The sequence below is a fragment of the Channa argus genome, chromosome 4, assembly GCF_033026475.1.
Source record: "Channa argus isolate prfri chromosome 4, Channa argus male v1.0, whole genome shotgun sequence".
NCBI lineage: Eukaryota > Metazoa > Chordata > Actinopteri > Anabantiformes > Channidae > Channa > Channa argus.
Window position 1 is genome coordinate 2,984,873 of NC_090200.1, and position 285,315 is coordinate 3,270,187.

At 42.3% G+C, this 285,315-nt stretch overlaps 15 protein-coding genes, 2 long non-coding RNA genes and 1 pseudogene across 38 annotated transcripts in view; 10 read left to right on the plus strand and 8 right to left on the minus strand.

The window, feature by feature from the left end:
- Positions 1–541: 541 nt before the first annotated feature.
- Positions 542–68,405, plus strand: LOC137125101 (aryl hydrocarbon receptor-like). Its single transcript, XM_067500053.1, has 11 exons — positions 542–989; positions 14,811–14,998; positions 55,648–55,829; positions 55,934–56,023; positions 60,094–60,220; positions 60,352–60,488; positions 60,607–60,809; positions 61,218–61,327; positions 61,418–61,559; positions 61,678–63,406; positions 64,072–68,405. Exons 1-11 carry the CDS (start codon positions 931–933, stop codon positions 64,156–64,158), a joined length of 3,054 nt encoding a protein of 1,017 aa, XP_067356154.1. The 5' UTR covers positions 542–930; the 3' UTR covers positions 64,159–68,405.
- A 717-nt stretch (positions 68,406–69,122) lies between these two features.
- On the plus strand, positions 69,123–87,268 carry LOC137125102 (aryl hydrocarbon receptor-like). Its single transcript, XM_067500054.1, has 11 exons — positions 69,123–69,724; positions 70,487–70,674; positions 73,162–73,280; positions 75,074–75,163; positions 76,208–76,334; positions 76,686–76,822; positions 78,210–78,415; positions 78,560–78,669; positions 79,949–80,090; positions 80,172–81,603; positions 84,247–87,268. Exons 1-11 carry the CDS (start codon positions 69,684–69,686, stop codon positions 84,403–84,405), a joined length of 2,751 nt encoding a protein of 916 aa, XP_067356155.1. The 5' UTR covers positions 69,123–69,683; the 3' UTR covers positions 84,406–87,268.
- An 8,217-nt stretch (positions 87,269–95,485) lies between these two features.
- LOC137126380 (carboxypeptidase N subunit 2-like) lies at positions 95,486–98,834 on the plus strand (annotated as a pseudogene).
- Positions 98,835–99,464: 630 nt separating this feature from the next.
- Positions 99,465–112,692, plus strand: LOC137125861 (major facilitator superfamily domain-containing protein 6-like). Its single transcript, XM_067501982.1, has 7 exons — positions 99,465–99,749; positions 100,759–102,271; positions 104,911–105,008; positions 106,958–107,119; positions 107,237–107,335; positions 107,597–107,877; positions 110,543–112,692. The coding sequence occupies exons 2-7, from the start codon at positions 100,761–100,763 to the stop codon at positions 110,750–110,752; spliced, it is 2,361 nt and encodes a 786-aa protein (XP_067358083.1). The 5' UTR covers positions 99,465–99,749; positions 100,759–100,760; the 3' UTR covers positions 110,753–112,692.
- An 18,147-nt stretch (positions 112,693–130,839) lies between these two features.
- On the plus strand, positions 130,840–146,915 carry nab1b (NGFI-A binding protein 1b (EGR1 binding protein 1)). 3 transcript variants are annotated; one of them, XM_067501573.1, is made up of 8 exons: positions 130,840–131,398; positions 136,366–137,168; positions 137,294–137,427; positions 137,798–137,849; positions 139,251–139,370; positions 141,272–141,440; positions 144,139–144,321; positions 144,457–144,653. In XM_067501573.1, the coding sequence occupies exons 2-8, from the start codon at positions 136,368–136,370 to the stop codon at positions 144,480–144,482; spliced, it is 1,485 nt and encodes a 494-aa protein (XP_067357674.1). In that variant the 5' UTR covers positions 130,840–131,398; positions 136,366–136,367; the 3' UTR covers positions 144,483–144,653. The 3 variants fall into 3 exon arrangements, with proteins under 3 accessions (XP_067357674.1, XP_067357673.1, XP_067357672.1); XM_067501572.1 differs by having other exon boundaries at positions 130,841–130,992; positions 144,524–146,915; XM_067501571.1 differs by having other exon boundaries at positions 130,843–131,398; positions 144,524–146,915.
- A 4,021-nt stretch (positions 146,916–150,936) lies between these two features.
- On the plus strand, positions 150,937–168,215 carry LOC137125702 (glutaminase kidney isoform, mitochondrial). 7 transcript variants are annotated; one of them, XM_067501580.1, is made up of 18 exons: positions 150,937–151,438; positions 157,134–157,224; positions 157,690–157,808; positions 158,996–159,125; positions 159,292–159,371; positions 159,838–160,001; positions 160,864–160,922; positions 163,389–163,421; positions 163,881–163,939; positions 164,066–164,132; positions 164,432–164,482; positions 164,662–164,838; positions 164,935–165,066; positions 165,172–165,264; positions 165,559–165,620; positions 165,750–165,826; positions 165,917–165,980; positions 166,091–168,215. In XM_067501580.1, the coding sequence occupies exons 1-18, from the start codon at positions 151,197–151,199 to the stop codon at positions 166,245–166,247; spliced, it is 1,857 nt and encodes a 618-aa protein (XP_067357681.1). In that variant the 5' UTR covers positions 150,937–151,196; the 3' UTR covers positions 166,248–168,215. The 7 variants fall into 7 exon arrangements, with proteins under 7 accessions (XP_067357681.1, XP_067357680.1, XP_067357683.1 ...); XM_067501579.1 differs by having other exon boundaries at positions 150,949–151,438; positions 157,128–157,224; XM_067501586.1 differs by lacking the exon at positions 150,937–151,438 and adding an exon at positions 153,714–154,897.
- Positions 168,216–169,053: 838 nt separating this feature from the next.
- On the minus strand, positions 169,054–180,867 carry stat1a (signal transducer and activator of transcription 1a). Of its 4 annotated transcripts, none has more exons than XM_067501576.1 (25): positions 180,728–180,867; positions 179,107–179,237; positions 177,616–177,760; positions 177,422–177,517; positions 177,114–177,200; positions 176,853–176,931; positions 176,638–176,729; positions 174,886–175,037; positions 173,975–174,133; positions 173,795–173,887; positions 173,495–173,554; positions 173,390–173,410; positions 173,172–173,262; positions 172,846–172,887; positions 172,636–172,725; positions 172,455–172,553; positions 172,222–172,357; positions 172,067–172,122; positions 171,877–171,971; positions 171,631–171,770; positions 171,118–171,306; positions 170,951–171,026; positions 170,768–170,864; positions 170,576–170,614; positions 169,054–169,834 (listed from the first exon to the last, which is right to left on the minus strand). In XM_067501576.1, exons 2-25 carry the CDS (start codon positions 179,232–179,234, stop codon positions 169,805–169,807), a joined length of 2,292 nt encoding a protein of 763 aa, XP_067357677.1. In that variant the 5' UTR covers positions 179,235–179,237; positions 180,728–180,867; the 3' UTR covers positions 169,054–169,804. The 4 variants fall into 4 exon arrangements, with proteins under 4 accessions (XP_067357677.1, XP_067357675.1, XP_067357679.1 ...); XM_067501574.1 differs by having other exon boundaries at positions 171,877–171,974; XM_067501578.1 differs by lacking the exon at positions 170,576–170,614.
- LOC137125703 (growth/differentiation factor 8-like) lies at positions 180,728–186,556 on the minus strand. The gene is made up of 3 exons (XM_067501587.1): positions 185,776–186,556; positions 184,806–185,176; positions 180,728–184,538 (listed from the first exon to the last, which is right to left on the minus strand). Exons 1-3 carry the CDS (start codon positions 186,101–186,103, stop codon positions 184,158–184,160), a joined length of 1,080 nt encoding a protein of 359 aa, XP_067357688.1. The 5' UTR covers positions 186,104–186,556; the 3' UTR covers positions 180,728–184,157.
- A 2,001-nt stretch (positions 186,557–188,557) lies between these two features.
- On the minus strand, positions 188,558–190,367 carry LOC137125706 (uncharacterized). Its single transcript, XR_010914187.1, has 6 exons — positions 190,353–190,367; positions 189,951–190,101; positions 189,775–189,876; positions 189,367–189,426; positions 189,004–189,235; positions 188,558–188,730 (listed from the first exon to the last, which is right to left on the minus strand). It is a non-coding gene; the product is annotated as an uncharacterized lncRNA (long non-coding RNA).
- A 4,018-nt stretch (positions 190,368–194,385) lies between these two features.
- Positions 194,386–198,258, minus strand: gypc (glycophorin C (Gerbich blood group)). Its single transcript, XM_067501588.1, has 4 exons — positions 198,110–198,258; positions 197,326–197,422; positions 195,999–196,034; positions 194,386–195,739 (listed from the first exon to the last, which is right to left on the minus strand). The coding sequence occupies exons 2-4, from the start codon at positions 197,405–197,407 to the stop codon at positions 195,540–195,542; spliced, it is 318 nt and encodes a 105-aa protein (XP_067357689.1). The 5' UTR covers positions 197,408–197,422; positions 198,110–198,258; the 3' UTR covers positions 194,386–195,539.
- A 1,112-nt stretch (positions 198,259–199,370) lies between these two features.
- s100b (S100 calcium binding protein, beta (neural)) lies at positions 199,371–202,451 on the minus strand. Its single transcript, XM_067501589.1, has 3 exons — positions 202,313–202,451; positions 201,708–201,863; positions 199,371–200,879 (listed from the first exon to the last, which is right to left on the minus strand). Exons 2-3 carry the CDS (start codon positions 201,849–201,851, stop codon positions 200,733–200,735), a joined length of 291 nt encoding a protein of 96 aa, XP_067357690.1. The 5' UTR covers positions 201,852–201,863; positions 202,313–202,451; the 3' UTR covers positions 199,371–200,732.
- Positions 202,452–216,657: 14,206 nt separating this feature from the next.
- On the plus strand, positions 216,658–239,445 carry LOC137125838 (SH3 domain-binding protein 4-A-like). Its single transcript, XM_067501952.1, has 5 exons — positions 216,658–216,784; positions 224,165–224,331; positions 224,791–227,135; positions 234,986–235,174; positions 235,647–239,445. Exons 2-5 carry the CDS (start codon positions 224,187–224,189, stop codon positions 235,869–235,871), a joined length of 2,904 nt encoding a protein of 967 aa, XP_067358053.1. The 5' UTR covers positions 216,658–216,784; positions 224,165–224,186; the 3' UTR covers positions 235,872–239,445.
- A 2,957-nt stretch (positions 239,446–242,402) lies between these two features.
- On the plus strand, positions 242,403–246,051 carry LOC137125839 (ADP-ribosylation factor-like protein 4C). Its single transcript, XM_067501953.1, has one exon. It carries the CDS (start codon positions 243,015–243,017, stop codon positions 243,597–243,599), a length of 585 nt encoding a protein of 194 aa, XP_067358054.1. The 5' UTR covers positions 242,403–243,014; the 3' UTR covers positions 243,600–246,051.
- Positions 246,052–246,353: 302 nt separating this feature from the next.
- LOC137125840 (uncharacterized) lies at positions 246,354–252,185 on the minus strand. Its single transcript, XR_010914219.1, has 3 exons — positions 249,180–252,185; positions 248,433–248,630; positions 246,354–248,213 (listed from the first exon to the last, which is right to left on the minus strand). It is a non-coding gene; the product is annotated as an uncharacterized lncRNA (long non-coding RNA).
- A 537-nt stretch (positions 252,186–252,722) lies between these two features.
- aox6 (aldehyde oxidase 6) lies at positions 252,723–281,046 on the plus strand. 10 transcript variants are annotated; one of them, XM_067500763.1, is made up of 35 exons: positions 252,724–252,862; positions 253,627–253,684; positions 253,776–253,872; positions 255,321–255,429; positions 255,873–255,999; positions 257,470–257,531; positions 258,014–258,103; positions 258,409–258,489; positions 258,677–258,821; positions 259,173–259,265; positions 259,431–259,582; positions 259,720–259,813; positions 259,901–260,010; positions 260,415–260,599; positions 261,028–261,190; positions 261,281–261,379; positions 261,459–261,628; positions 261,730–261,856; positions 262,276–262,398; positions 262,637–262,733; positions 263,202–263,326; positions 263,464–263,597; positions 263,669–263,756; positions 264,098–264,184; positions 264,274–264,465; positions 264,573–264,800; positions 264,888–264,983; positions 265,245–265,373; positions 265,502–265,576; positions 265,683–265,735; positions 265,816–265,930; positions 266,025–266,090; positions 266,206–266,394; positions 266,525–266,692; positions 280,908–281,046. In XM_067500763.1, exons 1-35 carry the CDS (start codon positions 252,809–252,811, stop codon positions 280,911–280,913), a joined length of 3,987 nt encoding a protein of 1,328 aa, XP_067356864.1. In that variant the 5' UTR covers positions 252,724–252,808; the 3' UTR covers positions 280,914–281,046. The 10 variants fall into 10 exon arrangements, with proteins under 10 accessions (XP_067356866.1, XP_067356864.1, XP_067356857.1 ...); XM_067500756.1 differs by lacking the exon at positions 280,908–281,046 and adding an exon at positions 267,381–268,498; XM_067500761.1 differs by lacking the exon at positions 280,908–281,046 and adding an exon at positions 267,381–268,498 and having other exon boundaries at positions 261,296–261,379.
- Positions 268,953–275,726, plus strand: bzw1a (basic leucine zipper and W2 domains 1a). The gene is made up of 12 exons (XM_067500769.1): positions 268,953–269,099; positions 270,699–270,772; positions 270,914–271,090; positions 271,423–271,517; positions 271,663–271,728; positions 272,221–272,356; positions 272,481–272,590; positions 272,684–272,854; positions 273,552–273,698; positions 274,163–274,301; positions 274,437–274,559; positions 275,017–275,726. Exons 2-12 carry the CDS (start codon positions 270,709–270,711, stop codon positions 275,046–275,048), a joined length of 1,260 nt encoding a protein of 419 aa, XP_067356870.1. The 5' UTR covers positions 268,953–269,099; positions 270,699–270,708; the 3' UTR covers positions 275,049–275,726.
- si:ch211-246m6.4 (transcription factor 15) lies at positions 276,600–279,745 on the minus strand. The gene is made up of 2 exons (XM_067500771.1): positions 278,804–279,745; positions 276,600–278,307 (listed from the first exon to the last, which is right to left on the minus strand). The coding sequence occupies exons 1-2, from the start codon at positions 279,350–279,352 to the stop codon at positions 278,272–278,274; spliced, it is 585 nt and encodes a 194-aa protein (XP_067356872.1). The 5' UTR covers positions 279,353–279,745; the 3' UTR covers positions 276,600–278,271.
- A 1,144-nt stretch (positions 281,047–282,190) lies between the features above and the next one.
- The window catches only part of si:ch211-246m6.5 (von Willebrand factor D and EGF domain-containing protein), a 23,399-nt gene continuing 20,274 nt past the window's right edge, over positions 282,191–285,315 (minus strand). The window contains exons 29-33 of one of the 2 annotated variants that reach the window (XM_067500753.1): positions 285,175–285,270; positions 284,934–285,029; positions 284,097–284,192; positions 283,695–283,792; positions 282,191–283,159 (exon numbers count right to left, since the gene is read on the minus strand). In XM_067500753.1, the coding sequence (XP_067356854.1) occupies positions 283,139–283,159; positions 283,695–283,792; positions 284,097–284,192; positions 284,934–285,029; positions 285,175–285,270 (407 nt within the window). In that variant the 3' untranslated portion in view covers positions 282,191–283,138. Of the gene's footprint in view, positions 283,160–283,661; positions 283,793–284,096; positions 284,193–284,933; positions 285,030–285,174; positions 285,271–285,315 lie in introns of those variants that run through there. The other variant, XM_067500752.1, reaches the window with a different exon arrangement.

Below are 285,315 nucleotides of genomic sequence, written 5' to 3' on the forward strand. Positions count from 1 at the left end.
CTCATATGAGCCTTCAATTGGCTTATCGCTAACCTTCGTTAATAGTATATATACATATATTTTTTATGCATGAAATAAATAATAACTTTATTTTTTTATAGCTTTACATTAAAAATGACTATTCCTGTATTTAGATTTCCTTTTAACGGTAAATATTTGTAAAGCATATGTTGGATTTTGAACACTATACCACTTGTCTATCGATATTATACTTTTAATCATTGGAGTTATTTATAAGTTGTAGGCAGACATTTTAAAAGCAAACATGTTAAAGTGAGAACGCGTATTTCCAGCACGGTCCCAAAACAGAAATGTTTTTCTTCTGATTTTCCTAAATTAAACAGGCTAATGTAATAAGGGGACAGTAGAAAGACATTCCTTAAGGTCTTCCCGGTTGGAATTTCCCTCTCGGTCTCCGCTGCCGCTCTCGTTTGGCCCCACATTTGGTCCACCTTAAATACTTCTGCGCTCGCCTTGCACAGTGAAACGCAAGTTCACGCGCACAGAAACCCGGGCGGGGGCGCGCGGCGGCAGAGCGGCAGCAGCGCTGTCAAATCAGAACGGGGGCCCACGCGCAGGCGGAGGACGCAGAGCGAGCCCTCGGAGAATCTTTAAAGCCGTTTTAGCCTGTGAAATGTGGCGCTTTCCGCCTTAAACCGACGTGGAAATAGTTACCGAGAAGCATTTGAGAAGTCAGGGTAGTTTGCTTGGACTAACTGAAGACAACCAGCGGTAACGTCGTTTTAATAGCTGTCCAGCTCAAAACGCAGCCGAAGCAGCGCTCGGGGGATTTTCGACTTGCTGACTTTCTTTCGGCGGTTGTTTTCTCGGACCGGATTGTTCGCACCACGTCCGGACCCGTTCGCGACGACGTCGAACCACAGATAAAGCTTCTCTTTCTCCCCTTTTTGATTTCGGCTTGAATCCACCATGCTGTCGAACACGACGCTGTACGCAGCGAAGAAACGGAAGAAGCCGGTCCAGAAAATGTAAGTCAACAACACTTATCATATACATATTAATAACCGTGGAGATCGCTCTCTTCATTGTCTCTAATGACTTTTTTCCTCTTTGCCATGTCTGTATTATTGTTCCCGACTTTGTCCGCCCCCCTTTTGTAACGTCTGCTGTACTTTTACTGTAGTACTTTTGTAACACCACCACGCTGCATCGCAGAAACTACGCCCGTGCTCCCCAGCAGTGAACGAGCACACAAGTGATATCTCTATGGAAACATCCCTGCGTTGATACCTTTTTAATCAATACTGTGTTAAAACCTGTGGCATTGCATCTGAAAATATACTTCTGTGCTCGCTTGAAGCTGTGCAGACGTCTCCAGCCTCGTTATTACAGCCTTGTGTTACACGGTAATAAGAGTGTAGTAGGTCATAAGTTGCATTCTGGGTTTTCACTGGTAGCTGCATTCTTCTTAGTTGAACCCATACGGCCGTAAAGTCTATTTTTCCTGCTGTGGTTTCGAACTGTTAGCCAGCCAGACCGAGGTAATGTGAAGTGCCGAAGTCCAACAACACTGCAGGCCAATCCAGGGAATGGAAACTAAAGAGAAGCGTTGCTTCAGTGTTGTTTCAATCTAATTATACCATCCCAGACAGATTTGTGCAAACGATTTCTGTCCCTTGAAGCTAGAAAAACTCTATTTAACTAATGTCTCTGTACTTGCATTGACGTGGAGTTTATTATTTATATGGAGTTTTTGTTTGAGTGTGCTCCGTAGGCGGGGAGGTTAAGAGTGGAGAGAGTGAAACCCCACATCAGTGAGACTGTAGTACCACCTTCTCAGGATTCTGCTTGTAATTTAAGCAATCCTGTATATATAGCACCGTTGTTTCCCCTTCTTGGACCCCTGGTGGACCCCGGACCACAATTCAGGAACCACAGCTGGAGACTGCTGCACTTGGAAATACATTTTCAGAGTTCTTTTGCTTTTGTTGTTCAGAGGAAGCTGAGTTAGACTGCGGTTCATTCACTATTTTCTCAGCGCTGTTTTGCCTTAATGTGAAACCAACAGTGTTTCTTTATTTAGATTCTTTGTAAATTAGTGTTAGTGTAACACTTAAGTGTTCTTAATGCCTTCATTCTCCTGCGCTGCAAGATCAAAAATCTCAATGTCCGGGGAACCCGTGCTTCATAGCAAAGTATCCCTGGTAGAGCAGAACCTGAAAGTTCGCACAGCAAATGTTTTAAAAAGATAAGAAACTACAGCTCTTTAGTTGTGGTGTAAATCAGACCTTGGAAAGGCACCGTTGGCTTGACGCAAAACAAAATCATGCTCAAATTGATGGTTCCTGGTTCAAAATGGACTTTTCTAGCTGAGTAACTCTTTACAATACTTAAGGAGTTCTTTATTGAACCATAACAATGCTTTAATGAAATTCTGGAGAGTTCTGTTAAATAAAAGTCTTGAATGTTTTCTCATAACTGTGCTGAATAGTGGCGGTGCTGCATTGAAAACTCTAAAGACGGGTTTTGTAAAGGGGCTCTAACACATGCTCAGAGAGGTCCTTTTATAAATGTGTTCTTCAGACCTTAATGATGCTGTAAGGAACCATTTAAGAGATCAGCCCCATTCACCAGAGTTCTCCGTGCCACTGTATATTTGTAGTTTCATTAAACCCACTTATAGTGATGCAAAGAACCTTTCGTGAAGACACGCTGAAGCACCGCGTGTAAATATTTCCTCCTCATGGGAATCTAGAATTGACATTGTTTTAGCACCATGGTAAAATGGTTCCTTTAAGATCTATAGGAACCTTTACAGTGGTTCCAGTAGTTTAAATCAGATCCTTGATGGTGCTGTTAGGTGAGATTCTCCAAAGAACCAAGAATATTTTTGTAAAGATCCGGAATTGTGCACTTAGAAAAAAAGATTAGCACCAGACTTGGGTATGTTAACCCTTCACAGTTCTGCAAAAAATGAACAAAGCTTTATATATAAACCATACTTACACAAATTCAAGAACCTTCCAGAACATGCCAAACTGGTTCTTGTTAGACCTTTCAAAGTTCTGGGTCAAACCTCCTACAGATGTTCTCTAAAGCAGCATGCTGACACTGTTTGTCACAAACCTTTTTAGGAACTTTTTTAATGCTCCTCGTTCCCTTTATTACTTTATGGCGCTTTAAAGAATTTGTTATTCCAAAGTTAAATGCTTGGCTACATAACAATAAAACCATAGGGTTCTGCAAAGAACCTTTTGGGAAGTTCTCTGTGGGCTGAAATGGTTAAAAAATAACCCCTTTGGTTGCTGTAAAAACCATGTGCATGCACTTTTTCAAAACACAAAGCTCCAGTTGTTCCACTTAAACCCTTTGTAGTGGTGGAAAGAACCCTTACAAAATGTTTTTAAGGCACTATGTTGAAACTGTTGGTCCTAGATTCTTCATGGTGCTATAAAGAACCCTTGCAGAATATGAGAGCTGCTCTAAGCACACTGTGATTTTTACTGAGTTGTGATTTTTAACTTTAACAAGCCAGACAGAGTGTTAACTGCTCCACACAGAACCACAAGCCCAAGCAGAGAACCATGTCAGAACCCTGCCAGAACCGTGGTTTCAGTGTGTGTGTGTGTGTGTGTGTGTGTGTGTGTGTGTGGTACTACCTGCATTAATCATAATCAGGACGTGGAGCGAGAGTGCTCTCACGCAATGTTTCCACGAGGGAGGAGGGAGGGAGCGAGCGAGGGAGGGAGGATGGCGTAATCTGAGACGTGCTCTGTTTTTTTCCCTCCTCCTTCTCTGACTGCCACAACATACTTTTTTCCTGTCTTTCCTTCTGTCTCTCTGTGTGTTTTTTGGGGGGGGTGTTTTTTTTTCCCTCCCTCCCTCGACTCAAATTAACATAGTTGTGTGTCACGCAAATGGTTACGTAAGTCTGCCATGTTCACTCGCCTTGGTTTGTAGGAAAAGTTGCTCTCAGGGAGTTGATCTTTCATTTTGTGGCGGGGGGTGAACGTGTTAAACCCACAGAGGGGACTAGAGGCATTGTTACAGCCATCTATCCCGAGGTGCACTGCACTGTAAAACTGGATCATTTACATTTATGGTAATTACTGCGAGAAGGAAGGGGAGTCAATTCAGCGTTGCTCACCTAGCAAAGGTTCACGGGCAACCACGCTCTCCACTCTTCTGGGAAGCCTTTCCATAATTGTAGATGCTGGCTGCAGGGATTGCTCAGCCACAAGAGTCCACCATTTATGTTTAGTGAAAAAGTTTGGCTCACAGTTAATCTCAAATTAAGGTCGATTAAGGTCAGTGCTCTGTGCAGACTAGTTAAGTTCTTCCCATGAATATAGGGCTGAGTGATGTGGGGAAGAAATTAGATCTTTCTTTTTCAGTTTTCTGGACTATTAAGAATTGTAATAATTTTTTTCCTGAGTATATGATTTTAAGACAAAATATGTACAAATCTCGCTTCATTGCTTTGCAATAAACAATAATGACATTAATTGCTAATTATAATAGTATTTACAAGTGACATTGACAGTAAATCCCTTTATTCTTAGTTCAAAATGCATTAATTAAAACTATATGCTGTTTCTTAGTAACCAGGGCAAAAACATCAGTAATAACATCAGTAAAAAGGCTGTGTTCCTTTTACATATCGTACACATTTATTGGTGTACAGCTGTGCACCTACCCCCTAAAATTACCACCCACACACTGTGACTGTTGGGCTATGAATGCTCCAAAGCACAAGTGACCTGCAATCTTTAATGTCCTGAATGCAACAGGGAAAGAGCCACTGTCATGCAGTAATGGTTGCTAACAGGAGGCTAGTTCTATGGCTTCATAAGTTCATATCACTGAGGTCACATCACATTTGTTAGGTGTTATTTCGTTGTCTCCGCCTGCTGCGGCCGCCAGTACACCAACACATGCGCATGTGTTTCCATGGAAATAGAGACAGCTCACATTACTGCCGTAACTTCAGAGAACTGCTGCTGCTGCTGCCTTTGAGGGACAGCAGAGCGAGTAATAATCTCGACTTTTCACATCGTCCACAAGCAAAACATTTAATTAAGTCCCACATGAATAAATGATAACACTTAGATAAAGGAAATCACTTACACGGTAAAGCAAACGTTTGGCATTTGTCTAATAAATGTCGAATAAATAATTCATTCATTCTAGCAATAACTAACAATCACCTGTAATTTAGGCACTATGATATCTGTTTAGCCCGAGGAGGTTGGTCATTATTTTCTTTTTTAACTCTCAACTTCTCTGGTCCACATGTGAGTGTTGCAGTGAGACACTGAACCCCAATTGCATGTCCTTTTGGACAAATGCATCTGTCAAAATATTCTAATATTTTTATGGAAAAATAAGGGATTTATCAAATCCACCTTCCTACTCAAAAGGTGGTTGTGCTGCAGACCTGATAAAACGCCATGAAAAGATCAAAGAAAAGACACAAGTACACAGTCTTTTTTACAGTGGTCTATTGTTATGGCAGTGAAATGTGAAACGTGCATGGATTTGTCTACGTGCAGTGTTGGCCTGCAGATGAATCTACCTGCTAGATGATCTATGTTTGACAGCAAAAATGAGATTGACTGGACTAAACTCATTCAGAATAAAATGACCAGATGTTGCTGACAGTTAGATATATGTTTGTTTTGGTGGATTTGATTTTAGCAGAGGTCATGCTGATGCTTTTGGCAACATGAGACACGCTGTTTTTCTCATGACTGTACTCATGTGATGGACATCAGTATCCAGCCTCTCACTTCCAGTATGTTAGAACTCTGCTAAAGTCAGTAATGTAACAGAGCTGCTGTGCAGCTGTTATGTTGTTTTCTCTATTATGTAGGTGTTTATTCACTGCTTTGGTTTTTATTTCTTGTATTTCTTCATCAAGTTTTCAATTTTGTCACAGAAAATGGGCGGTTTCTCCTTTTTTGGAACCACAGGCCAAGCCTGCATGAGTATATGTCGAGCTATATTCTCCACATACTGTACAAAAGAAACCAAGTGAATAAAAGAAAACAATATTAAAATATAGCTCTCAGTAGTAGCCCTAATGTCACCTTGACTCATTCTTTACTAAGCAGTGCTTAGTGTAAAGGTCACAAATAATCAAGATCACAAATAATCAAGAACATCATACTTTGATGATTCATGTTTTATTAAATATTAGTAAAACTGCTGAGATGTTTACCATAGTATTTCACGGTGCAGTTATTGTCTGTGAAGAAAAATGTGAAGCTGTGGGCATAGTTTAGACAAAGAACGGCAAATTATACAAAGCGATTCAGATTCCTTTATGTAAAGAGTCATTCATAGAGGGATAAATCAAACAGAATGTAATAAAGCATTTGTCTTAAGTCAACACAGAATACTTTTACATGTGTGGACTGTCAGCACAAACTCTCAGCCTTTGTGTTTTTTGGAGCTTGATATCAGTGGAGTTCTCATGTGCTCATTTTTGCCCTGTATCATAACTCAATCATGGAACAGACGCCAGAATCGTATTTAGTTTCTTTTGTTCTGCAAAGGTGTCGTTGCCCTGTCGGAGACAAAGTGCCTTTGTGTGAACACGGGGGAGTGTTTCTTCAAGCCCAACACAAGCCCACACTCACACATTCGCACACACACTCTCATCTACACACTCTCTCATCTACACGCCCCTTCCAGGACAGATTTGGTAGATAAAACAAGAAGCAACAACACTGGCCGCTCATTGTTCTTGCAGGGAGTTGTGCCGTCAGGAATGCAGCGATAGCCATCTCGCCTCGATTTCAGATAGGTTGTGTTCTAAAGTATTATTGGAAGCAGATGTCTTATTTACAGCAGGGAGGGAAGAGGGGCTTTGTGGGGCCACATTTTACACATTTCTGTTACAGGTCAGGCATTTACATCAGAGACTGTCTGCTTTACACATTAGAAGAAGCTCAACAGAAGAAAGTGACTTTGCCTGCAGCCATTACTGTATTTCAGAACACCTATTACACATTTGCAAGAAACTCTCACATTCCTATTAGGTATTCTTGGCCCTGTTTATTGTGGAGTAGTGAACCAGTAAAAGTTTGGTTAGTGTCTGTTACTACAGTTTTTGTTATTTCTGAAAGATAACGTTTTCCAGTAGGTTAATATTACAGTGCATACAAAGTAAAATAACCCTTGGAAAATACACATGCAGAGGCTCAAAGGTTAATGGCCAGTTAATGTTATTTTTGATTCTTTGTCTTTCTCTTTGAAATATTTACTGTGGCTTGAATGGCTATTTTCACCTTTCTTATTGTATGGTGTACAACAGTGGTTAAATTTAATCTATATTTAATGTGTTTTTCACTTGTGTTGTTATATTTCACGTAAACCACACAAGTTGTTCTGCCTCTCAGTGTTATTTTTAGCAGAATATTTTTAAACTACTGTGAAATCATGCAGATAAAAACTTCCGTCTACAACCAGCCGCTCAGTCCTAACATTCATTTCATTATTATACTATAAGCGCTGCAACTGACATTTAGCATATTTGCCTCTAAAGGTTGTTTATAAGAAGCAAGCTGTGAAATCTTAGACTCTTACATTACAATCAAGTTTGTCTGTCTGTAGTGGATTGTAGTGTATTGTCTGTAGTGGCATGAACTGTGACATTATACCTTAGAACAGCAAAGTGGAAAGTGAAATGGCAAATATTGTAAATCTGTAGCTACATATCATTTACATTTGACACATGTTCAATTAAATGTTTCCTAGAGAGATAAAGACGGTTATAGAAGCAAGCAGCTTATAATTGAGGCACTGTGGTCCTCTCTGTACTCACACTGTTGTGGAGGTTCCTTGTGGTTTTCTGCAACTCCAGGCAGCACAGTTAGATACTTGAAAGCAGCAGTAATAGGGAGGTTAAAGGGTCAAAGCCACACTGCCTAGAACGTATGCAATTATAATGCAGGTGCACACACACACACACACACACACACACACAGTCAGCTTCACAACTGGCCTCACATGACCTGAAATCCCCAGTGGAGTCATCAACAGGAACATCTGAACCTGATTTTACTTAGTAATAAGCAGGCACCCACCTGCTCTGTGTGACACTGGCTAATATCTGGAAGGTTATGTGGAAGTGTCCTTAAGCAAGACCCTGACTGTTGGCTCCAAGACTGTTCCCTAAAGTTGAGGCCACAGAAGTTCAGAAATTGTTAAAAACATGCCCATGAGAAGTTCCTAAAGCCCAAGTAGGCACCTCAATACTGCTTAGTTTGTTTGAGGATCAGTTCAAAACACATATTACTATTAGATTAAACCAACAAACATTTAATGATTTCATTTAATTCATTAAATAGCTAATTATTTCATGCATGAATGCATGTTTTAAATGGCAGCAAATTACATTTCCACAGCAACTGTCTACATGTCATAAATATAATCATAAATGTTCCTTCTAGTAGATCCCCATAAAACCCATAAAACTCAATAGTTCATTTAATGCATAACATATTTATTGGGATAAAAACTAATTACACACTTCTCAGGTATTTTACTTACTATTGTAATTTTATTCCACTACATTTATGTAATAAGTGTATAAGTTCCTTTTCATATTCACATTTTTTTGTCCTTTCGGCTTATCCCACGAGTTCAGGGTCACCACAACTGATCATTGTCCTCATGTTGATTTGGCACAGTTTTTTTTTACACTGGACGCCCTTCCTGATGCAACCCTCCCCAATTTCTATCGGCCTTAGACCAGCACTGCACAGCTGGGGAGGGGAGGGGAATGAGCTGTTAGGGGTTCAGTGTCCTGCTCAGAGACACTACTACATATAGCCGGGGCCGGGGATCAAACCACTGACCCTGTGGTCCGTGGACGAATGCCTTTACCAACTGAGCTACAGCTGCCCCCACCCTTTTCCCATTCACATTAATAAAACTATATACGGTATAGTCGTAAAACTTTACTGATGACTGGTGGGAAATTTACAAGCTACCTAGCAGTACATAAAGACTTTCACATAATAATTTTGCATTATATGTCACATAAGATCATTAAAACAGCATATCAAGTCATGAAAAGCAGCTCAGAAGTTAAGACATTAAGTTAAAAACCAATATTATTGTATTCATTGATGTGAATTCTGCAGTAGAGTACTTTTACTTTAGCTCCAGGAAAAAGCTAATAAGTGGAACCTTGCTTTGGATTGTGCTGTTTCTTTTTACAAGGTTGACAATTAGGTGTGGGACAAAAATCTTTATCTCGTTATTTTGGTTTGAGTGTCGTAAGAACCTGTCTGCACTGCAACTGAAACCTACAAAGACAGGGCTGGAAATTAGTGGCAGTGGCAGCTAACGCAGGAGGGTAATATTTTACATAAGTTTTACATGTAGTCTTTTTAAAGACATCTGAAATAATAAAGTAATAACAGAATGACAGTATGAGTCTACTCCAATGTGCAATAACTGCACAAAATGTTCACTCATCGGTCCATCTTTGCTTTTGCACTAGTGACTGACGACGTATAACAATGTAAACAAAAAAGTCGCTTTCCACAGCAGTTGTTTTTCTATTTAGACAGTTCACGCTATCTGCAGTGTCCCTCTCCCCTTTCTTTTCCTCTCTACCTCTGTGCTGTCACTCCGCAGAACACAAAAACCAGGAGTAAAAAAGGTAAAGCGGCCTCGAAGGCCAGTTTTCATTGAGCAGAGAGACCAGCAAAAAAAAAAAAAAAAAAGGACTGATTCTGTTGATAAAAGCTGTGAGGGCATATAATATACCACCTATTAAGAAGGAACTCTTTTTTTGAAAGCGCTTGATCCAGAACATTTACTTTGAAAGACAAGATAAATAAAGATAAATAGACTCCCTAGGCACAGACAAGTAATTCCTCCATTCAGCATCTTTTCTGCATTATGTGGTATAAACCACTTTAATGTCATTCTACAGTGTCTTTTTACAGACAATAGCTGCTGGTAGAGTTTTGGTCTGATTTGTGTTTTAGCTTCTCTGGGCTGTGATAGAAAGGAGGCAGAGCTAAACAACCACAGAGTACATTGTGTTACTGCTTCTACTTCGGGGGTAAATCTTTGAATGGAAAACAAGATGTAAGGATGACTTGTGTTTCTCTGTGTTTTAAACTACATGACATATTGACAAGAATAGTTAAACAGAGCTGGTTTCTATTATTGGATCTGGTTTATTATGACAAATATTGAACTGACCTGTTTCTGAGACTATCCCACATGCGGTTGCAAATATTAAAAGTTATCATTTACAATGCAAGAATAAGCTCTATCTCTTATCCCTCCCAAGTAAAGAAATCCCCGTCTCTCCCATCTTAATCAGATATCAAACTGCGGTTAAGTTATGTGAACCCCAAACCCAACTAATCTCCAGGGCCATTTTGAGGTGCTCCACAGCTTCACACCTTCTCTGCAAAACAAGAAAAGCCCCTCTGTGCAGCAAAAGTCTGGTTTGGGTTACATAAATGAGGCCACTGGGTTTACCGCCGGTCACTCGAGTTCACTTACAGATACAAAGCTGATTTCTGCTGACAATTCTGACCTGCAGCCAAACAGCTTGAGTGATCAAGGTTAGTTTACCACTTTCCACAAGTTGACACAAACAGAAAAATGTCAGTAGTGTGAGAAGCTGCAGTGATTTTAGTATCATCTGTGACGGAGGTAGCAATGAAAAGTACCAAGGACAAGCAGGTATATTCATTAACCTGCTCAATGTGCAGTGATATGTAGTTACATGTCTGTTCGCTGCTTCTATTTCTTCCGTGTCCAGTCATATTTATCCTTAGTATCCACATTTTGCCAGGCCTCGTCAACCACTTGGCCCTTTCCTCTTTCTTTCTTTTACTTTTATTTCTAATACTACCTGGCCTAACCCCACTCAGCCCACTCACTCACCTGCAGGCCCTCACTCATAAATCTGTCTATGTATATAAGCCACCCAGCCACACTCATTCTCTGCCCGCATGTTTATGCTGACTCATCAGCTTCTTCACATCCTGCCTTATGGACTCTCCTCTTTGATCTACTTCATAGGACGATATTAAGTTTCTTGGCTAATTTTCTGCTGAGTCATTTCCTGCTTTTTTATTTTTTGTCCAAGTTGACTAAGGTCCATGTTTGGCTCCTGCTCAATGTCACTTTACTTAATGGTTTGTCTGTTTGCTTGGAGAGTCTGGTTAGCTTTTAGCCCATTGTTTGTCTTACTCATGAACTATGCTAACACTAAGTTAATATTAATCTGTTTACTTCAGGGAGGTCTTTAGGACAAGAGAGATATCCCCATATGTGAGGTGCAGTCTATTTCTATCAAAAGCATTATACATCCATAAATCTCCACTTTAGTCTTCCTCTGGACCTCCTACCTGTCAGCTCCAACCTCAGCATCCTTCTCCCGATATATTCAGTTTCTCCTCTGAACATGTCCAAACCACCTCAATCTGGCTTCTCTGACTTTATCTCTGAAACATCTAACATGAGCTGTCCTTCTGATGTCCTCATTCCTGATCCTGTCCATCCTCGTCACTCCCAAAGAGAACCTCAACATCTTAAGCTCATTCTTCAGTGCTACTGTCTCTAAGCCGAACAGCATCTTTAGTCTCACCACCTTCTTGAACATCTTTCCTTTCATTCTGATACTCTTATCACACCACACACCTGACACTTTTCTCCACCCGTTCCAACCTGCCTGCACTCGCCTCTTCACCTCTTTTCCACACTCTCGGTCGCTCTGAGCCGTTGACCCTAAGTCCTTAAAGTCTTTCACCTTTTCACCTCTGCTCCCTGTAACCTCGCTGTTCCACCTGGGTCCCTCTCATTCACACACATGTATTCTGTCTTTCTTATTGTATTTGTGCTGTTACGTTTTTTTATTCTTAGCTTTTCCTACATGTTAACAATATTGTATTTGGTACGACTTTTATTTTTAACATACAACATGAACAAATTTAGCCACCCAATTCCCCCCCGAAAGCTAAACTGCTAACTGATGTGATGTGATGTATCTGGAACCCTAGTGTCCTCTGACTCACAGACCAGAGGGGCCACAGAATCCAAAGCCCCTTTCAAGCCCCTTTCAAACATGCACTGCAATACAGAGATTATCTAGACTTTATCGGTAGGGGTTGTACGTGTGAATGCAAACGCCCAAGTCTGTTGGCCCTGACATTACTCGGATTTTACGCAGCCAGCTCCGTAGTACAAAGTTCGGATTATCTCCAACCGAGCTCATTTGTCAGTAAAGTAGGCAACACGACGGAGAAATAACCATGAGTGAGTGGGCGTGTTGATGATATCCATTTTCCGTGACTGCTGCGAAACCGGGGAAATACAAACACCCAAAGGTAAAGAACTTCCTCATTCATACGAACACAAAAACAATGTCGAACCGGAAGGACAACGATATTCGTGAACTTGTTTTGGTAAGGGCAGACAGGGAAATCGTCATACAAATGCCCGGAACAGAACGACAAACTAACTCCCGATGTTGGCTAGATGTCTGAAAGGGAAACTCCTGACAATGTCAGGACTTGATCCTGACATTCTCTAGAGTTCATGTCTGCAACAGGTTCAGACATGCAGTGGAATTCTGACATTATCCTGATTTTTTTAGGAGTGGCTGTATGTGTGAACGAAAATGTCAGAGTAAAACGCTGCCGACATTATTCCTTCGAGCACCCTAGTGCAATGTCCGTAGCAACACTGTTTTCCGAATGTAAAATTTTATATCACGTTGTGCCTCCTGTGTGCGCAGACAGCGCATGGATATCGAACGGACTATCACCCTAATGGACGTTTCTCACTTCCTCACATATCTGAAAGGCCACTCCAGATAATGTTCGAGGCTGAATTCTCCTAACGTTGTCCGGAGTTCATGTCTGAAACAGGCTCTAAACTCTACTTCTGGGTAATTTATTGAGCTTGCATACCATCTTTAATAAGCTGGATCTCTGCAGCTCCTCCAGAGTAACCGTGGGCCTCCTGGCTGCTTCTCTGATTAATGCTCTTCTTGCCCGGCCTGTCAGTTTAGGTGGACGGCCACGTCTTGGTAGCTTTCAAGTTGCGCCACACTCTTTTCATTTTTGGAGGATAGATTGTACAGTGTATCTTGGGATATTTTTCTATATCCTAACTCTGCTTTAAACTTCTCCAAAACTTTATCCCTGACCTGTCTGGTTTGTTCCTTGGACTTCATGATGCTGTTTGTTCACTAATGTTCTCTAACAAACCTCTGAGGGTTTCACAGAACAGCTGTATTTATACTAGGATTAAATTACACACAAGTGGACTCTATTTACTAATTAGGTGACTTCTGAAGGCAATTGGTTCCACTGGATCTAAGTTAGGGTATCAGAGTAGAAGGGGCATAATACAAATACATGCCACAATTTCAGATTTTTACTTGTCAAAAGTGTTTTTGACATTTATTTAAACCATTTATCATTTCCTTCCACTTCACAATTATGTGCCACTTTGTGGTGGTCTATCACATAAAATCCCAATAAAACACATTGACATTTGTGTTTGTAATGTGAGAAAATGTGGAAAAGTTTTAGGGGTATGAATACTTTTGCAAGCAACTGTAAAATTAGTGCGAATATGTGGGATTGTTTACAGGCTTGAATTTCATGCCAACGGCAAGACTTAAAGAGTATTCAGTTTACAATTTAGGTAGATTATATTAAATATTAATATATAAATATTCTTTGTATCTCTTATCTATGTAGTTAGAAAACAATATGTGGGATGCTGCATTCTCTTTTTTAATCTTTCAGATTTATGTTTAATGTAAATACGTGTGACATTTACTACTGGTGGAAACATCACTTGGGATGGAAACTCTCTCTCACTCACACAATTCATCCATCCTGATGAAGACAAGTTGAACACAAAGGTGATAAACAAGTCTCGGAACAGGTGACATCAGGCTGCAGAGCTGGTTCCCATGGCAATGGTGGATAGAGCCAGACAGCTTGTTGCTGTGCCTCCGGAGAGTTGAGGTGGTCTGGGTTGTTTTCCACTCAGCTAACATTTTAATCCCAGACATTCAGCCGCTCTCAGGGAAAACAACTTAGCTATATACAGAAAATTGGCTTTAGGGTGAAAAGGTTTGTGAATCTCAAAATGCTCACTGCAAACATGAAATGCAGTTTTTTAAGACATGTAACTGCATAAGCACAACAGACTTTAACTGAATTTGATTAGCTAAATGTAAATGAATGCTCGTTTACATTCACTGCTGTTCTTTTATTAAAACATAGTTATAGGGCAAAAAAACTGTTTATTTCATATATATTTTCAGGAACCATTGTTATTGTTACATTGAAATAATTTCTCAAAGAAATACTTTTCTTGTCTTTAATCACTGTAAAAAAAAAAGGCTGAGATTTGATATTGCAATTTCTGCATCCCATCCTGCTGCTCTACCCATTGAGCTACCGGCTCGCTAAACTAAGCATAAAGAAGACAAAATCACAAATACTGTTCTTGATCTTACATAAGTCAATGTTGTCTGCGTCACTCCTCTTGTGTTGCAATGTGCAGTGTCACATCTCTGGTCAGTTATCTGTGTGTTTTCGAACGTGATGTACACGTTCGTATACCAAACACATTTAGCATAAAGCTTGTTTCTTGTACTCATCAACGCCAGAGCTTTGATTCTGCTGGGAGCTGATTTGAGGTTTGGAAAATATTTGGAAAGACTTTTCTCAGTTTTCCCTGAATCTTGTCTCTATTTTTCTATTTTGCAAAGCTGTCTAGTGAATTCACACTTGTAATTCTTACATTTCCTAAAAGTCCTAATGTATGTCTTACTTTATCTGCAGCCCCAAACCTCCACCTCCTGATGGCAGCAAGTCGAACCCATCCAAACGCCACCGTGACCGGCTCAACAGTGAGCTGGACAAGCTCACCAGCCTACTGCCCTTCAGTGAGGAGGTTAGGGCTCGGCTGGACAAGCTGTCTGTCCTCCGCCTCAGTGTTGGGTTCTTGAAGGTCAAGAGCTTTTTTAATGGTAAGTGTTTGGACTAAAGCAATTAAATTACCATAATGATTTTAGTGTTGCAGCAAAAGCTCAAGGAAGTAAGGACACGGCAACAAAACCAATACACAAATTTCAGTGTTTTGGGTAATAGGTGAGCTAAATAAATACAGTTTTTAATTGGAATAATATGAAAGGAAGTAGATCAAGTTTTTTCAAGTGACATTTGGATCTCATTTGAATTTCCAGATAAGTTTGTGAGATTCTAAGCCTGCTGTCTGGATTCCAAATGTTGCTGTAAATCTATAACAACACACAAGAATAGGAAATAAACTGAGAGCTAAGAATAGCTGTGGGGTTTGGTTTGGAGCAGCAAAGTGGATGAAGAATGATGCTCCCTAACCTCATTTGAAAGAAAGATCTCTCACATGGGAATCAGCTGTTTATTTAGAAAAAGTGAATTCTGCCCTAGTTGTGTCGGTCTTACAGCTAAGTGAGTTTTTTCTAGTTTCCACTGTGCTTCCTCATATTGTTCTGTGACCTCTTTTGAAAATGGCAGCAATTTGATCCAGGCTTCCTATTTCCAGTAAATGGATTTGGTGGTGAGGGGGTGTGGTCGCCACCACTTTCAGAGGCTATATCAGTGCAGGACTGTGAAATGTGGCCCTTCTGGCTTACCATATATTTGGAGCTGACCTCCTCAGCAACAGGAGGTGTGAAGTGAAACGAAAGGAGGCGAGCATTGCTCTGTGACTGTCGTCAGGGTGATGATCTGTACACACACAGTGTGTGTGTTGGGATATTAGTGCACACCTGTTGTGTGCTGGTTAAATTGCTAATGTGTACATCCTGGATGTCTCAATGTGGAGTGCAAATAGTTTCAATAGAAGAATAAAAGTGGAAGAGTAATAATTGATGGATTATGCAGTTTAATTATTATCAAACCATCTGGCCAAACGTGGCATTATTTTCTTTGGTCTTTTGTTGCATATAACAGTATTTAAAGTCTCTGAATACAAGCATTTCACTGTGACTGTTGTTAGGGTGATGATCTGTACATTGTGTGTGTATGTGTGTAGAGATTCGTGCACACAACAGGTGTGCACTAATATCCCCACACCCACAGTGTATGATCTGTATGCACATAGTGTACAGATCATACACTGTGTGTGTGTGGGGGAGGGTATGTGTGTGTGGATTTTAGTGCACACCGGATATGCACTGGTTAAATTGCTAATCTGTACATCCTAGATGTCTCAATGTGCAGTGCAAATAGTTTCATAATTAAATTAGTATATGAATCAATGGATTCATCTGTTTCATTATAATCAAACCATCTGGCCATATGTGGCATTATTTTCTTTGTTGTTTTGTATTTAGAGACTTTGGAGAAGAATACAATGGCAACAGTCCCAAAAAAGGATTCACTGTTTTTATTGATCTGATTCTGTTTTAAATTGAATTGCAAATTCAATTGTGAGTGGAGCTGATGAGGTGTTAAATATTATATAGCAGTTGCTTATTGCAACATCAGGCAGTTACAAAGCTAAATGGTCATTCATTTGCTTTGTATTTGGTTTCTACCAACTACCTAGGAAGCGTATGCTCCCTGCAAAGCAACTATTCTCTAACTGCTACACAGTTACATTTTTAGAGCTTCCATTCTCAAAACAGATGCTTCCTGCTGCTAAATAAACGGTGAAATGCAACTTACTGGAAAGCTGCAAGCAGCTGCAGAGTGAGATGGTAATTGTCTATGTTTTCACACGATCGTTTGATATCATTATATGATAAAATTATAGCAGTCTTGAAAACAACACATGCTAAAAGTTCACCAGGCAGGTATGTGCATCTATATTGGTTAAGTCAGCTTCAGCTGTAATTGACACTAACAATAAATGTTCCCAACACAAAGCGGTAAACACGGTAATCATAGCACAGAGCCACCAGGAACATTAAGTGAGGAGATGATATATCACCAAGTACTGGAATAATAAAAGTGCTCCACTTTATTGTCTTGAGAACAAGTCCTTCATTGCTGGAATCAATGGGCGTTTTTGTTCTGACACAGAGTTCATGCCAGGAATCTCAGCCACTGGCAAATAATCAATGAGCTGCTGGCACTGACTAACAACCCTATCAACCTCCTGCAGACATGTTATGGTCTATTTGTGCTCTGAGACAGCATAGAACTGACTTATTGCCTTTTGATGCATACATCTGTAGAAACAGTGCGTTCTTAACTCTTCTCATCAAAACAAAGGAAGGTTTTTCAGTCAACGTTTTCCAGCAGCCGCAACCTGTTGCCAAATGCAACAGACAACAGAGCCTGTAGCTTTGGACTCATCAGTTGTTTGGCAGCACTGGTCACTTAGCGTCGGGTGAATAAACAGAGGACTCTGGTTGCTTTCAAATAGCACTGTCAGAGCTGTCAGTGGGGTGAGACATGGACTCTAGTGCTTTTATTTGAAAAGAAGATGAGAGAGCAAAGGCATTTGATTAATAACATCTTGGCATATTAAATAAAGCAGAAACGGCAGATATCTCCTGAGTTTTTTCTTCTGAAATGCCAGAATTCACCGCTTGTCTTTGTTGACATTTTTTTTGACAGGATAAGACACTTGAAGATGTCTCATTGGGCTCACAGAGTGAAACATGACTCATTAAAGAAATTCGGGACAGATGTGTCTTTAAAGAAAATAAACACAGCCCTGTACATTATTTTATCAAATAATCATTTTCTGGCTGCGTTTAGAATCTTTACTTTACAAGTAGCCAGCAATTTCCTTTTTGATTGGACCCGCTATATTTTATTTATTATAATTATTAAAAGTTAGCAGACTGAGTTCAATACCGACAAAGAACGAGGAGACTTATTTTCACTGATCGCTGCCTGTAAACAAATGGGCTGCAGTTACACAGATCTAAAATGTTATAATAGCTATTGAGAACGCTCCTCACCTCCACCCATTTCTTGGCCGCTGATCCGTGGCTCTCCCTCCCATCGAGCCCCACCCGTTTCCTGTGGCGGCCCCTGCAGCACCCCGGGGCCACTTTTCCTTTAACTGTTTAGCCTTTTCCTCCTCAGCTCGACCGTCTGAGGCTCCTGCGACCCCCTCCCTTTGCCTCAAACAAACACCGTAGGACTCCAGTTTGTTGTTACAGCAGTGAGACCTGTTTGCACGGCAGACCTGCACTGGGACAACTCAGGGCTATAAGCATTCGGGAAAAAATGTACTTCTCCTTTGCATCTTCAAAGGTTTCCTCTGAAGTTCACTTTTAGTACTTCATTTAAAGTGCATCGAAGTATTAAAACAGCCTCATTACTGTTTCTTTGAGGTTTTATGTAATGATGGGTTTGTTTGTCCATCTTTTGATGAATCCAGACTCCTTCTGCTTTACAGAAAACCTGTCCCTTCATGTAATGATTTCAATTCAATATTTTTTTATTTAGTAAAAACCTAATAATTATCATCTGGTCATGTTGGGTCTTAGTACAACAACAAGTAACTTGTTTCACTGTTGTGTTATTTAAATATTGAAGATGAAGGCAAAAAGACAAAAAAAATGTGAGCAATACTAAATACCCCTTATGATTCAGTGGCATTTAGATCAACCTTTAGCAGAAATACCTTGAAGTAATTGTTTCCTCTGTGACTTAATCAGTCTCTCAGCTCATTGTGGGGGACTTTTTGGGCATTTCCCTATGCACAGCCCTCTTAAGATCCTGCTACAGCATTTGAGTTGGGTTGAGGTCTGGACTTTGGCTGGGCCATTCCAAACCCTTCATTCTTTTCAGCCGTTCTGATGTATATTTACTGGTCTGCTATGGATTATTGTCCTGGTGCATGACCACATTTCGACCAAGCTTTTGCTGTTGTCCTCACATTTGCCTCTGAAATATTCTGGTACAGAGAGGAGTTCATGGTCCACTCAATGACTACCAGGTGCCCAGTTCCTGTTGCTGCAAAACAGCCGCAAATAATCACCTCCCCACCGTCATGTTTGACAGTGGGTGTGAGGTGTTTCCGCTGAAATGCTGTGTTTGGTTTTTACCAAACATGGGCATCAAGGCCAAACAACTCCATTGTGGACTCATCTGTCTATAGAACTCTGTTCCAGAAGTCCTGTGGTTTGTTCAGATGCAGTTTTGCGAACCTCAGTCGTGCTTTCATGTTGTTTTTAGACAGAAGAGGCTTTTCTCCTTCCAAACAAACTACTTGTTCAGTCTTCTTCTTATTGTGCTGTCATGGACTTTAACATTTAACATGCTCAGTGACGCCTGTAGGTTTTTAGATGGAGCTCTTGGTTTTTTTGTACTTCTCTGAGCATTGCATTGTCTGACATTGGGGTGTATGTGTATGTGTGTATGAAGTCCACTCCTGGGAAAATTGGCAGCTGTCATCAAACGATTTCCACTTGTGAACAAACCTTTCTCACTGTGACTCCACATTGTTTGAAAATGGTTTTATAACTCTTTCCAGATTGATGTGCAGCAACAATTGCGTCTCTAAAACCATTGCTTATAGCTTTCCCTCTTGGCTTTGTATTAACACAGACCTGAATGCTCCAGACTAGCATACTGCAAGAACTTCTGCTTTTATAGAGGTCTACAGACCTGCTGATGGTCTTTTAAACCAAGCCTGATGTTTGTAATGTGATTACATGTCATTTAAGCAGGATGTATGAACTGTATGAGACAGTGCAAGGCAAACTACCTGTAGGTGTGGACGTGTTAATTTGCTTTGTAGTAGACTTGCAAGTTAGTTTGTGGTGGTCTACTAACAATCTATATAAAATTAACACAGTGTTTCAATCCAGCTGTGTTTGAAGCAATGTTCTCACACTCTGCGGCCACAGATGTCTGCTGATACCTGGTTTAAGCAACCCCAGCAGTGTAAGGAGGCTGCATTAGCAGATGTGTTTTTAATCAACAGCTTGTCCAACACAGCCTGCTGGGGCTTTTTAAAATGCTGGACATTTATGGTGTCACCTTGTGTTGTCGCTTCAACACCCGTTCCTAACAAGCATTCTCTCATTTAAGACCCAAATATATCAAAGGACAGATGTGACTATAGTGTTTCACTAAGTCAAACACGGTGTTTGCGTCTGCTGAGGTGATTTTCACTACAATTAGGAGCACTACAGGTAACCTTGTTAGAGTCTTGAACTTTCCTCATCCACTCCCACACACTTCCTTTGCAGGCGGAGGGGGAGTAGATCTCTGCATGCGAAACTTGCGGAAACACTTCTCTAACTACTGTAGCATTTAACAAAATTGTTGTGCTACATTAAGAATCTTTATCTCTGCAATGTTGACACTTCGTAGATATTTAGACATTTCTGTACTTTTACTATATTAGCCTGGACAGTGACAGGGCAGGAAGTGGCTTTGGTATTCTTGACTGTTGCGATTGGGGTGACATTTTTCAACCCTTGCAACTGGGAAAAAAGGTATATTTGTCAGGCAGAAATACAACATGTGGACAAACTCAAAGCCTAGATGTTGATTCATAGCTTTAGGTTCTAAACATGTTTGACAGTGGTCTAGAAACTGAGCAAGAAAGCTCTGTATCTTCACCACATCCCAAGCATGGACGTCAAGATCTCCTTTGTCGGCTGCCTGGTGAAGCTGTCCGCAGGCTGGTAACACAGCACTGTGTGTGTGGCCCCTGTGCAGTCCAGACGCTGATGACAGCAGGAGTTTTGCAATTAGATTATTCCTCATGAGGAATTCGGAGGAACCACAAGACCTCCAACTCTCAGTAAGACTGGTATTTGCCAAGAAAGAGATGATTTCTCCAATGTCATTTTAACAGAGCCAAACATTCTATCTACCATGATTAAAATGAGTTTAGGAGTGGTAAGGTCCATAAACAGATGGACAGATATCTGCCAAGTGTTTTTAACAAAACCCCACACAAGTGTGTTTAGATATAATTTCACAAACATAGATGGAACAAATTAGTTTTCAATTACAATTTCCACAAAAGCTGAAAGTATGCTGCATTTTCTTCACAAAGTACTGTATTATTAACTTTACTAAAGCCGCCTAATCAGCCATATCACTAATCTACCAAATCACAGCAAGACATACACATTTTATTGTTCAATGTAGGGGTCTTAAAAATGCCACAAAACAAGAATAAAAATATATTTCCAAGTTTTATTTTGTTAGACACTTTTAGCGCCTGTTTTTGTTGCATGTGGCATTTTGGTACATTTTGGTCGTCACTGTGGGGAAGAAAAGTAAGTTCATGTGTCTCCTGAAATAGAAATAAAGACATTCACAGTTGCAAAAACAGACTGACTAAGAGTCTGTGGTGTTAGTGAATCCCTCATTGTGCTCGCAGCCTTACCAGACACCCCAGTGTGTCTGAGTCTGTCTGATGTTGTATTTCCCAGCATGCCTACTAATGCACAAAGACGACCCAGGAGTGTAAAGGCTCATGGGAAGGCCAGTCTGTCCAGCAGGATGTGGCTGAGAAAGGAACACTCTGTGTGCGTCCTCTAGTCCCTGTCTCTCCCCCAGGGCTGAGCTGCAGGATTGGGCTGACGGCTTGCTGGGAAACGCCTGAAGGTTCGATCCCATGGCCGATGCTCACAACACGGCCATTGTTCACCACTGAACATTGTCTGAACCAGACCTCCCTCATCGTCAAACTTGACTCAGTTTTCTATTTTTATTCTTTCTCTCTCTGTCTCTTGTTTCTTGCTTTTTCTTCGTTTTGGTCTTTTGTTGCCTGAATACCTGACATGCTCTAATGGCCTGTCAATTTTATTTTTGGATATGCACGTGCTCTGTTAGTGTTCACATACAGTGTGGGCAACAATTTAGGCCACTACATATTCTTGCAACCTTATTTTTGAAAAGATCCTCAAACTACTGAATGAAAAGGTACGTATATATTTACTAAACCCATTCAATTTGGGGATACATGCATATCTGATACATGCTCAAGAGATCATGGTTCCTTTGGGGGGCCAGAGCCTGTGATTCCAGTGATTGTTCCTTGTTGAAAAGTCAATCAAAATACTATAAAGACTATAAAAAATCGACACCGCTACAAAAAGATGATGCATAGCCCCCAAAACCCACATAAAAGCCTGCAAAGAGACACAAAACAGCCAAAAGGGGATGCAAAACATTTCGATATCATGCAGAATGACCACACAGAGACAGGTAAAGTCTACCACAAAAGTGCAAAATATGGCCAAGTGAAGACATCAAACATTTGCAAAATATGCAAAACAGAACAATGCACAAACCCTAACCATCAAAAACACAGAAAATGACCACACGGACACAAATGACTACAAAGAAATGCAGAAGAGACAAAAGATGACTCCAGAGAGACATGTAAGAGATGCAAAATGACAACAATGATCGCAAAATAATCTGAAAGAGATGCAAAAAGTAGCACGACATTAACCAAAATGCTCAAGAGACATGAACCATCTATACCAAGATACACATTTTTACTAAAATGCAAAATGACTATGAAAACGTTGCTTTTAGGACGTCCTCCAACCACTTTAGGTGCCCTCAGAGCTGTATCCTTTCAGGTGTAAACTTTAGTCTATTCTTCATGGTATAATTGTCCCACGTCTACCAGATTGTGAGACTTTATGTGTTTTGGATCACTGAGACTCACTGCTTTTTAGCTTTTTGACTGGTGGTAGGAGGCTTGGCTTTAAAATCCTCCGATACTGGCCTGCATTCATTCTTCCTTCCACTCTATGCGGAGTTCGTGTGCCTGATGCAGATTTACACCAACATCAACGAGCCTCCACCGTATTTGACTGTGGGGATGATGTTGGTATCCTCATACCTAGTCTTATTCCAAAACTCATTTGGTTTGTGCACATGCTCCTTAGCGTAGTCCAAGCACGCTGCCTTGTGTCTAGAAGTGAGCAATGGCTCCCTGTGTGCTTTTCTCCTAAACAATCCAGACTTGTTCAGACTACACTTGACTTTTAATCCAGTTGCCTCTAAGGACTTTGTCAGATCCCTGCTGCTTGTTTCAGATTCTTATGTAGCTTTTTTTCAGTTTTTCTTCCTGATCATACACCTGATTTTACATATTACAGTTAATTACTAAGAGAGATTTTTAGAGGGATGTAAACTTTTACAATGATATCATTTCTTTTTGTACACTACTTAAGCATATTTGTCACTTCTGAGGATTAATGTGTTGATGAAAAAACATTTCAACATAAGGGGATCCCAACTTTTTTACTCAACTCAAATTGAGGTCTCTAATTGTAGGTTTTTACATAAAACCGATTTGAAGACAATACTGCTTCGTTAGCTTGGGAGTGCGTGTGTACTTAAAGTAGTTCGGCACACCTGAGAGGCAGTATACGTGATAGATGATTTATTTCACTGCACCAACTGCACTTGCATTTATTCATTAAATATTTGCCCACAATAGAAATTCTTTCTGAACAAGTTCCCATGGATCTGTGGTTGCGACATGTTTCCAGAGTAGATGTGTTTGGTTTTTAGGATGAAGTCTTCATTTTGCCGTTGATGAGGCCCCAGCAGAGGAGATTTCTGTGGAGAGCCATAATTTGTGGTCTTATAATAGCTCAACTGAACTTCCCTCCTCTTCTGGGCCTCAGGAAACACACACACACACATAAACACACACACATGCTCACAGTATTTACACACACACGTGCTTCTTTTTGTTTCACATTCACTATTTTCTCCCTCTCAAGACACACATGTCCTTCCCCCCTACCTCCATGCATTTTCCAGATGTGTTTCCTGAGGACAGTTTCAGGCCTCAGTATTCCCAGCAGATTACCGCTCCTACAGGTTACTGGGCTTCCTTTATCCGCAGCCTTTGTCCACTGAACAGTCTCATGGCTGAAGAACAAGGTGGAGGGAAAAGTCAACGGGTCATGGAGTTTTTAGGTGAAGGCTGACAGTTCATTCTTGACCTTAGAAGCAACCACTGACAAAACTATGTATCTGTTTAGGTTTAAAAGGTGACCGTTGGAATAGGGCAACATGCAGACTTTGAGCAGTTTATTGATTGACGGGTTATTTTGTGCAATTTCTAAGGTCAACATTAAACTTTAAAGCTAATTTTTTTCGTTACTATAGTCAACAAGTCACAATAAAGGCTCAGAATTGTCTGCTGATAAAGACTGATCACGTCAAAAGCTGCAGAATAAGCATTTAGGTGATTAACACCAGTTTGAATTATGTTCTTAAAGTGATGCCACAGTGTAAGTAGCTTTAATTAGGCTGCAAACGGAGACCATCCACAAATGTTTACATTAACAGTTAAGGGGTCACTTTGCAGTAAATATAACTCCTTCGAGAAAAGAGCCAAATTCCCTGATAAAATGAGCACTAAATTTGCTAAAGGCATGAAAATATCACACTGAGAGCACATTTGTCTTAATGGCCAATGGATATGAATTCTCGAAGTGTTGACTCCCTGTTTTGCCTTTTGACTTGTTCTCTCTTCTGCTTTTTCAGCCTCTCACTGTGGTTGTTGCTGAGGTTGCCCACACAGTGACAATATGCAGTGACTGTAAGGCAAAACAAATATCAGTCGTTCAGCTTCAAAACACAAACAAGTCCTGCTGCAGATTCAGAGTTTGGCAGCTCTCCTGAGCAGAGTAACCGCTGTCAGGAAACAGGCAGGACCTGCCTGTGTCCTTAGGCCGTGTGAGGCAAACTGAAGAGCTGCACCTAAACCAAAGCTAGGATTCTGCTCAGAGAAGGTTATTTTTTGTCTCGAATCACAGGATTCATGCTGCTTATGGATCTTGTTGAATATTTTGGACTTTTGAACATGTGTGTGGAGGGAAATCAGGATTTTGGACATTTGCCAATACTTACCCACCCACATTGGCAGTTTTGGCCTCACAATTACCCTGTGGAAACAAACTCTTATGTTAATTTACTCCTCAATCTTCTAAGATCTGTCCAATTCTTATTAAATTGGACGTCCTTTTTTTGGACATTTAGACAATGTGACACTGAAATAATCAATAGTGTATTTGTGGATAAACAGAAACAACCCTTTATGCATTAGTGGTTGGTTTTTGACCCTGTTCCACTTAATATGACTCTATAAACCTATTTAATATGTAATCCTGCTTCATGTAAACATTAGAACAAGATACTTGTACCAAATGTTTTAGAATAAATTCACGTCCATGGATAAAAATAAATGAAATGCAAGTGTTCTCCGAGAGAGAGACTATGATGCTGTGCTCCACATCTGTTACACAAGATCAAGTTTTAATATTTGCAGGTATTTTATAGACTACAACAATAACAACCCCTGTTCAATTAATGCAACTCAATGCAGTGGCTCTGCCATGAGTCCTACTTATATATGTTATTATTTTTCAGTTTCTAGTTTGAAACTGGCAGAAAGTGTGTGTTTATTACTGAGGTCAAAGTGGGCAGTGGGCTTGTACTGGAGTGCATCAGAGGAAGAGGCGGTTTGGCCACCTCGTTCATTTTAAATCGGGTGGCCAAAACATTAGAACCACCTCTTCTTTTAATGCACTCCAGTATGTTTCCATTCAAAACTTGGCCACCGAGTTTTGTTTTCAAAGCTAATTGTGATTTAGATTTTTTGTTTGTTGCTGTAAAACCTCCAACATGTCCCTTTGTTCAATGCAGAGGAAGAGGATTAAGAAAAGGGAGAGAACTGGTTTGTGTCAGTGGAGTCTAAGCATTTATATTTGTATTGGCAAGGGACATCGTCCAACACAGACAGCAACCTTTTCAAAACTGCAACAAACCGGTTGTGTCGACATACTGTAGAAGAAACTGGAACAGAACAGAAAAGAATGGCAAAGAGAAAGAAAAATAAAACTTTTTCTCAAACATTAGATTGAATAAAAGTTAATGATTTAACTTGTTGGATGGTTGTAGCAACAACAAGTCAGCTTCCTTTTGGAGTTTTGCTGTGGACTGAGTCCAGCAAAGCTTCTAAAATCCATCCTGGGATGTCTCCAGTGTGTCCAGTGTGATAACATCAGACCTGCAGACCCTCTTCATGAAGTATCTCAGTCAAAACACAGCAGACAAGAGGTCGTGTAGAAACCTGCCCAGGCATCTGGGATGCATGTGTGTGTGTGTGTGTGTGTTTGTGCTCATTGCAGAAATCAGCAGCAACATGCTGGCACTGAATCCCAGAATCACAGCCCTGTTGCTGCTATTTGTATTTTAGCTTTTCTATGAAATATCTTGTAAAGGATAAGGACAGTGGCTCACTGATTGTCAGGAAATCCCAGGAAAACACCAAAACAACACTTTACCCTACAAACAAGATTAGTGTCAGGATGGTCACACACCAAAAGTCTGTGATGTTTCCATGTAAACCTGGTAGAGCAAGAAGTTCTGACATGGAAAATGAAGAAGAAATATTTCAGATTTTGCGCTTTTGTTAGGTCAGACGTTAAGTTAAATTGTGGCATCGACTGTTAACTCTTAACTTTTTCACCTGTAAATGTGACAATGCCTCAGGTTTCCAGCAGAAGATTTATCATAAAGTAGCCCTGTGACGATGGAAGGTGGGAGGAAGATTGTTATTCTTATCAAAGAGGAGCTTTTTCGCATTAAATCATAGCTTGACTAAAGATTTCTAAGGGGATAATTGAATGTTGATAATTGTGTCAAAAAAACCACTGTGATGGAGCTATTTCTGTTAGTCTACTGTCTACTGATAGTAGCATCTATAAATGATGAGAAATGCCGTCCTCTACAGTCCGCTGTCTGGAACGTGCTGTTTGAGGAATTATCTGGCATCAGACTGGATTCTCATGTTTATTTACTTGTACTGAGGAATATTTGAGAAAAGGCTGCAGCACAAATGCAACATAGATGTGCGTCTGCCATTTGACTCACGTTTTGCATCACTAATCGATGACACATGAATGACTCTTTTTATCGCAGTCTCCTACTATCCTATCAGCGACATCATCTGTTACCGTTAGGTGCACTTTGTTTTCGTGCCATGATGTTGTTCTGCGCCGAGCGCTATTCCTCATGCAGAGAAGGATCATAAAGCTGGCGAACAATGAAACAACCCCCGCGTCTTTCATCTCTCTGCTCGCCGTCAGTGACTAAACCCTTACTCAGTCCAAATACACAGTGTGGTTTAACACCTGACAGGTCCACTTTACTGCAGATGATTATTTAGTGGCTGTAAAATCTTGATGTTGTAATTGGTCGTCATGTTTTTGTTTCTGCTGCCTAATGGGGTGTTGGTGGGATATTGCTACTGAGCCTCTTTGAGATTTTTATCTCTGCTATGAAAATAGATGATTTGCATTGCCGTCTCGGTCAGCTGTCCTCACAAACCTCACACAAACAACAGATTGGTGAACACAAAGTGATGACAAATGTCTGGCGCTAATTAGTGAATGAAAACATGCTAAAATAAAAACAAATTCACAGTCTTTGCTCTATGTGGCTGGTTGTTTTTTGATTTCCACCTTAAAGTCGGACATTGTAGCCCTGATTAAAGCAATGACGCTGTATGAACCCACTGAGAAAATTGGTTAAAGTTATTCCAGTTTAACAAAGCCACAAAATGGACGTTTGCTTTTTTGCAATCCTGAAAAGCTTTAACCTAAAATGACTTGTGTTCCAATCCTCGGCAGAGATCACAGCATGGCTACAAGGCAACACAGCATTGTTCTTAATTGCTTACCCATGGAACACAGTTCTTTTTCTGTTTAATGGAAAGTAGCAACCCCAAACCACAGCACACCCTTCATCAGAAAAGCAACACATACTGAAAACCCAGCGGAGGTTTACTGCCCCCACTGTAAAACAACTTTGTTTTTCTTGCGCAGCTAAGAGTAATTATTATCAAGGCAACAAAATAAGTAAGATAACTGAAAAAAGCTCGAAGCAATAAAATGGCAGGAGATGGAGAGAGTAACATTTATAGGGCAGATTTTGAAAAGAAAAGCAGCATGTTGTGCAGATCGATCTGTGCCTTGGCTAGCAACTCGGCACAGAGCTCCACGTGCTTGTCAGTTGATCGGGGAAACCTGTAAAACACGTTGACTAATCTCTCCTCTGTCTCTTACAGGAAGTAATGTTTGTCAGAGGAAGTCAGGGTGGGAGGAAACACCTGGGGCGAAGTCGTGGTGGAGAGAAAGGTGTCTGCTAACCTCTGATCTTGCCACAGCTAGTGCCACATGGCAGTGAACTTGGTTTAAATTAGCCAAAAAGGCAGGCGTTGTAATTTTAGGAAGAACAGGATGTCATTTTTCTGTGCTGTAGGTGTAATCGTGCTGAGACCGCTGAATGTATATCCTATTTTAGGTGGCTTTTTAAACAAGGATCAAGCAAAAGTCACTAGACTGCAGAGTTGGCAAACCAATACAATAATATGTGTAAAAGCCAAAAAAGCCTGCAGGGTTTCTCTCCAATCAAACAGGAGAACAGCTGATTCTAATCTTTGCCACAGCTTCAACCTGAGAGCAGCAACTAATTAATAAAATCAGCTGCTGTGGTGATTTGCTGGAGTAAAACAAGCCCAAGTGCACAACCCCTAGTTGCCCGTAGCACTGGATTTCCATATACAACATTGCATTTAGGGTTTTTTGTGTTTTCTTTTTTGTCTCAGTGAGGAAAGCTAGTCACCTATGAAACACAAAACCCTTTGCTTTTTCTCTCATCTTCACCAGTATTCACTCATCTTTACATCAACATGTAAATGGTTTGGAAACTTTTATGTTTAAAACCCAGACATTCTGCACATTTGGTTGGAAGTTTGACTCACGATAGTGTGAAACATTTTCTGTTTGGATCCTCTTGACAAGAGGTGATTGTAGCTGAGACTAAAAACCGACTCCTCCAGGGTTTAGAGAAATAACTACATTGTTATATGATTAATCTCCTGTGAAAAACAACAGATGCATTGGAACAGTCACCGAATGCTACTCGTATAAAAACCGAAGAGACTGTTTACAGTCATCTGGTGACTAATTGGTGACTAATTTGACCACAACATGCATCAATGTCTGTTTGATTAGTCTCATTATAAGTTTGCTTTGGTGTAAATAGTCAGAGCAGCACGTTGTGCATTGAGTAAATAAATGTTGAGTTACCAGCCAGCACAATGTCAGAAATGTAGTGTTTTAGTATTATAGGGTTTGTGTTTTCTGCAAAAATGTATCTTGTGTGTGAGTTGTTTGCTTGTCCTCCAAGACACCCTATTGTTGAATCACTGAACCATATCTGGCTGTGAAGCTAGTAAACAAAGAGCCGGGCTGTAGAAATGTGAACGCACCAGCTATAAACCTTGGTAGATTTGTTTAGATTCACGCAGTGTAACAGTTTTCATCCAGATGTTGAAGGTCCTTATGTTCCTTTGGTCCTTTGCTGACTAAAACAACTGTTAAATGCAGTTTTCCAAGGTTAAGAATGGAATTTTAATTTCCACTACACAGCGTTGAAGTGCTTTGAAACCGGGTGACAATTCTGGGCAAACTCCTGATTCTCAGGAAGATTATATGATATGATCAAAAGCTCTTGTTATGGACCTCTTGTTTACAAGAAGATCTAAAGTTTAGTCATATTGACGTCATACTCGCCTTCAAATTTTCATCAACTGTCAGTCACAACTGCTGAGATGTCTCACGGACATCAGCTGGTTTGGAAGTTTTGTCACTTGCTTCAGGGGATTTTTATGTGTTGCTTCAGTTGCATTGACACCACTGGGAGGTGAGAACTACTATCAACTACTTTGCAGTTCCAAGCTTTAAGATAACTGTGTTCTGTTGATATCAAGAACCCCCTTTTTAAAAGAGTGCAGATATTTCCAGGGTCAGGATACAGTTAATGAGTTAATGATGTCATTTTCCTTGGAGGAACAAGCTGCTTCCTGACTTCGCTTCCCCTTTATCCACCCAAATGTGTCGGTCAAAGTTAGCATCTCCTCTTGTTAGGTAATGTGTTGATGGATACTCCTATTATAATGAAAAGCTCCAGCCAAGAGGCTTAATGACGATAATTCACGTAATGACAGTTCTTGCAGAAACAGTGGAGCTTGTTACCAATCTTCATTACTTTCTTTTGGCTTTTGAAAATGTTAGGGTTTTTTTTTAACACTCTGGGGGGAACTTTTTAGCCAGTACACATGTTCGCTGATGTCAGAATACGTCTGAGGATGTTTCTAATTAAAATTACAGTCTTTGATCTGTTTCCATTAGCTGCACCACAAATCATGGTAATAGACTTGCAGAAAAATGTCTTTTAAGGCATTAAAGATACATTACCTATTTCATCTGTTTAACATCAGCTTGCCGTGTGCACTACATCATCTTTTACAATTTTTGAAATCAGAACCCCAATCACTTTAATTTGTGAACTAGTCCATTACAGGTCTAAAGTTGTTGACCCGAGACATTTAAATTGATTAAACTCAGCTTCCATCATAGTACTTTTCCTGGAAGATTTTAAGATGCCGTGCAGTCAGCAAAAAGCAAAGCAATCGCAGTAACATGCTAAATAATAATGCGATAATGGATGAATCATATGCATGAGACAAAGGCTATGGCTACGATTAGAAACATAAACAAAGCCATTAGTAACAAAAATGTTCCTAAGACCTTTAAAGCTAGTCATTACAGTTTTATACATGTGCATCCACAAGTGAATTCAGAGGGACAGCTCATGTTAGAGGTTTTGGAAATAAAGTCAAAGAAGCCAGATTGAGGTGGTTTGGACATGTTCAGAAGGATGCTGAAGGATGCTAAGGTCGGAGCTGCCAGGCAGGAGGTCTAGAGGAAGAGCAAAGGGGAGATTTATGGATGTAGAAGGAGACGAGGATGCAGAGGACAGGGTTAGATGGAGGCACATGATTTGCTGTGGAGACCCCTGAAAGGGACCAGCCCAAAGGAAAAGAAGAAAGAAAAAGAAGCATTGCCAAGTGAATTATGGTCATAACACACCTAATATGCTCTGGTACAGGTTAGGGCAGGCATAGAAAGATGGTGTAATAATAGCACGAAAAGCAGTGGATCAAAACATCTGGTGGATTTTACTTGATTTTAAGGGGTTACCACCCAAAATGTTCACACTTTAGAAATACACATTTCAGATTTAAAAGAACCTTGGATTATTATTAGAATAAATAAAAGAACCTTGGATTATTATTTAAATTATCATTTTTGATTGATCAGATTTAGCAGAATGTTACACCAGGAAAAGATTCCTTGCTGTGGTTAATTGTGACGTCACAAACTACAAACAATTCACTGCAATGCAAATAAACATCAGCTATTGGTGGAAAATAATGCTGCATATGGTAATAGTTTGTGAAAACAGTCCAAAACAGATATTCAGTTTATGATAATATGTATTCACATATGGGATCCTGAAACTTACAGAACTGAATAATAGTTGCAGATTAATTAATTTATACAATAGCTAACTCAGTCAAGATCTTGGAGGAAAGTGTGGTTAAAGTTTAAAAAACTGTTCCATAATTTAAAATTATGGCAGGGTACAAAGGCCTTGCTGCTAGTTGATCATATGCTAATAAAGTTTTTTAGTAAACAGAGGATTTTGAGTCTCTCCACACCTGTGAATCCCACAAGAACATGTGAAGAAACTGTGCTTCATTGTTCAAACCCAAATGATCAATCGTGTGCTGCACTGGCTGGTCATCCACCTGCTGCAGCAACAGGTTTTTTTTATTATGAATTGATGTCTCTTACTTATATTTATTGGATTATTGGATATTGACTTTTGGGAGAGCATACTGGTGGTGCTGTGGAGGTTTGGGAGTCTCCTACACCCGCTGCATGTCTGGAGTTGCATTGATGGTGATGTTTTTAATGACAGGGAAGTAAGCTGGTTAGACCTTTTATGCTGGAAATTTACTGGCAGCCTCTTGGCCCTGCCTCTCTCCTTATGAATGAAAGTTTACATAGGCAGTGAAGCAAGTATGTGTGGGTCATTAAGGAAGCTAGAAGCTGCCAAACTGCAAAAAGGAGTTTGGATGCAGCAGCTGCTTGACATAATATGATAGAGTCAGTAACAGCTTGTCTTAAATTATAGATTTAAATCTGACTGAAGCACAGATCAAATTACTTCTTTTATCTGCATGCAATCATTTCGAGTCATTAATGAGCCATTTTTAACATTCTAGTTATGTTTGGTACTGTGTTTAGCGATGGCCACACATATTTGAAAGAAACAACTACATTTTGATTTCTAGCTCTCTGTTCCATTACCTTTAAGGACTCATCAGTCAGCTAGAGTTGCTCATATATCTTCAGTAACAGCTTAGTTTCACATTCTTTAAAATGTGCAACACATTGAGTTGAGGATGTTTTTGCTGCAGTTTAATGAAATGAGATAAACAAAACAAAACAAATGTAATCAATATTTCTCGCACATCTGTGCAAGTGTTTCTTTTGTTACTTGTGGACGTTTGTGACTCTTGTTTGGAGGCAGAATGCAGATGCAGTGGCAGGTCGACATACACAAAAATTCTGGTTATAGTTTTACTTTCAGGTGCGGCAGTTTAGTAGATCAACATCTGGACACACAGCTGGAGACAAAGAGACATAAACAAAACAAAGTTGATCAAATATTTATGTCTTACTCATTGTCTTCTTGCTTTTGCATAATTGGTTTAAGATATTTTGGATTATTACAGGTATTTTTGGCTCACCAAATATGTATCTGCAGCATTCTCACATGTTGTTTTCCAGGTTTTCCATTTGTTTTGGACACGTATGAGCAGGAATTTCTGTTGCTGCTAATGCAACATTAACAACTTTCTTAAGCTCACTTAAATTTGCAGTAGTTCAGCAAAATGAGTCAGACTGTAAGAAGCTGTATCAGATCAGTTCTCACTTATCCGGTTGTTGTGTCAAGCTAACCATGTTGTAGCCATCAAAAATAACAGTAACACTGGGTAAACAGTCTATTGTCTTGGGTTTAAATGTCGATTCTACCATGAGTGCTAGTCAACCCTGTACTGCGTAGGTACTATATCGACCGAGTGGTGCTTATATGCATTTTAGGCTCTTTGCTAATGTCTAATGGGGTTTCGGCTGTAAATAATGTGGCAAGAACAAAAACAAGCTATTTAAACACATCCGCTCTCTATCTCCCAATCACAATCCCGCATCCCCTCCCACGGTGGTCCGATTTCAGCACAGCACATGCTAATGTATGTTAATGACGGCAGATATTCATGCTCTCCCACTTTGGAAATTCGATCTGCTGCAAACCAGAAAACACAGATTAAACTGTGATGAGCTGCACTAATGTAATCAGTGGTTAAAAATCCGCCTGCTATCTTCTATCATCTCTTTCTTTTTCTTTAGAGAAAGCCAAAGCAGGAAGGGGAAAAAAAGCCCATCAGAGCAGATCGCCTTGAATCCTCCTGCCCTCTACATCCTTTCCCAGCATTCTCACGTCGTTTCTTGGAATATTTTTAATCTCTGGAATCAGCGTTTTGTAATTGATAGTGATATGTGCCACAAGATGGTTTAAAGTAAAAAGACTTGTTGGGCCAAGCCTGCGACATCATCCGTAGCTTCTTTTTTTAGGTTTGGTATGTTTTGCCTCAGTGCATCTAAGAACTGAAACTCCCTCCAAGAACTGAAAATAGAGAAAGCAAAAATAAGGTGTGAATAAACACAAAGAAAGCTGTTTAGTCAAATCACCAGAGGCATTTCCTCCACCAGCCTATAGTACTAAAATACCAACTGAAAAGTTTTACTATGAGCTGAATCTGTTCTCACTTCCTGTGAGCATTTTTATTCTCATGTGTGACTAAATGTTTTCACTTTCTCATTAAATTCTGACACTCTTGAAGTGCTTGAACTGACTCTGATGTCAGCTGCCATTTTTCCGCTTCACTGTCAATAGTTTATATTTGTCTGGCTGTGATGAAGCTCAGTGGAAAGCCAGAAGGGCACTGAATAAGACTTCCATTCCAAATCCATTCCATAAGATCCATAAAAACACCCACACGTTGACATTTCTGGTTGATGATTGTTCTGACTGTAGTGACTGTTTAGTCTAAGAAATGTTAAAATAGTGAACTTCTGACTCAATACGTGTTAAAGCGTCATAAAAAAACGATGGCAGCACAGTCTCTCATTAGAGGGAGATTGTCTCATGGTACATCACTAAAAAAGTTGTTGGATATTTAATGAATGTAGAGCAGCCGTACTCAGTATTATGAGCTGTAGCTGCAGAGTAAGGCTGCTGAGCAAAGATGTTATTTATTTAATACTACATTATATTATTTTTACTTAAAGAGCCTTGAATAAATATGGCAAACTCCATTCAGAGCTTCAAAGCAAAACAAAAAGAAACTTTTATGTTAAACGTACTGATATCTGACATCTGATTAAATCTGAGTCTTAAATTTAGTTTTGATTTATTCCTATTTCTAAACATTCTCTTGCTTTGAGCCCAGATTGTCTTACTTAAATTAATTTAATTACAAGGACTTACCAATGGAAAAGTCCCACAATATGTGATATAACTGAAAATTAAACAAGTTCATATAATCTGTGCATCCTGTGTGGTCTTAGAAAGTCATTAAAAAGCTATGATTTACTCTGCAGATCCCAGTTCATAAAACATTTTATAAACCAAGTGATTAACTGTGGAAATCTTTGGCGACTGATCCTGCAGCTCTGCTTTTGTCATTAGTTTGCCTGGCTCCAGGAATGTCTTCCTCGCTCCAGGTGTATCTCTCTGGGAGTACTGCAGGACTTTCAACACTTTTCAGTTTTTAAGTGGAGTCCATCTGGTTAAGACATCGATGCAAATGACCTCATGTCTCGTGTAACTAAAGCAGATTGCTCGCCCTCAGTCCCGTTTAAATGCTCTGCTCCTCCGGTGATTCTCTGCGGTGCTGCTCCTCTTGTTTACATACTTGAGCTCCTGCACATGAAAGAGGAGCCGGCGCCTCCTTCCAGCTGGTTCAGACATGTCGGCAAACCGGCCGTCCTCGCCACCGGGCCCAAACTCCAAAACAATGGCTTGGATTGTGTAATCAGCCTATACTCTGGAGCGGCCTGTGTTAACCATTTAACAGTCTGAAGGACACAAAAACACCACACACTGTGCAAATCAAGTGGAAGGAAAAACAACACTGAAAACACTGGTTGGTGCCTTTTTAATTCCACCTGTTTTTGGAGTGAATATGATGAAACGTTCCTAAGCTTCTCAGACCCAGGTGTGGAGTTTTAGCGCTTGATTGAGTGTTGAAATTGGGCTTTTCTCTACAGTCTGAAGATTTCTGTTGAACTTGTAGCCTGTTGCATCAGCCACTGATGCAGCTTTCTGGCCACAAACACCCCCAATAACCTGTTGACTGACGTATCTGCAGTGAGTGTAACAATGGGGATGTTCTCACTTCTTTATATTTACCTAACATGTCCTGCACCTGCCGCTAAACTGTGCAGCAAACCTCTTTCACTACCATGCACCAACACACTAAATAATGACATGTAATTTAAAAATATGGGCTGCTTTTTCTTCTTACACACAGAGGTCAGAGTTCAGAGTCTGGAGCTGGGAAGGATTGCCTTTTTTTGCTTGAGGCTTAAAGTGTTTTTCTAATAGATTACAACCCTGCAGATGGAGGTTTTTGCAGAAGAGGAAAACAGTCTTCTCTAAACTCTCACTGTCTTCAGAGATCAGTCCACATTTAACCTTACAATGCTTTTCTTGTGGAGAAATGTCATACGTCACATGGCTCGGTGTCTTGCTAAAGGAAACTTCTGCAGGCTTAAATTAGAACACAAAACCATGCTGAGGCTCAAACACCGCTTAGAAACCCACTACAAGTGTATATTTTACAGCAGAAGATAGGAAAATCCATGTTTTAGGTTCATAACTATTATAGGTGGATATGGATAACTCTAAAATCTTAATGAGTGGGATCTCTTTTGTTTTTTTTAACTAAATGATAGATTCCAAAACAATTTACCTTTAACAATATAGTGGCAATTAGGAAGAAAGGTCGTGATTGTAGTATATCTGTTGTATATCTGCAGCAGATGAGGAAAAGCCTGAACTCATTAACAAATCATTCAGAGTGACTTCAGCTTACACCCAACACAAGCTGCAGGGCAGTCGCACACAGTAAACCATACACCTGCCTCCCAATGTTTGAAGGTAGCTTATCATGTGTTTCCTGTTGGGCTTCAAGTAGCTGAAGCTGACGGAGCCCTTGAGGCGATCAGCATCCATGTGCACTGCAGTCCTCCACCAAAACATTTCTAACCACGTGGTGTGTATTTTTGGAAGCAAATAAAACCTCTTGCCCACCCCCCCACCCCCCCATGATGCTGGAAGGCAACTGATTCAAAGATCTAGTGTCTCATATTAGAATTTTGGCTCATGTGCTCCAAGAACTAATCTACACAGATAAATTTTGTGTGTTTGTTTACGGACGTCTGGGGATGATGGATGAATTACATTTTTGCTTTTGCAATTATTACAACCATAAGCAACTTTTAAAAAAATCAATAGGTAATCGAGTTTGTATTGCTCAAATAATCAATTGTTTCAGCTCTTTTGCTCACGTTTGGTGCAGATGCCTTTTTTGTCTGATCAAGAGTCCATAACAATATTTAGTTTGAGACAGTTTGAGTTTCCTCGATGCAGAAATTCCTGCTACAAGCCAATAACATTCAGTTATGAATTAAGGGAAAGAATAAGACTCTAGTCAGTGGCTGATTAATTGAAGATGGTAATGATTATATGATAATAATGCTCAGTTACAAGCCTGCATGGTCTAATATGTTGTGTGTGGGATTTGATATTCATCTTGGCCTCTGAAGCATTAAAGCCACAAACTAGTGTCCTGTTTGCATTTAATGGAAATAGCAGCTTCAATAAAACTCAGGGGATGTCACTGCAAAGATCAAGAGCTTGGTTTCCATTGTGGTGTAAAGAGCCTGGTTTGTGGAAAACAAGTTGTCCTGCAGCGTTCCCGTGTCCCACTGAGCTAAAATGCAGCCCACTTTTCTTTTCAACCACCAGTGTTTACTGACAGCAGCGACACAAAATCACGCTCGGCTTGTGATTCCCTAAGCCCACTTCTTCTGTTGATGCCATCCAGGACTCTGTCACTCGGCCTGGGGATGAGCCGCTCGCCTCCGGTCTCACTTTGCTCTGTTTAGGTTGGGAGAGCTCTGTGGCGAAGCTGATCCAGAGTTTACATTGGAAGGGTTTTATTCCAAAACACCATAAATCTATTTAGGAACGGAAAATGGATGCCTGATGTGTGTTGCTCAATAATAATTAAGGAAAACATCTCATTCTGTCGTCTAAGTGATGCAGCTTGGACTGAAGAGCTTCAGAGTTTACTTTGATGTCAGAAGTAAGCCTGGCAGAGAAGGTGTGTTCGCTGTTCAGGTTTCAAAGTTTAGGTTCAAAGAGTTCAGTTTTCTGCAGACCTTCCATTTTATACGCGCAGAGAGTTTTATTTTCTGACTAAATGTTAAGATTCTGGTTGTTTTATTATGAAAGCAGACTTGACAGTTGAATGTCTGTAATAATTTGTTTTTGAGTGGTGGAACATTACATAGATTATGTCCCCAAAAAAAAGAAAGCTCAGAAATGTTCAAATCATGTGAATGTACTTATTGAAATAATCCAAATGTTTAAAACATAGTAGCACCTTTTTAAAATTATTGCCAAAGACTTGACTATATTTTTCTACATTCACAGTGGGTATAATATTCCAGTATGTCATTTTTCTTCCCACTCTCGTCCAGTGCAATTAAAACTGCTCTAAAAAAGAATACAAATAATGGAATAGAAGCAGTTGTTCCAGACAGAACTAAATTACTTAATGCATCCACACATGATTTACCGAGGGGAAAATCGTGTATTTCCCCTGAGTGATTTAACGACTTTGCTGCAGTGCATATAAACTGCTTTGTGCTAACATGGGTGCATGTAAACAAAGTGTGAAATTTGAGCTCGAGAGTTGGAGCTCAGAAAATAAACCCTCAAGTATGACGCTGCCTCGGTTTTCATTTTCCACTAACGGCGTCTTTTGTTCTTTTTTCTTTCATGCGTGATGACCCTTCTCCTTACTCTGCACCTCCCTGCTACAGGTAAGACTTTCATGAGCATTATTAACTCCCATGAACCCTGTCTTGATCGTAGGTTTTGAGTTTTGCTGCAGGCTTTTAGAGCAGTAGCAGTCATAGCATGAGCAGCATGTGTAGTGCTGCTCGTAGTGAGCGAGCACTGTTGACTTAAGGTTGGTGCAGACTTGCTTGAACAAACCAACCCAGCCTGTTTGACTGCATTCACCTGTGTTACACTGAAACAGTGTGAATGCCCTCACATGTATGTGTGTATAAGAGGGCAAAGTAAGAACAACAGCACAACAAGTTGATAGTCCAACTTCAAGAGAGAGACAAAGCAACTGGTTGCCGCCTGTGTCGTGATTTACTTTTTCATTCACAAACTGTTGCATGTTTTTAGTTGTGTTAAGTGAGCAAATCTACTTCTGGAGCTTGTTTCATGTTTCTTTTTACCAGACTATTTCAAGTTGTTGAACCAAAGTGTTTTTCATTGCTTTAAGCAGACGTGAAACACTCAAGTGGATTCAATTTACGGATTCAGGTGAAAAGGTTAAGAAATGACCATTTGGCTTTTGTTTACATTTGTTAAATGTGTGCACAGTTGGCCTGACACGTGGATTACATTCGTGTGTGGTTGTCCCGCTTTGCTTTACTTGTCTGGGCATGATCCTGTGTGCCTTGTGCATCGTGCCAGAGCTGGCTGTCACTGATGCTGAAGGAGAAATCCGCCACCTTGCTGTAGAAAGACACAGGTCTTTATTTTATGCAGTACATACTGTGTGTAGATGGGGCAAAGACTGTAAACTACACTATTTTCTTGCAAATGAAAGAGGAAGCAGTCACATTGAACTCAGAGAAAATATCGGTACATCTTGAGAAAACCATCTTCCCCAATTTCAGCCTTTATTTTAGGTTTAGAAAGAGGAACTTGTGAAGCCCAGCTTGCTAAAGTTTTAGGCTGAAGGTCCCTCAAAATAAAAGGCAGGGGATGAGTCTTGTGAAAAACCAGTGATAATCTGCAGATTGGTGACTTTGCATGATATATAAAAATGGTGTTAGAGATATAAAACCATACTTTATGCTTTAACCAAAGCAGAAGTAGCAGCTGTTGCCTCAGTGACTACTTATTCATACGAGGGTTTAAAGTTTAAATGTTTTTAAGAGGTGACCTATGAAATAAACATGCCAGGAAGATCAGATCTTGTTTGGCTGTTTTTTCTGCAGCTATGTTCAGGGTTGGATAATATCTAATGTTTAATAAAAGAGCAACAGTGGCTCTATATATCACATTTCAATGTTTTTCACGACTGTGCAGATGTGCAGTCTGGATTTGATTGTGTGGGAGACTGAAGAAACTCAACACCGATCTTAAATCCACTGTGCATTTCTTTCTGCCGTTGGGTAGCTGATAACTCATCCACTCGCACATCCAGCCGAAGGTCTGAAGATCTGTTATGTTAAAAAGCATTTTCTGTTTGTGCTGCTGGCAAATTGCTTCAAAAGGGCAACAAATTCACAGCATCACACGGTCTCAACGTTCAGCTTAAAGCTATGTTACGGCGGCAGTTACATTAGGGGCAGAGTTGGTCCAAAACATCCTCCATTTCTGGAACAATCCCCCTCAAAATGTTTGCAATTTTGTGCCTGAAGCAAACACAAAAGAGGAAGTGATAACGTTTTATCAGGGTTTTGGTATTTCCCCTCAGTGATTCAGCAGGATTTGAGATGGAGAAACTCAATTTAAAGCCAACTCTCCCTAAATATTATAGAGAGCTTTGAAAATGTAAGCCAAGTGACTGGATGCCATGTTGTGACATGCAGGACAGGTGTGTGTTTGCATGTTTGATCACATTTTCCCCCCTCGGCAGGCTTAACTTCCCTCATAGCCAAACAAAGTAGGAACTGTTTGCCGTCAATGGCTGATGTATATTCAACCTATATCTCTCAATCGAACGCCGACCATCTATGGAAATAATTAACCATCATGTCACATAGAGAGTGTGTGTGTGAGTGTGTGTCACCACAGTGGCAGCCTAGTGCTACCACTTCCGCCTCATTGCACCCGCAGCACGTGGCATCACCTATGAAAAGAAACCGACATATTTGAGGGTTTTAAAGGTGCAGCGTCGACCGAGCTTGGCTTTGTGTGATGTATGATAAGTGAATAGATTGTTTTTACTCGAATTTCGATTCGAGGGTTTAGATGTAGCAGCACATGACACGTATCAGCAACAGCTTTTACAGCCAGTTTTTGTTATTTAACCACGAAGAACAATCACGTAAAATAAAATCTGATTTGCTGGATTGCTTCTATATTTTAGAGATTTTCCGGCTTTGTCTAATTATATTTCCTTAAAAACCATAGAAAGCACAAACCATACCAATCACCAGAATGTTAAAATTCCCCTTATTTGCAATCATGACGGCAAAGAAAGCCGGTTGTACTTATTTACTTGGACAGACGCATTCAACTGTAAAAAGCAAAAGTCATATAGAAAACAAAATATAAACTTCCCACTACAGCCAAGACAACTTTATGCAGCACGTTGTCAAATGTAGCTCGTTAGCGATCAAATTGTCATCTTGTTTTTACTAGTGAGAAGTCACATTGATACTGAAAGAAACCGCACATCCTCGAGCTGTTTCAAATACACATTTAGCTCACGTAGACTTAAAAAGCAAAATAAAATCAAAATGCAAAGACAACTTTGAAACGGAAAATATAAGAATTCTCAAATCGGTCTTCAGCGCGGTCACTGTATAATCATAGCACTGGAATTTCAAATATTTCCCCAGAACGATTCTTAGGTCTTCGGTCCACCTTAAAGGCTGCCGTCCCAGGTGAAAGCGGAGGGGAAAGCTGAATCACAGCGTAATTGATGTCATTTTACGGAAGCTCCTCGGGGTTTCACCGCCTGCCACCGAGCCGAGACAGGAAGCTGCTGAGGTCGACTGGGTTTTCCTCTGATTCACTTGTTTATAAAAGTGACGCAACAGCTCAGGCCCCACTGATAACGGGAAAATTTGTACAAAATGGCATTTCAGTGGCTTCTGTCCCATTGAATCTGACGTTCATTTATTCGATACAGAAAACAACAGAAACTTGATGAGCTATCGTGCATTTTTCTTTGTAAACCACCAGGTCGGATTGATTTGTTTTGGTCAATTTCATCTTCAAAACAATATCGTAGCACTGTTGTTCAACCGCAAATACAGTCAAACTTACTTTTTTAAGTTAAGCAAAGTATCCCACATTTAATTTTTGTGTTTACTCCAACTCTGAATATTTTCAACTGAAGGCCTTTAGCACAGATACAGAAAACAAAACTGGAAAATGACTGATTGCAGCATTTTAACTTACGTGGCAAATTAGAATGATGTGTTTTACTTGTGTTTTGGGGGTTTTTTTGGTACTGTGTTGATCATTCAAAACAAATTTCTCAGGGTCCTGTGGTAGATTTAAAACGAGAGAGAATAAAGTGAAGGGAGAGAAATTAAATGAGTGGAAAGAGAGAGAGACTTATCACTCAGACATGATCAGACACACACACACACACACACACACACACACACACACACACACACACACACACACACAATGCAGATTAGCTCCAGCAGACTCTGATCAAACTGATATTGTTTCCATGTAAAGCACACACACTTCTGCCAAGAACAGAGCACACAAGTTTTTATGCTTAGGTGTGTGGTTACACATTCTCCACCTGTGTGTGTGTGTGTGTGTGTGTGTGTGTGTGTGTGTGTGTGTGTATGTTTTGCACATATTCACTTTATATCTGCATGTGTACTGTATATGCACAATAGCATATTTGCACAGTATTTGTACACATTTATGTTTTTGTACATTTGACTCCCGTAACTCCTACGTGTCTATTACTATGTAAACTCTCAAACGATCACACAGTTTATGTAAGATAAGATCAGGTACGCTGTGTCGGTTCAGTCCGGTTCTAAACTTTTTTCCATTTCTTGAGTTCTGATAGGAGTGAGACCTCTTCCCTTAGGCCCGAATAAAACATCTTCAAACAGCCAGGCCACCTCCCCCCCCCTCTCTTTTTTTAAAATAAACTCCTTACACGCAACCCCACTGGCTGTACGCCAAGCCTGTATGCTACTGAGCGCACCTGTCAGTCAGCACTCAGGGATAATACCTACCTCCATCCCTGATTGTTATTTCACTCACTCGTTGGATAACTGGACTGGTTTACTGACAGAGTGTTATCCTGCCTGGCTGGCTGATGGCTGCCTGGTTCGCTGCCTGGTGGATTAGATGGATTACAGTCGACCCAGATTACTGACTAGTTCATTGTCAGGAATTAGTTTACTGACTAGTACAAACGTTCTTTTATTATTAAAAGTCACAAAAACGGCCAAGTAAAAAGGTTAAAGTACTGAAAATGAGATCAGTGCCGCCATGATAAATTAATTTCAGTTATTTTATTTGGCAAATTTGTGCAACCCCAGTGTGCATTAAATATTACGTCGTTTACTCTTATGCACTCATGCACCCAACTGTAACAGCTTTACTGACGGGTTGTCTGGCTTGATTACTGACTCGTTTCTTCGCCTACAGAAATCTACTCTCAGAGACACATGATCATCTCCGGTTGAAATAAAACACTTTTCTCTGAATTGTTGTTTTACCGCTTAGATGTGAACTGTAGATAATCGTCCGCCTCTAACTGCTGAAACCGACTTAGCAAATAGTCAGCGTGTTAAAATGTCCCAACCTACTTTCACTTTTTACAACAGTTATAGTTTTTCTGCAGAATCCCTGGTTGAATGAGCCACGAAAACACAGCTGCCACTGACAATAATAGTTATTACAAAACCTCCTCCTCTATACGTGAAGTTGTCACCCTGTTTTGCATCCAGACGAATCTCTTTACAAAGAAACAATTAAATGGAGGTCAAGTGAAAGCCTGAAATGCCCCCTCCTGCAAATTCTGGGCATGTGGTTATTATTTTTGTCAAATTCCTGGCAGTTTGGGGAGGTTATTCCCCAGACCTGCAGTAACACTTTGAGTTTGGGTGAAGGTTTTAAAGTTCCAGTGAACTTTAAAGAAGAGGTAAGGTGTTTCCAACCGAGACGCAGAAAGCAGACGGCAGGCAGATTAGCTGTGAATATGATTGGATTGACCCTGATGATGATGATGCTGCACTGAACTGGTGCAGAAGCTAATATGATTCACCCTGGTAGTGACAGAGCCTGGTCTTAAATTCCTACATTTGGAAACTGACTTTGGTGGTGATGGACATTTTTATTATGTAAAAACACTATACTCCTGTATACTCCTACATCTAGCTTAGATGGAAGGTTAGTGTGTGTGTGTGTGTGTGTGTGTTTGGTTTCCTGTCCTCAATGGGTTCATGGCACGACAGTGATAAGACCACCACAGTTATGCTTAAAACTACATTACAGATTACTGGATGTTGCCTTATTCTCCTCCTCTTCTTCTCCTCTTTGTTATTTTTCTCCCCGTTTTACAAAAACCCTCTGTTTCTTTCTCCCCATTCTGCTTCTCTTTCCTCACCCTCTCCCCTCACACAGTTCTTTCCTCCCTTCCCCCCCCCCCCCCCCCTTCTCATCCTCCTTCCCTTTACAAAGATTTCCACTGTCCTCTTAATTTCCATCTCTGACCTCCCCGTCCTCCCACATCCTCCCTGCCAGTCTCTTCTCCCACCTTCATCACCTTTTTCTTTTTCCTCCCTCCTAATTGTTTTCCATGATGCATCTCCATCCTCCTCCTCCTTCTCATTCCTTCTCTCTTTGCATTCCACTTTAGGTCCTTTGTATCTCCTCCTTTCACTTTTTATTTCTCATCCTATTCCATCCAACTCCTTTCCTTATATTCACCTCCTTGTCCTCCACCACCTCCTCTCTCTCGTGCATCCTTATGTGTTCTCCTACTCCCACCTCCTGACATCCAGTTTCTTTCTCCACCCTTTTACTATGACCTCTCTTGTGTTTTTGTCTCTGTCCTCATCTGACCTCATCCTGCTCTCTTTTACCCTTTAGCTCCCCCCTCCCTCCTCATCAGTATCTACTGTATAATAACATTTAGCAGTTCCAAATTGGGGAACATGTAATCATACAAACCATTCAAGCCAGTAAAGTCATATCAGGCATTTGGCAGCCATCTCCACTGTGTGTATGTGTGTGTGTGTGTTTGTGTATGCTCTCTCTCTCTCACACACACACACACATAATCACACTAAATGTTTTCCCTCTCTTACCTCGTCTTTTCCTCCGCCGGCCTCCTTCCTCTCCTTCTCAGTTCAGGATGCTGGGGGTTGAAAGTTCGCACGCGAAGCTCTGTGTGTGTGTGTGTGTGTGTGTGTGTTTGCGTGTGTGTAACAGGGAGTTGAAATTAAGCAACAACTACAGTAAATTAGCCGTATTTCCATCAGTTGTGTTGAAGCGAATAAATTGCTTTCCTGAACATCAGAAGTCGTTTTCTTTCTTCTTGCTCTCTGGGTGTGGATCAACCATAACCTTACATTTTTTGCAGTTTGTGATGACTTGCTTTTACTTACTGTTTTATTGTTTATTTATTATTTTTGTGCAAATTGAGACAAAATTGCACAGAATTACTCTTTGTTTTTGTCATGTTTGGATGTCAGATGATGAAATGCATTCGTGCACTTGAAACGTTTTGCGCTCCAAGTCTCTGTAATTGCAGTGATTTTCATATCAGTGAATAAAAATCCCTTTGTGAGTTGTCGGACATGTACATTTCCACAAAAACCACAGTCTCTTGTCAGCTAGTGGGTTCACCGCCTCGCTTAAGGGCATCAAGATGTTATTTTAGATGCTTTTTTTTCAAAGCTGAATGCAGACACCCTCCTGGCTTGATGGTTTTGCAGGTTTTCCCGCTTTCATTTATTCATCCTTGCAGCTTCATATGCTTCGATGGTTGTGCACTTACTGTGTGCCTCCGATTATAGGAAAATAGGCTCCGGGGTACAGAGCCACCCCCAAGTTTCTCTTTGCTCAGTTTGTGTATATTTCATATAATTTGAATTATTGCATCTGTTTGTGGCTGTTGAGCATCTTCATTTCAATATTTTGCCTCTGTTTGGTATCATTCTGTTGGTCTTTGTGCTCATTTAAAGTCCATTAACTGAGCTCTTTGCAACACAAATAGGAAAAGTCATTTCTTTCAGAGGCTTCACATCATGGTCCCCCCTGACTTCTTAGGCCCCATGTTGTACCTGGTAGGCTATTCGGTAATTCCTCCATGCTGTGATGGTAAAGGCTAAAAAACAGCAAAAATAAACCTGCTTTTGTTTGCTGAGCATTAACTGGAAGTGCGACTTGCACAAACTGTAGTGACTCTTTCAGACACTAACTGGTGAACTTCAGCTCACTCTCAGGGTGTGGTGGGCCGTGTGCAGTATCACCCGAGGGTGACCTGCTGTTCAGACAGAAGAATGTAAACCTTGAAACATCTCCTGTAGTTTTATCACGGCATGCCAGGGGTCAGAGGTCAGAGTTGTTTTAGGAAGAGCAGGTTCAGGGCTGGAGCAGACTATATGTGTGCACTGTCACGAATGATTCCAGAAAACAACTGACAGCAGGAACCATTCATCAGTTTCAGGCCTGCAGCAACCTGACTGCACTGGAAGTCACTAAAAGTCTATAAATATACAATTTAATCCTGTGGTTCCTGCACCTTTTATCATTCAAATAAACAGTTTAGTTAAATTTGACATGAACAGTGTATCTGTTTTCAGGCTTCACTCAGCTCTTTGCTTCAAATCCTTTCATTGTCTTTCATACTCGAGACATGGGGTTGTTCACCATTGTCTGTGGGCTCAGTGTTCGGGCGTGGTCAACAGTGAAATTGTTGTGGTTTTAAAAATGGTGGCTACTAACCAGAGAGGGAAGTTAAAATAACAACAACTAATATGGAAAGCAAAAAGAAAGAGAAAATAAAATCAACATTAAGTGGTTCTTTAGCAATCGAAGATTGACTTGTTATTGCTAATTTCTTAAGTTAAGTAAAAAGTGTGAACAGTGGGAAAAGACTGAGAGGAAGTCATGTGGTTAGAAATGCATGTAGACTAGACTTGTTCTATTTTTTGTTTTAGCAATTTCCAAATTTTAGGAGGATGTTTGAATTCTCTTATTATGTTCAAAGATTCAAGATTCATGATGCAAGCAGCAGGGAGTTGTGCCACCTTCATGTTGGTATTGTGAGTGTTATTTTAGGTGAAGACTTTGACTGACACTGCAGGGTGAATGAGTGATTTGCAGACTTCCTGTGTGCCCTGCACAAAAGGTGTGATTAAAGTGCATTTGTTTAAAAAAAGCTGTGCTAAAAAACAGTCCTGTGAACCACAGCTGGAGATATGTTAGATATGACTGACTTTATCACGTCTTGGCTATTTTCACCATTCACAGATAGACTTTATAAACAAACTTGCTTGAACTAAAAAAGCCCATCACGTTCGCTTCCCTTTACATACAAGTCATTTACTGTCCATTTATGGTTAGTTTTCAAGCGTTGGGTCATTTTGTGTTTATTTTTGCTCATTATATCTTCTTATGGTTGGTAACCATCTATTTTGACATCTAGTTGCTTATGGACAATGTATGTAAGTTTACTGTCTGTTATCTTTTTCCATCTCTCTTATCATTTTGGTAGTTGTGGCATGATCTCTTTGGGCCTATTTTGTCTTCTTTTGGCATTTAAAGATCTATTTATGGTCATTTTTTGTCGCTTGTATTGTTCAGACATTGCCTCAGCTAAGATCTATTAGCTGAGGTAAGAAGGATGAAACTGGGGCAGTTTATGATAGCACCCCCTAATGGACAAATAATATCACATTTTGCTGCATGTGATCTTTGATATGTGTGTCAAATGTCACTGATCAAAAGAGCAGCAGCATAACAGGAAACTACACACACCAGACAACAAATTATGAATGTTGGAAACACAAAGATGATTTAAAGCCACAGACCAAGTAGAGAAACTGTCAGAGGTGGGAAGTGTAACAGTTCAGCAAGCTCATGATTCAGTTCGAAATCACTTTGACTCATTGTTTACTTACAATACAGTTACCAAGGAAAAATATTAAGAAATTAATGTCACAGTAATCTAAAAAAAAAGTGTCTTTAACCCAATAAGAGGACGAGTAAACGTACAGGAATGCAAACTGCCACAAACCCCAGTGTGAATTGGTATTTGTACAGTAGCATAGGACAGTTACATCCTTTTTTAAAAACACCATTTCAACATTTTTAGACGCCACTTGAGGCCTTTGACAGTTGGCAGTGTCTCCTAAGGTTAACCATACACGCTCACTTGAAACTGAAGTGGCAGGAACCACAAGATATGCTTTGCCAGAGGTGCAAACATGAAATAAACGTGAGCTTCTTCTTTTCTCGTCGTCAGTGGACAGCTTGTGAACTGGAGAGAAGTGTCTTTCCTGTGCACGTTTACCTCTAGTTCTACTGCTAATGTAGCGTCGCACTTCTGGGCTGACGTGAGTTGCTGTCACAGCTGCCTGCTGTTTGAGGCAGCGGCATAGGGACGGCATGTCCACTTTTGCACATGTTAAAGAACAAAACCCGCCATTTCCCACTGGCGGCTGATAAAATGTGACAGGAATGCAGCTGTGCGTAGCCAGTGAGGTCCAACCATCTGTAGTAGTGTAATTCTCTCAGCTCAACTTTAGCTTCACACCCTCATAGACAATATAGCAGGGGCTCCTGATTGTACATGGGATGTTCCCTTTAACTTTGTCAGTCTCAATGTGTTGACATGGTAAAGGGCTCTTATACAGAACTTATCTCCAAAGCACTTTACAATGTTGCTTCTCGTTCAGCCATTCAGACACACGCTGACACACCAATGGCAGTGGCTGCCATGCAAGGAGCTCTAGAGCCTCTAGCGAACCACTTAGCCTTTGGTCTTAACAACTGAACTACAGCCGTCCGTGTAGTCAATCACTGAAAATGGCCTCACGTCCTTGGCAATACAAAACCACAGATGCTGCGTGTTATTTCTTTTGCAGGCCGACTAGATGCTACTGACTGATATTGAAGTCCGTTTTCCACTTGTGAAAACGATGTGCATCATCACTTTTCTGAATCTCGAAATACTGTGACATGGTGCATTGTTACACCCCTACTCAGAGGGACCTTTGAATCTTAAACCTTTTCTGATTTCCACATCAGACAAGGGCTTTTCTGTGCTCACACCGTTCATGTCCAAACCTGCAGCGCCAGGTTCAGAGAGAGTCGGAGAGCGAGCATTGCTCTTAGTGAAAGGCAGAAGGGGAGAGAGAGCATGAGTGTCGGTGATGTTGATCTCCTGTCACCCCCCCCCCCCCCCCCCCCCCCCCCCCCCCGCCGCCCTCCTCCTCCTCCTCCATCCTGCAGTCCAAAGAGATGCAGAACAATGGCTCCTTTCAGCTCTTGGGTTTCAAAGGCGTAAGAAACCGCAGAGTGCTTCAGAGCGGGTGTTGGGAGATGGAAGGCGGCATGTTCGCAAATATGATAGAGGGAGAGAGAGAGAGATGGGGAGGTACAGGAGGGGGGAGCGAAAGGGATGCACTCGACTAATGTATTCAGTGTAAGATAGGTTTGATGAAAGGGTCAATGAGCAATTGGACATGACTAATCAATTAATTGAGAAATTGTTGCAGTTGGAATGAGAAGAGCATACAGCGGACCACAACTGTTTACTGTACAGCTTCTATGTAGATGGTTTCAAACGTGGTGCATTGGGGGGATCATTAAAATAATATGCATCTATAGAATCATTTTGCTATAGTAGAAAATGGTTTTTGTTGGTCTAGTAGCATGAATTGACTTGAACTAATTAATCTGCAGCTAACAGGGAAATATACAATGACAATATACAAATATTATAGGATGTTTTCAAGGAATATGAAGAATTAGAACATGAATTAATAGGATAATAATATGTTGTATGTATGGTCCAGAGCCCCTCCTGAACACTGAAAATACCAACAGTACGGTGCAGTAGAGCACTGTTCGCATTTTTATACCCACTTTAAGTCCCTGTCAAACCATCTGGACACCATTAATGTTCTGGGGGTAACAAAAGCTTTGTTGGCACAAGGCAGAACATTTTGATCAGCCCCCAAATGAAAGTAAGGGCCTCTTCTTCATTAAAAAGTGATAGAAGGAGAAGATGTGTGTGTGTGTGTGTGTGTGTGTGTCTGGTGGGGGGTTCTCCTGTTTTACGAGGGCTCTGGCAGTTGGTAGGAGTCAGCTGCTGCTTGTTAAAAGTCCAGCTTTAGGGGTAAAGAGGGGTAAATGAAGTGGGCTTTTACCAAGTCAGTACCAAAGTCAGAAGTTACTCAGGGCACAAACACCGGCCTTCTCAGATTGAATTCTTTTCTCATCTGCAGACTTGTTTATTCAGTTTTGTTCCGAGTGTGTTTCTTTTGGTACTTTCATGTTGTTGTTTTTTTGTCTTTGCTCCTCTTCACCTCTTTGTTTTGAACTTTATCTATTTATATCTCACATACTTCTCTAATTTCTTCTTTATTTGTCCTAATCAATCTTCTGTCTCACCCTGTTCTTCTTGGTACTAAAATAGCTTATTGTTGCCGTAAACCAGACGGCCTCCAGCTATGAGTGCGTGTTAGAAGCTCTTGGTCTGAGCATGTCTAGGCAGGCTCCCACTTCACACACTCACACCAAAACCACACTGAGGCAACAGTGAAACTCAAGACTCTTGAAAATGCGTGCGTGTAGTTTCCACGCATTCATTTAAATGTGTTAAAAAAGTCTCACTGCACATGTTCAGCCCTGTCCAGGTTGCATTGGTACAGTAGATCATTTTTTAACTGTAAAACAGCTTAAATTTAGACTTCATGAGTCATCAATCATCTTGAGAAATGATATTTGTGTAAGGGGACTCTATGTAAGCATCACCTGCATAACCAAGGAATGATTGTTTGTAGTCAGGTTACAGAAAATCTGCCTTTTGCAGTTGTCTCTTCTTGCTTGTTAGTTGTCATTCAGTGTCTCCTTTTGGTCTTTTGCAGTGATTTGTGGTCCTTTTGTGTCTCTTTTTGGCGATTTGTAATCATTTGAGGGGATTTATGTGGAACACGTAAGCTCAAATGGGAATTTTAAAAAACCTTGGTTAAGTTAATTAAAGCAAGATTAAAGATTAAATCTTGGGGGAAAAAAAACAGTTTTTTCAGGAACAGGTCAAGTGATTTATGACTTTTTTTAGTTAAGAGTATTTGGTGAAAATAGTGAAAATACATATGAAAATAGTCTTTACTATATGGGCAAAAAGGACACGTTTGCTGATTTTAGCCATTTAGGTATGATGCTTTTCTCATATGTCTCATATTACTGTAAATAAAATATGTTTCCGATTTTGCATAAAGGTCGGAGCAATAAAGCAATATGGAAATACAACTTGGGAGGTTGTACTACGCATGTTCCACTACTAATTGATGTATACTTCACAATTACAGAAATAAATTGAGAATAAATTGATAATAAAAATAATCAGTTGTTGCAGTTTCCCATAAAATAATGGGCACTGAATTTATCCCCTCATTAACTGCTGCAGAACTGCCCCTGTGAAACTCTTAAATCCCTAAATGTAAATCTTGGTGGAATTGCTGAAAAGCCCCCAGGTGGGAATCTCTATAGTGCTGTTGATGTGAAGCCGAGTGTAAGTGCTCAGCAGATTTTTTCTTGTGCATATAAACAGCCAAAAAAGCAGTGCTGACAGAGGAGATGGTATTTAAATTCATGCAATGTGAGAGTGCATGGCATGCAGTAGATTGGCACAGTTGTGGTTTGCAATAAGTCGTATGAAAAGCAGCACAGAGCGTGCCATGAGAGCAACGCTTGGTGGGGCACAGGGGGGAAACTCCCAGAGAGGAGAGGGAGAGAGTGTGAAGGACCATGGGAGCATGCCACATGTTTCACAGCACATGATATGAAAGGTTCAGCAGGTAAACAACATTTGGATGGTACATCTTCCAGGAGAGGTGGCTTGACTGCAAACGTTGGTGCTGAACACGGTGCAAAGCGTTTCCCTAATGCTGGGCATGAAATGGGGGGTAAACTGTCCTGCATTATGTAAACCGTTGTGGTGAAACACAGAGTCATTGATTGACACTCTTCCACCGCAAAACAAACATGGAGAATAGCTAACAAGCTTACAACATGACTGAGTTTGTGCATGTTTAACTTTTTATGTTAGCTTTAACTGGACAATCAGTGAACTGGAAAAGTACTGCAGCCAACTCAAAGTGTTTATGGCAAACACTGGGCTCCATTTATGTAGCTCAACTCTGCTGGATCCTGCTCATCTACAGTTCTTTTGTAAGATGTTCTGCAACCAGTGAAGCAGACAAACGTTAGCAACTCTTTTTTACATGTAGCTACAAAAGCAACGCAGAGCAACACAACACAACTAAGCAGAACTGGTTCTATTTGTAACACTTGCAGGAAAACAGTTCATTGCAGCAACAAGCAGTAACATAAATAACATATGACAAACTGATGCAATTACATGTTACTAGATCATAAAACATCAGTTCATTACAAAGTGTTGCACATTTCGGTTTTTGTGCTCTTGTATCTCTTTCCTCTCTCTTTTTTTTTTTTTTTTTTTTTGAGCCCGAGCTTTCAGGGTGGCCGACCCTCAGACATGTGTGATACAAGTGAAATGCGGCTTTGGGAATGTGAGTGGCAAGCAGCAGCAATAAATCAAACTAAATTAAACAGACAGTGGTGTAAATCAACATGAGAGGCCATCTCAGTGTAATAGTAAATAAAGTACTGGACTCCCTTTTTATTTAGCTTTGTGCGCAGACTGATTCATGTCTTACCAAACAAATCTTGTGTTGGTGAACCATGTTTTGAAATGTGAAACCACCTGGTTTTCCTCATCCAGATACACTGGAAAGAGATTTAAAGAGTTTGTGCCCAGTTCTAACCACACTGGTACATTTCCTTCCTTGGTGCGTTAGTCAGTTTAACAAACCCATGTGTTTTGGTTGTACTTTGGTTTGGTTTGGTTTTTTCCTCTCTGTACCACCCTCAAATTTTCGGACTTCACTTTTGTATGTCTTGAAGAGTTGTTGTGCTTGTTGCATTCATTGCTTCCAACCTGAGCATTGCTTTAACATTATTTGTATTTTTACTGGTACGATATGATAAGATACGATACAACTTGAGTGGATTATTAAAATGGGCCCCAGGACTCAGCAGTTGAAAGGATAAATGTTTGGTCATTTTGTGACGCTTTGTTGATGGCGTCACCAGTATCCACAATCAAACCCTTGCAGATGATCCAAAATGCAGCAGCTCGCCTCATTTTTAATCAGCCAAAAAAGACTCATGTCACACCACTCTTTACATCTCCACACTGGCTTCCTGTAGCTGCTCGCATCAGGTTCAAAGCTCTGTCTCTGGGTCACAGGGTGGTTAACTCAACAGCTCCCGCTTACCTCAACTCACTCATTCAAGTCTACAATCCTTCCCGCTCGCTGCGATCTGCCAACGAACGACGTCTGGTGGTCCCAGCACCACACAGAAGCAAAACTGTTTAGCGCAATGTTCCCACGATGGTGGAACGAGCTACCAAACTCAGCACGCTCAGCTGAATCTCTCCCAATATTCAAAAAACTGCTGAAAACTGAACTCTTTTGCGTCTTCCTATGCACTTAAATCTCTTAAAAAAAAATCCTTTCTGCTCTCTTGCACTTGCATCTCGTGAACTGTGAACACTTTTCTGATGGGACTTTGCTTTGATGTTTTCTTCTTGACTTAGATTTTTGCTGCCTTGTACCTCACTTGTAAGTCGCTTTGGATAAAAGCGTCTGCTAAATGACTAAATGTAAAATGTAAATGTTATTTATTCAACTTGTGATCCAGAAATGTATAAATCAAGATTTGTACTTGAAACAGTGTCTTTGTAAATCATAAAATATAGATACAAATATTTATTGCACCGAATTAGCTCCATATTCATCATTTAGCCAATTAGTTACTTAAGCAAACATATCATTAGAAAATGCTGTGAGAAATTGATATGATTTGAGGATTTTTATAGAAAAAGTGATTAAGTGAGAAAGTGATGAAAATAATCATTAGCTGCAGAGATTTCTAAGGCAAAGCTAGGAACAGGATCTATACCAGTAGTAGCACATTTATCATGTTTAATAACCATCTTTCGGCTGCAGCTGTGGTCTCAGCACAGACAATCCCAATTTTTGCTGGAAAACACTTAAAGCATATGTAAAACCCTCAGAATGCCTGCGCGCCAAAACCACTGGCAGCACTATGGCTTCGCAGTTATTTTGGGGATTTTTAGCATCAGGCCGTTAAGCAGTTCAAATGAGGTTGAGACAGTATGTTTACTTTGTAATAATCCCATCTGTGTCAAGTACAAATACTTTACTTGTGTTGCAAACTCTGACCTCCTCCAAACTCCAAACTCTGGCCAAGATAACGAAGGAACTGGAACATTAAAGTCTTGAGACCTGACAAACACGCTGGTGATCGCTATGGGTTGGAAATGATGGGTTTTGTACTTTTTAAATGTTTCACCTCGGCCTTTGCTGGTTGGACACAGCACAGGTCCTAAAATAACTAATAACTGATTTCATGTCAGAGATGTAAAAACCCACATTTAGTGCAGAAATGTCACAAAACGCTCATTTGTCTGTCACTCAAAAAACAACGCCCTTTCTTAAAGCTAATCTAATTTAAAACATAAAGGGAACTTTGTATTGTAACTTTGTATTTTGCTGACATTTTATAAGATGTTATTTTAGGGTAAAACTTGAGCTCGTCATGTATAATCACCACAAACAAGTGCTCGATGCAACGTTTTCAGGGAGTTCAAATCTGAGGGTCATTATCCAGTATCTCTAAATTACACATGAAAAGCTTTTTACGATGGTTTAAGTGGAGAACATGCTGCTTATTTCCATCTCACTTAGGAACAAAACTCTCAGCTCGATCCAGATCGATTAAGTCGACCACTTCATATGAGTCTAGTGTTCCAAAATGGCCGCCGCCCCTGCTGTGTTCACTCCACAGGGGGAACATGCTGAAGCCAACGGGTAATTTTGTGGCTCTGCCATGTGTCCTCATTTGCCCTGTGCTGAGATGATCTGTGTGCTATGTGCCTGTGTGTGTGCCTGTGTGTGTGCCTGTGTGAGTGTGTGTGTGTGTGTGTGTGTGTGTGGTGTCAGGCTACAGATAATTAGTATAATTACATTTCCCGTATTCTAAAACAGCAGCCTGCATAGGTTGCAGCTGATTATTATTACAGATTGTTCTACTGATTTTTTATAGCTTCTACTTTAATCGGTTTATTTCTGGACTATAATCAGAATCATGTAAATAATCCTTCACAAGTTCCTAAGGCTCAGTGTCACATCTTCAGTTGTATTTTCTTTTCTGCCCAACGGAAACTAATCTTATTTTTAAGGCTCTAATTTAACTTTTCGTTAATTATACTGAACATTTTAACACTTAATCAGTTCGTATTTTCTAACTCGTGACAACTTTCCCAAAGCTCAGTGTCCCGTATTCCCATGTCTTTTTATACGTCACCCAACAATAGATAACTGTGAAAAACTTGCCAATACTCAAGGTGACATCTTCAGGTGTCTCTTCTAATCGAACATTACATTTTAGAAGCAAGAAGTTAAGATCTGTTCTCTTCTAATATTTAATATCTGTTACCATTTATCTTTTGTCTATAGTGGGTCAGAAAATTGTAAATAATCATCTTCTGATGTGCTGGAAATATAACATTATAGAATATAAAAGTGCAGATTTGCAGTGAATGACATTCACACCTACAGTCAATTTACAGGCACCGGTTCACCTAACATACACGTCTTTAGACTGAAAGGAAAGTTTGAGAAATACCCTAAAATCATTTCAAGACATCCGCTCGTTTACAATAGCAAATCACATGGTTCCATCCATCATCCTTTTCCGCTGATTTCCTCCTCCTCCTCGCATTCACCTGCTTCCTCTGTGAGAGGATATCTCAAGATGCCAACTATTTTTTCTCACGTTTTTCTGCTGTTGTCTCTGTGATAAGAAGTGCCAGAGGAGGAGGAGGAGGAGAAGGAGGAAGGGATGAGCAACAGTGTTGTAAGACGACAGGAAACATCAGGCAACTCCACCCAGATTGAAAGAGTCAGAAACAGGCTCTTCCTCTTTCTGATTTTCTCACTTCAAACTTAAAGATTTTGCTGCATGTTTTGAGCAAAATGCAGCTATTTGCAGAGTTATGTCACCCAAAGTTTTTTATTTGTTTGCTAATGTGCTACTATCTTACAGTGGACGGAGAAGAAGTAAAAGTTATTTCTTTGTTTAGTTTCGGTTCCTCTTGGTGGTTTCTTCTGTTGTGTTTTGCTTATTTTGGATGAAAATAGAACAAATACGCAAATCCGAATTGTGTGCCTTTCTTCGAAAGGTTCAATTAATTCCACAACAACAGAAAATGGCAACAAAAACAGTGAAATATACATCAGATTTGGCTAAACCTATTAAAAACATCAAGTCTTACATCTTTCCTTTAATTCCTTCCCTTCAGCCACCATGAAGAAAGGCCAGAATGGCTCCAGCTGGAGCAGAGAACGGAGCCTGATGTTCGGTGGAAATGTCCAGAATGTATCAACGCCATCTGCCTGCGTCTCCTCTACAGCCTTGCCCTCATCCTCCCAGGTGACGGCCATTGATGGAGTCACCTTCTCTGAGGGAGACCTGCTGCTTCAGGTAACATCTTATGTAAAAAATGGACTTTTATTTTCTTTAAATGGGATTTTATTAATAAATATAAAGGCAGCAGCTCCGAATAAGTGTTTTCCTTTGATTTTAAGGCGCTGAACGGCTTTGTGTTGGTGGTGACGACTGAAGGTTATGTCTTCTACGCATCTCCCACCATCGAGGACCTTCTCGGCTTTCATCAGGTTAGAGCATGATGAACTGATGATCAATATTAATGATGTAATAATGAAAAACAGATTCTTGCACCAGCAAAAGTGAGAAATGCAGAAATATCGAAAATTGAAGACGGATAAGACATGTTCGCCAAAACTACCAAAAAAGAGAGAAAGTACAAACCCAAATTATGCAAAATGTTCAAAGAGTCACAGGATGATCAAAAAACTTTTAAACTTGCTTAAAGGACCCAAAAGAATCTAGTCTAGAAACAGATCAATGACCCAAAAAAGATGCAAAATGACATAAAAATGAGCTCTAAAATAAGACAGCTCCAAACTTTTTGATGTCTGCAGTTTAATTTTGATCTTTTGTCTGCATACAGCTGAAGTTTTATACAAATTGCTATATTCAACCTTTGCTCATGGCCTTTACTGTATGCAAGTACTGTACATAAACAAATCAGCTGACCATATTAAAACCAATCACGAAATGTGGAATATAGAGTAGAATTTCAGAAAATCTAATTATACTGAATATTTCTATATAGAGCAATGACAGAAAGAACAATGGCTTTTACTCTTAGAGCTTATTTTTATTGTCAAATCACAGATCGCACCAAAAAAGGCAATGTCTTTCATAAAATGTGAGGAATGGTGTTAGTAATTGCATGAATTGGGCGTGAATCCTTTGGTTTCTGTGGTTTCTTTGTGAAAAACATGATGAAAACAATTGTTGGGCAACTGTTAAATGCTGTCATCATAGAAGTAAACATTACCAAACACAGCAGCATCTGTGTTTGTGTTGTGACACAAATTAAAAGCTTTTTAACTTGTTTTTAAGACACGGGAATTTAGAAACTCCCTCTGCACATATACGATCAGAAAAAGGAAACACTTTATGAAATCTGTTGCCCTGGAGCTGGGTTCTTGTCTTTCTTCAGAGCATCAGTCATCTGTCCCAGAAATTATGAAACTTGCCAGAGTGAGGTGGAGTCTGTGAGCAGAAATCACTCTTCCCTGCACAACAACCTGTTTCCACTTCATTGACCTCCTCAACTCTGATGTTCCTCTTAAAGGTTTTTGTAGCTGCTTCCTGCCATCTATGAAGCACTTGGTTTCACTTCATGTTTATAAAAGTCGGATGACAGAGATGTGAATCTATCAGCGAACATGTTGTTCTCGTTAATCACATGGAGTCACAAGCAGGCGCTGTTTCCAAAATGCTCCCTCTGTTGTAAAACCAGAGGGAGCTTTGACATCCTCTGATCATAAATAGTCTGACAATGACATATGTTGTCGAAAATACTTCTGGTTTTTTCTTTCAAATTCTGGTATTCTTACAACTTTGGAATGATTTTCCTTTTTTTCAGAGTAAATGAAAAAGAAAAGATGGTAGTTTGAAGAGTGAGAGTTCTGTCAATTCATACAAGGCATTTTTTAATCTCACATTATTGAGAATGCAGATTGTTGTTGTTATTGAAACTGTGAGATTGGTGGACGACCTCCACCTTCCTGCGCCACAGTCGCCCTACCAAAACGAGAAGCACAGAAAAACAATAACTGAAACGACTAAAATGAGAGACAAGACGTTTAAAACAAGTTGCAAAATGACTATAAAGTGAAACCAAACTATGGTCTGATCCTGCTTGTTAGCACGCAGAAACCCTGGCTTGCTCCTTTATTAAAGCTGCACCATGTTGAACTGTTGAAAGATTTTAAAAGCCGCTCCATTACTTCATACGGAAAAATAATAGACATTATTTGCAGCATTTATCCACACATCAGATTAATGCAGACGGACAGCTTGCTAAATTATGCAAACATACAGAAGAACACATGTTAGTCATGTGCCTGTGTGTGTTTATCTGTGTGCATGAGAACTGAACGGCTTTGTTGGCTGTGAACTCTTGACTTGTAAACACATTTGTTGGAACTGAGGTTAAAAATGTCTACAGTCTGTGGAAAAAAAAAACAACAATGCCTGAGGAGAGTGCACACAGTGAAAGCTTTCACACACCATAACCTTTTCTCCACACAATCTGATGTCAGGATGCTAATCAGGGAAGGAAATGTTTTGTTGTCCAGGCCAAAGTGGCTGGTAGTGCCCAAAATTCACCAGATGTTTTGACCATTACCATCATAAAGCTCTAGTTATAGAGCACATAAAAAGGGAAACAGGAGCAATCACAGCTGGTAATTAAAGGCAGAAAGCTTAGGGATGATACATTTGTTAGTTTCTTTAAAAATATTCTGGACCTAAACGGTGAAACTAACTTATCAGTAGCTAAATTTCACTAGAAAAGTTTTGTGCTCTTAAATCCAGACTTGTAGGTGGCTTTGAACTCCACAAAGGCCGCTGAGCAGTTTGAGGCCACTTTTCAGCCTCGCTGACAAAGGAGGGTTTTGTGTCGGGTTTGTTTGTTGATGGTTGAGCAACAGAAAGAGGCTGAGAGGTGTGGTTCTCAGCACCTCGGCCTCGCCAGCACAACAGCGTCTGTGTTTGCAGCCTCGACTCTGTGGCATTAATCCACTCGCTGGTCTGTCAGTGCAGAGAGCATTATTCACACCATGTGTGTGTGTGTTTACATTTGCATCATTGGTCTTGAACGCAGCTTGCCAGTACAAACATTGGAGGGGCAGGAGCTCACCAAAACAAGGGCTGAGTCGGGGTAGACAGACACAGCCTCTGGATCCATTTATTTGAAATTCTCTGGCTTCCTTACGAGACGTAAAATCTAGTGGTGAAAGACAGGGATGTGTTTAAGCCATGTAATTTGCAGTGAAGTCACCGTATAGTGCAAGATTCCCTAAAGTGATTTGTCATTCATGTATTGCACAACAAAAAGTCCGTTCTAGTTGTTGATAGAATGAGGGGGATGAAGATTTTGGTGTTTCTAAAGCTTTAAAGAGGCTTATTAGACACACTGAGACCCATCGCTGTTGTTACTTCATCCAAGCAGCATTATGTTATTCTAGGATATCAGCACCTTTAACAAGCTTTAACTGCATCTCATTGCAAAAATAACATGGATGGCCTGCAGTGCTGGTAAACCACAAACTAAAGGATGCAAAATAACTAAAACAGGGGCCAACAAACACGATGACCAGTACTTTAACAAAGAAGCAACCCAAAAACTTTTTCGGGCTTTTTATTTCTGTAAACTTCACTTTTTTGCAGTAAAGTGTGATTTGGACATTTTTAATTTCTAAGTGCTAAGAAAACAGATATAACAAGGGGTTGTGGCACCTATAGCATGCTGAAGGCAGGAGTTAGTGGGGCCAAAAAAACTAAAACATGATCTAGAAACTAAGGAGGCTATATGAATAAGAAAAATTGATGGTAATAGCACTGAGAAAACTGTGGAACCAAAACACAGACACCAGGGGAAACACGGTGTACTGTCGGCAAATCTCACCAAACCAGAGAGTTTGGGCAAAACAGATAACCAAACCTCGAAAAACCAAACCAGAGACCAACAGACTGAGAAAAACAAAGACAAAATCTCGACCAAAAAGTCAGAGTCCATAAAGGAGAAGTCAGGTAGAGCCGAGCACAAACTGGGGGGGGAATATATAAACACCTTGTGCAGGAGCATAGGGGAAGCAGAGACCAATCCAGCAGGGGAGTGTCGGGAAAGCTGGGTTTAAAAAAAGCAAGGGAACAGGTGAAAACAATCAGGGCTGATGATGAGTGGTGAAGTAGCTGAAATGACTAGACAGGAAGTGAAACAGATGGATTACAAAACAAAACCTAGGAAACAGGAAGCTGGGCTGTGAAAAACAGAGTCAAGAGTGAAGGGCAGAGATTGATGGGAATAGAGGAAGAGCCGGAGAAGGGGGGGCAGAGAGGGGGAGTGCAAGTATAATGACTGACAAAGGGTGGGGGGTGTGAGCGGGTAGACTGGTGCAAGGAAGGCCGAAAGGTGTAGGTGAGTGGAGTCCAGTGTCAGATCCATGACAGTATCATTACTGAGCAATTCTACATGTGTGGTGTCTTGAAATGTCCATTGTTTGAGTCATCCAATAAAAGCAGGCCTAATTATGTGAGCTAAGTATGAAAGTGCGTAACGAGGACACTTATTTGTTTCTGCATTCAGTCGGACGTCATCCATCAGAGTGTGTTTGAGCTGATCCATACTGATGACCGAGCTCTGTTCAGACAACAGCTTCACTTCGCCCTCAAGCCAAACTCCTGTCAGCAGGACGACACCGCAGACAGTGCCAGTAAGTCCAGGCAAATGCCACAACTGACCTTGTAAGACTGTTTAGCTGACGATAAAAGACTGTCAACATGAGGATAATAAAAATGCGGTTGTGTGTTTTTAAGTTGGTGAGTATTATTATCATCTTAACAGTTGAGCAGAGCTCTACAGATATCAGCACTGTGATGAACTACGATCCTCAGACCATGCCTCCAGAAAACTCATCCATACTCGAGAGAAACTTCAGCTGCCGTTTCCGCTGCCTGCTCGACAACTCCTCCGGCTTCCTGGTAACACAAGACCCACAGCAATACTTAAATTAACAAAGCTGACTCTTTGCAGCTGAGATATCAGTTAAAATGTTAATCTTGCTTCTGTTTGTGAGTAAAGCCTTGTGTTCGTCTTCAGGCATTGAACTTCCGTGGCCGTCTGAAGTTCCTTCACGGTCAGAACCGCGTGTCAGAGGACGGGACCTTGGTTCCCCCGCAGCTCGCTCTGTTTTCCATTGCTACTCCAATGCAGCCACCATCCATCCTGGAGATCCGCACCAAGATGCTTCTCTTCCAAACCAAACACAAGCTCGACTTCACGCCGATGGGCATCGACACCAGGTAGACAGGCACATTAGACGGTGCTTCCTCTCTAAGCAAAGAGAGCTGCATTCAGCCTAATCCTATCAATTTCCTTTTTTTTTCTTGGTTTTGCCCTTGAAAGCAGAAATGACAGTGGAATTAATTAAAACATGTAACCACCAGAAACATCAGAAAGTAAATAGTTTGAGCGTTTGAGAACAAAAGACTTCACACGACATACACTGGGATTTGCAAGTTTTGTTCTTAAAAACTAAATGAGCACAGACCATTATTTCTACAAATACGTAGCAGGATACATCTGCAAACAAATCCTGATGATCTACTGTAAAGCTGCACAATTAATCAAGTGATGCCTTCTAGAAATTGTACCTGAAAGCAGTAAAAAATCTGAGCTGTCATTCATGGGTGTTTTTGTGTTTTTCGCAGAGGGAAAGTAGTTCTGGGTTATAATGAAATAGAGCTTACTATGAGGGGTTCAGGCTACCACTTCATCCACGCTGCAGACATGATGTACTGCGCCGAGAACCACGTGAGAAGTAAGTGACAAAATCAGCATGATGTGCTCACCTTCTAAAGAAATCACCTACTCTAGTATCTGAAGTTAACTGTTTCTGTCTCCTACACAGTGATAAAAACCGGAGAGAGTGGTTTCACTGTCTTCAGGCTGCTGACTAAAACTGGTACCTGGGTCTGGGTTCAGGCCAATGCCAGGCTGGTCTTTAAAGGAGGGAGACCGGACTTCATTGTGGCCCGACAGAGAGCTCTGACGTAAGCTAACCAGCCAAAGATCTGTTGTCTCATAACCATTTAGCTAAGAAGGAACAAGTTAATTCCTAATTAGTTGCAGTCCTCAAATCACAATCTCTGCTCGTCTGTTTTCCCACAGAAATGAAGAAGGTGAAGAACAACTTCGCCTCAGACGCCTGCAGCTGCCATTCAACTTTGCCTCTGGAGAAGCGTTACTTTACGAAATTACTCCAACCGTCGAAGTCCCTGAATCCGGCTCCGCTCCAAAGCAAAGGAAGATTGACGACTACTCCGTCAGCGCTGACTCCATCCTGGGCTGCATGCTGAGTCAGGATCAGTCACTGTACTGTGAACACAACACCAACACCTTTAACTCCCTAAGTGATGCAGCCTTCAAGGACACCCACGCCACAGTCAATGTTCCTGGAGATACCTGGCAGATCCCGTCACCCAAACCCGAGGCAAGCCTGTTGAAGTCGGAAGCTGCAGTTCAGGGCATGATGGAGACTCTGCAGCAGATTCTCGGGGAGAACGACCTTGCTGAAACCCTGGATGTGGAACCCAACGAGCTCAAGGGCTGGGAGAGTATGCTGTTTAAGATGAGCACAACCACCTGCGAAATGAGTGAAGATCTGAACGACATTCTCAGCAATGACATACTGACATATGTCGAAGAGCAGCTCCAGAAGGAGGGTGGACTCAGTCTCCCAGATCAGCTGGATGAAGTACCAGCCTGTCTTTCCACTTTGGACCTGCAGAGCCAGAATCAGAACTTCAGTTGGCCTATGGAGTCTCAGAGCCAGCTGACACAAAACAGAGGGCATATGATGGCTGGACAAATGGCACCAGCCCCAGCAACAATGAAGCTATCCCACATGGATCTTTCCAGTGCTCCTGGTTTAATCGGTCCAACCCTTCAGCAGATTGCCTCCCAGCAAACACTCTCTCCTTCTGTTGGTCTTGGTAACATTGGGGCTCCAGTAACCTTCAAACCACCAGTGGCAGAACCATGTGCTCAAGCCCAAAGTCAGCTGAGGACCTTACAAGTCAACACCAGTGACAGCAACCTTGGAGCATACAGGCAAACCAATCCGCTTCACTCCACCCAACTGGCTCAGCCAGCACAGAACCCCGTTCAGATGAGGATGCCTAACCTCCCAGGCAGCCTTCAGGACCAAAGTGCAGAAAGGCCGTTAAATTCTTTGTTCAAATTTCAAGGCAACCAGTGGAACTCGTCCATCCAAGCTGACAAGTTTGTGGAAACATACAACCAAAATATTTCAAACAAACCAAGCTTTACTGCAGATGCTGTGTCATCTAACTGCTTACAGGGAAGCTTTGCCCTTCAGACACAAAATGGTGACAGTCAGAGACAGTCTTGGCCACTGGAGCAGCAGCAACTGCTTGCAAGTGGTCAACAACAAATGGGTGCTTGCCTCAACCAAATGTCAGGATTTCAAAGTAACCCTGGAGTTGTTGCAGCTCAAAATGCTGTTAACAGCAGGCCAATGTTTGGTCCTTCAGAGATGTCCAGCTCACCATTTACTGTTCAACAAGGCTTGGAGCCACCACCTCTGGGAGCATCCAGCAGTTGTATGTTCAGCAACACCATCCCGTCAGTGTCTGTAAATGAAATGAACCTCAGTCAGACGTCCGCCTGCCAGAGATTAAAACTCCCTGGCAATCAGATCCCTTCAAAGCCTTCCTGTTTCTATCAGGGTCTCGTTGGAGGCGGATTAGTGAAGGGGATGACAGCGATCCCGAATCCTGAGGACTCAGCACTGTCTTGCCAAATCACCACTGGTCTGGACTCAAATGGCCTAATGGTGCAGCAACAGCCATATCAAAACTTCAGTGATCCGACACAGGTAAAGAAAGGCTTTTACCACACGAGAAACTAGAGCTTTGAGGCTGCAAAGATCCTGCTTGGAAGAAAGTGTAGGGTTTCACTTCTTTGTAAAGTTTGGGTTAAAGCCTCTACAGCCTCTAAAGCAGTTACCAAAAGGATCTAGTTTTAGCTTCTCAAATGGAAAAATATACCTTTCTTTTGCTTTATTATGACAAACTGAACATCCTTTTTTTGACATTCTGATAGGGGGCGAAATTACAGAAAACAATAAAGTCATTATTGTATTTGAAAATGCTGTGAAATTCTGTTTAAGTGGACGTGTTAACTGGATGACAACCAAACATTAAAAAGCAGAATTATTCAAAGTTATGCTTAAATATAATTTCCCTGGCACATAAGATTGTCCATCAGAAAGCTCTGACAAGTTTATTTGATCATTTTATCATTTATATTTATCAGTTAGCTTTGATGTTTGGTGTGTCAAGTAGAGTTCACGTATGTCCTTCAGTTCAGAGCATGTTTACACCATTTAGTGTCATGTTGATTTGGAGCTGCACATTGCCCTGTGATTATTAACGATAGACTGTTAAAAGCAAAGCACGGCCTTTAAAATGAATGAGGGTTAGGGTGAATTTTCAAATGATTCAATAAAGACCTTGTAACCTGCCATTGCTTGTTTTACAGATCAGTAGCCATCCAACCATGGGAAACGGAGGTTTCCCTGTCTCCTCGCTGCCCAATGGGAACCCGTACTACTCAGAGAACAAATAGGAATCAGCCTCTGACTTCTGACGGCAGAGGATCCCAACTCTGACTGAAACAGCAGCTTAAAGGAAGCCTCCTGTCTCTTAGACTGAAGAACAGAAATGTTCCCTAAAAAAGACAAGAAGACAAAATACGGTGCCTCTCCATCGCTCTTCCCTTAATAGGAAACAGCAATGAAAGCTTTAAAAGTTCCTTAGGTCTGGTGAATAGCTGGGCTTTCTTCAAGGAAGACAAGTTTCAACGGGAAGAAAAAGCAATTTGTTTGAATTTCCATGCGTGGAGCTGGTTGGATTCTACCAAAAAGTGATAAAGGATAACCCGAATTTGTGCAATCATGTTAACGTTGGAGACATTCTGTCACGAGCAATCCAGTTTTAGGATGTCTGGGGATTTTTCTGCCATGCTGATGGCTAAAGGTTTGGCGGCAGCCATGTGTTGTACCACTTGTTCCCACCAAGTTGACCAGCGGACGAGGACATTTTAGTAACAGATTGTGGTTGGCATGTGTTTGATGGAAATATTTAGACATGTGGAAATCAGAATACTGATGATGAGATGAGAAGCGCGTGTGCACTGCTCTGCTTGTGAAATTAGCGGATTCTCCAGTGCAGTGGAGGCGAGATCGCTACCAGACTGATGGACCTGAAAGTAAAGAAGGGGCCGCTGAGAGAACCTTCAACCACCTGGTCATCCTCTGCCGTCTCTTACGCACAATATGTTTTCTACTTTGAACGCTCAGAAGGATAAAATATAAATACTTATGTTTCATTTTTTTTTGTTGTTGTCTTTGCGCTTATGTCCTTTTGAAAATGCTTCTTCATTAATTTCATTTCAATGCTTTACTTTCCCAGTGAGGGAAATGTTGCTTTCAGACAGGGTATAAAAAAAGAAAAAGAAAAAAAGAAACGTACAATTAAATCATAGCATCATTGTACTACACAGCAATATCTAAGATTTAAACTTAATCAGTGAAAACAGCGGCTCGCTATATTTCGGACAGAGCTTGTCCCTGAGCCCATTTGTTTCTTTCCCTTTTTTTTTTCTTTATTATTTCTGTGTTGTTGCACAGACAGTGCCTTAAACCAACAGAACTTTAAAGGAACAGTGTGTTAAAATGTAGAAAACATTTCTATTTGAAACATTAGCACACAGGAAACCAAAGTTAAACCTGCCCTTGCCTTAACTTCATCCAGCCAACTTGTCACAAGTTTTTGCACTATTCCTTTAAAGTGTTCCTAAAGCGTTAAAAATATTTTTTTAAGTACTCTGACAGAACACTAAGAGCTTTTTTACAAAATGAGTGTTCAACAACAATTTCTTTATGCCATTAACAGACTGGATTCTCTAGATTTGATCAATACTGGACAATAAATTTGCTAATGTGACGTTTTGGAATATAACTTAAAAATATGAATAATAATTTAAGGTTTTTCATTAATATATTTAAAACAGAATAATAGACCCAGAGTGAGAGTCAAAGCTTATTCACTGCTACTAATAACAGGATCTTTTACAGTTTATCAGTCTCTCTGCAACATGGTGATTTTGAGATTGTCTTATTTATATTTTCCCCCACATACGTCCGTCCTCTTTCTCTTTACCGTTCTGTCTTGAGGTTAATTAATCAACACTTATGCTGGGTCAGGGAGTATGTGCTAAACCCAGACCGTCCGGCAGCACAACACAGAAGTAAAGGAGTGAAAGGCAGCTATTGTATTTTTGTAATTGGGGGGGGGGGGGATGTATGCTTCACAAGTTTAACAGGAGGTGGGAAATTTTAAGTGCCTTTTTAAAAGAAAGGTAAAGTGCTAAAGTGCTTTGTTTGTCATTATACATACAATGGCAATTGAAAGTAGCTCTGCTGGTGTTGAAAACGTGATTTAGCACTTACCGATTGAAAACAAACCTCGTAAGAAAGCACCCGACTGCGAGAATTGTTTTACATCCTGCCGCTTTATCCAGGACCGAGCAGTAAAATCTGCTTGCCTTAGTTTTTTTAGCACTTCTGTACATTTTCATATTAAAAAAAATATAAAAGAAATACATTTAAGCAGATTTAAAAAAAAAACAGTTCAAATGAATACTTGACTATAGTGTAGTCAATAAAGCCATGTGTGATACTTCATTCTAGAGGATACCAAAGGGAAGAGACAGACAAGAGTTGTACTTTTGGAGAATCATTTTCTACTGTACAAATACAACAGCAGGAAAAACCCCAGAATTGTCGTAGAAAAATAGACTCATGCTGCACCCAAGACCCAGATTCGCACTGTCGGTACTCAATGACTTTAAATGCAAACTAAAATGTGTAACTCTCGTGAAAACAGTTCCGTCATAGTCACAACTTGGAAACAAAAAACAATTATTGCTGAAAGAATTAGTTACCACAAAAGTAATCAACTATTTTCACTGCCGATTAATCTTAGTGAAAATGCTGAACTGAATACTGTATAGTTACAGGCTCTCAAATGAGAGGATTTCATTGTAATTCAAATAAAGTACTGGACAAAGTAAAATATGTTAGGAAATCACCTGTTGCTGCGGATGTTTGGCACAACTTTCCATATTAACAAACAAAAAAAAGCAACCCAGAATTTATCAAATATAATATGAGCATTATGTGACTTGTTTTTTGAAAACAACTTGATGTCAGTGCAGTTGTCAGAAAGAAACGCTGGGTGTTTACTGGTTTATTTTTGCCTAGAACTGTCTAAGCTTGCACTTGATTAATAAATCGTCTTATTTGTAAAAAAAAAAAAAAAAAAACTAACAAAAAAAACCCGACAACCTCTAAACGTTCCCAAAAATCAGATCTTTCTAGCCACAGTTAGAACAGCATGTTTACTCGAAAGGTGGGATTTCAACAATACTCTCACAATTTTAAATGTGGCATCAGCTGCAATTCTCTTAATGTTTTAGGGTTGTTGAAAGGCATTCTGGGTAATGTAGTAAACCACTAACTGAGGTAAAAAGAAAGTAGCTTGAGTTTACTTTAATATTGCTTTGACTCAATCTTAAGTTTCAAAGTGCAAAACACATCAGCGTGAATCATGTTTTTGTTTTTCCTTTTTTGCTGTTTTAAAATAATATAATTTTGTCCTTTATAATGTGATGCCATTAAATAGCAACGCTGTCATCAACAGCAAATCTGGAGTTTCTCTAATTATAAGCGATGTATAATTATAGTATTTGAAATTACATGCAGTAAGGTGTCCTTTTAAAGTGTTTTATGTATTGTCTCTTCACTTTACTGTGAATACACTTTATGCTCCATACAAATCGACAGTTTTACTTGGTGTTTTCATTCAATCGAGACACCAAAAGTAGATTTTTTTAAAAAAAAAGTGACAATCACTGAAGATACTGTGATGCTGTAGTGCTGGAAATCAGAAATCAAACAATTAAAACCACAGGAACAGAAACTCCAAAGCTTTTTGAGAGGGACGTTGAAAAAGTCGTGGTGTAGTGAGTATAGAACCGTGATTCGGTGTTTTGCATTTTGTGCTTTTAACGGTAAGAATTTAGCCATTTTGATTATCAAAACTGTAAACGTTGAGCCAAAGCAGTAGTAAAATAATGTCAATTGTGTTGAAGCAAACACCAGTGCTCAAAACTTCTTCAAAGGTTTTCGAACATTTGGGGGGAATTTGTATGAAACCCGGGATTTATGCGCCAAAACCCAAAATCCAAGACCAACAGTTATCACAGATCAGTGATGTTCAGAAAAGGCTGAATATTTTTGACATTTTGCAAAATGAAGCGTGATCTAATCGATGTGTTGTGAATTTCGCAGTGCACCTTAACGGCTGTCCACTTTTGAATCTGGATCGCTTTCAATCAGAGCCTTTGTCTCGCAAAGTATTCTGCGTCTACAAATATAAATATGTCTTGTTGCTTGCTCCTAGGTAAAAGAAGCCTTTGCACTTAAACATATTTACTACTACTTTCTTTTTTAAACCCCAAGAGGCAAAGGCTCTAAAATGCAGTATCTGTGTGTACCTGTATATATATATGTATGTTTTCTTTTTTGTTATATATTGTGTATTTTTAATATCATATTGCTTTAACCTGTCTCACACTTATAATTTTTGTACATTTTCTGCACAGCATACACATGTAACCTCTTGTTATGACTTTTGTAACTTGTCCTATTGTTTCTTGTGAATTTTCTTTCAACGTTTTGCTTCTAATAGCGTATAAGTGCTCGAGTCAATCTTTTCGTGCTCAGCATAATAAAGGTGATCTGATCACAAGTCGCAGTTTCAGCATCTCTCCTGCCACGACGGAACCTGACACGGCTTTAAACACTGAGCTGGGGGGAAAAAAAGGTTTATGCTTTTTAAATTACAATATTTTGACCCAAAAATGTTCAATTTTGTAAACCCGGAAAATCATTTTTTTAAACCATATACTGCATTGTAGCGTTGATGTAGATTTGAGCAATGTGATGAAATACAGTGTCCAGCAGATGGCAGTGTAACTCTGTTTTATTAGTTCGTGTAGTTTCACTGCAGGACCAAATATTACAGTGCAAGATAACACACTGTCCCCCAACTTGGAAAAAGAGATGTTACATTGAAATGTCCTTATTTAAAACAAATACAAAGGTACTGAAAAGGTAACTAGTTGAAAAAGCATGAGTACTCATGAGCCAGCTTTTAACATATGACATGCAAATGAAAATGTGCACAGTGAGCAGCTTTAAAACATGTGAAGTCATCCTTTAATGCTAATATCAGCATCAAAAGCTGTTCATTAAAAGTTGATATTTTTCATTTTTACTGTACTTTTATTAATCTATGAATGTATTTCGAAATATCAGGGCTTGTAATATCTATCAGAAATTTTATTTTATTATGCTCTAATTAGATATTCAGTGTCAACCGTCATTTTAAATGTGACTTTATTTAATGTTATTATTAAATTAAAAAACTTCACGAGCTACGATTAACTACGTCACCTTTGTCTGGCTGCGCGCTCCCGCCGACTGCCTGCGGAGCGCGCTCTGGTGAGGGGACCAGGACGGACCCGCGGAGATCAGCATCCGTCAGCAGAACGAGGGGTCCTGGAGATTAGAGAAGAGGTCCGGGAGGACGAGGACGTCTCGGGCGGTTTTTGGCACAGTTTGTTTGGAACAATTCGCGCGCAGAATGTAAGGTTCAAATTGGACTGTTCATCGCGGGACGTCCGCAGGATTTGAGCGTCCGGCGGAGCGCCGCGCACGGCTAACGGGAGCGAGTGCCCGCGATAGTAACGTTGAGTAAGGATACGCGGATGGTAACGTACCTACACAGGGAACTTTTAGTGACGTAAATCACCTGCTCTGTTCTCTCAGGTAAATAAAAGTTGAAGTCACCGTTACGTTTCCCCGGTGTTAGCTGACGGCCGCGCCACCGCTATGTCGCCTGTAACGCTAACAGCTAGCTAACGTTAACTAGCTTAACCCGGTAACGTGACATCACATTATCCAGTGGGACGCGACTTTCCGCCGGGTTCTACTGTCTGGGTTCCACCGGAATAGTCCCAGCAACATGTACGCTGCACGGAAGAGAAGGAAACCGGCGCAGAAGGGGTAAATTATGAAATTAATCTAATCTTCTTCACAGCGCACTTCACTGTTTTTCTGTGTTTCCGACCAGCAACGCTTTACTCTCATATATCGATCAAGAGAACAGAAACATTCATTAAGTTCTTCTGAAGAACTTCTCCAGGCGACGTGATGCTGCTGGTGATCTGTAGAAACTCGTAATAAACCATATCATAATATAACGGGTGTGATGACAACTGTCCTGCATGAACAAATAACGTCTTATCACTGCACGCAGCTGTGTAAAAACCCTTTATTAAATGTTGAAATGATTAAACGATTCTCATCACAACAACATGTTGCAATAATCCGTTAGCAAGCAAAGCGGCTGTTCATTGCAGATCATATGAATAATTGTTGGTCGGACAAAATGATATTTTTGACAGCAACGCTGGTGTAAAGAATTGAGCAACAATACGATGGATTAGTAACCAGTTTATCAGATTACTTAAAACTCTCAATCATGAGTATTTACACATTATGACATTATAAGAAAAGATAATTACTGTGAAGATCTTATTCCACATGCATACAGTATATTCCTTTTTTAGCTTGTTCAACTTTTAAAAAGCTAAATTAAAAATTTGAAAAGTACTGTTTTTATGGCTTTCTGGAGTTTGATTATTTCGTTTTTTAAGAAACATTTTCGGCTGGATTCTGCTCAGGTGTTTTCAGTGACACTGTCTCAGTGTGGGAAATATTCACTGGATAGAATGAGTTAAATATGCGTGTTCCACCTCTATCCAGAAACAAACCGATCCCTGCTGAAGGCGCCAAGTCCAACCCGTCCAAACGCCACCGGGACCGCTTGAACTCAGAGCTGGACCGCCTCGCCAGCCTGCTGCCCTTCCCCCAAGACGTCATCACTAGCCTGGACAAACTGTCCATCCTGAGACTCAGCGTCAGTTACCTCCGCACCAAGAGCTTCTTCTCAGGTAGGACATGCTGCTCTGTGACAGGCAACATTATTATACTGAAACTCTCCTTCACACCTGACACAGTGCGGCGCTGCAGGGGAGGGGGAGTAGTCTGGTTTGTTAAGGTGGTCAGTGGCCAAGAACTGGGACTGATGCTCAAGTCCAGTCACCTTAAACAGTGCAGGATGGGTTTGAACGTACTGGAGACATAACATAACATAACAAGTGTAGCAGCATCAGCATTAGTTTAAAAGTGGTGACAATGATGCCAGATCAAGGGAATTGGAGATGCTGCGAAATGTCATTTTTAAGTCTTGAAACAGCTGCTTGACCTTCTCCTTTTCCGCCCACCGTAACAGCTTTTTACACCTCACGCTCGACCTGTGAACACACACAGGCAGGAAACGTGCAGAAGGTTCCAAACAGAAAGAAATAAGGTCACAGCGAGTTTGTGGAGGCCAGAGTGAATGTGAAAGGTTTTTTTTTTTTTTTTTTGGTTAAAACCCTCAGTTTGGGCCAGTTAAGCTACAGATAAACAAGAGTCACACCAGGCTTTGCAGGTGGAAACTTGAGCTGTTCAATCTGAAACGGAGGATCGGCTTTGTCGAGGTCTTGGTACGCTTTCAAACATAGCACATGAATTTTGGGACGTAGGTGTGTGCGAGCGTGTGCGTGTTGCAGACTTTCATGTGTTCACAGACTGTCTCTTCAAAAACAGGCTTTAGAAATCTGCTCAAGCAGAATATGATGTTTAAGCAGCCGCCAACCCTAAACTAAACCTGGACAACACGTCACACCTCTGAGTCACATGCCGAGCCTGCAGAAACGGGCCAGCACACCCACACTTTGTCCGAGTGCGTGACCCCTGAAACACCCCCCTCTTATCCCAACGTCCTCATACAGCTCCAACGTATTGTAGGTCAGCTCCTTTTGCCTGTGGCCACTCTTGTCTCGGCGTCTCAGCCACACATTAATGTAGTTCTGAGGAGACGGCAGCATTGCAGCGAGCAGAGAGGAGGACGCGAAAGCCTCGGCGAATAAAAACACGAGAGGATAATCCACTCACGGCTGCTTGACAGATTTCTTTGCAGAGGGGAGGGGGACAGACAGGTCCCCGCCTTAAACTTTTGACTCCTGCGATCTCAGCGGAACCCCTGTTTTTCCAGAGTTAATCCAGAATCCTTTGTGTACAGGGAGCTGAGTGTTGGTCTCACCCTCTGTGGGCACATGAAAGAATTACTGCAGGTCAGGTTCGGGTGAGCTTACACACAGATTCTTTTCCTTCTGACCGATAAGCCCCTGTCTGCTAAGCATTCTGCACTTTGGGCCATGGGGAAAGTGAAGCAGTACAAGGTTAAAACAGATGCAGATGTTCTGGTTTTCCTCTGGTTTTGTTGCTGACTGTGTCATTTAGGATCAACCCGATTGCGGCCCTCGCTTCAACCTAGAGAACACATTTTAGTCACAAAGTCTGGGAGCGCACGTGGGTGGGAGATGAGATGCTGGATTGTGGACAGGTTATGGGTTCCTCGTCCCCCACCCCCCCACACTGTAGGACTTGACTACAGTGGAGACTCACTGATGTTAGTGGGTTGTTTTAAAATGCAGGTTGACTGCATTTTGAGTTTAATACCTTCCTAATTGTCAGCGTGTGTGTTTCCTCCCTGCATCTGTAAATGGAGTCAGGGGACTGAAGGGTGTCTGTTGTGATGTTTCCATCGAATGTTGGTGTCCTTGTGCCAACAGAAGTCCCCTTCTCCTTCCTGGTAGCCTCGGGCTGTTTGTTCTTGCCAGCGGCTTCCAGCCATGACGTCAAGGCCCAAAATGCCTCCGCAACCCCTTCACACTGTGAATTATTGATGGTCGACATGCTTTTTCTGCTCTCTCGGTCGTGTAGCTTCCTCGGCGCTGAGCTGTGTCACCAGCAGACAAAGGTTTGGGTACAGCCCGGGGAAGATTTTTATCCTAGGGCAGGTGGGGTCACTTTTCAGTACCAGTTACAGATAGATTTGTCCTAGAACTGTGATGTGTAACACAGAATCCTGATGAGGAGAGTAAGTACATCTCACATGCAGCTAGAATCCAATAATGTGTCAATCAAAGCTGCCGCTAACAGTATTTTTTTGCGTGTCGAATAATTATATCATTTATTTTGTTCAAACATAATATAGCCCAGCAGCCAATAGTCATCTTTGATGAGAATTGTTTTATTATGAATTTGATCATGAAACAGTATGTGTCACAAGTACTCTACAGCTTTCAGGTCATTCTTTCTTATTATGTTTGGTCTTTTGTAGTAGCATGATATATTTCAGTTAACATGTATTTATTAATATATTAATATCAGCTGTTTACCTGCTTGGTCAGTTTATCTGTATAAGCTCTAAAACACAATAACTTAACGATAACTTTTAGAAATGGCTTCAAATTGATCTTCATGTTTACCAGCAGTCTAAGAAGACACCATCATTCATTTACAATCTTTTCCAATCAATTTTTCTTTAGTCGCACTGAAGAACCAGCTGTCTGATGGCACGAGCAAGAGCACTGAGCCCAGCGGTGACCACAGCAAGACGGCAGGATCGGCAGAGACCCCAATACCCGAGGGCGAGCTGCTGCTGCAGGTTGGTGAGAAACAACAGCTGACCTCAGATTACGCCCCTGCTTCTGAGGCTCAGAGTCAGTTTGTGGCGTCTTCCTGCACAGCCGCAGCAAATCAGCACACGTCCTTTTCTCTGTTCACTTTACTGATAAATCTTCTCGGTCTTTAAGGAGTAATTGGTCCCCACAGCACTGAAGAATCTAAAGATGTGTGAGGGCGGCAGCTTTCCTCCCTTCAGCTCTTCCATTTCAGGCACCACTCCATGAATTATATAGAGCCGGTGAACACATGAATTATTGAAGCGAAAGGGGTTTGGATGAAGGACGTGAGTGTTTGTCACTGAAAGAATCCCGCAGAAGAATTGAAGGTTTTCTTTAAGACGTCACAGTAAATGAGCAAATCTCACACCCGCACACCTCGTGTTGTACACTTGAGTTGTTACTTTGTGAGAGAGAGAGAGCAGGGATGAAGACTCAGATCAAATTTTGACTGAAAAAAAAAACCCACACACACTGCTGATCTGTTTAAAACAGCTGTTTTTTGCTGGTACTAAATACTGAACCAAAGAGACAAAACGAGCTGTTCTTCCAGGGAAGATACTGACAGACACAGCAAACGTTAAGGCCCTGTCTCTCCCACAAACACACTCTCAGTCTCTGCTGAGACACAGGTTGACCAAAGATTTGAGTGGCATGTGTTTTCTGTAGCAAATATTTATACACACTTTGCTGCTGCACGCTGTGTTTATGTGGTACTGGGCGTGGTCACATGCTGCAGCCTAAATCTTTGGTCTCAGATACAGAAGGGCTTTTATTAAATATTGCCATGATTTTGGTTCCTAATAAATGAAAGGGTAAAGAGTTTTAAATTAATGACCTTTAAGTTCTACCAGGACTAATACTTGCTGGATGCACGTGTTCCGTATTTTGCACGTGGGAACTTATCTTGAAATACTCCACAACTCCCAGCGAAAAAGAACCAAGGAATCAACCGTCCTCGTTGTATAGATGTTAATAAAGACCCATTTGAATTCTTTCCAGTCACACATTGTCAGTATTGAGTGAGACCCTCCGACCTCCAAAGTGTTAATTATTGAGCAGCTAAAAGTAAGTATCTTAATCCTGATGGCTTTGCATTTTTTAATTCAAGTAATGGATTTGGAAGGAAATTTAGATATGACCCAACAACAGCCCCACAAACACCATCAGAGACTACATGAGACCGTGTTCAGATAAAGGCTGCATTACTGCAGAGCTCATCATCATCATCATCATCATCCTCATCTGTGAGATGTAGGCAGATGCTGGCAGGATGCCGTTGCGACTCTTTGCAGTGTCAGGACACAGTGTCATCACCTCCTCATGGAGCCCTGAGGCCAGGGAAGATGAGGAGGGAGGGGGGCACCAATGATGGAGGTGTTAGTCATCCTGTAGTGAGCCTTTCCTCTACGTGATCCCCTTTGAACTGACTGCATTTCCTCCTCCCTCGCCCCATCTCGCTCCCTCCACCTGAGGGTGAAGTCTCATCCCTCCCCTTTCTCCTTTCTGATACTCTCGTGTTCCCTGCCTTCCTTCTTGTCGTTCTCACGGGGATTAGATTCAAGCTTGACAATTTTTTCTAAACAGACTGGAGACATTGACAGTGAACAACAATTTCCCTTCACTTCACTATCTGTATATACTGATGATTTGAGGTTTTCTTTACTGCCACAATTACAAGCTTTATTCAAGAAGAGAAATATTAAATCAAATAGAATATGGTCATAAGATTTAATGGTAATAAACATGAAACAATCTGTATGTTTTGTCTCTGCAGGCCCTAAATGGCTTTGTCCTAGTGGTGACGGCAGAGGGAATCATCTTCTTCTGCTCTCACACCGTCCAGGATTATCTCGGCTTCCATCAGGTAAAACCTGTAAATGTCTTGGACAGGTATCAAACAGCCTTCAGTCGCTGGTGAGAGCAATAATATTCCCCTGGAGACGTGTCGGGTTTGGATTACTAGGAGTTAACTCGGGCTACAGACGGGTGACTTAGGAGACAGGTGTGTCCACAGAGAGGTGGAGCTAACAAGCACGGTGAGGTTAAAGACGGGTGCACCCAGAGAGCAGCATGTGAAGGCATTATCCTCACCATGCAGAGGATTGTCACACATGCACATATGGAGCGAGAGGCTTAATCCACTCAGCCTCCTGCTTATCTCATTGTAAGGAGTGTGATTATCAAATTATCTCAAGTCTGTCTGACTGTCCTCACACAATAGCCGTCGTCCACACCACGATGTGAACATCACCTCGCCTTAATAGAAAATACATATGTGAGTAGAGCTGAGCTTTTAACCAGTAACTAACGGTGATAACTTTGTGACACAAACCGTTCTGAAAAGTCCATAAAGTCCTTTGCACTATGATAAGCAGGGTTTATCATAGTGCTGAGCTATTGATAAGGTTTGATCACTGCACCAAGATTGTACTTCGTATTATATTTATGTTTGCAAATGTTTCTACAACTAACCCCACTCTAATGCAGCACACAGCATTTAATCACTGCTGTCTTAACATACAGTAGCCGCTGCTTCAGAGGCACAGAGGTGACCTGACTTTGCCCCCTCCCACACAGAGAGGGTAGGTCCACTCCGTGCCTCAGCCAGGTCACGCTGGGTCTAGACCGCGGGGACCAGGGTCATGGCAGGTTTTTAGCTCTGTTTCAGCTGTTTGAATCAAAGTGACACTTGATTTCTTTTGGCTCCACTTCAAGGCAACTGGAATCTAGCGCGGCCCCCGGGGTGTTCCAGCTCTCAGTAACTGACTGACAAAAACACCCACTTATCCCATGTAGTCTTATATTTAGCCTTCAAATCACTCCACGCTACATCCTAACACCATGTTTCTTCAACACCCATCATACATAAAGGAAAAAACTCTGTTTTCTTGCGTTGTTCTTCTGCCAGACTGATGTGATGCACCAGAGTGTGTTTGAGCTGGTCCACACCGAAGACCAGCAAGAGTTCAGGAGGAACCTGCACTGGGCCCTCAATCCCCCTTCTGATCTCGAATCACCCACTGATCGCCCAACAGGTCTGTCTGCTAAAGACTGTTTAATTCAACTCATTGTTGTTGAGAAGCATCGTCAAACCCTGTAGACAGAGTCTGTGCTTTGAGGGTAGAAGTTTCCCCCTTTAAACCTCCTGGATGTTGAATGTGAGCTGACAGGCTTTAATGACAGGCTCCTGAGATGTGCTCTGCATGTCACACGCTTCAACACAGCAGCTAAAACAATGCCACCCTCTCACCATTGCACTCACTTACTGGGCAGACTAAGCTATACAAATGCAGACTTGTCATTTTGAGTTAGGTATGTGTCAGCGGGTAACAGGAATGCACTTAAATGTCACTCATGAATCTAAAAGGACTTTTCGATGTTCTCAGATGGGGAACCTGTGTCTCTCTCCTCCTGCCTGGTGAGCTACAATCCTGAGCAGCTTCCACCTGAGAACTCCTCGTTCCTGGAGCGGAGCTTCGTCTGCCGATTGCGCTGTTTGCTGGACAACTCCTCCGGCTTCCTGGTACATCAGAGATTTGCTTGTTAAAACCTTCATTTAGTGTAAAGTGTCAGTGTTGTTTCAAGACCTTTTTAATTCAACCACATGTGGCTAAACGAATGAACGTAACCAACAAGCCAAATAGTGGAAAAACTGTTGGTGCTGCAGGCAGCATGGTGGCCTCCTCAGAGCCCCTTCAGGATCAGAAGCCACCGTTTACTCCTATAATCCTCCTCGGGGTCGTGGGGAAAAGGGCCTTAATCCTCCCGCCACCCAGAGGCGATGAGAGCAGAGGGGTGAACTTGCTTAGTCAGGGTTGGTAGCTGGTAGCGGGTCACCGCTGCTCAAGTAGCTGCAGATGGAGAAAACGTGGGAAAACAGGGTCAGATTCCCCACAAGCAAGGCACTGCAGGGACCACACCCTCGCTACAATCTAGCCTCTCATTCATACGGATTTGGTGCTTTTCTTTCTTTTAATAGGTGTAGCGTCCACACTTTGTACCGACTTGCACAAAGAGGCCTGGGGGTTTGAGGGGTTTATCATCTTACCCGGGGACACTCCCGTAGGGATATTCTGAACCTGCATCTCTGAGTCCTCCCTTTGCGTGAGCAGTAAGCCAGGTTTCTGCCTCTGTCTCTTGCTCACCACGGCTTTGGTTTTTATAATCTCTCCTGCTATTCAGAGCTGGATTCCTAACATCACAGCTACAGGCCCCTAAATCCACCAAGGGCTCTTAACCAGAGCTAATGGGGTAAGGTTTGGGGGGTGGGGGTCTTCACACGAGACACAGACAGAAGGAGTGTTTTCAACTTGAATTTATTGTTTAGTTTATTTTTTTCTTTTAGAAAATTGCTTCTGGTGGTTGCTGTTCACTTAACCGTAACGTTAGGGTGTCTGTTGTTGTCACAAATGGATTTTCGCTGTCTGACCTTCTTAGGTGGAAAGATGGAGGGTTGAATTTAGCCTGTCGACATGCTGCTACATGTTAGTGTTCAAGGCCATAGGGTCACCAAAGTTTAGAGATTTCATCATGAGACTGTCCGTGTTCACTTCAAAAAAATCCACAAAATTGTCACAACATAAATTAGTCAAGTCCCAGTGGTGTAAATGCTGTGTTTTCGTCATGTGACCAGAGGGAAAGAAGCTGCTAGAGTTTTCAGTAAGAGACACCAGTGTGTTTACAGTGTATACAGGAGTGGTTTGGCTCACTACATTATCCTGCAGGACAAATAAGACTAATGGTGCTTGACGGGGTGAAACGAAACAGCACTTATTATTCATCTGCTGTGGAGGCTCGATGCAACAGTCTCAGAGGAAGGAGACAAATCCTGGGTAGAATGATGGGAAAGAAGAACCCGTTCATTGTTGTCATGATTTGTTGACCAAAAACTCTTCCTCCCATCCTGTCAGGCACTGAACATCCAGGGCCGCCTCAAGTTCCTCCACGGTCAGAGCCGCCGGCAGTGCGACGACGGGGGCAGGATCCCGCCTCAGCCTGCCTTGTTTGCCATCGCCACACCGCTTCAGCCTTCTGCAATACTGGAAATCAGGACCCGAAACATGATCTTCAGGACCAAACACAAGCTTGACTTCACACCCATGGCCTGTGATGCAAAGTGCGTAGAGTCAGAACCTCGTGTTCATTAAGGGTTTCACTCAAACATCCGTTAAAGCTTGTGGCAGCAGAATGAAACTCCACAAGGTGTTTTACCAGTTTATTTCATAGATTATAAGCTTATAGATGTTTGTGTATGTTTCAGGGGTAAAGTAGTTCTAGGCTACACTGAGGCGGAGCTGAGAGTCCGAGGGTCCGGGTACCAGTTCATCCACGCTGCTGACATGCTGTACTGCGCAGAGAACCACGTTCGAAGTAAGGCACACGTCATGATAGTTGATGAAGCTGACGCTGGCACTGAAAGGCTGCCGGTTCTTCTGTTTAATAGAGAATACAAAGCATTTTTTCAGAATCTAGTTTTATAATAGTGTGTTCAGTATATTGCATCCTTTTCCATAGCAAATTATTATTACCTATGTCTCATGTTCGGCCCAAACTGCAAACTTGACACATGCAACAAACGCTGTGTGTGCGTCTCTTGATGGTGGAGGAAATATCAGAGCGAGAGCCAAGTGTCCTACTTAGCTTATGCATCGGATGACCTGGTTAGACGTAACCATGGTGCCCCCAGACCCTGTATGGCTCACACACAAAAACTCATACTGTATGCATGTAGTCAAGCATACGGGAATCACCAAACATGCATATGCTTTTGGAAACATATGGCAGGAACTAACTTGACTTCTCTGCAAACAACAAAGCCAAGAGCTAACGTATACCTGCGTTGGTTGTTTATTTTTACCATTTGTCTTTAGCCAATGATGAGCACAGAAGTGGCTGAAAGGAAGGTGATGGAGTTTGATTGGCTGGGAACATTGCAGCTCACCGAATCCCTGCAGCTCCCCTTTAAATACAGATAGACATATTACAGTACCCTCTAAAAAATATTGTGTAGTGACTCTATACTAGATACTATACAAATACTAAAATCATTTGGGGCAGTAACACAAACAAAGGCTGCAAGGTCTCAGCACAAACACTAAAATCCCAAATACAAACAACAACACTATAATGTACTTACAATATCACATTTCCTGGTTGGTCCAATCAGATTGAATTCTTATTGATTGGAGTTTGAGTGTGCAGGACGCACAAATCACACAAACTAACACATTAATTGTTAAAAGGGTGTAGACATCTCTTTGAGATGCTTGTGCCCCACTTGTTACACGGCACAGTGATGTTCAAACCTCGCTCACTTGTAAATGTTTAATTATTGGTATTGATTGGTTGTATTGGACGAGGCTCTGGTCTTTCTAAGAGCTTGTTTCGAAAGCAGCCAGCAGAGAAACACGACCTGCTCTGCAATTACACACACCAGCAGACACAGTGCTGAGCTATGGTGATGAGGGACTGGGGGGAGAGAGCGGTGCGACGGTGTACAAAGAGCACTGCTAGCCTGTGCATGTGGCCAAACTCAATATCAGCACGTAGCCTCGCATCACAGCAGCAAGCCAGACTGAGCTAATGCAATGAGTGTGCACACACTGCGGGGTACGCAGAACAGCAAGGGTCTCATCTGATGTGATTCCAGTGATAAAGACGGGCGAGAGCGGCCTGACTGTCTTCAGGCTGCTCACCAAGGAAAACCAGTGGAAGTGGGTGCAGGCCAACGCCCGGCTCGTCTACAAGAATGGGAAGCCAGACTACATCATTGCTACCCAGAGGCCTTTGGTGTAAGTGTGCCACTATTCCAGCGTGATCTCTGACTCTTAGTGCTTTTATCCTGTAATATTTTCTATCATCTGTTTCCACAGGGAGGAGGAAGGAGGGGAATACCTGAGGAAGCGATCCATGCACCTTCCCTTTACCTTTGCCACCGGAGAGGCTCTGCTCTACCAGACCAGTTATCCACTGCATGGCTTCACTGACACTTTCAAGGGCAAAGCCAAAGGCAGCAAATCCAAGAGGGGCAAAGTGGACAAGAGCTCTTCTGAAGAACTGGACCCAAAGTCCCTGCTGGGAGCACTGATGAGCCAGGACAGCTCGGTGTACTTCAGTCAGCCAGACCCAGAACCTGTGGTGTCCTACCACAAGAGCGTTGTCAGCCAGCAGCAAGGCCACACTGATGGTTTTGGTGGCTTGTTTAATGGTGACAGCTGGCATAGTGTACCTGACAGTGACACAGGGAGGTGCAGCAGCAAAGTCACCAGTTACGACCCACTCCTGGCCACCCTGGACTCCCTGTCTCTTGATGGAGATGAGACATGTTCAAACAGTGAGCTGTTCAGTGCCTTGGAGAATCTGGGCCTGAACGCTGAAGACTTGGAGCTCCTGCTGCTTGACAAGAGGATGATGCAGGTGGAGCTTGATCCCAACCACACCCCCACCCTCAGCGACCTGCTCACCAACAATGAAATTCTCACCTACATCCACAACTCCCTCGAGAGTGGCACAGAGGGAGAGGGACAAGGGGACAAAGGTGGATTTGCACTTTCAGGTCATTTACCAAACCCAGACTCAGCCCAAAGTGTTTCCCAGCAGGTGTGTTTGATACCTGCTGCCCCTCCAGCGACTCCCACCGGCAGGGCGCCCATCATCCAGCTGTCCCAACAGATGCAGCAGCACGTCAGTGCAGGCAAGCTGCAACAGACCTTGTCCTTCTCCCAGCCTGGAACTGTAGACGCCAACATTTTACCCGGGATTTCTAACAGCGCCTGGATGGTCGAGGCGAAGGACAGCCACACCCATCACCACCCGCACGCTGTACTCAAAGCCTCACCTTTGAATAGTCAACATGAACACTTTGATTCACTACTGGAATCAGGGGAGCAGTGGCAGCTCCAGCAGGTCCGGGCCCATCAGAGACTGAGCACCCAAAATGCTTTGCTGCCTGGCTCCCAAGATCAGTTTGGAATGACAACGCAGGAATCCGTCATTGCAAACGGACACACAGACTTTGCACCAATCCTGGAGGATGGCCACACAGATTACAGCATCTCCAGCACACAGGCAGCTGGTGAAGTACAGAATGGTGAGACCACAGCAGGTGCTGGTCACTACCAGAGCGTGATGACACCCTCTCTGTCCTACCAGCTGCCGGAGCACCAGCACCAGCACAGTCAGCTTCCGCCATCTTGTCTGCCCCAGAGCTCTGCACTGGATTTAGAGCAGCTTCTGGGTCTGTCCCAGCCACAGCAGGACTACAGCATGTTCAGGACAAGTAAAGAAGATAACAGTAACAGCAAGGTAAGAGGTCGCGGAATGTGATACATAAGTGTCGTTAGAACCTGTCTACTTAAATCGGTATGGGACTACAAACATGGCCGTTAGGACTCAGACTGTGGTTTTCTCTGACAGGCATCTAATTGTATGCTATATTTTGAGTTTTTTCAGTCATGTATGGGCTGAACTTTTTTGTTTCATACCTTTAAATTCTGCTGCAATAATTTAATATTCACACCCATGAAAACAGGGTTTTTGCTGTATGGCTCTGAGCATAACTCAGCGTAGGTGCTTCTCCCTCTCTTACCGGTCATGTTTAAAACGAATCCCACTTAAATGTTCGGTCTTGTGTCAGGCCGGTTCTGCTTTGTCATTTTACTCTTACTGTCCAATAATCGCTACGGTTGCCAGCCCACACAGTTGACTCTTTCCAACTGAGGAGTCCTGGAGTGTGTGAAGCTTCGGAATCAACAACCACAGCCCTTCGACGCTTTGCTCTTCTCTTTCTTTTTTTCCAGCACACAGAGGCCTCAGGCTGGCACGGAGCTCAGTTTAAACTGTGGTGATGTAGCCAGACATGCCATGCATCTAAGACGAGGGGGAGCCGGGTCAGAGAATAGACTGGAATCTAATGCAGCTGAGTGTGTATTTGTAATGAGGGGGAATTCTGCTCAGTGATTAAGTGAGTTACAATGTGCTCTTCTAAAATCCACAGAACCTTTATTTCCCCTCTAAAACTGCTGACTTAGCTCCAGTCCTAATTAGCAACTTGGATTAATCCGTTGCAGCCTTATTAACACGTTAGGTACATTAGTGGATATGTTGAAATAATTCTAAATATTTATAGTGATCTTGTTGCACGTCTGGAACACAGATCGTGTCAGTATTATTTTGGTTGCTCTATGAGGCTGTGCAGTCTTCAATAGAAGCATGACTTCACCTTTAAAGCCCAACAAAACCTTTTTTCCCTTGCTGACAGTCGGGGCTGGAGACTGTCATCCTAAAAACAGGCACAGGAGGTCCAGACAAATTCCCGTCATAAAACATAACGAGGTAATGGGGCTTCGCCAATTTACCAAATTTAGGAAGGCTTAAAACCAGGAATGTCTCGGGAGCTTTGGTAACTTAGCTGCATTTAGACAAAGCAAACTCACACAAAAGCCAGACGTCCTGTTTGTTCTACCAGCACGGTTTAAATGCAACGAAACTAAGCTGCTGTCGTTTTAATCTCAGCTTCAGTCCTGTCTGAACACAAATTGATAAAAAAAATAAATAAAATCTTTCCTGCAGAAAAGCTTGTGACTGATCCAGCAGTTATTAAAGATCAGTAAAACACTTCCTCATCAGCTTTGGACTCTCTGCCGTCTATTTTTTCGGCACTGTTGTTCCCTCATGTCCTGTTTTCCCAGGCATGAAGAGCATTGCTGGTGTTGAGAGTGAAAAACAAACTCCGAGACAACACAACATGAGAGAATGGAGCAAAGAGACAGCAGTGAGGAAGAATACAATAATGAATAGAATAAGGTCGGAACGGGCCCAGAGATGGCCGACCCCGGGAGGCATCCATTTACCCCCGCTCTGCTCGGCCTCCACTGTTATTCTTCAGGGTCAGTAGCTTTCACTGAAAGAAAAATACTGGCAGTCTGGCCAGTCAAGCATGAGCGGGGCTGACCTACAATTTGACTGCCATCATTACCTAATGCTGCAAATGCAGGACGGAGGGGGAGGCGGACGATGCACCGAGAGTCTGTTCTCAGCTCACGCAGGAGCAGGCCTCCGCTTTATGTATATTGTGAGTGTAAACTTATAGTAACGTGTGAATAAAGATAAAGTGCAGCAAGGATTTTTTTTGCTTTTACAAGAAATGACCGCGTGTCAGAGCAAGAACATAAACCCTGATACTGATTACTCGCAGGCATGTTGTATGACTGATGTTGTCTAAGCCAGAGTAAAAGCGTGCACATCACCCACTAAGGTGTGAAAACGGACGCAGATGCCAACATTGTTCTTCAAGCGTAACCCCGGAGTTTTATTTTCAATTTCGCTTTCTAGGTGCTAAACAGTCGTAATAAACAATACATTTTTAGAATTTCAGATTTAAAAAAAAAAAGCTCAAGACAGGATTGTTCACGATTTACATGCTACATGTGATTACGATGAGCAGTAGTTGTGGCCAATACATTGAATAGTGCTGGTAATTGATGGTGGTAATCTGCAGTAGTTTGAAGTTTTATTCTATTTATTTGTGTAGATCTCTTGTCTAAAATCAGACTAACTTGGCATCATACACAGGATATTCATAATTAGAGTAAGTGCCTGTAAGAGCAGGATTTGAAAGATACCTGCAAGATCAGATTCAGGGTGAAATTACACGAGTCCCATTTCTGATAGTTTATGTGTTTATATGTTTGTATACATCACTAACTGTGTTAGTGCTCAACCAAAGATGCACTAAGATTTTGTTATGCAGGCTCACAACAATTCTTTGAAGCTTGCTGAGGCTCAGCTTCAGCTAAATGATGTCACACAACAACAAGCATCTCATTTCTGCACCAATGAAGAAACTCAATTTTATCTTTCAGTGACGAAAGAGCATCCGAGTCCGTGGCAGACATGTCCCGGGACACCTGTAAACCGTTTGTTTGTTTGTTTGTTTGTTTGTTTCAGCTGGAGAACGTTTGCCTGCTCGGTCCCACCAACAGAGCGTACATCCAGTCGTGTCTGATGCCCAGGGGACACGGCGCAGCAACGAGTGACGTCCCCGTCTCACTTCCAGATGCCCTCCCCGTCATGCAGGACCCTGCGAAATCCGGCTTTTTCCTTTAAAGGAATGAGCCCAGAGAAGATGGTACAGAAAAAAGAATATACGAGTTGAAACTAAAAGGTTTATGCTGGATAAGAAGTGCCAAAAATTTTAACTCTCTTCAAGAAAGTACTGTGTGTCTTGCATAGCATGTGTCCTGATGTCTCATGCGACTGTGAGACAATCTGGTAAGAAAGCCAAGGTTACTTAGGTAGCGTGAAGATGCGTATTGTGTTTTTATATGTCACACTAGGGGTCACAGTACAGTATTACTATGCACTCACTGAAATCTGGTTTTAATGTTTGGATGAGATCAGTCGGGACATTTCCAGTTTGCTGACTCACCTGAACAGCAGCCAAAACTCATCACTTTTTGATTTGTGCATTCAAAGTTAAAGTCGCTGTGATGTTCAAGAGGATGAAAAGTTACCTTGTGTTGATGCTGGGGGGGAAATAAGACCCAGCTCAGTATGTAAGGTGTGGGGGCGGGGGGAGGGGGTGTTTAGGCCAATAGCCATGAGATTTGGACTGAACTCAGCAACAAAATATTTAAACACAAGTGATCCACTATCACCTAGAAGTAGATGATTTGTAAAGTCGATTTCATTGGTTCTGGTGCTTTACCAGCCAACAAAACAGCATTTCCTTCTTACTTCAAATGTTACAGAGATGAGACGTAAACACATGATCAGAATGGTTAAAATCAGAAAAGAGGAGCAGTCGGAAATGTGTTATTTATTGCTGCTGCTGCTTCTGTGGCAGCTGCGCGGCAGCAGTTACTGTATCTGATGCTGCATTTTAGCCTGTTTGAGGTTTACAATGATGTTGTGCACTTACATGTCAATTGCAGTCCATCAGTGGCACTGAAATCCGATCTTAAAAGCATTTTTGTTTCCTGACCGGAGACAGTGTGAGAATCTCCCATTAATGCCTTGACTCCCACGTACCTTTTCCTGCAGTCATGCCATGTGGGAAACGGTCTAAATGTAAATAACAGAATCACAAAGTAGTTGCTCGAGGAGCTAAAGATTAATCAAAGACAACATCGAGTTGTTTTGTAAGTGTTGCCTTCATTTTCTTCCTGTTGATGAGAGTTCTCAGACGTTCTCCTCTTGACTGACGCCAAAAGCTACCGTAGCCGTTGGAAGATGTAGTATCCAAACTGACACTGTGACAGACGACACTGGCTGCTCTTGAATTCTGTGTCACTGAGATGTTCATACAGCTGCTCTGCAGACAGTTTGTGTCTGTGTTGTTCTTGTGTAAATGTCGAGCAAAGTGCTCATCACTCCTCCTCGTACATGTCGCTTGTGAAGGCCACACGGATGTAAAGACTCAGAACCAGCACGCGCATCTAAAAGCCTTTATTGCATTCATGTCATGCCAGACGTCCTGTGCATGAGCAGCAGAATCGTAGCTTACACTGGATTTTACTTCATGGACACAACACACATCCTGACTCAGATTTGTGAACTTGTGTACACAAACGTCTCCTCAGTAAACTGTTGCTCTACTCGTGAACTGACACTAGCACCTTCATGCAGAGAATAAAAAAACATGTTGGCAAATAAAAAGACAACTTTTAAAAATTTTAAAAAACGCTTTTTATACAATAGAAATAACTTACAGGATGTGTCCAGAGTTTTAAAGCCAAGACAAAATGATGGCTCACATTTCTAAAAGGCTGTCTGGTAGAGTTTTTTTCTGTCAATATCTAACTTAATATATAACTTTTAATTTATTTACAAAATTAAGATTTGTTTATAATTCATGCAGCAACTATTCAGACTCTCACGGCTCTTGGTGGAGGTTAAAGTAAAGCTGTGGTCCGGCTTCATAGAGACGATGGCATTAGGCACGTTTCTTAAACCAAGCCGCAATTTTTCTCTAATCTCAACCAAAGTGCTTTTCTTGCCTGAGCTGTAAGACTTTGTTCATCAGAGATACGTTGCATCACAACATAATCGTCCACAAGTTATGTTAAAAGAAACTTTGCAGGGTCTTTTTTTAATAAGAACATGTTGAGGAGCCAGGGCTGGTGTCATAAGACCTAAAAGCATTTAGCACCAACTCCAAAACCAAAAGAGTTCAATGTGAAGAAACATGTCGGCTGTCGCTCTGTCGTTGAATGTGTAAAGCTGTTTGAAGCCTGAAGCTTTTATTGCACTATGAAAAGGTGCTTAAACACGTCTTGTCAGTATTAGTAGTTGAAACAAACATCTCAATGAAGAAATGCATTTCCATATTTACCATTTCTTCTGCTGTCATTTTCTCTTGTAGTGCTTCGATTTCTTAGAAAACCTATTTAAAGCTGGTGGCGAGGCCAGAAAAAGCTGTATCGGCCCGAGAAGGCGCTTTAAAAACTCCAACACAATAAGATTGTGTGTATAAGACTTGATTTGTAAACGCATTGTTGCAAGCACTTCTTTGAAATCACAGCTCTTACAAACTTTCTTCAGCACTGAAAATAGTAGAAAAAAAGCATTTTATGACTCCATGTTGTATGAATATTGTTCCTGAGCGTTGTTTGTGTGTGTGTGTTGATCTTGATGCAGTGCTGTTTACAGCTTGGTGTATGAAGAGGTAACGTGTTTAACTCAAAATTCAGTCATATCCTATAGTTTATTACTCAGTATCTTTGAACCACGTTCTCCTCCAGAGGACCTTTAAAAGTGAGGTTTTGTGTCTCCGTTCTCAGCCATTTCATCATCAAACCCAACTGTGAAACCAAACCCTCCTCAAGCTGTGACATCGTGGTTCTTTTTCATTTTTAAGTAACGTTTATCACTGAAACTTGTAGTTGTATGTACATTTTTAAAAAAAATGCAGTTTGACTGTGAGCCACATGTTCTGGGTCCTGGAAATAAAAGGTTTTGTGCAATCTCACTACATTTGTTTTGGTTGGTACTTAACGTCCTCTTGTCCTTTCAGAACCTGCGGCCGTCAGACTAGTTCCCCGCTCCATCCATCACCCGCCCTGCTTAAGTACCCCCCCTCCCCCTCCGTGCCCCAGTCAGCCCCCAGGCAGTGTAGGGATTAGCCAGCCAGACCAACCTGCCATCTGAGTCTGCAGGAGTCTTTCACCTTACAGGAAAGTTAGGTGAGACTTTAAGAAGACGGACAGACATGTTGTTTACATTATTGAGATAAAATCATATGGATCTCAACATACTAAGTTCATATTTTTAGCATCAGCTCTAGAAAAGCAGTGTTAGCAAATTAGCCGTGCACTGTGTGTTATATTTAATAAAGGAATGATCACAACACAAAAACGCGCTGAAAGTGTCAGCTGATGACAGGTGTGTTCAGAAAACAGTGTGGAGCCTCAGAGAGTTTAAACACTGAAGTGTTGCACGCTACCAACAACCTGAGGGGGATTTTTGGTGCTGTCACAGACCCCGCAGCCAAAAACACACATATACACACACACAGCACCTCTGTCCATTACCACCAATCTGTTCTTAGGCTTTTTGCACCTGCAGAAGTGTGAACGCACGCCCTGCTGAAAGAGAACCAACACACCCTGCTACCAGAGGCTGCTGCCCACTGACTGACTACACGGATTCACCATCGTCTGAAAAACCAACCATTTAAACCATTTTAGTCGGCAGGTGTTTGTTGGCACAGAAAAAAGAAAGAAGATCATTTCCCGATGCAATGAAAACAGCTGTCATCTCCCATCAAGTGGATGAACAGCGTTAAAAATTAAATCTCCTTCATTCCTCTGGGCTCAGAGAGAAAGAGGTCAGAGAGGATCTGTTTGGTTTTCCTTGCTAAAAAAAAAATACAGCAGAGGAAGCTCGCTGTCAGGAGTCAAGCTCACATCTTTAATGACTCACCTGGAATCATTTATTAGAGTTTTTCTCCTCCCGCCGTCTTCAGCCGTCTGACTTTGCCCGTTAGTGACGTGATCAATCAACCAAGCAAGATGTTGTGTGGTCCACTTCAGATTCCTTGGGCCGTTGAGTCACACAGCTCAGCGCAGACAACGGGGCCTGTCAGGGGAGCTCAGATCCCCCGGAGGACGACGAAGCAGCGGCCGAGAGCGGTTAGTTATGCACTGGATTATATTCCTCAAAGTAACTCACTGCTCAGCTCAATGTACAAAGCAACTAACTTGTAGACTAAAGTTCAGTCGATTTAAAACCAACTCAACCTGTTCTTAAATAACAAAGGCATATTGTGCCTTTTATCGATAGCACTCATCATTGCAGAGTCGCCCAGAGCCCCTGAAATGGTGAACAATGGGGTGAAATTTACTGCTTTTTTTTTTGCCTTGTACACGTGTAATAAAGTTGAATCTAATTTAATGTAAAAAGTGCTCAAAATAACTCCGAAATGACCAAAAGCAGAAACACAACTAGCTTAAAAAAACAAAAGACCAGCTCTGGGGCCCCTCCACTGTCTGTGCCCAGGGGGCCACTTTCTCACGATCCGCCCCTGCTCTGTGTTAAACCTTTTACTCCTCAGTCAGGGGAGTGTGTGGTCGTGTGTCGTTCCTGCTGCACACGAACACTAGGAATTTTGTCTATAAACACTCAGGTCTTTCCCCTGATGGAACACAGGTGCACAGCTGCTATCACATTCAAAACTTCATCACACAGTGCACAGTGTTTAAACTCATCATAGTCCTGCACACATTGAAGCGTCATTACTGATCTTTTACTTTTCAGCTGTTTTCAAATTCAGATTAACACACGTTTTCTCGGTGGCTGAGTAACTAATTCCCCACTTAGAACACCTTGATCAGAAGTTTCCATATCTGTGTCTGCTTCTATGATCATGTTTTTCAGTTTTCGACAGCCGCATGCAGCGGTGCAGCGGGAGGCGCTGGTCACTCTCTCTCTGTACGCACTCTGTCACCACCCGTCGGGCTGTCAGTGTGCATTAGCTCCACGCCGGCAAACACACACTCCTGCACCCCTTCTCTCTCCCTCTTGCATCAAGGTAAAACACACGTTTCCTCAACAATAAATAATGTACCTGAACCTTATGCAGCGGCAGTTTAAAATAACAGTGTTTTACAGATGTTCGACATGAATTAGTAAAGATGAAACAAAGATATCAGACAAGGATTCAGTAGTTGCAGGTGGTCGAAGTCAAAGTGAAGCGAGAGAAAAGGTCAGGAAACCTGCACGGGGTTGCACAGGATGCTGCAGTTCAATGTTCTGACCTTTACTGAGTGTCTGTGTTCAGCCTGAAGGCATCGACCTCAGCGCGAGTCACCACAGAGCCCCTGTGTGGACCCCCGGTCACTGCAGCAGCCTGCAGACTGTGAGGATTTACTGTAAGGGTCCACTCAGACTGCAAAGAGATGTACGTTAGCAGTTATAAAGTCCCAGAAGTTCCAGCAGCATAGTCCAGCACCACCTTAAATCTTGAAATTTAAGGTGGTACTGTGGATGCCTGTAACCAAACTGAGAAATAAGATTAAGTAGCAAAACTATGTGCCGCTGTAAACAGAATGAAGTCCCTCTGTTTCCCTTCTGTTGTGATTCAGTTTGACAAGAAAACGTTTCTCTGTGTTTTCCCTCCGTGTGACTCTTCACCGAGCACCTTCACCTGCACGGCTCCACCTTTAACCCCCCACCTGCAGACACAGTCGCACTCGCCACCGCCTCGTGTTCTGTTGTGGGTGACGTTACCTCGTCCTCCATGTCAATATGCCAAAACAGGTTGGATCAGGGCCCTTGTTTTTCTTGTGGACCCCAGACGATGAGGCGGGTAGTGAGATATTGATGCCAGAAGCTGAAATGCTTCTCTTTAACATTTTATACGTGGAGGCTTTTGGTCAAAGTTTCAAGAGAGTTTTTAGTAAGTGGGAACAGAATGAATGAAATAGAAACAACAATCACATAAAATCCAGGTAAAAATAAGTCATAACAAAACACTGTCTTTGAAAATGACTGATTTTTCTTTCTCAGAAAATCTATGAATATGTATTTTGGGAGGTTGTTATTCTGTCTGAACCACTGACTTGATCTCTTAATTGAATTTGTTTTATCAAACTGACAGAGATTTTTCCATTTTTACACTTAAAAGAACTGCTTTTAATTTTACATGGAATTGCGGTTTCACATAGTCTGAAGATGAACCTGGTTTCAGGAAAATCATCTTAAATTTAAACTAATTATTAAAGGTGCTGAGATTAAACTCGAACACAAAGCACAAATATTTCTGCTCGAATGAAACACTGACTTTCTGATGTTTCATCACCATCTCACTGAGATAAAAGTATGGTAAAATTAAAGCGCCATTAGCTAAATATGACTGAATATTAAGATTGTTATACGATTATTGATGATCGATTCTTTTGATTATGACATTCTGGTGGTTCTCAACATAGTGACTGGGCTCCTACGAAGTCTGAGGGAACTCACGGAATGAACAATAGGAGAGAAAAGAATAAAAACAAAGGATTTGATAATAAGATAATGAATGATGTTTGCCTTTGAAAACAGCTGTAAGGTTCAACTTCTAACATCTGGAGTTTTAGTTTAGCCCTTCATGGGACCAACAGGTAAAACATAAAATCATTGAAACTGGTAGCATCTTGCGGTGTCAGCTTCGAAATGGTGATGCTGAATAATTGAGAGTGTGTCGGCATCCTGCTGATGGGTTTTTCAGTTTCCAGGAAGCTGCTGAAGCTCACAGATCGGCCTGACCTAAAAGCTCTGACATCTCAAGGGGCGATCGCACACTGAGCTGCCAAAAATACTCTGACAGAGGGCGAGTGTGTGTGTTTGGGTGCGTGTGTGCGTGCGTGTGCTCAGCAGTCGACCAGACTAGAAAGCAGAGACCAACCTTGACCTAGATACTGAAAAAACAACAGCAGGGTTCAAGGGGAGGAGGAGGATGAGAGAGAAACATGAAGAAAAGCTGGACAGATTTACTTAGAAAGTGGGGAAAAGTTACCTGTATAGAGACGACGATAATAGGACACAAGAAGAGGAGAAAAGATGGGAAAGGGACAGCAAGGAAAACATGAAGGAGCTAAAGGAGAAATGTTGTGGACAGTGATGGTGAAGACAAGTGGAAAAGGAATAAAATGATTCTAAAAGGAAAAATAGGAGCCAAACAACAGGAGAATAGAGGATGAATAACACTGATGTAAAGACATGTTGAGACAAGAGAAAAGATGAAAAAGAAGAAAATATGTTTTGTGGAGAAAATGAAGAAAACATTAGAAAAATTAAAAGAGGAGGATGACAACAGAAGAGCTGGAGTATCAGCAGCTGCCAAAACTGCAGTAACATTAATAGTTTTATCAGCGGCTAAAGAACCACGAGGAGAAGAAAAGAACGGAAAGAGAGGAGAGGGAGGACAGATGGAAGCAGGAACGAGGAGGAGTGTCGGTGTGGAGGTCACGGCCTCCCTCCTGTTGCTGTGATAGATCCGCACTGACAACCAGGGGCCACTGGAGACCGGTCTGTGTGTGTGTGTAAGAGGAAGACATAGAATAATAAAAATAACACACACTTTCCCCAGTTTTCCTTCGGGCGTTTACCTTATTGACTCGTTGGCTTCGTCAGGAATCTCACCTTTACAAACACACAAATGGAGAGAGGTCAGAGGTCACACAGGATTTCACATGCATCCATGAGTAAATGGTCACAGCAGTAGTACTTATGAAAGTATTATTTAAAGTAGCCGTGTCTGCTTAGAATAAGGTGCAGTAATGATAAAAATGTTTATTTAGTATTAGTACACAAACACAAATGTAGTACTTATTATACTAATATGCAAGAAAAGAAGATTTCTGCAGTAGTAGTAGCAGCAATCGTCCAGTCAGGTGCGTTTGCAGTATGTGTGTCCTCACTGTGCTTTGAGTAGTTGCAGTAGTAATGGCAGTGTATCATTAGTTGTATTGCAGTAACGTGAGAAGCAGCAGTGCTCACTAGCACAGATGTGGTATCAGCTAAATAAACTGGGAAACAGTTTACTGCACAGATGTCTTTACCCGGTTATTATTAAGGAGCTGAGATCGTTGAAACTTTTCATCACTCGCAATTGATATATCCGGAACGAATGTACAGTAGAAATCTGACGTGGAGGTGGCTGATGAAACATGACGACGACGGCCGACGATGGAGACGACGACGCCAGTGCTGAGAGCTCTGACACTCACCGAGACAGAGACATTGATGATGATGATGATGATGATGATGATGATGATGACAGCAGTGATGATGTTTATTCCAAGAAGTAGGTTGACGCTCAGTGAAGAGTCAGAGCGTTTGATGCCAGATTTTAATAGAGATTTTTAAGAAAATTTATGTTCTTCATATTTATACATTAATTTTATTACTAAATTAAAATTGATACATTTCAATGCATGTTAATATAAATTAATACATTTTAAAATACTTGCATGCATAAAAATGATTTAAATACATATTGGTACACACTATATGCTATAATAAAAAAACAAATATTTCCACATAATATATCTTTTACTCTTTGATCAGTGTTTTGAGATACATTTAGATAATGGAAACTAGTATATACTTTTAACTCTGATACTATTCATTTAAAGTAAAAATACTTTAAACATGTATAAAATATAAAAGTATTAATAACCAGTCAGTTAAAATACTACAGACATATAAATATCAACATATGGTTGAAATGCATTTAACATAGAAAATCTAATTTAAAGTTCAGCATATTATTGTGAGTGTATTTTGTCCACAGCCCTCTGAGTGTCAGATATGAGGACCTGATTGAGGACTGAACTGCGGCAGGGACAATCTGTTCGTCCCTGCTCCTGACCTCTGTGACCCCTCTGAGGCTCTTCCTGTCACATACTCAGAGCTGCCATGTTGGATCTGAGCAGGGGCGACAACGAGCTGCTGCACTGCACCGCCGCTGTCGCCTTCATTAACACCTCCGTCTGCCAGACACACACACACACACACACACACAGTGTTCACACACAGGAAACACACTGCTCAGATTTGCAAAGCAGCTTGATGTCAACTTAGATTTTGTCAACAGTGTTTGTGTAAATAAAGTTGAATTGAGTTTATTAGACAAAGGTGTGAGTGACAGAATGAGAATGATTGACAGCTGATGGACGGTATTTGTTTGTATACATGTTTCACACTCCTCAGTACATGTACTTTGATACTGAGGAGTCTGAAACTAATATTAAATATTGCAACCGCTACAATTACCCTGCTACATTGTTACAATACTGTTATTACTACTACCTGCTCTGCTAAATCCCTACTACTACTTCCGCACTGCAAAGAGTACTGCTGCTTCTAATACTACCTGTACCACTACTACTTGTACTAGCTCATGTCAACTAGTACTGCACTGTCCTGTACGAGTACTGTTACCACTGCTGCTACTTCTTGTGCTACTGCGGCTACTGTTGGAATACTTTGTAAAGTACTTTGTACTTGATACTACTACAATTTCAAAGGGAAAATTAACTTTTTACTTCATTTATTTCAGTAACAACTTTCTTCAGATTCAAGCTTTTGACTCAGAAAAACGTGACGCCTTGTTAAACTAAACAATATGATTATTGTTTATTGTTTGGTTTTTATTGTTTACTACTTTTAAAGTCGACACTAATACTTACTCTTATAGAGGGATGCTGGTACTTTTACCCAAGTAAATGATGAGTCCAGTACTGCTGCTTGATGCTGTCCGTGAACATCACTTCCCCTTTGCTGCGTCCCTTCACACAGGCTTGTTCTGCCTCCTGCTGGTCACTGGTCTAAACTACAGGTGCAATGCTGCACCTACGTCACGCCGATGACGTCACGGCAGCCTCAACCTGCGTAAAAAAGGTGAGAAAAACTAACACATGATGATCACAGCTCGATCTGATTACATTTAGACATTCAGTGATTTAATATTAAGAATATTGTAGATACATTATCTACAGGCTATGCCCAACAATTTGGACACATCTGACCTTGTAAAACTACATGTGCACTTCTTGCCAACTTCTGTATTTCCTTCATTGGAGGACAATGCACTCAAAGCTTTTTTTGGACAATAATTTTGTATTGATCATCTTGAGTACTGTAAATCGATTTGCAAAGCATTGGGGATAATAATGAATAAATGTAATGGAAAGAGCATGAAACAATAAGAATATAAAGGAAAAAAAAGAAGAAATCAGCAGACAGAGTGAGTCCTCCTCTGCAGCCTCAGCAGGCACGGAGAGGTAATCCTCATCCACGGGGATTAACGATTAGCGTCTTCATGTGCCTCTCTGTCAGGGTTTGTGTCTTACTGTAATCCTGCTGCTGTCTCATAGTCTGACGGGTGAAAAAGCTGGTAGCAATGCAGGCAGCAAAGGTCTGTTTCTCAGACACTGAATCTGAGTACGGTAAAGTACTAAAATGTCCTGCTAAAAGTGCTAAAACCTCTTACAAACTTCCAGTAATCGCTGCTGGTATTATGCAGCACAATTATCCAGGGCAAGTCACACGCTGCCACGCAAGTGGATCCCTGCAGACACCCAATATCTGTAAAAGGAACCAGCATCAGCACTGTATCATCACTGACACTGAGGGGATGAAAAATCAAGTCCAAGCTTCAAATGGCTCAGCTATTGGCCAATATTTCGATCACTCTGAGTTTTTCTTTCCTTGTCTGATTCGTCTTCCACGACCATGTTGTGCGACTTTCTGCATAAGCATGAAGAGAACGACCAACGAGACGTATGAGTTTCATTATCAAACTGTTGCTGCTGTTGTAAAATATTTATTCAATTCACCGTTAACGTTTCATGTTTATTCAGCACTGACAATATGCAGAATTAGTACACGCAGTACACGCAGGAGTCTGTTCATTTATTTTTGCACTTGATGTTTTGATGCTGCATGTCAAACCTGTGAACTGATGTCATTTTCTTCCATTTTCCGTTTGGACCCGCACCTGAATACATGCAGGGCCGAAAACACAACCTTTGGCCTCTAAATAAAACACAGAACAACCTGCAGATCAGTCAGTTCAGACCTTCTAATGCTTTGCTCTGTGGCCCAGTTTGACTTCAATCTCTTAAACCCCCCCACCCCACCCCCCACCCTGCCCACAAACCAGCCCAGCACTACGCCGTGAATAATTGACCGGCTCGTCCTCGCTGTGCCCCTTTTTCTCATCACTTCGTCTTTGTGCTGTCTCTCGTCAGGTTTCCAGTTCCGTGACTGGCTGCCCTCCCTCTCCTCCATCATGTCCAGTTTCCACCCGCTGCCACCTGGATGCTGACGCCTGCGAGCAGGTAAACAGACGCAGGAGCAGCAGCTGGTAAGACAAAACCCTAACGAGGGGACAGGCTGTTTCCAGATTGTCCTGTTTACATGCTGACTTCTTAACTCAGGAGACAGGAAGCTACATAACTGACACCTCACATCTTGTGAGTTACATTTATGGTGCTATGGAAAAGAGCTATTCCTCCTTTGGATGTGCTCCTGCTAACAAAATGCAAAACCTCCGATGTTTTCAGCGATTGAGTTCACTGTCAGACTGTCCTGAAAGTGTTCTGCTTCATGTGCTTCCATGACGTGTTCACGTCATTTAACAACAGGCCACCTGTCGTTTTGTCATTTAGCCGTTGCCATTATGCAGGATGAGTGTTTATTGACCGGATAGACAGTAATTATTGATGTAATAACATGCTAGTGCAGTGTTTTAGTAGGTTGGAGTGGAGCGGATGGTCGCTTTATTTACAGCATTGCATCATAATCTGTACAAGTCTGTTAGAACCATTTAGTGTAGTTCAAAGTTTATAGCAGCATTAAACATAATGCTGGAACAATGAACAGGTACTTCAAAGTTTTATTTGGGTACAGCAACTGAACTGTCCACCGTTGAGTGTAACATGGTCATGTTCTATTAGTGCCAGCAGTGGAGCAGTGGAACTTCAAGACAGGTTGATCCACACACAGCAGAATGCTTCCAAACGTTCCACAAATAGCAGCAGTGAAACCTGCTTTACAATTTGCAAAGTGCTTTAAAAAATGAAAAGATTGAAACAAAGCAGAACTGAGGGACAGTGACATACTGCTAAAATGAGATGAAATGACACAACTGGTGGAAGTGAAACAAGATGAGACCTATTAAATATTTATGTTCACTATGAGCTGAAGCTTCATCATGAGCAAAATGGATCCAGTCGCTGTCCGATAATCAGGAACGTGTGTCTGTACTGCACATCTGCTGAGCTTTCAGCCACCTGTGACGAGTCCCAGGACTCAAAAAACCTCCCTGTTTAAAGCATCACCGCACTCTTTATTCTGCAGAGCCGATGTGTGTTGTGATGCCTTCAGGTAGTATCCAGAGGTGTTTGGTCATTCGGAGACGTTCAAGCAGGCACCAGTAATCCACCTAGTCCTTCATAAAACATGGTCCTTGCAAACGTCTTTCTCTGCTCGTTTTCAGGAAGCTGTGGAGTCATGAAGGACTTCCTCTTCCTCCTCTTGCTGGTGACGGAGGCAGCCTGCAGGTCTCACAGCAGCTTGTGTGAACCGGGCTGCGAGTGTCGAGCAGACCTGAAGTACACCGTCTGTTCTGGGGCTCGCTTCACCCAGCTGCCCAGAGTCTCCCCCGCCACCGAACTCCTCGACCTCTCCGACAACTGCATCTCCGTCATCCCCGAGCGCTCCCTTAGCAAGAACCGCAAACTGCAGGTGCTGCTGCTGCAGAACAACAACATCAGCGTGGTGGAGGATGCCGGCTTCTCTCAGCTAGAGTTCCTGAAGAAGCTGGATCTGAGCTGGAACCGCATCTCCACCCTGACTGAAGGCTTCTCCGTCGGCCTTACCTTCCTGCAGGAGCTGCAGCTTGCCCACAACCACCTGACGAGCCTGGACAGCCGCAGCTTCCTGCACCTGGAGGGCCTGCTGAAGTTAAACCTGACTAGCAACACCATCCACACCATCCAGGTGAGGTCGTTCTCCTCCATGAGCTCTCTGCGGCAGCTGCACCTGGAGGACAACCAGCTGATGTCTTTGAGGAACGGGATGTTCTCCATGCTGCGCTCCTTGGAGGTGCTCAACCTGGCTGGAAACCGGATTAGGGAGACGGAGATGGGCATCTTCAAGCCCCTCACCAGCATGACGTTACTCAGCCTGGCCAACAACCAGCTGTCCACCGTCTATTTCAAGACCTTCCTGAGCATCCACACGTACAGCACCCACGTCCTGCTGAAGGGGAACCCCTGGAACTGTGACTGTGACCTGCAGAGAGTTTTCCAGAAACTGCAGAGCATCCAGAGGCTCTTCCTGGATGACTACTACAACCTGACCTGCAAGGCACCGCCCGTCCTGAATAAGTACCGTCTGATGGAGGTGGACACGCAGCTGTGCATCGCCGAGACTGTCACCGTGCTCATCATCACCGCGACCGTGGTGATCACCGTGGTGGCCGCCATGCTGATGGGCGAGAGGATGAGGAGGAAGGAGCAGAAGGGGAAGCACTGGACGCAGCAGGCAGAGCTTTCAGATGAGTCGGACTACTGAAGCGGTAGCAGTTCATTTTCTCTGTGTTGTTGTAGTGGTTTGCTTTTTGCGCCCTGAAATTGGACTTTTAGGCAGAATATCAGGAACTTTGTGGCTTAAATTCCCCATGAACATCTGTGCGTGTGGAAAGAGATTTCAGATTTTGTGTGTCTTTAGGGCAGATCTTGGTGAAAGCGTTTGCCATCTGCTGCACTGCAAAGCTTCACAACAACTCATTACCCGGTCACCCGGGAACTTCTCTGGTTTGTTTGCTGTACAAACTAAAATGAGTAGAAATTATAATCGGCTGCAGGTTTTCTGTTTACACTGAAGATGTTTTTATGCAAGATTGTCACAAGTTTAAAAAAGGAAACGTGATGGCGAAACAAGCGGAAACTGAATATTGTCATGCTAGAAGCAGAAAAAAACTCAAATAGTCTAAGAGGCTTAACTGGTGTGAATGTGTGTCTGCCTCAGTAAATATTCCATAATATTACAGCAATGTAGTTTTTGTATAGTAACCTTTCACAAGTACACATATTCCTGCAGTAAGTGCAAGTAATGTTTAATAATAAAATACAAATTTTCATGCCTTTACATTATATTGATTATATGTGGAAGGTGTGTTACAGTATATGAGCTGCTCAGTCTGGCGATGAATGTTCTTTGTGTTCATTTCAGGTTTTATTTTGATAGGATAATATCGCCTCGAGTCAAGTTTAGTTTTTCTGTGTCTCATTAAAATGATTTACTGGAATGTTTGTGTATGTTTTCCCTGTGATTACAGGAAGTTTCCCCTTTACTTGACACACTGGAGAGGTTTAGGCGGAGCCGCCGCGTCAACGTGTTGGGATTTAGCACAGAAAATGACTGAATATTGACAAAATAAAAGCATAACATTTTTCAGCAGGAAAATATTTTTGAGGATTTTAACTTGCTTAGCAAATATACAGAATCTGGATGGAAATATGCTGAAATAAATATGGAACGTGAGCCCATCTCTCTTTTCATTATCATCACTTTGTGTTATTTTTATAAATTAATTGCTTAATTGTTTGGTGTAAATAAATGTCCAAATAGTAGAAATAATTACCCAGAGCTCTAAAATTTTAATTAGGATTTTTGTATTTGATATATTTAATATAAAATATATGTGCAATAGATACAGTTTTGCCATAACGTTTAGTTTTGAAATTAGTGTGCTGTTTAAATTACAAAATTAAATGAATGTTTATGATTTTTCACTGTAAAAAGCCAGACTTTGTGTACGTGTGTGTGTGTGTGTGTGTGTGTGTGTGTTGATGAAGTTTAGATGTCTGCAGAGGGACACGTGTTACTTTAGTAACTCTGCCAGATTGATGCTAATAGGACTTTTTTAGTGAAGTATTAGTGGAATACAATTTGGAACATGTTTTTCTTTTTTTTTTGTAAATATTTGAACATGTACATCAGTAAAGAAATGATAGTACTTGGCTGCTTTGTAACCAAGTGCAAAAGACGCACGTAAATATGATATAATATAATATATTTTAGTATAATATAATATAATATAATTAGTATAATTCAATACGGTGTAAGCTAATATGTTTAATTGTGAAAAGGTTGGCCGGAAGCTGTAACATCCAAAATGGCGGATTGACGGTTGATGTCACTCTCAGGACAGGTGGAAGCTCCGGTTTGTTGAGCTGCTGTTGTTCTCAATACAAAGGCAGCGGAGCCGGGAAAACTGTTTGAATTCGCATCAAAATAATAAAAGCTAGAAAACTTTTACAGGATTTTTAAACATCTCCCGCTAAATGAAGCAATAATTACGAGGGGTTTTGCTTTGAAAAATGTCCGACCGGAGGGAGAAATTGAGCAGAAACTGCGCCGTCATAGTTTAATTGGAGCGGTAACCTGAGCAGGTAAGAAAATGATGTGGTTTGTCTTCAAGTGTAGTTCGGGTCTCACTTGAACGTGAGCGCTTCTAATATGTTGAAATAGTTACATTTATATTACAGGGGCTCAACGAGAGAAGCCGTGACGTTAGAGTCATTTTCGTCCGGTTTAAAGCCGGTTGATCTCGTTTTTTAAATGGGCACCGAGGCTTTAGACCATTTGCTAATTTCCGCCCTAAAAATGCATTGAGTTTGGTTTGTTTTACGTTCAAACCAAAGACTAGTTCTGCCCGAGACATCAAGTACTTCCGCGTAACAGCGCCAGTGACAGTCAGTGACGGGCAGATGCCAAACTGGGGTCCGAGGACCTCCAGTGGTCCCCGGAGGATCCGTGAGATTCAATTGTCTGTAGCACAGTACATTTACTGCGGGAGCCTGCGTGCTTGATTTTCCGATCGCTTTTAAAGCCCTCGTGGGTCAATGAGACCTTCAAACGGTGTCAGCCAGGACCCAAGTCCACATAAAAAAAAACTAACAAACACTGCATTTATCTTGGAGGATTCAGATGTGATTAGCTTCTGTTTACTTGGATCCATCAGTGAGAAGTTGGAAGATACAAAGGTGCTTTGTTTTTCTCCAGAACCGTCCTGCTTCTGACGGAGCAAACACACCTGATGTTCAGGGATAGCTGCAAAACTTATCAGGGCAGTGCAACTGACAAACCTTTAAAGAAATATTTTTTGGTGATGTTAATATAAAAACCATGAGACCAGGTTAAGATGAAGGTGTTATATGTCTGCAGTATGTAAAGCAGACAGATTAATAATGACAGAGGTGCTGGGGAATCTTGAGTATTTGTAGTCCTCTCTCACAGTAAAGCATTACAAAGTCAGGTTCGGTTTCCTGCCAACTATACATTGAGTGTTTCGAGCAGACACACCTGCCAGCTGTAGGATTCATTCAGCATCGTGTGGTTATTGTCAGCTTGTGCCTTCACTCCCTGCGGCAGCTCTCACCTTATTTTCTTATTTTCTAGATATGGCAGCTGACGACAAAGTTGCCATTCTGACGGAGGACGAGGAGGAGCTGAAGAGGAGGTACGTGTTGGCCGAGCCGTTCAACACCTTGTCCACGGAGGGGCAGGCGGGTGTCCCAGTGACGCCTGCGCCCATCTCGGACGCTCTGCCTGAACAGCCGCCCAGCTCACAGCCAGACTCCATCGACTGCTGCGAGAGGCTGTGCCTCCGTATCAACAGCCACCTGCTCATCTCCAAAATCTTCTACTTCTTCTTCTATGCCGCCTACGGCTCTCTGCACCCTCTGCTGGCCGTGTACTACAAGCAGCTGGGCATGTCGGCCAGCCGCAGCGGGCTGCTCGTCGGGATTCGCTACTTCATCGAGTTCTGCAGCGCCCCCTTCTGGGGCGTGGTGGCCGACCGCTTCAAGAAGGGAAAGATCGTCCTGCTCTTTTCTGTTTTCTGCTGGCTGGTGTTCAACTCCGGCATTGGTTTTGTCAAACCAGCTGAGATGAAATGTGTGGAAAAAACTACGACGACGGTGGCGCCCACAGTGACGGCTCTACCTCACGGTAACGTCACGCATCAGAGCAACTCCACCAACCACACCAGGAGGCGCCGAGGTCTACTAGACCTCGATGAGCTTTTCGATCTCGATCTGGACTTTGACTTCAGTGCGCTCAACAGGCATGAACGAAGCGTCGACACCAATGACACTGGAGCTGCTTCCAAGCCAACTAACACCCCCCAACTTGCCCCAAACACCACTCTGTCTACCACCACCTCCACTCCTGCTCCAACCAAAACCAAGGAGTACCAGATCATCTTCAACAAGGACCAGGTGGAGACCATCTTTCTGCTCATCCTGCTCGTCGTCATCGTGGGGGAGTTCTTCAGCGCCCCTGCCGTCACCATCGTGGACACCGTCACCCTGCAGTACCTCGGTAAAGCCCGCGACCGCTACGGCCTGCAGAGGATGTGGGGCTCACTGGGCTGGGGTCTGGCCATGCTGCTGGTAGGAATCTGGATCGACCACACTCATGTCGAACCCGTGATTGACGGCATTGGCTGCACCCCTCCCGACTATCGGCTGCACAACTACCAGATCGCCTTCATTGTTTTTGGAGTCCTCATGGGCGTAGCGTTTGTAGTGGCTACTCAGTTTTACTTTGAAAAAGGTGGCAGCTACCGACAGGAGCTTCCAGAGGGTGAGGTGGAGCAGATGGACAGCCCAAGGTCGATCCCAGAGTCCAGCTCTTCAGACCAGACGCCCACCAGCTCAGAGGCTGAGAAGGAGTTCTACTACAGCGATCTCCTGAAGCTTCTCTGCAGTGTTCGCTACAGCTCCATACTGTTCGTCGCCTGGTTCATGGGCTTCGGCTATGGCTTCGTCTTTAGCTTCCTGTACTGGCACCTGGAGGACCTGAAGGGGACGACCACGCTGTTCGGCGTCTGCTCTATCCTCAGCCATATTTCAGAGCTTGCCGCCTACTTCACCAGCCACAAGTTCATCGAGCTGGTCGGACACATCAGGTAAGACACACACCTGGGGTACCGGTTTGTTAGAGTATGACTGGATAGAGCTCAGCAGAGGGGGCCTGGTGGTTCAGTGGTGGAGCATTGAGTTTGGGATGCAGAGGGCAGCGGGTTCGAATCCCAACCCCCCAGGTGTGGTCCCACCCAGCCACCAAGGGCAACCTTGGTGCCCAGACAAAGAAATGGGAGGGTTGCGGCAGGAACATGTCCGCCGTGGCGACAAGCCGGAGCCGTTGATTTGTGTTGGATAGAGCTCAGTGACAGGGGCAGGTTTAAGTCCACATTATTAATTCTACATATTATTGCCACCATACCAACTAATTGTAGTTCAGTAAACAGCAGCACTAGAAGAACCTACGTTCACCAAGGCTGCAAAACCTTCATACATTTCTTATTTTATTACATGATATTGAACAATTCCTCTTGACCTTCATCAAAATACACATTCTTACGTTGATAGCAAGTTAAAATAAACACAAAAAACTCTAAATATTTCTAATCTAAAGAATTGTCAAATATATCATGGAGGCCAGTGCTGTGTCCCCATATGTTTTGTTTTTTTTAACAAATCCCAAAAGATTCATTTTACTGCCATAAATGAGTTTTTGAGATGCTAGAATCAGAGAATATTTGGATTATTTGTATATATTTTTCTTGACTGAAACATTGAATGGATTGTACTCAATAACAGTTGACTGATCAAATCAGCTCTAAGTGAAACGATTAACACTAATTGGTAGAAGGTAAAACCTGAGCACAGTGACTGATGCTCAGAAATGTCCAGCATGTTCTGTAAATCTCCCTCCAGTGCAATCTGATAATACAGTACTCGAAGTTTGACTTCATCGGAGGACATAAGTACATTGATGGTTATCAAGTGCTACAGGTCCAGCAGCAGCAGCAGCAGCAGCAGCAGTGAGTTGTATCCAGTGTCAGAGTCAGTGGGGAGTGAATGTCCCTCTGAGAGACAGTGCAGCCATTGATGCTCAGCTTTTCTGTTGGAGCAGATTCGAGGCTGGACCTCGCAGGCAGCGGGGACATTTGAGAACGTGGTGTTAGATTTCAGGCTGCCTCAGTCCGCCACATAAAACACACAACGTCCCTGCTGTTGACGAGGAGATGCAACTGTCCTACTGGATGAGGCTCAGGCTGATCAGTACCTACAGACCCGTGTTAGAGCTTCACAGGCAAACATTTTATTAAATATATTAATAACCTCACAGCTGCCGCGTGTTTTTCTTACTTTTTTATAAACAGTCTGAGAAAACACTGCAAACTGTGATATTTACTGTAGAAATATAGTTGGAATATTAATGAGCTTTTGAACAAAGGACTTAACGTGGTCGCTCCTTCTAATTTTTTCCAGGTTTACGCAAAAGTAACAGTGTGGCTTCAGACCCTTGTTTAGACAGAAAGCATAGCAGATCCGTTTGGCAGCGTGTATCATCTTCATGTTGTCTCTCTCTGTGTGAGGGTGTGACACAGCTGCTTCTGCAAACACACTTCCTGTTTGACTAGAAACTCTGAACCAGAGCAGAGACGAGGGGCTGCAGGTGTCCCCGTGTTGACCCTGTCGGAGTTGGTGTTAAACTACCTGTTTGCAGCCTCAGCTTCGCTCAAGACGACTGATGGCAAATGTCAAACCGCTGTGTTGAGCTCGTACTTAACACCTGGGTTTAGATTGAACGTGCCATCTTTACATCATTTTAAAAGCCAGTATTCAAATCCAGAGTAGAGAACAGATTACATGTGCGTGTGGTTTCTGTAATTTCAAGTACACATTATGCAAAATCAACCATTGCAGAGAAATATTAGAATGGATTAATGTGTAAATGTCAGTGTTGTTGCAACTAGTTGAGACTGATTTTAGATTTCAGGTTAACGTTGTGGAGTGAACACAACTGTATTTAGTGTAAGTACAGTTCTTCATTGCATATGTTCCGGCTGATGTGCAGCACAGAGCCAAGTATAACTGACTCTTTCCTAGGGAAGTATATGTGATAAGCCAGCGTCATGTGATCACAGCCGCCCTTCAGTATATCAGTGTGTGAGCATTATCAGCTTTACTTGTTTGAACAGTTTTATTTTGGGTTTATCATCAGTGGCAGAGTGTTTTTTTTGTGTGTGTGTGTGTGTGTGTGTGTGTGTGTGTGTGTGTGTGTGTGTGTTCACTGTAAAAATAAACTCTTTCATTGCTGATTTCAAAATGTTTACATCGATTAGCTGCCATGTCGAAACACACTCATGCATCACCTGTCTCTGTGTGTGTGCTCAACAAACCTACACAGGTCCTGTAATAATCCCATGTGGTGGTGAAGGGACTGAGTTTGAGGGTGTGTCGTCTTTAGTTCAGGTTGTGTGCTGTGGGAACAAAGATGTTCTCCACATAACAACAGAAAACGCCCCAGTTAGAAAACCACTCTTCACTACAAGCAGTGACAGGTAGAATGAGAGCAGTGCAGCTTCCTGTGTTTGGGATGGTCACACTGTGGCCCCTTTGTAGCTCGTAATAACAATAATAATAGTAATAATTGTGAGACTGAAGTGTCACAAAACTACATGAAAGTGGAAGCTGTGTAGTTCCAAGTGCAAAAATGCTAATTTGAGGACACTCCTGTCCTTGTTTCTCCCCTCAGGGTTCTGTACATCGGCCTGGCCTGCAACACAGCCCGTTACCTGTACATCTCCTACCTGCAGAACGCCTGGACCGTCCTGCCCATGGAGGTCCTTCAAGGTAACATGCTCATTCCTCTCTCTGTGGTGGTGGGGGGGGGGGGGGGGGGGGGCAGGATGTGTGACAGGATGCTTATCAGATAGCGTTTTTCCTCCAGCAGCCTGGTTCAGTGGTCAGAGAGAGACAGAAGTCGAACAGACACTTTACTAAGGCCACAAGTAAATTATCTTTTAGAGTCAATGTGACTTTCACTTTTTGAAGATTTCCACATCTCTGAGATCCCTTACAAATATATGTCTGCAGAGACCTGAACAGTCAAGTAATCTCAGACACTACATGGAGAAAACATTTATTCCTGATACAACAAAAAAAAAACCTTTGTGTCCGCACAGTAAATCTGTCACCTGCCAGATGAGTGAAGGAGAAAATCCTGCTGAAATGTAACTTGAAATGAGTAAATATTTGCAGCAGCAGCAGCAAAGCTTCGTCAGCATTGAGAATATAAATAATGTTTTATCACAAGAGACACACAGAGCGGATAAATCAAGCTACAGTAGACGAAGATTAAGACATTGGACGCAAAAGCCTGTAATAAAAGATACGAGACATGGAAGTGATCAGCGAGGATCATCCTCTTTATGCGTCTGGGTGGTTTGTTTGAGAGTCCGCCCTGAAAAAACACACGACGCCTCTCAGAATAAACAAATAAGAACTTGTTCATTTCCTGCTTTGGCTGTGAAATGATCTGACAATTAAAAGTAAAAAAATCACACGAGTCATAATTTGCATTTCCAGTGTCTAGTATGAAGTGAACAACACCAACGAGCCAAAAGCCAGTGATCTTTGATGCAACAGGAAATACCAGAGCGAGGAAAGTCTGCCTGCTTCAGAAACAAGTGGCACTGCAACCAGCTCTTTGCGAAGGTGTGGTAGTCATGTGACGCGGTCGGGCTCCAGACAGGAAGTGTGAGCATGCTGGCAAAATAAAAGTGTTACTGCTGGTGTTGTTCTCGTGTATGAACATAAAACATAAAAGTAGCAGAGCAGTTGCAGCCCACAATTCCTTTTTTGTTGCAGCAGTACTTTTAGTGGACAAAGATTTGCAGCTCCCCCTAAAGGGCAGAGGTAGAAACAAAGGAGTCAGACACAATTTCCCCTGAACAACGTATTCTTTAAAGAACGTCTTCTGTCCAATCGTTTTTTCCTAGGAAATGTCAATCTGGCAAACTGTACCGATCAGTTCAGAGAGGATCCGATTTTAGCTGATGTGATTCAGTAAAACCGGCCCCGGATTTGAAAACCAATCAGTCACATTAATAGAATAAGAATTTACTTACGTAGCAGTTTCTACATTTGAGCAAAAGACAATTAAACCCAGAACACACATCAATCTTTCATTTATTATTGGAAAACATTATGGAAAACAAACGAGGTATCAACAAATGTTCTGTAAAAGAGATGTAAACCACACAGTGCATGTAGGCGGTACAGTTGTGTTGATTGTCGCTGTGCTGGCGTGTTGTGATCTCGCTTTCGGTGACCCTGACGAATAAAGTGGGAAATTTACAGCTGAAATTTCAGCCAAAACACTTGGACGCTCTGCTGTTCTCTCGGAGATGTGAAAAATTAGTCGCTAGAAAAGACAAAGCCAAACACAAACGACGGGGGACTTTTAATTGTGTAGGCCCCGTTTTAAATTAAGCAATGTGTTGTGTTTGTGTAGCTTAAATATGAAAACAATGCTTTTTTTTTACTACATAAATAGCCATTTTTACAGTTACAATTTATGTGATTTAGTGTGGATGTTTTTTTTTTTACCTGATCCTAATGGATGACATGCAACTGTTCCAACCTAATAAAATGAAAAGGAAATGTTTTTTCTTCAATGTGTCAGTGTATTATGTGAACAGCTCTCAGCTTCATAATGACAGGAAACCAAAACAGTCAATGGCACCAACTCCAGAAGTACCTGTAGCTCTGACCCTTCTCCCTCCTCGTGTGTCCTCCAGGTGTGACCCACGCCTCAGTTTGGGCAGCCTGCATTTCCTTTCTGAGTGCTGCGGTACCGCCAGCGCTGAGGACGTCAGCGCAGGGAATCCTGCAGGGCCTGCACCTCGGTCTGGGCCGCGGCTGTGGAGCCATGGTGGGAGGGGTGTTAGTCAACTATTTTGGTACGACAAGGCGATGGGGCAGGCCCCACGCACACACACACACACACACACACACACACACACACACACTATATTTAAGTTAAAATGAAACATGAATGAACACATCTTGCTTTGCAGGTGCTGCAGAAACGTTCCGAGGAATCGGCATGGCCTCGCTCGTCATCCTCCTCATCTTCTCCTTGATTCAGTGTCTGACTGGAGACTCCGAGGGGGAAGGTGTGTGAAACTCAACGTTCCTTCGTGCAAACACACACTTTACATGTCAATAAAAAGTACTGAGAGATGTTCCAAGCGTGTCTCTTCTGCTTAGTGAAGGGAGATAAACAAGGAGACGCTGTTAGTAGATAATTGGAACTTTATGTCTGAGCCTGATTGTGACTAAGATTCCTTTTGCTGCAGTGGAATCAGGTCAAAATTCTACCTTTAAGACGAGTTGGAATCTATTCTTTCTGATGTCGTCTTCTGTTTGTCTCTCAGAGGACAAAATGCTGGCAGAAAACATCCCCGTCCCATCCAGCCCGGTTCCCATCGCCACCATCGACCTGGTGCAGAGCCAGAACGCCGTCGGTAGCCTGGCCCCGGCCACCGGGTTGCCCGCGAAGAAGACCAAGCACCAGGAGGACCAGGAGGACACGAATCAGCCGGCCTGGGTGATCTCCGGCTCCCCCTGGGTCACCGTCACCTTTGCCATCGTCCAGATCAGAGAGATGATCAAGATGGCAAAGAACAGGCTGCCGTCAGAGACTGAACCTCTGCAGGTGAACACACCACCCTCCAGCTCACGTTTCAAACAGTCATGAGATAGTGATGCTGCTTAGTTATTTTTTTCCTGTGTTTCAAAAGGACTTTATGATTATTAAGGCATGAACGTTTGAGTCGGGCCGGTTTGCAAACAGAATCCAGTGTATTCAATAAAAGCAGCAATTCACATAAATGAAAGGAGAAAAAACACGTGTCTAGTAGCATCAAATGCTCAGAGGACATGATTATTTCAAAAAGTGTGAATGCATTTTTTTATTCTGTGTTTATGAGAGATTCATGTTCGTCGTTATTTATACATCTGACAGCTCATTGTTTAGTCCAAAGCCACAGATAATCACTTTATAGTGATATAAAAATAACACAACTGTTCGTGGGTTAATCCATCAATCAAGTGTCTAATTGTAGATCTGGACAATGTCAGTGCTTAAATCATTGGGAGTTGTTGGAAAACAATTTGTTTCGGTGACATCATGAATTTTGTTTCCCATTGTAAATACATTTAGACCCGGGAAGCACACACACACACACACACACACACACACACACCTGCAGTGTTTGACTGACATTTGTATTATAGCTTACGTTCTAAGGTGATGTTCAAACAGCTGCAGTGCAAATAGAGGTCATATCACATTAACATACTGTTTACATCTAGTGTGCGTGTGTGTGTGTGTGTGTCTTTGACTGTGTGGGAAATGTTTCTTTAACTAATCTGAACCTTTTGACGCTTCCTCCTCTAACCGGCTGCCCACACTCACACACACACTGAAGAAAGGTGAGACGTCTATGTGTGCAAAGGTCGATGGAAAACTACAGCGCACGCGTCTGTCTCTGTCTCTGTCTCTGTCTCTGTGTGTGTGTGTGTGTGTACAGGGGCTGTTCTGGGTTTCTTTTGTGTATGTCCTTATTGCATGTGGTGATAACACTGACTCATCTGTGCGTGTGTGTGTGTGTGGTATGTGGGCGTGTACCTGCATGCGTACATCTCAGTGTGTGTCTGTGAAAAAGGCCCCACGCCTCAATCGTGACGTCCTGGGAGGCGCATGAATTACTCCCCGCTGATGTCACCCCTCACCCCCACCGTCTGCCAGCCAAGTTGGAAGTAGAGAGCTCGGTCGTTTGTGTTAGCGTGTTGGCTAGATAGTTATCTCAGTTCTAGTTTGGCTAGTTTTCTATACTTTCTTTTTCCAGTGTGTAACCTGTTTGCCCTGGTCTGAATCAGTGGATGAGCTCGTTGACTTGTGCCATTTCCCCTCGGTTTAGTTTCTAACATGGCTAAAATGTCAGGATGTTCCCTCCCCTCAGTGAGTAGGAATTAACGGCCCTGTTTTCAGATGCCATCGCGGAGGAGGTGAAACCATAGTTTAAAGGAAAAGGCTGGTGGTTTGAATGAATTCAAAACCTGGTTTAGTCTTTTTCATCTGTGCCACAGAGCTGCACCACCACCAAAACACTGTAAACACGTGTGTGAGCCACGTCCCTGCACTGGGTGACCGGGAGTCTCTAACCTCCAAAAGGCTGAGAATGACCCTTTTTCTCTTCTCCATTTAGAGCCGTCTGCTTCTTTACTGTTGTGCTGTTCATTTACAGGTCGTCAGGACACTTAGAGTTTCACGCACCAGCAGTTGGATTATGATGGATGCATAGAAACACAGTCCCTTTCTGCTGTCCTTCAAAAGCAATAAACTGACCCCAAATTCATTGTAAAGAAGAAACGTGTCACCTGGTGCAGCACTGTCTCTCAGTGACGTGGCATTAAGTAGTTTCTGGACAACAGTGGAGCTCTACAACACAGGAAGGAGCTAAGTCTGGTTCTGGATTCAGACACACAAGTGATTGCTGGTTTTAGTCTTTTGTTTGTGGGATGTTTCGAAAAATGACCAAAGATTAACAACAACTGGCCTTATCCTTTATGTGGGACTGTGTTCAGGACATGACGTGTTTCCGAAAAAACACGGCTCCACTGAACAACTTCGTATTGTCGGACACTTATACACCATCACACCTACAGTATGTGTTCATGTATTACGTAGCTCATTCTGTGTATCAGATTAATAGCCAATGCTAATTTGCTTCTGCTGGTTGCCGTGCTGTGCATACGGAACATGGCAGCGGTTGCTGCTTAAATTATTAGTAAGGGGAAAACGAGCCATTCGATCTGAGTAAACCAGGGCAGGTTTGAAAATACCCGGAAGTAAAGACGGGCTGATTTAGGTCCAAGACATAATTTGACCTCAATGATCTGCTGTTTACGCAGTAACGTAAAGATCTGCTCAAACCCTTTGACCTTGGTTTTCCTTTTTTTTTAAATTTTATTTATTTTATATATCGGACAAATCATGTACACACCGTTTAAGTCACCACCTGCGTGTGGAGTGTGTCCACTGAGTTGAGACATTCACGTGAGGACGGTTTTATTTATCTTTGTGCAACCAGGTTCAGGACTCTGCTAGAAGCGACAAAGTTCACTTTAAACCAAGTTACTGTGCAATAACCTTCCAGCTAGGTGTCACATTCTGGCTTGGTTGACAGACCGCATGGATGAAACGACTGTTCTGAAACCTTCCTGCATGTTGTTACCAGATGAGTGTTGGTGAATGTGTGATGCAACTGCAGAACTGGCTCCTTGTCTCAATCGCTGTTTGTTCCTCCTGTTGCCAGGTACCTAATGAACAGGCGTCGGCCGAGAACGGGACGGAAAACGCAAGCGATGGCGGCTCTGACCCGCCATCAGCCACGTCACACCCGCCTACGCAACCAAACCCCACCCAGCCGGACCCCACTGACTCTAACCAAGACCAAACCCAGGCGTCCTCAGACAGAGGAGGATCTAAAACCAACCCAGCCTTTACTGAAGGAAGCACAGGCTGAGTACTGCTTTAAAGCAACTACATGTGCATCTTAAAAAGTCTGTGTGTCTCATAAATAATCTGCTGCTGGGACTAAATCATTCCACCACAGTCTCACTTATGTAAAAAAGAGTCGTTAAAACACAGTATTTATTGTAGAAATGTGCTCAGTAATGTCCAACAATATCCTTTAACTCTGGAATCAAGATGCCTCATTGAGACTTTTAAAAAATATTTGAAACTCAGACGAGACTTGATCCTGTGGGTTGTTTTGCAGCAGCAACTCGAGGTTCAAGGTTTGTCACGAAACGCAAGGTGCAAGCAGAGGTGAGCAAATCCAGCGCACCGTGCAGCTCTGTGCACTGTATTCATGTATGTGTCTGTCAATAAGTTGTCTGTTAACTGAATTTACTTGAAAAGTGGTGGAATCTCACAGAATTGTTTATTCGTGTTTTCTCTTTAAAACCAGTGATGACGTTAAGATGCTTTTTTTGTGTTTTTTTTTTTAAATTCGGGGAAATGCTCTAACTAGGTGATTATATTTTCCGCCCCACGCATCATTTTTAATTTCCCAGCATCCTTCTGCATTGGCCGACAGTGTAGCGGGAGTTAAAAACTGCAAATCGCAATTGTTCTTTGCAGGCAAAAAAAAAAAAAAGACAATGTGTTATTTATGAATACAAATTGTTTTATAAAAAATCAAAGATTATGAATAGTAATCTGTGTAAAGACTCACTTCCTGTCACTGGCTTTTTAATTAGGAACATAGAAAATCCATCATGATGCAGGTCACAGCAAGTGCGTGGAATAAGCTAAACAGCAACTTTATGGTGTTTGTGTTGATTTACTTATTTATTAAGTTAAATATACTGAGAGGAAAAAGCATTTTTGTGTTGTGGCTTTGCACCAACTTAATGTACCTGACAGACCCAATCTTTCCTACCAGAAACCTGGTTTAATTAAACTTCAGCTCAGACTCAGTCAAGTCACAGCGGGGACCATCTGTTTCTCCAAAAGATAATTACTCACTGATATTTAAAAGGAATTTTTTTCCAGATCCCCGAAGACTTGCTGATTCTGACGGCCACCTTTGCGTTTGGAAACACGTGGCATCTCATAAAGGTGTTAGATGTGTTGCTTGCATGTGAAAGCAGATGGCAGAATGCTGTTCACCAGCGGACAGGAAACGAAAAGATAAACACACAATAAGTGACTTTATGAAATATGAACAGTTTCTTGCCTTGTTTTTTTAATTGCAAAGCTTTTTTGTGAAAATCTCTGCAGCAGAGTGAATATTAATTTGTCCGGATGGTTGGACAGTGACTTCAGAAAGTGATGACTGCAAAAGAACCTATAATATCAGTGAACTTATATAGGAATTATTGATAATTTTTACAGAATCTTTTTGTTTTTATGCAGCATGGTAGTAAATCCCCAGTGGTCTGTGGCTGCCGTGATGGGAGCAGTTTTTATAAACCAGCATTTTGCTAAATTCTTCAAATGAACTAAACCGAGAAAACTCCTCGTTATTTTCCGATTTCTCTGCTTCCATAGCAAACGTGTGTTTTCCTAAACCCTCGGCACGAGATGGGTGTTTGATTGCTGTATGTTTGTATCATTTGGTGTAGGAGCATTAATTATGAAGTGCCTCTTTAAACATACTGCAAGCCTCTTAATGATCATTATTGTCTTAATTGTTGGGATCTCTTTACCCCACTCCTACAGAAACGGGATTCTGAGGGGGCTTCAGGCCTGGTTGCATTGTTTTTGTATTGAAACTGCCAATTCTCTGTGTCTACTGTCTTTGTTGCTCGTTTCCAAGCCAAACAACGCCCAGTATTCGGGGTTTCCATTGTTGTCTGGGTAAGAAAAGCCTGAGAAACTCTAACGTGTACAATGAAAAGAAGGGGAAGTGTAAAATGTCATATCAGCCCTTTAATAAAATTAAATCGTGTTCAAACATCCTCATGAAATGTCTGTTGTTTAAAAGTTACTTTTACTGTGTTTTCCACTTACAGCGTTGGAGCCTGTTGGGGAGTTTGAGATCAACTAAATCATTGTTTAATTATGAATTAAACAACCTTTCAGTCATTTGTAAATGTGATTTTCACGTGCTCAACTGTTTACATCTGAACTGCGTGAACGTTTTCTGCTCGACAGTGCGCGAGCAGATGGCGCAGTGCAGGTATAAGTGTTGTATTTGTACGCTAAGCATTAAGTACATGTACATGAAGCCTTTACTAGCTGTAAGTACCGACAGCTGTTCACAGCAGCCACTTGATGGCAGTAGCGTCCTGACAGCATCGGCGGATTTACGGCGTCTCAAATGGACTGAAGCAGCCTCCGTGGATGTGTGTGAGTGTGTGGAGGGTTATTGAGGTCGTGGTGCGCCTGCTACTGATGGGTGTGTGTGTGTGGGAGGACAGTAATAGGCTCGCTCAAAAACTAGACGATGCGCCGTCGTAAAATAAAAATAATAAAATCAGGAGCATCTTGGCAAACGCAGCCTGTCTGATATCCACGGAGAGATTTCATCAAGCCCTGTGCTGCTGCTGCTGCTGCTGCTGCTTCGCCTCGCGCGCTGCTTAATAATCAACAGTATAATAGTGTTTTTCTGCCACCGTGTCATGACCAATGCTGCACATGGAGGCTTTTCTTCTCTGACACATCTCGGTGAAAGTGCAGGGAATTACTGCAGTGTTGACCTAGAGACATGTCCAATTACTGCAACAAAGACAGTTGTTTGTTGATCAGCGCGGTGACCCCCCCCCCCCCCCCTTTTTTTTTTTTTTGTTAATTTGACAGGTTTTAGACACGTCCGCTACGTCTTTTCTTCCACTTAATAATAAATTAAATAATCATTTCCACACTTAGTAAAAGAGTAAAATTGATCTTACATGTATTTGTTTGCAAAGCAAACTGCGCCCTTCACACCTGGAAACAAAGGCCACTGAGGTCATTGTCTTCTGTTGTGGTTCAGTTTCCTCTCAGCCAAGGAAACTTATCATCCAACCCAGACACTGACAAATGGGGGTTTTCCTGCTCCACCTTTACACCTCTTTGCCTGGGCGGTAAGTGTTTGGCCTCATCTAGGCCCCATTTTAATAATTGTGCCCGACTATCATCATTGAAAGGCAGAAATATCACGATAATCAGTTGCAGCCAAGTGCTGCCCGGATACAACCTAAAGCTATTTTTAGCTGCTTCTTTTTTTTTTTTTTTTCTTCTTGTTTGATGAAGATGGGAGCCAGACGCTCTCAGGAGGCAGGAACTGTTGTGTCCTGTCCGACCCTGAGCCAATAACAAGGTGTCCATCCTAGCCTGAAGCACCGGGGGAGCTGGGGGGGGATGGAGGGGGGACCAGCAAGCGGACTGCAGCAGTCGTACAGTAATAAAGTGGAGATGAGGTTTGAATAACTACCTGCAATTTTTACACAAAGTTTGCGTCTGAGTTTCATTACGGAGACGCACAAAAAACTAAACATCGAGCAGCGATTTGAAAGAATCGAGTAGAGAAAATCACACAGCGGCTGCAAACTGTTGTTCATACAGTTTATTAGGGTGATGGTCCAAAATAGAGCTTCGGCTTTTTAACAGTCGTGTCTGTGTGAATGTGGCCGGAATCATCTGCACCAGTTTGAAGAAAAGGACAGAAGATGCAAAAATCAGTACTAAAACTGCCCTTTGTTGTGATCAGGCTTTTCTGTGGTAAAGGTCTCTGGGTCTCGACCTTTACTACCGAAATACCAAGAAAACAACGAAAAGCATCAGCTCGAATTTCCCCAGCGCGACCGACACCCTGAGAAAAAGTTTCACTGGCCCCCAAAGAAAGTTTGCAAAACTTCCTTCCGCGAGTTCTTTTTGGAAATGGCCGTGACAGCGCGCGTGTAATATCTCTGAATAGAAACATGCAAAGTCAAAGAGGACGACGGAGTTTGAACGTAGAATGAGTAAGAGCGTCATGCTTTTAGTCAAAGCCGCGCGCGCTCTGTGACCTGCGCACTGTTACCTCTGCAGGGGAAAATGCAGCAGGCTCAGCCGAGCGGGTCGCAGGTTAGAGATCAGACGGGCGCCGCTGACGCCGTTTCACACCCCCCCCCCGTCCCCACCCTCCCCACGGGCGACCCCGGTTAGACCTCGCGACCACAACTCCAGACCACAGCGAGTCCCGTCATTCACACTTCGCCTGGACTTCGAAACTTGTGGCTGTCGTGAGAAAACATTAGTACCGGTTTTGGTGGTGGTGGGGGGGTGGCACAGCAAACTCCCCCTTTGGCGCGTGCATCATCAGTGCACCTGTGAACACGAACGTGTCACGACGGGTCGGGTTTACGGGGTAATTGGCAGAAAAATGAAACTTAAAGCCATTTGCTGCCGGAGTTCCCCCAGCTGCCACCTCGCCCCGCGTGTGAACCTCTCGTGCCACAATCAGTGGAGGAACAAAATAAAAAAGAATCATTTCTGAACAATGCAGCTCTTTTAAGGGTCTGGAAACACTGCTGTTTGCATTTACATTGATGTGCAGCCATGTGTGTGTTTGAGGAGGAATCTGTGCTTTGCTTGATAACATTAAACCACGACGGCACTAACATGAATCAATGTTCGGATTTTATACTGGAGTGAGGGTCACAGTACGGTCGCCATCTTGGATTCGCCCCGACCTCAGCAGCTCGCCTAACGCGTATAAGACGGCAGGTCGAACATCACCCCACGAGCTGTTACCTGGCCACACGCTCGTGCTCGTGCTTCCTATTTGATCAATTGAGATTTATCGGGAGGTTTTTTTTTTGTGTGTGTGTTTCTGATTCCCATGGCCACAGTTGGAGGGTAAGTTCCTGTTTGACCCCTGATCAGTTCATCAGGGTCATCAGGGTCATGTCCTGTCCATAAGCGTTAGGGGACATCTACACTCCTATTTATGGAGACATTCCTAAAAAATTTCCCCGCAAGTGTCATAGAAACAAAACGTCCGAGCCAACATACGGACGAGGGACAGAAGAAGTCTTCATTCATGTCCCCTGGAAATAAAGAAATGGAGAATAACTCCGAATATTAAAATGCAACAAAACAGATGAAACGGTGTATTTCATGTCCTCTTTGTGCTTTTGGTCTCTTCACTAGGCACCTCGAACAATAATCATGTCCCTGCTTCACCCCAAGCTTTTAATAGTCCCTGTGGATAATATGCAGTGAGAGTTTGATTCATTGTCAGTCGGAATATTGAAGAACTTAGAATGTCGCCGCCTGAATGCAGCAGTAAAGATAAAGGCTGCTGAGAAAATAATCATTGTTTATTCCTTCTGCTAATAACCAGCTAATTATTCCGTCTCCTCACCAGGAAACAAATCTCACAGCAGCTCTTCCATGTGACAAATGTCTCCAATTACCTTTGTCTTTTAAGAAGTCTTAATCCTGGCCTTCCTCAGGGAACCGTCCTGGGTCTCCCCGTTGTTTAAATCTGAAAAAGCTTAACGATTTGCTTTAGGGGCTTTTACATTGCACATTAACGTGTTTTTTATTTTCTTCGTAAGCACATTACCAAAGTGTTCCACGCCATTCTGTTGGTGTAATCACATTTGGAAATTACACGCATCACCATCGAGAAAAGACATTAACACTTTCATCCACCGGCCACAATGGTAGGTGCCTTCCACATTTTGCCACGTTCCCCAAGCCAACACACAAAATGATTTTTGGAACAAGCAAAAGAGCCTCTGTGGGATTTGAGGACGCGTAGCTGCAGGCTTCGCCGTGAATTACTTACTGTCAACGGTTTAGGACAAGATCAGACCAAAGCTGAGGACGAGCAAATACAAGCAATGATGGACAACACAGCAGGAGAGACCAAAGTGGACATGCGACATAAGACCAAAGTGACTATTATCATTCTTTGATGTGGTTATTGACGGGTTATGTGATAATTAGACATCCACTCACTGAACCGGAGTTATTACCAAGCGAAATGGGATTTTCCCAGGTGACCTCGACATCAGCGACCTCCAGCAAGACGCTGCTGGCAGGTAGAGACCACGAAGAGCCACAGGTACGGGACAAATAAAGGGTTTAAACGAAGCTTGGATTTCACCTGCCGTCGTTTTAGGAGCCAGCTTTCAAAGGATAACTCTGGGCTTTGGGTTTTGTTTTGTTTTTCCGCTTCAGTCTGAAACAGTAACACAGCTTCTGTTTCTTCCCCTGTCAGATGTAAACGTAGTGATGTTGGCATCTGTGTGGTAACTTTTGTTTCCTCAGCCCCAGAGAGTTTCCAAAACTCCACCTGTGCACAAAAGTCGGCGGCAAACCCACGCCACCGAACGGCGTGGCTCGTCTGTGATGAGGATTATGAAGAGTAAAGGATGTGTGCTGTGCAACTGTGACCTTTCCCCCTTTTCCAGGCAAACACCTCCACGCGTTAACCCCCTCCCCCCCACCCCCCCAGCACGGCTGCCTGGACTTCAAAGGAGAGACACTGGCATGGCACCAAAGTCATACGACAGCACTCTGCACAAACTTTACCTTCTCTAACTGCTTCTTTTACATTTTCCACCGGCGGAAACTTCTTGGAAACTGCCAACGTCAGTGCGTATGTCAATTTGCATCCATGATGGTTCCACGGTCACTGCCTCTGATCACTCACTTCCTTTAGATTTTCAAGTCTGGGCCTCTTTCTTTGGACAAAACCCAACTGTAAATGTGACAACACTGCACTGTGTGCTCCACTCAGGTGACAGCTGTGTTTGATATCGTTCTAGTTTAGCATATTTTAATCTCGGGGGGGAAATTCACAAGTGCATATTAAAATCAGCACTACCTCCTCATCAGTGCATCAGTATTTATAATCCAGTAACATATTAAAACTTCTGCACATGTACTTTTGCTTAGTTCAAGTATAGTACTTTTGGTAAATGCAGGACTTTAACTTTAAAGAGAGTATTTTTACACTGGTATTGACTTACTGTAAGTACGTAAAATTCTCCCACCACACTGATAATTTATATGATGATAATAAACGTCTAAGGAAGAACTCAAGTAGGTGTCTAATGAGTCAGAGTGCAGACTAGTGGTGGAGTTATTCACATAGAGCAACACTGCAACAACAAAAAAAAAAAGAGGTAATGAGTTAAAGCCTAATACTTCATGTAGCATCTACATGGTGATCGTAGGCAGCACGATGAAATTATCCTTTAAATGTCATCAGCAAAATGTAGTGAAAGCATCATAAAGTATGCAGAGAAATAGGCAGCGTGGGTCTTAGATCGTATGTGTGTGTATGGTTCATCATGTTGGAGTATTTTTTTATGTTCTGCTTCTATAATTTATGTTTACATGTGTATTATTTTGTGATTGTGTCGTATTGTAATAATGGCTGTTAACTTCTGTTAAAGCACTGGAGTAAAAAGCAGCTCATTTCCCGCTGTGACTGCAGCGAAGTAAAACGTAATAAAAAAAGGAGAATTTTTATTTTTTTTCTGTCCCTTAACTCCCTTTGAAATCTATTTCTGTATAAAAATACACCTTTAGTGTAGTTCTGGGATATGAATTAAATATGTGTCACTCAAGTACTAGCTGTACTGCAGTAATAGCTATAGGAATACAAACATCTGTGGTGGAAGTACATGATCCAGCAGTAGCAGTACAACATAAGCAATAAAAGTTGTTTCAGCAGGACTATGAATAATATCAGTAGAAGTAGCACCAATAACTGTAGTATTAAAAAGAACAGTATTAGCACCACTGGGTAAAAATAGTTCTATTGTGACCATATTAGTAGTCGTGAGGTTATTTTTATACTTTCTGTCTATTAGTTATTATTCACACTTTAAATGGAAGTAGTAGATTTTAAAGATAGCAGGTTATTATTAGAGGTACTTTGAAAGTCATAATCGTAGTATCTTATCTAACTAAAGTGTACAAGTGTAGTCGTAGTAGCAGTATTACTTTTATGTGCGACTACATGTTTTATCTTTTTCTCTTGTACTTTCTGTCTGTAACAGTTTCTTGCTGCTTGTTTATTAGACGTCTGTAAAGGTGTTGCTTGACTAAAATGCAGTATTGCTACTGTATGACGAGTATTTTCAGCGTGGTACAACACTGCTGAGCACTGCTGCTGCTGCTGGTCGAGCAGGACAACAGGGAGACTTTTTGTCCCGGGCCGGGATCAATCGCTCCATAGATGACGCCCACCCAGCCAGGCCTCTCCGTGGGCGGCCGGTAGCCCGGCGGGCCGGCCCCGCCCGGGCCCTCCTCCGGCCCCCGCAGCACAGCAGGAGGGATGCACTTTACATCTGAAAGCTTTCAGCTGACGCTCCAGTGAACTTTACAGCCAGTGGAGGGGAGTGCGGAGCGAGGGAGCCAATCACAGAGGGGAAGAACCCAGTCTCCGTTCCAGCATGACCTCTGAACTGTGAATACCCTGTTCGGGCACTGACACCAGGGGCATGATGATCATGTAATGATAACAGTCCTCGTGTAGGTGCCAGTTTGCAGAATATTCCTCGTTTACTTCTCGGGTTCTCGCACATGATTCACCCTCAGACAAGTTGTCTTTCTGAACTTTTGCCACTTTAACATCCTTAAATTCTCCCCAGTCTTCAGCTGACTCTCCAGTTCTGGGGGGTTTTAATAGACGTCTCTCTGTTTTGGAAAATCTCTTACTTTTTTCTTTGGCATTTAATGAACCACACAGCTTCGTACGGTGCCGTCATACAGCTTAGAACTGAAAAATAAGGGAACCCAAACCCTTCGGCGGCTGAAGCTCTTACATTTTAACAGCGGCAATGACTCGCAGTCGTAATTGAGCCCTTTGCTCGTATCTGACTTGTTGATTCAGACATGAATCCACGTTTCCATTTCAGCCACTTATGGGATTCAAATCAGCGGTCAGCCACAGTCAGGACATTCACGTTCCTATTTGCATTTTGCTCACTTTTGGGAGCAGAAGGGATTTCCAGGAAGTCCCCTTCACTTCCCACCTGGATGAAATGACTGGGAAGCACTGGCCAACACAAACGGGAATTTTAAACGTAATGACATAAGAGAGATGTTAGCAGGAAGGAAGACCAGTTAATATTCACGCCTACGGGGCCGATGGTTCAATTCCTTGTTTGGTTTAGGAGAAATAAAACAGGGCATAATACAAATCTTTTATACGGCCTCTAATTATATTCTCACATTAAACGAGCTCGTGCTTTGCACAAAACAATGAAGCTCACATGAATTGAAAGAAACGTGTGGAGTTTGCATGTTCAGAGCCTCCATTCATTATCTGAAGAGGGTTATAATCGAGGCGAAGGAAAGATGGGGGGCCTGCATTAAATATTAATGTCAAACAATGCACTTTTCCACGATCTGGCCCGGTCTTCTCTTCCTTCAGTCTTTTTTTGGACCGTTTCAGTTTCGGAACCGGAGCCGCCGTGTCCATAAGTCTCTGTGAAGGTAATGAGGGACCACAGCCTGTGACGCGCTCGTGACTACTTTTCAACTTTTCCTGTGTAGAACCGAGTGCTGCACATCTTCAGCCAGAGCTGGTCGACGCTGCCGTCGAGCACGTTGAATCCCGGGCCCTTTACAAAGACCATAATGAGACTGTGGACCTCTCCAGATGCTCACAACCCCATGTCGTGTTTGATGCTTTGGCATCATTGTTTGCTAAGAAATGAGCAGAGCATTCATGCAAAGACCAGATCAACCGCCACTTTCTGGATTTTCAGGTTCCGTGCAGCCCGTGAGCCGGCAGTAACCTCTGATGTGTGATGCTTAACTAAAGGCAGATCTGTGCGTTTGGCCCAGTTGTCTCGGCACTGTCTTATCAAGTGTGTACATTAGTTGTCAGCACGTCTCCGCCTCGATGTCACCGAGACAAATCCCTGTGCGTTCATTGTGCTCGGCGATTAAAGCGATGGCGGCTGTGATGCGCTGCAGGGACGTGGGCAGGGCGACGTGGGCACTTGTGCGTGAGGAGCCCTAAGTTGCAGAGGTTTTTTTCTAATTGAGTCAGGGACTTATGCTGGCAAGGTAGGCGTGTGAGTGGGGGGGAGACTAATCCCAAGCTGCTGTTGTTTTTCGTGCCTGCTGGCTTGAGATCAAAAACTTAACAGCAATAATCATGCAAAATGTGTGGCTTCACTTCAAAGCCTGCCTCAACTTTACTCACACCCTTGTAGCTCGCATTGTTTCATCATTTCTACCAGCTTTTCTGCTCTCCCCTCTCTTCTGCAAGGGACTTTTTTTCCCCTTTAGTCTTCATCTTTTGTCACGCATCATTATGTCAGTCTGGAAGCTTTGAAGGCGACCTGACAGTCGATGTGGTGACCTTTGTGAAGCCGCCCCAAATTAATGCACTTAACAGATTAATCACACCTCAAGATAAGCCTGAAGCTGGCGTGTTTCAGTCACACACTGAAGGCCGGCTGGTTTCCCTCTGACTGCAGTGTGTGTGTGTGTGTGTGGTCGTGGCGGAGGGAGCGTCAGCCTCTGCCTGGAGATAGCAGATGTGTCAGACGTCAGCAGCTCACTCGGGGTGAGGATGCCGTGGGCGGTGAGGGTCGCTGAGGCCCGTACGTGGCCAAAATGGGCAAATCCCCTCCTCATCCGCCCACGGTCTGTCACCAGGGAGCTGCAGGGCTCCTCGCTGAACCTTTAAAGGTGCAAGGCAAAGCATTTTAAGACCAGTAAAAACTCCACCGCCTTAATGACGCTTTGGCCCACTTTTCTCTGAGCTCACCACTTTCATTACAAGCAAATGACGCAAATTTGTACGGGCCTGTTCAAAAATGCGAAAGCCAGTTAAAGTTTTTCGCAGCAAATTCAATTCAGGATTTTTTAAGAGCTTTGACTCATGCAACCTGCTTTAATTGGCCACTGCAGATTTGCAGTTTGGACCCAGAGACAAAGCTCCGCAGCGGGTTTCCCTTCCTACACCAAACCTGCAGCGCACGATCTGCACTTTTACTCTGCGTGAGATGAGAATCGATGTGTGTTTTAACCACAGCACCAAAGTCGGGACTGAAGACGCAACATGATGAATTCAAAGTGTTCTTTGCTGTAAAATGCAAACTTCTTACAAAGAACTTCCCTAGAGTTGAATTGTGAAGCAAAAGACGCATTAATCTCATCAAACAAGACTCTGGATGCTTAGCTTCGAATTTAAAATCGTTAAATCCTCCGTGTTTAACACAAATTCCCACAATTCGAGTTTTAATCCTGCAGATATTGGGATGAAGGCCGTGATACATTTTCCTGCATAATTAAAGAAACAGTTTAAAATCTTGCTATTTGGCTTTGTGACTTACATGTAGCTGCTGGTTAGCAGAGACTATTAAAAGGGTGAAAATGTGGTTATGGTGGATATGAACAATACACGGAGCTAATATGTTTATTCGCACAGCACTTTCCAGCTGCACACTACTACACTAGAGTTTTCAAACCCTAAATCAAAACCTGGGCCCCCATCAGAGGATGAGTCATTTTCAAAATGTGTCACACTGCGATACATGATGTCACACACACGGTGTCTCGCCTCAAATGTTGTTGATATGAAAGGTTCAGATTTACATGATGACAGTCGCGGGTTTACTTAAGTTGCATTTTGCATATTTCTATGTCGTAAAGACAATCTGTTTCCCCGTGGCTGTTTGTCAGGGTCTTCCTGTAACCATTAAACACAACACTGATGATGAATGGATATTTAAATGCCGTACGACAAAGAGGCTGTTTGTGCTTTGATGATGACCTACTGGGTGGACTCAGGACCTACTGAGCCATGTGAGCTCACCGTGTGTCTCTATTTCTTGTAGAAATACTTTGGTTTGGTGGCTCTTTGTGAAGTATTTAACACCTTTGACCCCCCGAAAACAGACTTAAAGCTTAAAAATGGACGCAGCCTTATGCAATGGCGTCTTCCACGAGCCTCAATGGCTCCAGAACAACAGTTTCTGGCAGTTGCATTTCTAAAAAAATTCCTTGTACCATGAAGTGCAGGATGTTTCTGGGTTCAGCTTGTTAACAAACCACTAATATAAAACTAAAATGAGCTAATTCGTGAACAGTCCCCAGTCTGAACAATGAGGGGCGTCCGGTCACATCGAGGCTTTATGGGACATAAACGACGTACGAATGTGCAGTTTTCTGTGAATGAGAAATATTCACCACATGCCTTTTAAAAAGTGACAATTAAGAAAACAAAGTATTTATTGATGCCAAGGTCCTGTAAGTTAAAAGTAACTGAAGAATGAGTTTATTTTGGTCTGAACCTCAGTCCAAACCCAAAGAACGTGATGATTTCAAACGTAATACAAATTGCTGCCCGGATTCCACGTTGTTTGCTAATTAATCCTCTAATCATTCGCAAGACGAAACCACTTCTCGCGCTCTCGGCTTCGCGCTGCTACTGTGAAACGTGAGGCAGATGTTCTCTCTCCCTTTAATGCGTCCGCTTCGGCGTCGGAGGTGGTTTTTTTCAAGTTACAGCAGTGGATGCAAATGAAGGCAGCAGATTTCCACTCTGGCACATTTGCAGGCAGCAGGGCCCCTATAGCTGTTTGTGCCGTCCACACTCTGCAGTAAAGTTTCACACACATAAACACACTGCAGGAACACTGCAGTCTCTATCTGTATGTCACATAACCTCCGCCTACGCACACTACACCCACACACATCCTTGCCCAAAACGCCCACGCGAGTGTAATGTGTGCAAAGACACACACAAACACACACATCGCCCCTATACACACTCCCCGCCCACGCAGGCACACACGTGTTCAGTCAGACATAAGCCGCTCATACCATCCCACACTTTCTCAACAGACACAAAGTAAGACTCCACTAACCAGGGAGCCTGTGCAAACACACCGGCTGTAGCCCTGCACAGTCGCACACACAGAACACTCTCAACACACACAAGCTGTGGCCTCATGCGGCATCGCAAGCTCAACAAATATGTTGTGCTTTTGTAGAAAAGGGAACCTGCTCGGAAGCTTTAACTACTTTCCGAGCAGATTCTTTGAGGGGGGGGGGGGGGGCTCACAAACATTGTCTCCTCACATCCACGCCCGTCTAAAACGTGTCTGCCACCCAAAACAGCAGCACAACACCGGGTGGAGACGACAATAGACGGCACCAAACTCCAGACAAGAGGAGCATTTGTGCTTTTCGCTTCCCTTTGAAATGTTTTAACTCCTGCTTTTGGCATCACAGTCACACTGTAACCCATATTCCCTCCAAATGAAAAGGGACACTCCATGACAAGCACTACCACCGCCTGGAGACTGAATCATGCTACTCTGTTGTTCCTCCTTCTTTTCTTTTTTTTTCCCTCCCAAAGAGGAACTTGGATGAAAAGAGCTGCTTTTTTAGTGCGCAAAGTGTTGAGGATGTGGGTTGGTGGGGAGGGAGGAGACGGAGGGGAGGGGAGGGGAGGGAGAAGGGGAGCAGAGCAGCGTGGGCACTCTGACAGGGCGAGGGGCTGACAGGCCCAGGCGTGGGCGTGTCATTGAAATGTGTTTCTACTCGGGGGGGAGAAGGAGGGAGGGAGGGAAAGAAAAAAGTTGCAGGGAACAAGAAAAGGAGAAGAAGAAGAAAAAGGGAGAGACAGGCAAGCTGCTGCAGAAATTAAACGAACAGGCGTCTCCTGAAAAGTGAAACATGAAGAGGCTCCTTGCCAAATGAGATACATCCACTGTTTGGAGGTTTCAGTGGGGAGGGGAGGAAACAAAAAAAGTGACGCCTACACTTTGGAAGTGATTGACAGGGCGACATGAAAGCAGATTGCCGCTGTCGTGTGGAAACCTCGTACCTCTCGCCTTTGGCTGTTTTTAATGTTTTAAAGGACTAAATTAAAAGATTTTTTTTTCTCTTTTTTTTTTTTTTTTTTTTTTTTTTGTTGTGTGTGTCCTTTTGGTTTGTGGAGACATTTCAAAAACCTATTAGATGAAGTGAAAAGGAAGCAAGTGAAGTAGCTCTGCATAAACAAAATCTTTGCCTCGTATTTGGCCAAAAGTTTAGAACAAATATAAGCTGTATTATTGCACAGACTTAGAAATTTTTGTCGGAGCTGCAGATTAACCAGCTCGTAAAATCACTGCCTACCGACTCACAGGCAGTTAACCTTTTTAAAGTTGATGCACGTTTAATCACCGGGCAGCGACTCACAAGTGAGCTTCAAAGCGACAAACTGCTCTATCTGGGAGAAGTCTCGCAGGAAAGTGACGAGGCCACAAAAGTGGCCTGAACACGGCACGGGTCGACTTTAAGGGTCGATCGCGCTCTGTGGAAGTCAAAAATAATCCAGTTTGGATGTGGAAGCTGTGAATCGGCCTTTACGGTGCCTCTGCCTGCTTTTCTAATCGCGTCTGTGAGGGGGGAGCACCTCTCTGACCTCAGCACGGAAATGTTTTCATCCATTTGATCCAAATGTCTCCTCCCGCGTTGCTTTTGCGGTCAGACCTTCAGCTCCTGAATGAGGTTTGCACACACAAGACACTGCGATCAGACTCGTTCTGCGTCTCAAAAACGGGTAAGAATTCAGGACGGGGGGGGGGGGGAGGGGCCCCGCTCTTGTGTGTGCACCGGGGCCCCAGTTTCTCCCGATCAGTCCGTGGGTACAGCTTAGTACTTTTGCTGTTGTGACATTCACTGGACAGTGATTACTGCCACACAGGGCAGCGGTGTAAAATGTAGCCCACTGGGGAGCTGGGACTTTTGGGAACAGGCAGCCTGGGTGTTGACCTGCCTCCCCGTGTGGGTGGACATCCCATTTCCCGTGGAGCTCTTGTGGTAATTTGTTCTTGTTGATAGTTACTGAGTACGGTGTGTGTGTGTGTGTGTGTGTGTAGGGGAGGGAGGGAAATGGAGGGGGATGAGGAGCGAGGTCAAAAGAGAGAGAAATGGAGCCGATACTCCTTCTTGTCACTGTTTCTTTCAGAATTTGATTTGATCCCCGTCTGCTCGGAGGCTGATCCACACCGTCAGAAGGTCGTATCTGCATAAGCACACACACACACACACACACACACACACACACAGAGCAGTGTGATGAGGATTTAGAGGGTGAAGGTGGGCGGACTGGAATCCTACCTGCTCCGTGTGTGTGTTTGGAAAATTCATCATGGAGATTTGCATGAAGCTTCATTGTTGACCTTGGAAATCAAACTATCTCAAACGCAGCCTTTTCCAGAGCTTCCAGCGCTTTGACGTGCTCCTCATCACTATTGTTACTGGCTGAATTGTCCTGAAAACACAGCTGGTTTCATATTAAACACTTAACGTCAGTATCCTGTACGTCCACCTCAGGACTACAGAACAAAGTGACTGATGAGGTCCAACATGGAGGCTCATTATGAGGAGCTAACAATCCAGTCCAGCCCCATTCTTTGATTTGACTTTTCTTTGTTTAGTGTTTTATGTGTTTCGACCCTTGTTTGCGATCACGTTACATTGATTTTTTTGTCATTTTATTCTATTAGCAGACATCTCGTTTCGTTGCGGCGGATCTTGCACCACTTTTGCAGTGTTTCAGCTTGTGCATCGTTTTCATTCCCCTGTCAGACCTTAGCTGCTCCGACTCCGAGCCCCCTCGGTTAAAAGACAGCTGTAAAAACTCACCAAAACACCCAGCTTTTAAAAATCGCGTGCTATCGTACGTAAACCTAATTTCCATTAAAAAAAAAAAAAACAGGAATTTCAACAAACAAGTTTGTCCTGCAGCTTCTCCCTTAAAGACAAATATGACAGACAGACAGCAGCCACCTAGTTTTTCTGTGTGTCCACCAACACCTCAGAAGCTCAGCGATTACCGTGTGTACTGTTACACACACTATTCAGGAGTACACGTAGTAGTTGTTGTGAATGGATTATCATAGGTGATGCTAATAGCACTTTGCGGTATTTTTACCTTCGTTTCATTCATTGAATTCAGTTTCTATGAGGCGTAAAACAGTCAAATCAACCATCTCACTCTGGATTTATTCGATCCCTGGGGTATCAGCGCACGCTTCCTCTTATATTCTATATTCCAGCATAATCGGCAGTTTTGCTTTGATATTTGTTTTAGTTTCCTTCTGAAATTAATTAGCGGATCAGAAAAGCAAGCAGTCCCACCCTAACCGCCCCCACACAGACTGACACACACACTTTAGCACACACACACACACACACACGCTCTCTGCAAATACTAGTTTTCTCATCATTTGGGCTTTTGAAGGCACATAAAAGAAGCTGCAGCGCTACATGTAAATTGTATTTTATTGTATTTTCTGCTGCTGTGTTCAGAGTGTAATGGATGGTGGTGGAGGTGGATGGTGGTGGGAGGGCAGGGCTTGGAGGGCGGGTTGACAAAAGCTGTTCGCTCCCCAGGGTGTTACACTGCCAGTGGCTGGCCTAATTCCCCAAAATAGCTCATTGATGGGGAATCAGTCAAAGCGATCGTGTGGAGATTTGATCCGAGCTGCCGGCGTTCGCCGGTGAGCGCGGTGGGCGGCACTCGGCAGGGCGTCGGCGGAGGAACCTTTACAAGCTTTCCCCTTGCACCCCTGATCTTTGTCTTAAGAGCAGATAGCAAAGTTTCATCCTGACTGTACTGCAGCTCTGAGGGGCTTAATCCTTTCAGAGGCTTCATTTCCTGTTACTGTAACAACAATGATACTTCTCCATCCATAGCCCTGTTGGACACCTTGACCTCTGTTGACCTTTGTAAATACCACAGTGTATAAGGTACAAGTAAAAATCAAATTAATACTTTGGCATAAGTGAAACATTATTATTTGCTAAATAATTTGCAGAGTAACTCCAGCTTAATAATCGGTGCAGTGAAATAAAAAAAGTACTGCGACACCATGTGAAATGTAGAAGAGCAAAAGTGTCGCAAAAAAGTAAATACTCAAATGAAGTCCAGGTACCTCAAATGATAAGAATATAGACTATGAAGACTATGAGCGTTGGGCTGCTAGGTAATAGTATTAGTTTGTGTAGTAGCAGCAGTATTTGGACCGGTGACAGTAACACAAATATTAGCAGCAGTGGGGGTACTAGTGTCTGTAGTAGTATAAGAAGCAGTGATATCTACAGTTAATATGGGTTTAAACATGTGTAGTTAATGTAACATAGTGTCGGACTTTGACAAATACTACGGATATTAGTCGCAGCAGTACTAGATAGATAAGATTGCAGTCAGTCATAAAAATATTTGTAGTAAATGTAGAAGCTGTTGTACCATAAGTCCCAATAGTAGTTTAAAGGTATTTGTAATACGCACTGCTAGCAGTAGTAAAAGTAGTAGCAGTGGTATATTGAGTAATAATCAAAACGTTTGGTTTGTTCATTTTGTGGTAGCAGAGGTAGCGGAGGTATTGTAATTAACTTTACAACTAGCCCATAACTTTATTAGTCTAAATTGTTGTAGTATAGGTACTTCTACAGCCGTAGTAGCAGTAAGAGTAAACTAAAGACTAATAGGAGTAACAGTAGTACTAGTAGAAGCAGTATTATCATGTGTACCTGTTTCAGTTGTAACAACAGCAGGAGTACTAGTGTCAGTATATGTAGCAGTAATAGCTATATATTTATTTGTCCTTGTAATCCTGGCAGTAATATTACTATAATTTCTGGTAACGGTGTCCAATAGACAAATAGTACTCAAAACACATCAGTAATACCTGTAGTAACGGTAGTGTTGGTAGCAGTTATAATGACAGTAGCAGAAGTTTTACTGTAGCGTCAGTATAATTAAGTAGTTAAAGCTTGTGGTTGTGTAGCATGTTTGTACTGTATGTAGTACCGCGCAGTACTCCGCTCCCTCACATTTGGGAAACACTTTGGTCCGAGGTAGCAGCAGGTCACCCTAAAACAAACCAGTAAAACACACACACACACACACACACACACACTTCCTGCAACCCACTTCCCTGCGTTGGAAACCATTTGCATGCCCTGCCACTTTGCCGCTGACTCTGAAAATCTGAAATCTGAAATGACGCACTTTGTGTGGCGCTCAACTTTATGAACCCGCACATGACCAAAAGTGCCTGTACAGATTTTACTCACTGATAACTACCACACACCGCTTCATCACACTCATAACCAGATGCAGATGCCTTTTATGCACAAAATCAAAATCTTTGAATGTGTTCGGCAACACCCATTTGCAGGAAATCATCATGGCGTTTATCAGATATTGGGAATATTTTGTATTCGTTTTTATTTGTTCGAGGTACTTCCAAGACTTGCATGTCCAAACCACAGCTGAGAATTTTTACTTGAACAGGAAGAAAAACTTCCACGTAGTACGTCCTAAAGGTGACAGCATGTTCTCTTTGTTTGTGCAGATTTCCCTCTAAACTGCAACACAATTACAAGACACCCATGAGTCATTTTGCATTCATATTTTTAACTTCAGCGTATCCCTCACAGTACTTCTGGTATTTCCTCGCAGTACTTTTGCATAGACGTTTCCGTACATTCCAGTGTGCAACACCCAACTTCAGTATTAATTAGCTTATCAAATTTGAACTTTGTAAAGTAAAACTGACAGGGTGTCACTGCTCGGCAAGAGGCTAAACCCGTTTATACAAAGGGAAATTGTTACTTTCCCAAAACAAGTGAATCATAATGTTTTGGAAAATTTAACTCAGTGATTTCAAAGCTGATAAATATGGTATGTTTAGGATTTAAATGGTTTGGTTTTAGAAATAGTTAAAATTACAAACAACCTGAATATGTAATGAAAATACATATAAACACCATGGACATATGTAGCATGGTGGCAACCCTGAATTATATTATGACATTTATAACAATAATATGTTACATATTCTAATTATAAATTATATATATGTATATGTGTGTGTGTGTGTTTGTATATAGATAAATAAATATACATATACATATATAGTGAACCTAAAATGTATACAATTTACGTGTAATATATACACACAGAAATATATACATTTTTATTTACATAGAGAAACAGTTTTATAGAAAAGTCAAATATAGAAATTATACCCAGATAGATTAAAAATCTTGCATTTGACCATACGTACACATTGCATAAATAACATATATTCATAAAACAAATAAAAAAAAAAGAGACATATAAAAAAGTACTAAAACTAAATTAACCCATGTGTAATAATAAATAATAAAGACAATACTTATATTTTTATCCCACTTCTGTGGTCAAAAATGATACTATACATTACTAAATAGACATGGATGGATTATAGATCCACAGACACATTTAAGTACACATGTAAACAACACAATAATAACATTACAACAGTTTAAAATATACACATAAACTATTTATAGCTAGAAAAGATGCTGACACTCATGCAACATAATATTATACGTAATGTTTATTTTATTTATGTTTTTTCAGAAAGAAGCCTTTTCATGAGTATAACGCACAACATAATCTAGAGATAAAGCCCGTCGCTGTGAACCAGGCCCAGTGACCAGCCACAGTGTGCGCGCACCGCTTCGTCTCTCTGCGCCTCTGTGGGTGTTGAACCTGCCTGTGTTTGGTATTCCGTGCAGAAAGCCTCCCACGCCCCGTGTGTCCGCCCACGCGCGGATTTGCGTCACGCAGGGAGCGGCGTGGGCGAGAGTGAGAGAGAGTGCAGCAGAGAGAGAGAGAGAGAGAGAGAGAGGGTGAGTGAGTGAGCGGCGGAATATCCCAGTTTTTGCTCACGCGTCAAGCTACGCGCTGCGGACACGGCAGACAGGAAGCTCTGACAAAATAAAAGTCTATGTACTTAGTACGAACAAGTATTGTTTAGTACCTTATAGTTACAGTAAACACATGCAGGATTTAAGGAAACAATAATTACTACCACTACTTCAGAATATCCACCTTATTTAACAGACATTTGACGTATTTGTGAACCAGCAGCAGCATTACAAGTATCACATAATCCGACCCACCGTGAAACACAAAAGCATACATATCCGAAATGTGTAAAGTAATTAAAATGGCTCATTATTATCTTAAAAACGGGCACAAATTAGCCCCAAATACTTGACAACTCATCCGTAATCTCATTATAATCGGATTGACTTTTAGTTTGATAACGCGGCCGGAAGTGTTGAAGTTACGAATGCGCGTGATTTGACGGTGATGAAAAGTGCAGGGGAGTGGAGAGACGCTGGGAGAGGAGTCAAACACTCACACGCTCTCTCTCACAAACACACACACACACTCACACACACTCATCATACTCACACACACGCAACACACACTTTGGGGGAGAAAGACGCACCAGAAGACGCACGAAGGTCAGCGGGGTTTTTTTTGTTGTTGTTGTTGTTGTTTGTACCCATACTCTGCGCTTTCAGTCGCTCTTCTGTCCACGGAAGGAGACAGAAAAAAAAAAAAGTTTCCAGAGAGGACACGAACCGAGAGGACAGGAGAGGAGAGGAGTGTCGCTCGGCGTGAGAGCAGGCAGAGACAAGCAGACGCTCTTTGGCTTCTCTGGGAAACGATTTCCCAATTCCGCCGCCGATTTGGAGCTTTTGAATTTCACGCGCACCGCTCGCGCCGTGGGAGCTCTTCCGTGCGGAAATTGCACAAATTGACTCCCGGCCTTTGTGTTGACAAGCGGGAGAAGAAGGACAAGGAGAACGAGGAGCAGAGGAACCGGACAAGGGCGGACCGAAGGGGGCCAGAAAAAAAAGTCACCAGGTAGGAGCGCTGACAAGCGGATTTAATCCCGTTTCTGCTGCTGCTTATTGTCGCCACTACACGGCCATGTCTTGCAAAGATAGCGTGTCACAAAATGTGTCAGATGCTTAGAAATAGCACGGAGAGTCATGTAAAGTCACCTCTCAGCAGCCCAAACTCCTCGGAGGAGCCTTACGGCCAGAACCAAACTGGCAACGTTTTCGCTGTGGAGCAGTCGACTGGAGTCTCACGGTAGAGAGATGGGTCAAGGCACCACACGCTGCCGTACACTCATCATTAAACACCCGCACGCCCTTCCCTGCTCTGTTATAGCACAATATTCACACTCCAAGACATGGAAATGGCTCAAAGGAATTTTAGAGTGAGCGTAAAAAGCAGCCAAATGCTGTTAGAGGCTCTTCAAAGCTTTGGTATGAAACTACATAAATACTAAAAGAGACGCAGATGCCTTGAAGCCCAATTATAGCCCCTTTGAAGCTTACTGTGCGGGAGAAACGTGAATTATAGCCCCTAAAAGGACGTCTGGCTGCTGTGCTCTGAGGGTCATTGCACAAATGTTGCCATAAATCGCAGCTTGTGTGTCATTTTCTATGTGCTGTAGAGCAATTTCAGCATTATTCATTCAACGATTTGCCCGAACGCCACGGTTCCGTTGTTTTAAAGCTCCCACATGAGGTCACAGTGATGATTACAGCGTTACTGTTCCACATTGAGAAACTGGGAAATTCCTCCTGAATCACAGTGAAATCTGTGTATTCCTCGATTTTGTGATGGAGGTGCTGCTGCGAGGCACTTCACCTGGAGAAACACGCACCGGGCTTTGTCTCTGCCACCGGTGCTGTGGTGCCAGCGCACGCCTCGCTTCTCAGGGTGAAAAGTCAAACTCGCTAAACTTGCTCTGTGAAGAAGGACTCCAATTAGTCCATCACGCACACACACACACACACACCTGCTGTGAGAAAGGTGGAAGGCTGGTAGGTATCAGTCTGACAGGGCTGGTGCAGACAGAACATAACAGAAACTGGTGAAGCTGATTTCTCTGATGGGTTTAGTCACTGGACACAGGTGTGTGTTGGCAGCTGCTCACACACGGCCGAAAATACCGTTTGTAACAAATGTCACGGCCTCTGTTAGACGTGTGGGCGCCACAAATAGGTCCCTTCATTGTTGGCTGATTTCTGAGGCCTTGGCCACATGTTCACTTTGGTGTCACACATCTCAAACAAGAGCACATTCTCACACTTGAAAATCCAGAACTAAAACAGTTTTGTCATTGTTGCTTGAAAAAAAAAAATTACCTTTATCATCAGATTAGTGGCCAGTTCCTCCAGCTACATGTAAATGTCATTGTGTAGATGCAGCTGTGCTTCATGCACTCTAAAAACCTTCTTCTTGCAGTTTTTTTTGTTGTTGTTGTTGTTACTGTACCAAAGCAGTGATTGGACAGTCAGACCCTCTTCATGCAGTGATTGGCTGAGGCCTGTTTCCCAAAAAGCACTGCAACAATGAAGCTGTTAGAAACGATAGTTAGCTAACGAGTGACTCCTACACACAGTCCGGGTGTCTCAGGATGATCCAGAGGAACCAGAAACAACCTGGATGATTTACATTTTTATTATTCATTACGTCTAAAAGAGTCAGTATCTTCTCTTTTTGTCACACGTTTACTTTCTCTTTTCGTTGCTGGTGTTTAGCTCCTCACACTTGAAAACGTCACTTGTGATTAACAAGAGAAGACTTGTGTCGCTGCTTGGTTCTAAGTCGATGGGACTTTCAGAAGCCCACTCAGGTTTGTTTTGACGGGTATACAGTGATACCTGAAGACGGAAGAGCGAGGTGAAATGTTCAGCAGTTCACAGAGAGTCGGTGCAATGTCACACTCACCAGTGCTGGCGGAATCATTCTTGGAACATGCTAACAGCGGCCGTTGTGAGGCAATGCGCATGTCACCACACCATAAAAAACGCCATCCATTACCGATCAAGCAAACGCCCAGGGGCCCTCTGACCTCTTGCGCCAGTGTTAATGTCTCTGGTTTAAAAGTTGCAGAGCTCCAATATTAGACGCACAAAGAAGGAAGTAATGCATATAAAGATATGACACAATAACCAAAAGAGACACAAGCATGACATCAAAATAGAATAAAAAACACAAGACGTGATGGCTTTATTTGTAGTCAGCTTCTCTCTCTCTCTTGTCTGTCTTTCCAGTCCGGCAGTCCTATGGGTGGGGGGGCTGCCTTTCACCTGTCTGTGGCCAGGGGCCCATCTTCTTCTCCTCCTTCAGTGCTCTTTCGTTTCCGTGCCGCTTTCCTGGTTCGTCAGATGTTTTGTTGACGTGACGATGCAGCGTGTCGCGGATCCCTAAATCAAAGCTGCTGGTGTGGACACGTCTCACAGCTGGTTGTGTTTTTCCCTCAAATTTGTCAACTTTTGTCCACACGCGTTCCTAAAATATGCCCCTGTTCTCAGCGAACATGCACACGTCTAGACTGTGGTTGGCTGTTATAAGGTTTATTGGAGCTGCGTATGATACAGCTGCTGCTCACTTGTAAGTTCCCATGATAAATAAAGAGAGTAAATGAGAGGAGTATTGATATATTTTTCCACCCTAATGCTGCTCATTAATCTGACTTTATTGAGTCTAAAACATGTCAGCTTGGACATGCGTGACCTTTTGTCACGTATGCAGTTGAACGGTCAGTTTTTCCTGCGTTTTTACCCGAGTTGGATGTCGTATCTCTGCTGTAGCTGATGTCTTCCCCTGCTCGACTCTTTTCCCACGGTCATTTCACCCATCCCAACGCTTTCACTCCAGTTTGCCACAGTATGTTTCAAATGACACGAGCAGCACCGGTGGAAATTCTGCAAGTCCTCAGGCCACTGATGGAGTTTGTCTTGGCTAATTCGACAACATCTCCTCACGTGCTGCTGCGGTGTCATTGATTTTCAGTATGATTCCATCTGAGAATTAAGCTTGTGTCAGGTGCCAGATGTGACGCGGCGGCGTCCATGTTTGAATGGAAGTTGTCAATAATGAATTTACAATACAATAAAACAATAAATTTAATGCAAACTTGGTCACTTTGCTCCAAATCAAAGAAATGGGCTCACACAGACATTTATACTGCTCCTACAAATCCAGCCCTGGAGCACAGTCTTCCTCAACAATATGAGGTACAGTGCTCCAATTGTCTGGACAAGGATTTTAATCATGAGGAATATTCTCGTTTATTTAACTTGTCTGGTTTTAGAAGCATTAAGGGACAGAATTTCCCACAAATCCAAGACCATGACAGGCTCAAGTTGGGCAAACCGAGGCCAGAAACTCATATTTTGGTTATACACATGCCTGTATGTGTATATTACTGAGTTAAAATGAGAAAATCTCCTTAAATTACACTCACTGAGCCCACTTTGTGTTGTTACTTCAATCACAGTTGACACTGCGATGGCACAAAGTACCCGTGTGCTAACTGCTTTCAACCGAGGGCTTTTTGTTGTAATCACATATAAGCTCCATTAAAACATATTTCTATGCTCTCCAGTTTGTCCTGGAGTTAAACCTGCAGCAGAAAAAAGACGTTTGACAGATGATATTAGGAGTGAGCGTGGGTGGATGAGAGAGAAACCAACAGTTACAATGCCTTATTACAGTGGCTGCTGCTGCTTCGGTGCAAGCTGTAGTTTCTCTAAATGCTATCGACTAAATTGTTGTGCTTCTTTTCATTTTTCAAGTGCTGTAGTCGATGCTCATTTAAATTAGAAAGCGAGCAGTAAACTGGAAACTGGAGAGATTACACTGAGTTACAGTGTAAGTGAGTTTGGAAGTGAGCTGAATGGATCCACAGACATTACAGCAACCTGTTAAAACTCCCTTTTGTTGCGGGTCTGCTTGCTGGAGACTTGTATGTTGGTGAATCAGCAACAGTGGGAATTTGTAGTATTAGTACAAATAAAAGCAAAGTCTTGGTATTCTCTAAGGCAGCCTTTGTCATTTTCCCTGCTCTCTCAGGCTACGTCGAGGCCTGCCTGGCTCTCCGGGCCTATTCTGGGCGAGGCGAGCCCACCACCTACACATCCTGCAGGGGTGGAGAGAGGCATGTGGTCCTCCCAGCAACTCAGGCCTGTTGACTGCCACTCCTCTGTTAGCTAGGCCTCCGCAGGGCCTCACATGCACATAGGAAGAGACAAAAACAAGCCTCTTTCAGATCTCTGCTGTTGTTTCCCCCAGTTTAAGGAGGAGAGTGACAAAAAGTGTTGCGCAGATTTGAGGGCTTCGGCTTTGTAGTGAATCCATCAATAAAAACCAGTCTGCCAGAACAAACCAAGCAGAAAAAAATGCATTCATAAGGTTGTGCATGTAGGCACACATCAGCCGCCGCTCATTTAGCCTCACAGAAAGGCCTGGAACCCATGCTCACGTCCACACGGCTAAAAGGACGTCAATCACCGAACAGCTGAAACAGTGGAAATCCCACTGTTTCAGCTCAAAATGAGTCATTCTTGATGGGAAAGTTGTCCATCAAGTCACCATATTCAACCTGATGAACTTATATGATCACTCCCGAATGTACGTCCTGAGTGGATCAGACTCTCTCACTTATCCTTCAGGGACTACTTGTTTTTTCTCGCCACCTTGTGCTCAGCACTGGGGCGGATTTCAGGCCCTAAAGTCAGTATTTTACTTAACTGACATTTCTGCAACACCTAATACAATTTACATTTTCACAGAGGTCACCAGCTTGAGCGGGGAAAGTCTGGCTAAAATGTCCCTATCGTGTCTGCAGTAAATATGAAGGTGCTGCTTTGGGTTAGCTTAGCTTAGCAGGAAGGCCGGAAACAAAGCGAAACTAGTAGCCTAATAGCTAAGACACCTCTAACTACCTTTAAACTGCAACCTTTTCAAGCTCAGTACTTTAGTCACATTTACCCTGAGGTTGTATTAACTTGTGCGTCCTCTTTTAGGTATGGCAGCGGTGTTGCCGAGAACACTGGGTGAGCTGCAGCTCTACAGGATCCTGCAGCGGGCCAACTTGCTCTACTACTACGAGGCCTTCATTCAGCAGGGCGGCGACGACGTGCAGCAGCTGTGCGAAGCTGGCGAGGAGGAGTTCTTGGAGATCATGGCCCTCGTCGGCATGGCCAGCAAGCCGCTGCACGTGCGCCGCCTGCAGAAGGCCCTGCGCGACTGGGTCACCAACCCAGCCATCTTCAACCAGCCGCTCACGTCGCTGCCCGTCTGCAGCATCCCCGTCTACAAACTGCCCGAGGGCTCGCCCACGCTGCTCAGCGCCCAGGACAGAGCCAACACCGCCAGTGTCAAGATGCCCAAAGGCGTAGCGGCCGCCTGCTCCGACCCAGGAAAGCTGGACGTGGCGCGAGAGAAGGTATCGGCCGGGTCCCCCCTGCAGGGCAGCAGCGAGGCTCGCTTCTGGTCGGGCCACAGCAACGACAGCGAGCACAGCCTGTCACCGTCAGACCTCGGCTCCCCGTCCTCACCGAGGGACGCTCTAGAGGCTCTAGACGCTGCGGCCGTCCAGTCGGTCCTAGAGTGTGTAGACAGGATGGCACCAGGACTCGCTAAAACAGATCTGGCTGAGGTCAAAGAGCAGCTGAAGAACAACAAAAAGCTTGCAAAGATGATTGGACACATCTTTGACATGAGCGACGATGATCCACGGAAAGAGGAGGAAATCCGTAAATACAGCGCCATCTATGGACGCTTTGACTCCAAGAGGAGGGACGGCAAACACCTGACGCTGCACGAGGTTGATAAATCCACTCTTCACTTAATTCACACGCTTTACAAAATGTTTGCCGAATGAACGTCTCCTCTGGGAGGCCTGTGTTTTTGTGTGTGTCCCAAACTGACTCATTCGTGTTTGACGTGTAGCTGACAGTGAACGAAGCAGCGGCTCAGCTCTGTATGAGGGACATGGCTCTGCTGACACGTCGGGACGAGCTGTTCGGACTCGCCCGCCAGATTTCCAGAGAGGTCACCTACAAATACACCTATCGCACGAGCAAGTAAGAGCCAGCACACACATTTTTCTGCTGTTGCATTCTCTGTCATCGGTTTAGTTACCTATTGATCTGCCTACAGGCACAGCTTATGTTTCTAAACATAAATATTAACATTTCCACGTGAAAATGTCCGCCTTATCTTTAGCCTTTACTTTAAAGAAAAATAAATAAATATTTTACTTTAAATATTAAAGTAATTCGGAACTTGAAAAATGGATCAGAGCAGTTGTCTCCTTTGATTTTCGTTTATCACTGGTGTCTCTTTAATGGCTAGCGTCCATTTAGATGAAGGCTTTAGAGTCATGAGCAGACTTTAAATAAAACTCAAGGTTTGTATAAATGTTTAAATGAATGTCCTGGTGCTTCTCTGCAGGTCTCGCTGTGGAGACAGAGACGAGCCGTCCCCCAAAAGGATTAAGACAGAGGTAGGTTCAGCAGTGAGATTCAGTCCTTGCTGGATTGTGCTGGTGTTATATAATTCAGGCTTTGATTGGAAGCGTCTGATGCTTTTTTTTTGTCTTACTTTTATGTTTTTATATATTTACTTTAAATATGTTGCTAATTTGCTTTATTTAATTTTATCTTTAAATTTTTGTTTTGTTTCATGCAAATTATATGTTTTATTTATATATTCTTTTTACTTTATGTATTTTTAATGTTTTTTCTTTTAATTTGTATTATGTATTTAGTATTTATACGCATAGAAAAACCACTTCATGCATTTTCTGTGCTGTAGTCGAGTGGCTGTCCTCGCTCATGATAACCACCCATTTCTTCTTCTGCTTGTCTCGTACAAACCACAAACATAAAATGCATCGCTTCCTGTGTGAAAGAGCAGTATTTGAAACCACAAATGGGATTTTTTATATATTTTTCTGCACTGGATATCTGATTTCAAACTACCTTTTGGATGCTTGTACACTGGTTGTTTTTTTTTTTTTTTTTTTTTTAATAATTCGTAAAGACTTGTAACTTGTGAAGACACAGCTCGGGCAGATGAAGCTCCTCTGTGTGTAGTTATCAGAGGCTGAATGGACAGAGCAGAAACAGCCTTGAACAGAGAACAAAGCCATCTCTCAGCGTTCATCTCCTGACACACTTGGCTGAGAGTTGTGAATGGCTCCTCTCAGTTTGGAAACCGTTGATCGAAAACATGTGGTGGCTGCGAACTGTGTAGGGATTTTAACCACGACGCAGAGCCGCAGATGAACCGACACCTGCTCACTAAAACTATTCTGAGCTCCTTGAGGGGTGGGGGTGGGGAGAGAGGAAGGGAGGGGGGATTTTCTGTTCTGAAGAAACAGAAAATCTCCAAAAAATTCCAGATTGTTGTGTCTATGAAGAAAGATAAACGTATGTAGTCATAGGTAGTAGTATTGTTTTTAGGGTTTGCTCTTTTAAAACAAAAGGGACAACAAAAAAGATATTGATATTCTTACATTGTTACATTACAATGTATAAACAACTAAGACAACTAGAAATATTGAAAATCAAAATCATTTCAAAAAAGACATACAGTAAATACATCCTTAGTCACAATAATACATAGGAGGTTTTACATTATTCTTCAAAGTATAAACTGACAAATATCAGTCAAATCGTGTGTCGAGTTGTGGAAGGTTAACTTAACAAAATGGTCAAAGACGGTATCGAGGACATGTCCTCGCTGTCGTTTCAAATCTGGCCTTTAATTTCTATTATCTGACTTTTAAGTGTCAAATAAAAATAAAAAAATCCCTAAATGTTCCTCTATAAATATGCCGGACAGTGATGGAATTATAGATAAAAGACATAACCTTAGCTCTCTCTGTTTTCGACGCCTCCAGGAGAACTTCTTCGACATCCAGGAGGCACTGCAGGCCATTCACATGAGGCAGGAGATGCTGAGGGAGCAGCTGGCCTGTGCCAAGTCAAAAGGGGAGGAAACTGTCGGACGAAACCTGCAGGTTGGTAAACAAATGAATTAAAAAAAAAAAACAGTTTCAGTGTGTTACCGCACACCACATTGTCAGCGAGGTGGGAGGACATTCAGGACATTTGGGGAGTGAATCATTGTGTACAGTTCAATGTCTGGAACAATTCAATTTTAATTCTAGGAGAATGTAACATAACAGATAACTAAGGAGTTATAGCCTCAGAAGGTGTTGTGGGGGCGGCAGTGGCTCATTTGGTAGAGCGGCCGCCTACCGACTGTAGGGTCAGAGGTTCTCGGCCACATGTCGAAGTGTCCCTGGACACTGAACCCCCAACAGCCCATCTCCATCCCCAGCCGTGCAGCACCGGTCCCAAGTCCAGTAGAAATTGGGGAGGCGTAAAAACTGTGCCAAATCAACATGCGGACAATGATCCGCTGCGGCGACCATGAACTCACAGGATAAACCGAAAGGACAAAAAAAAAAAGCAAAAAGCCTGATAAGCTGTTGTAGCAATAAGGGATAATGTTAAAAGTCTGCACCAGCAAATGTTATTTGTTTCTTGCTGCCTTCACCAAACTTCATTGCAATTTCCCACGTTTTAGAAAATACACCGGTGCTGCTTACCATTTGACATAAATAATTTTCTTATTACTAAGTGGCACATTACTAGCTTTCAAATGACCTTCACAAACTGCAGTTGCTTTGCTTATTTTGCAGCAGCGCCGAGCGAGATGATTTGTTTTTTCCAAGGTCAAGATTGAAATGCAGCCCTCTCTCATGTGTACTCCTGCCTTAAGCCCTCGTGGATCGTACAATGTTATATTAAAAGGAGAAACAACACAAGTCACCAATGAACACGATGCCTCTTTACTGTATGACCGAAAGCTCAGCACATATGGTGACAGATCTCCACGTTAGCAGATGTTTGTGGCAGCAGGATCAAGTTTGATCCTAGCAATGGTCTTTATTGGTTTCCATGCTGCTGCTGCTGCTGCTGCTGCTGCTGCTGGTGCTCAGCCTTGTTCCTAATTAAAGCTGGAGTGTAGGAGGAGAGCTTTATGATAACTCATTACCCAGGGAACACGCTCACGTGAACTTGCCACTCCTTCACTTCTTCGCTGTGAACACATGTATTCTGGCTAATCAGTGTGCGTCAGTCACTGCAGCTACACTTGTCATTTTGATGTGATTTCTAGAAATTTCATTGAGAAGAAGAAGAGGAAGAGATTTCATGCTGCGTTGACACCGCGGGCCGTTTGAGACGCTTAATAATTTAAAGCGACACTGATGTGCAGACTGACAATGAGCACGCGTCACTGCTGGTTTTATCGCCGCACATGTCAGTTCAGGTTTTTGTGAAAGTGAGCCGTTTGTCATTTGCCGTCATTCGTCCTCCATGCTAGTGCGCGCTGACATTAGATGGATGTCGTTTGATGTGGTCAGTGCAGCGGGAGCTTTTAAAATTAAATACAGCAACTAAACATTAAAGCAAATTCATAATGTGAAATATACATTTTATTATATTATTCTACGTTTGAAGTCATAACAGGTTTGCCATATTTAATTTCCATCTACTTGTGGGTGTAAACATGAGGTCTTTTAAAAGTATTAAATAGTTATTCTGCACAAATTTTGCATTTTTATTTATTTTTTCAGATGACTATAATTTTGTACAGTGATTATAATTTATAATAAATTGAAAACAGTTTCTAATGTTATACGTTTACTGATACGTCATCATATTAAAAATATTTGTTGATGATATGTGTTTATTGATGACGGTGGGATGTTTTTACTGCAGTCCAGTATATCTGTGGGTTCTCTCATTTCTCTGTCAGCAGTAACTCTAACTCTGTTTAATGATCATCAGATATGATCATTGTGGTTGGATTATCTGCAAAAAAGTTAAAATCCGTGCTTTCCTGCATCAGATGCAGCTGGAGCGTCTGCTGGCGAGGCAGATGGAGATCCTGCAGGACGCCGCCGTTCAGGAGCGACTCCAAGCTCTGGACTGGAGGATCCCCCCCGCTGCCTTAAAGTACCTCAACGACGCCCAGAACACCAACGGAGCCGCCGCCGACGCCAGCAGAGACAACCAGGGTAGGACACGCACTCACTGTTAGTTTTCTCCCGTTTAACTTGCTGTAAAGTGAAATTAGCTCTACTACAGTTAGTCCTCGTCTAAATTTAGATTCATGTGATCAACAGCTAAAGCCAAAACAAATCTGCAAGATGATTAGTTTTCACAGGGGCCTCACTTAGGACCTGCCTCATACGTTGCTCAGGATACTTCCTGCCTTCCTGCGTGTTTGTATTTTAACCTTTGATGGGGCCTGTGGATGGATGAAGTTGGACAGACATTATATGGGAGCGTATTGGTTAAATTTCAGACGGATCAGCTGTGTTGCAGTTTCAGCAGGTTCTCAGTACCTGCTGAATCGCTCCCGAGTCCTCAGTGGTCAGGAGGTTGGATGTTTTGCTCGGCTGTCCAGCAGCATGAGCATGAGCTTCACAAACGATCCATCCTTTACATCTTCCATAGGTTCTTTCTTCTTCTTTGTCTTTGTTAATCGTAGAATCAACAAAAAGCGGCGCCGTTCATCTCACTGTGTTTGGAGAAACGTGAACATAACGGGCTTCGTGTTCGATCCACTGACCTGTACAGTGTGAGCACAGAGATTCTGTGGCTGCAGTTGTTTGACATTTCTTACGAAATGTATTTAAAAAAGCAGGGTCCACCCATCTTAAGTGTCTGAAATGTTACCTTTGAAAGACATCCAGAGCCGTGATGCACCGGGGTAACCGGTGAGTAACCGGGGAGAAATTCTTCTGAAACACCAGTTGAAACTACGTCCAGTAAAACTTGTTATGTCTGAGTCCACAGAACTGCAAGTCTGTGGAACAGAGCTGCTAATGTGACCAAAAACATGCTTTGTTTGACTCGACCTGGAATAGCTCCAGCATCGTTTAGGCCAAATGCTACTTGTTTCCAATCGGGGGCAAGCATCCAGCAGTAGCACAACGAGCTGCCCCATTGTTGGTCTTTAGGCTCAACAGGACCCAAACGGGCTGAATCTGAGCCTAATGTGATCTTTTTTGGATTGCAGCAGTTATTTGGTGTTGTAAATGGCACAGGATGTGTGCGACGTTGCTCTGTGGATGGAAACAACACCTATAGGTGCCGACTTTCCACACCCAGAAGTGGCAGCTGTCACTTTTTTCTCCTGCTCTGACTTCTCAAACGCAGAGTGGGGAGGAAGAAGAGAGCATCATTATTCAGGATCTTACTTCTCCTCTGGGCCCCATCTCATTTTCATCCTTTTCCTCCCTCACCCACTCCCGACAGCTCATTATATCGCTGTTCCCACAAATCCCACAATGCACCTGTAATTATCACTCCCACGCCTGTTTACCTCCAGCCAGTTGCCCGGAGGGGGGCGTCTCTCTCTCTCTCTCTCCCTCTCTCTGTCTCTCTCTCGCTCTCTCTCTCTCTCTGTGTGTGTCTGTCTACCTCTCTCTCTCCTCCCCCTCTTGTTCTCTGCTTCCTCTTTCTCCTCTTATGTCCCTTTTGGTTTTGTCTTTCTGTCATTTGTCATTTCTTTCCTCTGTCATGTCCTCTGCTTGATTTTGCCTCTCTCCTGCAAACCAGTTTTTCATTGTCCTTCATTTTCAGTTTTTATTCCTGCCCGTGTTTTAATTCTCATAATTATTTCATTAACAAGTAAATGTCAACACAAGTCAGTGTCACACCTGCTTATTGTTTCAACATAATCCTCATGCGTAGCTGTATGAAGTATCGAAGGCCTCGTGTTTTTTTTGTCTACCATCATTATATTTTAGCATATTTTCCAGAAGCAACTGTGCAGCTATTTTAAAAATTAGTTAATTGTTTGTTAAGGAAACATTGGACATTTTACCTGCTTTAATTTTCACTGTTTTTGACTTTGCAGTCATATCTACAGACTGAAAGTAAAGTAAAAACACAAAACTATGAATTTGGACAGTGAGTCACAAAGTCCAACTTATTGATTGACCCACATTGGTTCATCCTTCACCCCTGAAATAACTGAGATGATACAAACCTGAGCAGTAAAAAATCTGAGCAGCTAAAATCATGTATACAGTGAAAGGAAAGTTTCCTATTCTATATAAACCTACCACAAACCAGGTTAAGATATCAATGTGCAGTACTAGTGTGCATGTAAAGCCAATAACAAGCTCTAAAATAAAGAATAAATGTAGTAAATAGAGCAGTGCAGAAAATACTGAAAAATATTCCCCCTCTCTCTCTGTCTTTGTTTCCTTCTTGATCTCGAAGGGAATAAAAGGCAAACACAAGGGATCAGCAGCTTAAAACACAAACACAGGCTGTGTTACCACCGAGCATAATGAATATGTAAAACAAAGCCAGCATTGGAACATCTGGACTGATGTTTGGCTTTGTTTCCTGGTTTTATTTCACTTCAGTCTGATAGATGGTAGATTTTATTTCTTACAGTAACAAAGTAAACACAGTAACACAATAAATCAGTAGGTTTATTTTATTATTTGCTATTTCACATCTGGGCCAGATTAAATCTTTGTATTATCTTTTTAAATTTTTCCTGGATTTCATTTGTTGCTATGGTGTCTGTTCATTTTGTTTTTGTATGTGATAAACAATAAAACAACGTCAAGATTTTTTTAACTTAACCCTCGGGAGTCGTTGGCAGAAATGCACATGCACATTTAGGTTTTTCTGGTATAAAATTCTTATGAATAATAAATTCATATAAACAATTTTCTTTCTGTTTTTAAGATGAACGACCAATCAATCTGCGGGTGGTTAGTCAAAGCATGCAGGAAGGGGACCTCCCATTGGGCAAGCAACTAGCCAATGAACTGAAGCGCCATCACAACCACAGCAACAACAACAACAACAACAACAACAGCAACACCAACAGCAACAGCAACACAGAGGAGACCAAAACACCAGCAACAGGTTAGTGATGTTAGACATGTAGCTGCAGCTAATTTCAGAGTAACTAAGGCCAAAGTAATTTTCCCAGGAACACTTTGAGGGTTAAGGTGCATAAATCTGCCAGCATCAAATGTGTCCAATATGTATGTTTTTTAGTTTCCCGAAGGCTTTGTGCTGCATAAACCTCTTTGGTGATGATACCACCTTCTATCTTTGTCTTCAGAAAATGGGACGTCTCAGCGGACGTCCAGCAACACAGAGAAGAAGACCATCAAATCAGAACCAGAAGACTCCACATAGTGCCTCTCGCCTCATCCACCCACCACCCGACCCCCCTCGTACCCACCCCCAAATCATCCTACTCACACTTGACAGTATGCAGTTATTACCCGTCAATAGATACTAAGCAAGCACAGCCACATTAGAGCCTTAACAACCAATGTTGCCTCATGAATAGAATTTATTTTTCTTTGATTTTGTTCTTTTTTTTTCTTTTCTTTGTTTGTTTTCAAGGGTATTTGCCAAAGCACCTAGAGAGCATGGCGAGAAATCCCTCAGTGCTCTGCAGGTCTTTGTCTGTTGATTCACTGTACATGTAAGATGTACATGTAATTTAAGGTTGATCTGTTGTAGACATTTTTATACTCCTTACCTCTGCCTGGGTGTTATTTGTGTTGCTTTCGTTGGACAGCCAGGTTGCAGGCTGTGATGCTGGGGCTGAGTCTTAACCCAAACGCAGATTCAGAGATGGAACAAAAGCTGTTGCAAGTTCAGCATGTAGGTAACACTTTGCATGACGACCATAAACAGTTAAAGGTGCCCTCATGCACTTGCACTTTAACACCTAAAACGTTCCATACAGGCAGGCGAACATTTGCGCGTTCAGCACATGGAAACATTTCACTGGGCAAACTATAACTTCGATCAAGAGCAACAACAGCCAACGACGGAACGGCGTTGGGTTGGCAGCTTGTCAGCAGACGTCCTCTGAGCCTTCGTCTTTCTCCCAGATCCGACTTAAACGTTTGCATTTGTACTGTAACTCCAAACAAAAGAATAAAGGTACTGTAGGGAGATTGAGTTGGGATTCAGCCCCTCTAGCAGGTGAATTTTTGTCGTTGCTCACTTTAAATGGGAAAACAGAAGAGGTGGGATTAATCCTTCCTTCCTCGCTCTTGTCTTGTGTATATTTATGGGAGGTAATTTAAGAAGAGGATGTATAGGAGCTGTTGTGGAAAAACAGCAGGGGATCTCTGTCATTCGTCTTGGCAGGATGACTGGGCTGGCATGCCGGAGGCCGAGCTAATTGGTTCATTTCACTTTGTAATTTAGCAAAACACTGCTGTTGAACCGAAACCATGCATCTGCAAACAGGGAGTATTTTAGGAATAAAGAGATTCCTGTGTGGCTTTTAGAACTAGTCCGACAAGCTTTCACGTGGCCCTGCAGGTCATAAAAATCTGTTCAATATGGAAACTTCCAACTGAAGACACAATGCGATAACAAATGTTGCAGATTTGTGGTTTTTCAGCAATGGCAGAAAAAAAGCAGAAGTCTTGTTTATTGCTGTTGTTTGCGGAGCAGCAGCCTGGGGTCTGTAAATAATTCCACGATAACAAGTAGTGCTAGCCTAATCTCTCCACCAGGGTTTTCCTTTGTCGAGTGTAACTTTGCTGTAGATTTTTGGTGTCAATACAGTGTTTATGTATGTAGAGCAAACTCAAAAAAAAAAAAAAAAAAGACATCCTGTCATCGAGGAAAAAAATACAACAGTGCAAAGTGTCTGGTATATAAATACACGCTTTACATGATGATAATGTTTGATTAGCCTTAGCTCTTAACAGTGTTTAATCCACCTGTGATTGCCATCTGTGCATATTTCAAAGATGTGCTTTTGATGTTTAGAGGTAGATACATAACGATAAACTGTGTTTTTATGTGTTCGCCACTCTGTGTAAATATGTCTCTTTGGTCCAAAGTGATGATAATGTCCAGACAATTTGGTCTAACTCTCATTCCCCCCCTACTCCCTGCAGATAGTTTAGTCTCACTCAGCGTAATGACAGACCAATGCAATATTTATGTAAGTAATAAGTCTCTTTGCATACTCTATGGGTCCATCGTTTTGTCACGTGCTCAGTAACTGTACGTCTGTCACAAATTCCAGGGTGGGAAATATTTGTGTCGTCTCACTCTTAGTGCACAGAGCACTGTACTCGTATCTAAAGGCATTGTGCTCTTTTTCTTGAAATTCCATGAGGTTGTTTTGTTTCTTTGGCAATAAACTGGTGAGGATGTTGGAGTCGTGATCTGTCGTAAAAGTCGAGCTTGTCCAAGCTGAAGTGGCCGGTAAATTCCGGGGGCACAAAGCCGTCACGGTTCAGGGTTTGTTCTCCAACCCGATTGGCTCAGACTCTGGCCTGCTCGTAGTTAATGACAATGTTTGTGAGAAAAGCGCATGTCTGACCTGCCGTCTCACTGATCACCGTTCTCCTCACTGTTTATTGTAAAGTGATAGATTAGGCTTCACCTAGTTATGCACATGTTTTTTAAACACTAATATATTTTATTTGTTATACAGCACATAAACATTAAACTTTATTTTTTGAACTCTATTGTGTGGTGCGTTCTGTGATAAATCTTGGTACGAAAATGTGACTGTTGACTCGTGATTATAACCCATGAAAAACATCCATTGTGCAGCCAATATTCTATGTTCTATTATTTAATAAAAATCAACACATAACTCAGGAGGATTTATGCTTAGCTAAAAAAAAATGTCCATCTACTCCAGAAACTGGCCTCTTTTTGCCTCATAGTCCATTTATTTAACTGGTCAGCTAATAAAATAGTTACAAATAGTTAACTTTTAATTTAACCATTAGTTTTAGGTAATTTGTTGGGTTAAGGATTAGTTTGTTTAATATATAGTTGATCATTACCAGGATTTGAGTTGTTTACCTTTGCAATTAATGAATCCAATCAGTAACAGATCAACAATTAATAACAAATGACTAATGATTAAGACCTCGTTTCGGGGCAAAATCAAAAACTTGCATGCTAGCTGTACATAATTTCACCAAATAATCCCCATTTGCTGACGTTCACTAACCTTCTGGACCTCAGCGCAGCCTTCGCTGAAAGAGCAGATTAGGATTATTTTGTTAAAGCAGTGTTTCAGAGCTTGAAATACTCAGACAGTTGTTTGGCTTCAGCAGACATTAGCCTGTCGATGTTGCTCGTTGGTGCCATTCCTCAAGTCACAATATGAAGTAAAGTAATAAACGGTACAGACAAGGTCTTTGTAGTCCTGTAATCATAGGTTAGACTTTTAGTAACACTATCATGTAGTCATAATAATGTTTTGCTTGATTATATATTAGCTTCCCGCAGCAAGGAGGAGCTGGAGTTTCAGTGTCTAGCTCAGAAACTGAAGACAGACGTCGCTGGTTTGAATCCTGGTTTGAAGGTCTGAGCTGCTGGGGCACAACAACATCTTTAAAAGTGCCTTTGAGCAAGGCAGCTGCCCCCACTGCGTATGTGCGGGTGCATGCAAACCAAGGTGGAGGCACAGGGAGATTCAGGCACGAAAGGAAACCTGGTTCCTGTGTCTTCTGTTTGTTTTCTTCTCTAGTTTAATCTTACAGAGATGAATCCCTGCACAGGCCATTTGCATCAGCGTCACATCAACACATTGTGAAACTGGCTGGTGACTCACTCTGACGCAGGTCCTTTTCACATACCTCCCATCATCCTCTCTCCCTCCCTCCCTCTCTCTCTCTTTCTCCACTCCCTCCATCCCTCTCTCTTAGCCTCCCCCTCCTCTCTCTCTCTCTCTCTCTCTCTCTTTCTCTCCCGCACACACACATACACACACACAAACACGTAGACAGATTTTCTCTGGAGAATAGCTCAGCTCATGAACACCCACGCCCGTTGCTGTTCACAGTGGCAGCCCTGCTCACCCCTCCCCTCGCTGTCCTCCTCCTCCTCCGGTGCAAGTCACTGATGATGATGTGTTGCCGTGGCAACGGGCTGGAGGTGGGCGGCTCCACGGGCGGTGGGCGGAAGCCAGCCGCTAAGCTGCGTGGGAGGGATCTGCCGAGCGCACCCATCACCCTCATTTTGAAAGGAGCAGGAAGCTGACTGCTTTTGAGAAGGTGTGGGTGTTGGTGAATTATCGCCTCTCCTCCCTGCAGCTTCGTTAGGGATCGCCTTGTTTGTCTCCCTTCCTTCCTTCCTTTGTTTTCGGCTTTGCTGCAGCGTGCAGCGAAAATGCAGCTGCTCATGAGGGATTTCTGTGCAAAATTAAACTTTGAGAGCTGCTGCTGGTTTGAAAAAGCCACATGTGTTCTGCTATCGCTTCACGAGGTTTTCACCAAATGTCTCACGGGCGGACACATGGACGTAAAGGTGTAAAATCCATAAAGAGAAAAGGTTTATAGTTTTACGCTTAGCATGGATATAAAGACCATCTCTCATTGGAGACAAACAGTCCACTGTTCTCTACAGTCTTTCTATTTTCTTCCATATTATGAATCATTTCCTGGCTGTTAGGACCAAGTGAAAATCCATAACATACAGCTTTGGGTGACCGATTATCAAAAATGCCTAAAAACTACACACGCATCCCACAATTTAAATATACACGTATCTGGGGAATGACAGAAATGTTCGGGTCATTCGCATATTAAGTCAGAAAGTCCCAGATAAATTTGAATAAACTATAAATAGACTAAAAGCAATCGCTCAATGTATTGTATTTTTACTCACGCACAGCGCAGAGGTAAGTTCACTTATTGAGAATTTTTGACTCTGTGTATTTACCGCAATATTGAAGATTTCACACCTGTTTGTGATGAGATGGAGACAGATTCAGAGTATCTGACACCATCTGACAGAGAAAGGGTACGACTGTCTCAGATGTTTGGTGGGACCGTTTTAATGCACATCAGCTTCTGGGAAAGTTTAAGAGGTAGATGAAAACCCCTTCGGGTTCAGTGGACACGAGGACATCGTGAACCCGCAGTTAGTAATGTGCATGATGTGTGTAGCTGTGGGGGACAAACGCAAAGATGCAGCGGGAAAATAAGCAGCACAGAAACCCCTAAGTTGCCTTGTGAAAAAGCAAGACAGGTGAACTTTGCGTCACAGTCCCTCCTCATCCCAAAGGTGCACAGCAGGGCTTCAGTTCGAATCACACTATCAATGGCTACAAACTTTGTCCATGAACCTTTAGGCCATTTCATGCCGCACCTACCAAGCTGATAGTCTATTTGAGGTTCTATCCCCCCCCCTCCCTATCTCTGAAGCTTGACCACTCCAAAAAAGGGATTATTTAAATAAAAATGTTGATTCCCGTAGAGCCAGTGGGTACATTGTGTTGGAAGTCCCCTTTATCTCTCATTTGCTCTTAAATCATCATCATCATCATCATTAGTTTCTTGCTGTGGATTTCACCAATGTTTTATCTTCCATGCGAGGCCTCGTTAGTCAGCGCTCATTTATGTCTCTTGTCCGTCTTGGTGCTCCATGTGGGTGCAGTTTTCGCTGACTTTGTTCAGATAAGGTCAGATAAAAGTTGGGAGGCACAGAGAAAAGTCAGCTGGAGAAAAAACACAGAAAATACTTTCCAGTGAGTAATCTCTTTCGTAGGTCGTTATTTTATGCTGGGTGTCAAAATCCACCCACCACGGCCTCAAACGAGGTCAAGACAAACATTAAACCACTGTCTGACTCAGGTCGAATACAGTACGAATAACGCACTATTAGTTACTAATTCTGCCTGTTTGATTTGTCTGCATTAAAGGAATGTGATAGTATAAATATGGGGAGTCTGTGAGATCACTCTGGTTGTAAATAGTGTCAAGTTTCTTTCTACAATGTGCACATGGACCAGACTGTGTGTTAAAGCAGTAACTTGTAGGGGCTAAAACGATTTCTAACCAGGAGATGGTGCTGAAACTATTCGATAACAGAGACGCCTTCTGCTGGGACACTGGAAATGTGCAATACCACACTATTTCAGCAGGTGTCCGCCGAGGGCAGGAGCTTTCTGTGCTGCTCAGAGGTGAGTGGACGCAGACTTTTACCGAGAAGCTTGTGTTTGGGTTGTGTGTTGGCTCTGCAGCCCCTCCCCCCTAATGCGGCTCCATAAATATCCATGTGACCGAGGGAGCATATGTGGGGAGCTGGGCTTTTCTTTTTAAATCGAGTTCAGACATTACTTTTGACACCTTGATTGGGTCGCGTTTGCGTCCTACAAAACAGGCCAAAGACGTCTACCAGTTGACAAAAAAGTGCAGCTCAGAAAGTAGGCATAATTGTAATAAATGTTAAATAATAGGCGACCAGACCTTTGATCATTATAGTGTTTACAGTCAGAGGGAAAAGGAACAACTGCATATAAAACGAGAAAGAAGAGAAATGCAGAATTACAAAAAAAATCTATAAAGTTCAACTAGAAATGTGATGTGATGGTGGTAAAACGTTCTCTCCTTCTTGTGGGAAACTAAAATGCACACTGTGCATAAAAACCGTTATTTGTTTCTTTATCTCTAGGAGCGCTAGCTGTTTGGTCATGTGACGTGACGTCACCACTCTCATGGATCAAATAACACGATGACGCTGCAGCCAGTCAAAACAGTGGACAGTTCTGATGATTGACAACAGTCCCGACCAATCAGGTGCCGCTGAAGGTTACCATAGTCCAATCGAAACTTCCGCCGTGACAAAGGTAGGTTGTAATCCCAAGGAAGAAAACTGTGTTTGGTTAGTTGCGTCGCCCGGAAAACCGCTACTTGACCGAGGAAGGCGACGCTCTGATCGGGAACATTTTGCTTCGGCTCGTATTCCACTAGTTACTCCATCTCCATATTTTTCTCGACGGAGTTGAAATGTTACATTTCCGGTCGACGGTAGCGCTTAAGGAAGTATTGCAAACCCAGCTGAAGCGGCCGTTGACAGCTCGAGTCGGTGGCGTGAGCGCCGCATCTTCGGATGCGAGGTCTGCCGGCAGAGGGACGGTGTTTGCCGGATGGAGATTTCCGCAGCACCTCACCAGAAAGCTCGGCGTGAGGGGCTTCTGCACCAAGGGGGACGGCCACAATGAACCCGCCAAGGACCCGTCTGCAGAGAAGTGAGTAACGCTGGCGATTTAACATGGCGATGATTGGCGATTGAAAACAGTGAATGGATTGTATTTGATTTTATTGGAACCCAACTATATTTACGCACAGAGTAAATCCGCATTATGCACAGCCCGATTAAAACCCTCATGGTTTGCGGTGTCACATTTAAAAACAAGCCATGATTTAACTAGCTTATCAGAGGGCTCAGCCGTTAAGTAGCTAGCTTAGAGGACGGGCAGCCAGGGGACAGACCACGGAGCGACCGGTGAACCCTGTGCTGACCCACGGAGACCGGCTGGACTGGGCTGGGCTGGGCGGGGAGTGACCGGCTGGAACGTCTCTGTGGGCACCGCTAAGTTAGTTAGCAACCTGGGCGTGATGGCTGGCTGGAGCGTCGAGTTCCGTTATCGGACAAGTATGTTGCTCAGAGCAGATTTGAGCCTTTCAGACTGTAATGATGTGACGTACGCGCACTGACCACTTTATTAGGTACATCTGTTCAATCTAATGCATCCCACACTCTGCAGCTCGTGCATGAAAGCATTAGAACCACCTCTTAATATAATGCACTTCCCCCACTATGACCTCAATAGTAAACAGTAGCGAATCTAAGGATGCAGCTACATTTTTTTAGAATAAATGTAATTCATGGTTCATACAGGGTATGATGTCACAAATGGCACATGTGCTGGAAATTGAGGACTGAATTACAGACCAGTAAGATGGTTTGATTGTCCACTAGCAGAGTATTACTTTATTATGAGAGCGCAGATGAGGATATTATTGAGTGCATCTGCTGGAGGTGAGTGTTTAACAGGATGGTCTGATGACAGAGACGTAAGGCTGAGAGTCCTCATGGTGACAGGCTGGGTGCAGATTAAAAGCTGTTAATGACTAAAAACATCACCACAGGTCACAGTCTCCACCTATTGACATCGCTTAATATAATGATCCAATCTGGAAAATGGTCTAGTTTGCTCTGCTTCTCACAGTGAAGTGATGCAGTGTGTTGAACACAGTGTGAGTGATGTCCTACATTTCCCAGAAAGACCCCTCGCACAAACCCTAAACTCTCTTGTACTGTAGCTGATGCTTCAGATTATCTACAAACCCACTCGAGCTGCTGCAAACATCTGCACATCAATCCTAAGGTTTGTCCTGAGGTCAACAAGGATGTAGAAACTAGTATTACCTGGGTTCTGGACAGTCCACCTGCACTGTAGTATTTACAGGTACCTACTAGGGAGGTCACACTAGTTCTTTTTGTAAATCTTTAAGTACAGATATCCAGAGCTGCCTCTATCAATTACATGTTTTTCTGCATAAAATTCTGTGATAACTGAGCGTTTGTGACCCTAACTAAGGGTTAAAAACTCCACAGTCCGAAGAGATTTCACAGACTGTCAGCTAAGACAAAGACAAACACCAAATGCTCACATTTGAGAAGCTGGGACCAGCAAGTATGTGGCATTTTGCTTCAAAATATGCAGCAATCACAAAAATGTGGTGTAACTGAAGGCTGCCCCCTAAAAGTCTAGCACAGAAAATGAAACCCTCAGAAAGGTTTTTGCCTCCTTTAGCATCCACTTCAGTTGTGATGGCAGCCTCTACACCAGCGTGTATCCTCCCTGTCCCAATAAAACGCCTCATTGCCCCTTTAGGCCAACGTTGCTTCATTTGTTTCCGTTCACAGACAATTTGCCTAAGCTCTCATGTTGTCACTAACATCTGGTTTCCCCTGGAGGCTAATTCTAGTGTTGGTCAAGCTTGTTCTGTCAGGTATCCACAGTAGATCTGAGTGTTTTACAGATTAGAGTTGGCTTCATGCAAGAGGAGCCAGCTTCAGCATCTGATGAACACTTCAGCTGCTGTTTGGTGCTACTCACAATCAAGCAGCTATTTTCCTGAAAATTTAGTATTTTACTTAGCATTTTCTTAAGTGTGTGAGAAATTAATGCAAACAGCAACAGCTTTGAAAATGTGAGAATTCCAACTTCTCTGTGTTTTATATGATTATAAATGGATCATATTTTTGTTTTAGACTTTTTGAGGTTGGACAAACTATGTTAATTCTTTAGTCGACTCACTGAAAACTGTGCAGCGTGTTTCAGCGTATTTCATATTTGTTACAAGCTGCTGAAGTGTAAAAACTTTTTTCTGTTTTGTGTTTTCGACAAAAAATAGATTTGATACGAAGTGTCACAGCACGAGAACAATAACCGGTGAATAGATTCACTATTAGAAGTTCTGTTACAAATAAGGTAATTACCAAAACAATCTCCATAATGAGCATCTGAAATACACAGTAGATAAATTTACATGTGAAAATAACGAATGTGACTTACTGTGAGATTTTGTAGATTGAAATATTATAAGACTAATGATATGAAATAAAATCTGCTGTAAATGTCACTGCTACAGTAATGTTTGCAGCCACTAACGGTATTGTTGTCCATGCCCGACGCACCAGGCTGTTACCAGATTAACGAGGGTTAAAGGTCAGTAAATCAGCCCCGTATGACAAGAACATGTCTTTTTGGACTAATATCCGTGACGGAGCGTTTGAGTTCCCAGGAGCCCAGACATCACTCAGCCTCGACTCCGTCTGGTTATGAGGGACCCGAGGCTGTGCTCTGGCTAATCGGGGGTTAAAAATATTTGTAATGCAGGGGAGCTTATCCCGCCCACGTCATTTTTCCATGGTTTTTGCACCAAAGCCTGCGTGTTGGCATGGGGCCCAGTGGTTGTCAGGGCCTCCAGGAGCAGATGAGTCACTTGCACAGATTGATTTGTTGCAGCTCCGCCTCTCAGGGCTCCCTGTCTAATGTCTGCCTCCAACCCTCAGCAGTTTGTCACGTTTATGAGGCCGACAGATCAGCCCCATCGATCTGGCCAAATGCATCCTGCAGACGCTAAAGATGTGTCCATCCCGATACAAACCTTCAAAGGTTTCACATGAATAAAAAATCTACAGTCTGCAAAGCGCCAAATCAACGTTATCACCACATGTGAATAACACAACCCTGTTTTTCACTGAAAGAGAATTAAAAAACTCAAATCTCAGGCTGCAATTAGCAGAGTATTTTTTAAGGATCTACAGACAGATCTCGGTTTGTTCCCCGCTGGTAAAGACTTACAGACTGATCGGTGTGAAGGAAGACAGCTCTTCAGTGGCGCTGCGTGATAGAGGCAGCAGGATGGGCCACAGAGATTTTTATAGCTCAGTGTAGCATTTCAGAGGAGCTGCAGGAAGAACGGCGTGTGTGTGCTCACAGTCTCCGAATGACCTTTAAAAACACGGCGAGATGGAAGCTGGGGGGGGCTAATGAGAGCGGCCGAGGTGGATTAATAACGTCATCCGGGCCGGTCCAGATGTTCAGTGTCCACCTTTAACCTGCAGCTGATGATGATCCCAGAGACAACATAGCCTCTCGTGTCAGTACTGTTTCATGGCAGTTTGAGGCAAAGTAGCTGTTTTTTTTTTTCCACTCTTATGCTTATTAATATTACTGTACACGTGTGCTTATGCTGTTGCCACTGTTACTAATGCAGCATTCTTCCCTCTTCTCTCCCCGTTGTTGATCTGCTTGATTTGCATTTGTAAGTATGTTTCTATTTCCTTTTAGTTTTAGTCCGTTTTTGTCCCGTAGAAGTAGAGGTTTTCTGTGGAAAGCCGACAACCGCTTGTACCTTCAAATGACCTCACTTCCTCCCAGCAGCTGTGCTTGAATCCCCTTCTGCCTTCCCTCCATCCATCTCTCCATCCCCGCATCCTCCCTACAATCCCCCTCTCTGATGTGTTTTCCTTCCTCACCAGCAGGCATCAACAATCCATTAACGAGGTAAAAGATGGACCATGTCAGCAAACAGTGAATGAATGAAGAAAGCACAATATTATTTTGAGTTCAGTATTAAAGTCCCACGTGTAGGACGATGGGGAACTAGGACTTCCACCAGAAAAAGCCGTGTAATGGCCCTTACAGTCGGCTAACTGCCAGTTACCTCGACTTATCTGTGCTAAGCTGAAAGCAGCAGGAATATCAGCCATGTTGATGTCACGTTCAGTCGCTGCTTTTACTCTGAAATGAAATGTAACTTATTACTGAGCCATTAAGGAGGCCTTTTTGGCTTGAACGCTGGCCTCAGCCGACACATCTCAGATTGACTACATTTATGTTGAGTTTCCTGTTTATCTGGATTGTGCCTCTAAGCAGTTGAATTTTGATTCATCGCCTTCATGAAATGGTTTTAATGGAATCAGCGTGGCTCTCACCGTATTACAGTTGTCAGTTTTAATAATCGTTCATATTCTCAAAACTCACTGCAAGAAACTCTTAGTCCTGAATCTGAAACTGCTAGATTTCTGCTTTCCCCCAGGGGTTTTTTTTTTTCATAAAAACTTCTTGTTAGCTGCTGAGAGGAGCCTCCTGCCGACTAAAGCTTTACCTTCAGTCGTCCTCTCCCAGCAGGAAAGCCAGCGGCCCATGATGCATTGGAGGACATCGTGAGCCTGGGCATCCAAAACTTTGCACGAACCCCATAAACATAGCAGAGATCCTGGTGTGAGCTGGTGGCCCCGTCTGCCTCCTGACACGCTACTGATTCCCCCCCCCCCCCGGAGATGATGTAGCGTGGAAATGCTGCTTAGAATATCAGCCAGGCCAGAGTGTGACATTATGGGCTGTTGCCATTTTTATACAGTTTTGGCTGTAAAGCTTTAGATGTGCCTGCACCTGAATTTTATTCCACTTAGACCGAGCCAGAACTGTTTCACCCTGTTTCCAGCATTGTGCTAAGCTAACTGTCTATTGGCTGAAGCCTTACTCTACATTTAATGGAAACGAAACCAAATCGGGGACAAAGACTACAATGTTAAATGCCGATTGGCCGTGTTTCTCTGCTCGGTCCAGCTCAGTGTGCAGGAAATAAATGCTGCACACTTTGTGAAGCTGGGTTTCTGGAGCAGCCACATTAGAGAGTGTTACAGTCATTTACTGTGACACTGGTCGTTTGTTTCCCAGCCGCTGAACAACGTGGCCTCAGCGTGCCCGAGGCCTTGGCAAGCCCCCACATTACAGCTGCAGCATGCATCACAATTCACAGAACGGGCTTTAACTCAGCCACGCTGCAGCTTCACAGCGCGAATGAAGGTGGTCTGTGTGTGGTGCAGACCCTCAGCCTCCAGGGTTTATCCAAACTGTAACTGGATAAAACAATCAGTCATCACTAAATGAGCAGGTCCGAAGGGTTTAGGGTTTCATTTTTAATTCGAACTAAGATTCCTGGCTGGTGTTCTGGCAAAACCGTTAACATTCGACGTTACACTGGCCTCACGGCAGAACATTGCCCTGTGGAAATGTCCCTGTGATGACAATACTTTTCAGCTGAACTGAAAAGATTCTTAACTTGCTGTGAGTGTTTCAGCGCAGACACCTGGCAGCTCTGTGTTTGCAGTATGTTGTAGTGTAAAAGCCTTTTCCACAGGTTTTAATGCTGAAGTAAGGCCATTGTAAGGGGACGTTTACCAATGCAGTGTTACAGTTACTACTCACCCCCTTCTCCTTGCAGTCAAAATGCTTTTTCTCCTCCCTCCTGCTGCAGTTCCCCTCCATGTTTGTACTTCTGAAAGGCATCTCTGTGCAATCTATTTTGTTTCTCACACTATTGTCCGTGTGGTTCTACTTTTCTTCCCTGCAGGAGAAGGAAGGCCGGCATCCTGCCCAGCCTGGAGGACCTGCTCTTCTACACTATTGCAGGAGGCCAAGAGAAAATCCCAGCGCACAAATTCACCACGGTGAGTTATGTCTGAGGCTCGAGGCAACAACTTGCAGAGAACATGACACTGGAATAACGGGCACAAGTGCCACATAACGAGGAAAGCAGAGAAGCAACATTTGGAACAGTTTATAGAGGGAAAATAGGAGAGAAAAGAAAAAAAGGTTGGATGTTTTCATACACAGATTTCTGGTTTGGCTGCATAACCATTTAATACTGCGAATAGTCTAAATAATCTAGATGTAAATAAGAAGATGAGCGCACGTTATAAAATGAGCACAGTTATGTCAAATGTGACAGACAAGTGCACGTTGTTAACAACCGATCAGCAGTGAACCAGCCTTGAAGCTCTGTCCCTGGTTGAATTATGAGCAGCATAACTCCGCGTGTTAGGTTCTTCACGAGCCTCAGTTCACGGCTCATAGCTTTATCGATTTGGTGCCAGCCGTTCGTAATCATGACGTCCTCCCTCCTCTGTGGACAGGCTCTTAAAGCCACGGGGCTTCGCACAGGAGACCCCCGGCTGAAAGAATGTATGGAGATGCTGAAGGTGACCTTGAAGACGACCTCCGATGGAGCGCTGGACCGACACCTCTTCAAAAAGTACGTTTTCATAAGTAACCAGGGAGACTTTTTTTTTTTTTTTCCTAGAAATACTGAAAACAGGTTTTTTTATTTTTATTATGATGAATATTGTGCAGCTTTATATCTGTGCCAAAGGTGATGTTTGGAAGTTACAGTTATTCAGGAATGAAAAACACTCAATGCACATCTTAAATTACGTTGACCTCATAATGTTTGGCATTAGGGGTCCTGTTAAGTAACATCCACCTTACTGCTCTGCATGTATTAGCAGCATCAATCTTTCATCACAGTCTATCTTAAGCATTAGTAACGCTGGTCAGAGTCCTCTGCACCTCCCTGTAACGGAAACAGGTCAGTGCACGTCATAAAATATTCATCCCTCCTCAGTTTGCTGAGCGGAGTTTGTTCACCAACGGAACTGCTGGGTGAAATAATAGGACCCTTCAAGTTTTAGAATTTTTCATAAGTTTGTCTTTATATTGCAAATAGAGATGCACCTAAAGACGGGCTTCTCTCTCATAAGGTGTCACTTTATATGTAAATTATTCATTCGAATTGCAAAATTGTTGCTGACTCGTTTGACTTGACCAACTCAGCTTGGGAAGTGGGGCTACTGACTCGTCAGGGAGCAGACCCCAGAGCCTCCTCGGGCTTATTTATAGAGCTCAGCCTGACAGAGGAAGGCTCGCGAGCGGGCGGTGGATTGTTGCGTGTTTTTGCTCTGCAGGGATCCCGTGTTCCAGGGATTAGGTGGGGTCTGATTGAGTGAAACATACAGTAGCCGAGCCACAAATCTCTCGGCTACCCGAGAGACCCAGGTTCTGCCTCGAGTCGTGTTTCCACCATCTTTGTCCAATCGGAAAGGTAAAACGGATCACGACAAAATCTGGAGGCTCTGACAGCATTTGGGAGAAAAACAAAACCACACATGACACAAATGTGCAGCACCTGCTGTGAAATATCAGAATGTTGACAGCTCCTTAAAAAAAAAAGGTACCAAGGGATTTTAGCCTGGAAATAAAAGCACTGAACCACAAACACAAAATAGATAAGTCCCCAGCATCTACATCTGCAATTTAAGTCAATGTAATGATCTTCCTGTTTGCTGAAAACCTGAATACATTTTCTTGCATCCTGCAGCATTATTATCACTAGAGAAGGCAGAAGAGGACTAACCTCAGCTGTCGTCTCATGTCTCCTCTTAGATGTGTCCAGAGCAACATTGTTCTGCTCACCCAGGCCTTCAGGAAAAAGTTTGTCATCCCAGACTTCCAGCCCTTCTGCGCTCACATCGACGAGCTCTATGAAAATGCCAAAAACCTCCCTGGAGGGCAGGTGAGCGTCAGCTACTTCTAAACCAGATCCAGATAATGCTTTGCTGTTTTTTTTCTCTCTGGACTGAATGAATTAACGGGAAGCCTGGAGGTTATTCAAGCCTCTGTGCATTCAGTCCAAATCTTTCTGCAGTGCGATATTTAAAAACTGCTGTGCCACGCTGCAGGTGGCAGACTACATTCCCCAGTTGGCTCGCTTCAGCCCAGACCTGTGGGCCGTCGCCCTTTGCACCGTGGATGGTCAGAGGTACGATTCAAGTATTTACTCCGTGTATCGTGTACATGTACCTGACTTAGAAGGTGTCTTCAGGATTTATGATTGATATGTTGACAGATTATTTTTTTTAAGGTGGATTTCCTACATGGACCAGGCATCATGAAGCAGGTTCTTGCCTTGTGTTTAAGCTTGCACCTTTGCTGGCACCTTTGTGTTCATGAGAAGCTGTGAGGAGCAGCTGCAGAGGCTGAACTGTGCTGGAAAACAGCCACTGGAAACGAGTAGATCGTACAATGTGCATCCAGAATCACTTTGAATGGCTTTGTTGTGTATCCTAACATGTAGGGTTAGAATTGTGGCCTAGGAGAAACATGACAGCTGCATTAAATGCTGAATTATCCCTTAACAATTTGTCTTAAACTGTTGAAGTACAAATGATGGATTTAAATTTACTAGTGATTGTTGTTTTATGGTTCTTGGTTGTTTTTTTTTTCAGGCACACTGTGGGCGACACCAAGGTTCCCTTCTGTCTGCAGTCATGTGTCAAGCCGTTGAAATACGCCATCGCTGTCCACGACCACGGCACCGAGTATGTGCACCGCTTCATCGGCAAAGAGCCCAGTGGTCTGCGATTCAACAAGCTCTTCCTGAACGAGGACGGTGAGGACACTCTCCGTAGCTGCTCCCCACGCCGGTCTCGGCCGGCTGTGGCCGAACTTCCTCCGCGACCTCGCGTCGGCTCCGTAAGAGGATCCGTCTCACGGCCTCGTTGCCAGGGAGCAGTGATGAATAGTTAACGAGAGGCTGCAGAATCAAACAGAGCGGCCTGTGTGTAACAGAGACACAATAACCCAGACAAGCAGCAAGCTGACGCCACGTGGCTCAGTAAGAGACACAGCAGAGACAAGGAGACTCTGTTTTAGAAAGTCTCTGTCTTGTTGTGCTGGGGACGTCCCTCAGATTATTAATGCTGAGTTTGAGTTTTATTTATCAGGTGATGTTCACACTCACAGTGTTTGTGTGTGTTGTGCCCTCAGATTAGTTTCCTTCTGTCTCTCACAGTGTTTCTCTGACATATTATCAATTATTCTTTAATAATCAGTGAATTACGCTCAACAGTAGAATGAGATCCAGCTTGTTTGTCTCTGATGCTTGAAGTCAGACCGTTTTGTGTTGACACATTCTCTCGGCTTTGTTTAGTTTTCTCACCGTGATAAAATGGTGAGAATTGGTTGGAAGCAGTGCGCTCGTCCAGTCTTTTTAAAGGAAACTGCTGTTGCTTCTGCTGCCCAAATATTCCAGCTGTTTACCTGTTTGTTCTGGGAAGTTGCATAAGGAGATAAAATCACCGAGGGGATGTGGCGTAACACTTTGTGCTTTTTACCTCGGATTATTTAGCCGGGGTTTCACCTCCAGCTCAAGCACGTTACTAAACTGAACGCGTAGGATTATTTCTACTTTTATAAAAAGGCAAAAAAAAAAAAGCATCAGTTACATCTTTGCTTCCTTTCCTCTCTTGCAGATAAACCACACAACCCCATGGTTAATGCTGGCGCCATCGTCTGTACGTCCCTCATAAAGGTAAGCTGCATATGACCCCCTCCCCCAAGTTAAGCATCATTGGGAGCATTTATTTTGGAATAGAGGCTTTTTTTTATTTTTTAATTCTACCGTTTGTCAGTTTACATTTTCCTACTGCAGCTATACAGTCTGGCAAATTTAAAAAGATCATCTGTGGAGCGTGTTTCTGGCAGATTAGTGTGTATGAAAGGATTTAGTCGCAGTCAGCTCAGCAGCTTTTAGCAGAGAAACTGTTCTGTTACCTCAACGTTTCATTACATGTCCTGCTGCAATATTAACACAAGAGCACCACCTGCTGATTTAAGGCTCCAATTTAAAAAAAAGTGAGGGAAGACTGAAGCATAGCTGTGACTGTCTTTCAGACATTTTCAAGACATTTCTGTCATTTCCTGAAACGACAGACCTGGAACTCTCCTCCGTTATCTGGCAGGTTGTGCTCACTGCTAAAATAAAGGACAGAGCGAAAGATAAAATCCTTCAAGCCCTCAGGAGTCAAAACCCTAATTCAGGTCTTCGCATGTAGATGTAGCACTTTAGTTATTTGTTTAGTGGTGGAAAGATGTGGGGAAAGCAGACCTGTGTTTGGTGTTGTCCATCCAGTGGGAATGATGCTCATAATTCTTTCGATGCGATGCCCCTCGGTTTGTGCAGCATCCTTAACTTCTCCAGACGTATGAGGGTCACTCCTGCATGACCTGGCCCCCAGTCCCACTCCGTCTCAACCAGTCACTCGTAAGATTCCTGCCGATGAAGCTCGACACCTTCCATTATTTAAAACCAGGTTTTGTCAGGTTGTGAGCTCAGATCTTATTTGCAATGTACCTTCTGAAGGCTCGTTGTGTGCTTTTATGTGTTGTTGCATATTTTCCAGCATTAGGATCTTTGGGAAATTATGACAACTGCAACAGGTCAATGACCTTGGTAATTTCTTACCTTTTTTCATAAAAATCTTTCCCCCTCTTTGGTCTGGATTTGTGAGCAGCTCTTAGCCTCCACTTGGCTGTTGGTGAATGTTGTCAGTGCTGCTTCTATTATTTTCACCTGCATCCTCCGAACTGTTTATACGTCGGGTTATAAACAGCTCAGGCACCGGTTTTATGTCATACTCCATTCTTCTGTTTGTCCGCTTTGGATTTCAGACTTTAGCAGTGAGTCACACTCACGTAACTTTAGTCTCTGCTGTTAGACGAGCAGAAATTCAAATTTTACTCATCAGTAGTTGGATTAAATGTGCATCCACACTGTGGGCAACGTGGCAAATGACGTGGAGACAGCTTCGTCCTTTGTATATGAAGTGGCTGTTGGCCCTTCAGGTAAACGACAGATAAACAGGACGTACTAGAGGAAAGAGGTGGAAGACAAAGGCTCAGCTCCACTTTACATCAGTGGATAAATCCAGCAGAACAACATGAGTCAGTCCAAACCATGCTGGTCGGAGATTTTGTTGTCAGTTGACAAAGTAGGTGAAACGGGTTTCAGATGCCTTGTAGCTACAATTATTTAATTAGCAACCAATCTAATAAAGGATTCATTAAATCAATAATCCATCAGTCTATGAAATAACAAGAAAAAAACCCTCAAGCGTCTTTAGCACAGTGACTTGGGACATTTTCTTTATTTTACTTGGCCACAATGCTTAAGGCCGCGTGTGCAGGTCAAGAATTTACATCATCTTAGGTTTGTTCTCATTGATGGTACTTTGATGTCATCGAATGCGGTGCAGAGCATAGAAGAGTCTGAAAATCTTCCAGGTTTAATAAAAGTACACGAAATGTATGACGCGCACAGCTTCCTGTCTACTCAACCTGACAGTCATCACGAGAAAGAAAGTGTGCACAGCTATCACAAATGCTATTAAAATAGAAATATTAAGAAAATATTCTGTGGTTGGAGAGAAATCGTGTTGCTCGCAGTGTGAATTCTCCCTAAAGTCGAGTAAACTAACTCACGGCTTGGTACAAAAACACATGATCTGATCAGCGCGACACCATCTAACCATCATGTTAGTGCCACAGACGCAGACGTTGTTTGTCCAGAACTCAACCTCTGAGCGAATTAGCCCTTTTCCTTCACCTCCTCCATCTCCAGCTGCTCTCCCACCTCTAATCTGAATTCATCCGGTGTCATGACTGCTTTGTTTGGTCACATGACTGCTCGATTCTACTACGGTAGTGATGCAAACCTGTTGTTCAACCACCCAGATCAGTGGTGGTGAATCCTGGGCCCTGTTGGTTTTCTGACTCTTCCTGCACCTCCCACTGCTGATCACCTGGCTCAGGTGTGTGCTCAGGTGTGTGCGTGACGAGCGTTGTGCAGCAGGGGTAGTGGGAAAACCAGCAGAGCTGGGTCTTTGCCAGGCCTGATCTAGAGGTTAACAGTAATAACGTCATGACACGTTTTAGAATTTGTATTTATTTACTGAAATATTTTACTAATGTTGTTGTTGTTGTTCCGTTTGTGTTTCAGCAAGGGGCGAGCAACGCTGAAAAGTTTGATTATGTGAGTACGACTGCTGCTGTGTGAAGAGTATTTTCTGAACAGACGGATTAGACGGATACAAAACAGCTGCTCTGGTTGAAAGACACTTGGCTTTTCAAGCTGAGTCGAAAGGAGCATCGAAGCAGCTGTTTGCTGTTTAGCAACTTTCTGTCTGATTTGAAGCCAAACGTCTTCAATGTAACATGTAAAAAAAAAAACAGTAAATATTAAAGTTTGAAAAGCTACAACCAGTGAACAATTTGCTTTTTTGCATTAAAACATTAACCAAGTGGAAGTTAGGTTTATTTGTCTGGAAAATAATTCCTCAAACTAAACCAAATGTAAATAAAAGTTGGGGAATCTGTTGGACGTCCAGTCCTGCTCTAATAGCATTTTACAGTATAAATGTTATTTTCTAACTTGAGTCTGTCCAGTCTGGTGTATTTATTCGTTTGTTTCTTTGACTCTGTTGCTGTGCAGGTCATGAACTTCATGAACAAACTGGCAGGAAATGAGTATGTGGGCTTCAGCAACGCCACGTGAGTCAAACATCACTGAGCGCAGTGCGATTGTCTGTCAGGTGTCACATAAACCAGTGAATGCATCTCTGTGCTACTGATGTGTTGTGGACACGAGCTCGTCCCCTCCCTCTCTGTGTGTCGCAGTTTTCAGTCGGAGCGCGAGTCTGGAGACAGGAATTTTGCCATCGGCTACTACCTGAAGGAGAAGAAGGTGAGGTCGAAGGTCAAGTGCAGCTGAGGAATGAGGAGGGACATCATTCGCTTTGTTGTGTCCTTGTGTTTAGTCTCCGATAACCAAATTAAAAGCCACATAATTCACCTTTGGCTGTTTTAGGACTTAAAATTGGACATATTGTCATGAATCAAACAACAGATTTGACTGACATAACATTTTACTGCGTTTAACTGTTTTGTTTTTTTTTTTTTGCTGTTGTACATTTTACTCTGCTTTTATTTGCTGGAACTGGTCTGTAATTATTGCATCATTATGTCATTTTGTCCTTTGGTTAGTGTTTCCCCGAGGGAACAGACATGACCTCCATCCTCGACTTCTACTTCCAGGTAAACGGGGAGGGTAGAGGATTATTCTGAGAACGTTAGATGAACGTAGGCGTCGTGGTTTATTTCCTTCGGTAATGTTTCGGTAACAGTCCATTTCATCATGACGCCTGAAGACCTGTGCATCAGATGATAACTTGATAAGAGGCTTGAAATCAATTTCTGTCAATCTTCCTCTTCAGCTGTGCTCCATCGAGGTGACCTGTGAGAGCGCCAGCGTCATGGCGGCGACCCTGGCCAACGGCGGCTTCTGTCCCATCACAGGGGAGCGCGTGCTGAGCCCCGAGGCCGTGAGAAACACCCTGAGTCTGATGCATTCCTGCGGCATGTACGACTTCTCCGGACAGTTTGCTTTCCACGTCAGTATCTCCTCCACGCTGCTGTGGTCACATCGTCTCAGGTGCGTCTTGACACGTTAATCGTCTTGACAACGTGTGGTCGTCCCTCTGTTTCAGGTCGGTCTGCCCGCTAAATCCGGAGTCGCCGGGGGGATTCTGCTCGTGGTTCCAAACGTGATGGGCATCATGTGCTGGTCTCCTCCTCTTGACAAACTGGGTAACAGCGTCCGAGGGATCCAGTTCTGCACGGTAACCTCGGCTCTAACTCTCCTCTTATATCCAACTTTTAACTTCCCACCTGACTGTGTAACAAGTCCAAATGCAGCAGCTGAACTCTGCATCCTCTTCCTCTAGGACCTGGTTTCCCTCTGTAACTTCCACAACTATGACAATCTGAGGCACTTTGCTAAGAAGCTGGATCCTCGTCGGGAAGGAGGAGACCAGAGGGTGAGTCCAGCCGACATGTTGTTTTTTTATTGTTAAATTCCAAGCAGCGTTCTCTTTTTCTTTTCTTAAGCTGTCGGTTTATTTTTAGCACAAACTGTCAGTAAAACAATTTTCAGACAGTCTGCGTCACATCCTATAAGCATGATGCTGCAAGACCTTGTCTGCAGGACTTGAATCCACAACGCCACCTGCAGGACAATCGCCAGCGTTGAGGGTTGAAGCTGTACTGTCTCTGTGATCCTAAAATGTTACAAATGGCTGCAGTATATCAAACTACTGCTTCTTGTGTTTCAGGTGAAGTCCGTGATCAACCTGTTGTTTGCTGCGTACACAGGGGACGTCTCAGCTCTGAGGAGGTACAAACCTGCACTGATGCACCTTTGTGTCCACACGTTTGTTCCACCTGTTACCTGTTTGATTCACAGAAGCACTTTTGTTTGTAGCGGTTGCGCCTGTTTTCTAATGTTGGACGTGTTTTTGTCCAGGTTTGCTTTGTCCTCTATGGACATGGAGCAGAGAGACTACGACTCGAGGACGGCGCTGCACGTGGCCGCCGCTGAAGGTGAAATGCTGAGGACGTTATTTTTCATGTGACAGTGTACGTCTCTGTTTATGGGGCTGATAAAGTTGTGTGTGTGTGTGTGTGTTTCAGGACACGCTGAGGTGGTTCGCTTCCTGCTGGAGGCCTGTAAAGTCAACCCAGTTCCAAAAGACAGGTAGGACTCACTTATTAGCTTTTACTCCAGAGATTTGTGTCATGGCTCCATGTGCAGCCCCCCATCCCCCCACCCCCATCGCTCTGAGCGCTCCCTCTGTTTTGCTGCAGGTGGGGCAACACGCCGATGGACGAGGCCGTGCACTTTGGCCACCATGACGTGGTGACCATCCTCCGTGACTACCACAACCAGTACACCCCGCAGGACCCACAGAACAGCGTGACAGAAAAGCAGAACGCCGAGCAGAACCTGGACGGTATGCTCTGAAGGAGCCGACGCTCTGAAGGAGCCGACGCTCTGAGGGGGCGAAGCTGCAAAAACGAAATCCACATGTAGAAAACATATAATCGACTGTACAGTGAAACAATTCCATTAGAAGCCAACAAGTCTCATCATCATGTCATTACTGTAGTCGTTGTGGGTCTGTGTGTACTACTGTGTGTGTGTGTGTGTGTGTGTGTGTGTGTGTGTGTGTGTGTGTGTGTGTGTGTGTGTGTGTGTGTGTGTGTGTGTGTGTGTGTGTGTGTGTGTGTGTGTGTGTGTGTGTGTGTGTGGAAAGATTTTACTTTTATTTTTTCTTCTGTATTTTAGAAAGGTTTTTTTTTTTTTTTTTTTTGGTAGAAAGTAACCAGCCATCAGTTGAATGCTGGGTGAATTCAGCTGAGCCTGGTAACAGACTTTTTATGCCAAAAAGCTGAAACAGGAAGCACAGCTATTTACTTCATCATACCTACATGGTGGAACGTATCTCCCCCCCAATCGTGTGGGTTTGCTATTTATTTTTATGTTGAAGATAAAACTGTACATTGATGTAGTGTGTGTGTATATTCCTGAAGATGAATTACTGTAAATACATACGTGTGTGGAGTTGTGTTCTCTCTAAAACAGAGATGTTCTTGTTCAAATCTACTTAGATACGGATCTCGTAATTACGACATAAGGTCTCTAATTTGTTTTTCTATGGAGAATGCAAAGCGCTGCCGTAGGATTCAGCTCCGATCATGAGAGTTTGTAGACTTCACTCATAGCTTTTTACAGAAGAAACTAAAACATGAATAATTCAAAAAATAATTCATGAAATTGAAATACAGCTAACGGTTCGGCCAATTCAGTGACTCTTTTCCCCCCAAAACTGGACTTTTGTAACTTAAGGAAACGATACCATTGAGCCAGACAAAGTTTAGGATCTTTGTTGTCTGCTACATATCAGATCTGACACTGCCAGCGCTGACAGCAGCTTTCTCCTGCAGAAAGACGGAATCACACAATCATTATTTGGCCCGAATGCTACTAGTTTGATTGTAAGACCTGTTGAAAGACTACAATACCCAAGAGTCTCAGAATCTTTTGCTATGGAAAAACATTTAGCTGATTGGTTATTTACAGCTAAAGCCATGGCCACAGCTGTTTTATATATGTTTTTTAGATTGAACAGGTAGCTTTTAATGTCCATTCAAAAGAAAGAAGAAACTTCACATTCAAAGTATTTATTCTGCAGGGCAATGAACGGACTCTTATTATTTCCATTTATGTTTTAACTGAATTTTTTTTTCCTACACTGTAAACTGAAGGTCTTCATACAGAGAATGTGTTAATAACTCTGTAACTGTAATGTATCACAGGAATGATGTGGTTTGTGTGTGGACTCAGGAAGGTTTGGTCACATTTTAAACGCGCAAAATGACAAGCTTTAAAATGCAAATGGATGTTTGTTGTTTTATCTGCAATGTGCAAAAGAATCTGTCATACTTGAAATTTTGTGCAGATTTTTAATTAGTTTTTGCGTTTTTTTTTTTTGTGTTTGTAGTGTGTTGGAAATTTTGGAAGCTGTCTGTACAGACAAACCAGGCAATTAGTGTGTCTGCAATAGTAATGTACAATCCAACTGTGTAATGTCTTTCAGGTTGGGGTCATTTAAATCTAATCAGAAGAAGCATGCATTCAGCAAATGCATTTTAGACCAAATTAGCAATAGAACTGTGATGATTTTTAAGTTATATAATTAGCAATAAGATTTGACTTTGATGTGAAATGATCCAAACCTGCAGCTCGACTGAGTGATTTCTGGTTGCGTATGTGCAGCTGCGACCGATGTATTTTGAATGTAATGTGTCTGTTTTCTGTTTCTTCATGTATGTTTATGCTGCTTTACTTCACTGAAGTCTATTACTATTTGTTGCAGGCAGTCCAAATATTTATTCACCGATCAAACGTTTAATAAAAGTTTAAAAAGAATTTTTATGTTGACATTTTTACTATTGTCAGTTTGTCATAACGCAAACTAATATAATACATGCATTGCACAAAATGTGCAATATGTTTTATACACAATCGACACATTCCATATATAATATATAGGGTGTAATATATTTTATACATCTCATAACCTGCTTGTTATTACATAGGTTAACTATGTGTAATGAGATGCATAAAGTATTTAAATTATATTTGCATACATTTGCATACTAATACATAAATAATTACATGCTTATGACAATGTAATAACAGATTTATAACTGTGTTATAAACATGTAATAAACATGGATGTAATGAGATGCATGAACGTTTTGGTAAAGAATCACTATTAATTTGCATAAAATTTGCATCTCATTACACACATTATTCTGTTTAACAACAATGTAATAACACAGTAATAAACATGTAATAACTCATTAATAAACGTGTAATAATTCTGTAGTAAAGGCGTCATTAAGGATATAACGAGATGCATAACACTTGGTAAAATTGCCTACAATTTGCATCTCATTACACACACTTATAACAATGTAATAAGACAGTAATAAACATTGTAACATGCATCTAATGAGATGCATAAAAATGTATTCTAATCGTGCATAAATTTCACATCTTATTATATATTTAATGAGATGCTACATTTATGCATATCATATTACATGCTAACAAATAGCTGCAAAATTTTGTGAAGGCTGTGTGTGAAATACATGGTAATAAAATGTTTAAAGTATTTATCGTTTTTATACACATTCATAAATATACATCACATTCACATTCATAAATATACATCAATAAATGACTCACGTGGCAAAATGTATTCCCACTAATGTAAGAGTTTAATTAAAAAAACACTTAACTCAATCACAAGGTGGTTTAATGGTTTTTCTATTTAACTATTAGAACACAACACAAACAGGCATGATGACAGTTTCTTAAATACAAAGCTCAGGTTCACGGATGTGGACACATTTTGTGTATGACAGACATTTACCAGAAACAAACTCTTCATACACAATTTCCTATGATATTTTTCGGCTATTTTGTGCTACAGTTTCTACTTCTCATTATGCAGGATCACATTCTTACTTTTCACCTTTGGAATTTATAAGAAGTTAACATTTATTAAAAATAAGTATTTACACAAATAAAGTGACAGATTACATTATTGTAAAATTTCTTTAAGGCAGATATAACGTTTCTCTATTAGAGCTGGATGATTTAAATTTTTGTCCCATTTGTGTAATTCTTTATCCCCACTCCTGTAACAATTACAGCCACCTATTGTTTAGGTAACAGGGTCCTTGTGTTTTCAACAGAATAAGACTGGGAAACAACATAAAAGACGAATTCTGTGCACACCATGCATTTTCTTTGCTGTCTGCACTGAGGAGTTAAAATACAGAAAAGCACAGATAACATTTCATTCTCTGGTCCCCTGAAAAGTTCTGACTCCATGATTAAGGTCTCTAGACTTTTTTTTACATGATCAACTGAGATCCAAGAAAGAAATGCTTTGAAAGAAAGCACATTATGAAGATGTGGATGAAGTGAAGGCGGTTGTTTCATCTTCAGTTCTGGTCTGAAAACTCTGCACTCATCTGCAAGACAACAAGGACAAGTTAGTGAAATCTGCTTTGTTTTTAAGTGGAAGTTGACGGATGGGCAAACTTGAATATTATCCCTTTTTAAAATACATTAGCAACACAATGAAATGTTCTGAATAAAAAGGAACCTGCAGCAGCAATTGTACATTAAAAATATTTGTGCTGCAAACAGGTTTTTTTTTAGGAAAGCTGGAAAATTATTTCTATAAGTATTACTCAAAATGCAACATGCCATAAAATATAGGAATCTGTGAGTATTCATAGGTGAATTTTATACCAAAACACACATCATCAGGAATAAGATTGATATTAGTAGTGAACATGCTGAAGTTTGTATCTACATACTGGAATATACGCAGTGTAACTAACGTCCTCTAAATGTATTCAGATCAAGTCTCACAGGGACACTCCAATGATTTATTACATTTGCAAAAAGTCAGAAAGCTTTGAGACCAAACAGTCAAAGAGAAAGCAGCAGAAAAGGTGAAATATCCTGATTCAGTCCCCTGGACTGGACCCAATCGTCCTCCAGAACCCAGGAGGAATTCTAACAGTTTCACATGAAGAGGGGGGAAAAACAAATTCCTGTATAAAGTCAGTGGAGTGTCCTTTTCAGTAAGTGCTCTAATTGCTAGCGGTTAGTAAAATAAAGTGTTGCACTCATGGTGTGATACTTCATGCAGTACTCAAATGCACTTCATGTTCAGTAGTGCAACACATTAAAGTTGCATCTACCTCAGTGTCAAACTCTTCAAATCCAATCAGATTGTTCGTCTGAAAGTAGAGCAAGAAGAAAGATACAAGGACAGACATCAGACAGAGTAGAGCTGTGGTCAAATATTTGACTGTTTCATTTGAACAGTTAACTGCAGGCCAAACGAACACAAAAGCTGCCACGCGGGAAGCTGGAGGAGCTGCAGCACTCACCACAGCGTCGATGTCACTGGGACCGACGTACTGCCTCAGAGCCCTGTAGTCATCGGGAGACATTGGCATCATGTTGTCGTGCAGTCGGGATGGATGTCTGCGCCACAGGAAATGACCAAAGTCTTACTAATAACACAATGCACGTGGGATTATTTATGACTCGAGATCGTTTCGTCTGCTTACACTTCAGAGACAGATATGAGCTCCGTCTTCATGTAGCCACTTTCGGGTGGGCTCTCCACATCCATCTGCTCTATGGCTGGAGTCAAGTAACACACACACACACACGTTAAATTGAGAAAAATCCAAAAATGCTACGTTTCTAGTACACGTTTTAGTCAACGTCTTACTCTCTGAAGGTTTGGGGTAGTACTTCCCGAAGGCCTTGTCTTTGGGGATGTTGGGGTAGAGGAAGCGGAGCGGGTTCTCTGGGATGTTCTCTGCGGCCATTACCTTGTAGGTGCGGATGATGTCGGGCAGAGACACGGCGCTCAGCTCCTTCTTCGTGTACGGTTCCACCGAGTGAAAGACCGGCTTGTCTGAGCGGAGACATTATAATCAACGGAGTTTTCGTGGTAACGACATAAGCAAGTACTCGTTTCCAGTCATGTTTCGTGGTAAAATTTTACATCTCTATGTAAAGCCTGCAGCCTTTATTCCTTTAGCCAAAGCATCAGCATCGTCCCGAACTGGTTTTTGACAAACATACTGATAAATAAAAAGGGAAAAAAATTGAAAATAAAATCCAACATTTAGTATTGAGGCCAGGTAAAAATGTAGCTGGTGAAATAACTATCGTTCTGTGTTTTCATTGTGTTAGTTGTTCCGGGGCTCGTGCTCTATTTAACCGTTTAAGACTTTACCGTGCACGTCGTGTTCAATCCAGGTGAAGGTGATGGCTCCCTCCCTGCTGCTCTCGCTGAACCGGAGCAGGAAGGTTCCGGGACACTTGTCGCTCAGCAGGCCCTTCTCCCGCTCCTTACTGATGAAACCCATGATGGAGCTGCGGCACAGGCAGAAGCAACGCGAGGTTTTCAAAGTGCTGCACATGGAGTCAACGCGCAAATTAAGAAAACAATGAACTGTGCAGTTGCAGGCAGGCGGCTCACCCGTCGTTCCACAGGGACAGCAGGTGTCTTTTAATCAGATCCAGGATTCCTTCAATCCACAACCAGAAGGGGAAAGCTTTCTCATTTGCACTCTGCTGCTGGACGAAACAGACGCCGTTTAATTCAGTACAGACACAGATCAGACGCTGAGAGAAAAAAAAAAAAAAAGGATAACTAGTTGTTTGCTCACCTTGCAGAACTTGGTCCATGGGATAAGTCCATCTGGCTGCCTCTGGCCTTTGGCTCCTACACACAAACACATTCAGAAACTGAATTCACCAGTTCACAGTGCCAAAGATCGGCAGCTATCAGAAATGTGCGGGTGTAAAACTGCTGCCTCCTGACCGAGCAGTTTGTCTGCGAGCATGTTGAGCTGCTCCTGGTTCAGGCCTCGCTTGGTGACCGAGGAGAACTGCCAACTGAGGACCTCAGACAGCTGGGACCACTTCGCCGCTGGAGGGGAGAGGAAGAACTTCAGGTTCTGAGAAGAGAAGAGATTTGTTTTGAGCCAACGTCATACTTAAAAAAAAAAAAAGGATTGTTATGTTGTTTAGAATATGTTGTTTAGGTGTCGTCACCTTGGGCTCGGTGGTCAGCATGTTGTACCAGAGGATGGAGGCCCAGCCGCTGGGCAGCTGACAGACGTTGGAGATGACCACCACAGGCAGAGACATGGCCTACAAATATTACAAAGAGTGATAAACAACACGAATTCAGTCTCCTTCACCATCACAGCGGGCTCCTGTGCTCGGCACTCACCTCCAGTTTGATGTCCAGGCCCGACTGGTTGAGCTGCAGCTCGGACTCAAAGCTGAGAGAGTGGAGCTCCTCGGTGACGATCAGAGGGCCCTGAGCGAAAGCAAACGCACTAAGCTCACGCAAAAGTGTGGGAATGTTTTTCCACCCAGCTACAAGTGCTGTCGTATACGCTTCAGTTTGTCATTTTGACTTTTGTATTCGGACTCTTACCTCGTTTGTTCTGTTTCCCGCCACTTTCTGCTCTTTCAGTTGCTGCGTGAGGAAAACAAAATCGGGTTAGAAACACGTTTTAGTTGTGTTTGCACTGAAGAAATCAGCAGCACAAGGCCATTTTGAGCCATAAAGCATCAGGACATCAGGGATTTAAAAAAAAATAAAAAAATTCTGTATTTTTACTCATTTAAGAGTTCAATCAATAACTTATAATCTTTTGTTGCTCTACGTTATTCATCATTCCTACTGTGAAACAATTTAACCACTAACTAAATCTTAATATTCATCAATTTAAATAAATTAAATAAAAAAGCTGCTCTTACCAAATGTCTGAACTCGGCTGCAAGGCTGCCGTTCGACTCCTCCATGTTCATGACTTTGGTGTTTGTTCCCAAAATGTTAAACTTCCGAAACCTGATTTCACACACAAAATCCATCACGTACCGACCTCTACGTTATTTCCAGCTCTAATACTAATCAATAGTAGTGGAAACCTACTCAACCGTATTTAATCAAAAAGTGTAAATGTGATGACACGTACCCTTTTTTCTCTGTAACATCCCTGAGGAGAAGAAGGACGTATGAGATTAGCTAATCAACATGGTCAAATGTTTTATTTGAAGCAGGACACCTCGGACGGACTTACTTATCAAACACAGCCTTGACTTTGAGTTGGTAGTTAAACTCTTGCAGCTTCACCAGGAACCTGAGCGAGAAAGGAAACAGGAAGTTGGCGCTGACGTGCAACACAGACGAAAAAGGTTTCATCAGTTTTGACAAACTAAAGGAAGCACAGAGCTTCATTATTCTGTCTGAGATGTCAGTACAGTTTGAAAGGGAAGGCAAAGGAACGTTTTTGTGCATCTGTAAATTTCCTTTAGCATGAAGACTCACTCACGTCTATAATCTTGTAATCTTTAGACACGCCCGGCATTTTGTGTCTTACCGCAGTTTCACAGTGAACTGGACGCCCGTTTTCAACACCAGGGGTCTCTGTGGGTGGGTGGGCATGCAGGGCTGCCTCTCCACAACCAGAGAGCTACAAACAGACAAAGGATTTTCACAATCATGAAATATAGTCACTTAGAACCAGATAAAGAAAACTTGAGTTAAAGAGTTTCCTCACTTGGAAAGGAGATTCTTAAGGAGCTCCAGGGCTCGCGCCTCCAGTAACCCCTTCTTCTGTGGGATCGGGTCATGGTCATAGGTCAACTTCTGCTCCAACTCCTGCAGCTTCTTTAGGTGCTGACGCACCTGCTGCAGACTCTCTGCTACTGCTGTGAACCTGCAGGAGCAAGAGGAAGAGGAGGAGGAGAAAGGAGCGGAAGAACGTAGAGGAGAGATGGTAGGAGGAGAAATAAGAAGAGGTGAGAGCAGGAGAGGGATAGGAGGAGGTGGCAGGAAGCAGCAGTGGAGAAGTTAGGAGAGCCAGTGAAAGGAGGGTGAGAGAGGAAGAAGAGGATGAACACACAGGAAGAGGAGGAAGAGGAAGGAAGAAGGAAAGACAGACGGTAAAGGAGAGATGAAAAGATGAGGGAAAACGAGGTGAGGAGAAGAGAAGAGATGGAGAGGAAGCAGGAGCAGAAGAAGAAAAAGGAAGAGGTGAAGCATGAGAGGAAAGGATCGAAAAAAAGACATTGATGACGAGCAGAAGTGTGGAGACACAGGAAGGAAAGAGAGTGAGAGGATGAACAGCTAGGAAGAGGGAGAGGGGGAGGAGGAAAATGAGCCAGACATTAGAGAGGAGACGAAAAGATTAAGGAAGAGGAAAACAGAAAGGAGGAAGAGAAGAAGAACAGGGTCAGAGAGTGAAAGGAGGTTGAGGAGAAAAAGGAAGAGAAAGAAGAATAAGGAGGTGGATGATGAAAAGGGGATAAAGGAAGAGGAGGAGAGGGGAGGAGGTCACACAGGAAAAAGGATTGAGAAGAGCGTTTAGTTCATAAAGGAGGTGGGAAATGAGAATTGGACTTTGGACTACAAGGATGATAAAAATCCTAAACTAGGGATTTGTTGTGAGAAAGGGGGCGTGAACCACACCAGTTCTGCAGCTGGTCCACGCAGGCGTTGGGAGGACCCCCGATACAGGCGATCTGCTGCCGCTGCTTCCACTCCGGCAGCTCCTCCGAGATCAGCTCGGACAGCAAGGCCTGAGTGACCTGCAGCAGCTCGGACAGCTGCGTCACCACGTCCTGACACAATCAGCAGAGACACAACAGGTTCAGGGCTACGTCTGAAGACTTTGCAGAGGCAGGACAAACGTAACGTTCGCTTCTGGTGTGGCAGCAGCGGAGAGAGAGTACTGTACTTTCCCACTGATAGGAATCATAAGTGAGTCAAAGCTGAACACACACACACAGACAGACTTTTGAAAATGTCCATCTGAAAAAACACCACAAACCCACTTAGAAAGCTTGAACAAAGAACTTTTGTTCAGCGTCCCAGTCATCAGGTAACCGTTCAACCGTGGGTGCTCTGCAAACAGGAGCTGCTAGCCGACGATTTGGCACGTTACATCGTGTTACTGTGCCAAAACGTGCAGGTGGAGCCATTATGTGCGGTTTTGTTATTATGAGCGACCGGTTTTCGGCTCAGTTTACCGCAGGCTCGTGTTCATAGCTTTTTAAAATGTTGCATTTACCGCTGTCAGTCAGCTAATCATTATCAGACTATTAAAATTTATTAAACGAAGGATCTTATCACTGTAGGTTTGTTAGATCAGAAACCTTATCGGATTTATTTATTATGGTTTTTATTATTTCCATCTAGGCTACTGTGTGTCCAACGTGTAGCTCAGTGTAGTTTATACAGTTTATTTGGAACTAATCTAATCATACAAACTAATGAGAAGCCGACTATCCAGAATGATCTATGGTAAAAACGATCCGCTGGATCCGCTGGATGGGTAACCATGGAGATTGGAGATCTGCCCGATCAAACACAGGTGACTTTGCCATGTACCTGTTCACTTAGTTTGATTTGATGACTCACAGACGAAACGCGTGAGGGGGCTGAATGTGCCCTGTCATTAACATCCAAGTGTGTCTCTGAAAACAGGGACACACCTGTTAAACGTCCTCTGTCCTTTAAGGTGGGCAAACACACGAATACAGAAAGTATTGTAACTGTGTCCACCCAGTCCCCTAAGATCTGTCTTCAGGACCAAATACATTTTATTTTCTCTCACCACAGTAAACTACTTGGCGATTCCTGATTGTTTAGGATGAATATAATGATGGTAAAACAGAGCTAAAACCATTCGTGTTATCAATTTAATTTAATTTATTTCGAGCATTATCCAAATATCTTTAGCCTGATGAAGACTTAAAACATCAGCAGGCTGCAGTTAAAAATGATGCATATGATTTATACCGGGGAGCATTGATAAAATCACTTGATAAAGTCAGATTGTATTTTCAGGAACTGCTTGCTGTTCTCAGGTCACCTGAACTACTGTCTATGTCTTCTACTCTAGTACCAGGGTGCTGGACAAATACAGTACGACCACGATCCAATACGCTGTAACTCTGCGTGTAAGCAGAGCGCCACCTACAGACCATATACTGTAATCACATGCCATCACATGGGACTAGAGGCTGATCAATTCACGTGGCAGAGACTGACACTCAATGGCTACATCTGTAAACAAAGCTCTTAGAGTAATCAGCAAAAAAAAAAAAAAAGGGGGGGGGGGGGGGGGCGTTATCTTTGGCTTGCATTTCTGCAAATTTGCATTTTGAAACCTTTACAAATATTATTTTTTTTTAAACCACATCGCACAGCTCTGCTCACCTGTCGTTTGGCCTTCAGCTCGAAGCACATCCTCCCGACCACCATCTTCTCCTTCTCCAGCTCCTTCGGTGTCATGCCGTTCATTTCGTTCTCTGTGCAAACATCAAATAAGACCCCAGCTTCACTAGTGCTTTGGACTCACTTGCGATAATGCTTGGTAAGAAAATTAGATCTCCACCACTTTTGAGTTGATTTGTAAACCACATTTTCCTCACCTCTGTTCTTCAGTGTGTTGATTTTGAAGTCGTACTCGTCCTGCAGGTCTTCTACGTTCTTAATGTTCTGATCCGCAACCTGGGCGAAAATGCTGCAGCTTTATTACAACATTTTTAGCAGGTTACACTGCATAAATCTTTATTATTAAAGAAGACAAACAAAACCTGCTTGAACAACATATCTAACACATTTAGGTGACACGACGAGTTCAGAGGCTGGAGCTAGAAGTTCATGTATCAGAAAATAAAAGTTTGTCTCACCTGGACTCTGTCTTTCATCTCCTTCACTTTGTTGTCCAGCTTTTGTTTCTCCACCACCATGGCCGACACCGCGTTTTCGCCTTCCTGCTGCAGAAATCAAGGAAACAACAAGTTTGCCCACAATTTCCAGATGAATTTTCCCACGAAAACAAAGGCGTTTAAGCCAAAAATAAAATGAGAATGTGTTATGCATTTATGATGGGAAACCTGATCCCTGGTATGTGCGGTTTTCTACAAATGATTTTCACATTTTTGAATATTGCACCGGTTCTATGAAATCAAATAAGTGAACTCAGCAGAGGGGTTACCTCTAGACTCTTGGCACTGTCCAGGATCTTCAGCTCCTCCTTCAGGTTTCTGGAAATAATCATGGCCATATGGACGGGGTCTTCCTGGAACCGATCCTGCAGAAACAATAACTCTACGTTTAGAATCTAAACACTTTAAACTACAATTACAATACAGTCTGGTGCAGCTCAGTCCTGAAGCTGCAGCCTCTGACCTGCAGGTTCCTCTTGATCTTGCGGATGTTGTGCTGCAGCAGGAAGTTGTTCTCCAGGGCGAAGCGGCTGTGCTGGTCGTCCAGCTGAGCCAGGAGGTCGTGGAACCGAACTGTGGCCAGCGAGTCTTGAAGCGCGACAGTGTCCCTGAGGAGATTATTGCCATTATTGTTCACAGTTTCCCAGAGTCTGGGACGACATCTTAACATGCCCGGCTTAAAATTATTTTGATTTCATTGTCGTTTCAGAGTAAAATTCACATTTGTTTTTGTTTGACAATCAAAAGCCGTAAAATATTGAATTTACACTGATATAAAAGAGAATAAAAGGGAAAAAAAAGGCATTCTGGACATATGACAGTAGTTCCCAAACTGGTTGGCGCCCCCCTAGGGCGGCCCAGAGTCACAACAAGGGGGGGCACGTAAATGTAAACAGTATATGTCAGCCCTGCCACACTGCTAGCATGGATACAATTGTGTAAGGACGGCTAAGGAAACGTAGAGCTGGTTGTAAGTCAATGCCAACAGCTTCAAAGGCTGCAGGGACCAAAACAAAGACAAGAACATACGATGGGGCATTTGTCGCTCTCGGTTTCACCAGCACGTTAGCTGGTCATGAGGAGAGGCCACAGTTTACCGTGTGTCTTAGAATATTAGCTTCTGATAGTATGAACAAGTTAAGATGCCACTTCACAACCGGAATGCAAAGATAAGCCTGTTGATTCTTCATGGAAAACTGCCATGTCCAGCAGTGTGACTTTACCAAAGCGGCATCTGTACTGTTCTGCAAACACTCAACTCGCTTCTTAGAAAGTAGCGTACAGAGTTGCATAGTGTAAAACAACCAAACACTGCGGCTGAGGAATTAATACTTCCTACTGCTACTGATGTGGTTTTAACCAGAATTGATTAGCCAACAGCAAACATATCGAGCACATCTGCTGAAAGCAGAGCTGTTACACAGTAAAACTGTTCAAAGTTCCTAATGTGTCGCTCTATTTAAGAAAAAAAAAAAAACGGATATGTGATATGATACTATGGATTCTTATAGTTCTTCTGGGTTCTTTATTAAATCCAGGCAACACTTAAATAAAACTTTGCAATGAATTCTTTACGACGTTGCAAACAAATGGCATTTCTCAAAGTGTACATTTTTATCAGTCTATGCAGGGGGTGGGGGGCTTAAAAGTATTTTTTACCCACAAGTCCACTGACATGTGAGAAGGTGGAACCAGAGAATGTTTCACTGTTTTCTATTAATTTTTTTTGTATCGGACACCAATTAACCATTACTAACTGGTACTTGTACTAAAAATTAACTAGGTTCAAGAAACAATATCAATCATTATAATCATCCTCTTCGTGGCCTGACCTGTCTTAACCTTTTAAACCTAACTTGCGGGGACATTTGGGTCATAATTAACAGTCTAAAAAAGGCAAACATAGAAAATAAGGATAAAGAGCAACTTTTGGACAAAATGTCCATTTTCTCACCAATCGATGCTCTCGATCCACTTGCTCAGGTACTGTCGAATGTCCATGGGGAAGGAGTCATCGTACAGCTGGTCCACCTGCTCCAGGTACTTGCAGTCCAGCATCTGAAGCTGGCACCACTGCGCCATTGTCTGGGGAACAAGTGCATCCTCATGGTTCACTCAGGTCAAACTAGAACCTGACAGATTAATGCCAACATGGATGCGTCACAGATTTTAAAATGTGCCAATAATTTTATAAAGATTTCTTGAATATAAAGTGATGAGCTGCTTGTTTTGTTTAACTCCTTCAACGCGTCACTGCTCCCACAGCCATCAGGTTTGTTTTCCTAATCCCGAAAGTGACTGTGACGTTAGGAAATTAAAGCACTAATTAAACAATTAAATCATAATCTGTGTAGTCATTTTCTGTCCTTTCCGCAGAGTGGTCAGAGGTCAAAAGTCAGGGAGCTCTGGAGCTTGTATAAATGGCAAAGAAAATCTCCTTGTGCTCACTAGACCAAACCAGCTACTTGTTTTCTGTGCAAGAAATCAGAAATAGCGAGAGTAAAATTACACCAGGCCGTGTTCCTCTTTCTCCGTGACTCATTTCTGGTGAGGAAAACTTAATTTTCTCAATCAGGCTTTAGGCTTTTTGTCAAGGCTTTAATGGCTAAGGGTGAAAGTTAATTTAGATTTAAATGAAAAGTCAAAAGTTGAAGGAGCTTTGAGATGCATTCGCTATCAAAAGGAAAGTAAAGCATCTGAGATTTGAAAGTCTTCAACATTACGTCTTCTCTTAAACAATGCAAATAATAAATACCTGAACAAAAAGAAAAACTGATGTCAATCTTACTGATCCTCGCATGTAAAGATAAATGATAAACTACTCTTAAATAAAACATTATTTTTCAACAGACCAAAAGTGTTATGAAAGCTATTTTCAAATACAAGTGTTTAGTATCATTTAAGCTCTGAGTGATTATGTTTTGTCATCGTAATCTGGAGAAGAGAAAGTAGGGCAGCTGTTTCCATAAGTTTCATTTTCCCCGCTGACATCCTTTCTGGCTCCAGCATCAGTCTCACTGCATCCGTCAGCGAACAAACCTCACCTGGACACACGTTCCCCGTTGGTCACTTTTACATCAAAACTGCTATTTAGGTTTACTTACGTGTCTACATCACAAAGACTTCTTTTTGGGGGGGGGGGGGGGGGGCGCATTTTGGGTCTCTAGCCATGCACAGCTATTAAACAACAGCCCAAATGTGTGTAGTTAACCAGGTGTTACACTGACGATTTCCACACTAGGACAAGCTTGCGGTTGTCAGTGTAACGTTGCTCTTTAGCTAGCGCCGCAGTGGTGGGCGGTGACAGAGGTCGTCAACCGATGCAAAAAAAGTAAAAAAAAAAAAAAAAAAGTAAAAAGTCACATTGTGACTAAATTAACTGCTGCTTGATGAAATGCCAGTAGATAAACTACACATAAGGAAGCTGAGGACAGACACTTGTGACGTTAGCTAAGTTACTAATACCGTGCAAACTAAACTGCTAGGTTTAGTTGGCGAATTTAACTTCACGAGCACAAAGAGCTACTTTGGGCTAAATAACACCACAGCGTGAGGAAGTAAGTCGTTGAACTTACCTTCTATTTTCGGGAAACGTGCACAGTCTCTGACAGAAACGCGGGGCAGCAGGTGAAGCGGTTTCCCGAAATGGAGCAACGAAACTGCTGGACTTACTAGTCGACCTGGTTCTGAAAAGGTGTGGGTGCCTGACTGTGCGGAAACGACGTCAGCAAATCAGCGACTAGGTTTCGCGACATGCACCCGCCCCTTTGTTCATGACAGCCAATCATAATAAAGGACAGAGGCTGTTCCGTCAGATTGCACGCTCCCCCAAAACAACAGTAACACACATGGTGTTTTTTTTAGAACATGCGATGAGTATTAGTACAAAAAGGAATACGCACGTGACATATGTTTGAGAGAAAATAGGTTTGTCAAGGCATATATATGCAGCTATGTATTTTTTAAACAACCAAAAGCAAATGAACGTTGGATCCTCGGGGGGGACAGCCAAAAGGGAGAACAGCTTCCAGTGACCACGTGTTTTCAGAGAAACCGAAAGAAACCAGAGAAATCTGAAAGTTAAACCTGAGACAAGACAGTTTTAGTTTTATCCAAATCAGAATAGAATAGAGAACTTTATTTTCCGACAGTATATGGTATATAGAAAACAATAGAAATAACTTTTCAGATTTATGATCCCATGATCAAATTTGAACCCCATAATGAAAAATAATATGATCTTTAAAAGAAAACTCACGCTTTGACTTTAATCTTGTGAACTTGTGTATGTAAGTGTTAATATTTAACTACTTTCCCAACCTTGAGCCCAAAACGGTAAAAAAAATTGAGAAAACATTTAATTAAACTTCATGATTTTTAATAATTATGTCTAATATTTTCTCTTTTTGGAAAATATTCCATATAGTCTGTGAAGTTTGCAGATCGAAATCCGCAAATTATACGCTTCCGACTTCAACGATGAGGGGACAGCTGTCACACAGCAAAAGTCTGTGTAACACTACTTTAAAGGAATAAAAGCATCTACTGCCTCCAAATAAGATGTTTGTTCTATGCTACATAACAAAGCTAGTGGCGATATTGTTATTGTTATCAATGCACAAAAAATGGACATGTTAACTGACACTGTAGGCAAACTCCCTCCTCACATGCACAAACAATGGCAAACATTTGCAGCACATTTTTCATAATGCATTCACATATACAGAGTTGCATGTCTTTGGACAGATGCACATACAAGTCTAACTGCATTTTCCCTTTTAACTCCTGCAGTGCTTCAACCATAAAGCACAAAATACAAAATGACCTCCCTTTAAAAGCACGGTTTGGCACACCCGTGTGGCAGAAACTCGACTCTCTTATTCTGAATATAGGACTGACGTTGTTGCCCAGAAACATATGGATTTGGCGCTTGCAGCACTTGTGTGGAGCAGATTTCGACCTATAAATAAAACTTTACATCAAACTTTTCTGCCCACAATAAAAGCAAATTAGCACTCAAAGACCTGACATGGGCTAAAAAAATGATCTTACTTTACATACTTTTCACCAGCGGTTCACAACAAAACTAAAAGCACCGGCAAAATGTAAATGTATAAACTTTTATATAATCCACAGTCATATTATTAAGCTGTAAAACTCTGAAAACTAGTAACTAGTTCACAAATAGTTTTTAGTTACAGTCTCTCAAAGTTGGATATTGTGACTTTTTTCAAATGCAGTGAATTAAACTGTTTTACATCAGGTTTCCAATGAAAAACATGATAAACCGCAACACATCTTCACATCTTACACAATTAAACCAACATGAACGGACATTTTGCAGCCATGTGACAACACAAACTGTTAAAACAGTTTGCCCGGGGTCACTGCAGACTCACAAACCACTTATGGTAAAACAAAGACTTTTGGGTCAGAGACCCCCGTGAAGCCCAACAACAGCCAGGACATCTGCACTCGGCTTCAAATCGGCCAGAAACCTCCCCCTGCGATCACATTTTACACCCTTACATGGATCCTAATCTTCACTGGGAAGTTTTACTTTACCAGTGAGCGACAGCATGGCAAAGTACATTTACCCCAGTACTTCATCACTGTACAAATTTGTCCACGTGGCCAAGAGGCATCACTGTTACAGCGGGTGCGCTACAGGTGCAACAGAGCACATGTCGGCACCATTTCAGAGGCGGAACCACCAGGAAGAGGAATGAAATGCCTTTTCTTTTCTGCACAGATACACAACCCTGCAAATGTGTAGTGCAGGCAACACGTAAAACACGAATAAGCTGCAGGATGTGAGTGAGAATGAAACCATCCAAAGGCAGGGGATGAAATTAGCCTCTAGGTGTTAAGGATCAGATGAAGAAAGCTGTGTTTGCGTACAGGAAAACTCCATAGGGGAGATTTAGGTTTTGTGATGCTGCCTGGTAATTTAGCCGACTACACGAAGCCATGATGCTGCAAGTGAGGATACAACGGCCGTCTCCGAGCGAGAGACTGACGTTTACCACATATCACACAAGCCATCACAAAGAAAACTACAAAAAAAACTTCATCACTGCAGTGCTCGTGGTCACAGCGAGGAGTTTGCAAACAAGCATCGGGACAACTAGGCTCAGAGTCACTCAGTTCATGTTTTTCAAAATAAAGGCGCACATGAAAGACACCCTGCAGGGATCGCTCGGGCCAAGGCTCAAACCAGGACACGTTTTCATAAGAGAGGAGGACAGGAAGCAGCAGGAGGAATTTTGTGGGAGTATCTTATAAAAATGCCTGACGTTTATGATGTTAATAAAATTTTAGAAAATCCTTGAAACTATTGATGAAAATGTGTTTCCATCTGAGGACAAACAACAAATCCTCTCAAAATAGCTTTAAAAATAACAACACAGGTTGAATCTACATGTTTAACACTTGTTAACGTCTTGCTACGTTATAGAAGTTGGTATAGTTGGTGCTGAAATGTGAAACACTTCCTTTCCATGAGTGTCACCCAAGTCTTATTCGCTTTGGGCCTGAGAGTAGGTTGATGTGGTCCTATTCAGTCTGCTGCCGAACTGCATCTTTCCTGATGCGTGAAGAACATGCAAGATGCTCAGGTGAGCAGAAGCTCTTCGCAGTAAACTAAAAACAATAACTTAAAGCAGCTTTAGTCCTTTTTGGTAACAACAATGGGTCAGTGGATCTCATGCTTCTCATAGGTGTTGTTTTTGGCCCAAGTTGCAAGTTGTTTGTTGACAAATCACTTGCTATTTTTCCAACATTTTCTGAATAATTTCTGTGATCTCTATCACTTTTATGTCCTCAATCAGAATAGCATCTTTTGTCACGTCTTACTTTTTGGTTTCTATCTAGTTTTTGGAGGCCTTGGGCCTCTTTCAGTGATGGATTGGGTCAAATGTTGGATTTGTTTGCATAATTTTTAAGGGTTGCTGGAAACAGATCTTCTCTTCTCAATCCTAAGTCTCGCAGGAGGCCTGGATTTCCTCAGGAGCAGCCGCAGTGGTCGACCACCATGGACGGGATCTTGCCGTAGATGATCTGCTCCTTGCGGTTGAAGTAGAGCATGTTGATGGGCGACATCTTGGTGGGCGTGCAGCAGGGCCCCGCAGTGCCACGCGGGTTCGCCTTGTTCACCAGGTGAGCGTGCGGGTACTGCTGCAGGTGCGTGAACTTGCACTCGCCCGAGCAGTAGTTGGCTCGGTAACGCTTGGGCGCGATGATCCAGTCCCAGCCAAACTCCTCGAAGTCGACGGTGAGCGGGTAGCGGCAGCAGCGCGTCTCGGCAGACTCCTCATCACAGTTGAGGCCCGAGTCACGGCGGGATCTCTTGGGGCTGTCGAGGATCTTCACCTCGATGAATGGTTGCTGGAATAAAAATATATATAAAGGGATGTGAAGGCAATATCTTAGTGGACTTAACTGTACTATGTACCATAGTACTAGCATTGCTTTATTGTGTATCTGTTTTCCAAATGTGCCCCTTTCTTTGTGGATCTATCTGCTCTGGCCCCCCATTTGAAAGTTTCTAGACAGATCCCTGCATATGAGTGTGGGAAAAGTGTTTATCTCCTATGTCAAATTTTGTTAGACCTTAGGAGATATTCACATCGGATGTCCTCATTGTGGACGTACCAGTCCTTCCTCTCCCGGCTCTGCTGAGGTCACAGCCAGATCTTCTCCTTTGGAGTCGTAAGCGTTGATTTCGATCCCGTAGTTGGTCTCTGGTTGACGAAGCCAAGCCTGCAGCAGAGACTTGATGTCAATGCTCTGCCAGGAGCTGGCGCCGGCGTCCGTGTCGATCTTCAGGGAACGCACCCTTACTCGGGTGCTGTTCCCCTCCTTTCCAGGTTTGAGGCGAGAGATCTGCAGGAAGACGGCGGTGACGGCGTCGGCCGGCCGCAGGTGGACCCACAGCTGAGCGCTAAGGATGTTTTTGGGCTGGATTTTTGGGCTGAGGCCGAACAGACAACAGGAGGACAAGTCGTCCGGGGAGATTTGATTAGCTGCAAGAGAGAGAAAAAACAGACAAAGCAGGACGTTTGCGGGAGACACTGAAGCCTATAATTTCTGTCACTTTCTGAATGACACCATCATTGTAGAAACATTTTACACTTTTTCTCGTTAAATCTTGAAAAAAGTAAATTGGTTCTGAGTATTCACAATCTTCAAAAAATGAATCTCCATGTTCACTGTGACCCCTTGACCTCTAGGAACATTCAAATTCAGCAGGCACAAAGTGTCTTGTCCACTCTGTGCGTCTTTACTATTCTATTACATGTTTGTGGGGGCTTCTCTGGGGAAAATGTGTAGATGAAAAACAGGATGGATGGATCAACTTTTTTGTGTGTGCATTGTAAATATGCATTTAAAAATGTTCAGCTATTCTAATTGAATACGTTTGGATTGCGTGGTCTTAAACTAGTGTTGAAAAAACACACTGGCCACACTTTCACTCAAACTGCGTTTCAAGTCTCTTGTTTTCTGCCTGCAACAAGCTTTGCGCAAAGGATTTACGCAAGAACTTCTCCTTTTACGCACGGCGATCAGAAAGTAGAATTCATTAAAAAAACGCCGCAAACCCTTTTTGGTTGTGGTTACGTACGGTTGGTGGCCATGGTGATGATGGTCTCTGTCGTTGCGTGGTCCTCGTCTTCCACCCGCGGGTCGTACTGGTCCAGGAGCTGCATCAGAGGAGGCGCTTTGGGGAGCAGCTGACGGATCATGTCCCGGCTGATGTTGGGCGCCTGCTCGAGCCGCAGGATGCTGAGGATCTGGGACTTGATGCTGTGGAGCCTCATCTGCTTGCTGTGCTCGCGGAAGTCGCAGGCTGAGCACTGCTCTCCGCTCTCCGCCATCAGCTTCGAGGTCTGGTTCACCTCCATGAAAAATCCGGCAGAGAAGAAGACGGTCAGACTGAGCACGAAGAGCATCCTGGACCAAAGCACAAGGTCGCTGCAGTGACGCTGTCTGATATGAATCTGTCACCAGCGGGTCTCAGGACTTTATGATTAGCTGCCGGGGGGGGGGGGGGGGGGGACGGGACTTCAACAAAATGAGGGGGCGTTTAAAGAGGTAGGAATTTTGTTTTGTGCTGTGATAGTGTGTCCAGCTATAATAGAAATGTGGAAATGTGGATTTTGTGACTGATTTTTAGTTCGGAGTATGATGGCGAACTGCACTCTGAGCTCATCGGGGTTCATTCATTTCCATAAACTATGGAGACATAGACTCTTAATGTTTAACTGACAGAGGGAACAAAATCCCAAACTTGAAGGTGACAATATAAAACTGTCATAATTTATGCTGAGACCCAATGTTGGGAATTGTATAAATTGTAACCTCCCCCCCCCCCTCCCCAAACCTATGCCACAGGCATGAAAAGCTGCAGTTATGTAAGGTTTAATTAAGGTGTTTAATTATCGGCTTCTCCTCACTGACGGATGGAGCATTTAAGTATCTGTTGACAGCAGAAAAGAAGCTTTTGAAATCGTTTTTAAAGGCTTGAAGTATTAAACGAGTTTAGATCCTGTGAAACCTTTTCTTGATAAGTCCAGGGCCAGAGGGGGGCCAAAAAGGGGTCTCTGAGCACCCCAGGTGCTGCCCCCTGCCAGAACGAGATGGTGGGACGTGTCTGCTGTCCAACAGAGATGATCAAATCTGAAGCTAAAAATAACTCACTACCATTCTAAAGAAAACATGTTTTTTACCTGTTGGAGGTATTTTCATGTTTTCTGTCACCGAGCAGATTAGGAATTGGTAGATTATTATTTTGTTCATGACTTTTTGGAGTTAAAAACGTATAATAAGTTGACTGCGCACACTTACACATTTATCATTAGAGAGGCCTTGACGTAAAAATTGTGGAACATTTTCCACCTACTTTTCTGCAACACTGCGCCGCCTGAAATCGTCCATTTAATCCAAGTTGAATATTGTTTTGGAAAATGTTGACATTGGGTTCAATTTTCACCTCGTACCACATGATACCTGCTTCTTTATATTGTTGTTAGCATTTGGCCTGTGTCTTGTCAAACTGGTTCATATGGCATGTAAACAGAAACCTCTCTGTCAGGGCAGGAGTCAAGATGATTAAAAGTCAGTGAAGCTCATCATCACTCACTGTGTCTCATTTTGTCTTCCGGGCAGTGAGACCTGAACCAGAGGAAATGACACCTGCCGTCCAGCCGAACAGCGAGGAGGGAAAGTTTAAACGTTAGTTTGTGAGACGGTCTCCCTCATGTGCACAGATGAAGTAATAATGTGTCCATGTAATTCGCAATGCAAAGCTCATCTTTCGCCCTTTTCAACGTCTTTCTTGATTCAGCATTTATTTTTGCACGTCCACAAAAACCCCCTGCAGCCACAGAATGTCAAATTACCCGCTGAAGGTGTCATTTTCTCACCGACAGAGACAGAAAAAGATCAGTGAAAGAAAAAGAACGTCTTTTTGTCTTTATTGTGAAGAAGGTGACGTTATGTGACCAGCAGATGGCAGTGTTTCTTTCCGCCACTGCTGAGGGTTCACAGCAGGAAAACCCGATGACCCAAACAGCACGCAGGTGAATGCACCCCAGATTTTTTATTTTTTATTTTTTTACCTTTTAAACGATACAATTTCCTTTATTTAAATCATTTTAAAAAAAGCTCTTGTCTTAGTGTTAGACTGTGAAAGTATGGGAGCCCAAATGTGACACAGGAAGAAAGAGGGCGAATAAAAAATTCATAAATAAAGTAAAGTAAGAAAATATACATTTATTTTACTTTTATCTTTACTTATTTTCACATTTGGTTTTACACTTCATTTATTGCAATGTGTTGTGATATGTGTGCATTTCCACATTTGTTTATTTGTCTTATTATTATTCATTTCTGTATTTCTTCTTCCTTGAGGATCATGCGTGAGCCTGTCACTCCCGTTTAACAGTTACCTCCTGTTCTGGGCCATGGAGGAAGTTGAGGCTGGGAAACATTTTTGTTTTAAATTGACTCTCGTATAGTTTATTCTCTACATTTACGTGTTTGAAGACCATCATCTGGCAGGCGGCCTGACCTGGTGGTGCCACACCTTCCACATACGTATGGAAGGTATGTCACCTTTACTGAACACAGCTTAACTGATGCTGCAGCTGCAGACGGATGTGAGCAGATGTTTATTGTGAGAGATGCAGTGAGAGCAGGGTGTGTCTGTGCGTTTCTACTCAGGGCATAGAAAACTATATGCTCCAGTTACGCTGCCGGAACCACAAACAAAAACTCGTCACACCTCAAACGCTCTGAATACTCTATTATTAGACACCCGTTGCTGTTTTTTTTAATTTTTGTTTTTATTGGAAGTTTGAATGCTTGTTTACGGGGATAAAATGATGAAAGCACACAACAATAAATGCAATAAAACTCTTTTTATTGAGTCTTTTTGACAATTATACGTAGCACCTTTAAAGATTACATGAGAATTAAAGGTAATGACCAGATTTCTTTAAAAGTACAATTAGATTAAAGATTCAAAGTAGCTGGTGGACTTTGGGCAGGTCCTCCACTCTGATGCCTGGAAGACAAACTAGGACAAAACACAGGCAGTTAGCATTTCTCACAACCCAGTTTTATCGGTGAGAGAAGTTTTAATAAGCTCCATCCAGACCTCATACATGCATTAACTCACATATAGAAATACATCAAAGCCTGCTAATCAGGATTTCTTGGCATTTTACGCCCGTTTCTCTTCTGCCAAAGCTCGAAGAGACTTTATCACAGGGTTCAACAGAAATCTCTGGTGGGAAATGGCCCAGACTGTCCAAGGTAAACTGATGGTCAGGCGTTTTGACTGACTCACCTCTATTTCGTTTTCCATCACTTCCCACCGTGCCCGTCTCCCTGCTTGGGCCCGTGCGCATGGCTTCCGTTGTTTCCGTGCGCGTGGCTTCCGTTGTTTCCGTGCGCATGGCTTCCGTTATTTCCGTGCGCGTGGCTTCCGTTGTTTCCGTGCGCGTGGCTTCCGTTGTTTCCGTGCGCATGGCTTCCGTTGTTTCCTTTGGCGCAAGGGTCACTGCATGGAGGTGGGATGTCTGCAGGAGCACCACCCCAGAAAAAAAGAAAAATAATGAGATTCTATGAAATGACAGCGTTGACAATACATTTTTGCACAATTTGTCCTGAAATTACTTGCAAGTAATTGCAAGCTTCTGTTGAATCTTACCGGACATTTTCTCTCCGCGGTGTTTGTCTCTGTGGCAGATGAGTCCTTAATGTCACACTGCTAAATATATCAAAACGGGGAGGGTGTCTGTTTACATGACTCTTAAACCAGTTTGAACAGCAATGTTAGAGGCTCAGCAAATGACCCAACGATAAGAGACAATAAAAGAAAAGCTTTTTGAGGCTGCGGAACCTTTTCAAGAGCTCTGCCGATGTGCCGCTGAGCAATGTTACAGTACATTTAAGTAGAACATATTTTCACATCATCATCAAAAGACACAATAAGTTACAGCCTCTAAACACGCTCATCAGTTTTTACTGCATTTCTAAACAAATCTCAGCATCTCTGCCAAAGCCTGTGAAAGTTACTTCAGCTCCAGCGACAGAAGATCAAACGGAGTTAACTTACACGATGTGATCAGCAGTCGACAGATGCACCTTCTGGCGGCGGAGACGAGATCCACTGCTCTTAAAAAGCAGTGTTCTGTGACGACTGCATTCTTGTCTCATGCTGTCAGTGTACGAAAAAAGGTGGAGTGAGAGACGTTGTACTTTGTTTTCAATAAAAAAAACAAATATACTCACTGATGGTGCAGCACTTGAACAAAGGTTTTCTTGGTCTCCTTTGTCTCAGGCACTTGTCTCTTTTATGGTCAATGTATTCAGTCTGTCCTGGGTCCTGGTGCCTCTCTGGAAAGTTTGAGTGATTTCCCAGGTGGAGAAACAGAACCAGAACCTGCAAATTATGCAGCGATGACAAGACCATTTCAGCCACGTTAGAGATAAATAAAAATGTTTTCAGTTTTGGAGTAAACCTGCTTTATTATACTTCCTCCACACTGTGAACATGCACAGAATCATTCAGAATGAACGAAACTCAGCTTTTAAAAGTATTTTCAACAAATGCTGATGTGACTATTACACATAGCAAGACGAAACAATGTGGGTCGGCTATAGCTCAGTTGGTAAAGGCAGTTGCTTACGGACCACAAGGTGAGTGGTTCGATCCCCGGCCCTGGCTATATGTCGAAGTGTCCCTGGGTTAGGGTTAGTAAGACGCTGAACCCCTTCCCATTCCCCCTCCCCAGGAAAGGCATCCGGCATAAAAACTGTGCCAAATCAACAATGCGGACAATCTAAATCAGATTTTCCGAAACATTAAAGGGCAACTTCTTCAACTTGCTCCCTATGGCTTTAATTTGAGGTCTCAATGTACATTAATGCTTCCTAGTCTAGAGTCCAGATACAATGCTCCCAGTTCAGAAGTGACCTTTTGCACTCACATAATGGTTCACATTCGCACCCTCTTATTCTTACTTTCCTGCTGTAGTGAACGTCTTGCACAAATAAAACTACAGTTTGAGGTAGTAAACCAAAACTAATAAGACTCTTCAGCCAGCATGTTTAGTACAATGATTTTAATGGATCATTGTTTCGTTTAGGGGTATTTTGGTTTGAAGGTGACATCGAAAAACTAACTATGGCTTAGAAAATACTCAGTAGGGGACACGATGACGTTTGGGACAGGAAGGAAAAATGTCAGGTACTTTGACTTTTAAGTAAATTAGAAATCGTGCACTTAGTTTGACTTATGTAGAAATGTCACTGTGTTGCTTCTACTTTTACTAGTGGAAAGTTTTGTTTGTGTATTTGTACAATTTCTGAGTACTTCAACAGCTTACTCAGCGCAACTGCAGAAATATAGTTGGTACTGTAGTTGGGCTCTCACCCCAGTTATTAGATGCAGTGAATATTAATTAATGTAAACGTTTGCTTAGTGTCTTACTCTGTGGATCATTATGTTTGCAAATGTGCCAGAAAGACTGACAGTTCACAAGGTTCACCATTTTTTAAGTGAGTCTTGAAACAATAGTCACACAGACAACTGACGCCAAGCGTCGTACATACATTTCATCACTTTTACCCAAAGAGCGTTAGGAACAAAAACATCTGGCCAGAATGAAGCCTGGGGCTGCAGGTGATGGTGCCAAACCCTGCAAACGTTCCACATAACTGATACTGCAGCTTTTGTTGTTCTGCATTCAAAATTCCAATATAAGAAAAAGCTCCAACATGCCTTCCCTCCCCCTGGCACAAATAAAAATCCCTCTCTAGCTTATAGCGAATTTAATAAAGGTACTCTATCACGCTCATCCATGGAAACACGAGGCGAGGATGGTGAGTCAGGACTCACAGCCAAAACTATAAAAACACTATCACGCACCTTAAACAGTCATTATATTTCATTGTTGGCCTGTCACTGGTAAAATATTTATTTTTTATTCACGAGTGATGAAACCTTAAAAGCAAACCACACTAAATGTTTATTGACCACTTCACTTTAATCACTTTGTCAATGAAATGTGGCGGGTTTTAATAAGTCCGTTACAATGCACTAATGGAAGGTGCAATGATTCATGTTATTTGAAAAAGAAACCTAGCGGTTGTGCCAGTCTCTGCTGCCGGGAACACGAAATAAGACAGACGTCTCAATATGGAGCGTGGAGCACAGTCAGTACGAAATAACACTTTGCAAAAACAAAACAAAATGTTTAAGTAGATTAGAGAAGAAAATGTAATTACACTGAAGTTTGTGCAACAGAATGAATTTATTCAGACTCCAGATCAGACACCCGAGCTGGAAACCTTGGATGGACACCACCTGATTTCTTCTTTAACTCAACTTCACACCTTTCACATTCAAATATAAGTACTAATATAAATTTTAAACATATTTTCGCACACTTTGTCCTGAAGCAGCGTTGATTGCTTCTCCACAAATGGAGAACAATCCAACAATCTGTGTAAGCGCGGTCTGTCACGGTACACTGCTCAAATCAAGAAAGCAGGGAGGCGTCTGTTTACACGGTACCTGACCAAGAAACAACAAATGTTACAGGTTAGAGAAATAAAGAAGCAGGCATTTATTTAGTGTGCAGTGAGACTTTAGGAGACTCAGCTTGGTTTCAATTTGGCGAAGCTGACAACAAGCTGTGCAATGTTGTGTTAACATTGGAAAATACTGCGGAAAATGCGTCACCTGTTTTAAGAGTCTCAATTTAATCTGCTTCTTCTGCATGATCTGGATGTCAGGCACACAAAAGGTGATGATATAGTAAGATGGTAATACCATCCAGTGTGTATTATTAAGTGTCAAGAGATCCACATCATCCACATTGTCCTCAGTGTCCTCATTGCACAAGTTTGTCCCCACTTTCACGCACTGTCTCCATCAAAAGCAGCAAACTTTGCACAGTAGTAGTTTGTTTGGGGAAGTTGATTAAAAAGATACAGAAAAACTCCCATTGTATTTATTTAAGTTTATTCGGGAAAGGGACGGCTTTGAAAGCTTACTCAGCTCAACGTGATAACGTCGTTGGACCAGCTCTGTCCCCACTCACTAGTGTAGCTGCTGTGTCTGTTGCGTCTCATTTATTTATAACGTTATTAAACTTGAAGTGAACTGAGCAGGTTTGGACCTGAGGGTCGTTCACATGGTACAGTGAACCAAAAATATGTCAATCCCTCAACTGAGACTCTATCTCTGCAATGGTTCGCTTGATGCGTTCAAGGACCATAAAAAATGTCCGTAGCATTGTGTAAGAGCCCAGTGCTACATAGTAATTACAGATGCTGCGGCTTCCCACCCCAGACCCCCAACGGTGACACCAGTAAGTCATGTAGATGGATGTTTTCTAGATTAATGAAGGTGGACCACGTTTTTATTGATGTTAAAAACGTATTAGAAGACTTTGTGCTAATCCTCGCTGGCTGTTAGCAGTGCTGTCTTTATTTCACCACAGAGTTTCTATAAGTCTAACAACTGCTCAATGCAGCAGGGCTCTCTGCCACATTTTACCCCAAAGCCGCTGTTCAGTTGCCAACCAGATTCCCCTGAAGCTGTTCAAGACGCTTTATCTTTCATCTAAAGATAACGTATAGGAGTTATTAAAGCATTGACACTTTTATGATGGATGTCCTTGTTGTTGTTTAACCCAAGTTTTGCGTGTCATCGGGGTCTTATGAGTCATAGTGTGAATGGGTTTGAAACCGAGCTGCATTAAGAAAGTGTCTTTAAAATGTGGGCATTGCTTTCGTTGAATGAGTGTTGTTGAAAATCCTCTTGACTTTGTTGGAAGTATTATTACCTATGAGTTGCTTGAGTGGGTTTCCCCCAGTTTCCCCCCCACAGTCCCAACACATGCATGTTAGGTTAACTGGGACAGGCTCCAGACCCCGACTGCATGAATGCTAATGTTCTCGATCCCGTGGCGTCATTTTCGTTCGCCTTTTCACGTTCCCAACACTAAACGTATCCCTTTGGCATCGCTACAAAACACGGCTCCTATGTTAACCTACTCGTGGCAGTGTTTGCTCCCGCCGCATCCAGCTGCAGCAATATTGGCCTCTTTGACCTTTGACCTTGATGTTGGGCAGAGGAGGCCTGACGCAGATTTACTCCTCATTGTCAAATTCCAGATTATTAATAATACAAACTGTGTACTGGGGTTTTGTGATGGGCATCAGTTTTAAACAAAACAAAACAACAATCAGTATCAGACTATGAACAGTGCCATGAACTTGTTGCCATGGGAATAAAAAACATCCTGCCTTCATGGATGACCACGCCTCTACTCAGCATGTTGCAGTGCATGACGGGTCTTTGTTGTTGTTGTCACCCAAGGCGTTTTCCTGCAGTTGTGGAGGTTACCATGCAGCGGGATCTGTCTCCCCAAGGCATTGCATGACAAACGATGCAGACGTGGACAATAACACTAAGCGGCCGCTGCTTCTGCACTTACCTTTGCCTGCAAACACAATCGCATGGCAGTTTTTACACTAAACATAAAAACTAAGTAACAACAAAGTCACATTCAAACTATCCAACTAGGAAATCCACTTTAAAACCTTAAAACGTTTGGAACAGGAGCGACCGGTCTCTCCGGTTGGTTAATATCCTGTAGTTGTGCATCAACTGGCGAGAGAGTTATATGCGAAGCATAGAATAAAAGTGCGTCGGTTCATACACAATCATTAACTTTATTGAAAAAGATTCTTTAGCAGTTTAGTAAATATTGTCCAGTCCCAGAGTTGCAGATGTTTGGTTTTAATATTTCTCAGCTGTATTGGTAAATTCTGATGATTTTACAGTAAATGTGCATTAGTAATAGACAAAGCATGGAAGTTAATACATAACTAGCTGTTTAATGCATTTTGCAGTAGCTTGCTGTAAGTTTAACCACATTCGTGTTTGCATAATTAATGAAACCACAAACAGAGATTGGACTGGTGCGTTTAGGTGTCAGGGATTTAATGTTTTCCTCCGCATATAAACTTGAACATGTTAGAAGTTACCCGGTGCAACACCTCCACCTGGAGTTTCCGGGAAGGCGGGCGTCCGACTGGTGGGCATTTCTCGGTGGGATGCTTCTATATTTAGTGGCTGCTTTAAGTATGAGCTGTGAACAAGTTGGCACTTTTTTTTGCTGGCACAATGTTGCTGCTGTTTGGCTTCTCCCAGTGTGAAGTAGTTGGTAACTCGCATAGCTGTGCACAGTTGCAGCCAAATTGTCTATTTAAAACCTTTGGTTTGCTGAGAAGTTAACTTTTTAATGCGTTTTCTTTTACATTTTTCTCTACTATTGTAATATATAATATAATTGTTATTGTGGATTAGATGTAAGAATAATTAATGATCATTTACTAGCTTCAGAGTCTTGTTACTGTGTATGTCCTACTGCTTCATGTGACACCTAGAGAGCATGTCAAATATATCGGCATATGTGTGATGAAGATTTTTTATCTGACAGAAGACAGTGGAATTATTAAAATGAGAGATTTCAGGAAAAAAGCTCTCTAGAGGTTTCATTGCCGATTGAGAAATGCAGCTTCAGATTTAAAGGAGAAAAGATTGTTATTCTGCAAAAGTAAAGTGCCTGTAGTTATTTAAAGCTGCACAGGCTGGTTTTTAATGAAAAGTTGGGCCATTTTAGGAGAGATTCTTCAAAATAAATATGGCCGAACCAACAGGATGTGACATCCTCTTCAACAAAGTGCAAATTCGCTCCGTGCAGCTTTAAGAAATAGGTTATGTTTGCAAAATAACACGTATCACATTATGTCTCTGTAATAAAACTACAAAGCTCTGAAGTCCGGCTGCGATTTTTTTCCCCTTTACTCCTCCTCTTTGAGCTTCAGAGGTTCCTTGGCTTGGAGCGCCGCGTCAGAACGGACAGACTCGTCGTCGTCGTTGTTGCCGTCATCGTCGTCGTCTTCCGTCTCGTTAGTGACGTATGAACCCTTGTGTCTGGACAGGCACCACAGCATCACTGCTATTATACAGATCAGGACGAGCAGCACTGCACTGACGATCCCTGAGAGAGCAGAGGGGGACTATCAAAGAAGGCAGATGGACCACAAAGTCAAATCACTAATTCAGATTTATCCATTTGAAAAAAGTAGTGTGATGCATGGTGCAAGTTTTTCAGTGTTCAATTCAAATATAAAATACTTATTTAAAACCAGTTGAACTATTATTAGAATTCTTCTTCTTCTTGTTATTATTATTATTATTGTTCCTGTGGCATCATTAGATTTACTGTAGTAGGTCAACAGTCAGGTTTACATTCTCACCTCCTATTAAGGCTGCAATATCACCATGGTCTGACACTGTGAAGACAAACGTTATAATTGGGAACAGTTATTCATTGCTTCATTTACTATCACGATAACAAACGTCAACAAAAGCATCACACAAAAATGGTTAAATGGTTCTCAAGCCCTTAATTCTGCATTTGGGGACAATAGCTTGATGCATTCTGTGCGGCAAATATCCCAAAGATCTCTTCACCTACGCCTACTGTTTGGAGGCCGACGACATGCATGGTATTCAGAGATAATCTGTTTATTTTGGAGCATCGCTGTGTGTCGAGAGAAGTGACACGAAATGAAGCCAGTGTCCCCTTTTTGGTTGTTCGTTTGCAGCCCCGATGAATTCTGATTTAAAAAAAAAAAAACGCAGAAGTGGTCGTAACATCCAATGGGTCAATGTCAGAATGCACACACTGCTCTATTGTTATTTATGCTGGCAAACTGTAGAAGGACATCTTGTTTTAAACAGAGAAAATGAACAATATCAATATATGCAAAGATCCAGGCAATTGCAATGAAAACAAATGACTATATTGTAAAATGTTTCGAGCAATCAGAGCCATTTTTTTATGGCTTAATGCGCGATTAGAGGGGATCTCTACATCCAGAGCTTGTTGTTGTGTGCTAAAGTCCAAATTAGTTTGAAGGAACTGACTGTTAAGGACACTGGGCTTTTTATACACCAGATCCCCAGCTAGTTAGCCCTGTTTTGGACCTCTCTGGCTCTCTTCGGCCCTGCTGTGGAAACGAGGGCCAGCAGGTATCAGCGTGCCAGCTCTTATCTCCACAGCGACAGACCCCTGAGGCATCTCGATGGCTCCTTCCCATGTTCTGATAAGACACTCCCTGCTAAGCACACACTCATGCAACAGGTTTCAGAACGTGCTTTTCTTACATCAAATACTTTAGACTGATCAGACACAAAATAGTCTGTATGTGAACGCTTGAAGCAAAGACTCAGATGAATTATTGGACAGGCCCTGACCTCTCAAACCCCCGTGTCTCAAAAGATGACCACATGTCAGTGCTTAGGGGACCTTTGACTCAAAATGCATCCTCACACAAAGATCAAACCGAAAAATATGGATTTATGATTTTATCTTTCATCTGCATTTACCCTAAAATGATTCAACTTTGGTCGCAAAATGGTAGTTTTCATTGGCCAGTGAGCTTAGCTTAGCACAAAGATCCACCTGCCTGCACCTTCAGTGTTCACTAACCAACACGTTGCAGGGACGTCTTCTTCACTAGCTGGGGAGGTATATGACAGTGACAGTGTATGCTCCCAAAATGCTGAACAAGCACGTACCCTTCGCCCCGATTTTGGTCACCAGTTCTGGGTTGTATGTAGGTGACAGCCCGTGAGAGGCGGTAGTCATGGAAAGGCTCATGTTGATGCTGTTAACCTGCACAGAAAAAAAAAAACATAGTTTCTTAAAGGGGATGCCAAATGGTGCCTCACGGTGGAGATGAAAAGCCAAGGGACTCAATCCTGTGGGGACTGCGAACATGTGAAGATCACAACCATATGGAACTTTACAGTATGTTGTTTTGCTCTAGAAGACTTAGGCAGTTAACTTAGCAGCTGCTGATGGGTGAATAAACACCCCACTTGTAATTCAGTCTGGAAAAAATCCGTTGTTACCGAACATTTTCTCCCAACAATGATCATTTAAACCAAAACTGACAAAACAATGCAGTCAGTGAAGAGAGAGCGAAAAAAAACCTTGTTGTTCACACACTGACTCATAAACTCAAGGGAATGGCTCCAAAATTCATCCAAAGTTGGACTGTGTCCCTGTAACAGGAGTCACACTTTGCAGAACTATCTCACAGCTGCAAAAGATTAAGGTCACAGAATGCACAGAAACAGTCCCCCATCATTTGAAAATGATTTGGACGCCTAATTGTTCAAGAGTAAAATGCACAAAGTGAAGGTGTCCATGCAGCAAAGTGGCTTTATTAGCATCGTTTGAGAGAACACTGCTAAATGTGATGGTGTAAAGGTTGAAAGTTTGGGCAGCACAACAGCAATATCACACAATGTTAAATACAAAGGCAAACAAGACTTTAAACGGCTTTACAAAACTCACCAGTTCTGAGAATCTGCAGGCAGCTCCTCGTTCACCAAGATCAACAAGAAGAAGGCGGAACACAACAGAGCGGACGCTGCACAACACACATGCCAAACACACACACACACACACACACTCTAAGACAGATGGGTGTGGTGTCAGTCCCCAGGGTCGGGATCTGTTCGCCCCTCTGGCCAATAACGAAGCTGACTCCACCCTCTCTGAGGCTCAACAGGCTGCAGATGTCTCGAGCTGCTCTTGCATCATTTGTTAACACTGTGTCTCTGCCCCAACGCTGAGTTGAACATTCTCACCTACGGCCTCGTTATCACTTGCATGGTTCCCACTCAAAGCACACGTTAAAGAGGCCCATGCCGAGCGTAGGATGCACTGTGTTTTATATTCTGTGTGTGTCTCCTGTGGAGATCATGTGCCATCATTTACATGGCAAGTGGCCACAGGGCAAAAACATGCAACCCCCCCCTACGCAAACACAGCGGCGAGACCTACAGATTGGGCGACCATGTCAGTTCAGGTAGTTTTGCATCTAGTAAAGTTGTTTTGCATCTGTTTTTACAGGTTGCAGCCCGGTTGTTGTTCAGGTGGCATCTACGTTAAGGTTTTGAATCGTTGTGTGGTTATTTTCTATCAGGTTTTCTTCATTTTCTAACTATTCATTTAGTTTCATATGTTTTTTTAAGTTGTGTTTTCATTTCTTTGCATCTCCATTTGTTGTTTTGGAATCTTTCATGGTGGCTTTTAGTGTCTTTGCGTTTGGTGTATATACAGATTTTTTTATTTGACAACTTTATAATCATCAGTTTATCAAACTTCTCAAAATATTCATGAAGTCATGTTGTCTTGTTTATTACAAGCAAAAGGATGAAGAAATACACCAAAAATTACAGGTTCTCAGGCTGACGTTTCCATCAGGTTGAAGATTCAAACAGGTCGCTCCAGTCGTCCTGTTCATTACCGTGAGGTTGAGCTCAGTCACCTTCCTCTTCTGAAGATTCAAGGATGGACTGGACGTGCACATACACAGATAAACAATTGCTTTACAAAATTTGGCATGTTGCCTTTTGGGTTTTTAATAGTTTGGCGGGTTCATATTGATTTATTCTCAAACACACAGGTAACATGGGTTTATACTTTTTACACCCAAACACAAGCATTTTATTCACTAAAGACGTTATTCGATTCTGTTCTGTTTGAGAGAGTGTTTGTGTGTTAGTTGTGAACCTCTTCAAAAGTCACAGAACCATTCTGTAGCCAAAAGTCACACGTAGATAATTTATTTAGTTTCAAATCCACATCCAAACAAACCCGTGCTCCATTTCAAAATACACATTGTACAACATCTTCGGACCTTTCATTTCCTTCTATGTCAAGTTACAGTGTGAAAGTAGAAGCTTTATTTCTTAAGATTGTTTAACAGTTTCTACTGCACTGAATGTGAACTCTATCAGAATCAAACCTGCAGCAGAAGCAGGGTGAAAAAGGCTACTAGACTACTAGACCGGGCTACTAAATCCCACCATTTTTTAATCATTTTAGCAGCCAGCTAGACATTTGATATGTATTATGACACATATATATATATCGATTATGTGTTTACCAATGAACTAAATATGAAGAAAAAAAATATTTTCCAAAATGGGCTTCTAAGCAAAGACCACACAATCAAACTACCAAATTATGGTTGGTGTCAAGTGGAAGCTAAACTAAAAACAATTACAGTGGGTTTCATTTGAAGTTACCAGTGACTTTTAACGGGAACATTTCAAACCTCGGGAAGTCGCTGCGGGACGAGCACGTGTTGGTTTTCACCACATAAAAAGAGCCCTGACTTTTTCATTGGGTCCAGTGTTGACTAACTAAGCAGCCATTTTCATATTTTTACCGGCTTTCAAACAGATAACTACAAATTACTGATTCACAATTGGTTGCCAAGGTGTAGAATGCAATGGCAAAAGTATGATAAGGTGGACTGAAGAAACGAATGAATAAAAACTGGCTTTTCAAGGCAACTTTTTAAATGGAAAATTGTAACTGTCTAAATAGTTTAGAGAAGGAGAATTATTGGAATCAGATCATTTGTGGCTTGCTGAAAGCAAAATTTGGTAGCCAATCGGTGTGTGACCTTAAGAAAAAAGTACAGAAAATAAAAGCTTTGCATTAGTAGCTAGAAAGTATTTTTAAGTAGCTCTAAATTATGGTTGTGTAGAGTTTAGGCACTTTTCTTCCACTGGCTTTTATTATTCCAGTAGAGGTGCATCAGATTGAGGATGGCTGCCACAAAAAGTACCCAAATAACAACTACCAGCCAATTTCTGCAGCCACCTGTGTTTCTAAATTTGTAGTGGATCTCTGAGATGTTATTTATACACCACTGCAACATCCCAAAGCCATGTTGAGACTCACTACTGCGGGTGTTTAGAAGAAAATAGAAAATGATCGGCTCTCTAAAGCAGACAGCCAGCAGCCAAACCTCGCTGAAAACGCTTTGGCTGCTGGCTGGACATGTGTTTTCCCACCCTGCACCGCTCTGAGGGCAATCAACAGGTTGTTGCTAGGCTTCTGCTTCTTTACAAAGTACTGTGGCCTCCCCCTTTTGTCTCTGTCCGCGGCCGCTGCCTCCTCACTCGTCCTCGTGCTCGAAAAACTCGTGGCAACAGATGGTAACCATGGCGATGAATGTCATGAACTCCTGGAAGTCGCACTCGGCGTCGCCGTCAGTGTCCAGGCTTTCCATCAGGCTGTCCAGGGCGGCCTGGTCTTTGACATGCTGCGGGGAGGAAGACAGGTTCACACCAGGACAAAGACAGGAGAAGGAGAAAATTAAACATGTTTGGATGAAAAAACCTCAAACCAAAACCATTGTAGCACAATTATTAATATCACCCACTGAAAGAGACAAGGTTACTTTTTTGTTGCTATGGGGTCATTTTGTGTCCATTTGTAGTTATTTTTCTTTGTAGTTTCTTTTCATTTTTATAGTCTTCAGGGTTATTGTGTGTTTTCTTTTTGGCCTCTTCTTCATTATGCGTCGACTTTTTCTTACCTTAAAATGTCCTTTTTTTAATTTCTGTTGTGTCATTTTCTAATTTTTTAAAACGTTTGGTCGCACTGTGATCATTTTCGGTCTATTTTTGTGGTCATTACGTCTCAGTGGTTTTCATTTGGTAACTTTTCATCTCTTCGTGGTTGGTTGTCATCACACATCTCCCTTTTGTAACTTTGCAGCTCCTAACTGAGCTTATGGACTCAAAGAAGAAATATTAACAACTTATTCCATACAAAAGTACAGACCCAGACTCTTCACTAATCCGTCCATTGTACTCGAGAAACTATTTCTTTATCACTAAAATTCTGTTCACGTGAATTGGTGGAAAACTTTCTTACGCTTTTGAAAAAGCGGCACCAGAACTACAGTCTAAAACTAGTTAATCCTGATTGAATGTGTTCAAAGTAATAAAACTGTATGGGGCATCCAAAGATTATTACTCGTTTTTTTATTATTATTTAAAATAATTAACCTTAGTAACTATAACAGTGGAGTAAACACAGTTGAGATGAAGTAGCATGAATCAGTAATATCCAGTTTGTGTCTCACCGCCATCAGATCCGGCAGCTCGTCATGAAGCAGATCCTTCAGCTCGTTCTTCTTCAGTTTGTGTTTGTCTCCTTCTCTCTCTGAATACTTCTGAAAAACGGCGATGATGGTCGCCATCGAGGTCTCCAGGTCAGTCATTGTCATCTGTCAGTTAACCTTTTGCAGTAAAACAGGTGCAAGAACATGAATATATGCAATAGAAATAATGAAGTGGGAACTAAAAAAATATCTAAAAATGACCTGCTGCTAATTTGAATATATTTAACTTATAAAACTACTGTACATTTAGATTCATAAGCGATGAAAATGAGACTAGTTCTTATGAAATTGAAATGAAAACTACTTTAACAAAGCCGAGTTTGATAAAGACCTTGAAGTTTCAGCAGCATGACAATGCAAAAAAAAAAAAAAGTGCTGCATTAACTCAACTCATTAAAGTACATTCAGAATCACATAATACAGGCTACATAGTATAAAACATATATGATATACACTGCAGAGTATAAAGTATAAAACGCTAACTATGCTCATATTCTAAGCTATTTTTCAGCATTGTATCAATCCTCTTTTTTTCCCTCTACATGAAACAAATATGACGACTGTACCTCAGTGGGAGCTCGGGCAGCACTTCTGTGTTGTGTATCCGGAGGGTGGAGGCTTTATACTGCAACACTGTGGTGGGTGGTGGTGTGGAGGCTGCAGGGCAGAGGTCAAGCAGAATGCCACTCAAACCCGCTGACCAATCCCGTTTGTGCACCTCCCCTCACTCCACTGCAACCCTGCACTAACCGCTGACAGGTCTGTCTGACTCCAACCAACCTTTCTGCAACTGCAGTGAGATAACAACTGTTCCTGATGATGGGAGCAGATGCTGCATCAGTCCAGCTGCAGCCGTGATGATGTTTAGATGTCGGTGTGCTCAACAATTAGGGTTAGGCCTCAACTACGGTGTGGAGGCTAATGAAACACAAAACAAAAAATGGACTAAAGCCAAGCATAGAGTTGATTTTTTACTAGGAATGAAAATGACTAACAATGTGCAAACTGGAAGAATAAACAAATGAATATGGATGTTTTAGTGCATTTTATCATTTGAAGTACTATTTAAATTAATTAAGATTCTGAAAATTAAAAGAAGCTGAGATAACCGATACAAATGTGCTACCTTACGAGGGACCTGCATTTCCAGGAAGCAACATCATCTCAACATCGTTCTTGAGGTTTTGAAACGTTTGTGAGCTAAATTGTTTAATATTTGGTCTTGCTGTAGAAATGTAAGTTACTATTCCCTCAAAGTGGTCTTTTGCCCCATGATGGTTCCTGGGGAAGAAACAGAACCAGGAACTTTGTGGTGGAAAAAGAACAAAACCACCGCACATATCTGGTAGCACATGTTGAGAAACTGATGAACAAAGGTTAATGAATCACCACAACCAGGTCAGTTTCGAGGTTTTGCTCTGTTCAGTGCACGTTGGAAAACAGGAGGAGCAGCAGGGGCTTTCACTTACGATATATTTACCAAACCGTGCCAAGCATCTCCGACCTAATTAGGACTAAATAAGATGAGTGCACATGCATTAAAGTGCCAAACATCTCCCTCTGCATCCCGTATACCATCTATCTGCTTTTCCCTTTAATCCAGATCTGCCCCTCCAGTTTGTGTTCGGGCATCTGCTGTCGGCGACAAAGGCCCGTTTTCAGAGGAAGCGGATGGCCGTGCATGTTAATGGAGACATTCTTTTCACTGTTGAAGTTGGCCAGACGTGTGCCCTCCACAGCCCAAAGAAACTCACCAACAGGCAGAAGTCGATGGGTCCCGGCGCCAAGTTTTTACTCCAAAATGCCGTAAACAAACTTTTAGAGGCTTTGTGAAAGAATCCAAGTTTGAATTGACTTATAAAATAGATGATTAGTATTTCTGAGTACATTTATTTGAAAGTATAAATAATATGCAACCTTTGTGTCTGTCTCTACCCCGAACCAAAAGAAAAGAAGAAAAACAATTGGCAGGTATTCAGTTGCAGAGTGTGGTAAAATTGAAAAAGCAGGCACAGATAATGTTAATTAAATGTCAGTGAAAATCTGATAGTGAACTTCCCTGAGGTTGAGCCAGCTTTATAATGTTTGTTTTAATTTTCTTTCTGTCATTCCATGCGTACACTTAAAATTCATTTCCAGGTTGATTTGACGTTGATTCTGACTTTTGCGCTACAAAAACTAACCGACATCTGCTGGTGTAAAATGTTTAAACATTGTGGCAAAACAGATTTATATCTGCGTAGCCAATTAGTGGCCAGCAATGTCCACAATGTGCTGAATTCCCCAGATGACTTCCTCCAGCGACCTCTGACCTCCGGTAAGGCAGCGTCTTGCAGAACAGAGCCGCATCTTTGTATGGTGATAAATAAACTCCTCACGCGGACGACTACAGACTGTTTCATTGTTTCCTTCGCACACTGCAACGCTGTGCCGAGAAAAGAGCCGAGACACAACCAAAAATACTGGAAATGAGAGTCATACAGTCAGGCGAGAGAGCATCGTACTCTGTCTCTTTTATTTACCTTTCTGCCTTGATCCTTTCTTTTAGAATTAAGGGATAAGTCAAGTCAAAGAATTAACAACAAAGTCATTATTTGCGTCAAATAAATCATTATTTTGACATGTAAAGTTATGTTTATTGTCCCATAAGTTTGACTATTTAGAAATGTTTTACTATGATTTACTGGGAAATTCGTACGTTTTTAAAAGGTGGTACAATGAATGAATGTTTTGGGTTTTGTAGTTCAATCAAACTAGGAAGAAAATGGCAAGAGAAAATACGATATCTCAGAATTTTGACCCATTAGCCAAGAAATGTTCAGTTTAGCAAAATGTACTCACAAATTAGAAAGACTGACTCATTCCCCTATAGGAGCAATAAAGCTGTTGGATCTTGAATGATAATTATAATTTTTTTCACACATTTGATGCAGTATTTTAAAAATGTGAAAAAAATGCCTTTAAAAAAACAATTCGAATTTTTACTTTTTAAAAATGACTTAATTAGTCAGATTCTACTCATTTATTTCCTGGTATATAATCTGACCTTTTTTCGCTGGCTCAGTGGTAGGACAATGGGTTGGAATGCAGAAGCCTGGGGGTGTGGACCCGCTCAGCCACCTAGGGACACCTTGGTCCCGGTCCTGAGCCCAGATCAAATGGGACGGTTGTGGCAGGAAGGGCATCCGGCATAAAACTCAATGGGCAGAACACGTTCACGAAAGCTGTTGATCTTTTTTAGGCAGGTAGCTGCCTTAATTAAAGGTGTCCATGAAAAGAGAATTGGGGAGATATCTAAAACATTTTTCAGTATATATAATACTTATATATACGTAAACTCCAGTGTTGTTCTTGGAATTTACAAGTCCTTAACAAGTAGATGTTGCATTAACTGCATGTTATAGCAGTTACACAAAGTATTGTTCCTCAGGTGAATTCATTTAAGTGACCATATGAATATGTAATACATAAAACCCACCTCTGTTGACACTAAAGTGTAAAAATAAGTGGTCCGTCATTGTGTTTGGCAGTATTACAGCATTCTGACAGATTTTATTCCTCAACATTTCACCATCAAAGCCTCTTTCCCCTTTTCTTCTGTGTCTGTTTCAGCATATTTTCACCAGGGAGAAGACGCCACGGAGCCAGACGGCAGTCCCTGAGCTGATGAGTCGCCGTAGCAACCGGCCAGCGCCTCCCGCTGGGCTGGGGAAGGTTTGCCAGGCCTGAGTCACCACCTGGCACTGATGCACCCACACTGGTGTTTTGTGTCCTTTCCCTTTGGTTTATATATATACACACACTTCCCTGGTCATTTTAGTTGTCTCTGTTTGCTCTGTTAACTCCTAACATGCAGTTAGCTCCTCATTGTTTGACTTTTTTAAATTGTGTTTTTTTTTTCCAGGGCAGGAATTTCTGATTGTGTGCGTGAAGTTGAATGAATGAACGTCACACTACATGTCATAGTGATCACTCACCATTAGAGGGCAGCCACGTGTTGGGCTCAAACTATTGTCCCAACATATCAGTGTTCAGACTCACATAAGAGCCAAATTATTTATCTTTAACCTTAATGTGATGTTTTTTTCAAATTAACCAGTGTTCAAGTGATTAGATGAATGTGTTGTGTCTTAAAATGACAGTGATCTGCAGGACTAAGACAAAAGGTGGCTTTAAATCCCTTTGCTCGTTGTAAAAATAGATATTATGTCCTAAAGGTGATAACAGAGAGACTGTTCCAGCTGTTAAAACCTAAACTCTGGGGGAAACTGTTCTTCTCTACTTATTTATAAAAAATTATGAATGCCATAAATGAAGAGTGCACCTGATATTTAATCTAAGTTGCTGTAAAGTTTCCCTGATGTTGCTTCCGAATGGAAATTGGAAGTTGGTCTAAAGCTACAAGGTTTGGGAGGATTTGAGCTGCTTATGGAAAACAGCCACTTGCAGAGAGGGGCTGCCATTATAACCTCACCAGACCATGACTTAAAAACATAATCGTTTTTTTAAAAGGAGGTAGGAATTCAGTTGAGAGCAAAGGTGGAAGACTTTGGTTCCGTTTCCACCTTCCCGAGTGTTTCGGCATCAGTACAAGCCTGACGAGGTTGACTTCACATTGTCCACTGTACGTCTCTGTAATGGGACTGTGTGCTCGGCTAATGCCAGACAACAAAGTCCTCAGATTTATTAGCAGCTAGTTGGTTGTTAATGTTTGCAGCAATTCTTCTCAATTGTCAATTGTGTTAAAAACCGCTTCAGGGTCGTCTACTTTCCATCTGAAGGACAATTTTGTGTCGCAGTCTGAATAGTTTTTTGATGATTGTTTAAAAATTTCATTGAGAAAACTATTCGTGCACATGTATCTATAAAACTGCATCTGAATGTCTGGCCAGAGCCTCAGTTTGTCATTCAAACTCAAATCCCATCGGTTGTTCACACCACAGCAGCCGACACACTGTCATAAACTGGGATAATATGAAAGAGGAAAGTGTTTTCCGGAAGGGTCAGGGCTGCACTCGGTGTTGCTGCGCGGAGTATTACACTGATTTATGGCTGCAATCAAGCCACTCAGGTGATTTGTGAAGGCTGACTGTTGTTGCCTGGAGCTCAGGCGTGATGGTTTCCTATCCTCCTGTGTCCTATCTCCCCAGCAAACACGTTAAGCTTAGTCTCACATTGGGCCTTTAAATCAAATTTTTAATAAACCAGGACTGTAATTCTGCATTTCTTCTTGTCAACAAAGAAGAAAGACAGACTAGTGGATCAAGATAAAGGACCCAACAAGTTTACGTCTGATAGTTTTGACACAGTTTGATCTGTTTTGTCATAGATTAAAGCTAAATACCAAATACCACACCCAGATCTCACTAAACACAACATTTTCAATTAAATCATGCTTAATCGTGATGGCCAGCTTGGGACACACTGGGACAAATATGGTGGCACATTTGGAAAAGGATTTAAAGCTTTAAACTTTAATTAAATGTTTTTTCAAAAACAGGGGTCGCCACAGCATTCCGTGTTCTGCGCGTTGATTTGGCGTTGAGCGTTTACACCAGATGCCCTGCCGGCTACAAGCCTCCCATTTTATCCGGGCTCGGGACCCGCACCAAAGTAGCCCTTGGCGGCGTGGGCTTATAAGGTTTTGAGAAATCATTTTTATCACAGTTATGGATTTCAAGTGGAATTTACTGAGCAAATACAAAGTTACTGTTTATGTTTTGTTAGTAAATAATACAAAAAATCTCCAACAAGTAAATTTGGCCACCACAGAACAAAAAAACAGGCCGGGAATATCTCCGTTTTCCCACAACACAAACAGTCAATGTTTACATGTTAATGGCTAATAATACTCCTCCATGCAGATGACATTCAACTGTATTTGAACTAATGAAATAATTATTTGAGCTTTATTAGAAACGTTTACATTTCTGCCGACAACCTTGCCAACAGGCAGACATGCAGCTGCAGAGTGGCCATCTAATGTCGCATCTTCCCCCACTAATCCCGTAATCCTGTCCTGCCTCAGTTCTCACCCGTTGATCGGATTAGAGCCTCCTGGATCAGAGTGTTCTTTCCTCTACACACACACACTCTTACCTTATGGCCTACACACCTACTTCTTCTTCCAAGTCTGGGTTAATTATACTGAGAGGACAACAAACTACGATACAACAAACAGGTTTACACACTGAATGCAACAGACTGTGGACTAAGTCAAGGTCAGTGGTGCCTCACTACAACAACAACAGCATCCACTGCGAGCTGTTCAGTCTACAACTGACTTCCTCACAAAATCTGTGGACTTGTGAAGGGTACACTACCATGTGCTTCTGCCCACGATTTCTGGCCAGCCAGTCATTCTGCTTTTACCGTGACGTCAGGCTTCTCCATCGTCCTCCACATCGGTGTCTGGACTGTCAGACATTTGTAGCTTGTTGGTCAGTTAATTAGGGGAATCAGTTCACAAACAGATCTCACACCTGCCTGGCACGAAGAACGACCTTGACCCAGACACAGTTTACAGATCTGAGGTGAATGCGTCCCAAAGGTCTGACTGTGGGTTGGATATTTAAAGAGAAGGTTGGACTGGAGCTGTGCGGCGGACAGTCATGATTTAAATCGCTGATGCAGAAAAACGATATTAAACAGGGACTTTATAGAAAACTACCTGAAGTAGGAACAAAATGACCAAAAACCAACAAAACAAATCACAGACAAAACATAAAAAGCAGACACAAAACGTCAAGAAGCAAATGAAAAATAACTGAAAAAAGACAAAACACCCATCAAAAGAGGGTGAAGGGACCTTTTGGTCTGTGCTCGGCCTCATGTCCTCGTAGTTATGGCCTCAGGTATGAGCACATAACACAATGGGGACCATGCTGCACATCCTATAACCCTTAAAGTAAAAGCAAAGGCAGAGGAGGCCTATATCAAAAAGATGTGTGGGAATCCAGCTGTGCATCTTCAGGAAGGTCAAACTAATTCGTCCAAAACCAGAGAACACGATGCATAATCAGTGACAAAAAAAAGCTTGAAGAGCTCCATCAGAATTATTTATTACACCATTAGAAATGTGCCACCATTTGTTTATAGTATTGTCTCAGTCTTTATAGCTGCAAGCACTGAACTGAAGGAAGGAGCAGTAAAAAAAACAGCTCCCACCATGACAGCGACTGCAAAGAGCTTATCTTCCCCCCCCCCCCCCCCACCCCCCCCCCCCCCCACACACACACACACACACACACACACACACACAAAGCCTGGCACAATCTTCATCTTGGGCATCCTTATATGACTTGTTGAGACCCTTATACACAAAAACGAATCTCTTCACATGTTTCTGCACTCATTCGAGGACATGTGGACGCCTGTTGTTGCCTGGATTGAACTGGTGACCTTTTCGGCGACAGGAAGTGGCCTCCGCTCTGCTCTGATGCGAGCGCTCGAGCAGCTGCCGCTCCCAGCGCTTTAAACTGAAGCAAGAGAAAGCTCATTATGATAATGGCAATCGGTCGGGGAGCTTTTGAACAAGATTAAAAACAACTTGATTAACCCGTCTGTCAATCAGCGATGCCGCGCTGTTGCGCGTCACTTTGAAATGAAATGAGAATCGCGGCATTCGAAGATGGCAGAGAAATGTGCTGCATAATGGGACAGGAAGTGCTATCTGTGCTGTTTCACTTTAACACAGAAGCACATCAATATGTTGACAATATGCAATCAATCACACACGCAGGGGAAAAGCAGGTTTTCCTTTGCTTTCCTATTCTTCTCGTACATCATTTCCTCCACAAACAGCAGGAGCAGGTTTGTGCGACTGTTCACATTTCTGAGAAAGGCAGGAACAACCACCCAAAGACGTCTAAACTGCAAACCTACTCAAACGCTGAACTCAAGCAGGAATTCGAGGCTTACTTTTAAACTTTTGCATCCATTTGTTTTTGCCTTCTTTGCATCTAAACACAAAACTTTTGGGGCTTTTAGTTTGAAATTCTTTGTTGAGGTGCAATTGAAGGAGGTGCATCGTGCAAAGTTGGAACATGGGTAAATTATTACCACATTAATACTAAGTCATCGTACTTCAAACACATGAGCCTGTCAGCCTCTAACGGAGTCTGTTTGCTTTATCTCACTGGATTTATTTGTGCAGCATCTCTGTCTATGTTTGTTTGCATTCAGCACAGCAACTCACATCACTATCAACATTCAGGTTTGTGAATGAGTTCAAATGTTTGTTTATTAAGATAAAATATCATTAGAAAAAATGTAATGCTGCATTGCTGTCCCCACTTCCCCGTGACCTTTATAAACTCTCACAGACTCAGGTTGCTAAGGGGAACCCAAGGACAGAGGGGGCTCGTGGGTAATTGGTGTTGAACTGAAGTGGGCGATGGCGGGAGTTCAGAGATAATGATTTCACAAAAGAGGCGCTGCAGAGAGGACTGACCTCAGCAGTGTAGAGCTGCGTCACCTGTGCAGACTCTCTGTATTGATTTTAGTTTGTCAAAGTGTATTTGCACAGAAGTGATGAACTCAAACCACAGTACACAGAGAAGGTTAAAGTTGTAGTTTCATTTCTAACCCGACTTTCGCTCACTGGATTGGATAGTTTGGCAGACAAAGATACATTCATATGTTCAGCATGAAGGTGTCTGCAACTCACCGTGTGTGTTCCATGGTAACATATTCTCATCGTGTTCATAGGAAATCCTCTGAGAAATGTAATTGTCTTTGCAGTTTCGAGACTAAGACTGTTCTGAAAATTTCAGTGCAAGGGGATCAACAGCTGCAGATGTAAATGTAGGGAATTCAACACATAGTCACCTCTGGTGCAGACGCCAATTATTGGAAGACAATTAGCCTAGAGCACTTCCTTGTTGCTAAAACATAAAGACAACACTTTTATGCAGCCCGGATAGGTTGAATTTACTTAAAAAGTGCAAGGAAACCGGTCGTCCTTAAAAAGATTCAGTAATGTGCAATGGAAACTGGCGCAATCAGTCCACCTAAAAACTTCAACGATCAATGTTTATTTCACAGGTTTATGGTAATACAAGTTTTCTTTAGACATAAAGAACTTCCAGATGTAGCGCAAAACAAAAACATTATCTGCAGTTACACCCAGATTCAACATTAAAACGACCGTGATTCCAAAACTTTCATTATTCAATGTTATTTTTAGGAAAGGGGAAGCTATGTAATAAATATAGATAATAATAATGTATATAATATATTTTTCCGAACATAAAAACCCCTTAACTGTTTTTACTCCCTAACCATGGATGCTGGCAAGTCTACTAGTTCTGATTCTTTAAAAGTTGAACGAACATCCAGATGTTTAATTTATTCAACTCGTCATTTCAAATTGACCTCAAAAGACCTCAAGTCAAAAAAAGACTCGTGGTTATAAGTTGTAATGTGGTCTGAAGACTGGACGAGCTTCATTCTTCTGCACAAACGTTGAAGTTTGAGTTACTGAGGGCGGCTTTCACAAATGCATAAATCCATCAAATACATAAATCAAAAACGCTCCATTTTAGATGGTCATTTACACGCTTGTCGTGCCCATTTTGAGCAGAGCAAAGTGAGCTTTCGTTATATTGAGTGAGCTATAAAATATGTGACCCTATGAATAAGTGACGTCTCTCATTTTCATCTCACAAGATGAAGCACCATGTGAACCCTCTGCCAAAAACACTGCACATCCATTTGTAAAAGGGAAAACATCATCAGCCTGTATCTCATCTGAGTGTCCTTCAGCTGAATCCCTGTCTGCTCGCTCTCAGTGTCAGTTGCTCTTCGTAGGAGCAGCAGCAGAAGAAGAATGCTGCAGGACTGTGATTGGAGGGGAGGTTCAAGGCAGTGAGACGATAAGCATTTTAGTAAGCAGGGATTGTTGGATTTAAGGATTTAAAGTCCGCCCTCCAGAAAGTAGCATCGATTGGTTTCATCATGTTGACAGAATGGATTTAAGTTTATCCAAATATCCACAAATCACAGGAGTTCAAGCTGAAAACCGGTGAAATGATGAACCAATGCCGAACTGTCCACTGAATAAACGATGCACATTTCTCATTTACCGTCAGTAATTAAGGTTAAGTCCTAAGTGGAGCAGAAGAAGCTGCAGAATCCAGCTGTGTGTTTGCCTGAAGATACGACCCTCTGAATCCGTGGCCTTTTTTTTTTTTCCCTGCTGCCACAGACCAGAGAAATGATGAATAAGTAATTTCCCGTGAACAGGTTTGGCAGCCTCAAATGTGAAGCCATGGTAAACGGGCAGATGGAGGTAGGAGGAAGAGAAATAGGCTGGGGAGAGGAGAGGAGGAAGGGAAATAATAGGAAGCAGAAAAGGGTTTTGAAGATGAAAATCCTCTGTTCTCTCAGCAAGAACTCCACACTTCCTGCAATTTCAAACTAGATATTACTGTGCTTTGCTGTGAGCTGCAGTATTCATGTGTCAGTCAGCATCAATAATTCAGGTGGCTGTGCTATTATTGCACTACAACACACGGGAATCGTCCAGTCTCTTTTGGGTCAAAGGTTAAAATAATCAAAGAAGCCAGCACTTATATTCAATTAGACGACATAATCATTATCGGACGTACTTTCACGCTACAGTCTTTGAAACCGAAAGCGTAGCTGCACTTAGCCTCAGGACGTTCGGTGAATATGTGTTGAGGGTTTATGGGTGGAATAAGTGAGAAGCAGCAACCTGCACAAAAGAAAGAGCCAGTGGGGATAAAGGCTTTAAAATGCTTGTCGCTCAAGCTCGAGGGATGTGAAAAGGTGGGAAAAAAACCCGACTTTAGCAGCATTTAGATCAGATGTTTGACCATTAACCTCCATCCATGCATCTAATGCAAGTAAATCTTTGAAAAATGTGCTGCTTGTTGCACCTCTCCAATAAGAATTCCCACAACATTAACTACAGGATCAGCACAGCTTTGGCTGCACGAGAACAACAAATCCTCTTTCTCGGGAGCTTAATCTGCAGGCTTCTCCTTTCTTTGGTGCTGTTTTCAAGTATTTAGAACAAATCAGAATTTACAGGTTTGCACAGAGGCTGCGTCTGAAATCGACCAAATTCCTGCTGTTCCTTACCAGAACCAACCTGGCTGACAAGCAAACGCTCACTTATTCAGATGCAAAGCGACCAGCGCTGGTACTTGATAAAACCATGAATAGAAGGCTCCTTTTCAGTCCCCATTCAGACCACATGAATAGGCTCGTCGAATCCCGTCAGGGCCTCTAATAAGAGCTGAACTACAGGGCAGCAACGGCCACGCTGACGGAGGGTTTACCTCTTCATACCAACCCAGCTCCTTTGGGCACAGTTTCTGCAGCGGCGTCTGGTTTCTCCCCTCCGACAAAGACTTTAACGCTGGTGACATTCTTGAAATTCTTCATTAAACTCTGAGCATGAAAACACAAACTGCTGCTGTGAACCTTTGTTTCACGAAAAGGGAGGCAAATGTTAAATCAAATCCCAGCGTCCTCACTTCACGACAGCTACACCGATGGTTTTCACTGGCCACTTTAATAGGTACAGCTGCAAAATCCACTGCACAGGTCACAGCGGATGGTGAAGCCTCATATTAAGAGGTGGTCCTAATGTTTTGGCCACGAAATTTAAAATGAGTGAGGTAGGCAACTACCACCATAACTGTAAAGATGAATGTAAATTCAATTCAGAAATTGGGCAGAAAATTGCTCTGATTCCGTGTGTTGAGCTGCATCAGGCCTTTGGTCACGTGGAGCAGGTAAAAATGTCTCCTGGAACGCTGATAATCCTTTTCTAAAAGGTGCAGATCCAAGGTGAGTGTGGCCTGCTGAATGGATATCACTGATCTCTAGCCATTTCCTAAGTACATCCATCATCCCCCCCCCCCCCCCCCCCCCCCCCCACCCCCCCCACCCTTTGGCCCCTGACGGTAAAGGGTTGAGAGAGGCCAGATAAATCACAGCGTTTTAACTTTTCTGAAGCTGCTGTAGCATTCGTCATGAAATGAAAAGAAAAGGGAGACGTCTGACATTTTGTAAAAAGCTACAGCAGCTTTTGGGGAGCGACTGAAATGTCCAGCACAAAAGCACGAGGTGAATAAGAGCTCATGAATTCCCGGCCCCGAAGGCTGACGGCGAAAGCCACGTTGGCCTTTAGAGTCTGCAAAATCTGCCCGACGTTTCCAAAAAAAAGTGTCCTGCTTGAAAACACGAGACGTAAAGGGGAGACTAATTTTTATCAAAAATGAAAATGCAGCAGCTTCAAATCTGCTACCTAACTTTTATGAGATTAATTAGGAGGCTGCATTTGAATTTCAGCTGTAAAAGGACGAACTCCTCTCCTCTCCAGCTGTTGTTGCTCTAATTAGCCGCCTTGCTGGAAACTTTGGGTGCAGCCTTTAAAAGCTCCCTCAGGCATGACTGTGGGGGTGGGGAGGAGGGGCAGCCGTATGCCTCACTGCAGCATGTGCTGGAGTTTCTGGTTGGAAAGAGGTCTGGTGGTCCAGTTTTTAAAGCTTTCACTAGCGGAGCAGATCAAAGTCCACTTTCCTTTAAACTTTGCTTGTGCATTTGATGTCTTTGAGGTCAAAGCTGCAGGCATCAGAAAGCGTTTGATTTGTTCCTCTGTATGCGGTGGAGGATTCAGTGGGTCAGGCGGTCAGGGCCCGGGTGTGCAGAGGTGCAGGCACACTTCTGTCTCTATCTGAATGAGCGCAAAACCACCAGAACCTTCCGGGAGAAGTGCTGTCAGCCTTTGTGCAACTTAAAGCATCAAGACAGCAAACACACGCGCACAGATCTCAGACAGAAAATGGACGCAGCCAGGAGGAGACGGTGCACGTCTCACTCCCTTAAAATGTCTCATTTCCTTCATTTGTGACTAAGGAAAAGCTGCAGAATCAGGATCGACCGTTGCACAGATGCAGCAGTGCAGTGACAAAACTGAACGATCTGCACGTTTGCACTCACCTGAACCCTTCGACGAGCATCTGCACTTCTATTGCAAGCCTGCATTTTGTGTCTAGGATGTAAACTGGTCAGACGGCAGACAAATGTTTATTTTTCAATTACTTTCATCAGCGTTTTTTCATATTCTGTCTGTAAATTCATTATGCATTAATCCAGGGGGCCACAAAAATGTCTTTGCAGATTTGCAGACTGTGTTTATTGGTCAGAGGGAGAAATGCCCAAGTCGAATTGTTTAATGCGGTTTTCAACCTGCTAGAAATCGATATTTAATTAAATACATTTTTACAACTGATTCTTCTTCCCTCTGACGGAAACATGATACAGGATATAATGGGAAAACAATCATATCAGGCCAAATTTGGCTGCATGTTGTGGCCGGATTGATGGTCAGTTAGAGCCTTTCCAACCCTCGCGCTGGTTGAATTTTATTGCATGGTCCCCTGGTTTGGTGTCTTTTCACACACATGCAAATTCAAATGAGTTTCTGACTCATAAACATTGTGCCTATTTCTTATCTGTTTTTGTTGATATCTGTAGGTTCCTGGCCTTTATGTGTCTCTTTTTGGTATTATTGTCTTGTCATTTTCACGTATGTGGACCTTTGTATCTTTCTTTGGTCATTTTCCAACTATGTGTGGTCCTTTTACTTGGCTTTTCAGTAACATTTGGCATCTTTCTAATCGTTTTGTGTCATTTAATTGGGTTTTGTGACTTTCAAACAAGAATTATTACATTAAAACTCAATTCATATTCTGGCCTGGTCCATGAATATGGCAGTGTAGCTAAAAGCTAATTCCGTTATGCTGCAGGTTGGTCGTCTGCTACTAATACACAGATTACTGAGAGTTTGGTGCTCGCCGTCACCGGGCTTAAACTCCTCTCTCGTTCCTCTGTCTCAAACTAAACTCAAGCTTTACTTTCCATATTGGAAATGCATGCACAGAGTCTGCTTCATACTGCTTGCTTGAGCATTGAAAGGCAAGAGAATAAAGAAACCTGTCATCCCAATAACTTCTCAAACATCTCAGTTTGATTACAGAATATCTGATGGGGATTTTTCCTCTAATGACACCCACGCTTTTTGTAAACACTTAAAAAGAGCATGTGAAAGCTGCTTGAGAGTTTATATACGTGTTTGTTTCCATGCTCGGGGAGCAAAAAATGCTTTCATCAGTCTAATAGACCTTCCCCTTTCATCTCATTGACCGAACACACTAGAGCGAGTTGTCCTCTCTGCCGAGGCTTTTTTCAGTGCAGTGAGTGGGTTGTTCCCTGCACCATTCACTTTGTAATGGAGAAGTTTTACAGTCTGCCATTTAATCCGGATGGAAATAGTGACTATTCCGCACTACTAAGGCAAAATAGTGAACCTGATGCTCCAGGTACTGACAAAGCTCCAGGTTCAAAGCAGTACTCAGAAACGCAGTACTCAAGTGAAAGTGTAAGTACTTGCCTGCCTAAATAAAGTACTCAACCAAAAAAATTCTGAAGTACTTCTAGAGTACTTTGAAAAAAAACTGATATATAATATAATAATCAGCATCATTACACATCAGATGTAATTAAAATAAAAGACAGTGTTTTTCTCTGAATTGCGGTGGAGTAACAGTAAACGTTGCAGTACGTGTGTACGAGGTTAGACTGGGGTTAAGGTGAAGAGGACTGAGGCTAAACGTTTATCTGCGATGGTTGTGGGGCCAGTGAAGGAATTATGCCCTCACAGGTATAGAAAGAAAAGTGAGCGTGTCTCCGCCCCCTCCGGTGACGTCACGACCCCCCCCCCCCCATCCAAACAGGGGCTCGCAGGGGCTACGCGCTCCTCCGGCAGACACGAGCGGAGGCGGACGGAGGTTGGAGCGCCGGTTCATCTGTCACCGTGAGAAACTTCTGAGGCTGCAAATAAACTCTTATTCTGCTCTTTTACTAACTTATTTTTTTTTTTGGGGGGGGAGGGAGGGGTTCCAACACAAATGACGCGAGAACAAACGAGAAAATGACGAAGACGTGACGGCGGGTGTTTTTATTTGTCACCTTTTCGTCACTTGGCTTTCAGCGAACAGAAGGTGAGTTCACACTACAGCCAAATGTAGATCTTATTACTTCTAATTATCTTAAAAACAAGTTATTATCAAAGTTTGTCTTGTTAATTTAGCAAAACACTCTATAAAGAAAACATCGGCTTCATTTAAATGAAACATCATGTTTGTATTTTTATGTTTTTCCCATAGTTTTCCACATCTGCTGCTCTGTTTCTATTCGTTGTGTTGTGTGTGTATTTTTTTTTTCTGGCCTTGTTTTAAATAGTTTACGGCGCCTTCATTCATAAATTAGCATACAAATGAAAAAGACTAGATATGCTAAATTGACAAACCGCGGGTATTGGGTTATCACGTGTGTGCACGCGGCCGTGCGCGCGCGTGCGTACGTGCCCCTGCCAATCAGGTCATCTGATAATCTGAAAGTCCAACCAGCCACACAGAGTCCTATTGTCCTACAGCCTGGTTCTCCTTTGCTCTGTCTCCCTTCTTGCCCACTTGTTTCCTGTTTCTGCTTCTTCAAGGATTCTCCTCCTTCTCCTCGTCTTCGCTGTCTTTCTTCCCCTCTTCCTCATTGTCTTTTCCACTATCCAGACTCTCCTCTTCCTTTTCTTCATGTCTCTTCTTCCCCTGTCCTATATTGTTCTAAGTCGCCACCTCATCCTTCCCTCTCCTGGATTGCCTTCTCTTCTTCCTCCTCCCTCTTTTCTCCTCATCCAACCACTTTTGTCTTCCTCCTCACTCTTTTATTTTCCTCCTCCTCTCCTCTTCATCCTCTCCGCCTCCTTTATTTTCTCTTTCCATCCTTTCTTCCCTACTCCTTTTCTTATTCCTCATGACTTCCCCTCTCTTTGTTCATCATATCTGTTCCTCCTCTCCGTTTCCTGTCCCTCTTTCTACACATCAGCTGTCTCCTTGTCTTAAACATCTCCTGTTAGTCCACTACTCTCCTTTCTTACCTCCTACATCTCTTCTTCTACCTTTTTGTGGACATCTTCATTCATTTTCATCCTCCCTTCTTCCTCCTCTTTTTAACTTGTAACAAACCCCGTCCTCTCGTCCCTGTTTTCTGCCTTCTCTTCTTCATCCTGTCTTCTTTTTCTTCCTCGCTCGTGTTAACAAACACACACGTGCACACAAAACCTGACTCGACAACTGAAACACACTCTGTTGTCTTTAACTGCTCTCTGCCGCCTCTGAGGCTAAACCCGAAAACGAGCACGTCATCGTTTTCAAGCTCCTTGTGAAGGTGCGCTTCATTTTGTAATTAATGTCCACTCAGCACACACACACACACACACTCACTCTATGGATTTAAGTCTTCTCAAGCTTTTTGCACATTTGAATGCCCTTCAGACACACTACACCTCAGCACCTTGTTCTCCTGCATTGCTGAGACTTTATTTTGCACCATGTGTTGAAAATATTCGAACAAACTCATTAACAAATATAAAGCTTCTAAATGAATCTTATCGTCCACAATCACCGTACAGGCGCTAAAGCCAACACTGAAACGTCTCTACTCACATTTGCTCTCTTGTCACATTGCAGCCTGTATGAGCTCGTTCACCTAAGCCATCGATTTAAAAACACATGAACCATCTGGCTCTACTACATGAGATTTCTCTTTATTATAAGACATGTTGCGAACATATTTTTGAAACAAACTGTTGCCCCACGTGCTCCAAAATGGCATTTTTGTGTAGCGTGGCTGGTCGGTTTGGAGGCTAATTATTCCGAGTAAACGTCATTTTCTGAAAATGGGTTATTAATTTTCTGCTGCAATTAACCAGCTGTGTGGAGATTAGAAAGTAGCTTTGGTACAAAAACTAAGTTAACTACCTTTTATTTTTCCACTTTCGGCTTATCCCGTGAGTTCAGGGTCGCCACAGCGGATCATTGTCCGCAGGTTGATTTGGCACAGTTTTTACGCCAGACGCCCTTCCTGACCCAACCCTCCCCAATTTCTACCGGGCTTGGACCAGCACTGCACAGCTGGGGATGGGAATGGGTTCAGTGTCTTGCCCAGAGACACTTCGACATATCGCTGGGACAGGGGATCAAACCACTGACCCTGTGGTACCTAGACAATTGCCTTTACCAACTGAGCTATATATAGGTGTATTTATACTGCAGTTTCCTTCAGGTGATCTCTATTTGATCTCTATTAGTGGCCACACCACTAATGGCCACACACTGGATGAGTTAAAGAGGATGAATACTTGTGCAATTAATAATTTTTAATAATTTATATTACTTTAGTGTCTAGTTTTAGTTTGGTTCAGTGAAAGTTGCTCCGTTTATTAAGCACCAGTCGCCGCCATATTTGTTTTGGCAGAAGGATGAGGATTTGACAGACCAGCAACTCCAGCAAGAATTTACTTTATTAACTAATAAAGTTACGTCATCAGGTGAAATATGTGCTGAACTCTCTTTATTAACTTATAAATGTGACAATAAGCTGGTTTTATCTTTTCGCTGAGTTCATTGCATTACTAGGCTGTAACACATTTGCAGCCCATTTACTGTTAAATTCTTTATGATTTGCTAGTTGGTTGCTTTTCCAGCTGCAAAAAGAGACACTGCAGGTAAATTCAAAAACACTCAAATGTATAAAAATAAAACAGCCCTGAATTTGACCTCTCTCCTTAAACCGTCAGCAGCTGAAGCTTCTGCTGCGGAAGGTGGGAACTGCACTAACTCTCGGCACTTAACAGGCTCATTTACCTGGAAATTCATCCTGCGGGGAGACAGGAGCAATTCTAATATTTTGCAGATGAATTTCTGCCGTGTTGAACAGGGACGGTTGGTGCAAAGCGGCGCTGCAGACTAATGCACTTGACCACATTCCAAGTGGGAGGTTTTTAATTTATTTATTTATGGTCTACAGGGTAAAACTTGACAGATCGTCAGTGAGGAATCGCCCACTCAGCCTGCAGGAATGTGACACAATTGACAAAGATCCGGTTTAAATGTGCCTGCTCTTACATTTTATGGAGAATTTGGGACAAAAACAAAGGCTTGTTCAACATGCAAAGAAATTAAGCTGTAAACCTTCTCTGAAGGTCCACTGCTTCTGACCCAAATCCCACCTCAACCCTACAATAAGTGCATGTTCTGATGGAAGATAACCAAATGTGAAAATCTCCTTTTTAAATTAATAAGAGCTCAAACTTTGATTTATTAGACCTCTTATGACACAAAGGGACATTGGCAAGTAGGACTTTTTCTTTTATTATTTATTACAATTTTCTTTTGAGAAGAGGAAATGTCAAACTCCACCAGAGTTGAATTTACATCCCCGTCATTTATTTTCTTGGTCATTGTGAGGACATTTCACTTCATAAAGCTTTAACACTCTACAGATTACAAACAGAAGCCTTAAAAGACACACCAGTCTCCAGGTTGGTCCACACTTGTGGCTGATATCTCTTCTTCTTTTCCACCATTCCACGACTGTGACAACTGTCATATAAAGTCGAGTGTGTCGTATAAGACACGTACTTGTGGGTTTCAGTCTCTTGCTGCAGCAGGTTCTGATTACTCACATTCACAGACCATCAGACCTGTGGTGGCCCACAGGGAACGAACAGTAGTCAAAAACGGTGAAAGTGCTAATTATTTGTGACAAAGTTCGATATTTAAACTTTTATTTGCATTCAACCACTTTTTTTTTTCTCTTGTTAACCTCTTAAGCTGTTTCACCTCCACTGTATCACATGTGTAATCACACTGCTGATGCATGCTGGGAGCAGAGAGCGGCGTCGCCTCGGGCCACTGCAGGGCAGCCAGTAATATACCTGATGTGTTTCTGTGCCTGAGGTTGGGACTGAATTAAGGCTGAGTGCCTGCACTCCGTTTCCTGCAAAATACATTAAGGATCTGACCTTTTTATAGAGCCAAACAAAGCAGTGTTAATGGTGTTTTGATGGTTAGGAACAAAATCTAGAGAAGGAGACAAAGGAAACACGGTGGATGTAGATCTGGCAAATCAGGAGACTAAAAAAAAAAAAAAACCCACCATGCAGCACGTGAGCAACAGATTTACACGTGTAAAGTCAAAGCTAGTGTAAAGTTTGCTGATTTCATTTAAATCAAGTTTGTGTCAGTTATTTTGTCAAACTGATTTGTGGAGCTGTTTTTGGTTAGAAGTTGATAGGAGGCATTTTTATCTTAAAGCTTTTATTACACTCTGAGCACATATAGATTGAATTTAAATATTACGCAATGTTGGCTTGGTTGAATGTTTGGCGAGACTGATTTTGTTAACAGGTCTGGACTGCTGTGTCTTATTCAGCATCCTGTAATCTGCTCAGCGGTGATGGAAAAACGATAAACGTATGGCTGCTGGAAATGTTATTATAGTTACACTCATTCAGGGATTAGGGCCGGCCGACTCTCGGCTAATTAAACTTTGGAGTCCCCGGCGTCCTCGGCGTTCCTCCACTCTGTCAGTCAGACTGAAATGAGTTCATAACACCGGCTCGGATATGAGTGCACCATTGGGGTGAAAATATCCCTCTGTGCAGTTTTGAGGAAGGCTAACCACAAGCCCTCAAGCATTTTGCTGCAGATCCCCTGGAAGCTCCCTTCTGGTGTGTCCTCTCCTGGAGCAATTTAAATTTCTGCTGTAAGAAGTAAAACAAAAGTAAAATAAAGTTTATTTCTGCGAAGGCTGTTATGCAGTATCTATAGAATATGAAGTCTGGAGGAGGTTACATGCAGGCTGTCAGTCGTCTTTTGTGTTTTTCATAATTGCTTGTGTCAATTTTGTCTTGCAACAAAAATTTTCAGCTTCCAGGAGGTAGAGCGTGAATCTGCAGGGGTCGTTCAGATGAATCTAGCTTGCTCTGAACTCAACCTCCTGCTGCTTCTCCACTCGCAGGGAACAGCAGCTTCCAATTGCTCTTATCTCCCCCCCCCACCACCACCCCCCAACCCCTTCGCATCTGTCATAGCCGTCCTCACCTCCTGCTGCATTTAGCAGGGATTGCTGTGCATTATATCAAAGTGGGTGACAGTGTCTTTGTCTGCTGCCTTGTTATTGATCGCAGGCTCGCGCTTGCTGTGTGCTGAGCGCTCATTTTCGAGCGGGAGGGGTGGATTTTATCGACGGGCGACACTCCTGCCGACGAGAGGAGAAGGTGCGGGGGAAAATGACATGTCACCTTGGAGGAGTTTGACTGGCTTTCAGCACGCCATTAAACAAGCCCAACTTTCTCTTTGCTGCATGCTCTGCATCCCTGAGCGTACAGCTTCACTCATCTTCCCAAGAGGAAAGCTGCATTTTGAAGAACAGTACAAGAGGCAAACGTGTTATTTCACCAGCTGATGCAGTTTTACCCCATTTACAAAAAAAAAATAATGCAGACTAGAGCTGCAGGGGCTGTGCATAATTGGTTCACAGGAGAGAAACAAAAGCACAGAAAGTAAAGTTTTGTGTTAAATTTTGCATCACACTCCAGAAAATGTTTTTATCCCATCATATATATATATATGTGCTGAACACTCTGCTGAACATTGATCTGTCAGAGCTTCACTTAGTTGCTATATCTTAGGTATCTTTCTTTCCCCTTGCTGTATGATTATTATCATGTGTTATGGCCAAATAACTAGTTAACCATCAATTCAGCTTTGCACACAACTTGTTGCTCTGAAATTTCCATCTTTGATTGTCAAAAGATATTTTTTAAGATTGTGGTTTATGTTTTATAAATGGAAGACGAGCGATATAATGAGGTCTCACAGGAGCCCTTCCTATTTTTGTTCTGTATGGTTGTTCTTATTGATGTAGACGTATAATTGAACACTTCTTTGACCGATGTTCTTTCAGAGGCAGCTCAGCTGCATGAGAAACAAAAAGCTCAGGTCTAGACGACCAATGTTCTGTTTGTCCTTCCTGTTTGGACACTGTACAGATGCAGTAAAGTGCTGCTGCGAGCACCTACATGTGAGGGAACATCCTTTGTGTTTTATTGGGAAAACACTGAGCAGAAATTCAGCTCTAATGAAGACAATCAGTGAGATGCATTTCCATGGCACGGCTTGGAGAGCCTCTGTTGTTTTAATCAGATTAAAATGGCATCATTTGTGTGCAAATGCAAATGTTCCCACTGTCACATCTTGCCACATCCTGTAGGAATTATAAAGCCTCTTGTGACTGCATGACATTTTGCTGCAAAACAATTCCTTGCAGCTGCTCTAATCAGATTAGGCATGTGCTGACTGTGTGTTTTCATACACAAATTGAATCACGGCTCAGTTCTGACAAGAAAATTGGTACCGTAACGTGATACAATCAAAAATGTAAATACATATAGAGCAGTGCAGACAGAGGAGTGGCTGCAGAAAGCGTGGGCCTGGCGGTTGGGTATGAACTATTGATTTCTGCTGACAGGGGGAGCAATATTGGATATAATTCAGAAGTGTTTGTGGGCAGAGGTATCCGAATACTTTTCTGAGGCTGTTTTTCAAGATTTGAACAATGACCCATAATTGAATGCTGTGTATCGTATACAGCGCTTTCTTTCAACTTTATGGCAGCTTTTTGGGGTGAATGACTTTGTGGTTTTCTGAGTTTGCTTTGGCAGAATTGGATTGATCCAACTTACCCTTAGAATAGAGTCACGGAAAAACAGTGAGCTCACAATTGGGCATTTTTTTTAAAAAGGTGTTTGAGTCTAGTAAGCAGGTTTCTTAGACATGGTTGATCATTGGAAAGTAAGTTTACACAGGTCATTCAAATAGCATACGGTATCTTATCCTTTGTCCAAATGTTTGCAAACCATTACAGTTATGTGGAGCAGTTTATTTTGCGATAAAGTGGTGTATAATAGTGGATGACGCAGCTAAAAAGGTACAAAAGCTTTCTCCATCTGAGCTTTTAGGCTTTGTGTGTTTTATTTATATTGTCTTACTTATTCTTTTTGTCGGTTTCTCTTAGCTAAATGCAGTTACACTGGCCAGCAGTATTATGGCATAAAGTGTCCACACAGCTACATTCCCCAAATGTCCATCCCCAGAACATTTTCCCTTTATGTACCATCTATGGCATTTTTATTCAGAGCTTTCACTTCTGCATTGCTTTTCAATTTCTCTCCCTCGTTCATGCTTTTCGCATTGATTCTGGAAAAACTCACTGCTCAACTTGGAGCTTTTGTTTTTTTATTTTTCCTCAGCACATTCTTCATAGCTATTTCCTTCAAATGTGCAGTGATATTTGTCAACACTTTTTCCTTCTGCTCTTGAGATTTTGACCTTTGTTGCCATTAACAGTGTTACTGATCTAGAAAATTAAGCTCCCTGCTGTAGATTCGCTTTTGTACTTTACTCCAGATTCAAGCATCAGCTAAATGCTGGAATGCAGATGCTGCCACCCTGAAATCCCTTTGTTTGTTTCCTTTTCAGGGTAAAAACTGCCAATGAGCGCATGCTGCCGTATGTACCGGCAATGGCTGCCCATCGCATTATCAGAGTGACCAACAACAATCACAGCCTCCCCCGCTGTAAATCTGAGGGGACACTCATCAACTTCAGTGAAGGAGTCACTGGAGCCAGTCTCAATGACGTCAAAGGTCAGTGTTTAAGTGCTGTTACCCTTTCTACGTCCTGGTTGGTACAAGTAATGTCATTTCACCTCTGTTTACATCCTCTGGGTAAAATAAAAATTGTAAATTATGGAGTCCACAAGCTTATGCTTTTACTAAGTGATGTGGATTTTTTTGTAGATTCTTCAGAATCATTTGTCTGAATCCTTTGCCTGTAGGATTCCACGTACGTTTTTTTGAGTGACCCGGTCTAAAATGCTTGATTTTACAACAGCTTTTCTAAAACTCAGTTGATGCATGTTGTAATATTTTATACGATATTTTAAATTTCACAGAATTAATTGGGAATTTTTCCAATAATGTCTTGAATGTGAAGGGACCGATTACCCTTAAGGGTTTTGGGGGCTATTTTTTAAACACTGACAGATACTTTGCAGTCGACCAAATAACATCCCATAACCAATTCCCTTGTTTTTCCATTTCCAGTGCCTTCTCCCAGTGCCTTAAGGTTGGGCACTTCCTCCACCTATGAAGCAGCACAAGAAGTGGTTGCCATTAAGGATTATTGTCCCAGCAGCTTTACCACTCTAAAATTCTCCAAAGGTGATCGCCTCTATGTGCTGGACACATCAGGTGGAGAATGGTGGTATGCCCACAACAACACAGAAATGGGATACATCCCGGCTGCCTATGTCCAACCGCTCAACCTCAGGAACTCTTCTCTTAGCGACAGTGGGATGATCGACAGTCTTGGGGAGGGATATGAGGATGGGTCGAAGGAATTTGGAGGTTTGGGGGAGTGGACGGGGATGTCCCCTAAACCCTCCCTAATTTCCAATAACTGTCCCTCGACTGTGAATCCCTTTGTCTGTCCGCTTGATCAAAACTGCAAAGGTACAAGTGTAAGAAACTCGGCCGATCTTATTCTCTTTGATAGTCTAGCATCTCCATCTTGCTCAAGCGTCAACGCCAGTACATTTATGATCAATGGCTTCAGCAACTGCCACACTACAAACCCCACCACCCCCAACCAAGAGGTTGCACCAAACCTTCACAGGGATAATCCATTTTTCAGGAGTAAACGTTCCCACAGTCTGTCAGAACTGTCCGTCCTGCAGGCACAGTCGAATACATCTTTACTGTCTTCAGGATTCTTCTCTGGTCTTAAAGCTCCTTCACCAGAACAGTTTCAGAGCAGGGAGGACTTCAGGACTGCTTGGTTGAATCACAGAAAACTAGCCAGGTCTTGCCATGATCTGGACTCCCTCGGTCAGAGTCCCGGGTGGGGGCAAACGCAGCCATTGGAGACTAATATTGTGTGCATATTGGATAGTAATGGAGGAGTTGTTCAGCTCCCAGACACCAACATCAGCCTGCATATCCCCGAAGGCCACGTTAGCCTTGGAGAACACCAGCAGATCTCCTTGAAGGCTTTACTAGACCCTCCGCTGGAGCTCAACAGTGACCATTGCTCCATTGTCAGCCCTGTGGTGGAGATAAAGCTCAGCAACATGGAGACTAAATCCTTTATCACTCTGGAGATAAAAGTATCTGTAACTGTCAAGACAGACAGTGGCCATGCTGCAGAGGTGCTTTGTGTTCGAAGTGATTGCAAAGAAGGGCCTTACACACCCATCCCTAATGCTTACGTTTACAAAGATACAGTCCAGGTGCATTTGGATAGTCTAGAGCCCTGTATGTATGTGGCTGTTGTGGTTCAGGCCCAGTATATAAGCCACAATATGACTGTTTGGGACCATGTGCAGCGAGAAGTAACTTTGGGTGTCTATGGACCGAAACACATCCACCCTTCCTTTAAGACTGTTGTGGCCATGTTTGGGCATGACTGTGCCCCCAAAACCTTGTTGGTCACTGAGGTGGGTCGGCAGGCTACCTCGACTCTGCCAGTAGCCCTCCATTTGTGGGGGAAGCACCAGTTTGTGCTAGGGTACCCTCAGGACCTTCAGGTGGGATTGTACTCCAACATGTCCAACTACCAGGTGAAGGCGAGTGAAGGCAGTGGAGTGATTCGGGGATTTCAGGTTAAACTGGGGAAGGTCAGCAGGCTCCTTTACATGATTATATCGCACAACCCGAATAGCATCTCAGACTTTACTCTCAGGGTCCAAGTCAAGGATGCCCTTGACTGTATCCTCACTCAGTTCTGCGTTCAAACTCCACTACCACCACCAAAGTCAGGAGCGAGGACAACAGGCCAGAGGAGGTTCCTGAAAAAGAAGGAGGTGGATAAGATTGTTCTATCGCCACTTGCTGTTACCTCCAAATACCCAAAGTTTCAGGACCGGTGCATTACCAACTTGAAATTTGGCAAGTTGATCAAAACAGTGATCAGGCAGCACAAGAGCACCTATTTGTTGGAGTACAAAAAATGGGATGTAATTGCTTTGCTGAGCGAGGAAAAAATTAAACTGCGAGGGCAGTTGCGGACGAAAGAGTGGTACATTGGATACTATCAAGGAAAAGTGGGGCTTGTCCACACCAAAAATGTTTTAGTTCTGGGTAAGGTCAAGCCAATTTATTGGTGTGGGCCAGACCTGACGACCACCCTTCTGCTGGAGCAGATCCTGAAGCCTTGCAAATTTCTCACATACATCTACGCAACCGTGAGGACAGTTTTAATGGAGAATGTGGGAAACTGGAGGGCATTTGCGGACGCCCTGGGGTACGGGAATTTGCCACTGAATTATTTTTGCCGGACCGAGCTGGACAGTGAGCCGGAGAAGGTGGCGTCAGTCCTGGAGAAACTCAAAGAGGAGTGTACGAACATGGAGAACAAGGAGAGGAAGTCCTTCCAGAGGGAACTCATGATGGTAAGACAGAAGACATGTGTGCATAAACATGGCTGTGTGCAGATTTGCCTTGTAAACAGATTTTTTTGCACATAGTTAGCAATTACAATGGTGGGTTTTTATGGGGTAATCTCGACCGAAATCCCCCTCAAGTCCTTCCCATATTAGCAGGCTTTGGGTTTGCATTGTGTGGCACATATAGAAATAAAAGAGCACACACAACAGCTGCTTTATGATGACCCTAGGCCATGCAGTCAACTCTGCCTCCGCCTTCCTATTTTAAGAATTCACGTACGTTCTTCTTCTTGACCTCCAGAATTATTCAGCCACCAACAGTAAAGTGCATCCCGCTTTATCTAAAGGTTGAAACCATGGGCCTGACATTTAAAATTGTAGCAGCCTTTGGAAAAATCATTTGCCTGCACCTTAGACAACACAATTCTTTTGAGTTATTTGTGAGACCTGACGAACAAATGAGTTCAACATTTCTCTGAATTATGTGACATATAAACATTATAATTTATACACCCTCAAAAGTAGTTTAAAAAAAAAACTTTCTGAAGTTCTAGTTGGCCTTTGCAAATTATTTTCTTTCATAGGCCATCAGGCCTGAATTAATCTGTTTACAATTATCTAAAGCAAATTCTCAGATTTTTGAAGTTTGAAATGCATGATATTCAGCATTTGGGTTTGACAAACGACTGTGCAACCTTTTGGGAAAGTGAAAGCTCAATCGCTGAACTGCAGTAGAAAAATAACACAAAGGCTTAAAATTGGTGTAATTTCCTTGTGGCCTCCATCTGTTATAGGCTATCGCTGAAATAACATCCCTGGTAAAGAAAGAGAAAATGGTCTTGCATTAACATAACACAGGGTGACAGCTTGTATTCTGAAATGATAGATATAATAAACTGAACGGGCCTTAAAAAACTTTTTTTAAACGGTTCGTCATTGGCTGGCTGATTGATGAGGGCGTCTCTGCTTTAACAGCCCTCAACACGATTTCTTTCCACTTTAGCCTGAATAATGTGACACAGACAGAGTGTGAACTGGAAAGATTTGGGTCCTTAAGCCTCAATTGTGATCAACTTACTCGACTAAAAAGCCTGAGGTGATTGACAGTGAGGATAGACGTTACATAAAAAAGGGAGGGGATTGGAGGGGGGGGGGCCCTGCAAAGGGGGAGTGCAGAAATACAATTTAAAATGGGCAATTTGAGAAAAAACTACTCTGTCATGCAGATGTCGTGTTTTTCTTCCACTACACTGCCGACACCCTAGGGTAACCGAAATAGCCTTCCCAGATGCCATTATTCAAAAAGTACTTTAGCAAAGTACATTTTCCAACTGCTGTTTATCCAGGCAGGAGTTGATGAAGCATGCGTGCACTTTTGCGGGAGCAGCTGTAGATAAAGTGCGTAACTGAATGGGACTTTTGACCGTTAAGCGTTAAGTGTATCGTGTCATTTGCTGTTGTTCAGAGCAGCTCACCTGCATACGTCTCCCCGTCTGGAACTCATCTGACCTTCCAATACGTCCCAAGTGAATGAGGCTTTTATTTTGGAGAATACCTTGACCTCCCGCTGAGGCTCTTTAACTTGTGCCTTGGCTTTTCATCTCCAAACCAGGATTCATCCCTGACTCCACTGAGCTTCTTATTCATTCATCACTGGAAGATAAACCGATGACACCCTCATCAATCCTTCGCTGAAGTCCAGCAATGTTTCCTCTGAAGCCAGAAAACACTCAACACTAAGGACGATTGAGACATTTGTTGCTCTGTCCACTGATGAAACATATGTCCACACACTGTAAAGTGCTACAGCACATTCAAGCATAAGACTAATACATGGTTAGTGGTTATGTTGCAACTACAGAAAAATGTATCGTGCTGCAGTAAAGCCCAGTTTTACTGTACTGAGTTGATACATCGTGCAACACTTTAAAATACTTTAAGATCTTTACCTTTTTAAGATTTTACGATCTTACGCTTCACATTTTGACCCTCAAATGTAGCCCAACCTCAGTGTAATTCCCATCAGGTCGCAGGAATAAGGTCCAGTGAGTTACACAGCCTTGAACTACCAGACCTTCTTCTCAAAAGGAAACACACTTTTATATATTTGTTGCTCAATAACACTTCAAAAATCCAAAAGGATTAAAAATAATCTGTGAAAAAGTGTCAAATTCAAACAAAAATTGTAGTTTTGAATGTCCACTTAATTAGTTTATTGGGATGATGAAAGTAAATGTGAGTTTACATAAATGTTGAACTGGTCCTTCATTCGATTGTTTGATGCTATGTAAAGCTGAGTCATTTTGGCTAATAACTTGCTTTAAACCACATGGGAAACTTATTACATCCTAAATCAACACCATGAAATTGTCATTACTGTTCAGCGGTTGTTCTAACTAAATGAAAAACACTCGCCGACCCTTCGAGTACGTGAAGGCACCTGCACCTAATGTTTTAGATAATGAGACAAAACAATTGTAAACATACAGGGAGACGCCAACGTGAATAGCAGAAAATACACAGGATAAATTGCTATAGACAGGCTGATTATAAAAAATGAAAATAAGCGTTAGCCCCAACTATGAGGACAGCAGTAAGAGCCTTGCATCCGCAGCTCCTCATCCAACCAGCTCACTGTGGCTTTTCCTTGTGGTAACATTCCTTTGCAATATTTAAAGCCGATCTGCTTACGTAACAGCACCCAATATATCTATATCTTGCTGTGGAGCCTGCTTTTTAATAAACAATAGCACTGCAAACAATGCCGTGCTACCGGCAGTTTCTCTAGTCTCAGGGACAACCACGTGTGTTGGGCTAAGCACGTTAATCCAAGACATGGCGTTGTTGAAGAGAGGAGTCTTTCGTGGGCTGGTACCAGTTAAGCCTGCGACACTGTATCCTCCTATACTTCGCCAGCGGAAAGTGAAATGCAGACATGCACAGTCAACACTATGAAGGCAACAAGCCGAACTGTATGTGACTAAAAGGGCTGTTTTCTTCCATAGCTTTGAATCTAGTATCTACATTAAGATTGTGACTTTTACAGATGTAAAATCTTTCCACCCTTGCTCCAATTGTGCAAGTCACTGTGGATTGTAATAAACATTTAGGAATTGGTGTTGCAACAGAACCAGCACAGAACGGCACATCGTGCCCCCTCCCCCCCCCCGGGTCTGCCACTCTATCCAACAGGCGTTCTCATGTGAAATGTGAGCAGCCATTGATCAGGAAGGAGCAGTAGGTCCGAGGGGGTGGGGGCAGATCTTTTAACATCAGGGGCTCAGGTTACGACGACATGGGACAAAATGAGAAAGCTTTACCTTGTTACTAGTTGGGAGAGGGTGGCTGCAAGGCCAGTAGAGTGTTGTTAAATAATAGATCCACCCAATGAGGCGAATCACACACTGCAGGAGACTCAATCAATCCAACGCTTGTCGGTTTCCATCCACAGCCAATGCTTTATGAAATCGTCCCAGTTAAAAGCGTAGGAATCAGTTTGAAATGTGCAGACTCCTGTGTTTTGTCAATCCATCCACCCTCACCTCCTCCCTGTGCAGACGTCGTCATTCTATTCTCCTTTGGTCCCGTAATAATTATATGGGTCATAATAAGCTCCTGGCACAGATGATCTAAGGGGTCGTATTTTACAGAAGGACAGTCCTTTTTATTGGACCGCAAATTAGAAATGTGTCAGAGAAATGTGAGATCGTCTGCGGCTGAAAAGCGTTTTCACTGGATCAGTTTTGATGCTTTCAAATTTATTTTTACAGAAACTTTATGATAAAATGTACACAAATTGTATCTGTGCAAATGTGTATTTCTCTATAATTTAATGGCATTTCATTTAGTTTTTTCTCTCCCTCCTAACATTCTCTTAAAGCCTTGAGAAGTGAAGCTCATTTAGATCTGACAAGACAGCTGTCAGCCCCGTCTGTCCGTATGCTGTGGGGCTTCCTCCAAGTCGCCACTATCAGATATTTTCAGACACTTTAGTCTCTAATGGAGCAGGCTGCTTGCTATTTTTAGACAAGAATCATCCTGTTACCTGATAATGTGGAAATGTGCTCAACCAAATCCAAATTGGCTACATGATTTTTGGTTGGTTTTCAATCTGGCATTTGAATGAACCTGCATTAGTTACTGTAACTGGTTGTTGGTGCTCAGAACCATTAATAGATAATGTCTGTTAATGGTTCATTTCGATTTATGATATAGGTAATGAGTTTGTTACTATGTAGATGATGCAGTTATGAATGTGCTGTTTCTGATATTTGAATCGAGCGAATATGTTGTGCTGATACATTTAGATTTGTCTCATATGTCTTTTTATTGGGCCGGTGCATTTTTACTTTGGCTGGAACTGCAACTCAATAGTATTTTATGTAACAAGATTTTGCAAAGTGAGAGAATTCACGATCAGTTTTTAAGCTATTTGATTGTCAAACGTGAAATACATTTGTGGAAGGTTGGGATTTTAAAACCTCCAAATCCACACAAAAGACAAACTTTGGAGTCGCTACAGATTAAACTTAAGAGACTCTAAATGTAAATGACTCCATCTGGAACTGAAACAACAGCTGACAAAGTGTCCTTTAGCAAGACGCTGACCTTTGACCTCCATTCAGTGCAGCCTATGCTCTGCCTCAGAGCAAAATTAAACCTATTTTTTAACACAATGAAATTCACAGTTGTTGGATCTACACTCCATGACCTCTTAACCATTATTTAGATCGCAAGCTCCTTCCTGCTTCCTGCTGTGCCTCCTGCTTTAATCTTTCCCGGCTTAAACGGCCCATCTCTCCTGCAGGTAAAGGAGTTCTTGATTTGCATTTGAACGCATGAGGCTCATTTCCAAGCGCTCGGGTGCCGAACCCTGACGTGTTTGTGTGTGTTTGGACGGCCTGGCCTGACCTGCTCTATATTTAGACTGAAACCTGTGTGAAGGCTGAATCAGCGGACGGACGACATCACAGCAGAAGGCCAAAGTGCTCATCAGCCAGGTGGTGGAAAAAGACGAGAGAGAGAGAAGAAAGGAGAAGTGAATACAGTTAAATCTAAAATCCTCTTTTCCATTTATTTTAAACAAAATTACATTTCCTTTGAATGAATTATAGACATATCTCACCTTCTAAGGGATTTTCTGCAATCTCATGCACAGACATGTTAATAATTAATCAATTACTGGTACGAAATTGATTGATGAATAATATATTAGCCTTAGCTGAACATCGACTCCATTAGTGCTGGTGTTTTGATCAGCCGTGACCAGTTTTCAATATAAACCACTTTCCAGGAGCAGCAGTGTAATAAAAAGGTTTGCTTTACATTGATTAAACATCAGAGGTTTGGATTCATGTGAGCGCTTCATTTAGTTTGCAAAATAATCCTCTGCACAACCACCACAAATTATTAGCAACTTCTAATTATATTAAGTATTTCCTCCAAAGATGAACATCATTTTTTTTTTAAACATTTCCTCTTTAAGCATAAAAAAGATCGCATATAGAGAGCTTCCTTTAATATTTGAGTTGTTTTTCCAATGCTCGGTTTAGTAGGTTTTCTGCTGTTAATGCATTTAGTAGATGCAGTAAATTGCATATTTTTATACATTTTACTGTATCGTAAATTTCTTTACAATAAAAGAAACTAAATGCGGTTGGACCCATCAACTGGATCAATCGCTTTAAACAAAGTGAAAACATTTGGAATGTTTTTAAAATTTTAGGAAGCTAAAACTTGAAAATATGGAGCATTTGTTCATTGCTGTTGCCTATTTATACTTTTTCAAAATGCATCGCAGATACATTGGTTTCTCTCAAACATTTTGAATAGCTCTAATTAATTGTTTATAAACATTTCCAACAATAGATTAGAAAGGGGAAGAGAAGCTTGTGTGTTTTTGCCAACGTACTGTTACTTATCAGAAATATGACTGAGCAACTGACACAGGAAGAAATCGGTATGAAATTTGCTCTTTTTGATTCAGATTAGTGTTTTGTGTCAGTAGATTGTGTGTGTGTGTGTGTGTGTGTGTGTGCGTGCTTTGAAGCTGCAGCTGACTGACAGGCTGAGGCAAAGCTGAATCAGTCCAAACTACTCCAGTTTCATTAAATGAACTCGAGGCTCCACAGTTAAAGGTTTTCTCATAAGGAAAAAACAGCACCCTGCCTTTTATTTATTATGGAATTATGCCCCTTTTAAAACGCAGGAGCTCAAGATCCCTCGGGAGTTAGCTCGTCTTGTATGTATATACTGGGACCCACTAGACTTTTTTGGCACAAAGATACACAGATAATCATAAAAATAAAAGCCCGTTAACCAGGAAACAGAGATTTCTCATCATTTGCAACACTTCTATGAAGTATATTATAAAGTTGTCTGTAGTATGTGGCAAATGTGCACTTGATATAAAATACCTGCAAACTGCACTACAGTATAGTTACCCAACATAAAAGCTGTTTTCTATGTTGTGCTCACTGCTCTGATCTTATAAAGCTTCTAATAAAGTGAATGTTGCCTGTGTTGCCTGTTAGGAAGCCCAGGGACCGGGGATGTAATAAATATCCCCAAATGAACAGCTATTTTATCACGTACTTACAGTGCTGGCACACAATATACACTCTAATCACTGAGGCTAATAGCTCTGCTTGTAGCTCTGCTGGAAATGCTGTGTATTGACTATTTAGGGCAGCGGACGTGATTTGAGTTGCAACACAGTGCAACTGCTGTTTCTCACGCAGACAACCAAATCGTGTCCACGGCAGCCGTGGTTATAAGCTTTGGACGCGTAGTTATTTTCACATGTTGATGACAAGATGGAGGGGCATTGGGTTTCACAAACCCTCTTCTCTTCTCCCCCGGGAAAATCCAGTACATTACCTGTAAAGGCTTATTCTGAAATTCCCATCTGGCTTTTAATGTGAAGGAGCAGCAGGAGGAAATGGTGTGAGACACAGGGAGGGAGGGAGGAATAAAAAGGCTGGCATAAAAGTGGAGTGTTGGAGTTTCCAGCTGTGAATGCTTTATGCATTTAAATACACTGAGTAACTGTGGCTGGAAAAATGCTGACTACAACCAGCATCAGAAACGGGCTTTGAAGTAAGTGTAATTTTAAGGATTATGAAACACAGAGAACGGGGGGAAGCCATGGAGGGAAAAGCGGCTCTAAAACTTCATGGATGCTTTTATTGGCTGCAGGGGCCTGATTGGTGCTTTCAATTCTGTTCCATAACCTCTTGATTTTGAGTCCGATCAACCCAAAAACCTTCATTATTTTAAACATGTATTGTTTCCAGTTTTCCAAAGCGCCTCCCTGGGGGCTGGTAGCCACAAAAAAAAAACAGAAAAAAAAACAATCGCTTGCAAAGAACCTGAAAGGCATCACCAGAGGACAGGGCATCACTTTGAAGCGCACTGTGTGAAGCTGTAAGTCGCGGGCGGTGGTTGGGACCCCTGCCTGCCTGAACCCAAATCTTGTCTGTGGATGGACACCCACCCACACAGGCACACACTGCAGTGTTTTAGTGGCAGCACAAAGGAAAACGCCTCGGTGGCCGTGCTGCCTCCCTGCAGCATGCTTTCCAGTCAGCTGCTTCTATTAACGCCGTATTTTTTAACCCTCATTTAACCAGGAGGGAATTTACAGCAGCAGCCTGAGCCACATGACTAGTTCCAGGAGGGATTTGAGATTACGTGTGAATTTTTTAACCTGTAATTTCTTTCTGTATTTGTTTATTTTAGGATATAAAAAAGGTTTCAAAATGTTTTAAGAGCATCGATGTTGTGTGACTGAATTCATGTCTTAATAAATAAAAAAAAACATCAAATCCTCTGTGGTCTCTCTTTCACCCCCTCAGGCCTTGCTGAAGATGGACTGCCAGGGTCTGGTCGCAAGGTTGGTGCTGGATTTTGTGTTGCTGACTACAGCGGTGGAGGTGGCCTCTCGGTGGAGGGAGCTGGCGGAGAAACTGGCCCGAGTGTCCAAACAGCAGATGGAGGCTTACGAGGCTCCGCATCGGGACAAGAATGGCCTACTGGACAACGAGGTTAGAGACACGACAGAAGTTATTACACTGAGGTTTTCATTTCAGACTATTTACTAGTACTATTACTACGATTTCAGTAAATACCTGTCAATGAATAGATGTAGGTGAGGGGAAAAAGGGACATTGTCAAGCTTGTCCAAGAAATGGTTAGAGCAACATACTAACAGTTATAATAACAGATTATTTCATAAACAAACCGACAGTTCCCACAATGCTTTGATTGACATAAGAAGGAGTGTGAAATTGAATGAGTCCCGTTTTTTTTTTTTTTTTAGCTCCAATGTATTGAAATGCTGTCAAAACTGCACCATTCAAAGCAAAGCAGACTTAACCTTTGATTCGTCCCGTTTGCAGTGGGAGGCATTAATAAATAAACTGCTGAGAAATTTTTAGTTGAAATTATAATAAAGAGTTGTGAAACCAGGACCAACTTTCTTTTTCCCGTCCTCCGATCCCCATCCCAATCCTTCAGTCTATGTGGAAGCCAGCCTACGACTTCCTCCTGACGTGGGCTGCCCACGTCGGGGACAGCTACCGCGACGTGATCCAGGAGCTGCACCTCGGCTTGGACAAGATGAGGAACCCCATCACCAAGAGGTGGAAGCACCTGACCGGGACGCTCATCCTCGTCAACTGCCTCGACACCCTCCGCAGTTCTGCTTTCTGCCCCACCGGATATGGAGACTTCGCTGTCTGAACATTTACACATTCATCTGGTTTTTGGAAGCTACTGGAGCTTGGTGGACTTGTGTGGACTGTGAGTCACGGGCAAGTCAAAGGAGCATCTGGAGATTGTCTTTCCTCAGCTTTCCATCTCCAGGACAGATTGGCCTGGGATTGGTCTTGTGGGGACAGTGTTTGCTCATTAAGCCGGCGCAAACACCATGGAGCGACTTTGAAAACTCAACGTGAAACTAAAGTGTCTGCCTCTTTGTCTTTTCTACGCCTCTTGTTGCATTTGTCCCGCTTTCACTTCCCTCTCTTTTCTACCTCACCCTTTCGGACTTTCTGACTGTATCTCTCTATCGTCCTCACTTTGTCCTGGTCTCTTGTTTTGCCATCGTACGCTTCCATTTTCTCTTCCTCCCTCAGACTTTGTTATTATATATAATATTCTGCTCATTCTGCTGTTGTTTGTACGATTTGTTCTTTTCTAGCTGATCTTCTAACGTCACCCTCAGGCGATCAGAGTCCTCAAACCCTGCAGTACATAACCCGACATACTGTGCATATTTATACCTGCTTTGACCCCTTCCTGAACTGACTGTACATAAGTCTTTTCCCTCCATTTCTAGTCGCTACTTTTTATTGTTTAGCTGTCTCTGGTTTGCTTTTGCTTTAAATCTAGACTTTCTTTTTGAAATCTAAATGTATGAGAAATAGTTCCCCACCATGGCACATGAAGTAATTTTGACAAGAATTCACTTGCCAAACAATTAGCCTGATGCTAAATGTACAACATTGAAGGTACCATATATTTGTGATGCGAGATACAATTCTATTTTTATACTTACTTGAGGAACTTTATTGACAGTATACTATCAGCGGTGTTATTGTCGCGTTCCTAAGGCGCCTCCCTGTCAGTCTGGCTGTCCTCTCTCTGGTCGTCACTGTCCAAAAAGCAGCTTTAGAAACTTTGAGGTCCTCACGGTGGCTAAGAGGCTCAAAAGTTAATAAACTACATTTTTCATACTGCATTTATTAGTCACAGGACTAACTTTTAATTTAAATGCGCACAAACGATGCCCAGATGCTCCATACCTGAGTGGAGTTATACCAAATAAATGTTTAACTTGGACTTTATGGGTGTCGATGGTTATGTTTCAACATTTGTAACCATGCGACGGTGTCACTGAGATGGAAAAGTCAAAAGCAAAACAAAAAAAATCAGCTCCACTTGAGTTTTCAATTAAACTTTAAGAGCACAGACTGATTGCAATAGCTAGCAGGGTGTCAAGCACGGATCACTTGCAAATTTAGGATGTTCACCACACAAATTAAAGTTTTCAAAAATTATGTGAAGAACACAGAACTGAAAGTACAAAAGTATAAAACAAATATTAAAAGATTAGTGCAGATAACACATTATTAATGTTATGAGTAGAGGACGTCAGCTAATTTTAATCCCAACAAAAGGTGCCGCTATTTTACATCTTACTTTTCTTACATCTTCACAATGCACAATCAAGATAATTATGGTATTTTAAATGGTATTTTACCAGATATCTTTTGTTTTTTACTGTGAAAATGAGCATAGTTCTAGTTTGATTTTGTGATCTCAGCAAGTGTAATCACTCAGCTTTGCTGCTTTTGTTTTGAATTTTCTTTGTATTTGTTGCATTTTTCATGAGGTGTCTTTTTTTTTTTTCATTGTTTGGTGACTGCTGCAGTGTTTCTATGTCTGTTTTGAATTATAACAGAAACAAACTGGATGGAAAATGTGTGAGAAGTACTGAACGTATTGACACAATATCAAGCGATGTATCACCTGTGACAGGTCGCAGATCTAGGTCGCAGTGTTTCTGTTCAGAAAGTTTCACTAGAGCTTAAAATTTAAAATAAAAATATTCAAAATGGGCTACAGTTGTATGGAAGCTTTAAAATGCTTTTTGCTTGCTGCTTTGTGGATGCTAAAAGATGAAAATGACACCCACCTCCCCAAATGTCTCCAGCTAAGCATGTGTCCCAAAACGTTAAATGCATTTAAGGAGTTAGATGCTGCAGAGATGCTGCAACGGTGTGACTTGTTTTCCTACCATCATGATATTGTAAGTCGAGCCCCAGTTGGGCTTCTCTCTGCAAACAGTCAGAGCGTTTATTAAATTACTGAGTAGCTGTGCGATGACGTCTTCATGAAGTCATACTAGACACCAGACTCCTCTGAACACACTCTCACACTCAGAAATCCAAACATCACACATGAATGCACAGACAGACAATCTCATGCACTAACGCTACACATGGATGCACACAAATCCATCCTCATGTGTTCTGTTCCCCAGCCAAATAAAATGCTCCACGCACACGCACTCAGTTTATCGTATTTAATTAAAGCAGATAATTATTCTCCCTCAGAGGACAGGCCACCTTGACTGAGTCGTCCTTTGCCTCTGAACGACTCAGACTCGACACTCCTACTTGTCTCCTGGATACAGCAAAATCAGGCCAAGACCAAGTATATAGAGTGTTTAGTATCAAAAATGTACATATCATATATCCAGCGTGAAACCATCTAACAGAGGCACAATTTGACAAAAAGCGGACACGAAACATTAAAAAATCGGGATTAGAAATTAAATCATCAAAACACGAAAAGGAGAAAACATCAAAAGCTTTCACAAAATGTCCAACACAGACACACTCAGTGCCCATAAATAAACACAAAGAGACAAAAAGGACCAAAAATGAATAAAAACATCCAAGAAAAATACACAAGAAAGCAGAATGACATGGACACAAAGTGACCAAAACAGATTTGAGGGCGGCTGTTGCTCATTTGGTAGAGCAGCAGAAGTGTCCCTGGGCAGGACACTGAGCCCCCAAATTATTCCGAGTGTCTGCTACTTAAAAAACAAAAGGTACGGGTGGGGGTGGGGCTTTCCCCGTTTCTCTTCAGGGACACATTTCATATATCTATATCATGCACCTTGTTCAGAAAGTAGAGATGTAAACACTCATATCACTAAATCCTGCAAAGCACACGAGCTCCGTCCTCTGATCTAAGACTCTGTATTTCTGTCCATCAAACGCACAGTCAGACAGGGAAACACTGGTTTTCTTGCTAAGCCTCCCCTTTGTTAACTCGTTACAAATTGGCCGGCTCATCGGTGGCTTTTCAAAATGCAGAACCAGCGTCGAGATGAAAAGCTTTGGGGAGCGTCTGCCGCTGAGAAGCGTGGAAAACAGACCACACTGGTTTGTGTCGCCGTGTGCGTCTGGAGGACGTAAAGAGCCCTCGATAAAGATAAAAATAAAACTCCTCCATCTGCTTTTTCTCACGTCTGCCTCCTTCAGCATTACCATTGTTTTGAAGCTGTAGGGATGTTTTGTTGCTGTGTGTGTGGAGCCTGATGAAACCTCCAGTCACGGTGATTATGAGATCTTCAGCTGAATGATTACTTGTTTCCCGTACGGGCTGATTTCACACCTGTGATATTGTATCCAGCCTCTGTTTTTGATACTGGAAGCTTTAACTGTCTTCTACCCACAGGTGAAAATGTGAAGTTCATCCAATCCAGTTCCATACTGGTGCTTGTGCAGTATTTCTGTCTGACCTGTCTGGTTCGTTCCTTGGACTTGATGATGCTGTTTGTTCACTAACATCCTCTAACAAACCTCTGAGGGCTTCACAGAACAGGTGTCTTTATACTGAGATGAAATTACACACAGGTGGACTCTATTTCCTAATTAGGGGTATAAATTCTCTCATAAACACATGTAGGAATGAGCCTGAATGGGTTCAAGCAGCTAAAAGACACAAAATTACCAGAAAAGATAGAAAGTTCAACAAATATAAACAAGAACTTAAAACTATTTTTAAAAAGGTGCAAAATGACCAAAACACACACGGAAGACAGTTTGAAACAGACACAAAACATTAAACATTGTAAAGACTGGCAATAGACAGAAAATGGCCAAAAGCACACACAAAGGACACAAAGCATCAAAAATAGACATTAAACACATAAAAACATACATAATGTATCCAACAATAGGCACAAATTACCACACACAGACACGAAATATCCAAAGTTGGACACAGATGGCCCAAGAATAAAAATCTAAATAGCCGAAAAGAACAGCAAACAACTAGAAACTGACATTCAAGGACCAAACTCACACAAATCAACCAAATGTAGACACAAATGACTCACAACACTCAAATCTCGCAAAAACAAATGAGCTTCATTTAGTTAGTTTGGCACAAATAGACTCAAAACAACCCAAAATGTGGGTTGGGGGGGGCCCTGCCTTGGTCTTTCCCATGGCCGATGTCTGAGCACACTGCTGCAGACAGTTGTGTCTCCTGACGGTCTGACTGATTTTGGATTTGGGTCAAACTACCATGATGTGAGTCGTACAGTACTCGATGTCCTTGTCTGAATCATTTGTTGTGTTTCTCCATTCCAACCCGTGGTTGTCTTCCCGTCTCGACCTTCAAAAGGCCGCTGACAGCGACTGACTCCTGCAACAACAAAAGCTAAAATACGTTGCCCTGAATTGTGTCTCCGCTGACACCATCTACATGTCAGGGAACAAACGGAAAGAAATTGAGTACAAGCAGCCTAAATGAGGAGGATGGGGTCTCTCCAGGACACACTGGAGGGACCCCATCTGGCCTGGAAATGTCTCAGGATCCAGCAGGAGAAGCTGGAAACTGTGGCTGGAAGGGGGACATCTGGATCACAGTACCCAGCTGAAGCTGCTGCCACCATGACTGTCTCCCTGTGGACAGTCCAAGACAAGCTGGACCCCCAATCGTTGCCTTTTGAGCCTGTTTGTGTTCACTTTGATGTCTGTTTTTGGAACGTTTGCGCCGTTTATGGAGGTTCTGTTTGACATTTTGCGTCTCACTCGCTTTGATTCAAGTCATGATTTGAGCTGTTTTGCATCTTGTCCCTGCTCTGCACCTCTTTGTGCTCATTTTGTGTTTTCTTTCAAACAAGAAACTTTAGAAGCTCTGGCTCATGGACCCCCTGACGTATGTGGTAAACCCCCCGTCCATGCCTGACCCTGAATAATAATGATGGATGGATGGATGAAATAAAGAACAAAAAATATGATTTTCTTTAGTATTTCGATGCTGTGGATGTGATCCTGACTATAATTGTAGTAATAGTAACCTTTACTATTACATAAGCAATATTATTGGGGGAATGTCTTTATTTCTTTGGGGAAAAAAGAAAGTTGACTGAATGTTCTGCATATTACAACCTGTGGACCGTGGCTACTTTACTTTAACACCGTCACTCTTCATCCAGTTCCGAAGCATCTTTGAACCCTCGACGACACTTGGCTGCTGCTCAGCGTCTGTTACCCGAGGAACCGCGAGGAGATGACGGAATAAAGAGGCAAATCAGTGAGGGAGGCTGCGTGGGTGGTGGTGGGCCGGAGACACTCAGGTGACTCAGCCTTTGGTACAAACAGAGAGAGGGACAGACAATTAGAATGAGCTGTGGTCTTATAAAGTGTGTGTGTGTGTTTATTTCATTGATCTCACACACATTCATTAGGAGGCCAATCAATGAGGGAAGAGGGCAGAGAGAACAATTAGTGAGCTCTTGATGACTCAGGTTATGTGTGCGTTTGGGGGCTGACTTTTCCCTTTCCCTCGTCTCTTTGCGGCTCCTGCTAACACGCCGACTTTTCATTTCTCATTTCAAACCCTGCACATGCACACAGGTGTTTCCACTTGGGCTGATTAGACCTTGTTACGGGTTTAATTGTATGCAGAGTTTCTGCTGCGAGAACGTATCAATAAAAAGTGCCGCTGTGTATTCAGTCTTGTCAGCGTGCTGAATGCTGAGTGGCTGCAAAAAGGGCGAAGAAAGCCACGCAAACGGAGGCGGGGTGGCGTGTGAGGTCACCAACTAATTATCAAAAATCCGCAGGAAGTGCACAATTCCATGTAATTATTAGAAGTTGTGTGGCTTTGATTGTTGAAAGTTTAATGGCCTGGAATGAAAAAAATCTCCAGTACTTGAGTAATTGTCTCACCTTCCACCTGTGCTGCACTTGTGAGCAGAACCTGCAAAGAAATGTTGTGCTGCCATCTGCTGATGGGCTTGATACACAACCACATGTCCCACAATGAAGGAGCTCTGCATAGACGTTTATGCATGAAAATCCCCTAATTAAAGCGTGAGGTTAGAAAGTATGTGAATAAGCTAATTGCTGTGTAATGTTATGGGGAAATTTCCTTTGAAATATTTTACCTTCTGAAAAGCAACACAAGACATTTGAGAAAATGTTTTGATGTTTTCCCTAAAAACGGCTTCAAAATAAAGGTATTGTCAGCAACCATATGTGGATTCTACCCGATAAAGCTGTAAAATTGTGACCAGACCCAAAACACAAGACTGTAACATAGTCAGTCGCAGTTGGTTTGATGTCAAACCTTGTTTCCACCACTAGATGTCCCAGTTTCTGCAGCTCCGGATGTTTAGTGCGCAGAGGAAGCACTGCAGTCACAGCATGGATGACTACCTTTCAAAATAAAATCCCATCCGTCCTTCTCTAGCGTTGAAGTGGACAACTAGCGGGGCAGAGGAGGCTTTGATTCTTGAGGGTGCGCCACTTCATCGGAAACGCTTTTGTTTTTCCCCGGGTGGGAGTTGACGTTCCCTGCATGGCAACGTTTACAGGCTGCTCCACGCGTCACAGAGCATCACTTGTGCATATGTGTGTGTCACTACATGAGCTGCGACGCGCTCGGAGACACACACACACACAGCTGCAGGGACATAATGTGACATTGGGCCACGCGTAATTTGCGCATTTGGAGAGCGGTGCGCGCGGTGGACGCACCGCTGTGTGTGTGTGTGTGTGTGTGTGTGTGCGGGTGTGTGCGTGTGTGTGGTGATCTGACTGTTTGTGGACCCCCGATGCTGTTGGAGTGAATCCAGGGATGCCGCGACTTGTCTGGCTGCCGGAGTGCCGCCCCGCAACGTGGGGCTGCGCCCTCCACGCCTGCTGAACGGGAGAGGCTTGGACAACGTCTTCCGCTCTTTGCCGACCTGCTATGGATCAGCGCTCGGACGTTTGAGCACCTCCTGCGCTGTTAATCCTTCGCTGCTGGAGCTGTGAGTGTGCATGCTGATCCTCCTTCCCGAGCTGCAAGATGGGCAACAGTTTCTCCAATTTGGCCGCCTTCCAGTCTTTGCACATTGTCATGCTCGGCTTGGACTCTGCGGGCAAAACCACGGTGCTGTACCGGCTGAAATTCAACGAGTTTGTCAACACGGTGCCCACTATCGGCTTCAACACGGAGAGGATCCGGCTGGGCGGAGCGGGGGCCTCCAGGGGCATCAGCTGCCACTTCTGGGACGTAGGGGGCCAGGAGAAGCTGCGGCCCCTGTGGAAGCCCTACAGCCGCTGCACGGACGGCATCGTGTACGTGGTGGACTCCGTGGACGCTGAAAGACTGGAAGAGGCCCGGACCGAGTTGCATAAAATCACCCGGTTCGCGGAGAACCTAGGGACACCGCTGCTGGTCATTGCCAACAAGCAGGACCTGCCCCGGGCGCTGGATGTCGGGGAGATCGAGAGGCAGCTGGCCCTGGCCGAGCTGAGCCCGTCAACCCCGTACCACGTCCAGCCGGCCTGCGCCATCATAGGTGAGGGGCTGGATGAGGGCATGGACAAGCTGTATGAGATGATAGTGAAGAGGAGGAAGTCAATGAAGCAGAAGAAAAAGAGACAGTGATTGAAGACTTTGGCTGGATGATGGGAAAAGCTTGAGAAATCCCTGCTAAAGAAATGTGATAGGAGCAGATTTAAATGATATTTTACAGTGACACACTAAGAAGCACTATATCAGTATCCTGTTTGAAATCTTCACACATGAGCTAAAATACCCAGTCACTACAAACACATCAGGAGATGCTCCCACTGAAGGTGGAGGTAAACATGCCTAAACTTCCCTTTCCAAATCATCTAAGGACATAATCCTGAAAGATGCAGAATCATCACAATCTCCAATTTAAAAAAAAAAAAGAGTTGACAGTTTGCCTTGGTTGATGACGAATAGCATCTCTATGAATATTAATGAGACTGTTTCACTGCAGCAGAGATGTTTTCTGTAGTGGCTGGATCTACTGGCAGGGCGTCCTGTTGCTGCCGCTGTGTTGGAGATGCTGGAGATGCGGCTGGGGATGCACTGATGCACAAGCTGGCGGTCGAAGCCGTGAAGGGATCTGACACCAAAGATGATTCCCACGAGAAGAGACACACAAAACTCTCGATCACTTCCATCCCCCATCGTTTTGTGACTTTCGCCGTTCCCAGACCGAAAACGCGAATCTCAATCGAATGGTTGAGAGGACAGATATCTACTGCAGTTGAGGACAATACAAAGGGCTCCGTGTTGACAGGTCGAGACAATAATAATCTAAATCTTCAAGGACATATTTGACGATTGCCAATGGCATCATCACTGTCTGCTTTTGAAACAAGTAAATTCTAAGTGAAAGTGGCGAATTCGAATTGGTTATGATGCCATTAACCCACTCACCCTTTATTTTTTCATTTTAAATGGCTTGTGTTTCTCACAGAAACCATCTTTGATTCCTCTTTTCCTGGAAGCCATATGAAAAGACTCAGTACGTAGATCCGTGGACGGCCGATTTAGTCTCGCCGGATGTCCTGCTTGGACGAGGAACGGGCCGTTGTTTCATTGCTTCACCTGATTTGTAATTTGGGTTGACAAGGAAAGTTACGACCAGTTGCTTGCAGATACTGATTTCATTTGCCGTGTCAGGAAAACTGCTCTATTTGTCCCTAGTAGCTTTTGAAGGGTGGGAACATGGACTATGTGCTAGTGTACGGCATGTGTAATTTAAGCCACCGAACAAGCCAGGATCACTAGTCACATGCAAGCAAACATCACACATTGTGCAGATCCAAAAAGTTGTCCAATATATTTATTGTTTTCCTCTTTTCCTCTGAAATACAGCATGTTGTCATCAGCATACAGTCACAGATTTAGAAACCAACTGTCACCGCCCTCCCTGCCTGCTTCAACTGTACAGTAAAGGTCGGAGAAAAGGCTGAACTCTGTCCCGATACATGACAGTTTAGTTGATCATTAAGGTGACATACGTTGATTGACTTTTCATTTTTTGTTTTTTCTCATAGGCCGTGTCCATAATACTGGAGTGTTAATACTACGCCCATTTAAGCTACAGTAGCCTGAATTTGTCTGATGTGCTTTATTTTCCTTTGACAAGTTATATCAATGTACTGTTTGGTCATCTGCATAGAGAGAAACGTTCTCCATCCAGCCATGAGTACATTCACATTGTGGCAGTTGTCTTCTTACTATTCTCTAAAGAAAGATGATTTTGGTCTATCAGATGATCCTCAGAGTTGCTGAGAAAGTGTTATCAGTGCATCCCAGACTGTGTCGACCTGCTGGCAGTGACAGAACACAAAGATATGGAGCAAAGTGTCTTCCTCCAGTGGTGTAGTGAAACAAACTGACAGGCTGGAACCTGTCCAACTGCTCCCAAAAGTGACTTTTTCTTCTGTCGAATGATATTTAATCATAAATGTCTCCTCCGGGTGAATGATAAACAAAAACGTGCTGTGTTAAAGAGTTTTATTTTGGTAGAGTTTAGCCCCTGAGCCCTCGACACCTTTAGCACAATGGACCACAGGAAGTCATCGAGATTTTGTCTCTACTTTAGTCTTAATTGACAGGACTGTTGAATGACTTACATGGGCTGTTGTCTTAATGCCTCATTATATCAGGACAGGAAGAAACACATGTTGCTGCAGCTTAATGCTTGCAAAATAATAAAACTATATGAATTTTAAACCATAAAGTGCAGCATGTTACTAAGATATTTAAGAGGCGTTGATGTGTTTGAAGGTAATTTCATCATTTAACAACTTGGAATGCTACATGTCATAATCGTAAATACCACCAGGTGACAGACGCAGTATTTTCCCACGTAAATACGCAGGATGCAGCATCATTTTCTGCGGTGACGAGTCGAGCTGTGTTCAACATTGCATGACAGCCGCTACTTCAGACAAAGTAGATTATACAGTATAGTGTTACAGCCAAGATACAGCAAGACCAAATGATATACTCTACGCCAAACTGGGTAAAAAAAAAAAAAAGTATTTTTGGGATTAAAATGTTTGTAATTGAACCTGTGTGTTTTCTGGCTCATCTTTCATTTCCAAGGGTTTAATCAGGATGGGGAATTTCCAGCAGCTCTCAAACAGAAATACTCTCGAAGTAAAAATTATGCCATTTGTGTGAGCAGATGTGGACGTGGTTGGTTATTAATGATAACAATAAGAAATTTGTTTTTGTAGTAACTTCGTGGGCCTTTTCATAGCACTTTTTTTTAAAGTTCTCAATTAGAATGTGAAATAAAATACCAAAAAAGTACCAATACATTAAAGGAATCAGATTGTATTGCTCTGATGTGAAGTGGTCCAGTTTTATGTGACATTAACATGGTCCACACGCTTCTCCTTCTGCAACTAAACACTCCCATCTTCTTATTATGGCTTGTGCACCTCGCGTTCACAGTGCAAAATCACAAGTGGAGAAATGCTGTCATGTCTGAGGACATCCGTCCATTTGTCTTTAGTGCAACTGCAAAATAGATAGAGTCTTCCTAAAATAAGACATTTCTGTCTCTCCTCTGGGGTTCAGCTCTCTGAAATAGGAATGTTCTTGTTGACTGGCTTAGCTGGAAATCAGACTTATCTGGAGCCGCAGAATTGGACTCATGTACAAAGGGTCACCGGTTCAAATATTAGGCGCTGGAATCACGTCATTGTACACGCAAATACATATCTTAAGCTTTGACTGGAAGTACTCAGAGCGTGTACTAGGCATTAGTAGACACATAAGGACAATACAGTTGCTTTTGCATGTTTGTTCCACCTTTTTCTTCAAATTGACAGAGCACACAGAACATCATCAATAACCTGAATGTCCAGACATCTTGGGACCAAGCAGTAGTCTTGTATGTACTCACCACACAGACATGCTGCTTATAATGCAGGCGTAATACTACCAGGTCCTAAGGTGTGTTTGTATTTTATGGTTTGTGAAAATGTGATTAAACACAACTTAAATCAATGGCTCTAACTGTATAAAATGTGTATTTCACCTGACTTGTACTGTGGATTTGAAGGCCAGAAACCCTAAATGTCTGCACGTTCTTAGCGTTGTTGCTCTGCGTTATCTGTTATGATCATTTTGTGAATTTTCTTCTCCCAATTTGTGCTGCAAACACAGGAGCCGGTTTGTCTCTCAGCTCCATTCGAGCTCTGTTCAAACGTCTCCCTTTTCAAACCGCTGACAGCGCGTGGACGTTCCAGCTGTTTCTTTATCTCCTTCTTCTGCGGCGTTTTGTGGGCGGCTGTGAATGGGATTTGATGATAATCCTGCGCTCGTCCACCGCCATCGCCATCCAACATGGAGGAGGCAGCGAAAGCTTTGAACGCCAACGACAACACGCTTGAAAACCCGCCGGTGTTTGAATGTGCAGCACTGGGATTGTTGTTGACAGCATCAACTCTTTGTCTAACGGAAATCACTGCTTCCTTTTTGTTTCGTAGTGCAGGGAAACAAAGGTCCGATCACTGGCACTTTAACTTTGGTCGCTTTGTTTCGAGTCAACACAGGATTTAAGACCAAGAGAAAAGCTGTTGAGCTCATAAAGCCTTAATTTGTTGTTGCTTCCCCACTTTGTGGGCAGGTCTTCCTGTGTATTTGTTTGTCAAGTTTCTTCCAGTCCAGGTTTTGGGCTTTTTTAAGTAGACTTCCTATTTTTAATTAGCTCTGACTTTTCTAAGCCTTGAACTTCACTAAGGTTTATTTTTACACACTAATGTATTTCTCAACTCTTTCCTTAGTGTCAAAGTTCTGGTCTTGGCCTTTCTAAGCTCTGGTTTAGTCTTTCTGTGTGCAGTGTCCGGCCTTCAACGCTGTCTTAAAATCCCACTCACGGACCTACTGGAAGATGATGTGGACATTAGTCAACGTTGTGTGAAAATGTTGTGTGTGGATTTTCTTCTTTCAGGACTCTGACTGCTGTTTCAAATCCCCTCTGAATGCATCATCATTTCTATTCTTCTCCTCAGAATGAATCAATAGCACTTTGGAAATGTGATCCATCCTATTAAAATGCAAATGCTCCAGTTGCTTCTGAATCATCTCGCTGTGCGCTGGCTCAGGCTGAGGCTAATCTGCCACCAGTGCACAGGGGTGAATCCAGAGTCACCACTGACGTCAGGACACAGGCTTCGCTCGAAGCGCTGCTCACTTTCCGTTTGCTAGTGGACACCGAGTCTGGGAGAGGGAGGACAGAAGAGTGTGTCAGGAAATGTTGTAAGGCTTCGAAGCAGTTAGTCCGATACATTAAAATGCAGACTGAATATAAGTTTATGGGAATAGAAAACTGAAAATGAAACAAAAGTCTAACAATAAAGCCGTATTGGCTTTGGAAAGAGTCTTGGAGCTTTCTGTTGTTATAAGATGAAGTTCCTCTGCAGGATTGTTTAAACTCACATTTGAAGTTTTTTTTCTCTGGCATCTTTCAGGGCTTGGGCCTAAAATGTGAAGTGAAAAGGTTGAAGCCTTGTTTATCGTTTGGTGAGGACAGAACGTGGTGAGTCCAGTCCAGTTCTAGTCTCCAGTCCTGCACACAGACTGCAACATGGTTTGGCTTCCAGGTGTTACAGCAGCACAAAATACGAGCATTTGCATCTGAAATCCATCAGTTTCACAATCAAACATTTGCATTTCTACATTTCTGCATTTCTCTAAATTCAGCTGAGATTTGGTGCCTCTGACGTGCATTTCGCCTCCTTCCAAAATGAGACAAATCTGCTCAAGTGTGTTTTCTGTGTAGGTGGCAGCAACTATCTGAATGCGCGCACGCACACACACACACACACACACACACACACACACACACACAGGAACTCACTATAAACATTTAGACACTGAAGCAAATCCAGTTGTGACAGACGGCTGAATCATTTTCGAGATTGTTGTTACTCACATATTTAACAATGACCTTGATCTTCTCTGTGCTGCACTAGTGTGATTAGACACAAAAATTAAGGCCTTTGAGATCAAATTCTGCTAAACTTCTTTATAAAAAAATCCTACTTTTAAAAGAACACTTTTCAACTCTCATCCTGGAACGTTTCAAACGGCAGAGGGTGAAACCTGTGGTAGCATCAGATTTATTACTGTAATGAAAGCAGTTTGCTGGAGCGTGTCATTAACATGGTCAATTGCACAGCTCACCTCTGTAATCCAGAGGGCGGGTCCCTGGGAAACACACTGAAATCAGCCAGACTCCACGTCACAACCTCTTATTCGTCCGTCTACGGTTTCCAGACGAATTTTTATAGAGCTGCGTGTGTCTGGTCTGGATGACGTCTGGGACTTCACCGTCGGGCCTGAGGGGGAGTCTAATTACCGTTACTTACATGTGCAAAAAACAACACATTCGCCCAAGTGTGGAGCATTTTCTACTCTCATGCAACCACCAGGTCAAATCTTTACTGCTGGAAAACATTCATTTTGCATCTCCTGCTTGGTGTCTCTTTTTTACCTTTTCTGTTTTGTGTTTTTTTTTTTTTAGCAATTTTGTTTCTTTGTATTCATTTTTGAGTCTCTTTCTTATCATTTTGTATCTTTTTGTGGTTGTTTTGTGTGTCTTGGTGACCACTTGTGTCTCTCGGGGCTCATTTTGTAGCTTGTTTCGAAACGTTATGGTCTATTTATTGTCTCTTCTTAGACATTTTGTGGTTATTTTATGTCTTCTTGGGATGTTTTTTTGTCTTCTAACCAAGTTCTATCAAACAGAATCTTGATTCAGACACCCCGTGACTTTTAGGTCCTGAGAACCAGAGCCTAAACGTCCTCCACACTTTGGCTCTGCTTTCCATCACATGTTGCACGGTCGTGCGCAGAGCTTGGGAGCAGAAAATCATGTGTACAGTACTTCATGTTGGTCTGGCAGCAACATCAGAACCTCCGGGGGATGCTGTGGCTTCAGGCTCGCAAGTCTCACTCGTCTCTCTGCTTTTTATGGTCCAAACAATGAGCGGCGTCATCTTTGGCACGGACACTGTTTCCTTCTACTTGAAATTGTATGTTTGCTATCTCATGAAGCTTGAAATAAAAATGACAAATCCAGCTGCATCTCACATCTTCTGTTCTCGTGATATTTTGACATCACGTGGATCCAAAACGAGATCCTAAACTTCCAGCTCTCAAAGTCACACTCAGACTCACATCCACTCAGCACATTTGTCAGGAATTGGGTCACGCATTCAAGTGCTGTTGGTCGTAAATAATGATAAAATGGACGTCGTAACAAAACTTCTTTGTTGCTGCTGATGTGTGTTTAGGGTCTTTTTTAGCTCACAGTCAGACTGAAATGCCTTAAACATCACGCAAGCAGAAATAATAACAGGTTCCATTCTTGAATAACCCATAAAGATGATATCATTTCCATTTTGAAACCATTTTTGTAGATCAAATGAAGCGCTTTCTCTCAGATTTGTGACAGATTTTTTTACCATGTTCCCTCATGTTCTGACTTTTAATTGGCAAATGAGAAAATGAAAGTGGTAGTTTCCTCACTTGGCCCATGGCAGTTGTACTTAAGGGGGGAAATTATCTCCCACCGCCCATCAAATGTGGCTGAAAATTGGCAGTGATCTTCAGGCCTCCTGACCGTGTGCAGCATTCTGCTTGGTTGCAGTTTCCAATAGAAAAAAGTGTCGGTTGTGATACTTTGAGTCTAAAATATTAAGTGAACTAGGGTCTCTGACTGTGAATAAGTGAAGAGAAGAGACAAAATGACCAAAAATTGAACAAAACTGATAAAAATGTTTTTTTTTTAAATTAACATTAATTATCATGTGACCAGTAAAGTACAAAATGGCCCAAAACAGGAAGATAAATTGCCAAAAATTGAAAGTCACAAAAGAAAGACAAGAAATGACTACGCTTTTTGTGCATTCTGTGGCTCCTGCCGTATGTACAGCTGGAGGGGGGTGGGGTGGGGGAGCTGTAACACTGAACACACCTGTACAATGTTCCTTCATCGGCCTAGAACATCTGATCAAAAGTGCACAGAATACGTGAGAGCATAATATACAAAATGTATTCATATAATATCATATATCAGAAGCTGCAAGGACTTTTAGTGGCTAGTTTAATAAGCAGGGCCTCAGGATGTGCGAACACATTAGATTCCAACCAGTGCAGCTTTTTCTGCACTGTCAACGTTTCCTTTAATGTGCACAAACCTGCTCGAACCCTGTAGCCCACATGTGTTCGACCCTCAGTGGCCTGAGGGCTTTAGGCTACAAAACTCGACTCAGACCGGCTGTGATTCGTGTAAATAATAAAGAGGAGTGTGTTCTCGTCACAGAAATTAAACATCTTCAAAAGGGAAACGTACGAGCTGGGCTGCAAATAAAGGTGTGTTTTGTTTGTCTTTAAGGGGTTTTCTTACCCTCGGAACCTGGTGTGACCACTTCAGGGAACTCAATCCTCTGAGAAAAGGTGGAGGCATTAAAGTTTCACCTGGAACAAAAGCTGAGTAAATAAACTTGGAGGAGCTCAAACAGAGGCAGGGGTGTGTGAGAGGTCACGCCGCTAATTCTTTAGGACTTTCCCACACTCAGAGCTCTGACTGAGGTGATGTGCTGCTCTCCGTCTGAGTCCCTGCATAAACTATGCGAGACAAAGCCCCACACGTGAGCCTGAAACACAGTCTGTTTGCATCCTTTAGTATTAGCAGCAGTAAGGTTTCTGAGCCCTGCAGATTTTAGACTCCTTTTAAGTCTTTTCTTTGTGTTTGGTTGCAAGATTTGCACACAATATAACGGTTTTTCAAAATAAAAGACTGCTTGAAATTCCCTTCCAGCAACAAACACAGCTAAATAACCTGAACTCGTAACAATTTGAATCCATCTAAGACTAAACAAAACCTCATATATCAAAAGCTGATCGTTTCAGCCATTTTCAGTTCCCTCTTGTGGCTCCACTCTCCACCTTCATGTCTTTGCTGTTGCATCTTTTCACCTTCATCTCTGCTCCTCCTGAAAAGTGACGATCAAAAAAAAAAATAAATAAATAAAAAAACCATACTGATCTCAGTTCCATATCTTCTTTTTTTTTGTTTTGTTTCTGCCATAGTCAGATTTATCAGGATCAGCCGGGAGTCAATAGACCTGGTTCTTTACCTGCAAACACAGGTCAGGTTAATTATTATAAAGCATGCAGAGGAAAACCAAGCAGGACAAAGTTAAATGTGAACGTATGTTGCCCTGCTCTGTGCACACGTCAGCTGGAGCAGGTTTCCCTAATCCCTAGTCCAAGGTCTAAGAACTGAAGGCGGCAATGATTGCACACATTGTAAACTGTACATTGTACATAGGTCCCTCTTGCAAAAGAGATTTCAAGCTCAGTGGGTTCTCCTGCTTAACCACCCAACTGTGTACACAAAAATACCAGGGTTTGCAAAATTAATTAATATTGTTAAGGAGAACATTACATTTTACGAGATTTGTTTTAAAGTGCATTCGGACAGGTCTACAGACAGATGCTAAAGTGTTTGAATCAAATCATTTCCAATCTTACATTTAACTTAAAGTGCTTTCCAGATCATTCAAACAAAACAATGATGAAGAAAAACAACAAAAGGGAATAAAAGGAAAGTACAAGATACCGTCTAAGTATTTGTCTGCACCTCAAATGGCCACGTGTGAGTAAATGTACTTAGTAAAGTTCTCAGTAAAGCTTATCATTTGCGACCACGGGCTTTTATTTTGAAAGTGTTGACAGGCGGAAATAGTGCGGGTTGTCTCTGACTCGAGTCTGGTGAGGACGAGCTCTGCGCTTGGACCCGAGACATGTCTCCAGGGACAGAAGGGAGCGCTTTGTGCGTCTTTATTAACGGGGAAAAGGTGCGTCCAGCGTCGCTCACACGCATTTAGCAAGCTCGGCTCAGTGCAGCTACTGGTAGCTGTTAGCTCCTGCTTTTGCTCCGGCTTCGTTGACGTCGGTGCTGACGCGGTTCTACTAAAGCTCACGCGACCGTGTCAGACACGGGGCCGATAATAGGAATATATGCAGCGAAATGACACAAAATTAACTTCTAGTAACACAAGATGCCAAGTGGATTTAAATTAAAAACTAGTGAAAAATGGGTGACGGGTGGGAACTGTAGCCCTCTGTGACAGGAGGGAGCTGATTGACAAAGTTAGCGCTCACCTGACAACAATTATGCCTCCAAATTAATCTCCTAAAAAAAAAAAAAGTTAGGCCCGTGAGAACGTTCGGAAACCTGTATCCTCCTTCTACACAAACGGCTGTTTGGACTAAGGTCACACACAAGGTTAATGCTCAAACAAAAGTGCAAATGTATAAAAGTGCAAGTCCTCCGTCATCAGAGCTGGTGACATGTATGTGGGAGTCTGGTCCAGATTTTAATGACAAACCTGACTTTTTGTTTCTTTTGGTAACACAGTTAGTGACTTGTGTCTTTCTTAAGGGACAAAGTGCAAACACTGCAACATTTTTGACTCACTAGTCAGATTTTGTGTTTGGTGATGGCTTCCAGCTAAAGCAGTTTGACACAATAAAAGTATAATATGTAAGACATTTTTTAATTTATTTTTTATTAAATTAAATCAGTTTTCTGATTGTGGTTTGTCCTTCTGTCAAACAGGTGACGGAGAGCCATGCAGACCCTGAAACGATGCTGTTATCCTTCCTCAGGGAGAAGCGTATCCTTTGAAATTGTTCAAATATGTTAGTGAACGTTTACAACTGAGCGTCGCCTGCAAGTTGTGGGTGTTTCCTTCACGGTGACTTCAGTGAGGCTGACTGGAACCAAGTATGGCTGTGGAGGCGGAGGCTGTGGAGCCTGCACGGTTATGGTTTCGCGCTATCAACCTGCTACCAAAACCATCACGTATCCTTTATGATGAACCACATTATCCTCCTGCTCACCTCTGATTGGCTGATGCACAGAGTCAGCTGTGTAGTATAACAAATCATATTTGTCATGTGAAGGCAATGACAAAATGCAGAAGAGAGAATTTGGCATCAGTAACTAAATATTTTTTTTTGGAGATGTGTTTGTAGCTTGTTTGAAAGTTGTGTGTACGTTACTAAGAAACAGAATTCCTCCCACTGTGATCAGTGCTGGTTACAACCTGGTGCAAATACGGTTGTACTTGTTCATGAACGCAGTTGGTAACATTCTCAAATGCCAAACACCCTCTGCAGTTTATTAACTAAACTTTTGAAAAACAAAAGGGAGTTAGGAGTTAAAATTCTTTTATTGTGGTGGCTGGTTGTGATTTCCATGTCGGGCATCAAACCAACACATCATCTGTTTTACTCTTTGACCCTCTTGTAGCCGCATAGAGAATAATTAGAAACACACACACACACTGCTTGCATCACAAGTGCAAACATGTGTGTTTTGTTTAGTTCTGCTTTGTGGTACAAAGGACGTGATTCACTCTCTGTTATAAAGATTATGGAATGTGTTTATGGCAAGTTTCACCAGTTCTGTTTATGTAAGACTGTAATTTCACTATCAAATCACATCTGTAAATGTTAACATGACTTAAAACAGCATTTAATGGGTTTCTAATGGCTTATATTTAGTAATAGCATGAGCATAACAATGCGTGTTAGTAGTAAAAGTGGTGTCCAGTATGAGAAAACAGAGCTACACTGAAATGTTAGACGCTTATAACACATGACAACCTGGCAAATCTGGAACCATGGAGCAGGAAATTGATTTCCATGATTTTATCTGAATAAATAATTGCAAAATACGTTTGTGATTTGCTCCTTTGGCCCTTCAGAAGAGTTAGAGTAGCAGCAGGTGTAAGACTGTACTGCTAAACGTTTTAGCAACTTGAGTTTTCCCTCTTTCTGCTCCTTTATACTTTTACGCCACCACTTTTACCGAATAAGTTTAGATACTTTTCAGATTAGTAAAACAAAATACTTAGATTCAAAACTTATGATTGTCCAATCAGATTTCAAACTCCACCAGCACCTTCTACGAAATGAAATGCATCAATTATAATCCGATCATATTTATTGTAATAAACGAGGAATTCCGGATGAAAGGATACTTTTATTTTGTTACTTAAGTGCATTTTCAGCTAGTACGTTAATATATGTACGACCTTTACCTGTATTCCTACATTATGATTATAGTAGTAGCAACAGTAGAGATGGCTGTTGGAGTGTAGCAGTAGTGAAAGTTGTAGCAGTACCTGAGAAGCATCACTAGAGCCTCTGGGAGCTTTGTAAGTAGGAGGAGTAGTAGTAAAGGTCAAAAGTGTCTTAAATGTTGGTTCTCAGATCGGCTCCACGTTGCCTTCACTGGACCATCAGACATTACGCCGCAAACGCATGTCTCCTGCCTTTGTGTCAACTCCACGGAGCTGCAGTCACCACAGTAGAGGGCATCGGCAGCACCAAGACCAGGATCCACCCTGTGCAGGTCAGCATCAGGGGAGTGGGGTGCGTTTCGCATTAACTGTTTTACTTTAGCCACAAGTTTGATTTCAGTGACTGAGAAATGAATTGAGATGAGAGAAACATTTGTGGGACCAAAGTTTTTTTTTGCCTAGTTTGCAGTTATTTGTAGATTTGATTAACTTTCCAGTGTTAGAAAAACATCTTATGGTCCATTTTCTCGTGTAAAGTTTTGACACGTCTAACAACAGTATTTTCCCAGTTATCTTAATGGGTAAATATTATGTCCTTAACTTTCTTTTTATGAAGACAGAAATGAACAAATACATATTACAGGTGTCCCTTAGCCCGTTTTCCCTACATTTATTTAAGCCAAAAACATCCAGCTTCGAACAAGCTCTGCAATTTGTGCACTATCTCTGTAGATTGTGGACTGAAATGAGCTGTAGACATTGTGTGTATTTGCAGGAGCGGATAGCGAAGGCTCATGGCTCCCAGTGCGGCTTCTGCACTCCAGGGATGGTGATGTCCATGTACACTCTGCTGAGAAACAAGCCGCTGCCAACAATGGAGGATATCAACCAGGCTTTGGCTGGTGTGTGTGTCTGTTTGTTTTTTCAATTATTTATTTTAAATACAACCCCGATGTGTAAAACGTAAATTAAGAACTGAATGCAATGATCTGTGAATCTCATCAACCCATATTTTATTCACAATAGAACACAAACAACATATCACATGTTGAAACTGAGACATTTTACCATTTCAGGGACATTTTTAGCTCTTTTAACTTTGATGGCAGCAACACATGTCAAAAAAGTTGGAACAGGGTGATATTTACCAGTGTGTAGCATCTCGTCTTCTTTTAACAACTGTCTTGGAAGTGAGGAGACCAGTCGCTGCAGTTTAGGAGAGGAATGTTGTCCCATTCTTGTCTGATGCAGGATTGTAGCTGCTAAACAGTCCTGGGCCTTTGTTGCTGGATTTTTGGTTTTATGATGCACCAAATGTTTTCTATTGTTGAAAGGCCTGGACTGCAGACAGGCCAGTTCAGCACCCAAGACTCCTGTGAAGCCCTGCTGTTGTGATGGATGCAGTATGTGGTTCAGCATTGTCTTGCTGAATTATACAAGGTGTTTTCTGAAAGAGACGTTGTCTGGATGGGAGCATATGTTGCTCTAAAACCTCTGTTGTTTTCAGCATTGAAGGAGCCTTTGCAGATGTGTAAGCTGCCCACACCATAGGCACTAATGCGATAGTGATCTGGAAGTGTTCCTGAGTCCATGCAGTGATGTCCAGTAGAGAATCATTTCTGTTTTTAATGCTGTGCCGCCTGAGGGCCCAAAGATCACATGCATCCAGTTTGGACCTTTGGCCTTGTCCCTTGTGCACAGAGATTCCTCCTGATTCTAATTCTTTTCAAGATATCATATAATGTAGATGGCGGAAGCTTCAAAGTCCCCACAAGCTTTATCCTTTTATACCCAGTCATGTTACTGACCTGTTGCCAGTTAAGCTAATAACGTGTCAAATGCTCCTCCATTTGTTTTTTATTTGCAGCAATTACTTTTTCAGCCTTTTGTTGCCCAGTTCCAACTTGTCTGAGATGTGTTGGTGCCATCAAATTCAAAAATAACTCATATTTTCCATGAAATTGTAAAATGCCTGACATTCAACATCTGATATGTTGTTTATGTTCTATTGTGAATAAAATATGGGTTGATGAGATTTTCAAATCACTGCATTCTGTTTTTATTTACGTTTCACACATCCTTCCAAATTCTTTGGAATTGGTGTTGTACATTATATTTTAATCCACCATCACATTAAAGGCTGTCAGACATCGAGAAGTAGGGATGTAAAGATCTGAAAAAAGGATACGTGTGCAACTTTTTCTCACTGCTTGAACTCTGTTTTGTGTGTCAGATAATTTGCAGTGTAGCATTGCTTTATGGCGGTTATAATCCCACTGCTTATGTGCATAACTCAGTGATTACACAGTTAATGAGCACACAAACCCAATCTGCACTCAGCTCTGTCCTCACTGCACTCTGTTGCTTTTCAGGAAATCTGTGTCGTTGCACTGGATATCGACCCATAGTTGACGGCTGCAAGACCTTCTGTCAGGTACAAAGCTCAACTCTACATCCAAGTACAAGTTGTATAAGTCAGAAATAATTAACATTCACACTGGTGGTGATTTCGCTCTCACACACAAACACACACACACAGAAAAAAACACATAGACACACAAAAATAACACCAGGTGGCGACAAAGTAGCACCATAACAGCACACACATAGCTGACTGTTCCCGTTTGACTCTTTTATAACCTTCTTTACCGCAAAAGAAGCATTTAATGTATCAGTCTTGTTAGGACATAATCATTTATGACTTGAGTGAGAGAAATAACAATTTTTTTTATTAATTCATCGTAACTGATCAAAATTGTACAAGAGGGAAAGAAATTAAAAACCACAGTTAAGAAATTATAGCAGAAAGATTGAGATATGGTCCTTTTGATCTAATGATAAAAATGAAACATCTGATGTGAAAATCATGTTTGCAGTTTGATACTAACATAAATAAATATGTGACCCCATATAAAACACTCCCAGACGGAAACCAACTGCTGCCGAGCCAATGGAGGCGGAAACTGTTGCCTGGATGGAGAAGACGATACTGAAGAAGCAAAAGATGTGAGTTTAAGTGAATCCCTTTCTTCTTCTTCTTCATTCCACTTCCTTTTGAAGTGCAACATTCAAAGTCTTCGGACATATTCTTTTCTTCTTAACTTCTTTGTATTTTGTAGATTTGTTTTGTAGGTTTTTCCTTTACCTTGCAATTAATGCCTCTGTCACACACCCTTCTGATGTTTTGAACTCATGTTAGATGAGATTTTCCGATTTAGTTTTTTTTTTTTTTTTTTTCACACAGCCTTCTGATCATCACAACCTGGTAAATCACATTTTTAAAGAGTAGTTTTCTTTTCCTCATCTTCCAGAAGAAGCCGCAGTTGTTTGACAAGAAGGAGTTTTTGCCACTGGACCCAACACAAGAACTGATTTTCCCTCCAGAGCTGATTGTAAGTCCTCAGATGCTGAAGAGCTTGTAACACACCTGGAAAATGTATTTCAGCATGTGTAATTATTACAACTCACAACAGTGCGGATTTGTGAACCACATTATACTAGTTTTGCATAAATATATTCAGTATAAAGTTGATGAATTATTGATGGGCTTTGCAGTATTAAAACTGATTTGTTTCCCAGCTTATGGCCGAGGGAAAAAGCCTCCAAACGCTTACCTTCAAAGGAGAGAGAATGACCTGGGTGTCCCCCACCACACTGGAAGAACTGGTCCAGTTAAAGGCCAGCAACCCTAAAGCTCCACTGGTCATGGGAAACACCAACATAGGTGATAAACCGGTCAATGCTGTTTCAAGTGAAGTTCAGATGCATGCTACTATACATATACACATGATACAGGCTGAACAGAGTAATTATTCCAACTCCAGATCTTCTATAGTTTACACACTGGCACATGCAATTGTTATTTGATTAGACAACAAAAATGCATTTTAAATGATGCCGTGTTTGATCTGTACGTTGTTGTATAATCAAGTTTATTCACCTAAAATGTTCAGTTACAAATTACGGCATTTCTCATTTAAAAGAACTTCAAAGAGTTTCACTTAATAAAAATTTTAATAATGTGTTCTCTCATTATCAGACCAACATACTTGTCCCTGTTTGTTTTGTGTTGAAGGTCCAGACATAAAGTTCAAAGGTGTCCTGCACCCGCTGATTATCTCTCCAACCAGAGTCAAGGAGCTGTTTGAGATCACTCAAACCCCACATGGTGGGTGAAGGCCCTCTGCTGTTATTATTTGGATTTAGAATGTTTTTGGTTTTATGACTAATAACCAGTTTTTTTTTTTTTATTTACAATATTTACTGTCCCCGAGGTTCAGCAAAATCACGGTACATGTAAGCTTCAGTGGTTAACCTCCTCCGCTTTATGCAGGCGTTTGGGTCGGAGCGGGTTGCAGTCTGTCAGAGGTTCAGTCCCTTTTGGAAGAGCTGGTTCCACAGTCTCCAGAAGAGAAGACTGAGCTGTTCAAAGCCCTAATTCATCAGCTGAGGAACCTGGGAAGCCAGCAGATCCGTAATGTTGCCGTGTGTAGACTTTATATTTCTGTTCCTTGCACATTATTAGCTTCAACATTTATTAACATTCATACATTCGCTTTAATTTGAACAGCAGGGTTTTTAAGCGCCGCATGTGTTTTTTTTCTTCCTTTTTGCACGATTAGTCTCTTGGAGGAAACATCATGAGTGCGTACCCAAACTCAGACCTGAACCCTGTACTAGCTGCCGGGAGCTGCAAACTGAGCGTCATTTCAAATGGTAAGCTGTCACCGCTTTACTGCCCATAACGTATAATTTACTCTTTTGACACCCGATTAACAATCAGACCTGTCTAAATCCTCCCAGGAGGAAGAAGAGAGGTTCCTCTGAATCAAGACTTCTTTGTGAGCTTTGGAAAAACTATCCTGAAACCAGAAGAAATTGTCGTCTCCGCCTTCATTCCCTTTTCCAGAAAGGTACAAATGTTGAGAAAAGGCCTCTGCAAATGAAGCCTTGTTCGGGTGCTTCAGTGTGTAAAAGATATATATATATATATATATATATATATATATATATATATATATATATATATAGGTATATAGGAATCCAAACTTGACACGTCATTCAAATTTTAAGCTTCAAGGAGCTTTACAGTGTCTTCAGTTTAGTTCTACATTGATTAGTTCTTTTATCTGATGAAGATGTGCAGTCTGCAATCTATCTGATACAGCTGTAAAACTAGACACTCTTAATATTTAAATGAGAAAAATCCTATATTGATCAGTTAATAATTCATTTCCAGCCAAACAAACTATGCTCAATCTACTAACACACACATTATGGAGTAAAAGTGTCGCGTAATGTGCGGCTTGTCCTGCAGGGAGAGATTGTTCGAGCTTTCCGTCACGCCTCGAGGAAGCAGAGCTCCTTCGCCACAGTGACGACAGGAATGAGGGTGTTTTTCTTGGAGGGATCCAAACTGGTGCAGGATGTTAGTCTTTACTATGGAGGAATGGGACCAACCACTGTCAGTGCCACCAAAACCTGTGCAGCTCTCATTGGAAGGTTAGAGTCAAGCAGATCACTCCATTGGAGATTGTGTTTCTGTTCTACTTCCTGTAATTCCTTTCCTTTACTCACTTTTGGCACTGTATATTCTGTCATTTCTTCCCATTAATATTCTCTGTTCTCATTTACTTCTTGGTTTCCTGATCTACTTCCTTTCTTTCTTATTTTGAGTTGTTTCTGCATATTTCTACATCCCCTTTACTGTTATTATTCTTGTCCTGACATGATTCCTTTGTCTTTTTTTCTGCACTTTCTAATTGTTTCTGCCTCTCGTCCTTATTTCCTTCCTCCCTTCCGTTCTTCCTCCCTATAATCATCATTGATTCTTGCTTTTCATCCTTTGGGCATTGTTGTTGTTTTTTTTTTTTTTTTTTAGTTCTGGCACATGCGAAGCAAAACACATTTTCAGTTCATTCACTTTTCAGGCCATGGGATGATGAGACCCTCAGTCAGGCCTATAACGTCCTGCTGGACGAATTAACCCTCCCTCCTTCGGCTCCTGGAGGAAAGGTGGAGTTTCGTCAGTCCCTAACTCTCAGCTTCCTCTTCAAATTTTATCTGGAGGTTTTGCAGAAGCTTAGAGAAATGGTAGGAAATGACACTTGGTACAAATGGTCAGTAGTAACTCTACATAAAGTGACAGATACTGATACGGACATAAGGAACTTAAAAGTTAAGAGTGTGGGTTTGCAGAATGTGATTACAGATGAGCTTCCTGAGAAGTTGCGGATTCAGCCGTTGCCCACAGAGAGCCAGCCCAGTCTGCAGGAGTTCCAGGTGAAACAACATCTCTCATTCATTAAAAGTGTAACTTTCAGATTTGTTATGGCTTATGGTTTTGCTGCTTCTTATTCAGCATGTGTCAAAGGACCAGAGCAACCAGGACCCAGTTGGGCGACCCATCATGCATCGCTCCGCCATCAGCCAGGCCACAGGTGAAGCCGTCTACTGCGATGACATGCCAAGAACAGACGGGGAGCTCTTCCTGGCTCTGGTCACTAGCTCTCGAGCACACGCTAAGATCACGTAAGCAAAGAGCGGCAGTTCTGGGGTTTTGAAGCCAGTAGTCCTCCGATTTTTATGTCAAGCATCACTTCTTATTTTGACATGTGTCTTTTGTATAACAGGGAGCTGGATGTGAGTGAGGCTTTGCAGATTCCCGGTGTTGTCGATGTCATCACAGCCAAAGACATTCCTGGGAAGAAAGTCCGTACAATGTTCGGTTATTCTGAGGAACTGCTTGCTGACGTGGAGGTAGTGTGTGTGTTTGTGGCCATAAATCTGGGTCTAAAATACAACTAAAGCTTATGGTAGTGCAAAGTTTGTACGAAAATTGATTCACGGATTCACGCCATACGATTGTATATGTTACTAAACTGGAAAAATATGAAATGAGGAATGGGAAAAAAAATGCAATGAAAGGTTTAATAGTACTATAGTAATAGTACTAAAGTCTTACTACAGAAAAAAATTTCCTACACAGTGACCATTGATTTGTTGCACAGGAAAACAATGCTTCACTATAAATTGCATAATACATCACTCAAAAAGTTTTATTTCACAATATAAGAACTAAATCTGATTATTTTAATTTTGAAATGACGTACTCGTTTTCCCGAGGACACTTAAAACGAGCTGCTGTGCTCGTCTGTAAATTTGCTGTTTCTCTGCAGGTGTCGTGCATTGGTCAGATGTTGTGCGCGGTGGTGGCTGATACTAGAGCGCACGCCAAACGGGGAGTGTCGGCTGTAAGGATCAGCTACGAAGACCTGCCAGGCGCTATTTTCACTGTAGAGGTCTGCGATAATCAGATCAGATAATCACAAATAATAGTCTGATGTTATTGTCCCCTTTTGTTTTGATACTTCTAGTAGTTCTAGATACTACAGTTCTGAGCGTTCGAACAAGGCTGTTCACCTTTTAATCTACAACTTTGTGATCTCTTTACATTCAAAGGAGAAAATAGTTGAACCAGCACATATTCTCACTGTGTTTCTTCCTTCTCACTGTGTTTCTTCCTTCTGACTGTGACAGGAAGCCATCGAAAAGTCGTCTTACTTTGAGCCACGGAGGATGATCGAGAGGGGAAATGTGACCGAGGCCCTAAAAAGTGTCGATCGGGTTTATGAAGGTAACAATGTGCATGTTTAAATCATCCTAGCAGTCTCACTGATATTTAAGAAGCTCCAGACACAAAAAAAATCAACACGATATCCCTCTGTTCTTGTCACAAGAGGACCTCTCGCTTCGTTTTGTGAGGCAGCTTTATGTAAAGAAATCACCAAACAAATCTGCTCTAAGGCTTAATATGAGCTGTCTGTCACAGAGGACACTGCAGGGCACTGAGGGACAGGACAGTGTGTAAGTCATCCGTGTTTCCAAAGCACTCAGAGCCCAACATTGGTGATTTAAAAAAAAAAATCGAGGCCTGAAGCAAACCATTGAATTTTTATGGTTTTGGAGGTATTTTAATGACAGTCTTTAACATCATAGTTGCTCTTGTACTATAACTCATCGCTGTCCCATAAAACACAGCCGGGCTTTTCTTTGTTTCCATTTGGTCCATTTTCTTCTGACTGTTTGTGATTGCTCTCCTCAGGAGGAATTCGACTGGGTGGCCAGGAGCATTTCTACATGGAGACTCAGAGCATGCTAGTGCTTCCTGTCGGCGAGGAGAAGGAGTTCAACGTTTACGTCTCCACTCAGTCGCCAAGTTTTGTTCAGGTGGTCGCAGATTCCTGGACAGTGTTGTCTCACTTTGATCTCTGCTCCGATTTTGCCGACCTGATATCTTATTATCACTTCAATATTGACACATAAGTGTGTTTTTGAAGGGCTGCTTTGTATTTTCCTGTGTGCAGGACGCAGTTGCAGAGACCCTGAACGTCCCATCCAACAGAGTCACATGTCACGTCAAAAGGATCGGTGGAGCGTTTGGAGGGAAGGTCACTAAAACAGCCATTCTGGCTTCTATCACTGCAGTGGCTGCATGGAAGTAAGTCACAAATAGAATTATTATATTTTATGTTTTTCCCTGTATTATAATCTTCAAAATCTTCTGTTTAGGAACAACTGTGCAGTCCGCTGTGTCCTCGAGCGAGGTGATGACATGTTGATCACAGGAGGTCGTCACCCTGTCTTGGGAAAATACAAGGTGCGCTGTGGTGCGAGTTCCTAGATGTAAAAAACATTAAATTATTTGAGCAATAAAAATGAAATGTGGGTTCATTTCTTGAATGTAATTTTTGTGTGTGACAATCTTGGTACTTGTAGTTAAGGAAATTCTGCATTACTGCATAGGTTGAACTGTTCAAATCACAATAAGGCACAAGAGACCTGCTCGAACCACTAACTTAAATGATCCATTTGGTTGGTTAATGTTTCCTTTTAAGTGCATACACCGGATTGTGACAGAAATTTTAAAAACTACATTGTTGAACAGCAGTGTTTTTGACTTCTCCAACACTACTAAGTACTGATTTCTGTTTGTCTCAGGTGGGCTTTATGAATGATGGAAGAATCGTGGCTGCAGATTTTCAGTACTACGCCAATGCTGGCAACACCGTGGATGAATCTCCTCTGGTGGGTACAACTTGTTACTCTATTCTGAAAGTATGTAATTATAACAAAAGAAAAGGTCATGCATGACATCATCACTTGTCTTCTTGCAGGTAGGAGAGAAAATTCTCCTTCACATGGACAACACCTACAACATCCCAAACCTGCGAGGCCATGCCGCCGCCTGCAGGACCAACCTGCCCTCCAACACTGCCTTTAGGGGCTTTGGCGTGCCTCAGAGCCTCATGGTCGTGGAGAACATGATCAACGATGTGGCCATGGTGCTAGGACGCCCTGCAGACCAGGTCACAATTCGATTTCTCTAAAACTAGAGGTTTGCAAACACGGGTCAGTGTCTTATTTTTAACAGAAGACCAGAATGATTAATCCCCCTTTTCATATCACTTGACAGATTCGGGAGGTCAACATGTACAAGGGCCCATCAGTCACCCACTACAAGTTTGAGTTCAGTCCAGAAAACCTGCTGCGCTGCTGGGAGGAGTGTAAGCTCAGGTCTGACTACAGCGCTCGCTGCAAAGCTGTTAACCAGTTTAACCAGCAGAACCACTGGAAGAAGAGAGGAATATCCATTATCCCCATTAAATATGGCATCGCATTTGCAGAGAGCTTTTTAAATCAGGTCTGTCTGTCTGTTATGTTTATTACTACTTTAAAGCTGTTTAAACTGAAAACACGTCATTCATGTGAATATTTTTGTGTGTGAAAGGCCGCAGCTCTCGTCCACATCTATAAAGATGGTTCTGTCCTGGTCACTCATGGTGGCGCGGAGATGGGTCAGGGGATCCACACCAAAATGCAACAGGTGTTGTGATGAAAAATGTCCTCTGCCCTCCACAGTACATTACAGGCTCTTCTTTATCTATTGTCCCCCCCACCCCCCACCCCCCTGCAAAACGCAGACTGCTCACACTAGGAAAATTTTCAAACATAATATACTTAATGCACTGATGGATCCAAATTTTACATTTTGTTGACTATATGAGGTTTCAACGAAGTAAAATTTCACCCAAACAGCAAACATTTGTCATGCATTTTATAAGAAATGTAACTTTTTGGCTGTTAGGTGGCAAGTCGGGAGCTTCATATCCCACCGTCTAAGGTCTACATCAGTGAAACCAGCACCAACACGGTTCCTAACACCTGCCCCTCTGCTGCCTCCTTTGGCACAGATGCCAATGGGATGGCAGTCAAGGTAAAGTCTGCTTCCTGTATCTCATGTGTCATTTTTCTACATTAATATGTCTTTATTTTGTCATTTAAATTTAAAGCATGAAAAGCAAATGGCGACAATATGTAGGATTTTGGATTTGTCTCATTCAGAATGCCTGCCAGACTTTGTACCAGCGACTGGAGCCAATCAGGCAGAAGAATCCTAAAGGATCATGGGAGAGTTGGGTAAGATTTGACAAGTGTAGATTAACCGTGAAAGATTGCTGCAACAATGAACCCTGGAAAAATAAAGCATTTTAATAAACTTGTTCTTTTTACATTTTGTTCTCAGGTCAATGCAGCATTTTTTGAGAAAATCAGTTTATCAGCCACTGGCTTTTACAGGTAAATAAGAAATTATCCCAACCCCATTTAACTAATAAAGGATTTTGGAATTGGTAAAGCAAGTTCCTGTGCATCCTCAGAGGTCCAGACCTTTATATGGACTGGGACAAGATGGAGGGCCAACCTTACGCTTACTTTACATACGGAGCATGTTGTTCTGAGGTGGAGCTGGACTGCCTCACAGGAGACTACAGGGTCTGAACTTTAACACCAAATAACCACCCAACTCAGGCTTAGACTTTGAATGCAATGCTGAAAGAAGGTATTTTAATTTTTTTGTTCCTTGTAGACGTTGAGAACAGATATTGTGGTTGACATCGGCAGGAGTGTGAACCCCTCTGTGGACATTGGCCAGGTGAGGCTCCTCTGAGGAGCATCCTTGTGGAGCATTTTCTTACGCTTTGCTGGCAATTCTAACGCCTGTCTTTCCTTCATTTATCTGTCCTTCACCTTTGACCCCCTTCTCTCAGATTGAAGGAGCGTTCGTTCAAGGGTTAGGATTCTTCACTCTGGAGGAGCTGAAGTTTTCCCCCTCCGGGCTCCTGTACACGCGAGGTCCGTCTCAGTATAAGGTTCCTGCAGTGTGCGACGTGCCTCTTCAGTTCAACGTCTACCTGCTGCCAGACACGCACAACCCTCACGCCATCTACTCCTCAAAGGTCAGAGGTCACAACATGCAGACACCTTTTATTTTGTTAGTTTTGCCTTTTTTCTCTGTTGTTGTTTAACAACACAACAATGAAAAACTACATGGCCTCCTCATACGCTAATCTTTCTTTCCCTTTGCAGGGTATTGGGGAACCCACCTTTTTCCTTGGCAGCTCAGTGTTCTTCGCCATCAAAGATGCCGCGGCTGCAGCTCGTTCAGACTCCGGTTTAATCGGCCCCTTTTCCTTAGACAGCCCTGCAACACCAGAGAGGGCCTGTCTGGCTTGTGCATCCTCCTTTACTAAGAAGGTAATGAAATACTGAGACACTGGTGTCCTGGGCCAGTAAATGCAGATAAAATCTTTATACAAATGTATTTATATATTTTACCTTTTAGCAAACACAATACCCATACATGATATGTTATATTTTTTCTTAACATATTGTCTGTGTTTTATTTTTTCTTCCAAAATGATTTATTATTAAAGTAGACCTTAATACAATCCACTGAAGTTATAAAGTTAAATTCATTTTTTCACTCGGAGTGTTTTAGAGCTTTTTGGCACATTTAATTCAATGACAGGAGATTAAGCTTTTAAATATATTAATATTCAAATAGAATAAAAGATACTGTATTGTTTTCCAGCCTTGTTTAAACACTATGAATGACATTGGTAAACTGACATCTGTCTGACCTTGTTACTGCATTTAAACAGAGAGCCTCTGTACAAGTCTTGGTTTATTTTGAACCCGGTCATTTTCTTATGGTCTTTACCTAGTGTTTCTATTTGTGAGAGTAAATCAGATGAACGTGTGTGAGATGTGTAAACTAAGATAAACGTAGGAAAGGACAGAACCCGATCACACAAATTCAAAGAAATAAGTAAAGGGAACAGCTGACATCCCTTTGCTGTTCGCTCTTAATAACATTAAATATTTAACAGGGGAAAATAATTACTTTATTTATTAATTTTTGTTGTTGTAATTTTATTTCCAGATTCCAGCCAGCAAACCAGGATCTTTAAAACTGTGGGCCTTAAACATTTAAAGCTGTATTGCTAAATCTAAGCTTACTGTGACCTAAGTGCAAAAAAAAACAACAGTTATTTAACTAACGATAATTGAAGGGTATTTGACTAATACTTAATACATGTACACTTTTAACAGGTCTCATTTATTCTGAATTGTGTGTAACACGAAATCGATGTATTAAGACCACTTGATTTTGATATAATCGTTAAACGATTTTACTTATGTACTGGATTTGTCTTACACGTTTTCAGCATTCATCTGCATACATGTTTAGCAGCCGTGTACAAAAACACGTTGACCATAAAAAGTTGATAAATGTTTACAACCAAACAGAGATTTGCCTTTTTGTGGAGCGAGGCTGGTCACAGATTAGTGCACCACGAAGCCACAGTCCAATCCTTCACAGATGATACCTGCAAGCGTAACAGGAATTGCTTTTATTGAGGAGGTGGGATGGAAAAACAAAATAAGCAGATGGTGTATCATAGAAAACGTGCAATAGGATACTGTTTGATCTTGTTTGCAGTTGTTTTTAAGTGAAAATGCTTTTGTAGGGTGAACGGCACATTTAACGTTAAACAAAATGTGCAGTATCAAAGTTTTTTTAGCTTTCTTTGAACAGTAGAGCAACGGATGCCAATATGGAAGGAGAAAGTGAATTAACGATCAATACTGCATTAACATGAATACTGTGTAATATATATGTTATGTTGTTTTTAAAAATTGGTTAATGCATCCAGATTTTCAGCAATTCATTCACGTAGGAGCTTTATGCTGCAGGACAGTGGTGGAGTGGTTAGCGTCACAGCCTCACAGCTCGAAGGTCCCCGGTTCTAATACCGAGCCAGCTGTGGCCTTACTGTGTGGGGTTTGCATGTTCTCCCCATGCTTAGGTGGGATTTCTCCAGCTACTCCAGTTTCCTCCCGCCATTATCTGTTACCGTTTATCCTGATCAGGATCGTGGGGCCTGCTGGCACTGCCTGCTGGTCTATCTCGGGGTCAACACAGAGCAGCATACACAGACAGACAACCATTCACATTCACACTAATGAGTCATCAATTAACCTAATTGCGACTGTTGGGAGAACACTGGAGTACCAAGAGGAAACCCACCCTTCTTAACTTCACACAGAGATGTTGTGAGGCAACACTGCTAACCACTCCACCATCAGCCAAGTGGCTCTTCGTTTTAAAATCCTGGGAGGTACAAACACACCAAAGCAGTACAGGGAAAAAGGGAGGGGACATCAAATAACCAAAATAAAACCAAACTAAGGAAGGAAACCAAAACATGTTCTAACTAAAATGTAAAGCAACAATTGTCTTTTAATTTCATGTTCATGTATTGAAAAACTGCTGTTCAATAGTGAAAACTATGGCAAACAAATATGTCCTTTTAAATAATTAAAGATAATGCATCATAAAATAAAAATGCTATACACTTTGCTATTTTGGTATTTGATTTATAAAATGAACGTATAATATATTTGGACATATCTACACATCTCTTTACACAAATACGCTATTTTTTTTAAACGGAAATCCCCGCTAAATAGCGCATGCGCAGCGGGTGGAGCCTGCGGAGGTCCTGACGGGAAGGTCTTTTTGTTTGGGCTGCTGAAAGACTCGACACTCTGTTTGGTTCACCTGGTTCATAACCGTTTTTTATCTGCATTAATTTCGGTGAGTATGCGTAGTTCTACTTTTCGGTGTTGTCTCCCCTTGTCGATATCCTTGTGAAGGCTCGAATATGTGTGGCTTTCAGAGTGGAAAATAACGTTTTTAACCCTGGAATGTTGCCATTCTGGGCGCCGCTGGAGGGCGAATTCTGGTTTCCTCCAGTTTGGAGGGCTAGCTTAGCATTAGCCGCAAACTTTCAGACTAAGCTTATCGCGATATTAAATAAATGCTGCTAATGACATTTTGATAGTGAGGTGAGTTGTAAGAAAGTGTGGCTCGTCGTGGTGTTTCTCGCCGTTTAAACAGCTGATTTAATAAGAATTCAAGTATGATTAGCTAGACAGACAGCTAGCGGGCCCGGCTAATCAACCATGGCTCGGCGCATGGTGAGGCCTAGAGTTAGCTGATGCTAACATATAATTAGCCAGCTGTTGTGTGGGGGGAAAAAAAACCTTTATGTCTAAAGCTATTTTTAAAAACCGTAAGCCCTTCGACGAAGAACTTCCCGCATCAGTCACATTTCGTGTCTTTGATCAGATACAAAATTAAAACACCTGGCTGATTTTTCACCCACCACCTCCATTGTACGTACGTACGTACTCGCAATGTCTTTGTTTTGCATTGCTTTTTTTTTTTCTTGGTTATCTTGGAAGCTCTGCCGGCAGTTTCTCACTGGTAGAAAGTGAATGTGTATTAACGCCAAAACCAATATTTGGCTTTATTATACGTCATAGTAGTTATAAAGGTTTAAAATCTCTGAAAACAGCCAATCATCAGGGAGGGGATTTAAAAGGCTCACGACATTAACATAGTGGTTGTAGCCTTTATGTTTTGCATCTGAGAATGAGCATCACTTTTTTTTTCAGTGGGTTGGTTGCACAGGAGGCTTTTAATTGTCTCTACTGGTCTTGAGTCTCTTGTCCTGTATGAGGGTTTAAAGACTTTGCATCAAATTGCATGTGTTAACTTGCAGGATGAACTTTGTTTTAAAGTTTGGCCTTTTTCAAAGACTACACTAAGCACTTGGATCAGCAAAATTCAGTCTCCCCTTTACATTGTGTGGGGAAACAAACCTATGGTCAGTCCTAAGCGATTTACAATCTTTAAATTTGTCTTACATTGATTTGAAAGAAAATTGTTAGCTGAAGCCATCTGGCTTACAAAGTCCTGTAGCTTTTAGAAAATTATACTCGGATGAGTTTTTTGTTGGCCTTGTGGTGTCTATACTACAATACTACATTTGGTGCTTTGGCAGTTGATTGTAAACATGATTTTGCTCAGTGTAACGTGGTGGCTATTGAGTGTGTTAATAATTTAGAGACATGTATGGGACTGTACTAGTTAGTTGGAACAGTTCCATCTTGTTCCATGCTTTTTTTTTTTTGGCACAATACCCAATGTACATTTTTGGCAACAGGCTCAAAGCATTATCAAACTTGAGTAATCTAATAGTGACACTGAAACTCACTGACATGGATCTTAGCCAATTTAACAGCCAAACTATGACACAATGTAATAGGAACATTGTGTACTCTTCACTCTTGTGGAAAAGTGTAATCTGCACACCTTCAGTAAATATTAACTGTCTGGTTTTACTTTCAGGGTGTCTTTTATGAATAATCAAAAGCAGCAAAAGCCAACGCTAACCGGCCAGCGTTTCAAAACGAGGAAAAGAGGTCAGTATTGGTCATTGTTTTGCATGTTAAACTATTGTTCCATTGCCTGTTTTTGTTTTTTTTTTATTATTATTATTATTTGGCAATTATTTATTATTTGTTTTTTGTCTATTTCTAAATCCACTGTCCACTTTGTCACAGATGAAAAGGAGAGATTTGACCCTACTCAGTTTCAAGAAAGTATCGTACAAGGCCTGAATCAAACTGGAACTGATTTGGAAGCGGTTGCAAAGTTCCTCGATGCCTCTGGAGCCAAGCTTGACTACCGCCGGTATGCAGAGACACTCTTTGACATTCTGGTGGCTGGCGGAATGCTGGGTAAGTCCTCGTTTTTAAAAAATAACTTATTTAGATGTGTGCATGCTTTCATCGATGTCTTATGAAAAGAACCGTGATCAGCAGACCACTTTATTAATTACATTTTTTGGGGGGTGGTCTTTACAGCTTATCCTGTGAGTTCTGGGTTGCCGCGCCAGATCATTTTGTTCGCATGTTGATTTGGCAATATTTCACCAGTAAAATGATCCTGTAATTTTGTTAGTGTGTATTGCATAAATATGAGCCAGCATGTTTAATGGGCATTAAAATGTCTATGGAATCTGTCAGCTTCCGTTTTTAAATGTATGTGGTTGTCTTGTTCTGTTGTACAGCCCCAGGTGGGACTCTATCTGACGACATGACCCGCACTGAGTTCTGCCTTTTCACGGCACAAGAAGACCTGGAGACAATGCAAGCATATGCTCAGGTAGGCACAGCGACCAGCTACAATTTGTATCATTTGTGAGAGCTTGGTAAATATCAACTTTTGGACATTTGCTGTAAAATTAAATAAATATCTTGATTTCTAACATGTTTTGAGTAATTGTGTATGTGTCTTCTCCTCCACAAAGGTTTTTAACAAGCTGATCAGGCGTTACAAGTACCTAGAGAAGGGTTTTGAAGAGGAGATCAAAAAAGTGAGTGTTTTTAGTGGGAGTCTGTACACATTTCAAACAAATGACATTTTTGAGTGCCCTCAATGTTTGCAGCTCACAGCTCCGTAGGATTGGCACGTGTGAAACAATGTAGTTCCGAGGGCATTACTGTACATTTTTACAGCTAGAACAGCTTTGACTTGGTAGCACAGGTTAGCAGGATGATCCTGTTTCAATATTAATGTTTTATGCTGAATTCATTTAGTCAGAACAAGGTTAAAATCAAACTTCAGTCAACACAGGATCAGCTGTTCAGTGCTTTTATCACAGATCTTCTCAGCAGTTCATGTGTGTTCATTGTGTCACAAGGAAGCAATAACAGGTTGTTTGCCAGGTGTAAATGTATAGTTAAATCTACACTGGCAGAGTTTTAAACAGCCTGAATTTCTCCTTAGTCAAATTAGTGTTACAGGATTTTTCATCCCCTGTACTGTTTAACACAGCAAATCTGTATTTGTTTCTTGTCTTGTGTAGTTGCTGTTGTTTCTAAAGGGGTTCACGGAGTCTGAGCGCAACAAACTGGCCATGTTGACTGGCATCCTGCTGGCTAATGGCAACATATCAGCCTCCATCCTAAACAGCCTCTTCAATGAAAACCTCGTAAAAGAGGGTGAGTACAAGATTGGAAATAATTAATCCAAAAATGTCAGTTTTTTTTTTTTTTTTAGTGAAACTGTTTTCTACTGCTTACGGTCATTGTGGAATGTAAGACGTAAACTTGTCTTCCTCTCTAGGAGTATCTGCAGCCTTTGCCGTCAAGCTGTTCAAGTCATGGATCAATGAAAGGGACATCAACTCTGTTGCTGGCAGTCTTCGCAAAGTCGGCATGGACAATAGGCTGATGGTAAATTAGTTTGAGGTCATGTTTATCGTGGTTTTCTGTTCATGCATATGCTGAATATTTGTTATTCAACCCTGAACTCGTTTTGCGCTACAGGAACTCTTTCCGGCCAACAAACGGAGCTGCGAGCATTTTTCTAAGTACTTTACAGACGCCGGGCTGAAGGAGCTCTCCGACTTTGCCCGCAACCAGCAATCCATCGGTGCCCGCAAGGAGCTGCAAAAGGAGCTCCAGGAGCAGATGGCGCGTGGTGACCCTCAGAAGGAGGTGAGACACCTTTTTTTTGTTTTTTGGTTTGTTTGTTTGTTTTAGATTCATGGACTAACACAATAACTACTGCAGATGTTAAGTGCAGACATTCATCTGAATTTTTTTCTGATGGAAAGCTTCTTGTAACAAATACCGTGGTTGCATCAGATAACAATTTTGAAGTTGTTCAGTGTAGGTTTGAACTAATGGAGGCATTGTCACTCTTTTTCATTGTAGACTTGAGACTAGTTGTTGTCCTGGTTCCTTTTTACTGACAGATATTTCTGTCTTTTTGTTGACACTTCTCCTTTGCCTTGGCCTGACACACCAGCAGTTCATGCAGTAACTGCTGAATGGCACAGTGAGTCATGACAGTGAATACCAATTAGCAGTTTGCTTATATTAATGGAGGCCTGATAATTTTGAGACTGTTTTCAAGGCAACTTTCAGTCACTGGCTAAATCTCGTAACTGCGTTACGTGCAAACAAGGAAACAGCTCCCAGCCTACAGTAGTAATAAACCGAGCCCTGTGCCACTTGTAATGGCTGAAATGACCGACTTCTTCCCCGTGCAGCTGTGTAGGAAGTGTGCGGATGTAAAATCACTGTATTGGAACTTTCACAGTTCATCCAGGAGAATCTGGGTGATGCATGTTTGAAGTGACACTTAAAAGTTGGAGGTCACACAAACTCTTTGCCTCCCGTTTTGTCTCAGATCATCGCCTTTACCAAGGAGGAGATGAAAAAGGCCAACGTCTCTGAGCAGGGCATGATTGGCATCATCTGGACCAGCGTGATGAGCTGCGTGGAATGGAACAAGAAGGAAGAGCTGGTGACAGAACAAGCCATCAAACACTTGAAGGTATGCAGCACCTATAAATAAGGAGTCGCACCACAGCGACTGCAGGTTCTGGCATAGCTGAAATATTGGAGTTGTTCAGTGCTGTGGATTATTGTTCACCTAGCAGTTTTTAGTATGAATTGGAAGAAACCCTGAAAATTAAAATTACTAGGTTCATGTATGTTTCACTCTAAGTGTATCTCTGTGCACTTTTGGTTGCACAATGCAAACCTGTACTATGAGAGCTGAAGTGTCTCACATGTGGTAAAGGGATCATCTCCAGCATAAAACTGCGCTCTTTTACAAACAGAAATGCTGTTGCTCTAATTAAAATCTTGATTGTGCTGCAGAGGCATGAGTCTTAGTGCAGCACGCTGTAACGCTCACGCTCATGACTTCGTCAAAAAGATAAAAGCATTTCCGCCCACGAAAAGGGCTTGTTTTCCTCTGGGGTTAACTTCAATGCTGTTTGTTTGGTCTTGCAGCAATACAGCCCTCTGCTGAAAGCCTTCACCTCCCAGGGTCTGTCCGAGCTCAGCCTGCTGGTGAAGATCCAGGAGTACTGCTATGACAACATCCACTTCATGAAGGCCTTTCAGAAGATTGTGGTGCTTCTCTACAAAGGTTGGTAATTTGGCCACATCACCCAAAAACAATCAGTGTATAAATGAGTGTAATAAGAAGTGCAACACTTCAAAATGGCCTCTGTAGGCTGAGTCGTGCCCTGCTACACCTACTAACTGTTCTGTTCTTACACAGCGGATGTATTGAGTGAAGAGGCCATACTGAAGTGGTACACTGAAGCCCACCTTGCCAAGGGGAAAAGCGTTTTCCTCGAGCAGATGAGAAAATTTGTTGAGTGGCTTAAAAATGCAGAGGAAGGTAAATACAAAACCCCTTCATCGTTAGGCATGAAATCTCTCTTAGAGCAGGTATTTTGAGTTGTAGCAGGAAAACATAAAAGTGACTCTCTTTATCACTTAGGAGGCAGAAATGTTAGTCATGGCTGTTTTTATAGAACTTCCTCTGCCAGTGGTTAAAAAAAGTAAACTAATTATAGAATATGTCCACTTCTTCTCTTTTTTTTTTTCTAAGCTTTTGCTTGGATTAATTCTTATAAAATAAATTACATTTCCATATTGGACTGTTGGGTCACAGAAAATTATAATGGGATCACCATTTGCATTTTATAAGGTTTTGTTTGTTTTAGTTTTTTGCTTAAATGATTTATTGAAAATGTTGATGCATTACATTTGAACATTGAATTTAAGCTAGATAACGAGCTGTTTCACAAAATGTGGTTCGAAATATTAATCGGCTGCATTTATTTTCTCTCCAGAGTCAGAATCGGATGAAGAGGAGGCAGACTAAAACCTCCATTGACAGATGAGCTGCTTTTTTTTTTTTTTTTTCTTTTCTTTTTAATAAGTAGCAGCAGGAACAGTAGAATGTCTTTCCCCTTCTTTCTTCACCTCCTGTTACTTTAAACCCCCACACGCACCTTTACACCTCTCCAAAACATTTCAATGTTATTTAAACAAAACAAAAAAGGGCTCAGTCCTTATTCGTGTTTAGGTGTTGCGGCATAAAGTGGAAGTCGAAAGTGACGAGGTCTCAGATTTTTATTTTATCTTTCTTGTTTTTGGCATAATTTGGTATCGTTGTAATGCCTTGTGCGATTTGGATACAAAAACATTCCATGTGATCTCGATGGCCGCTGCTTGTGTGAATCTCAACCAGGGTTTGGTAACAATTCGAGTTTGCCTTTATTGCAATGCGACAACGAGGCCGTCAAAAAATTTTCATGCAGTTTTGCCGAAGTTCGTTTCTACCCCCTTTGACTTATTTCGCCCAGCTCCTGTTCGGTCCCAGACTTCGCCTTTCTTGACTTTTGGGTAAATCTGTACTGCGTGTCGAGGTCTTTGGTCAGTTCATCAGGACACGCTCCCTCTGTAAGATGCCTCGCCAGCTAACTGATTATTGATTGCTACTTTCTTTAATCTGATAAACTGACTTTTTTATGAAATAAAGATTATTGAAATGGTTAAACTGTTTTCTGGCAATTTATTTAAAGCTTTGACTCATTAGGTTTTATTAGATGCAAAAGCACAACTGCACTTAAGACATAACATTTAATTTCTCACTTTAATATTGACAAGTTGTAATTAACGAACAACCGAAAGGAAAAGTGGTTGTGACTTAAAAGATGTCTGTTTAAACCATAATTAAATATTTAAAGTTGTTCAACATAAATGATGTAAAGGGTCTGAAATGTATGGAAGTCTATTTTTACCAGGTATAATATTGAAGAGGCAGGTGCAAAGTCACTCTGAGATCCTTGAGAATGGGCTTACTGTTTAAACTAAGCTCATTCTCATTCTCATCCCGAACATGTTGGTACTTGCTGTGGGGTCTACTTCTCAATCTCTTTTCACTGGAACTGACGAGGGACAAAATTCAATCCTTACTCTGTACAAAAATGTCTTCAAGTGTTTGTACAGTAATAGAAGGAAATAAGCAAACGAAGTGCACGTTTGAAATATCCACTCGATTTCACTAATGAAACTGAGTGTTTGTATTTACACCAGAGTGTTTAGTATAAGCACATCTGTCAAACTTTGAAACTTTTGCAGCATCTGGCTTCTGTTGAACTGAGCCTAGTAAGAAGTATGAAGTGGCTCATTTTGTAATACTTGAGTCAAATCTTTAATCATAATTAAAAGTTGTTACTAAAAACAGCGTTGGTGATAGAAAAGTTTCTCTCCAGGCCTGTTAAAGATCTGCATTAATACAAAGATGTCTTAGATTTGAAGTTTTAGGTTTAATTTTTACTGCAATTTGTTGTTTGTTTTTTCATGAGTATTAATTGTGGAGTTGCAGAAAGTGAATCCAAACACTTGAGAGATGGACAAAGGACGACCTGCTTGTTTCTTTTTATTGTACAAAAATACATTTCTCTTCGAGCAGCGACTCAGTATTTGCGATGTGCAAAGGACAGTACACATTCAAGTACGTCTCCATGCAGTTGTTACACATTAGATTTAGAGGTAGGCCTTCCTCTTTAAAATGGCTTTGAGGTAGTGTGTAACATTTCTCTGCATTTTATCCATGTGCACTAATAACATCAAGGGATTCCTACATTGTAAAGACTTATACTATTGTAAAGACTTATACTTTTTTTTTTTTCAAATAAGTGCAAATCTGCAGCTTAATGCATCCATGCAAAACATGTTTCATGTTTTCAAAGTGATACAGAAATTGTGCAACAATGCAAAAGTAAACATTTGATCACGCTGCTTATACAGACATTTCCTCTTGAATGGAGGCCAAAGTCAAACCTTAAGTCAAAAAGCTGAACAACACAATCACCGTTGGGATTTGTTTGCAATTTGATCTTCAAATTGCAAACAAATCACTTGTCTCTGTGGCTTTGAAGGTGGTTGGTGATGGAGGAGGACGCTAACTTTACTAGCATGGTTTGGAATCTCAAATGTCAGATTTCCACCAGTATAGTATGTTAACCTCATCACCAACTAGGAGTCAAAACACTGAATCAACCAGAGAAGAAAATTCCCTTCTAAGTTGTTATAGCAGTATATGAAATTAAGTAAAATTAAACCTTAAAGCAGATGAAACATTTCTCACAGTTTGTGTATTTTCTCGTGTTTGCTGCCACAAAACGTTTGCCCTTAGAACTAGTAATCACAGAAATCTGATGTCTTACCTGCACATAGAAAGATTTCCCAGTGGAGGGAAATGTCAACATGACCCTTGTTTTTACGTTGTCCTTTACTTAGATGCGAGCCACTGAACTGTGATGTCAGAACTAATGCTGTCAGAAATGTGACTCCAAGTTCATACAGTGAAGGATTAGGTTTACTGTAAAAATACAATAATTAAATGACCTAACTTTTCCCTCAGAATTCTGTCTTTAGTCTCAACTTTCACCGGGGAAAAGTCTTAATTCTGAGTTTAAAGTCAGGATTCTGAGGGGTTTTTGCCAATGCCCCCAATCCTCCACCGCGAACTGTGGACTCACCCTCACTTAAAAACGGGTTCTGGGAGTTGAGCAGCCTTTTAATGAACCAAAATATTGAACCGTTTAGAGTCAGAACCATGCGTTGGTGGTGTTGTCCATCCCCATGCTCAGCACTTGGCCACAGAGCAGCTAAAAGCCCTTTTAAAGAACTCAAATTCCTCAGTTGTGAGAATTCTGACAGCACTTGGAGGCAACATCAATGCTGCTCAACTGACAGCAACCGCTGCATTAGCTGCTCTATGTAGCTCGTTTTTTTTTTCCCTTTTTTTTTTTTTTTTAAGAGCGTGAGGGAGGAGGGGTCGATGGGTAGTGGGGGATTTGTACTATTCGTGGGACTGAAATAGCCCCCGTCAGGTGCAACTTTACACCTCGGCTCAGGTTACAGTCCAACCAAAACACGGGTTCAGGAGCGCACACATGTAACAAAGTGCTTTTCAGTGTTAAGTCTGTCTAATCCAAAAATAAATATATTTATATATGTACAAAGTCCTACAGGTGTGTTTTCCCCCACCTATCCACAGTAAACAGCATCAAGGTGGAGTCAGCCGCTTGGCTTCACACAGCAGCTGAGTGTTTTCCTCCATCTCTGAGCTGTGGAGGCAAACAGTCATTTTTATCACACAGTTCAGTGTTCACTTAACTTTTCTGCCCAACACACAGGAAAAGTACTTGGTTTGTAGTTTTGCAGATGTAATTTGTCTACGTTCTGAGCCTGAAAGATGTTTTTTTTTGTCCCTCTCTCTAATCTCTAACTGCCAAACACCAGCTACTGTAAACACGTTTAATCCGCTGCTACATGTGTAACTGGGATCAAATTCATTGGGTAACGATCACTACCGTCATGTCATATTAATATCCACTGACATTTTCAATACTTACACTTTTTTAAATTTAAAACTTTTTAGGAACCTTTTATTTTTATCAGCACCCGTTAAAATCCCTGCAACCCTATTTCTGCGTGATTAATGTGGTTTGGGTTATGGACACGGACTGTGCCAGACTTGTAGCTCTAACGGAAACTAAGGATTTGCATTAGTTGTACTCTGTTTTTTGCACTTTGCTTCTCAGTGACCTAAAAGTCACTCACCAGTTTCCTCTGGTTGCTGAGGCAGAAAGTGCATATGGGCCGCAGCGAGGTCGCGCTGAGCGCGGCGCGGCCGTGCAGGATGCTCTGGTAGCGCAGGCAGGGCTGTCCGTCCCGACAGTCCTCCCCCAGCAGCAGCACGTTGGCCAAGTGGGAGATGTAGCTGGAGGCCAGGCGCAGGGTCTCTATCTTGGACAGTTTCCTGTCAGCGGGCTCGGTAGGAATGAGCGTGCGGAGCGCCGTGAAGGCGGTGTTCACGCTGTGCGTCCTGTCCCTCTCCCGCGCGTTGGCCGCCTGCCTCTGCTTGTTGACGCCGGGAAGACGCGCGTCTCCGCTGCTTCGTCCGCTGCCGTGCATGCGTCTTGTCCTCCGTCTCGTCGCCCCAGCGCGTGAACCAGCGGCCGACGCAGCGTCCTCTGCAGCCTCCTGGGGCTCGCGTCGCGGGCTGCAGCCGCCGGTGGACTTTCCGTCGGAGCAGTCGCTGCCGCTGTCCATGTCGTCCAGGTCGGAGCCGAAGCCGTCGGGCTGCGCGGTGCTGGCTGTGGACTTCATGCTGACTCTGGTCTGCTCTGTGTGGAGCTGCTGGGGCCGTGCGGGCGGTCAGCGGCTGCACATCACTTTATCCTGAGGGTGAAAATAGCACCGGGGGCGAGCAGCTGCCGCCGATCCGGTGAACGGTATGCTGAACGCCGGCGGTCAACATACCACGTCTAATGAATGACGGCTCCTTTCTGGGTCGCCAACCGCCGCGGAAAGGGGAGGACAGGTGGAGCGCGGAGGGAGGGGAGGAGGGGGGCACCTGTTGTGGTCTGATACAGGTTTAAATTAGGGTCGACCATGTGGTGCTTTCCTCAGGCCCGATACTGGAAGTTTCATGTCGATGATTGTTATTTACAAACGGTTTCTGATTGGATTGAACTAAACCATTTATTTATGATTTAGTTTAATTACATTTGCAAATTAAAAAAGTCAAACAGTAAATGTGAATGGGGATATGTTATCTGTTTAAACTAAATTCTATTAAAATTGGAAAATAAACAATCAACATAGCTAATATAAATAAGCAAGTACACATCATGAACCAAACAGTATCAATAACTTAAAAAAAGTCAGTAATGTGTTTACCCAAACAATATTACGATAAACCATAAAGAGTTGGTAAACAAGACAAATGAATTGTGTGTGTGTGTGTATGTGTCTGTTTATATATGTGTGTGTATGTGTCCTGCACTTCCTTGTAAATTAAAAGTTTACTGTTTAATATTTAATGAAAACTTGATAAACTGAAATCATCTTACAACTCTGTGAATTTTCTAATTGGTATTTTTTGAAAACAAAGTATAAACATCTGTATGAGAGTGATAAAAATATGGCAAAGGACGCTTGATGTAGTTGTGGAGGATCAAACTGTACTTTACTGTGGTTCAAAAAAAATAAAAATCCACAGGAGAACCTGCAGTTACACATTTTACTGGAGAGTGAACCATCATTTGCGAAGACATAATTTAAACCACATGAAATTTCAAATATAGCCTTCGTCAATTCATTCTCATTTTCCAATGAAAAATAAAGATCCAAATGTTTTTTTTTTCTTGTTTAATAGTTGATGATATTCCATCCGGATTTTATGTCGTTATTTATTCTTTCAATTTCTTTGTAGAACATAAAACACGGCATCTTTATAAATTCATTTGTAAACGTCCATATGATCAGTGATTTTAGCTTAACTTAAAATAAATATGCACAGGAGCAAACTTTTTCATCACGGAAACTGCAGAATCCGTCTAATGATTTATGTCGACAATCATTAACATGGGGACAAAGAAATGATCTGTGCCCTTGTTTTTATGTCAATCAAAAAAATATAACTGAGAGTTTGGAACCTGGGGTTGTTTTGAGTTTAAATGTGGAAACTGTACAGACTGTAATCAGTATTTTGTGGAGCTCGTCTGGAACTAGAGGAAAAGGCTGAACACACGCTGAACCACTGCCCAGAAAGACGAGTCTGAGTTTGCTGCTTCAACCCAAACACTAACTTCTCTCCCTCGAACTTCACTGCTGTGCGTTACTAATATCTACTGTTTGTGTTGTGTCTGTCGGCGTCCAGGGCTGAGGAGGAGGATAACTTTGCTGCTTTGGCCGATGGCTGAGCCTCCATTGAGTGAACAGTCCAGGTGGACCTGTCTGTCCAGTTCCTTCTGTGCCCACCACGATGGACACCCCCTCCCTTCCTGCTCCAACTTGCCCAGGCCCATCTTTGGGGGTGGATATAAATATCTGTAGGTGTGTGTTGCTGTAAAGACTCACAGGCCAGTACCTTTGAGATTATTAAGTTAAAGTTACTGATGCCGTATTGTACTTTGTTATTATGATTTAATAACCTGCTCGTGCCGTTAACGCACAGTTTTCTCTGCACTTCACTGCAGTTGTTTTATTCCTGACATTACCATGATGGCCGCCAGAGGGCAGTAAACCCCTAATGATAATTTGCGCAATGAGTTTGTTTTGCTGTAGAATTCAAACTTCTTGTCTTTCCCATCGCAAGACCTTACTTGAAACAAGTAGGCTTTCCATTAAGAATTAAACATAACATATTTAAGAATTACTGCAGGTGTATACATGCAACATGAGGGTTTCAAATTTTGCAAAATACTGTACATATATGTTACTCGGTGTTCGGCCGAGCAGAGCCCGGAGAGTGGCAGAGAGGAATCCTAATTGGTGCAGAGCTAATGCGACCTCATTAAACTTTTAATCCCCATTTCCTCGCAGCTCCCGTGGCCCTGACCCCCTGGTCGTGAACTTGTCTGGCCCCTGCAGCAAAGTCAAATGTGTCTCTACTCTCACTGGGGACCAGCAATCCCCAGAGAAAAAACTTAAGAGGAGCAGCAGCAGCTCAAGGTCACACAAAGTTACAACAGCTCTGTAATATGACACATACCAATGGTATAAGAGCTTTTGAACATTGTAATTGTCTTATATTCAGCCTCCACTTTTCGGTTTAGCCGGCTATTATTATGGATACTAGGAGGTGGGAATGTTACCTGTAGATATTAAACTGTATCACAAACAATAGAACCTTAATTTCATTTAGGAAACATATTGAATTTACATTAAACTCACAATCTAAACGTCCTTTGACTTTTAACAGTGGTTTCTTCATCCAAAAACTAAATATAAAGAGTTGAGTAAACTAGTATTCAATTCATTACGCTCTTTAGTCCAAGTTTAAAGGCTTCAGACAAGTCGGAGCAACACATCTTTATTAGCTCTCAACAATGAAAAATAGTAATCGTAGCTTGAAAATATAAAACTTGAGATTTGTTAATGAAAAACTATTCATTCCACAAAATGCACGAGGGTTAAGAGTTTAACACATGGGATGCTTCATTGTGTTATTATTAATTTATTCGTCATACTTTAAAAGAATTTGAAACTTGAAACTTATTTTTATTACAAAACGACCAATACACAGTGTTTTAATAGGAAATAACACAGATTATAAAGTGATTGAGGTATATATTAAGTTATATACAACAGGAAATGCGTGGTAATGTAAAAAAAAAAACAAATAAATAAATAATCATAAAGAGGTTTGTAATGCAGTACCTGAATGATGGCATTTACAGTGAAAAAAGAAACTGTACCGCAAGTTTCTCATGATCAGTCTGCATGCTAACATGTGTTTCATGTCGAGAAATAAGCAATTCTTTGGTTTGAAAACACTTCATTGCGGCTAATATTTGAAACGGCGTAGTGTAAGTTTTGATCCACTCCATGTCAGTGCTCCGTCGTTAATGCCTTACACATGACACGGGGTTTGTACGCAGGGAGATCAGGGTTCTCCTAGGAACCAGTTCCAAATCATATTTCAACCTGCTGTAGATCTATTGCAAACAAATGGAGAGTAGCTTGTAACGAAACATCTGCAGTAAGCACAAAGTTGTGTGGACGATGATGTCATCACAGGCTTTGTGGTGATTTGTATGTGTCGTGTTTAAACTAGAATGCTTTTTTTTTTTTTTGGTCATTTTTCAACCGTTTATCAGGATTGTGTGTCTTTTTAGTTGTTTCTTGTTGGTCATTCACAACCTTCTGTAATCCCTTCATGTTTTTTAATATTTTAGCTGGATGGGAGGCAAAATATACTGTGTATATATATATTTTTTCTCTGTATAGTATTTATTTTCTCATTTACTTTTCTTTGAATCCCTTTGCGGTCATTCATTCGGATAAGAAATAGTAACATTTGCCCAGCCAGTAATCCATCCATGAATCCAGTGGAGGCCCTGGATCACCTAGTCCCCTTCTTTGGTAGTTGCTCTTAGTAATTGGGTCTCATCCTTGGGTAATTGGGAGCTGGAATAAAGAACAAATGTTTTATAATAATGGACACAGATCCACACAAAAAGTGCAGAATAGAGATACAGACTGTATAAAACATCCAAGTGAAGTTTTAATGCCGCTGTGATCCTGGTTTAATAGCACTTTAGGTTTGCTTCCAAATGTGTTCTCGATGTCGGATTCTCAGTCTGGAAGGGAAACCTCTCAAAAACTTCCTTCCTGAAGATTTACATGTCAGTTCTGAAACTGCAATTTCATATGTTTCAGGTTTTCTTCACGTGCAAGTCTGTGAATCTCAGGCCAGCTGGGAAATATGTAGCAGTAAAAAAACCCTCAAATGTATGTGTGGGCTTTTCTTAATGTTGAGATGTCCATGAGAAAACTCTTGATATGCAATTAAGTCAATTTATAACTCGTTTCAGGCCTTCACCTCACTGCTGCAGCCAAACTGGAAATTGAAAATCCGACTAGAAGACTTTGACCCAGAGGAAGAGGAACACATGTTCACATGCTCAGCTGCTTTCTACTCTACCTCATCGGTCCTCCTTACCTTCCTGGAGCAAAGAGAACCTGAGTAGCCGCTCCGGCAGGCGCAGACGTTTGGTCGGACACATCGACTGCCGTAAAGACACTTCTGTTCACAGTGAGCTGGGAAATAACACGGAGCGAAACAATGAGCCTGCAGGTAAAAGCCACAAACATCACATGTCTGACATTTTCCTTTTTACAAATGTAGCCATGTTTTCACAGTAGGATCCCGTTAAATTGCTCTTGGGGTGACGGTTTGCCATTTAGTGACCAAAGGAAAATACCGGGGGAAAACCAATTTACACCAATTCCAGAAAAATGTTCCACAGCCATGGCCTGATCTGCAGTACTAACTGTCATGAATGGGAAGAAGAGTTGCAGCTTTTTGTGCAGTTTCTGGCTTTTGTTTTGTTGTAATACTCACGGATCTGGCACAGCATCCCCTGCCAACCCGGAGCGCAGTGGCAGGTGTTGGGACCTACACACTCCCCACCGTTGAGGCACCTCTGCGGACAGCTGGCTGGGAGGCAACACGACATTAAGCATTAGAGCCGGATTCCACTTGTGGAGACTTATAAATAAACGGTCTCGGCGTTAAAACTTCAGAGACAATGTGTGATAGTTGACAGGTGATGAAGGAGGAGGTCAAGCAGCTTTCAGCCCCAAAAATGTTTATATCTGGTTCATCTCCTCTTCCTAGATATTTGGATTTCTACGTTTTCAGTAATAGTTGAAGTCCAAAGATCATCCCGATGAGGAACTACAGACACCAGAACTGATGCTTCCCGTATGTGAAGCATCCTGGGGGGTTTTCTGATCATAAGGCAGACTCCAGATCAGGGTCTTTCTACTACCAACAATCAGTGATGGAACAATGTGTCAATTAGGTTAGTGATTATCTGTAATTCTCATTATTTAAGCCATTTACGAGGTAGAACTGTGTTGTAGGTCTTTGTAAGTTGACTGTCTTTGGGTTTTGCACTGTTGGTTGGACAAAACGGCTTGTCCAAACAGCTGGGGATGGGCGTCTGGCCTAGAGACAGACGCCCATCGGTCGGTGAGCGGCCACTCTACCAGCTGAGCCGCTGCCATCTCCCTATTTTTTTATATTGTGAACCAAACAAAGTCCAAAACTAAGCATTAATGACAGTAATTGTCAGATGCATCACAACACTCACTAGGATCTGTCACAGGTCACTTTCAGTGATTTTATTGAGGAGGCTGATGAATCACACGAATTGAGTTGTACCCTGGCACTTACGTTTATCACACCTATTCCCACGCCAACCCGACGGACAATCGCAAACGTCTGGACCAACGCACCTGCCGCCATTCATGCACATGGGCTCACACACACCTGGAGAGAGGTGGGACAAGGGAAGAGATTTACAGTTACAAAACAACAAACTGACAGCACCGGTACACATACATATAAGAACGAGAGAAGCTGGGCTTTATGCTTAGACAAAAACGAAGGAAGTGAATGGTGGAGGAGGACTGACTTTTCTCACAGCGTCTCCCTGTGTATCCCTGCAGGCAGGAGCACACGTTGTTCCTCATACAAACACCACCATTTTTACAGGGAGGATTGCAAACGGCTGGAGGAGGAAGAGCAGCATGATCATAATCAAGTCAATGTGACA

Excerpts from the sequence above, each read along its gene's own strand:
- LOC137125838 (XM_067501952.1), top strand. The coding sequence starts at position 224,187 with ATGCTGCCGTATGTACCGGCAATGGCTGCCCATCGCATTATCAGAGTG. Across the intron at positions 224,332-224,790 it reads CAGTCTCAATGACGTCAAAG|TGCCTTCTCCCAGTGCCTTA; the intron begins GTCAGTGTTTAA and ends TTCCATTTCCAG. Across the intron at positions 227,136-234,985 it reads TCCAGAGGGAACTCATGATG|GCCTTGCTGAAGATGGACTG; the intron begins GTAAGACAGAAG and ends TCACCCCCTCAG.
- LOC137125839 (XM_067501953.1), top strand. The coding sequence starts at position 243,015 with ATGGGCAACAGTTTCTCCAATTTGGCCGCCTTCCAGTCTTTGCACATT.
- stat1a (XM_067501574.1), bottom strand. The coding sequence starts at position 179,234 with ATGGCGCAGTGGTGCCAGCTTCAGATGCTGGACTGCAAGTACCTGGAG. Across the intron at positions 173,411-173,494 it reads GTCAAGGCTGTGTTTGATAA|GGATGTTACAGAGAAAAAAG; the intron begins GTAAGTCCGTCC and ends TCTTCTCCTCAG. Across the intron at positions 172,726-172,845 it reads CGGGAAACAGAACAAACGAG|GGCCCTCTGATCGTCACCGA; the intron begins GTAAGAGTCCGA and ends GCTTTCGCTCAG.
- si:ch211-246m6.4 (XM_067500771.1), bottom strand. The coding sequence starts at position 279,352 with ATGAAGTCCACAGCCAGCACCGCGCAGCCCGACGGCTTCGGCTCCGAC. Across the intron at positions 278,308-278,803 it reads TCAGCAACCAGAGGAAACTG|CTCAGAGATGGAGGAAAACA; the intron begins GTGAGTGACTTT and ends TTGCCTCCACAG.
- LOC137125101 (XM_067500053.1), top strand. The coding sequence starts at position 931 with ATGCTGTCGAACACGACGCTGTACGCAGCGAAGAAACGGAAGAAGCCG. Across the intron at positions 14,999-55,647 it reads GGTCAAGAGCTTTTTTAATG|CCACCATGAAGAAAGGCCAG; the intron begins GTAAGTGTTTGG and ends CCTTCCCTTCAG. Across the intron at positions 60,810-61,217 it reads CCGATGGGCATCGACACCAG|AGGGAAAGTAGTTCTGGGTT; the intron begins GTAGACAGGCAC and ends TGTTTTTCGCAG.
- s100b (XM_067501589.1), bottom strand. The coding sequence starts at position 201,851 with ATGACAATGACTGACCTGGAGACCTCGATGGCGACCATCATCGCCGTT. Across the intron at positions 200,880-201,707 it reads AGCTGCCGGATCTGATGGCG|CATGTCAAAGACCAGGCCGC; the intron begins GTGAGACACAAA and ends TCCTCCCCGCAG.
- aox6 (XM_067500755.1), top strand. The coding sequence starts at position 252,809 with ATGTCTCCAGGGACAGAAGGGAGCGCTTTGTGCGTCTTTATTAACGGG. Across the intron at positions 259,583-259,719 it reads AGCAGATCCGTAATGTTGCC|TCTCTTGGAGGAAACATCAT; the intron begins GTGTGTAGACTT and ends TTGCACGATTAG. Across the intron at positions 265,736-265,815 it reads TCAGCCACTGGCTTTTACAG|AGGTCCAGACCTTTATATGG; the intron begins GTAAATAAGAAA and ends GTGCATCCTCAG.
- gypc (XM_067501588.1), bottom strand. The coding sequence starts at position 197,407 with ATGAGCCTTTCCATGACTACCGCCTCTCACGGGCTGTCACCTACATAC. Across the intron at positions 196,035-197,325 it reads GACCAAAATCGGGGCGAAGG|TGTCAGACCATGGTGATATT; the intron begins GTACGTGCTTGT and ends TTGTCTTCACAG. Across the intron at positions 195,740-195,998 it reads TATTGCAGCCTTAATAGGAG|GGATCGTCAGTGCAGTGCTG; the intron begins GTGAGAATGTAA and ends CTGCTCTCTCAG.
- bzw1a (XM_067500769.1), top strand. The coding sequence starts at position 270,709 with ATGAATAATCAAAAGCAGCAAAAGCCAACGCTAACCGGCCAGCGTTTC. Across the intron at positions 271,729-272,220 it reads TTGAAGAGGAGATCAAAAAA|TTGCTGTTGTTTCTAAAGGG; the intron begins GTGAGTGTTTTT and ends TGTCTTGTGTAG. Across the intron at positions 274,560-275,016 it reads GCTTAAAAATGCAGAGGAAG|AGTCAGAATCGGATGAAGAG; the intron begins GTAAATACAAAA and ends TTTTCTCTCCAG.
- LOC137125703 (XM_067501587.1), bottom strand. The coding sequence starts at position 186,103 with ATGCTCTTCGTGCTCAGTCTGACCGTCTTCTTCTCTGCCGGATTTTTC. Across the intron at positions 185,177-185,775 it reads CATCACCATGGCCACCAACC|CTAATCAAATCTCCCCGGAC; the intron begins GTACGTAACCAC and ends TCTCTCTTGCAG. Across the intron at positions 184,539-184,805 it reads AGCCGGGAGAGGAAGGACTG|CAACCATTCATCGAGGTGAA; the intron begins GTACGTCCACAA and ends TTTTTATTCCAG.
- nab1b (XM_067501572.1), top strand. The coding sequence starts at position 136,368 with ATGGCAGCGGTGTTGCCGAGAACACTGGGTGAGCTGCAGCTCTACAGG. Across the intron at positions 139,371-141,271 it reads CTGTCGGACGAAACCTGCAG|ATGCAGCTGGAGCGTCTGCT; the intron begins GTTGGTAAACAA and ends TTCCTGCATCAG. Across the intron at positions 144,322-144,523 it reads GACCAAAACACCAGCAACAG|AAAATGGGACGTCTCAGCGG; the intron begins GTTAGTGATGTT and ends CTTTGTCTTCAG.
- LOC137125861 (XM_067501982.1), top strand. The coding sequence starts at position 100,761 with ATGGCAGCTGACGACAAAGTTGCCATTCTGACGGAGGACGAGGAGGAG. Across the intron at positions 102,272-104,910 it reads GAGCTGGTCGGACACATCAG|GGTTCTGTACATCGGCCTGG; the intron begins GTAAGACACACA and ends TTCTCCCCTCAG. Across the intron at positions 107,336-107,596 it reads TGGAGACTCCGAGGGGGAAG|AGGACAAAATGCTGGCAGAA; the intron begins GTGTGTGAAACT and ends TTTGTCTCTCAG.
- LOC137125102 (XM_067500054.1), top strand. The coding sequence starts at position 69,684 with ATGTACGCTGCACGGAAGAGAAGGAAACCGGCGCAGAAGGG. Across the intron at positions 73,281-75,073 it reads AGGGCGAGCTGCTGCTGCAG|GCCCTAAATGGCTTTGTCCT; the intron begins GTTGGTGAGAAA and ends TTGTCTCTGCAG. Across the intron at positions 76,335-76,685 it reads ACCCACTGATCGCCCAACAG|ATGGGGAACCTGTGTCTCTC; the intron begins GTCTGTCTGCTA and ends CGATGTTCTCAG.
- LOC137125702 (XM_067501579.1), top strand. The coding sequence starts at position 151,197 with ATGTTACATTTCCGGTCGACGGTAGCGCTTAAGGAAGTATTGCAAACC. Across the intron at positions 151,439-157,127 it reads AAGGACCCGTCTGCAGAGAA|GAGAAGGAAGGCCGGCATCC; the intron begins GTGAGTAACGCT and ends TCTTCCCTGCAG. Across the intron at positions 163,422-163,880 it reads ACGCTGAAAAGTTTGATTAT|GTCATGAACTTCATGAACAA; the intron begins GTGAGTACGACT and ends GTTGCTGTGCAG.